The sequence below is a fragment of the Aquila chrysaetos genome, chromosome 2 (genome assembly GCF_900496995.4).
Source record: "Aquila chrysaetos chrysaetos chromosome 2, bAquChr1.4, whole genome shotgun sequence".
In the NCBI taxonomy this organism is placed as follows: domain Eukaryota; kingdom Metazoa; phylum Chordata; class Aves; order Accipitriformes; family Accipitridae; genus Aquila; species Aquila chrysaetos.
In genome coordinates this window covers 6,550,684-6,804,795 of record NC_044005.1, presented here as the reverse complement: position 1 = coordinate 6,804,795, position 254,112 = coordinate 6,550,684, and the positions used below count along the sequence as shown (strand labels likewise).

At 50.0% G+C, this 254,112-nt stretch overlaps 8 protein-coding genes, 2 long non-coding RNA genes and 4 pseudogenes across 17 annotated transcripts; 6 read left to right on the top strand and 8 right to left on the bottom strand.

Moving 5' to 3' along the window:
• Nucleotides 1-29,518: 29,518 nt before the first annotated feature.
• On the bottom strand, nt 29,519-54,710 carry LOC115350006 (annotated as a pseudogene).
• Nucleotides 44,262-47,576, top strand: LOC115337930. Of its 2 annotated transcripts, XM_041122033.1 has the most exons (3): nt 44,262-44,345; nt 45,711-45,865; nt 46,380-47,576. In XM_041122033.1, exons 1-3 carry the CDS (start codon nt 44,318-44,320, stop codon nt 47,157-47,159), a joined length of 963 nt encoding a protein of 320 aa, XP_040977967.1. In that variant the 5' UTR covers nt 44,262-44,317; the 3' UTR covers nt 47,160-47,576. The 2 variants fall into 2 exon arrangements, with proteins under 2 accessions (XP_040977967.1, XP_040977966.1); XM_041122032.1 differs by having other exon boundaries at nt 44,262-45,865.
• A 535-nt stretch (nt 54,711-55,245) lies between the features above and the next one.
• Nucleotides 55,246-60,219, bottom strand: LOC121232402 (annotated as a pseudogene).
• A 5,695-nt stretch (nt 60,220-65,914) lies between these two features.
• Nucleotides 65,915-67,546, top strand: LOC115337867 (inositol 1,4,5-trisphosphate receptor-interacting protein-like 1). Its single transcript, XM_030006282.2, has 2 exons — nt 65,915-66,189; nt 66,223-67,546. Exons 1-2 carry the CDS (start codon nt 65,934-65,936, stop codon nt 67,374-67,376), a joined length of 1,410 nt encoding a protein of 469 aa, XP_029862142.1. The 5' UTR covers nt 65,915-65,933; the 3' UTR covers nt 67,377-67,546.
• A 369-nt stretch (nt 67,547-67,915) lies between these two features.
• Nucleotides 67,916-132,704, top strand: LOC115337848 (annotated as a pseudogene).
• On the bottom strand, nt 113,054-114,625 carry LOC115337773 (inositol 1,4,5-trisphosphate receptor-interacting protein-like 1). Its single transcript, XM_041122031.1, has one exon. The coding sequence runs from the start codon at nt 114,623-114,625 to the stop codon at nt 113,054-113,056; it is 1,572 nt and encodes a 523-aa protein (XP_040977965.1).
• On the bottom strand, nt 122,848-131,099 carry LOC121233155. The gene is made up of 3 exons (XR_005931971.1): nt 130,881-131,099; nt 127,159-127,160; nt 122,848-122,859 (listed from the first exon to the last, which is right to left on the bottom strand). It is a non-coding gene; the product is annotated as an uncharacterized LOC121233155 (long non-coding RNA).
• A 496-nt stretch (nt 132,705-133,200) lies between the features above and the next one.
• Nucleotides 133,201-186,740, top strand: LOC115337784 (inositol 1,4,5-trisphosphate receptor-interacting protein-like 1). 3 transcript variants are annotated; one of them, XM_030006203.1, is made up of 3 exons: nt 184,500-184,574; nt 184,662-184,673; nt 184,710-186,740. In XM_030006203.1, exons 1-3 carry the CDS (start codon nt 184,521-184,523, stop codon nt 186,057-186,059), a joined length of 1,416 nt encoding a protein of 471 aa, XP_029862063.1. In that variant the 5' UTR covers nt 184,500-184,520; the 3' UTR covers nt 186,060-186,740. The 3 variants fall into 3 exon arrangements, with proteins under 3 accessions (XP_029862056.1, XP_029862048.1, XP_029862063.1); XM_030006196.1 differs by adding an exon at nt 133,201-133,294 and having other exon boundaries at nt 184,518-186,740; XM_030006188.2 differs by adding an exon at nt 183,780-184,081 and having other exon boundaries at nt 184,518-186,740.
• Nucleotides 151,832-153,854, bottom strand: LOC115337816 (annotated as a pseudogene).
• On the bottom strand, nt 173,061-174,783 carry LOC115337834 (inositol 1,4,5-trisphosphate receptor-interacting protein-like 1). Its single transcript, XM_030006256.2, has one exon. It carries the CDS (start codon nt 174,781-174,783, stop codon nt 173,248-173,250), a length of 1,536 nt encoding a protein of 511 aa, XP_029862116.1. The 3' UTR covers nt 173,061-173,247.
• Nucleotides 177,888-183,079, bottom strand: LOC115349989 (translation initiation factor IF-2-like). The gene is made up of 3 exons (XM_030034982.2): nt 183,065-183,079; nt 180,869-181,477; nt 177,888-178,181 (listed from the first exon to the last, which is right to left on the bottom strand). The coding sequence occupies exons 1-3, from the start codon at nt 183,077-183,079 to the stop codon at nt 178,113-178,115; spliced, it is 693 nt and encodes a 230-aa protein (XP_029890842.1). The 3' UTR covers nt 177,888-178,112.
• Nucleotides 186,741-206,155: 19,415 nt separating the features above from the next.
• Nucleotides 206,156-207,957, bottom strand: LOC115337804 (inositol 1,4,5-trisphosphate receptor-interacting protein-like 1). Of its 2 annotated transcripts, XM_030006222.1 has the most exons (3): nt 207,641-207,957; nt 207,542-207,553; nt 206,156-207,505 (listed from the first exon to the last, which is right to left on the bottom strand). In XM_030006222.1, the coding sequence occupies exons 1-3, from the start codon at nt 207,692-207,694 to the stop codon at nt 206,156-206,158; spliced, it is 1,416 nt and encodes a 471-aa protein (XP_029862082.1). In that variant the 5' UTR covers nt 207,695-207,957. The 2 variants fall into 2 exon arrangements, with proteins under 2 accessions (XP_029862082.1, XP_029862072.1); XM_030006212.1 differs by having other exon boundaries at nt 206,156-207,957.
• Nucleotides 207,958-223,478: 15,521 nt separating this feature from the next.
• On the top strand, nt 223,479-225,240 carry LOC115349985 (inositol 1,4,5-trisphosphate receptor-interacting protein-like 1). Its single transcript, XM_030034968.2, has one exon. It carries the CDS (start codon nt 223,499-223,501, stop codon nt 225,068-225,070), a length of 1,572 nt encoding a protein of 523 aa, XP_029890828.1. The 5' UTR covers nt 223,479-223,498; the 3' UTR covers nt 225,071-225,240.
• Nucleotides 225,241-239,166: 13,926 nt separating this feature from the next.
• On the top strand, nt 239,167-252,954 carry LOC115337971. Of its 4 annotated transcripts, none has more exons than XR_003922298.1 (3): nt 239,167-239,254; nt 251,372-251,469; nt 252,844-252,954. It is a non-coding gene; the product is annotated as an uncharacterized LOC115337971 (long non-coding RNA). The 4 variants fall into 4 exon arrangements; XR_003922300.1 differs by lacking the exon at nt 239,167-239,254 and adding an exon at nt 240,554-240,577; XR_003922299.2 differs by lacking the exon at nt 239,167-239,254 and adding an exon at nt 241,592-241,628.
• Nucleotides 252,955-254,112: the final 1,158 nt, after the last annotated feature.

Below are 254,112 nucleotides of genomic sequence, written 5' to 3'. Positions count from 1 at the left end.
TTGTGAATTTCAAAGTCATCCCAGTTCCCCGTTACTGGGCTGGGTTCACTTCTGAGCTTTTTAAAAGCGCTCTTCACAGCCTAGTCTTTGGCAAATAACCAGCAGCCCTTGAGCTGTCATCCTGAGAATGAATCCTTCAGCAGGGAATCCATCCTGCACCTTCCTGGAAACTAGTCGACACTCTGAAAACTGAAATCACCCCTTCTGAAACCATCGACACCTTTCTATAGACATACTTGTCTTGCCAAGGACTTACCATTCCCCAGAAGCGTGAGAAGATGCAAACTGCCAGAGGTACCCCAGAACCTGTCTCTGCGTCCGTGCCAGCCCACAGCAAGAGATGCATGCCTGCAATTCCTGTTTGCATCCTAATGGCTGTATGATGCGTGAGGTGTCCCACCCGGGTCATGGTGGGGCTTGGGAGGTTCCCAGTGCTGGGACCCTTCTTTGCAGAGGGGCACATCGGAGGCTGCATCTCAAGCTGAAGTACCAGAAAAAGGGCTCACAGATCATACTGGCAAAAGGAGGAATTACAAGTTGCCACAACCAGCTGGTTTTTGCACAGGGGTACAGCAGGGACCCAAGGTGCAAATGGCAACGTACTCATCGTAGCGTGCAGGCGCTCTCTTAACGTTACCTTGGTGTTGGTGCAATGGGAGGTGACAATCATGGAGGCACTTTGGGGATAAAAGGTGTCAAGGGCAGATTGTCTGGAGCAGTAAGCCCAATGATGGTGCTGTGAAACTGGTGGGACACAAGGATAAGCATATCTGTACAGGGGAAGAGCCAGCACAGCTTTTGGTGAGAGAAATTATAACTCTCAAAATCTACCGCAGTCTTTGGATGGAGCCAAAGATTTGGTGGACAGCAGAGATCTAATGGATATAAGAGATATGGATTTCCTAAAGGCTCTGACAAAATCCTTCATCGAAGGCTCTTGAGGTGAGTAAGGAGCCATGAAAAATTAAGTTGTTTAAAGACAGAAACCACAAAGGCCAGAGCCAGACAGGAACGGTCAGTCTCCGCAGTGGAGGGTTGTCCAGGGGAGTTTGGTGGAGATCTCTGCAGGGGTCTGTGCTGCTCAGCATCTTCATCAATGATGTGGAAGTGGGGGCAAGTGGGGAGGTGGCGAGGGTTGCTAGTGACGCTGAGCTGCTTGGAAAGGCCGACGGCAGCAAACCGCAGAAGGACCTCAGGACACTCGGTGATAAAATGACAGATGAAATTCAGCGAAGATAAATGTCAGTGATGAGCCTCAGAGGAAGCACTCCTAACGTCATGCACACAGTGATGGGCTCTGAACTGACCGTCACCCCACAGGAAAAGGATCCTGGGTTATAACAAGAAATTTGGTGAAAGCATCAAGTCATTGCCGAGCAGCAGTCGAGAAAGCAAATAGACAGGTAGGAGTTAATGAGGAAAGAGGAAAAACTACCATACAAATTCCTGGTTTGCCCTCCTCTTGAATACTGTGAGCAGTTCTGGTCTCTGTTCTCACCAAAGAAAGAATGATCAAAGATATGGAGCATTTTTCACCTAGGTAACTGGCTAGGCTAGGACTATTCAATACAGTATTTCTATACAAGCCTTGGGCTCAGGAAGTCCTGGAGCTGCAGCCTGCTGCAGGCTTGAAGGGTTTACGGGAAAATATCCCTGTACACTTCTCATACCCTTGACTTGCCATGCACCATTGGTTATGGGAGAGAGAGGAGGCTGGGCGGCATGATCCCTGCGTCCGACCCAGCACAGCTTTTCTTATGTTCTTGCATTCATCTTTGTTCCTCCACAAAATGTCATCCCAGGACTCCCCTTCCCACTCCCCTCCTCAAGGGCATTTGTTAACCATGTAGTGATGGTTTGATCTGGAAGGTCCCAGCCTGGGCAAGCAGCTGCATAATGGTTGGCACCTGGAAGTGCATCTTCCTCATCGAAATGGCTCAGCCATTTTCTCGTAATTGCCTCCTCGGAGCTTGTTTGGAGGCTGCTTATCAAGTGCCATTGTGTTGCTTTCCTGCTTGTGTTTCCAACAGCTGCCTGTTAAATTAAGCTCCTATATTCAGACAGGAAAACCCAATAACAAACCAGCTGCCCAAAGCCTTTTGGCTAAGTGGGACACATGCAGTAGTCATCCCGTAAAACAGATGAGCATCCAGCCCTGAGAAGGGGAGAACATGGGTACCAAGCCTGCCTGGAGACTAATCCCTATAATGCCTTGTAACGGGAGGCTTTCGATAAGGTTTGTTCATTGGATGCAAAACTAAACCAGGACTTTCTCTGAGCTGAGGGAAAAAAAATGGGTTTCTTGCTCTAAATCTGTACGAATATACTCGGTATTGTTCATCGTTAGCTGCTCACTAGACCCTATAAATGTTCTCTGAGCTCCATCCATGTGAGATCAATACTGTCTTATCCCTGAGGGAGAGTTTTTATGTGTCTGCTCCAGTGAAACTTAAAAGGACACTCTTGATTCAGCTGAGAGTAATGGAATATGGAACCCATCCCCTTACAAAAATTAAATAAAATTGATTTTGGAAGAAAAAAGCCCTCTCTTCTTGAGGTTATAGTCTTTCATGTTGCACAGATGATTTTCAGCAGAAGAATGGGCCATAGCTTTTATTTAATTGCTGTTTTGGTCTAAGCCAAAGACTTGCGCCGAATGAACAAAACCACACTCTGAGCTGCTACCACCATCCTGCTCCACTGGAGCTTACGGGAAGATTTCCATCGACCGCAGTCAGGGCTGGTTTTAGCTCAAAGGTAGGAGACAGCGTTATGCTTCTTGCTCTTTCTTTGATATGAGGCTTTTAGAGTACGTAGAGGACCTTTTGCGGCTCTATATCTGAGCTGGGAGGTTCTGCTTGAAAACAAACCGCACCCTAAGCCAGCATTATCTCTGACAGCGCCGAGCCCAATCTCGCCCCAGGATTCACATCAGCTCCCAGCAGCTGGCAGGGGGAGGCGAAGCTTTGGCGTAATGTTTCATAGCCTCAAAAGGGAAAATAAATGCATTCCCAAGGCAGGACTCAGCCGTGCCTGTGTTGGCTGGGAGCGTTAGCAGAGACTCAGTGGATTTAGGCCTGATTCTGCAAAGTCCTTAAGCTTGTAAGGAATTTGTAATTTGCTTGTAAGCAAATACCCGTTCACTTCAATGGCATTTAATCACATGCACATAAATGCTTTATGGCATACAAGGGAGCTGTATATTGGTGGAGGTGGGGATACTTAGCCCAAGCAACCGACTTCTTTTCCAATGTGTTCAGAGAAGGGTAAAATGTAAGAAATTAATAATTAGAGAGCAGATTGTGAGACTTCTTGTGAACAGCTACTGACTCTAGTAGAGGTCTTCCCCAGACCTGCCCTGTCCAAGCCCACTCTCTGCTGGGAGATTCTAGGAGAGCGCAGCCTCTGCCAGCCCATTCCCCTGCACGAACCACCGTGCCCTGCAGGGAACAGATAACTCCGACGAGTGGCAGCGAGATATAAAGCACTTGCAGGCATGCTGGGGGTATAGGAAGCCATTAATAATCTCAGTGCCTCGGCCAGGGTCTTTCACCCTGCGCCTCTCTGCGACTCCTGCGGTTGCTTTTCTCCCCTCTCGTCTGCTTTCTGCAGCCGCCAGAAGCGCCTCATACTTCCCTCGCCATCCATCCTCCGGGCTGTCTCCTGTGAGATGCTGCGCGTGTGGCCGTGCCCTGTTTTGGATCATCTTGCTTGTGCCTGGCCTGTCTTCGGCAGGCTCCTGCCGCGGAGCTCCTGGCTGCTCGTGAAGCCAAGGGTGAATCCTCCACCCTGGATCCTCCTGCTGGCACCAGGCTTCACACGCAGCCTTGTGCCAGCATCAGATGCTGGGCCTGGGGGGAAATGTGCTGCTCAGGGTGGGTCAAAGGCACTATCTCTTCCCCCCTAGAGTCCTCAACCCTGCTAGAAGACAAGCCATTCCTGATTAGGGGTATGTAACTTTGCCCGTGTCTTTGCCCCCTATTCCTGGAGATGACTTTTCTTGCTCTGAATTGCTATCGAAGGTACCAGACAAAAAGACCCAACCCTGTTTCAAGGCAGACAGAGCAAATTCTCAAGGGATGAAAGTTCAGTGGCCCGTTATCTTCCTCACGTCCAGGGTTATTTATTTCCCAAGAGCAGGGATAGAGGTAAGGTGAGGGGTAGCATCCAGGGAAGAGCTGAAGCAGGAGGAAGAGCAGAGAAGAGGTGGGAGAGGGGTGTAAATCAGTGCCTCTCTCTCAAGCCCAGAGACCACTGCAGATTTATACCAGCTGTTGCTCGGGCTGTCAGAGAAGGGTTTAACAGGGATGCGTGCATACGCGGCCTACAGGGAGAGCTGCTTTTATTTGTTCACATCTAGCCGGGGTTGAATTTATTGCCTTTGCAGAGGGGCCAGCAAAAAGCCAGGGCGTCACTTAAATCCCATTTAAAACCTCAGATTAAGGCTTTGCAGGAAGTGCAAATGGGGAGGTGGAAGTGGCCCGGCCAGATGCTGGCTCCATTGCTTGGGGGAGTGGGCTACAAACCCACCTTGCCGTGATGACCAGGGAGCCAAGTGAGGCTGTTGCCTGATCAGTAGAGTATCCTTTGCTCCAGAGCTGTAGTAGAGGCAGAGCGAGGAAGTGCCAAGTCGCCTTAGGCTCATGCTGAGCCTGCATCCTTTTAATGGAGCATAAAACAGTTAACCCCCCAGGTCACCAGGTGGGTCCCAGCCCAACTCCACCATCCGCTGGGGAGAGGAGCTTATCCGATGGGAATTAGGAACCCTCATCAACGGGCTAGCTGCATTTGAAATATCTTAATCCTCCTGATTTTTGATACGATTCAGTCTTCTAAGCATGTATCTTACTTCTGCAAGATGCCTAAGCCAATTCTCGGCGGTGTTTGTCCCTACTGACTGAGCCAAGGTCACACATGGAGCTTGTGGCTGACCTGCAAACTGCTCCCAGATACCCCGAGTCCTGGCCGAGTGCATTAAATCACAAGACCGTCTCTGTCTTGCTCGCTGTTTTGGTCACCCTGATTTGTCCTGCATCATTAAATTTTTACAGCGCCTGACTCCAGATGACTTCAAGTTTGTGCCTCCTGTCTCCAGTAAGTGCAGAGCTAAGAGGTTTTGTTCCTCCCAGCACAAAGGCAGGAATGTGAAGACTCAGCGACCAGCTCAGGCAGGAAAATTTCTCCCATCCCTGATGGCTGTGTAACTGGACGTACATGCTCCCAGTATCTTTCAAAGCATCAGTGTGGCTTTTGCAGGTCTTGGTACTGCATTTCTTTCTAATAAGCAGAATTCTGGGCAGATCTGATACAAGACTTGAACAACAATGTTACAGTCAGCAGAGCAGTGGGTCCTGTTGCATCCCTGTCGAGAGATTGCAGGGCAGGCATCCTGCGTGGATGGAGCGAGCACAGGACTGCTCCAGCCTCCCCGCTCCATCGTTGGGCACTCCTGGGGTGACATCAGCGCCCTGAGATCATCTTTCTTGGCTGGGTATATTTGCTTATGGGTTTTCCCTGGAGGGCTTCTGGTTGCTCTTCAGTTGCAGTTTCTCTGCCGCGAGGACTTTCACAGGCTCGCCTGCCCTTTTCCACGGTACCCAGATGCTGCTCCTCCCCAGGGTCTCTGTGCTGCTGTGGCTTCATCAGCTCATCAGAGCCACTGGGCTGGGAGCGGTGTTTGTGAGGGGGAAGGAGAGGTATTGCAGCCATCTCCGGCTGCTCCGGGCTGCACCCGCAGGAATAGACCTACTGGAAAGTTTTCCTGGCTGGGCATGGGGTTGGACACTGCAGGAAAGCTTTTCTCTTTCTTCTGCTCAGCCTTTTTCCTGATTGCCCAAGCACACAAACCTCTCCTCCTCCTCTGCTTGCCTTGCAATAATCTTAGGTCCATGCACAAGGCTCTGGCCGATATCCTGGCAGGAATGATGTCCTTAGTATCTAAAAGATGTCCATGGCTGGTGCTGCTCGGAGGTCTTAAACTCAGATTGCAGCCTTGGGAGAGCACCACCTCCCCAGCACAGAAGGAGCCGCTGGGAGAGCAGGGGTGAGTGGCCCTGCCATGCGGTGGAGGGCTGGGGACAGTAGGAGACGCGGCAGTGACAGCAGCCTCCCTGCACCACCTGCCCCGGCGAGCTGGATGGACCCCGGCTGTGCCCTCCCTGCCCCGAATCGCTGGTGACACAAGGGTGTTGCCAGGCTGGCAGAGAGGGAAATCACGGTCACACCAACAGCAAGGGGGACCTCCCCAGTTGCAACCTCCTTAGTCACAGCTGGATTACTAACACCATTCTTATATTTTCCATGGGGGCGGCATGAGTAAGAGCTGACTCCTGGGGCTGGTTGTTGCCTCCAGAAACTCTTAAGGAGAGAAGAGCTGACAGGACTATCAGGCTGTTTTAAGTTTCGGGCCAAATCAGGGGAGCCGAACGGTTGTGCTGAGAGTGGGATGATGACTCAGGCACAGGACAGAGCCAGTCCAGGGGGGCTGGGATGGAGAGGACGGCCCCAAGCATCCTCCAAGGCAGTGTCACTAGGAGGGGACGGGCATACATAGCTCAGCCTTTTCCACCATCTGTGAAACACCTCAGTCCCTCCAGAGATTATATTTGGGACATGGACTTGTCTTGGAGAAGATCCCCCAGCTCCTGCAGCAAGTCTGGTCTGTTCATGGCTCTCCCCACTTTGACCCATGGTGAGATCAGGTCTTGGGAGCGTTTTTACACCTCCCAGATGCCTGGCTTATGTAGAAGGGACAACACAAATGCTGAGCATAGGTTGCAGGTTTCAGGGCTCAAACACATGCCAGGTCTCGCACGTCTCCCGTAGCTCCCAGCCGTGCGTATCGCAGCAGTCCCGGGCTCCAGGCTCCAGCCTCCCCGCAGCTGGCTGGGCATTTGCAGTGCAGGAGGTGGGAGATGGCGGCCCCCCAGCTCCCTCCGGGGCTGCCCGCAGACCCCGTGGCAATTCCCCTCCCTGTGCAGACCTGGGAAGGGGAGGAAGGGGGAAGAAGAACCTTCCCACTTGGGCTGGGACGATGGGAATGAAACCTCGCTCCCCCGGCACCAACTGCCGAGGCGGTGGGAACGTGAGCTCAGCCCCTAGGCAACTTAATAGGCTTTTAAAAAACCCCTTTGTATCGGATCCATTCTTCTTCCCAAAGCTTGCTGGCTCCGCTCCAAGGGGAAACCTTTGATTCTGCAAATACACCACAATTATCATCCCGAGGAGTCTCAGCTATCGGGCTCCCTGCCTCTGAAAGATCAGCAGGATGCCAGAGAGGTGCTTAAATCATTTCATCCTAAGAAAGCCTTGGGCTGTAACAGCTTCCCTGTTGCTCGGAAAAAGCCACCCCTCTCCCAATAGCTTGGCTCCATTTTTCTTCCAATGATACCGTCGCTAGTGGAGGCAGGGCAGGCAGCGCTGCGGAAACCAGGCCACCGGGGTTCCCAGTGATTTCATCAGTCCCGAGACCGGGGCTTGCAGTGATTTATGAGCTCGCAAGAATCTCGCTGTGGAGTTATCTCCCCCTCCCCGCTTTTTATCGCTGTGCAGCTAGGGATTCAGCGATAGAGCTCTTCTGGGTACCATAGCAAGCTTGGTCTGTTTGACGGTTGCAAATATTTTTCTCCAACATTACACAGGTCCATGTGCACAGGCTGCTCTTGCCAGCATCGCCACCACCCAGCACCGAGAAGCCCAGCTTGGCCTGGAGGAGCCCAAACCAAAAGCTTGGCAAGCACAGCACCCACTCCCTGACTCCTATGCCTTGTTCACGATTCCCCTAAGCTCTCCCCATCTCTTCAAGGTAGGTTTTTATTACTTTTAAATTGCTGGCATTTTTTTTTTCCCAAAGTATTTTTATTTTCTTCAGATTATACAAATCCTGCCCTTCTGCAGTGCTCTCCAGCCTAAGGCTGGGACTTTTGAAGGGGATTTGGGGGAGTTGTTAGGTGCTCTGCTTCCAGCAGGAGCCCAGCGCTTCTCCCCTTGTCGAAATCCCCCGTTAAAGCAGGTCATCAGTATTTTTCTGCAGCTGTTTTTCTTAGTAGTCTAAATAAAGCTTTCAAGTTGCGACTCATTGATGTGAGGCCAGATTCAGAGGCTGTCAGTTCCTTTGTGTATCCTCAACTTGTCCGGGGGTGTTTTGTTTTATTTTGGGATGGCTGCTTGCTTCTGGGGTTTGCTGCAAAGCTGTGCATTTAGCAGCCCCCTCCTGCCACATTCTTCCACCGGCCAGTGATGGCGTAAGCTCGCAGCGCTGCTGAATCCGGCCCCTGCAACTCCCTTGCACTGTACCTGCCTTTCTGCAAGGGTAGAGGATTTTGCAAGCAGGAATTTGCTCTGACCATGGGAACACCCTCCCTTTGCCATCGCAGGAACTCCAGGGAAAGGTGTGCTTCACTCCTGCTAAGCAGCCAAGGCCAGTGTCCCTCCCAAGCTGCAGTCACAGCCCTTGCAACCCCAGGACACAGATGGAGTTTCTTCCTCACGGAAATTAATTATATGGGGAAGGCTGATCCCCTTTGGTGACACACAGCTATTGCTGTGTGGGTCCAGCAGAGGCTGAAAAGGGGGCTGAAACTACGTGGCGTCCCCTTCTCCTCTCCATCCCCATCCTGTCTCCTTGTGCTTGCCCCGGCCACAGGCCACTGGCTTGGTCACACTGGTGTTGCGAAGCCAGCCAGTTCCACAGGCCAGCCCAGGATGAAGGCGATGGGAGCGCAGGAGGCTGAGCCAGCTCTGCAACCAGGAGAAATGTGGACTCACAGCTTAGGGACCAACACAGCTCACCCCAGAAATCTATAGAGAGGGCAACAGGCTGAAACCAAAAATCCACTCCTACCCTTTATCAAAACCACTGCCACTTACTTAGGATGCTCCAGGCATGATTCAACACTCATTATCTTCATTGTGCTGGAGATTAGGCTGCAATCTTTCCAGATAATAGCTTTATTAGCTCTGTATTATTCTTTCTATGTTATTTATTTACACTAAGTCCAGAACACTCAAAGCTTTCACTGGGACAGTTAGATCAGTTCAGCGGACAATGTTTTACGCTCTGTTTTTTACGCTAGCAAAGATCCCTTGTAGAAGGAGCTATCCCAGGCCAAACGTGCTCTTGCTGATGAGGTCTCTTTGGCTCAAGGAAGCTGTACATGTTATGGACGCCCCACCAAATACTAATAGTGAGGGAAGGTCATTTTCTAGGGCTTCAGCACAGGCAACGGGCTGTTGTGTCCCTTTACCTGCTGCGTTGGGCAGATGGCTCTGGCAGGGCTGCTCCTGGCCAAGGGACAACTAACACCCATGGCACAGCTCACCAGGGGCTCTTTCTTGGGCTCCCATGACCCATCTGCCTCCATCCATCCATCCGGCTCTGGCACAGGCTGGCACCAACCCTCTTTTGGCTGGGACAAGCTTTCGCTCTCCCCCACCTCTCCTGAAGCAAGGCCTGGAAAAGAAATTAGACTCCACTAATTACTGATTTAATGATAATTGCATGGGCTCTTGGCTTTGGCCTTGCCCATCAGCAAAGACAGCACTCGGGCCACTGCAAACCTGTGGCAGCTCAGTGTACCAATCCCGGGTATAAGGGCTGGTTTGAGTCGGCCTCGGGGAGGGCTGCCCAGGAGGTCCTGCTGTATACACTGGTGAAACTACCCAGCCCAGATTTTCCTCTGACTTGGCATCACTGCTGAGGATGACTGTGGGAGATGACAGCAGATGAGTCTCCATTCACCTTTGCCCTGTCCTCGACAACCTTGGCATGAAAACCAGGAGAGGACAACCTGACCCTCCGGACAACCAGCTCCTCTCTGGGATGCAAGGGTCTTTTTCTGGCAGAGGGTACTCGACCCCCTCCATTCTTTTCTAAGTGACTTTCTTTGCAATCGGGGGTGCCAACCATGCTATTAGCACAGCTCCAAGTCTGGATTAAAGGGACCAACATGAAGCTGGCTGGTTTTTTGGCTCACGCTCTCCCTATCAGCTCTTGGTACCCATTACTTCTAGCACTGAGCACTGCACTGCATGACACCCAACACGCTCCCTGCGGGGGAAGCTTCAGGAATGTCCTGCCACCCCACCTGAGTTCAGTAACTGCAAAAGCAGAGCTGGAGACAGGCGCTTCATGCATGTTCTTGATAGCCCCAAATGGCCCCGTTCTGCCCCGCTCACTCCTGGAAGAGGGATTCCCACTTGGGGAGCGAACCCTTGCAACGAACCCATGACACAGGTGCTGCGGCTCCCCCAACAAACCTGGCAGATGCTGTGGGCTAGCTTTGATATGCATTTCTTTGCTATTCAAAGCACTCTCTCCTGGAAGGGCTTGGACTGGAGGCTGGCTGTATATAAAAGCTGCCATTGTTTTTATTGGGCTACCATCCATCTGTTTAAAGCACGGATGCCCTGAGTGATTCTGCTGGTGGGAAGCAGAGGTGAAGAGGCTCCTTTGGATGTGCTCAGAAATTGTCTCTGCATCCAGGACTCCTTTTAGAGATGTTTAGCATCATCCATCCTTCAGGCCTCTCAAAACACTGCCACGTCTCTGGGGTTTGGTATAAACACTTAGCTTCAGAGGCCGTGACAGGGAGCGGGGCAGGCAGCGCAGTTGCGAGATGTCCTGTGTCAGAAGTGGTGCAATTTGTATCCGCGTGGAAACGCCCCGGCAGAGAAACAGGGGATCTGGGAGATGCACCTCTCCGTTCCCGGCCCAGCCCAGAGGCAGCCTGCCAGCCCCAGAGCATATGGACAAAGCTCTAATGGAACTACAATAGAGACCATGCTTGTTTGTCTTTGCTTGCTGTCTGTACTCCATATCAACCAGAGCTGTCTGGAAGCAAGCTCTGGATAATATTTCCTGGACTGTTCCTCTTCAAAAGCCCAGCTCCAGCGTTCTGCTGCTGCCAGCAGCGTACTGCCCCAGCACTGCCTCTGACTGAAGCTGTAGTCAGCCAAGAAGGGACGAGTTGGCTGGTAACTCCTTTTGAACCATGGGCGGGGAGTCTCCATCCCTCTACCCACCTGCAGTCCACCTACCTGTATCCCACCTTGGACTCTGCTACCCAACAGCTGGGTGCCACCACCCAGCCCAGCTCCATATGCTCCTCTCTCCCGTACCCGTCCCTTTGCCATCAGGACATACCTTCCCTGTGTGCAGATGTCCAGGGAAGCTGCATGGCAGCATGAAGAGAGTCCTGGTCCCCTTTATGCCTGCTGAAGCCATGGCTCCTGGGACTCAGGCTGCGACTAGATGACTTGCCCAAGACCAAAGAGTGGATCCGTGTCAGAGGAGGGAGGCAGACATCCCTCCCTGTGCTGTGCCTCTGACCCAGCCTCGTTCTATGTGAAAAGCACACAAACCGGACATTCAACTTACCATATCTTTGCACAAGGCTGTCCACGTCTGGGGTTGCAAGGGAATTATCAGATGCTCTTGTGGCTCTGCAGAGAAGCCAGGAGTCTAAGGGAAGAGTTACTGATTGCATTTTGGCCCTGGGGAGCTGTGTTGGACAAACTGCTGTATAACCACTGCACAATCCAGGCTGCAGAACAGCATTGTAATATTTTTCTCTTATCATTGTGCAGCTTTGGAGGCTCTTATTTGTTCTCCTTTATCCACGTGAATGTGTCCAAGAACACAGCAGCCTCTGCCTGCAGAATGGCTCCTATTGTTCCCTTTGTTCGTTTGTCTGGGCTGTTCCTCAGCCTCCTCTCTCGCTTCCTGCAAAGAGACAAACTCAGTGTTGTCAAAAAGTATCTTTACAGCTTGATCTTAGATATGAGCTCAGCCATGGAAAAGGCAGAGGGCATATTTTCCTGAATATGACAGCTTTCTGTGATCCAGAGGGGAGCATGGTGAAAGGTACCCTGAGCTCACACAATGGATTAGCTGCCTTTAACTTCAACCAGGATCTACTCACCCATGCCCACTGCAAGCTGCTCTGAACTAGTGCTGAAAAGAGATGGCATTGGATTGGGCCTTTTGGCTGATCTATCTGTTTCTCCTGAAGTGCTGACCCTTTTTGTTTGAATAAATCTACAATAACACACTATATCAGCTTGGAAGAGAAACAAAGAATCTGAGGTACATGAGAAATATAGCTCCGCATTTCAATTTTTTTTCCTGCTTCTTCTGATACAAAAGCTTTTACATGCCTTCATGCTGAAAACAGGCTAGAATCAACTTAGATTTTAAAATTATTTAACTTAGAGATGGTTTTTTTGTGACCATGGAACTGAATTCAGTGCTTTTCAAAACCAGGCCTCCAGCTTTGCAAAAAAGACTCTCCGATTTCTAGATCAGCCCGTTCCACTTCTTGTTTCGGACAGGTGTGCAGCAGTTTATCCTAACGTGATCTGTGTAATCTTTACACCCTGTTGAGTGCGCAGTTTCTAAACAAACCTCAAACAAACCTCAGGTCTCTCTGAAAACACATCTTCTCTTAATCCTCCTCACAGAAAACCTGTAGGAAGATGTCAAATTATACAAATGAGAACTTTGGCATGGCTGGGTTAGAGTAGGCTGAATTAGTCATCAAAGTTACAGCTGGAGGTTGTTAATCTGTTGGTGACTTCCAAGCAAATTATTTTTATTTTCTGTTTACAAAAGAAGAGAATGAGATTATTGGTTAGGCCTTGAGGCGCGATGCATCACTGGTGGTGGTAAAACAAAGATGACGTGGAGCTTGCTCGCACACAGATGAAGGTGTGCTCCTTCGTTAAGCCTGAGTCATCACTTCCATTAGGAGCAGGATTGAAGGACGGCGCAGAAAGGCTGTGCATGCACTAGAGCCGCTCACTGCCACGGGGCTGCTGGCAGTGGCCAGCACCAGCTGAAAGCCCTGATCCTGCACTTTGCAGCACTCTGGCTGTGGCACGCACAACTGGTGAGACAGGTTAGAAATTGCTGGCTCAAGGCTGGATGCGTGCTTCGGCTTTCCCATCTGCCTTGCTGGGAATTGCTCTTTAGACTAGGCTTGTGTGGGCTGGAGGCCGAAAACTTTCTTTTTTGTAGGTCTTGTTACTTTTATGTACTGAATTAAGCAGGGAAAATCACTTGCTGCTGTTCAAGTCTCATGGATATACAGCGCTGTTAATCTCAGACTTCACAAATTGTTCATTAAGCTTCCCCAAATCATGAGGGGTTGGTGTTTTGGTTTTTTTTTTTTAATTAAGTAACAGAAGTTGGCTCTCTTCATTGGGTTCTGTGCTTTCAGGACATGTCTTGGGTTTTTTCCCTGCACATGTAGCGGCAGAAACAACCCCTTCTGCAAAATTAAAACCTGTAACACAATTGCCTGACTCCAAAACCAGGAATTTAGAAAGACACCCACTTCCTAAAGACCCAAATTAAACCTTTGGGCATGGGCAGTATAGGTAGGAGTAGTCATTTCGGTGCCCAGGGGCCAAGCTCTTTCTGACCTGACCTCATTGCTTTTAGCAGAGGACTCTTTGAGACTGCCATTGCTGGGCACCCATTATGTGATCCACAGGCTGTGGAGGAAAAAAACCCCAAAGAGCAGCTGATTTTCAATGTGGCCTCTCCTCTGCCTTGTGACAAAGCCCCTTCCTGCAATGCAGAAAGCAGCAAAACCCTCCCAACCCAGCACTTCTATTTTCAAGCAATGTCAAGGTGAACCGTCCACTGAGGTAATGTAGTTTGCACATTGGCCACCCAGTTTTTCACGTGCTTGCCTGCCGGTGAAGAAGAACTGGTGCTGTGTTCCCCAAACTGGTTGCTGGAATGGGAGCACGGAGACGAGCAAAACACCTTGGCAGAGGGACGAAGGAGCAAATAACCACCAGCCAGCCGAGCCCCCAGTGTCTCTTTCCTCTGCTCAGCTCACAAAGCAAGAGCAAAGAACAAATCTCCTTTCCTGTCCCTCCTACCTCCCCGAATCCCTTCTCATTAAGGAAAGAAAAGGTCAATATTGACAGTGTTGAAATGAAGCACAAGGACCGAAACGCCTCCTGTGCCTGGTGCAGGGCGCTGAAAGAGCCGAGCGTGAACCAACATTTTCCAGAGCCTCTATCAGCTTGGGGTGACTGTTTTGGCTTGCCAGTATGCAAGGAAGGAGCCTGACTTCAGGAAGCAATTTGCAACCAGGCCCTTAGGAGGCTAGGGGAAAAAAAAAAACCAAACCACCTGTGAGTGGGTCATAGCTTGGCCTCCCCAGAGAGAGGTTTGAAAAGTGTCTGGCAATTTGGGAAATTAAAAAGGTGGCGGACAACCCCCACCAGGAGGACGTTGAGGAAATCTGAGGCTCACCGCACCAGAGTCCTTGGCGAGACTTCTCCAGCTCAGCCCAAGGCACCCACTTCCTTCCTTGCAGCACCTGTTTGCCAATCCATCCGTGCAAAAACGTCCCCACCTGGACCTGTGTCATCCTCAGCACAAGTGCATCTTCCCAAATGCTGCATGGGGAGATGGTGTTTCCCACCCTACCACTTTACTCACCTACCTCATCTCTCTGCAGCTATCTGCCAGCTCAGCTCTCCCCAGCACATCATAGCTTCTTGCTTCATCTCCATGGCCCAGCAGAAGGTCTCCTGGCCAAGCATGGATTTGGTCGACGGTAATCGTCTTGCTCCACTTTCATTCCACTGCCTTCCTGTTTTCTCCTGTGCTTCCCCTCACGCTTCCCATTAACATCTCATCAGCCACTTTGAGACCTGCCCATGGATCATCTGCAGTGATGGCTACAGAGATCACAGCTTAGTAGCAGTACCCAAGGCATTGAGGTTGTACCCTCATGGAGAGTAAACTCTTCTGTGTCCTTGTGCTTTTCTGTCTGTCCATGCCCATCCACCATTTGTCTCTGCTCCTAAATCCCTAGGCACCCTGGGTGGAAGGAGATGCCCCTTTGGTCTCTATGTATCCATCATTGCTTATGATGCTCTCCTGGGTCCCAAGCGGAGCCTGTTGGCCTCTGTGCAATGTAGACCTCAAGGATGAATTGAAATGGTGGAGCGCCAGGCTTGCACATTTGTGCTGAGCATTAGCTGGAGCTTGCTTTCTCCTACAGCTGGCCAAGGACTTCCTGCTGAAAGGCATCTGTGAGGGAAATGCCTGTTGCTGCAAACAGATACATCCTACAGGATGATGCCAGTTTTGCTGACATTTTCCCATTCTTTATCTTAACCTGAAAATAAAACATTTTTCTTCCCCATTTGGTCATTCCAGGCTTCACCGTTTCAGCTTGGCCAGTTGCTTTTAGCTGCTGTGAGTTTGATGTTAATCTGTGTCCATCTGAGTTGCTTTTTACTTGGGTGCATTGTGAGAGAGATTGCCTAAGCCTGGGCAAAATACCAGGGGCAAAAGCCTCTTGGACCAGCACGGCAATGAACAGCTTGTATGCTGCAAACTAAGCATGGCTGGAAGGTTTAAACGTGCCCAGAATTGTGACAAATACTGTTCTGGTGTGAAAACCAGGAATATTTTCCCTTTTCTTGCCCTGATTTGGTCTCAAACTAATTGTTTAACGAGCTTGACTTTTTCCTAGGAACGGAAAATTTGGTTTTCGACCAACCTCCCACTTGCAATCTTCAATCTGTTTTAGAAGGAACCGTTGTTTTGTTTTTATTCAGTGAAAACAGACATAATTGGTATACCCCCAAATACTCCTTTCCTGTGTACCAACCACACAAGATATTTGCCTTGGCCTACCAGTTACAACGGTGCCCTGAGGGAAGTTGAATTAAGCCCTGGTGATGGGTTACAGTGCATAACACATCCCAAATACAACCACTGTGATTTATGACCGCTGACATGACAAAGATTTTGTCTGGTAGTGAGGAGTGATGGCTGATGTCCCTCTAAATGCTTATCATTTCTGGCAGCTTAATTGAATCCCGTTAACAGATGCGACGAAACTGAGAAACACTTCTCCTGCTAGCAGGCCTCATTGGACCAGCAAAGCCCAGTGTTGGCCTTACTTCCCTGTTTTCAGGTATTTCCCTTTGAAGTCAGGGGGTGCAGAAATTATCTTCCTAAATGAAATATGCTATAAAAGGAGCATATTATTCACATATTTGATGTTAGGACACCCTGGCAGGAGAGCAACCTCCCGTGATGAGTGGTAAGAGGGGACCCTCGGGGAGTTGCTGCAGTTTTTCCACCGTGGATTGATGTGTCCCTTATTGAGCACGCAGAGGACTCGGGCTTAAGTCTGACTTGGAGGCTTGCCCTCCTTCTGGAGATTTTGAAGCTCTTCAGACCAGTTGAGCAAAAACCCAGATAACTGTGACAGCAAGGGCATCCAGCGCCAGCCTGTGAGGCGTTTTAGGAGCAGCTCTGCAACACAAGAGCTCCGGCGGAGGGAGTGGAGGAAGCCAAGCATTTCTGGCAGACTTGCAGGCAGCTGGGAGCTGTGCAGGAGATCCCACTCCCTTTGGGTGGCCTGAGCGCTGCAGGAGGGCAGCTTTTGCTCAGTACCCAAGAGAGTAGCAAACTCAAGCCCAGCAGAGGCAGGTGGAGGGAGAAAGCTCGTTACTTCAAAGCTCCTGTGTGCAGGAAGAGGCTAAAATGTGGGAGATGGATTTTAACAGGGTTCATCTATAGCAGCAATGGATGCCTGTGGCCCAGAGTGACTTTTAGGAAAGATTAAGTTATGCATACAGCAGGTCCTCTTGCAGCAGCTGAGCCGGGCTAGTCTCTCATCCAACTTCATGCACCAGGGTGTTATCTTTTTCTTGGGAAAGCCATAGAACTGGGTAGAATTTAAATTATACCCCAGAGAAGTTGGCTTGCTTCTCTGACGGAGGTTGTAATGAGGGAGTCGGGATTCCAGTTATAGCTCGGCACAGCAGATGTAGCTGGTTTTGCAGATGATAAAAATACAGCCTTGTCTCAGGAATGCTGCAGAAGTGAGGCATGCGTGTGGGTTTTTTTTTTTTCCAGAGCAGTTCTTTAACTCTGGCTGTACTGTACAACAGTTGTTTCCATTGGGAAATCAATATTTACATAGTAAACAGCGATGAGACATGGGCTGGGTGCCATCCAAGCACGTAGCAGGACCCGCTCTGTCAAATGCCCACACCTCAAACTGTGGAAAGTGTTACTCTTCTCTCTTTTGGGATAGGAGTAGTTTTTCATTACCACTGATGAATACTATTTTATTTTTACTCTGCTTTGTATGCTTTTCAAGGCCTGCTTGCAAGGAAGGAGGCAGCCACTGAAATATAGGAAGCCACACTATATACTCTCCTGTATCACGCACAACTCGCCTCTTCTGATCAGAATTCAAGGCCTGGTGCGCAGAATTAGCCATCCCCTCAAATGAAAGCAATTTATCGCAGAAAGCAATCAGAACTGACGCTTCAAATACACTAAACTTCCAGCACAACCTGAGCTCCTGTTTGATCTCATCTGTATATCAGGGACCTCCTCAGGGCTCCTGCCACTCCACTGCCTGCAGAGACCTTCACCTAGGGGACAAGCACTGCCCTCCAAGGAGCATGTCACTGCTGGGGTGAGGCTCAGCTGGGACTAACACAAACACGGCTATGTGGGCTTGGTGGTCCACAAGGCATTGCCAATGGAGGAATGCCCTGCAGGCAGAGCAGCACTGCCCATTCTTACTTTACCTGGATGCTATGATGAGCCCACGTCCTCCTGTTTTGCAACAACACTCCTGAAGCTGGCTGTGTAATGCTGCCTAGCACCATATTCCCTCCTGTTTGCAGAAGCGGCTCGCAGCTGTAAGAAAAATGTTCTGTCTCTAATCTCTATTTACACAGCATGGAGATAAAGAAATTCCTCAACAATCAGTTAATCTCTCTTTGGGCTGACGTGACCATCTTCGCTCAGCTCAGCTGCAAAGCAGCGACACATGCAAACACACCACAGTGCTGTGTGGACTAGGGAAGGAGCATCGCGTGAAACCAAGCTCTGTACCAAAGTCTTTTGCTAAGCGTGATGAGTGAGCAGCTCTGTGCACTGCAAACGTCCCCTGAAACAGGCAGGATGATGCTGAGAGGAAGGGCAGACCCATCTTCTGGAAGCTGACGTGTTTGAAGCTCTTGCCCATTTTTGGCACGTGATTTGAAGCAAGAGGCCTGCTTTTGGGTGGGTTTCTGCTGTAAATTCTGTTGGTCGTCTGCAGCAGCGAGGTGCCGCTAGCAGGTATGCCATCCCCACCGTGAGCTGGCCTACTCATGTAAGTAAGGTCTGAGCAAGCTCTGCATGAACTCACCGCCTGGCCCTAAAGGACTGGAAAAACAGGAAACTCTTTCAAAGGTGTCTAAGGATTGGATGTTGACGTTTGAATTTCCCTTTCGTATCACTGCAACATTTTTGTCCAGGCGCTTTATCCCTGCACTGCGAAGCTGTAATTTATTTCTAGTCAGAGATTTTGTGCTTTTGAAAATAAAGCACAAAGAGGACGGAAAATCAAAGTATTCCAAGGCACTTCAGTGCATTAGACAAGCGTTTATTATGGGAAACTGAGCCTTTCCAGCTCTTGGGGAAAAGCATATCTTGTGTACAAAGAATTTAGCAAAAAGACAAAGCTGGTCTGCCTACTGAGATTTTTGGTGCTCTATGGTTTGAGGAAAAACCAGAACATACTCATCAGGAGAAACAGAGTTATAACACAGTGACAATAACCTAGAAGGAGCCGAAGGGGACTGAGAACAATGCAGACTGCATGGCCATGCAGCTGGGAAAGCATCATCCTTGCTCAACCAGGCCCCAAAGCAAGCAGATGGGCTGAGAAAACATGGCAGGGTTATTGTGGGGGCTCCTCTGGTGACAGTCTCTCCTGTGAAATGGGCTCCATTTGCCAGCAGCTCATAATCACAGAGGCTGTGGGCACGGGATCAGGCAGAGAGCACCTCATCCTCTTCCCAGGAGCTGCTGGGAACCAGCTCCCAGAGCAGCAACTGGCGGCAGTGGTTTTTTAAAAATGCACCCTTGGTGTTGCAGCTGAGGGTGGCCACATTTTCCTCCCAGCAAACTGTGCACTGGGAGGAACTGTGGAAAAAAAATCCACCAAGAATCTATGAATGTAATCCCTCAGGTGAAACTCCATCCCACTCGCAACCCAACTCAGCAAATGTTAATGCCCTGTCCCTGCATTCGCATTCCCATCAGAGCCATTTTCCCCAGACAATGGCCGCCTTTGCCCTGGTAAACACAGAAAGCAGGCATTTCCTCAGAGGAAGTTAATTTGGATTTTGAGACAAAAAAAAAAAAAAAAAAAAAAAAAAGAGTGGGAAACAAAATCTTTTCAGTAATCTGGGAAAGTATTATCGGACAAGACCTTTTCTGCTAAACGGAAACACTTTCCCCAGGCCATTGAGATGCTGAGGACCAAGAGGTTACTTTAACATTATCTTCAAATGAAGGAAATCAGATTTCCCTGCATTTAATTTTACTGGTACACATACCATAGTCATTGAAGCCCTGACTTTATTTTAAAAGAGTGATTCATGCATTTAGCTTTTGGTTCATTTCTGTCTTAGTTTCAGAGCCATAATAAATCTCACTTTGGAGGTGCAGAATGATTAATTTCTCAACCACATTTTTGCTTTGAAGTGTCTATTGGCTGTTAATAAAGTAAGCCTTTTTACATTCTCTTCAAAGTCACAAAACACACACACACACACGGATGCTCTGGGCCAAAGGAGGGAGCTGAAAATCTGTCTGGCAGTGAGAATTTAGCTGAAATGAGGAGGGGGGCTCCTATCTCAGCACCCTAGGGAAGAGTGCTGCATTTGTTTAGCCAAAACCACTGTGTGCGGAGGCAATGGGAAAGTCGGGACGGGGTCTCTGGAGCTCCTTATTTAGAGGGTGGAGTCTGGGGGAATGAACATTACATTTTGTTAGAAAACCACTAGTGTTTTTACAGCACAGATTTAATAAAGGTAATTTATGACTGACTGAAAGTTAAATACCTTACAACCCTGCACTTAGCATTTGCTTAGTGCCATACAGTGTAGGGTCTGTGTCCGACCCACAACTACTTTAACGACGCGCCTCTGAGACATGGAGAAACATGTGGCAATCAGAGGAGCAAATTCCCGGCTGGCTGGCGTAGCTGGGCAGTCACCCTCTGAAGCCACCAGCTCAGGCTGGCTGGGAACAAGCTTCAGGCACGCGCGGGTTTGATTTTTTACAACAGGCAGAGTAAGAACGGAATGCTGAACTCAGGCGCTGATGCTCTGGGCCATTGTGGCTGTGCAAAGGTCCCCCCATTCTCGGGGAAGGGTTCCTCCAGGAAAACAGGCGGTGCACAGCAACCTCCATCCCAGGTCTGCAGCTGCACTGCATCAAAGCAAGCTGGAATTAAGTCAGGCATATCCCATCAAAAGGGTTCTCTCTGGAAGGTGTAGTTTTCAAAAAAAAAAAACATCTTCCTTTTTCTAAAATATTGCCCATTTACATTAAGGAAAGCCACATTTAGCTGTTCTGTTTCAGTCACTTAGCTCTAAAACAGAACGTGCCACTGAACATGGCATGTTTCAGTTTTAAAAGAGCTTAAGATCATCTGACAGTATGTCCCCATGATGCATCTGCCTTGCAAGAGCCACCTTCCAGAGTTCAAGCCCCTTCTTAGGGGCGGGACACTTTGGAAGGCTGCATGTCCTAAAAATATCCCACTGCTAAAGTTTTGTGATGCAGTATGGGAACAGCCTGACTTTTGGGGTATGGTGGGAGAGGAGGTTTGGGCTGGGAAGCCAGCTCACCACAGAGAAGGGGAAGATGATGTTCTTGGACTACAGCTCCCATGACCCTGTGCAAAAGTGTGTGTGTGGGGGGGGAGATTCAGGCTGCCAAAAAGTGTTTCCATGTGAGAGCTTTTCTACTAAATACCTGAAACAATGGAATCCATCACTATAAAAGCAGAAGGAAAAATCTGAATTTTTCTTGAACAAAATTTCAGGGTCTGGGGTGAAATTAAGTGCTGGACTGTCCTGGGATGTCAGCATTAATTTTGCTAACCTGAAAAGCCAGACTTTGCAGATGGGGTCCCTGCACCCAAGAAATCCCCACTTGCTCTGTCACCTTCCATGGGACTGCCGACTGCCAGCACAGGTGAGAGCCCTTCCTTGGTCTTTGCATTCAGCAAGGCCCCAGTCTGGGCAAACCCCGAATTCCTTATTAAAGCACGTCAGATTTATACCAGCATGAAGGACAACAGAGGACAGGCAAGCTCAACAAGCTGCTGATGCAACAATACAGCTTAGGCTACAGCTTTCTGCTTTTCTATCTTGGGAGCCTCATAGGGGAAGGTTGGCTCATACGGGGGGTAGGCTGACTTTCACCAGCTCTCCTGCTAACAGCACAGGGCACCCTCAGGGTGTTTCATCTCACCTGGTGCCTCAGCACAGACAAGAGCCTAAATAAACCCACAGGAGCTTTTCCCATTTGCAGCAGTGGGAGCATGGACCAGAGCAGTGCCAGCTGCAGCTGCCATGAACCACAGCAGATGCTGAGCACTGCTGCCAAAATCAACCAAAGCGCCTGTGAGAAGTGCCTGCATAAGATCCTCACACCCACCCTGCTATATAGATGTGCCTTCTATGTCCTCTCTCTGCTCTCAACATGTCCATTTTCTCCAGCTGAGGGTCACCTGGGGGATGCGCCCTAACCTGGGTGATCCAAGAAGCCCCATGGCTGAGCTAACCAGAGACCCCCACCCAGATCTTACACTCAGGCACCGGTGAACAGCTCTGAAATCACTCAGCAGTGGACACCCCTCCATATTAGCAACTGTGAGTATTTAGACACATCAGAGCAATAGGAAAGTGCACCATGTGCTGCAGGACCAGCTCAGACCTATAGCTGAGGAGGCAGGAGGAATGATAGGGACATTATTGATTAGGGACTGAGCCAAAAAACCCCATCCTCCAGGCCCAAGCGTTTCATTTGTTCCACTGCTAAAGAGAAGTCACTGCTAATGACAGAATGAACAACTCGACAAAATATATACTATGGAGACAAAGGTCCTCATGACAGAGAAATCTGACTCCTCCGTCACAGAGCGAGGCTGGAATGAGCATTACCTGTGCTGCTGCAGGTCCAGCGTCCTTTCCCCAAGCAGTCTCCAGACTCCTTCAGCCTCCTGCCCGCCTGGCAGGGAGGACACAGGGGAATTCCTCCCGCTGCCTTTGCAGACTCCTGAGCCAAGTGAGGAAGAGGAGTGTGCAGGGAAGAGGCCATTAGCAGTGCGCAGCAGCTTCTCACAGCCATAAATCTCAGAAATTGCAAACATTTATTAACATTTGTTGGGTTTGGCTTTTGTTTTTTCTTTGGGGTTTTGTTTTGTTTTGTTTTTTTGACAATAGGACCTGTGGCATTGCCAGTGTTGGAGGCCTGGTTTTGACACTTCCGCTCTCAGTCCTGCCTAGATCAGTCTCAAAAAGGTGCCTCTGCCCCTCTCTTTCCTCTGTTATGGTGTGTGATTTTAAGAGTTTTAGTGGGTAACACCCATTCTCTCTCCCCAGCTTGTGCTCAGGAGGTGGGAGAGCAGCTGACCCCCCCCCAGCTTTAACCTGAAAGCAGGCAGGGTTGTGCAACAGGGTAGCTGAGCTGCAGCGTATCGCTGGCAGGTTAGCTGCCAGCACCATTCCCAAAATCATGTCCTAGCCTATCTGGAAGACTCATCTGTATGGCTTGAGTCAACGTACAGCTGCCAGCCTCTGGGCTATGTCCTGCCCCACATTCATCCTGCCAGCAGTTCGGAGGGTTGCAGCAGGATGGCAGGGTGGAAATCAAAAGGGACTTCAGCAAATCAAGTCTCCTTTAGGCCTGGGATGTTTCTGTCTTCCTCTGCTCCCATGGCCAGCTTGTCAAAGCCTTACCCCATGTAAGAAATATTGAAATAATATTGTAATAGTTTTAGTGATACATAATTATACACAATAGTAATATGGTAGCAACTCTATTGTGTGATAAACAATATTGAAACAATACAGGGTCATAACACTTGCACACCAGTTTCCATTAATCGTTACGTGAAACATGCATGATTCCAGGAAGCACGTTGTTTGGAAACAGCAACTTTTCCACCATTCTCTACCAGCATTTTGTGTACATGTCATTTTAATCTGCTTGGCAAACACAGGCTGTGATTGATGTGGCTGAGAGACTTTATCCATTTAATCACTCACCCTGTTTTTAGATCTGTGCTTTCTGTGATCTGCCTTCAGCTTGCCAAACGTTTCTTGCAGCTCGTAACTCATCTCAGAGCAGTCAAAGCATGTGAATAGGGACTACAGGGATCACAGCCTTTTCTGGAGGAAGGTCGAGCCCTGGCAGAAATAAACCAACCCATCACCCCCTGGCATGAGGCTTTCCCACTGTCTCTGACCCCACCAAAGCCTGTTCTCCTGTCCCAAGGGTGAGGGTAGAAATCAAGATGAGGAGAGCGCACGGAAAAGTAGCTCCGTAAGCTCTAGCATCAGAGTGAAGTTGCTACTAATGACTTTATGAAATGACTCTACAAAACACTATTTTGGCGAAAACCTGCTCCCCATCGTGCCTCTAGCTCTCACCCACAGCTTGCCAAACTCATTGGGAAAGCTTCAGCAGTGTCATCAGCCACTGATTTCAATAGTCTCCCGCAGAAATACAAAGACATACTCTCCTCTGAGGTGATGCTTTGGCCAGAAGGTAACCCTGAGGAGATGCCAGTGCCCACAGGCAGCAGGTGCTGTGGACAACTCCATATAGCACCATGAGGGGTACTGCTGTATCGTGCTTGCACAGGGAGGAGTTTGAGCCACAGCGGTTGCACTCAGGCCACGATTCAGCTTTACCGCCCTGCTAAACTCTGGAGACCTCAGTCTCGTTCAAGTTTGTCCTCGGGAGCTGCCAATCGCACCTCCAGTGGGACTGGCTCAGTGGTGACCAAAAGCCGCTGGCAGCACACGTGTATTCTTTACTCCTTCCTTGTGCTGGGGCAGTCAGGTCTTTCATGCCACCGCTGCTGTGGCCCGCTACAGTGCTCCACGCTTGACACAGCGTTTCACGCTACCCTGTCCTTTGCAATGGATTAATGGATTAACCCCTGATCTTTGCAGTGACCTAACTTGTGTTCTGATTGATGGCTCTACTTGTTTTCTTGCATTTTGCATCACCAACACAAGAGAAAGGACCACCTTACAAAAGAAACAGCTGCTAAAGAGGAGGAAAGAAACTCGGCAAGTACTTTATGGGCAATTCCCATCCTTTGTTCCACAGTAGGTGTGATTTGGGGTAGGCAAACATTTGGAAATGGCTGTTTCTCTCTCTTGGCCAGCTCTCATTGCTTTAACAAGACTAGGAACCAACTGTGGAAGACTGATGTTTTGGAGAGGGCAAGAATGTCTTTAGCCATTCGCTTGTTACGCTTTTTCAGGACCGTAGTGCAATACATAAATCTCTGGCTCCAGCTAGAGGCCGTTCATGGCTAGGGTTCTAACCTGAAAGGAGCCCTCATTACAAAGTATTGCTGTATTAAGGCGCATAGTGCAACAATATAACAAATATCCCAAAGAGAACGATAAGAGCAGAGACCGCGGAGACTTTCACACGCTGTCCATCCCAGACACCAGGACTTTCCCCCTTGTCTATCAAGCAACAAGATGAGATGCTGTTCCCTTCCCTCCATCTATGTTATCAAGCCAATGAGCCTCGTAATGTATTAACCCTACTTGACATTGTGAAACAAGACCTCTGTTTGACTGAGCTATTGCCCTGGTAGTTACGCACGAAGTCTGGCTGCTTTGTTAAAGGTGAAGCCCTGCGAGTGCAGTGCCTGCCTTCCCCAGCTGGGCAGGAATCAGGTAGGACTTGATTCCTGGGCAAGACTTGTGATACTGCTCGAGCCTCACTGCATGTAGTGAGCGGGGTGCCCCAGCCAAAGACCAGCAGCATCAAGGAGGGCTGATGGCCAGCCATTTCAGCCCCCTTTCTGTCCTCCGGTGGGTGAAGCAGCGCCTGGGCAAGGGGATGTGCTGAGGGATGCTGGCACACAAGGTCCCGCTGTGGGGAGTGGTAGCGATACAAGGGCATGTGCCAGGGAGCCCATTGGGCAGAGACTCACCCCTGTGGGGTGCTGCCACAGCTAGAAGCCAGCCCAGCTGGAATACGTACAGTACGCTCAGACACCGAAGGAGGGAGGCTGCTTTTCCCCCAGAGCTCACGTGGAGAGAACAGAGAGAACAGAGGAAGAACAAATTGCCCATGTCAGCGCTGAGAGCTCCGTCAACTCCTCGAGTGCAAGGGTGGCGATTCAACGTATTTGGAGGACTGGGACCTCAGGGCAGTGCCTATGAACCTCGTCCCTGACAGCGTGATGCCGTCACCCGGTGACAGGTATGGGTGGCCAAGGCTGCAAGCGTAGGCAAGATGTGTGGGAATTACCAAGAGAATTAGGACGGTGAAAAATCAAAGACCAGGGCAAAAAGCCCTAATGGGATGGAACTGACAAAGGCGTGGAGGGGGAACAAGAGGACCAAACCATCTTGCTGGAGGCTCCTGCCCAGCACTTGTGGTCCGGGGAGTTTCCAGGGGACATTGCGGGTGTTTGGGAGCCCAGAGGCAACACCAGCCCAGGGGCAGTATGAGTGGCCTGAGAAATCTGACGTAGAGGAGGCTCTCTTGTGGGGTCTTAATCAAAGGAAAAGCAACTCTGCCAGGGGAAACAAGCCTGCCATATGAGGCAAGACTGGGTTTGTCTAGCCTTGAGAAAAGAAGGCTTAGGGGAGACCTTGTCACCATGTTCTAGTATTTAAAGGGTGGCTAAAAAGAAGATGGAGACTCCCTTTTTCCAAGGAGTCACATGGGCAAGATGAGGGGTAATGGGTACAAGTTAATGCAGGGGAGACTTTGATTGGACAGGAAAGGAAAATTTTTCACAATGAGAACAATCAGCCATTGGAATAATCTCCCCAGGGAAGCGGTGGATTCCCCAACATTTAAGACTAAGATACTTTTCAGGTTTGGCTGGACAGGGTGCTGGGCCATCTTGTCTAAACCTTGCTTTTGCCAAGAAAGGTTTAAGCGGACGATCCTTGAGCTCCCTCCCAACCTGCTATTCTAGGATTCTGTGAATTGTTTTCCTTTATATCCATCAATATCCCCCTCCCAAAACACAGCAGTTCCTTCCAGTCCACTCAAATGCTAAGGAAAATCGACACCAACCCAGAAAGCCCAGAGGAGCTCTACCGGCTGACTGGGATTGTCCCTCTTGCAACAAGATCGTGAGCAGGTTTGCAGCAACATTTGTGGGAGCTACCACTGAGAGCAGCTGCGTTTTCCAGAGACACCCTCCGTCTGTAATATGGACGGCCACTTGGCAGCGGAGCAGTTCTTTCCTCCCACACGCAGACCCCCCTGGAGTGTACCTTTAAAGCCCTGTCACGACCCGGGCTGGACAGACCTGGCGGGAGAGTCGTGGTGAGTTCGGAATTCCCTCGGGCTAAATTAAGGGGAAACGGCACCAAACGATCGGTTAAACGTGTTATTCGTGGCAGAAGCAGCCTGAACTTGGGAGGCGTTAACAGCAGGTGGCGGGGTTTCTCACAGCAGGAATTGGCGCGAAACCACCTCAGCAACCCGTGTGACCCGCGGTAACCGTATGCATCAGCTCGGGGCAGAAGGAGAGCCCTCCCGCTGAGGCAGCGGCTCGGAGCGGCCCCCCCTTGCTCTCTAAACTCCTTCTCAGAGAAGAGCCCGGGGGCGGCTGGATGCGCTCCTAGTCCCAGACTTGGTCAGCGGTTTTATGTCTCAAAGGGATGAGGTGTAGGGGTTATAAAAGGAGAGAGAGACGGAGGGAAGGGAGAGAGAACGATTTCGCCGGCCCAGCCAGCCTCGCGGCCCAGTTCCAGTAGGGGCGCGCGTGGTGGGGCTTCCGTTTCTGTCGTTTTATCATCTCCTTGCCCCTCCTTCGGCGGGCACTCGAGCTCATTCGGCTAATTAGGTGTCCTGCGCAGTTTGTGCTTTCAGAACTTTCGGGAAATGGGTCGCTGGGCTCGGGGGTCCTCTGGGGAGTAACGTCTTCCCTGCAGGCGTGAGCGTTGTGTGATCTTTGGCCGTGCGGTGAGCTGCCCTGCTCAGCACATCAGAGGAGCGTTGTCAGAACAGGGAGCTGTGCACCCTCCGGCACGGCCTCCCCCTCCTGTTGCTGATCTGGGCCGATCGGCTTCTTTTCACCGGCGGTTCCTTGCTGTGCAGGGTTCGTCCTTACGCAGAACTTGCCCCACCACGATGTTTGAGACATTAACTCCTTCAGTCTCTCACAAGCCCTCAGGTTCAGAAAAGGTCTCCTACCCAGCGTAGTGCAGTTTTCCTCTTTGGGGGCAGAAACTAATTGCGAGAGTTAAAACAGAGGGAGTATCAAAGATGCCTTGGCATATGCCTTGGGAAGGAGGGATGCCAGAGGCTGTGATGTTTACTGGCCTCTGCCGTTAAAGAGGGGGAAAACGAAACACCATATAAATACGATGCACCTAAATATTGCCAAAATGGGTGTGTGATAAATATCCAGACAGAAAGAGGCAGACAGCTCCCACATACTTGCTCTAGCTACGCTAAGTGGTACGTTTCCTGCTAAAGACAATCTAAACCCCAAAGATACAGCTTAAAATCCTAAGGACTCATGAAGGATGAATATGATATCACGAGATGACCAAATGCTACTTGAAAGACACGATCCTATCAGAGAGAAAGTAAAAGCCAGTAAAGCCAGCCTCAGCCTACCAAATGATTAGGAAGATGTCTGAGTTGCCTTTCTCCCTGCCAAATGTCAGCATTATGAAAACAGGCCTCCTGAAGGTGTCAGCTAGCCAGAGTTTGCAGCAGTGGGAGGAGGGCAGCACCATTACCTGGTAGGGGGGTGATACAGGTATTTACTCAGTGTGTCTTCAGGGCGGTGGAGGAAGCACAGCATGTTCTCCACCAGCCACTCCCTCGTGCAGGTACGCTCCAGCTCCATGCAGATGCAGGATTCTCTCGCCCGCATCTCCTCCATGGTGACTATATCAAGGTGGAAGGCGTGCCCAAGGAGAGAATGCAGGGGCACAAGCAGGTGGTAGACAGCATTGTCCTCGTGAGGACTCCAGCCTTCAAAGGCGCTGCCCACCCCGATGGCTGGCTGCAGCACCAGCAAGAAATTATTCAAGAAAAGCCATCAAAAAACATGGAGGAAGTCGCCACCAGTTCCTACGCCACCTTGCATTTGTTGGCTAGGTTCTGCGCTGGACACTGAATGCCATTTTGAAAAACCATGCCCATAATCACTATCATCATAGGGGTCTTCTTCACTTTCTTCCCCTCCTGACCCTCACCCCCTCCTCCTCTTCCTCCTCCTCTACCTCCTCCTGCTCCATGTCACTGCTGGAGCACTCCTTCTCACTGCTGCTGACATCCTCACAGCTCCTTTTCTTGAGCCACCAGAAGACCCCAAAGAGCGGGACGAGGACTAGAGGAAAGGACCAGACCTGCCACTGCTGCAGGCCATCAAAGAGCAGGGCTCCCCAGGCCACGCCGCTCTGCTTCTGCATCCTCTGCTCCTGGGTCCTCTGCTCCATCTGCTGCACTGGATGAATCATGTTCTGTCATGCACAGCTGTGGAGGGTGGCAAATTATTCTGATAGCCCCAGTGCAGGAGCATGGACAGGGGGAGGAGCCTTAGTCACAGAATCAGTGAAGCCAGAGCCCACCGCATCAGCTCTTCTGCAAAATGCTCCCTGACTCTGTGGCAGCTGAGCCGTCAGCACCCTATGCCCGCATTCCCCAACAAAGTGATGCATGGACACTCACAGATGCAGCGTTTGTTCAAACACACCATTTATTGGCAACTTTGCACAGCATAAAGCTCCCAGAAGGAATGGCCTCTCTCAAAGAGGCAGGGATGGTCACTGTCCAGGTGGCAACAAGAGTCTCTGTCACAAGCCTCCTTGCAACAGCCTCTTCAGCTGCGTCAGGTCAGACTCCCCAGAGCGTGCTTTTGCTGTGGAGGAAAGGTGCGGCAGCAATTCCCACTGCCAGTTGAGCAGTGTCTTCTCCATGTCCTGCATGCTCAGTTCTGCAGCACCAGCTCCCCAGGGAGCATGTAGGATGAGTAGATTCTTCACCCACACCCCGGTGAACACACAGAAGCACATCAGTGGTGCCTCTCACTTGGTCTCTGCACAGCTGGAGCTGCCAGGAAGAATTTCTGGGCCCATGTGAAATGCCATCCTTTTACCCTCCAGATTCTCTCCACCGTGCCACTGCGGGCAAGGCATTGAGTAGCTGCGTGATGCCAGGCTGCCTGCTGGCATTACCCCACAGCACCTGGGAAGCCAAAGCCCAGTGAATCACTGAGACCAGAGCCCACTGCACCAGCTCTTCTGCAAGACGCTCCCCGACGCCGTGGCAGCTGAGCTGTCAGCACCCTATGCCCGCATTCCCCGACCCAGAGATGCACGGACACTCACGGACACAGCCTTTGTCCAAACAAGAGATTTATTGACATCTTTGTGCACGGTGGATCTCCCGGAGGGAATGGACTCTCTCAGAGAGGGAGGGCGGTCGCTGTCCGCGTGGTCACAGGCATCTCTGTCGCAAGGCTCCTTGCAATGGCCCCTTCGGCTGCATCGGGTCCCACTCTGCAGCGTGTGCTTTTGCTGTGGCGGAATCCTGCGGCAGCGATTCCCACTGCCAGTTGAGGAGCGTGTTCTCCGTGTCCAGTGTGCTCCGTTCTGCAGCAGCAGCTCCCCGGGGAGTGACTTTAGGCGTGGCCCTGTGCCTGAAGATTTGCACCTCTGCCATAGCACAGCTCTCTGGCCAAGTCCTGCTGCTGGTAACACTGGCCTCTGCCTACTCAATGCTCAGGAAGGTGTCCAAGCCATCTTGCTGCACCCCAAATATCATCTCGATCAGCAGGGGACTATTGGAAGCGTTTGTCAGCCGGAGCTTGCAGGAGCGCCTGGAGGGCAGCACGGTTAAACGGTAGTGTCTCGACTGAGGCAAAACCACCCAGGCTGCTTTTACCAAGATCTGGAACCAGCGGGTGGTTTTCTCCATGTCTAGGTAGGGGCCGGTGCAGAGGGTACGTAGGAGGCTGGGACCCTGATTTTTCCTCAGCTCCTCCTCGGAGTGGTGCAGGAAGCACAGCACATCCTCCACAAGCCGCTCCCTCATGCAGGTGCACTCCAGCTCCACGCGGAGCCTGGAGTTCCTCGCTGGCATCTCCCCCGTGGTGCCCAGCTGCAGGTGGAAGGCGTGCCCACGGGGGGGCTTCAGGGGCACGAGCAGGTGGTAGACAGCATCATCCTCACAGAGACTCCAACCTTCTAAGGCGCTTCTCACACCGACAGCTGGCTTCAGTCGTGGCATAAAACTATTCCTGGAAAGTTATCGGCAGATACGAAGAAGTTCATCCACCATCTCATCCACCATCATGAACGATTCTGGCAGGTCCAGGAGGCGCTTGACCGAAATTCTGCCCGCATCCACTGCAACACTGGATTTTACTTTTTGCTCCTCCTTATCCACCTTCTTCCTGCAGCTGGCCTCCTTGCTGCTGCTGGCTGGCTGATGGCTCCTTTTCCTGAGCCACCAGCAGAGCCCGAAGAGCAGGAGCAGGACTCCAGCAACAGCCCAGAACCGCCACTGCCGCAAGGCAGCAAAGAGCAGGGCTCCCCAGGCAAAGCCGCTCTGCTCCTGGGTCCTCTGCGCCAGCTGCTGCGTCCCCTGCTCCAGCTCCTGCAGCAGCCGAGTCATCTCCCAGCTAAGGTACTCCTCGCGCTGCTGCATGCGCTCGCGTGTGGCCTCATCCAGCTCATCACCGACCATCTGAGCATTCCAGAGGATGCTTTGCACAAGCAGGGTGAAGAATTGTATGACAGCCATGGCCTGCAGGAGGAGGGAGAGAAGGGGTTCAGTGGGGCTGGGAGGGAGGGAGCTGGCGCCGGGGGGAGCAGGGGCGGGAGCCGCAGGGAGCTGGGGGCAGGTAGGAGAGGGGGCGAGGCAGCCGGGAGGCAGCAAGGCCTGTGCCCAGCCCCGGTGGCGGCGGCACCGTGCCCTGCCCAAGGTGTTCCCGCGAGCAGCTGGGCCCTCGATGCAGGCTGAGAACCCCCCGCCCCGGGGGCCCTCGTCCAGCCCAGCCTCCCCCCGCCTGCGCACTCACCGCTCGCCCAGGCTGTACTGGGGCAGCGCTGCCACCTGGTGCCTTTTATACCCCACCCCCCATTGTGACTCGTCCCCTCTGATGTCACAGGTGCCAGAGCGCATCACAGGCACGCCCGCCGGCCAGCCCCGGCCTTCGGCCTCACCCCGGCTCAGCCACTCACAGCTGCCCTGCTGTACCGGTGAAGGCTGGGCTAGAGTTGGTTTTCTTCACGGGAGCTTGCGTGCTGCTTTATGTTGGATTTCTTGCCGTCTGCCTGCCAATGGCAATCTCACAATCCCGGAACGTCCTGAGTTAGAAGGGACCCCCGAGGGTCGTCGAGTCCAACCCCTGACTCCGCACCGGGCAACCTTAAAGAGAAATCACAGAATCATAGAATCCCTTAGGCTGGAAAAGACCCTTAAGACCATCGAGTCCAACTGCAAACCTCACCCTGCCAACTCCACCAGTAAACCATGTCCCCGAGCACCACGGCTACACGTTTTTTAAATACCTGCAGGCATGCTGCCTCAACCACTTCCCCGGGCAGCCTGTTCCAATGCTTGATAACCCTTGCAATAAAGAAATTTTGCCTAATATTCAATCACTTCTGCAGACTAAACTACCCTAGCTCCCTCAGCTGCTCCTCATAAGACTTGTTCTCTAGACCCTTCACCAGCTTTGCTGCTCTTCTTTGGATGCGCTCCAGCACCTCAGTGTCATTCCTGTACCGAGTGGCCGAAATCTGAGCAGACTAATTGAGGTGAAGTCTCACCAGTGTTGTGTCCAGCAGGGGATGATGACTTCCATAGTCCTGCTGCCTATGTCACCGAGGCTCACACAATCAAAGTAAACATGTTAAAATCAACAAGTGTATTCTTCAATCCAAATCGTTTAGAACTCCAACAACAGTAGTAAACCACAGGTTCAATGATGTAAGGGGAAATTTATACTACAGGACCTTGTTAAGAATTCTTAAGCTGTAGAAACATTAACCCAAAACGCACATAGAACTCACTCTAATGAATGAGGGCTCTCAACCTTGAGGTGGTACTTCCGGTGCTGTGCCGACCAAAGGGGACAGTCCCCAACTGCAGACCCGCTGCTCCAAGGAGGACCAACTTAATTTGCCCTCTGCTAGGGCACCATTTATACCATCGTCGAATCTGGCTTGTGGTTATATATGGTCATATTAGTCCTCATTGGTTGAGGGTCAACACTTTGTTATTCCTACGTGTGTACCTGGTGGTTGTAACTCAACCATGCAGGTGGGGCGGCTTGACCCCCTGACTGTGGCTTCCGGGTTTTTTTTCTCTTTTTCATGGCTGAGAAGTTTCAGTCTCTATCAGGGCGAGTGTACCTGCCACACAATCCACCCCGTGACCACAGTCACAATTCAACTGGTTTCCTTGGAGTGGTGGTACAGTGACCCCTTGCCTCCAAAGTTAAAAGGGATCACAGTTTTGGTGAGTTTTGACGCTCATTTTGGATTGTCATTTCCTTCTTATTCTGAAGTTATATTGGGGTATCTAATACATGAAAAGGTTTTAAGGGAGTATACATAACCATTAATACAGATTTCACTACCGCGCGTTTAATAAAGTTTATTGTAATACAGATTACAATAATCATAACTACAATCATTGTTAAAGATTGGAAGAGGCTGGTTATCCATCTCGACAAAGAAAATCCAAACATACCAAAAACCTTTCCCAGCCAATTAGTCCCTAGTGCAGCACCATTTGCATCTGAGTCTTTTGCCGCTTTCTTCATTTTGTTGATTTGGTCCTGAAGCAGCACTGATACATTTGGAATGTGGACACAGCAGTCATCCACTGACATGTTCAAAACTCTTCATACACCTTTCTCCTTTAGTAGCATCAAATCCAGTATGGCTCGGGTTTGGATGGTCATTTTCCTGGTATGTTGTAACTGATCGTTCAAGAGCCCCAAACTGTCAGACATAGCATTGGCTAAGGCTGATAGTTGTAGACCCAGTTCTAGAATGCTCTGTCGGTTTCATACCAGAGCAATTCCTAGCCCAAATATTGATTCCATCCACCATCCGACTGGTGTTGAGGCTTCCTGCCATCCCTTCTGTAAATCCCTTGGCCTACGATCCCACCACTTGTATGGCATGGGTCCTTCCCAATTAACAGGACAGAGAGAAAGCACAGCTAATGTGCAGGCTAGTCCCAGGATGGCTGGATATAGTCGGGAATATAGGTGGCCATCAGAACATGCCCACACTAAGTTAGGGCGTGCAGAGACGCTGGATGTTTGACATGAACCTGGTATGGTAGTAAGGCGATGACAGTAGTCTCTCTTGCTCCAGTTCAGGACAGAAGGTTGTGAGTAGCTAGTATTGCTACACGGACAGCCTTGTATCAGAGCTTCTTGGATGGGAGGTTATAGCCACAGTAATGGCATTTTATCCTTGCACCCAATTTCCACCTGACAGTTCCAGAGCAGAGATTTCCCTGCCAGTATTATTTTTTCTTTTTCTCCATATCAGCTAGGTCCACAGGTGTGTCTAGCCCACATGCAATTGAGGGGCAGTCAAATGAGTTTCGGTTACATGTACTGGGACATTCACTGTTATCCCGTTCAGGGTGTTTGATACACCATGAGGTGTTTAATGGCTTTGTGTATTGTAGAGAATGGTCATTAGTGTTCCATCGAGTACTATATTTGGTAGTCCCCCATGGAATTTCGGGGCATGGTGTAGTACCATTCCAGCTCCACCCCATGGCCTCATGGGTAGGTTGGAGAATATAATTACATCTGGTGTTCTATACCGAACTAGCATTTACCGCACCTGGTGACCAACTATAGACAATATAAGTATAGCCTCCTCCCCCGCCCTCTTTGAACCTCCAGCTATAACTGTTAAATTGCTCCCATGTGAGCTCAAGGGCTAGCGATATATTGATGTCCTGCACAAAAATCAGTAGAGGGTCTTCAGCTGACTTGGGGGTAGGTAGGCAAACTGTTACAGAAGTTAGGTTCATCATTCGGGTGAATCCCACCATCATTTTTGCCACTACACTGTCATCCAGATCTTCATCATCCACGCTGGCCACCATCATCACTGCCAGTAGGAGCACCAGGATGGCTTATTTCTCCATTGTCCTGTAAGAAAACACAAAGCTAGGCCTCAGTCCTTTGAGACCAGGTCTCGGGGTTGGAAGTCGGGGGTTATCCACCAGGCACTGATATGGGGAGTCTTTCCACTCCTGTCTAGGGCTTCCCAGGCATATAAGCCTCTGGGTTTAGGCAGGGTCATAGGAACAATGCCAACGGAGGGCAGTTTCACCATGACAGGTTGGCCCACATACATCCTTAGTGGGAACTGGTGTCCATGATCGTCCGGTATAGAGTCATCACAAGTAAATGGTCCCGTAGAACAAAATGCTTGAATTTTTGGACTTCAATAATTTCCCATCGGTTATTAATAGTAAAAACTGCTTGTGGTAATCGTATGTCCCAGTTATGGTGTGAGACATCAGCATGTCTTTTGATCAAAGCATTGGTTCGTTCAACTATACCGTTAGCTTGGGGATAATATGGTGTGTGAAACACCTATTTGATGCCTTCCCCTCGTGCCCAGTCTTGTACCACTGTGGCCATGAAATGTGACCCATTGCCACTTTGTATACATTCAGGAATAGGTAAAATAATAAACCATTCTCACAGAGCTTGGACTGTCTGATCTCCGGTGGCTGTGTTAATGGCTGTGGCCATTACAATCCCGGTACCAGCTCTACTCCTACCAAAATATATTTCCTCCCATGGGGTGGTTTCAAACGGCCAATGTAATCAATCTGCCACGTGCTCCAAAGAGCCTTGCCTTGTCTGATATGCTGGGCCGGGGCTTGATTTGGGTGATCAGCCTTGAGCCTTATTTGGCATTGTGCGCAAGCTCTGAGGATTGCTTCACAGGTTTTCATAGGCAATGGCCAACCCCGGGATCAGCATTCATAATAGAGATCTGCTTTCCCTGAGTGGCTTCGCTTGATATGCAACCATTCAGCTAATCCATCCCCATCTTCCTTCTCACTGGTGACCGTCCTGATTTGGGCCAGGTGGTCCACCTGGTGGTTCCATTTTGCAGGGGGGGGTCCCTCCCGTGCGTGGCCCTTGACCCATCCCACCTTTAAAGGCCGGGACCTCCCTATTGCCAGGAGACGTTGCCAGTCCTCTGTCCTCCATACCTTTGTACGACCTATTTCCCATTTACTGGATTCCCACTGACATATCCATTCTCTAACGCCCTTAATGGTTGCATAGGAGTCAGTATAAACGACAGTAGCACCGTTCTCTGTGGCCAGTAATAGAGCCCGTCATTCTCCTACTTGTGCACTACCTTCGCCCTCTTCTTTGACTGTCTTCCCGGTACCAATTTCTAATGCTACCGCTTTATATTGCCACCTTCATCCCACTGGATGGGCAGATGCATCAGTGAACCATAGTCCCTGCATATCGGAGCCTGCCACAAATTCAGGTGCCTCTTCAGTCGGAGAAGGTTTGTAGGGTCGACCCAAGAAGGTCAGATTGGGCTTTACAGGCTGTTGTAGTCTGGAGGCCTTAAGCGGACCCTCTTTTAGTGGAGGCAACTGGCTAATCCCTTCTAAGTATGCATACCATTTCCTAACTGCGGCCTTTTGGGCTTCTCCCTTGGGAGGAGGCGATCCATTGAGGACTGAGTTTAGGAGAGGAAGAGGGCCCTCTACTGTAACATCTTGTAACGTGCGCAGCTTTTCAGCCTCCTTAACTGCTCTAATGAGGGAAAGGACCCCTTTTTCCCAGTCCAAGTACCGTTGCTCAGCCTCCTTAAATGAAGCGGAAGAGAACAAAAAAGGTCTAGCTGGTGTTCATGGTCCCTTTTGGAACATGCCACAGCACAAAGCATGCGCAGCAAATCCCCACTCCACCCTTAAAGGATCTCGCGGGTGCAACGGGCCTAGCCTCTGGTAAGCCTTGAGCTCATCTTTCAGGATATTGAGAGCTTCTGTATGTTGCGGACTCCAATCCCATTTCCTTTTCTTTCAAAGCAAGTCACACAGAGGGCGGGCAATCACTGAGAACCCGGGTATATGTTTTCTCCAGTAGCCCAAGGTACCTAGCAGCTGCTGTAATTCCATCTTATTGCCTGGAGTCTGTCCCTTCTCAATAGCTGACAGAGTGTCACCAGGTACCGTGACTGCTCCAGCTCTCCACCAAGCTCCTAGGAATTTAATTTCTTGTCCGGGACCTTGACATTTAGAAAGCGGCATGTCTAGCCCATTCTTGGTCAACAGATTCCAGAGGGCAAGGGACCCCCGAGGGTCGTCGAGTGAACCCCTGACTCGCACGAGGCAACCTCAAATAGGTATCATAGAATGAGACTATGTGCAAATGCTTCTTGAATACCAACAGGCTTGGGGCCGTGACCCTTTCCGGGGAGGGGCTTGTTCCGCTGCTTGACCACCCTCTCGCTGAAGAACTTTTTCCTAATATCCAATCGGAACTGCCCTTGACGCAGCTTTAAGCCATTCCTTCACGTCTTATGTCACTGAGGCTCAGACAATCTAATTAAACATTTTAAAATCAACGTGTTTGTTCTTCAATCAAGATTGTCTAGAACTCCAAGACATTAGTAAACCAGCGGTTCAATGATGTTAGGGGAAATTAATACTACACAACCAACATTAGTGTAAAAGGAACTAGGCCTTAAGCCTCATTGTTTTAGACTATTCATATTGGACATATAACTAATGATTAGAAATTGGTTTAGATATGATTAATAGAATGCGGGTGCTTATAAAACAATATCTATGAGCTGCTTAATTGTTCTGTGAGACTCCCTCTTCATGGCTGGCTTAAAATCCAGTCAAGCTGAATCAACAGAGGAAGGATCATATACATCTCAGACCGAAGACATGGGAGTAAGTGATTAACTTCAGAACAAGATAAATTAATGAAATAACCTGAGTAGTTTCTTTGGAAATTCATAGGTACCTTTGAAGCTAAGAAGATAAGTGATGATGGTGACCGGAGACCTTCTGCCTATGACCACCAGTCTCAGAAGAACATGAGAATGGAGAATGGGGAATGGATGAGATAAGACGATGAATGATAACGATAGGAGAACAGAAAATCGGCTGGAAAATTACAGAGACTTTGGATTGGGACAATGGGTGGCCAAAGGGTATGTGAGGTTTGGAAACTTTTGGAAGTGCGCCATTCACTGCGGTGGTGGCCCAACTCGGAGTTGTTAATAAAGCAAACCTAGAGAAACCCGTGACTGAAAATCCTTTCACAATTAGAATGCTTAAGCTTTAGAAATAGTAACCCAACATGCTCATGTCACGGACGCTCACGGACGCAGCTCGTGTTCAAAGAAGTGGTTTATTGACATCTTGGCTGCTGCGGCTACGCCCACCCTCATAAAGAGTGTGGGGAGTTTCGTTAACGGGGGTACATTAGATGCTCTTCAGTGGTGATGCAGCTAGGGGTTTCTGGGGATCGGGAGTGTTTCTGACGGAGGGACCTGGGGACGATCAACCGATAACGTCCCGAGTAGCCTATCGGGCTGGGGGTGCGGAGCCCAAGGAGAGAGGAGAATCCGTTCCTGTTCGGGTAAAGGCATTGTCGGGGTTAACGGAGGGGGTGCAAAAGGCCTCCTGTGTTGGGGTGATGTATGTTTGCGGGGGCCGGTCTCTTCTGTCAGGTGGCTGGAGGCAGGGCGAGAGGAAATGGCCTCACGTTGCGGCAGGGGAGATGGAGGTTAGATATTAGGAAACATTTCTTTACTGAGAGGGTTGTCAGACATTGGAATAGGCTGCCCAGGGAAGCGGCTGAGTCACCATCCCTGGAGGTGTTCAAAAAGCGAGTGGACGGGGTACTTCAGGACGTGGTTTAGTGGGCATGGCTGGTGGTCGGACTCGATGATCTGGAAGGTCTCTTCCAACCTAAATGGCTCTAAGATTCGATGACAGGGGGCAGGCAGCGAGGGATGGCGCCGCCCACAGAGGTGGACCCCCGCCACCTTAGACCTCTTCTCAGAGGGCTACGGACGCTTTGAAGAGCCTCCGAGAACGTCCCTCAGAGAAAGGGCTGAGCGCAACCCGCCAAAACCGCCACGAACCGCCCGGCCCGCGCAGGCGTCGAACTGGGCGGAAGCGTCCCACAGCACCGCGGCTCCCGGGCGCGAGGGCGGGTGGGCGGAGCCGGAGGGCGGCGCGCGGGCGGCGGGCAGGTCCGGCAAGGCAGTCGCAAGCCCCGCCCCGAACGCCGCCCCGCCCCTGGCGCGGGCCTGACCCCCGTCCCCGGGGCGGGCCGGGTCGGCGGGCCGATCCCGGAGGGGATGAGCGGCGGAGAAAAGCCGGCAGCCGGTGGAATCGCCAGAGGGCAAAACTGGAGACCGAAGGGAGACGCCGGCACCCGCACCCCCCCCTCGCGCGGCACTGCGAGGGGGACGGGAAGAGTGAAGAAACGCGGAGCTGCGGCGTGGGGTTCAGGCCGCCCCGTCCGCGCGGTGAGTTCTTCCCAGTGGTCTGCTGATGAGGAGCCTCCTACTCTTGGTTCCTGTGGGTCCAAGACGGGTAAGTTCAGAATTCCTGACTGATACAGGGGCCCGGATTAGTGGCTTACAGAAACAAATAGCTGATGAGCTAGGAGTCAAACCCTGTGGAGCTGTGGAGGCAGAGGGGCAGAGGCTACCCACGTGAAAACTTTGTAGGTTGCTCCTGCGCTACCGCCATCTAAAGTAACCCATGTCTCTCGATACCCGCTACCAAATGGGGGATTTCAGAAGTAATTGGCGACCTCGAGAAAAGACACATCATAAGTCGCACACATTCCCCTTATAATTCTCCAGCTTGGCCAGTCCGTAAACCGGGTGGGAGGTGGCAATTAACAACTGATTATAGCAAATGAAACAGTTAATACCCCACCATTAACTGCTGCCATCCCAACCATAACCTAAATAGTAATGGCAATACAGGCAGCTGCCCACCCATGGACGGCTCCTTTGGATGTCGAGGATATTTTTGATGATTCCCCTAAGGGAAGAGAGCAAACCCCAGTTCGCATTTACTTGGGAGGGGACACAATACACCTTTAATCAGCTTCCCCGAGGATACAGGCACTCTCCTGCTGTTGCCCACGGTGCCTTAGCCAAGCTTCTCGATGCTGTGGAAGTGCCATAAGGCGTCCATATATATCAATATAGAGACGATATCGTAGTTGGTGGAGATAACAAGGAACAGGTAGGGCAAGTGGCTGAAGCCATCTGGAATCTGTTGACCAAGAATGGGCTAGACATGCCGCTTTCTAAATGTCAAGGTCCCGGACAAGAAATTAAATTCCTAGGAGCTTGGTGGAGAGCTGGAGCAGTCACGGTACCTGGTGACACTCTGTCAGCTATTGAGAAGGGACAGACTCCAGGCAATAAGATGGAATTACAGCAGCTGCTAGGTACCTTGGGCTACTGGAGAAAACATATACCCGGGTTCTCAGTGATTGCCCGCCCTCTGTGTGACTTGCTTTGAAAGAAAAGGAAATGGGATTGGAGTCCGCAACATACAGAAGCTCTCAATATCCTGAAAGATGAGCTCAAGGCTTACCAGAGGCTAGGCCCGTTGCACCCGCGAGATCCTTTAAGGGTGGAGTGGGGATTTGCTGCGCATGCTTTGTGCTGTGGCATGTTCCAAAAGGGACCATGAACACCAGCTAGACCTTTTTTGTTCTCTTCCGCTTCATTTAAGGAGGCTGAGCAACGGTACTTGGACTGGGAAAAAGGGGTCCTTTCCCTCATTAGAGCGGTTAAGGAGGCTGAAAAGCTGCGCACGTACAAGATGTTACAGTAGAGGGCCCTCTTCCTCTCCTAAACTCAGTCCTCAATGGATCGCCTCCTCCCAAGGGAGAAGCCCAAAAGGCCGCAGTTAGGAAATGGTATGCATACTTAGAAGGGATTAGCCAGTTGCCTCCACTAAAAGAGGGTCCGCTTAAGGCCTCCAGGCTACAACAGCCTGTAAAGCCCAATCTGACCTTGGGTCGACCCTACAAACCTTCTCCGACTGAAGAGGCACCTGAATTTGTGGCAGGCTCCGATATGCAGGGACTATGGTTCACTGATGCATCTGCCCATCCAGTGGGATGAAGGTGGCAATATAAAGCGGTAGCATTAGAAATTGGTACCGGGAAGACAGTCAAAGAAGAGGGCGAAGGTAGTGCACAAGTAGGAGAATGACGGGCTCTATTACTGGCCACAGAGAACGGTGCTACTGTCGTTTATACTGACTCCTATGCAACCATTAAGGGCGTTAGAGAATGGATATGTCAGTGGGAATCCAGTAAATGGGAAATAGGTCGTACAAAGGTATGGAGGACAGAGGACTGGCAACGTCTCCTGGCAATAGGGAGGTCCCGGCCTTTAAAGGTGGGATGGGTCAAGGGCCACGCACGGGAGGGACCCCCCCCTGCAAAATGGAACCACCAGGTGGACCACCTGGCCCAAATCAGGACGGTCACCAGTGAGAAGGAAGATGGGGATGGATTAGCTGAATGGTTGCATATCAAGCGAAGCCAAATCTTGGGGCCGTGACCCTTTCTGGGGAGGGGCTTGTTCCGCCGCTTGACCACCCTCTCGCTGAAGAACTTTTTCCTGCTATCCAGTCGGAACTTCCCTTGACGCAGCTTTAAGCCATTCCTTCGTGTCCTATCACCAGACCCCAGGGAGAAGAGATCGGCACCTCCCTCTCCGCTCCCCGTCCTGAGGAAGTTGTAGGCAGCGATGAGGCCAGCCCTCGGTCTCCTCTCCTCTAAGCTGAACAAACCCAGTGTCCTCAGCTGCGCCTCATCAGGACACGTCCGCTAGTCCTTTCACCGTCTTCGCTGCCCTCCTTTGGACGCGTTCTAATACCTTTACATCCTGCTTACACTGTGGAGCCCAAAGCTGCACGCAGTACGCGAGGTGAGGCCGCAGCCCTCCTGAGCGTGGTGGGTCAATCCCTTCTTTCCACCGGCTACCTCTGCTGTGCCTAACGCGCCCCAGGAGATGGCTGGCCCGTTGGGCCGCCGGGGCACGTTGTTGACTCCTACTGAGCTTACCACCAACCAAGACCCCCCAGATCGCTCTCCAGAGCCCACACGCTCCCGTCGGCCACCTAAGTTCCCAGAGGAGACTCCTGCTCAGCCACGCCAGCCTTCTGCCCCCTTGCTTGACTTGCAAGGCCAGCTCCTTGCAAGGGCCCGCTCCTGCGCCCTCCCGCCCTGCCCCTGCATCCCTTTCCCGCTCGGTGCCTCTGCCCGCCCCTCGCCAGTGTTCCGCCTTCGGACACCCCGCGCCCCTCTGCTCTGCTGCCGTCCGTCCCTCTGTTTAGCTCCCGTCCCCTCCTGCCGCCCCACCGCCCTGTCCCCCTCTCCTCCTCCTCCCTGCCCCAGCGGGGCTCTGGGACCGGGGCCGGGGCAGCCCCGCGGAGGCGGCCATGCGGCCTGCGAGGGGCCGGGGCCGGGCCGGGCATGGTGTGCCGGCAGGGGAACGCAGCGGGAAGGAGCGCCCCGGGGCATGCTGGGAGCTGTAGTCCTGGGGCGCGGGGCTGCCGGGCGGCCATGTTGTTTAGCAGAGGCGCAGCCTCCGCTCCAGTTGCGGAGGGGAGGGCCGGGGCCGCCCGTGAGGAGCGAGGCCCTTGGGCGGGCGCGGGGGTGCCTCGTGCGCGCTGGCCGCTCGGGGTGGCGAGGGGGAGCTCCAAAGCGCCCGGCGCGACGGGCTCGCGGTCAGCTGGAGCTGGGCCCGGCCGGGCAGATCATCGCGCAGGTTGCCGGCGACGAGGCAGGCTGATTTCAAGCCAGGAAGGCAGTCTGCAGCTCAGAGTCATGTCCAGGGATGGCCAGGCAGGGCTGTGGGGATGGGGCCAGGCCGAGGACTGGCTGGGATGTTGGCCCGCTGGTGGGCCTGGCTCGTCGGGGCCCGCGGGCAGGCTGGGCAAGGCTGGGGGAAGCTGGAAACTAACAACCTGCAGCGTCACTGGGCCAGGGACTGACAGCCCTGGTTTGAGCTGGAGGGGGATCCTGGGCCATGGACAGGGTGGAGTGAAGCCCTGGGGGGCTGGTCAGGGCCCAGGCAATCATGGAGGCACTGTTGATAGCATATTTCCATGCATTCTGTATGGTATATCTAAACACTGTGATTGAAACAACAGGCAAAAGTATAGCCAAGCAATTAGCTAGCAGAGGTGGTTACTCGTAAGTTTTGCATTTCTTTGCTCTTACGGCTAGATGTTCCTGTACGCTAGATGAGAACAATGTGAAACTGACCACGTGTGATTGAAACTGCCTTAACCTTCAAGGTCAAAGAACAAGGGCAAGAATAAAGACTTCAAGAGAGCCAACGAGAACTTCAAACGGGTCGGTGGTCGTAAAAGCAGCCCTTCGACTCAAATGGATCCTTCATTGCGCATGATCGATGTAGGCAGTACTATGATAATCGGTTGCATTTTTATGTATATGTATACTAATCTGATTAATGTGCAATTAATAGTTATTCTATGTGCAATATAGTTATTCTGTAGAACCTCTTTGTGCTAAAGCTGTGGTATGCACGCTAGGTGGAACTATCCCCCCTGCATCCAGCGCTGCAATAAAGGAACGCCTGCTTTCTAAAACTCCAAAACGAGTCTTGGAGAGTTTCTTCGACCGGCTTTTCGGTACCATTTTGGCGACCCAGATGGGACAAGGCTTCTGAGGCTCGACAGACGTGGGATCGCAGGACCTCCAGCCGGCACCGAGATTTCTCGGAGAGACCCTTGATCCCTGTTCCCCGGGCTCACAAGCCAAGGCCACTGGTAAGGTTTTATTTAAAGGCATTCTTTTGATTAACCTGTTCTGGTATTCTGGTCTGGTACTCTTACCTGTAAGCCTGACTAAGAGAAGTCAGCAAGGAAGAAATCTAAAAGGACCCTTAAAAATCTGGTATTCTGGTAGAAGTACTTCTCTGGTAAAGGGTATCGTCTCGCTGGTTGAAGGCGGAGATACTGTCATGACCCAGACTGGACAGCCCAGGGAGTTGCGTTTAATTCGAAATTCCCTCGGGCTAAATTCAGGTGAAACGACACCAAAGGATCAGTTAAAGATTTTATTCATGACAGAAGCAAACTGAACTGGGGAGGCGTGGTAGTAGGTGGCAGGGTTTCTCCCAACAGGAACGGCATAAGACTACTTCTGTAAACTGTGTAACCATATACATCGATTCAGGGAATAAGGAGATCCCTCCCGTTGAGTCACGAGGTTCAGAGCAGACCCCCTTGCTTTCCAGACTCCTCCTCAGAGAAGGATCTAGGGGCGGCTGGATCCACTCTTAGTCTCAGACTTGGTCAACGGTTTATATCTTGAAACGGATGAGGTGTAGGGATTGTGGAAAAGGAAAAGGAAAGAGAGAGAAGAGAGGAGAAAAAAGGAAGAGAGAAAGATTTCACCGGTCCTGGGTCCAGCGTTGGTTCAGTCAGCCAAGGGGTCCAGTCAGCCGATGGGTCCAGTCCCGGTGGGCTTGCGCACCCGGGGCTTCAGTTGGTGTCCTTTTATCATCCTTGCCCCTCCTTCGGGTGGGCACCTGAACTCGTCGGGTTAACGAACAGTTTGTGAGCCTTTGGGCTTGGGGGTCTTTGTGGAGTAACTTCTCCTTCCCTGCAGACACTGCCATTGTTTGATCTTTGTATCAGAACAGCTTATCAGAACAGGGAGCTGCGCACCCTCCAGCAGCCCTCCCCCTCCTGTTGCTGATGTCTGAGCTGATGGGCTTTTCACCTTAGCTCCTTGCTGTGCAGGGTTTGTCTTTAAGCAGAACTTGCCCCACCACAATGTTTGAGACATTAACTCTTTCAGTCTCTCACAGATAGCCCTTTGGTTTGGTCTTGGTACTTTGATTAAGGCTTTGGGATTTGACTATTGATTTTGGATATGACCTTAGATCTCTGATTGATTCTGTTTGGTATTTTGACTTAGGCTTTGATATTTAATTTTCTGATTTTGATTTTTGTATATTGAAGGTATTGATAATGGGAACAGGACAGTCAAGTGAACTCCCTAAAAAATCACCTTGGGGGTGTTTTAAAGCACTGGAAACAGCTGGGGGTGTCCCGGGTGGCAACCTGCGGAGAGAAGACTTTATTAAATATTGTAATCATTGGTGGCCTCTGTATAAGCTTGACGAATGGGAAAAGTGGCCTGTGAATGGGACGCTGCATTATAACACCATGTTACAACTGATGTTATTTTTGAGAGGTGAGCAGAAATGGGATGAAGTTATGTATTGTGATTTGTTCTTTACCTTAAAGAATCATCCTGAGTGGCAAAAGGATTGTGGAATTAACATGCCACCCAGCGATCCTTTTGGGCTATCTTTAGAAAAAGAGGGAAACAAAAAGGTGACAATAAGCTCAGAAGGTGTTGTTCTGCCTGTAGTATTGGGCAAAGATGTTTAAAGCTATGCAAGCAAGAACGAGAGGATGATACTGAAATTGTAATTGGATCTCAAAGGGCCCCACCTAGAACTGCTCCCAGAAATAGTGATGAAAGAGAGCCCATGCATAGTCCTGTCGCAGGGCAAACAAGAGCTAAACAGAGCGAAGTTATTCAAGCTCCTCTCCGTCAGGCGCCTGGGACTGAGGGTGTGGCAACTATTAAAGTACCCTTTTCTATTGTGGATTTAAATAATTGGGAAGTACCAGCTGGGAGCTATCAAGAAAACCCTGATCAAACAGCCCAGGCTTTTGAAACAATGATTCAGACTCAGGATCCTGACTGGAAAGATGCTAGGAAATATACTATAATATGGATCCTGAGTCTGAAGACGGAAAAGCTCAGTTGGCTCCTTTATTTATAGGACAATCCTCTGATGATATCAGAAGGAAATTACAAAACTTACAAGGAGCAGATTCTCGAGATTGGGGAAAATTATTAGAAGTTGCTTGGGTGGCATATAGAAAGAGAGATGAATTACAGAGTAAAATGAGTGCAAGGTTAGTAGCTGCTCTGGAAGTAGGAGCTGGCATGGGACAAAGGAGAGGAACTGGACTGGGGCCACCAGTGGGATTAAACCAGCCCCTGGGACCGAATCAGTGTGCGTACTGTAAACAAGAAGGACACTGGAAAGGAGAATCTCCCCTGAGACCTACAAGGTCACAAGTGATCCCAATTTCGACCGCACAATCTCAGCAAGTTCCCCCTTTCTTAGGAAAGTTGAGTGAAAGTATCTGACGGGGACCGGAGGGGAGTCTCCCAGCAGAACCTCTGGTGACAGCTAACCTGGGAGAACAGAAAATTGAATTTTTAGTTGACACTGGAGCCACCTTTTCAGTTTTAAACACCTTAGAGGGGGAGTTAAGTTCTGAAGAAAGCAGTGTTGTTGGTGCGACAGGTGAATGAGAGGCTAGACCTTTCTTTAAGCCTTTGACAATGAAATTAGGAAAGCAGTGGGTCACTCATCAGTTTCTGTGTTTGCCAAATTCTCCTCAAACCCCGGTTAGGGAGAGACCTACTTGAGAAACTGGAAGCAGAAGTTAAATTTAAAGATGGTGAGATTAAAATTTAAATTTAAAAATGGTGAGATTAAAATTTTAATTCCAGAAACTAAACATATCGAAGCAGTGGCTTTGTTGTTACAGGACGGCTACCGAAAGCAGAGGATCATACCAGTCGAAGTAAATAATGCTGTAATTCCCATCGTCTGGGCTGAGGAAGTTCCTGGTAAATCCAAAAGAGCAGAGCCTGTGAGAATTGATTTAAAGCCAGGATCGAGTCTGGTAAGAATTAAACAATGCCCCCTAAAACTGGAAAGTCGGAAGGAGTTAGTACCGATAATACAAAAATTTCTAAAGTACAAATTGTTAATAGAATGTGTATCCAAATATAACACCCCAACCTTGCCTGTTAAAAACGCTAATGGAAAAGATTACAGGCTAGTTCAAGACCTCAGAGTGATAAATCGAATAGTACAAGATATTCACCCGGTAGTAGCAAATCCTTATACTTTGTTAACAACCCTAACAGAGAGACAAGAATGGTTCACAGTGTTAGACTTGAAAGACGCCTTTTTCTGTATTCCCTTGGATCCCAATAGTCAAGAGCTTTTTGCTTTTGACTGGGAAGATCCTGAGACTGGGAGAAAAACACAATATACGTAGACAGTCTTGCCTCAAGGCTTTAAGAACAGCCCTGCCATTTTTGGAAGTCAATTGGCACGAGAATTAGAGATTTGGAAGAAAGAAAATAATCAAGGAATCTTGTTGCAATATGTGGATGACCTGTTAATTGCAGCTGAGACAGAAGATGGTTTACCCTGCTGTGTTTTTAACAACTGATCAACTTGAAGGAGAACTGGAACATGGCTGCCTGCAGACAATTGAAGAAGTCTGCTCCAGCCAACCGGATCTCCGAGGTGCGCCACCGGAAGAAAAAGATTGGGAGCTATATACCGACGGAAGCAGTTTCATCCGTGAAGGAAAACGTTTATCAGGATATGCGGTAACCACTACTGAGAAGGTAACTGAATCACGAGCTTTGCCTTCAGATGTATCTGCCCAAAAGGCTGAATTGGTAGCTCTTACTCGAGCACTGGAACTACGTCAAGGAAAACGAATCAGCATTTGGAGAGACTCAAAGTATGCTTTTGGGGTAGTACATGCACATGGAGCAATATGGAAAGAAAGAGGACTGTTACCTGCACGAGGAACCACCATTCAGCATGCAGAACAAATACTGAAATTGTTAGAAGCCATTCAAAAGCCAACAGCAGTCGCGATAATGCACTGTAAAGCACATCAGTCAGGTAGGACTGTCCTTGAAACAGGTAACGGATTGGCTGATAGAGCTGCTAAAGAGGCTGCAGAAAAAGGCATCCTAGCACTAGTTCCAGAGAAAAGTGTAAATTTACCGAAAGATGCTCCAAATTATAATGAAAAAGATGAAGAATTAATTATTAAACTGCAGGCTAGTAAAAATGAAACCGGGTGGGCTGTAACACCAACAGGTCAAATAATAGTCCCACCCGCAATAATGAGAGAAATTGCCCGGGCTGAAAATAACAAAGTACGTTAGGGAACAGAAAACCTTGTTAAACATTTACAAAAGTGTATTTTGAATAGAGATATGACAAAAATTATTCGAATAATTACAATTGGGTGTGAAATTTGTATACGCAATAATCCCCAAACCAATAATAAAATCACTTTTGGAGTTACGAAACAAGGAGATTCTCCAGGAAAGTATCGGCAAATTGATTTTACAGAATTGCTTCAATAAGAGGGATATTGATATATCCTAGTTCTAGTTGATACCGTTACTGGGTAGCCTGAAGCTTTCCCTTGTCGCACCAACAAAACAAGAGAAGTATTTATCATCATTGTTACAATCCGCATCGCTTTCAGCTGTCTTAAAACGAGCCGTGACACAATCTATGTTCAAGTGAGACTACTAAAAGAATTAGTAGCCTCAAACAGAAAGGGGGGAATTGATAGCATATTTCCATACATTCTGTATGGTATATCTAAATATTTTGATGGTTTTAATATTTTGTAACAGCCGTGGAAACTGGTTTGCTGCTAGGTGACTGTAAAAGTGAGATTTGGTATATCATTATTAGCAATCTTATACTAACACTATGATTGAAACAACAGACAAAAGTATAGCCCAGGAATTAACTAGCAGAGGTGTGTGTGTACGGAAGGGTTAAAAGATGGAATTTTGGTCCATGGATGGACACTGAGTAAGAAGTAGATAACTAAAAAACGCAGTCAGCACAGGGAACAGATAGTTTATTGTCTGTTGTTTGAAAAGCTGACCATGGGGATAAGAAAGTAGAGCAGTGTTAGGGGAGGTAGTACGTGCAATAATGGAGGAATACAAGGCACCACACATAATTTTGCTTACCTTGCAAAAGTCCTGCTGTTGGTTAGAGCATCGTGACGGATGGATTATGGTAATTTGCCGTGTGCCCGTGAACCAATAGAAGGGATGGCTATGGCACGTGCAGCGCGTGTCGACACCCTTTCCTCCACAAATGTCTAAAATACTGGGGTTTTCCGAAGAGCAGTGGGCCGGTGTTCGGCAAGGTCACCGTTGCCTCCGTGGGGACGCCCACGTAAAGCTGGCACCTACCGACTGCTGGGCTGAGCTTGCGGCGCAAGACGACACAAGCATGTACAGAATGTACAGAAGGTTCGTCTTCTTCTTCACAGTCCTTGGGTTGGTATGTTAATAGTGGGGGGTTTTTTTTGCTTTGTAAGATACCCTTAGCGTAACGCATGTGTGTAGTTAATAAAATGCTTGCTTTTTCCCCTATAGTCAGTGTGTGTGTGTTTACCTTCTCGGGAATCCTCGAAACCACCCTAGAACAGGTGGTTACTCGTAAGTTTTGCAGTTCTTTGCTCTTACGACTAGATGTTCCTGTACGCTAGACGAGAACAATGTTGAAACTGACCACGTGTGATTGAAACTGCCTTAACCTTCAAGGTCAAAGAACAAGGACAAGAATAAAGACTTCAAGGACAGCCAACGAGAACTTCAAACGGGTCGGTGGCCGTAAAAGCAGCCCTTCGACTCAAATGGATCCTTCATTGCGCATGATCGGATGTAGGCAGTACTATGATAATCGGTTACAGTCATTTTTATGTATATGTATACTAATCTGATTAATGTGCAATTAGTTATTCTACAGAACCTGTTTGTGCTAAAGCTGTGGTATGCACGCTAGGTGGAACTATCCCCCGTGCATCCAGCGCTGCAATAAAGGAACGCCTGCTTTCTAAAACTCCAAAATGAGTCTTGGAGAGTTTCTTCGACCGGCTTTTCGGTATCAGTGTGTCTGGTAAGGCAGTCGTTAATGAATACTTTTTGTTCCTAAGCTAGGACAGACCCATGACGCAATTATGGGACCAGGGAAAGAGAAGCAATGCAGACTTCTTGCACCTGCATTATTTACCCAGTCCTTTGCAGGGAAACCCACGTAGTGAGATCCGGTGGTAATGGAGGGCAGGGAGCATTTCCTGCCCATGACACGACGTGTTGGGACAGGGTTTTCTTATGCCGAGTCCTGCTCTTGCTCCTTCCCACTCCCATCGTACCCACAGTTCAGCCTGTTTTTTTCTACGTATGGTGTTAGCTATCTTGCTGCATCCTTATGCGTTCTGTGTCCTTAGGCAGATTATAGCCTGAAGTTAATTCCAGCTTAACGGAAAATGTTGTCAGTTGCCATGGAAATGCCTTACCATGTGATTGTGGTTGTACTTCCTGTTGTGCTTAGGTCTAAAACTGTTAGATGACCCTCATTTTTACACTGCCTTCCACTCTCCTGTAAATATCTGTTACTCGTAACTGTGGTCAGAACATTCAGTCTTCTAAACCGGTCATTTTTTTTTATGCTGTGTGATCTTATTGCCGGTTATTAAACACTTATGCTAAAGCTTTCTTCAGCAGAGATCCTCAGACTTGCTGGTTTTGTATTTAAGATCTGCAAGCCAAATTCCTGCGGACAGCTGTCAAGGAAAGGGGCGGGTTTCCATGAGTGAAGAAATGCTGAAGCTGGTCACTTGCCTTTGCTAGCTGGCTGATACTGAGATGAGAGCTCTAGTATGCAGGAGGTAAGGGCTGCTGTGCCAGGCAGCCCAGCATGGAAAACTGCCCAAGTGCTGGGTGACTCCTGGCCACAGTGCTGGCAACTGTAAACAGCAGCTGCTTTTGCTCAGTGATATATCTGCCATCACTAACAGCTCATTGGAGACCTGTGCTGGCTTTCTTTGTTCATCATATACATTAGGTCTTCAAGTAATGCGGTTTTGTACAAGCTTATCTATGCTGTTGTCATCGTCAATGAAAAGACTCCCCCACCATCAACAGTGTCCCCTCCAACAATCTTTGGACAATGCTTTCATTACTGGTAGCTCCACCTGAAGGCCTCCGGAGCAATGGAAACAGCTGCACTATAAGGTCTTTCACCCGCACAACAAGGTCACCGAGGCCATTTGATCCTCACTCTCACAGAGTAACACAGAGAATTTGGGTTGGAAGAGACCTCTGGAGGTCTTTAGTCTCACCCCCTAATTAAAGCAGGGCTAACACCAAAGTTAGGACATGTCCCTCAGGGTCTTGTCCAGCTGAACTTCTAATGTTGCCAGAGAAGGAGATTCCCCACCCTCTCTGGCTTCTTCCAGGGCTTATCTGCTCTCATGGCATGCTTCCCTTGGTGCAACGCGTGACACGTTCTTTCATTGTGCACCTTGAGAAAAGACAGGCTCCGGGTAGTGGAAGACAGCAATTAGATCTCCCTCAGCCTTCCTTCTTGGAGAGATGTGGTGCTGGACATTCGTGGTGTGGTGCGGTGTATGGGTGTCATCCTGCTACCTGTTGACAGAGCTGCAGCATCAGCCTGTTGCCGAGCCAGGGCACCCACCTCTTGAAACGAACGGTCCCCAGAGCAGCTTCTCCACACAGACAGGACAGTATAACCTATGGGATCCTCTCTAGACATCGTGCTGTCCTCAACCACCCCTGCACCTAGGCACACCTCTTGGGATGCTTACTCAGGGCCACTGGCACGGCCTGCAGGCTCATGTGCAACTGCGACCTGGCTGTTACTCAATGAACAGCGCCAGGCACGGATGAATCTATGTCCTGTCTGAAGCACTTCTTTTACTGCGAGCTTTTCTTACAGTAGTGAGCTTGCAACATGAGCATCCCTCGTGCCTACAGGCTCTTTTAAGGTCCTTTAAAGGTCCTCAGAGTTGCACAGAAAACCACCGGAAAACAACCTTCCTTCTTATGCAGCCTGCTCCTGACAGCCCTCCTTCCTTGGCATCTTGGGACTCCCAGGAACTAGCCCCGCACTGTACTTCCCTTCCTCAGAGGAATTGTGTCTCTGTAGCATGAGAGCCAAGGGGCTCAGGGAAAGGTGACAACTGGCAGCAAGCTTCCAGTGCTGCCAGGCAGGTCCTAGAGCATGCTCCTGGGCAAGAGACAGCTGCTGGCTGGGGCACTGCTGGGACCCAGGGGCTGTACAGTGGATCTTCAGTTGTGCCTGAACACAACTGGGATGGGGATCCTGCAGCATCTGGCTATCTGTGCCAGTTATCCTCTGGGAGTCAGAAAACAAACGGCTCAAGAACAGTTTTTAATAATGCAGGTGTGGCCAGAGTTGTCAGTGGCTCGGGATTTGTACAGAATACAAAAAAGAGAAAGTTCAACCCAGGATACCCCTCTCCAAGAAGAGCCTTCATAAGGGTGAGCAACCCTGAGGCAGTGACAGGAAGTTGCCAAAGAGCCTGGAAAACCTGGAGCCGCTTGGAATGGAAACCAGTTAATATGATGAAAACGCTTTAGCCTAGGTCACTGGCAAACCTGACTTTGTGGTAACAATCCGTTGGGATGCAGAGGGCTAAGCAGATTGCATTGTCTTCATGGCCTCAGTCAGTGCTTGTAATTCTCCTTTGTCCCCCACATTCTGAGCCTTGTCCTTGATCAAAAGAACTTTGCGAGATGAACCTGCTTTCATTGGTTCAAAAGCTCAAAGGTACACAAGAGGGAAAAAAAGGAGCAAGAAACAAACAACATGTTCAAGAGGAGAGATCAGCAAACTGTCTTTAACTGTAGCTCAGAGCTTGCTCTTTGAAGCTGGGGGGATGCAAAGCACTAAACTGGAATACCATGGATGTATTCAAATGAAAAAATTCACGTGGAAGGTCTTACTCAAATAACATGTTTCTCTTCTTGCCTTCATATACCAAAACCATAACGTACTTTACCTCTTTGAACCAGCAAAGATGCAACGTAAACACAGTGTATGGCTATTTTTCAGTGAAACAAACTTTTTGGGGGGAAAGGTCAGGTCACAGAGACAAAACCACCGGTGCAAAAGATGCAGAGATAGCATCTCATCTCAGCGTTAACTTCACTTTCCAAAGATCCATCATTAGGCAAGTGTCCTAGTTTCAGCTGGGATAGAGTTAACTGTCTTCCTAGTAGCTGGTACGGTGCTATGTTTTGACTTCAGTATGTGAAGAATGTAGATAACACTGATGTTTTCAGTTGTTGCTCAGTCGTGTTTAGACTAATGTCAAGGATTTTTCAGCTTCTCATGCCCAGCCAGTGAGAAAGCTGGAGGGGCACAAGAAGTTGGCACAGGACACAGCCAGGGCACCTGACCCAAACTGGCCAACAGGGTATTCCATACCATGGGACGTCCCATCTAGTATAGGAACTGGGAAGGGGGGGGGAATCGCCGCTCGGGGACTAGCGGGGTGCCGGTCGGCGGGTGGTGAGCAATTGCACTGCGCATCATTTGTACATTCCAATCCTTTCATTATTGCTGTTGTCATTTTATTAGTGTTATCATTATCATTATTAGTTTCTTCTTTTCTGTTCTATTAAACCGTTCTTATCTCAACCCGTGGGTTTTGCTTCTTTTCCCCGTTTTTCTCCCCCCTCCCACTGGGGGGGGGGGGGGGGGAGTGAGGGCGGCTGCGTGGTGCTTAGTGCTGGCTGGGGTTAAACCACGACAGCAAGGAAGGTTCTGTAGCTTTGCGCATCATGGAAAAACTGGCCATGTTCTGCACAGTCTAACTGAAAACGGGGAGAAGCCTGAGCTTCTCTAGCACTTCGCATAGTTAGACAGCTCTTTTGATGTGACAATTATTAAAAAGCTCTCAAATCTTCGCCCGTACACCATCATTGAATTCCACTGAAGGTGTACCAAATACAGCTATGACTGCACCTCTTCTGCCACACGGTGGCCGTCAGCCACTACTTCTTATAGCGCCAGGGTCTACAGCCAAACCACCCTTCTGCCCCTCTTGCTTGACTTGCGACACATTGCAATTGCCCGCTCCTGTGCCCTTAAGAAACGGCTCTTCAAAATTGACCGGCATTTACGGGCAACGATACCCTCAAAAGCAGATTCCCAGGGGACCTTGCTAACTAGCTCCTTGAGCAGCCTGAAGTCTGCTCTCCCAGAATCCAGGGGAGTAGCTCTGCGGACAGGGTTTCCCATATCACCAAAGATTGTAAACTCGACCATTTTCTGATCACTATGGCCAAGACAGCCACCAATCATCACTTCACCCACAAGACCCTCTCTGTGTGAACAACAGGTCTAGGAGGGCACCCTTCCTAGTCGGCTCCCGTAGTACCCGTATCAAAGAGTTGTCTTCAACGTGGGCTTCAGGAATTTCCTGGGCCTGTTGTCTGCTCTGTGACAGCCCCAGTTCGCAGCTGGGAAGCTGAAGCCGCCCATAAGGACGACACAGGGCGACTGATCCAGAGATTTCCCGATTCCTGATAGATTCATACATTGGCGTCCTCGTCCTGGCTGGGTGCTCCATAGTAGACTCCGGCAAGGACATCCACTTTATTAGCTTTTCCCCTAATCTTTACGCAGAGGCTCTCACGTCGTCCCAGCTGCAAGCGCTGTACAGTCCAACCCCTCCTTTACATACAGCACTGCCCCTCCGCCTCGCCTGCCCTGCCTCTCTCTCCTGAAGAGCCTGGAAGGGTCCGTCACTGCACTCCAGCCACAGGACTCTTCCCAACAAGTGTCCCTTAGGCCAGTGATGTCGTTGCTCTGGGACCGAGCCAAGGCCTCTAGCTCCTCCTGTCTCTTCCTCGCACGCGCGCTTGAGCCTACAAACATTTCAAACGCACTCCAGTGTTGGCACATCGTGGAGCAGAGCGAAAGCTCCACGCACCGTTCCTCCAACATTGTCGGCCATCTAGCTTATCAGTAGTAAGCCTGATTTTACCCCTTCCCCGCTTCAAACCTAGTTTAAAGCTCTTCAGTCAGCCCACGCTCGGTGGAGGCAAAAATACTTTTCCCCCACTGAGAACGGTGGATCTCGTCAGGCCCCAGCGGCCTGGTGTCGCGTTAGACCATCCCTGTGGTTGAAGAACCCCCAATTCTGGCAGTGACGCTAGCCTCGGAGCCAGGTGCCGATACGCTGCGTCCGCCTGTGTGTTTCGATGTCATTCCCTACAGCTGGGAGGACAGAGGAGAATACTACCTGTGCTCCTGATCCTCTACCAATCTCCCCGAGGCCCTGAAGTCTTTTTCTTTTGATCGCCCTTGGAACTTCTCGTCACGACTCCTGGTACCCACAAGAAAAAGCAAGAGCGGCTATAATGAGGGCCGTACAAGGCTCCGGAAGTTTTCCTGGTAACGCCTTTCAACCCGAGCCCCAGGGAGGCAGAAGCCTTCCAAAAAGGCAGGGTCTGGTCGGGCAGACCAGGGCAGGAGTGAATGAATTCTTTACGTTGCTTTGCCCTGGGCGTGTAGCTCATGCTTACCTACTGAACTGTCCTCTCTCAACCCGCAAGCTTTCCCACTTTTACCCTCCAGATTCTCTCCACCGTGCCACTGCGGGCAAGGCATTGAGTAGCTGCGTGATGATGCCAAGCTGCCTGCTGGCATTACCCCACAGCACCTGGGAAGCCAAAGCCCAGTGAATCACTGAGACCAGAGCCCACTGCACCAGCTCTTCTGCAAGACGCTCCCCGACGCCGTGGCAGCTGAGCTGTCAGCACCCTATGCCCGCATTCCCCGACCCAGAGATGCACGGACACTCACGGACACAGCCTTTGTCCAAACAAGAGATTTATTGACATCTTTGTGCACGGTGGATCTCCCGGAGGGAATGGACTCTCTCAGAGAGGGAGGGCGGTCGCTGTCCGCATGGTAACAGGTTGCATCGGGTCCCACTCCGCAGCGTGTGCTTTTGCTGTTGAGGAAAGGTGCGGCAGCAATTCCCAGTGCCGATAGAGCAGCATGTTCTCCGTGTCCAGCGTGCTCGGTTCTGTGGCACCAGCTCCTCAGGAAGCATCTAGCATGGATGCTTTCTTCATCCAGACTGCAGTCTGAGGCACACAGAGGCACATCAGCGCTGCCTTGCGCTTGGTTCTTGCACAGCCGGAGCTGCCAGGAAGAATTTCTGGGCCCATGTGAAATCGCCACCATGGCCGCGACCGTGAGGGGAAAGGAGGATGAACATCACTTTGTAGCCACCATAGTTACCACCATCTGCTGCACTGGAGAGACTGCCTAGAGGAGAACCTGACGCTCTTGACAGAGGGCTGCTGTACAGGGTTTTCCCTTTACTTTTGTGTCCTGCATACTTCCCTCTTTTTCCCTGGTATGAGGTGGTAGTCTGGTATGAGGTGGTAGTCTGCCATCAGCTGTGAGTCCCGCAAACACAGCTCTGTGCGTGAAGATCTCTTTCAGCGGCCGGAGATCAGCAGTCTCGTGAGCCGTTCTTGCAGATCCATATACTCACGCATTGCCTCGGCGTGGGCGTCCGGATCCTGCACCAGGTGCTGGAAGAGGTTGAGTGGTTCGGCCGTTTGGAAGTCTGGGGGCAAGTTTATCTCCTCAGGCACCCTCTCGTTGCCTAAGAAGAAGTGGTCGAGGCGTTTCTCCTCCAGGCAGCGGAGCAGGTATTGCATGATATCCTCCATCCGCAGCACAAAATGCCTCCTGCGCCAGCCTGACAGGGGTATGGTGTTCAGGAGGTGCATCACAACTGTCTTCAAGGTATAGGTGGAAAAGCCTATGCCCACCAGGATGCGGGCATAGGCCTGCAGGCATCTGAGGTGGAAGCTGTCATGCGGGACCTGCCCGGCCATATGCCTGAAGAACTTCGCCTCTGCCACAGCGTAGCTCTCTGGCCACGTCGTGCTTGGGGTGAAGAGGGCCTCTGTATTCTGGCTGCTCACAAAGATGTCCGAATTGCCTTGCTGCACCCCAAACATCATCTCAATAATGTGGGTTTTGTTGTTGCCTTCTGTCACCCGGAATTTGCAGGAGCGTCTAGAGGGCAGGATGGTTAGACGCCATGTGGATGACTGAGGCAAAACACCCAGGCTGCTTGCACCAGTTGATAGAACCAGCGGGCAGTTTTCTGCACATCTAGGTAGGATTCAGTGCAGAGGGTGTGTAGGAGGCTGGGATCCTGATCCCTCCTAAGCTCCTCCTCAGGGTGGTGCAGGCAGAAGCATCTCCTGCCAGCTGCTCTCTCATGCAGGTGCACACCAGCTCCACGCGGACACGGAAGTTCCTCGCTGGCGTCTCCCCCCTGTTGCCCAGCTCCAGGTGGAAGGCGTGCCCAGGGGGGGCTTCAGGGGCACGAGCAGGCGGTAGATGATGTCTTCCTCGCGGGGACTCCAACCTTCGAAGGCGCTGCCCACCCCGATGGAGGATTCCAGCACTGGGAAGAAACTATTTGACAAGAGCTGTCTGAAGACAAGGATGAAGTTGTCAATGAGGTCCTTTACCACCTGACAGTCCCTGGCTAGGTTCTGAACTGGCCACTGTATGTGCTCCTCAAAAAACCTTCCCAGGTCATCTTCACTGTCACTGTCGTCTTCTTCTTCCGCCTCCTCTTCCACCTGCTCTCTGTCACTGCTAGAGCTCTCCTCGTCACTGCTGCTGTCCACCTCCTGGCTCCTTTTCCTGAGCCGACAGCAGAGCGCGAAGAGCAGGAGCAGGACTCCAGCAACGGCCCAGAACTGCCACTGCCACAAGGCAGCAAAGACAGGGCTCCCCAGGCAAAGCCGCTCTGCTCCTGGGTCCTCTGCGCCAGCTCCTGCGTCCCCTGCTCCAGCTCCTGCAGCAGCCGAGTCATCTCCCAGCTAAGGTACTCCTCGCGCTGCTGCATGCGCTCGCGTGTGGCCTCATCCAGCTCATCACCGACCATCTGAGCGTTCCAGAGGATGCTTTGCACAAGCAGGGTGAAGAATTGTATGACAGCCATGGCCTGCAGGAGGGAGGGGGAGAGAGAAGGGGGTTCAGTGGGAGGGCTGGGAGGGAGGAGCTGGCGCCGGGGGGAGCAGGGGCGGGAGCCGCAGGGAGCTGGGGGGCAGGTAGGAGAGGGGGCGAGGCAGCCGGGAGGCAGCAAGGCCTGTGCCCAGCCCCGGTGGCGGCGGCACCGTGGCCCTGCCCAAGGTGTTCCCGCGAGCAGCTGGGCCCTCGATCAGGCTGAGAACCCCCCGCCCCGGGGGCCCTCTTCCAGCCCAGCCTCCCCCCCGCCTGCGCACTCACCGCTCGCCCAGGCTGTACTGGGGCAGCGCTGCCAACCTGGTGCCTTTATACCCCACCCCCCATTGTGACTCGTCCCTCTGATGTCACAGGTGCCAGAGCGCATCACAGGCACGCCACGCCGGCCAGCCCCGGCCTTCGGCCTCACCCCGGCTCAGCACTCACATCTGCCCTGCTTGTACCGGTGAAGGCTGGGCTAGAGTTGGTTTTCTTCAACGGGAGGCTTGCGTGCTGCTTTATGTTGGATTTCTTGCCGTCTGCCTGCCAACGGCAATCTCACAATCACGGAACGTCCTGAGTTGGAAGGGACCCCCGAGGGTCGTGAGTCCAACCCCTGACTCCGCACCGGGCAACCTTAAAGAGAAATCACAGAATCATAGAATCCCTTAGGCTGGAAAAGACCCTTAAGACCATCGAGTCCAACTGCAAACCTCACCCTGCCAACTCCACCAGTAAACCATGTCCCCGAGCACCACGGCTACACGTTTTTTAAATACCTGCAGGCATGCTGCCTCAACCACTTCCCCGGGCAGCCTGTTCCAATGCTTGATAACCCTTGCAATAAAGAAATTTTGCCTAATATTCAATCACTTCTGCAGACTAAACTACCCTAGCTCCCTCAGCTGCTCCTCATAAGACTTGTTCCTCTAGACCCTTCACCAGCTTTGCTGCTCTTCTTTGGATGCGCTCCAGCACCTCAGTGTCATTCCTGTACCGAGTTGGACGAAATCTGAGCAGACTAATTGAGGTGAAGTCTCACCAGTGTTGTGTCCAGCAGGGGATGATGAACTTCCATAGTCCTGCTGCCTATGTCACCGAGGCTCACACAATCAAAGTAAACATGTTAAAATCAACAAGTGTATTCTTCAATCCAAATCGTTTAGAACTCCAACAACAGTAGTAAACCACAGGTTCAATGATGTAAGGGGAAATTTATACTACAAGGACCTTGTTAAGAATTCTTAAGCTGTAGAAACATTAACCCAAAACGCACATAGAACTCACTCTAATGAATGAGGGCTCTCAACCTTGAGGTGGTACTTCCGGTGCCTGTGCCGACCAAAGGGGACAGTCCCCAACTGCAGACCCGCTGCTCCAAGGAGGACCAACTTAATTTGCCCTCTGCTAGGGCACCATTTATACCATCGTCGAATCTGGCTTGTGGTTATATATGGTCATATTAGTCCTCATTGGTCTGAGGGTCAACACTTTGTTATTCCTACGTGTGTACCTGGTGGTTGTAACTCAACCATGCAGGTGGGGCGGGCTTGACCCCCTGACTGTGGCTTCCGGGGTTTTTTTTCTCTTTTTCATGGCCTGAGAAGTTTCAGTCTCTATCAGGGCGAGTGTACCTGCCACACATACCACCCCGTGACCACAGTCACAATTCAACTGGTTTCCTTGGAGTGGTGGTACAGTGACCCCTTGCCTCCAAAGTTAAAAGGGATCACAGTTTTTGGTGAGTTTTTGACGCTCATTGTGGATTGTCATTTCCTTCTTATTCTGAAGTTATATTGGGGGTATCTAATACATGAAAAGGTTTAAGGGAGTATACATAACCATTAATACAGATTTCACTACCAGCGCGTTTAATAAAGTTTATTGTAATACAGATTACAATAATCATAACTACAATCATTGTTAAAGATTGGAAGAGGCTGGTTATCCATCTCGACATAGAAAATCCAAACATACCAAAAACCTTTCCCAGCCAATTAGTCCCTAGTGCAGCACCATTTGCATCTGAGTCTTTTGCCGCTTTCTTCATTTTGTTGATTTGGTCCTGAAGCAGCACTGATACATTTGGAATGTGGACACAGCAGTCATCCACTGACATGTTCAAAAACTCTTCATACACCTTTCTCCTTTAGTAGCATCAAATCCAGTATGGCTCGGGTTTGGATGGTCATTTTCCTGGTATGTTGTAACTGATCGTTCAAGAGGCCCCAAACTGTCAGACATAGCATTGGCTAAGGCTGATAGTTGTAGACCCAGTTCTAGAATGCTCTGTCGGTTTCATACCAGAGCAATTCCTAGCCCAAATATTGATTCCATCCACCATCCGACTGGTGTTGAGGCTTCCTGCCATCCCTTCTGTAAATCCCTTGGCCTACGATCCCACCACTTGTATGGCATGGGTCCTTCCCAATTAACAGGACAGAGAGAAAGCACAGCTAATGTGCAGGCTAGTCCCAGGATGGCTGGATATAGTCGGGAATATAGGTGGCCATCAGAACATGCCCACACTAAGTTAGGGCGTGCAGAGACTGCTGGATGTTTGACATGAACCTGGTATGGTAGTAAGGCGATGACAGTAGTCTCTCTTGCTCCAGTTCAGGACAGAAGGTTGTGAGTAGCTAGTATTGCTACACGGACAGCCTTGTATCAGAGCTTCTTGGATGGGAGGTTATAGCCACAGTAATGGCATTTTATCCTTGCACCCAATTCCACCTGACAGTTCCAGAGGCAGAGATTTCCCTGCCAGTATTATTTTTTCTTTTTCTCCATATCAGCTAGGTCCACAGGTGTGTCTAGCCCACATGCAATTGAGGGGCAGTCAAATGAGTTTCGGTTACATGTACTGGGACATTCACTGTTATCCCGTTCAGGGTGTTTGATACACCATGAGGTGTTTAATGGCTTTGTGTATTGTAGAGAATGGTCATTAGTGTTCCATCGAGTACTATATTTGGTAGTCCCCCATGGAATTTCAGGGCATGGTGTAGTACCATTCCAGCTCCACCCCATGGCCTCATGGGTAGGTTGGAGAATATAATTACATCTGGTGTTCTATACCGAACTAGCATTTACCGCACCTGGTGACCAACTATAGACAATATAAGTATAGCCTCCTCCCCTGCCCTCTTTGAACCTCCAGCTATAACTGTTAAATTGCTCCCATGTGAGCTCAAGGGCTAGCGATATATTGATGTCCTGCACAAAAATCAGTAGAGGGTCTTCAGCTGACTTGGGGGTAGGTAGGCAAACTGTTACAGAAGTTAGGTTCATCATTCGGGTGAATCCCACCATCATTTTTGCCACTACACTGTCATCCAGATCTTCACCATCCACGCTGGCCACCATCATCACGGCCAGTAGGAGCACCAGGATGGCTTATTTCTCCATTGTCCTGTAAGAAAACACAAAGCTAGGCCTCAGTCCTTTGAGACCAGGTCTCGGGGTTGGAAGTCGGGGGGTTATCCACCAGGCACTGATATGGGGAGTCTTTCCACTCCTGTCTAGGGCTTCCCAGGCATATAAGCCTCTGGGTTTAGGCAGGGTCATAGGAACAATGCCAACGGAGGGCAGTTTCACCATGACAGGTTGGCCCACATACATCCTTAGTGGGAACTGGTGTCCAGTGATCGTCCGGTATAGAGTCATCACAAGTAAATGGTCCCGTAGAACAAAATGCTTGAATTTTTGGACTTCAATAATTTCCCATCGGTTATTAATAGTAAAAACTGCTTGTGGTAATCGTATGTCCCAGTTATGGTGTGAGACATCAGCATGTCTTTTGATCAAAGCATTGGTTCGTTCAACTATACCGTTAGCTTGGGGATAATATGGTGTGTGAAACACCTATTTGATGCCTTCCCCTCGTGCCCAGTCTTGTACCACTGTGGCCATGAAATGTGACCCATTGTCACTTTGTATACATTCAGGAATAGGTAAAATAATAAACCATTCTCACAGAGCTTGGACTGTCTGATCTCCGGTGGCTGTGTTAATGGCTGTGGCCATTACAATCCCGGTACCACCTCTACTTCCTACCAAAATATATTTCCTCCCATGGGGTGGTTTCAAACGGCCAACGTAATCAATCTGCCACGTGCTCCAAAGAGCCTTGCCTTGTCTGATATGCTGGGCCAGGGCTTGATTTGGGTGATCAGCCTTGAGCCTTATTTGGCATTGTGCGCAAGCTCTGAGGATTGCTTCACAGGTTTTCATAGGCAATGGCCAACCCCGGGATCAGCATTCATAATAGAGATCTGCTTTCCCTGAGTGGCTTCGCTTGATATGCAACCATTCAGCTAATCCATCCCCATCTTCCTTCTCACTGGTGACCGTCCTGATTTGGGCCAGGTGGTCCACCTGGTGGTTCCATTTTGCAGGGGGGGGGTCCCTCCCGTGCGTGGCCCTTGACCCATCCCACCTTTAAAGGCCGGGACCTCCCTATTGCCAGGAGACGTTGCCAGTCCTCTGTCCTCCATACCTTTGTACGACCTATTTCCCATTTACTGGATTCCCACTGACATATCCATTCTCTAACGCCCTTAATGGTTGCATAGGAGTCAGTATAAACGACAGTAGCACCGTTCTCTGTGGCCAGTAATAGAGCCCGTCATTCTCCTACTTGTGCACTACCTTCGCCCTCTTCTTTGACTGTCTTCCCGGTACCAATTTCTAATGCTACCGCTTTATATTGCCACCTTCATCCCACTGGATGGGCAGATGCATCAGTGAACCATAGTCCCTGCATATCGGAGCCTGCCCAAATTCAGGTGCCTCTTCAGTCGGAGAAGGTTTGTAGGGTCGACCCAAGAAGGTCAGATTGGGCTTTACAGGCTGTTGTAGTCTGGAGGCCTTAAGCGGACCCTCTTTTAGTGGAGGCAACTGGCTAATCCCTTCTAAGTATGCATACCATTTCCTAACTGCGGCCTTTTGGGCTTCTCCCTTGGGAGGAGGCGATCCATTGAGGACTGAGTTTAGGAGAGGAAGAGGGCCCTCTACTGTAACATCTTGTAACGTGCGCAGCTTTTCAGCCTCCTTAACCACTCTAATGAGGGAAAGGACCCCTTTTTCCCAGTCCAAGTACCGTTGCTCAGCCTCCTTAAATGAAGCGGAAGAGAACAAAAAAGGTCTAGCTGGTGTTCATGGTCCCTTTTGGAACATGCCACAGCACAAAGCATGCGCAGCAAATCCCCACTCCACCCTTAAAGGATCTCGCGGGTGCAACGGGCCTAGCCTCTGGTAAGCCTTGAGCTCATCTTTCAGGATATTGAGAGCTTCTGTATGTTGCGGACTCCAATCCCATTTCCTTTTCTTTCAAAGCAAGTCACACAGAGGGCGGGCAATCACTGAGAACCCGGGTATATGTTTTCTCCAGTAGCCCAAGGTACCTAGCAGCTGCTGTAATTCCATCTTATTGCCTGGAGTCTGTCCCTTCTCAATAGCTGACAGAGTGTCACCAGGTACCGTGACTGCTCCAGCTCTCCACCAAGCTCCTAGGAATTTAATTTTTGTCCGGGACCTTGACATTTAGAAAGCGGCATGTCTAGCCCATTCTTGGTCAACAGATTCCAGATGGCTTCAGCCATCAATTGTTAATTGTTAATTGCCACCTCCCACCCGGTTTACGGACTGGCCAAGCTGGAGAATTATAAGGGGAATGTGTGCGACTTATGATGTGTCTTTTCTCGAGGTCGCCAATTACTTTCTGAAATCCCCCATTTGGTAGCGGGTATCGAGAGACATGGGTTACTTTAGATGGCGGTAGCGCAGGAGCAACCTACAAAGTTTTCACGTGGGTAGCCTCTGCCCCTCTGCCTCCACAGCTCCACACCCTGCCACTGCGTAGATACCATCATTTGCCTGCCAGCACATCGAATCCCAGTACATTTCCCTTGTAAGAGCTCACAGCCACTTCCACAGCCGTCCCTCTCTTTCCCCAGGCAGCCCGAGTTCAGTTTGAGCTACGGGACGTTTTTCTGCCGCTCCTGGCACTTTCCTGAGGGTTTGACTCCTAGCTCATCAGCTAGTTGTTTCTGTAAGCCACTAATCCGGGCCCCTGTATCAGTCAGGAATTCTGAACTTACCCGTCTTGGACCCACAGGAACCAAGAGTGTAGGAGGCTCCTCATCAGCAGACCACTGGGAAGAACTCACCGCGCGGACGGGGCGGCCTGAACCCCACGCCGCAGCTCCGCGTTTCTTCACTCTTCCCGTCCCCCTCGCAGTGCCGCGCGAGGGGGGGGTGCGGGTGCCGGCGTCTCCCTTCGGTCTCCAGTTTTGCCCTCTGGCGATTCCACCGGCTGCCGGCTTTTCTCCGCCGCTCATCCCCTCCGGGATCGGCCCGCCGACCCGGCCCGCCCCGGGGACGGGGGTCAGGCCCGCGCCAGGGGCGGGGCGGCGTTCGGGGCGGGGCTTGCGACTGCCTTGCCGGACCTGCCCGCCGCCCGCCGCGCCGCCCTCCGGCTCCGCCCACCCGCCCTCGCGCCCGGGAGCCGCGGTGCTGTGGGACGCTTCCGCCCAGTTCGACGCCTGCGCGGGCCGGGCGGTTCGTGGCGGTTTTGGCGGGTTGCGCTCAGCCCTTTCTCTGAGGGACGTTCTCGGAGGCTCTTCAAAGCGTCCGTAGCCCTCTGAGAAGAGGTCTAAGGTGGCGGGGGTCCACCTCTGTGGGCGGCGCCATCCCTCGCTGCCTGCCCCCTGTCATCGAATCTTAGAGCCATTTAGGTTGGAAGAGACCTTCAAGATCATCGAGTCCGACCACCAACCGTGCCCACTAAACCACGTCCTGAAGTACCCCGTCCACTCGCTTTTTGAACACCTCCAGGGATGGTGACTCAGCCGCTTCCCTGGGCAGCCTATTCCAATGTCTGACAACCCTCTCAGTAAAGAAATGTTTCCTAATATCTAACCTCCATCTCCCCTGCCGCAACGTGAGGCCATTTCCTCTCGCCCTGCCTCCAGCCACCTGACAGAAGAGACCGGCCCCCGCAAACACACATCACCCCAACACAGGAGGCCTTTTGCACCCCCTCCGTTAACCCCGACAATGCCTTTACCCGAACAGGAACGGATTCTCCTCTCTCCTTGGGCTCCGCACCCCCAGCCCGGTAGGCTACTCGGGACGTTATCGGTTGATCGTCCCCAGGTCCCTCCGTCAGAAACACTCCCGACCCCCAGAAACCCCTAGCTGCATCACCACTGAAGAGCATCTAATGTACCCCCGTTAACGAAACTCCCCACACTCTTTACGAGGGTGGGCGTAGCCGCAGCAGCCAAGATGTCAATAAACCACTTCTTTGAACACGAGCTGCGTCCGTGAGCGTCCGTGACATGAGCATGTTGGGTTACTATTTCTAAAGCTTAAGCATTCTAATTGTGAAAGGATTTTCAGTCACGGGTTTCTCTAGGTTTGCTTTATTAACAACTCCGAGTTGGGCCACCACCGCAGTGAATGGCGCACTTCCAAAAGTTTCCAAACCTCACATACCCTTTGGCCACCCATTGTCCCAATCCAAAGTCTCTGTAATTTTCCAGCCGAAGTCTCTGTAATTTTCCAGCCGATTTTCTGTTCTCCTATCGTTATCATTCATCGTCTTATCTCATCCATTCCCCATTCTCCATTCTCATGTTCTTCTGAGACTGGTGGTCATAGGCAGAAGGTCTCCGGTCACCATCATCACTTATCTTCTTACGCTTCAAAGGTACCTATGAATTTCCAAAGAAACTACTCAGGTTATTTCATTAATTTATCTTGTTCTGAAGTTAATCACTTACTCCCATGTCTTCGGCTAAGATGTATATGATCCTTCCTCTGTTGATTCAGCTTGACTGGATTTTAAGCCAGCCATGAAGAGGGAGTCGCATACAACAATTAAGCAGCTCATAGATATTGTTTTATAAGCACCCGCATTCTATTAATCATATCTAAACCAATTTCTAATCATTAGTTATATGTCCAATATGAATAGTCGTAAAACAATGAGGCTTAAGGCCCAGTTCCTTTTACACTCAATGTTGGTTGTGTAGTATCAATTTCCCCTAACATCATTGAACCGCTGGTTTACTAACGCTCTTGGAGTTCTAGACAATTTTGATTGAAGAACAAACACGTTGATTTTAAAATGTTTAATTAGATTGTCTGAGCCTCAGTGACATAAGACGTGAAGGAATGGCTTAAAGCTGCGTCAAGGGCAGTTCCGATTGGATATTAGGAAAAAGTTCTTCAGCGAGAGGGTGGTCAAGCAGCGGAACAAGCCCCTCCCCGGAAAGGGTCACGGCCCCAAGCCTGTTGGTATTCAAGAAGCATTTGCACATAGTCTCATTCTATGATACCTATTTGAGGTTGCCTCGTGCGGAGTCAGGGGTTCAACTCGACGACCCTCGGGGGTCCCTTCCAATTCAGGACGTTCCGGGATTGTGAGATTGCCGTTGGCAGGCAGATGGCAAGAAATCCAACGTAAAGCGGCACGCAAGCTCCCGTGAAGAAAACCAACTCTAGCCCAGCCTTCACCGGTACAGCAGGGCAGCTGTGAGTGGCTGAGCCGGGGTGAGGCCGAAGGCCGGGGCTGGCCGGCGGGCGTGCCTGTGATGCGCTCTGGCACCTGTGACATCAGAGGGGACGAGTCACAATGGGGGGGGGGGGGTGGGTATAAAAGGCACCAGCTGGCAGCGCTGCCCCAGTACAGCCTGGGCGAGCGGTGAGTGCGCAGGCGGGGGGAGGCTGGGCTGGACGAGGGCCCCCGGGGGGGTGGGTTCTCAGCCTGCATCGAGGGCCCAGCTGCTCGCGGGAACACCTTGGGCAGGGCACGGTGCCACCGCATCCGGGGCTGGGCGCAGGCCTTGCTGCCTCCCGGCTGCCTCGCCCCCTCTCCTACCTGCCCCCAGCTCCCTGCGGCTCCCGCCCCTGCTCCCCCCGGCGCCAGCTCCCTCCCTCCCAGCCCCACTGAACCCCTTCTCTCCCTCCTCCTGCAGGCCATGGCTGCCAGACAATTCTTCACCCTGCTTGTGCAAAGCATCCTCTGGAACGCTCAGATGGTCGGTGATGAGCTGGATGAGGCCACACGCGAGCGCATGCAGCAGCGCGAGGAGTACCTTAGCTGGGAGATGACTCGGCTGCTGCAGGAGCTGGAGCAGGGGACGCAGGAGCTGGCGCAGAGGACCCAGGAGCAGAGCGGCTTTGCCTGGGGAGCCCTGCTCTTTGCTGCCTTGCGGCAGTGGCAGTTCTGGGCTGTTGCTGGAGTCCTGCTCCTGCTCTTCAGGCTCTGCTGTTGGCTCAGGAAAAGGAGCCAGGAGGTGGACAGCAGCAGTGACGAGGAGAGCTCTAGCAGTGACAGGGAGCAGGTGGAAGAGGAGGTGGAAGAAGAAGATGACAGTGACAGTGACAATGATCTGGGAAGGTTATTTGCAGAGCACATACAGTGGCCAGTTCAGAACCTAGCCAGGGACTGTCAAGTGGTAAAGGACCTCATTGACAACTTCATCCTTGTCTTCCAAGAGAACTTGTCAAATAGTTTCTTCCCAGTGCTGGAACCCGCCATCGGGGTGGGCAGCGCCTTTGAAGGTTGGAGTCCCCACGAGGAAGACATCATCTACCGCCTGCTCGTGCCCCTGAAGCCCCCCCGTGGGCACGCCTTCCACCTGGAGTTGGGCAACAGGGGGGAGACGCCGGCATGGTACTCCTACGTCCGCGTGGAGCTGGTGTGCACCTGCATGAGGGAGCAGCTGGCAGGAGAGATGCTGTGCTTCCTGCACCACCCTGTGGAGGAGCTTAGGAGGGATCAGGGTCCCAGCCTCCTACGCACCCTCTGCACTGGCTCCTACCTAGATGTGCAGAAAACTGCCCGCTGGTTCTATCAACTGGTGCAAGAAGCCTGGGTGGTTTTGCCTCAGTCATCCACATGGCGTCTAACCATGTCGCCCTCTAGCCGCTCATGCAAATTCCGGGTGACAGAAGGCAACAACAAAAGCCACATTATTGAGATGATGTTTGGGGTGCAGCAAGGCAATTCGGACATCTTTGTGAGCAGCCAGGATACAGAGGCCCTCTTCACCCCAAGCACGACGTGGCCAGAGAGCTACGCTGTGGCAGAGGCAAAGTTCTTCAGGCATATGGCCAGGCAGGTCCCGCATGACAGCATCCACCTCAGATGCCTGCAGGCCTACGCCCGCATCCTGGTGGGCACAGGCTTTTCCACCTATACCTTGAAGACAGTTGTGATGCACCTCCTGAACACCATACCCCTGTCAGGCTGGCGCAGGAGGCATTTCGTGCTCCGGATGGATGATACCATGCGATACCTGCGCCGCTGCCTGGAGGAGAGACGCCTCGACCACTTCTTCTTAGGCAACGAGAGTGTGCCTGAGGAGATAATCTTGCCCCCAGACTTCCAAATGGCCGAACCACTCAACCTCTTCCAGCACCTGGTGCAGGATCCAGCCGCCCACGCCGAGGCAATGCGTGAGCATATGTATCTGCGACAACGGTTCATGAGACTGCTGCTCTACGGACACTGAAAGAGATCTTCACGCACAGAGCTGTGTTTGCAGGGGTCACAGCCGACAGCAGACTACCAGCTCATACTGCAGAGAAAAAGAGGGAAGAATGCGGGACACAGAAAGTAAAGGGAAATCCCTGTACAGCAGCCCTCTGTCAAGAGCGTCAGGGTTCTCCTCTAGGCAGTCTCTCCAGTGCAGCAGATGGTGGTGACTATGGTGGCTACAAAGTGATGTTCATCCTCCTTTCCCCTCACGGTCACGGCCATGGTGGCGATTTCACATGGGCCCAGAAATTCTTCCTGGCAGCTCCGGCTGTGCAGGAACCAAGCGAAAGGCAGCGCTGATGTGCCTCTGTGTGCCTGAGACTGCAGTCTGGATGGAGAAAGCACCCATGCTAGATGCTTCCTGAGGAGCTGGTGCCACAGAACTGAGCATGCTGGACATGGAGAACATGCTGCTCTATCGGCACTGGGAATTGCTGCCGCCCCTTTCCTCAACAGCAAAAGCACACGCTGCGGAGTGGGACCCGATGCAACCTGTTACCACGCGGACAGCGACCGCCCTCCCTCTCTGAGAGAGTCCATTCCCTCCGGGAGATCCACCGTGCGCAAAGATGTCAATAAATCTCTTGTTTGGACAAAGGCTGTGTCCGTGAGTGTCCGTGCATCTCTGGGTCGGGGAACGCGGGCATAGGGTGCTGACAGCTCAGCTGCCACGGCGTCGGGGAGCGTCTTGCAGAAGAGCTGGTGCAGTGGGCTCTGGTCTCAGTGATTCACTGGGCTTTGGCTTCCCAGGTGCTGTGGGGTAATGCCAGCAGGCAGCCTGGCATCACGCAGCTACTCAATGCCTTGCCCGCAGTGGCACGGTGGAGAGAATCTGGAGGGTAAAAGGATGGCGTTTCACATGGGCCCAGAAATTCTTCCTGGCAGCTCCAGCTGTGCAGAGACCAAGTGAGAGGCACCACTGATGTGCTTCTGTGTGTTCACCGGGGTGTGGGTGAAGAATCTGCTCATCCTACATGCTCCCTGGGGAGCTGGTGCTGCAGAACTGAGCATGCAGGACATGGAGAAGACACTGCTCAACTGGCAGTGGGAATTGCTGCCGCACCTTTCCTCCACAGCAAAAGCACGCTCTGAGGAGTCTGACCTGACGCAGCTGAAGAGGCTGTTGCAAGGAGGCTTGTGACAGAGACTCTTGTTGCCACCTGGACAGTGACCATCCCTGCCTCTTTGAGAGAGGCCATTCCTTCTGGGAGCTTTATGCTGTGCAAAGTTGCCAATAAATGGTGTGTTTGAACAAACGCTGCATCTGTGAGTGTCCATGCATCACTTTGTTGGGGAATGCGGGCATAGGGTGCTGACGGCTCAGCTGCCACAGAGTCAGGGAGCATTTTGCAGAAGAGCTGATGCGGTGGGCTCTGGCTTCACTGATTCTGTGACTAAGGCTCCTCCCCCTGTCCATGCTCCTGCACTGGGGCTATCAGAATAATTTGCCACCCTCCACAGCTGTGCATGACAGAACATGATTCATCCAGTGCAGCAGATGGAGCAGAGGACCCAGGAGCAGAGGATGCAGAAGCAGAGCGGCGTGGCCTGGGGAGCCCTGCTCTTTGATGGCCTGCAGCAGTGGCAGGTCTGGTCCTTTCCTCTAGTCCTCGTCCCGCTCTTTGGGGTCTTCTGGTGGCTCAAGAAAAGGAGCTGTGAGGATGTCAGCAGCAGTGAGAAGGAGTGCTCCAGCAGTGACATGGAGCAGGAGGAGGTAGAGGAGGAGGAAGAGGAGGAGGGGGTGAGGGTCAGGAGGGGAAGAAAGTGAAGAAGACCCCTATGATGATAGTGATTATGGGCATGGTTTTTCAAAATGGCATTCAGTGTCCAGCGCAGAACCTAGCCAACAAATGCAAGGTGGCGTAGGAACTGGTGGCGACTTCCTCCATGTTTTTTGATGGCTTTTCTTGAATAATTTCTTGCTGGTGCTGCAGCCAGCCATCGGGGTGGGCAGCGCCTTTGAAGGCTGGAGTCCTCACGAGGACAATGCTGTCTACCACCTGCTTGTGCCCCTGCATTCTCTCCTTGGGCACGCCTTCCACCTTGATATAGTCACCATGGAGGAGATGCGGGCGAGAGAATCCTGCATCTGCATGGAGCTGGAGCGTACCTGCACGAGGGAGTGGCTGGTGGAGAACATGCTGTGCTTCCTCCACCGCCCTGAAGACACACTGAGTAAATACCTGTATCACCCCCCTACCAGGTAATGGTGCTGCCCTCCTCCCACTGCTGCAAACTCTGGCTAGCTGACACCTTCAGGAGGCCTGTTTTCATAATGCTGACATTTGGCAGGGAGAAAGGCAACTCAGACATCTTCCTAATCATTTGGTAGGCTGAGGCTGGCTTTACTGGCTTTTACTTTCTCTCTGATAGGATCGTGTCTTTCAAGTAGCATTTGGTCATCTCGTGATATCATATTCATCCTTCATGAGTCCTTAGGATTTTAAGCTGTATCTTTGGGGTTTAGATTGTCTTTAGCAGGAAACGTACCACTTAGCGTAGCTAGAGCAAGTATGTGGGAGCTGTCTGCCTCTTTCTGTCTGGATATTTATCACACACCCATTTTGGCAATATTTAGGTGCATCGTATTTATATGGTGTTTCGTTTTCCCCCTCTTTAACGGCAGAGGCCAGTAAACATCACAGCCTCTGGCATCCCTCCTTCCCAAGGCATATGCCAAGGCATCTTTGATACTCCCTCTGTTTTAACTCTCGCAATTAGTTTCTGCCCCCAAAGAGGAAAACTGCACTACGCTGGGTAGGAGACCTTTTCTGAACCTGAGGGCTTGTGAGAGACTGAAGGAGTTAATGTCTCAAACATCGTGGTGGGGCAAGTTCTGCGTAAGGACGAACCCTGCACAGCAAGGAACCGCCGGTGAAAAGAAGCCGATCGGCCCAGATCAGCAACAGGAGGGGGAGGCCGTGCCGGAGGGTGCACAGCTCCCTGTTCTGACAACGCTCCTCTGATGTGCTGAGCAGGGCAGCTCACCGCACGGCCAAAGATCACACAACGCTCACGCCCGCAGGGAAGACGTTACTCCCCAGAGGACCCCCGAGCCCAGCGACCCATTTCCCGAAAGTTCTGAAAGCACAAACTGCGCAGGACACCTAATTAGCCGAATGAGCTCGAGTGCCCGCCGAAGGAGGGGCAAGGAGATGATAAAACGACAGAAACGGAAGCCCCACCACGCGCGCCCCTACTGGAACTGGGCCGCGAGGCTGGCTGGGCCGGCGAAATCGTTCTCTCTCCCTTCCCTCCGTCTCTCTCTCCTTTTATAACCCCTACACCTCATCCCTTTGAGACATAAAACCGCTGACCAAGTCTGGGACTAGGAGCGCATCCAGCCGCCCCCGGGCTCTTCTCTGAGAAGGAGTTTAGAGAGCAAGGGGGGGCCGCTCCGAGCCGCTGCCTCAGCGGGAGGGCTCTCCTTCTGCCCCGAGCTGATGCATACGGTTACCGCGGGTCACACGGGTTGCTGAGGTGGTTTCGCGCCAATTCCTGCTGTGAGAAACCCCGCCACCTGCTGTTAACGCCTCCCAAGTTCAGGCTGCTTCTGCCACGGATATCACGTTTAACCGATCGTTTGGTGCCGTTTCCCCTTAATTTAGCCCGAGGGAATTCCGAACTCACCACGACCCTCCCGCCAGGTCTGTCCAGCCCGGGTCGTGACAGGGCTTTAAAGGTACACTCCAGGGGGGTCTGCGTGTGGGAGGAAAGAACTGCTCCGCTGCCAAGTGGCCGTCCATATTACAGACGGAGGGTGTCTCTGGAAAACGCAGCTGCTCTCAGTGGTAGCTCCCACAAATGTTGCTGCAAACCTGCTCACGATCTTGTTGCAAGAGGGACAATCCCAGTCAGCCGGTAGAGCTCCTCTGGGCTTTCTGGGTTGGTGTCGATTTTCCTTAGCATTTGAGTGGACTGGAAGGAACTGCTGTGTTTTGGGAGGGGGATATTGATGGATATAAAGGAAAACAATTCACAGAATCCTAGAATAGCAGGTTGGGAGGGAGCTCAAGGATCGTCCCCTTAAACCTTTCTTGGCAAAAGCAAGGTTTAGACAAGATGGCCCAGCACCCTGTCCAGCCAAACCTGAAAAGTATCTTAGTCTTAAATGTTGGGGAATCCACCGCTTCCCTGGGGAGATTATTCCAATGGCTGATTGTTCTCATTGTGAAAAATTTTCCTTTCCTGTCCAATCAAAGTCTCCCCTGCATTAACTTGTACCCATTACCCCTCATCTTGCCCATGTGACTCCTTGGAAAAAGGGAGTCTCCATCTTCTTTTTAGCCACCCTTTAAATACTAGAACATGGTGACAAGGTCTCCCCTAAGCCTTCTTTTCTCAAGGCTAGACAAACCCAGTCTTGCCTCATATGGCAGGCTTGTTTCCCCTGGCAGAGTTGCTTTTCCTTTGATTAAGACCCCACAAGAGAGCCTCCTCTACGTCAGATTTCTCAGGCCACTCATACTGCCCCTGGGCTGGTGTTGCCTCTGGGCTCCCAAACACCCGCAATGTCCCCTGGAAACTCCCCGGACCACAAGTGCTGGGCAGGAGCCTCCAGCAAGATGGTTCGGTCCTCTTGTTCCCCCTCCACGCCTTTGTCAGTTCCATCCCATTAGGGCTTTTTGCCCTGGTCTTTGATTTTTCACCGTCCTAATTCTCTTGGTAATTCCCACACATCTTGCCTACGCCTGCAGCCTTGGCCACCCATACCTGTCACCGGGTGACTGCATCACGCTGTCAGGGACGAGGTTCATAGGCACTGCCCTGAGGTCCCAATCCTCCAAATACGTTGAATCGCCACCCTTGCACTCGAGGAGTTGACTGAGCTCTCAGCGCTGACATGGGCAATTTGTTCTTCCTCTGTTCTCTCTGTTCTCTCCACGTGAGCTCTGGGGGAAAAGCAGCCTCCCTCCTTCGGTGTCTGAGCGTACTGTACGTATTCCAGCTGGGCTGGCTTCTAGCTGTGGCAGCACCCCACAGGGGTGAGTCTCTGCCCAGTGGGCTCCCTGGCACATCCCCTTGTATCGCTACCACTCCCCACAGCGGGACCTTGTGTGCCAGCATCCCTCAGCACATCCCCTTGCCCAGGCGCTGCTTCACCCACCGGAGGACAGAAAGGGGGCTGAAATGGCTGGCCATCAGCCCTCCTTGATGCTGCTGGTCTTTGGCTGGGGCACCCCGCTCACTACATGCAGTGAGGCTCGAGCAGTATCACAAGTCTTGCCCAGGAATCAAGTCCTACCTGATTCCTGCCCAGCTGGGGAAGGCAGGCACTGCACTCGCAGGGCTTCACCTTTAACAAAGCAGCCAGACTTTGTGCGTAACTACCAGGGCAATAGCTCAGTCAAACAGAGGTCTTGTTTCACAATGTCAAGTAGGGTTAATACATTTCGAGGCTCATTGGCTTGATAACATAGATGGAGGGAAGGGAACAGCATGTCATCTTGTTGCTTGATAGACAAGGAGGAAAGTCCTGGTGTCTGGGATGGACAGCGTGTGAAAGTCTCCGCGGTCTCTGCTCTTATCGTTCTCTTTGGGATATTTGTTATATTGTTGCACTATGCGCCTTAATACAGCAATACTTTGTAATGAGAGCTCCTTTCAGGTTAGAACCCTAGCCATGAACGGCCTCTAGCTGGAGCCAGAGATTTATGTATTGCACTACGGTCCTGAAAAAGCGTAACAAGCGAATGGCTAAAGACATTCTTGCCCTCTCCAAAACATCAGTCTTCCACAGTTGGTTCCTAGTCTTGTTAAAGCAATGAGAGCTGGCCAAGAGAGAGAAACAGCCATTTCCAAATGTTTGCCTACCCCAAATCACACCTACTGTGGAACAAAGGATGGGAATTGCCCATAAAGTACTTGCCGAGTTTCTTTCCTCCTCTTTAGCAGCTGTTTCTTTTGTAAGGTGGTCCTTTCTCTTGTGTTGGTGATGCAAAATGCAAGAAAACAAGTAGAGCCATCAATCAGAACACAAGTTAGGTCACTGCAAAGATCAGGGGTTAATCCATTAATCCATTGCAAAGGACAGGGTAGCGTGAAACGCTGTGTCAAGCGTGGAGCACTGTAGCGGGCCACAGCAGCGGTGGCATGAAAGACCTGACTGCCCCAGCACAAGGAAGGAGTAAAGAATACACGTGTGCTGCCAGCGGCTTTTGGTCACCACTGAGCCAGTCCCACTGGAGGTGCGATTGGCAGCTCCCGAGGACAAACTTGAACGAGACTGAGGTCTCCAGAGTTTAGCAGGGCGGTAAAGCTGAATCGTGGCCTGAGTGCAACCGCTGTGGCTCAAACTCCTCCCTGTGCAAGCACGATACAGCAGTACCCCTCATGGTGCTATACGGAGTTGTCCACAGCACCTGCTGCCTGTGCGCACTGACATCTCCTCAGGGTTACGTTCTGGCCAAAGCATCACCTCAGAGGAGAGTATGTCTTTGTATTTCTGCGGGAGACTATTGAAACCAGTGGCTGATGGCACTGCTGAAGCTTTCCCAATGAGTTTGGCAAGCTGTGGGTGAGAGCTAGAGGCACGATGGGGAGCAGGTTTTCGCCAAAATAGTGTTTCATAGAGTCATTTCATAAAGTCATTAGTAGCAACTTCACTCTGATGCTAGAGCTTACGCAGCTACTTTTCCATGCGCTCTCCTCATCTTGATTTCTACCCTCACCCTTGGGACAGGAGAACAGGCTTTGGTGGGGTCAGAGACAGTGGGAAAGCCTCATGCCAGGGGGTGATGGGTTGGTTTATTTCTGCCAGGGCTCGACCTTCCTCCAGAAAAGGCTGTGATCCCTGTAGTCCCTATTCACATGCTTTGACTGCTCTGAGATGAGTTACGAGCTGCAAGAGACGTTTGGCAAGCTGAAGGCAGATCACAGAAAGCACAGATCTAAAAACAGGGCGAGTGATTAAATGGATAAAGTCTCTTAGCCACATCAATCACAGCCTGTGTTTGCCAAGCAGATTAAAATGACATGTACACAAAATGCTGGTAGAGAATGGTGGAAAAGTTGCTATTTCCAAACAACGTGCTTCCTGGAATCATGCATGTTTCACGTAACGATTAATGGAAACTGGTGTGCAAGTGTCATGACCCTGTATTGTTTCAATATTGTTTATCACACAATAGAGTTGCTACTCTAATTATGTATTACTAAAACTATTACAATATTATTTCAATATTTCTTACATGGGGTAAGGCTTTGACAAGCTGGCCATGGGAGCAGGGGAAGACAGAAACATCCCAGGCGTAAAGGAGACTTGATTTGCTGAAGTCCCTTTTGATTTCCACCCTGCCATCCTGCTGCAGCCCTCCGAACTGTTGGCAGGATGAATGTGGGGCAGGACATAGCCCAGAGGCTGGCAGCTGTACGTTGACTCAAGCCATACAGATGAGTCTTCCAGATAGGCTAGGACATGATTTTGGGAATGGTGCTGGCAGCTAACCTGCCAGCGATACGCTGCAGCTCAGCTACCCTGTTGCACAACCCTGCCTGCTTTCAGGTTAAAGCTGGGGGGGGGGGTGTCAGCTGCTCTGCCACCTCCTGAGCACAAGCTGGGGAGAGAGAATGGGTGTTACCCACTAAAACTCTTAAAATCACACACCATAACAGAGGAAAGAGAGGGGCAGAGGCACCTTTTTGAGACTGATCTAGGTAGGACTGAGAGCGGAAGTGTCAAAACCAGGCCTCCAACACTGGCAATGCCACAGGTTCTATTGTCAAAAAAACCAACCAAACAAAAAAAAACCAAAGAAAAAAACAAAAGCCAAACCCAAAAAATGTTTGCAATTTCTGAGATTTATGGCTGTGAGAAGCTGCTGCGCACTGCTAATGGCCTCTTCCCTGCACACTCCTCTTCCTCACTTGGCTCAGGAGTCTGCAAAGGCAGCGGGAGGAATTCCCCTGTGTCCTCCCTGCCAGGCGGGCAGGAGGCTGAAGGAGTCTGGAGACTGCTTGGGGAAAGGACGCTGGACCTGCAGCAGCACAGGTAATGCTCATTCCAGCCTCGCTCTGTGACGGAGGAGTCAGATTTCTCTGTCATGAGGACCTTTGGCTCCACAGTATATATTTTGTCGAGTTGTTCATTCTGTCATTAGCAGCGACTTCTCTTTAGCAGTGGAACAAATGAAACGCTTGGGCCTGGAGGATGGGGTTTTTTGGCTCAGTCCCTAATCAATAATGTCCCTATCATTCCTCCTGCCTCCTCAGCTATAGGTCTGAGCTGGTCCTGCAGCACATGGTGCACTTTCCTATTGCTCTGATGTGTCTAAATACTCACAGTTGCTAATATGGAGGGGTGTCCACTGCTGAGTGATTTCAGAGCTGTTCACCAGTGCCTGAGTGTAAGATCTGGGTGGGGGTGTCTGGTTAGCTCAGCCGCGGGGCTTCTTGGATCACCCAGGTTAGGGCGCATCCCCCAGGTGACCCTCAGCTGGAGAAAATGGACATGTTGAGAGCAGAGAGAGGACATAGAAGGCACATCTATATAGCAGGGTGGGTGTGAGGATCTTATACAGGCACTTCTCACAGGCGCTTTGGTTGATTTTGGCAGCAGTGCTCAGCATCTGCTGTGGTTCATGGCAGCTGCAGCTGGCACTGCTCTGGTCCATGCTCCCACTGCTGCAAATGGGAAAAGCTCCTGTGGGTTTATTTAGGCTCTTGTCTGTGCTGAGGCACCAGGTGAGACGAAACACCCTGAGGGTGCCCTGTGCTGTTAGCAGGAGAGCTGGTGAAAGTCAGCCTACCCCCCGTATGAGCCAACCTTCCCCTATGAGGCTCCCAAGATAGAAAAGCAGAAAGCTGTAGCCTAAGCTGTATTGTTGCATCAGCAGCTTGTTGAGCTTGCCTGTCCTCTGTTGTCCTTCATGCTGGTATAAATCTGACGTGCTTTAATAAGGAATTCGGGGTTTGCCCAGACTGGGGCCTTGCTGAATGCAAAGACCAAGGAAGGGCTCTCACCTGTGTTGGCAGTTGGCAGTCCCATGGAAGGTGACAGAGCAAGTGGGGATTTCTTGGGTGCAGGGACCCCATCTGCAAAGTCTGGCTTTTCAGGTTAGCAAAATTAATGCTGACATCCCAGGACAGTCCAGCACTTAATTTCACCCCAGACCCTGAAACTTTGTGCAAGAAAAATTCAGATTTTTCCTTCTGCTTTTATAGTGATGGATTCCATTGTTTCAGGTATTTAGTAGAGAAGTTCTCACATGGAAACACTTTTTGGCAGCCTGAATCTCCCCCCCACACACACACACTTTTGCACAGGGTCATGGGAGCTGTAGTCCAAGAACATCATCTTCCCCTTCTCTGTGGTGAGCTGGCTTCCCAGCCCAAACCTCCTCTCCCACCATACTCCAAAAGTCAGGCTGTTCCCATACTGCATCACAAAACTTTAGCAGTGGCATATTTTTAGGACATGCAGCCTTCCAAAGTGTCCTGCCCCTAAGAAGGGGCTTGAACTCTGGAAGGTGGCTCTTGCAAGGCAGATGCATCATGGGGCATACTGTCAGATGATCTTAAGCTCTTTTAAAACTGAAACATGCCATGTTCAGTGGCACGTTCTGGTTTAGAGCTAAGTGACTGAAACAGAACAGCTAAATGTGGCTTTCCTTAATGTAAATGGGAAATATTTTAGAAAAAGGAAGATATTTTTTTTTGAAAACTACATCTTCCAGAGAGAACCCTTTTGATGGGATATGCCTGACTTAATTCCAGCTTGCTTTGATGCAGTGCAGCTGCAGACCTGGGATGGAGGTTGCTGTGTACCGCCTGTTTTCCTGGAGGAACCCTTCCCCGAGAATGGGGGGACCTTTGCACAACCGCAATGGCCCAGAGCATCAGCGCCTGAGTTCAGCATTCCGTTCTTACTCTGCCTGTTGTAAAAAATCAAACCTGCACGTGCCTGAAGCTTGTTCCCAGCCAGCCTGAGCTGGTGGCTTCAGAGGGTGACTGCCCAGCTACGCCAGCCAGCCGGGAATTTGCTCCTCTGATTGCCACATGTTTCTCCATGTCTCAGAGGCGCGTCGTTAAAGTAGTTGTGGGTCGGGCACAGACCCTACACTGTATGGCACTAAGCAAATGCTAAGTGCAGGGTTGTAAGGTATTTAACTTTCAGTCAGTCATAAATTACCTTTATTAAATCTGTGCTGTAAAAACACTAGTGGTTTTCTAACAAAATGTAATGTTCATTCCCTCAGACTCCACCCTCTAAATAAGGAGCTCCAGAGACCCCATCCCGACTTTCCCATTGCCTCCGCACCCAGTGGTTTTGGCTAAACAAATGCAGCACTCTTCCCCAGGGTGCTGAGATAGGAGCCCCCCTCCTCATTTCAGCTAAATTCTCACTGCCAGACAGATTTTCAGCTCCCTCCTTTGGCCCAGAGCGTCCGCGTGTGTGTGTGTGTGTTTTGTGACTTTGAAGAGAATGTAAAAAGGCTTACTTTATTAACAGCCAATAGACACTTCAAAGCAAAAATGTGGTTGAGAAATTAATCATTCTGCACCTCCAAAGTGAGATTTATTATGGCTCTGAAACTAAGACAGAAATGAACCAAAAGCTAAATGCATGAATCACTCTTTTAAAATAAAGTCAGGGCTTCAATGACTATGATATGTGTACCGGTAAAATGAAATGCAGGGAAATCTGATTTCCTTCATTTGAAGATAATGTTAAAGTAACGTCTTGGTCCTCAGCATCTCAATGGCCTGGGGAAAGTGTTTCCGTTTAGCAGAAAAGGTCTTGTCCGATAATACTTTCCCAGATTACTGAAAAGATTTTGTTTCCCACTCTTTTTTTTTTTTTTTTTTTTTTTTGTCTCAAAATCCAAATTAACTTCCTCTGAGGAAATGCCTACTTTCTGTGTTTACCAGGGCAAAGGCGGCCATTGTCTGGGGAAAATGGCTCTGATGGGAATGCGAATGCAGGGACAGGGCATTAACATTTGCTGAGTTGGGTTGCAAGTGGGATGGAGTTTCACCTGAGGGATTACATTCATAGATTCTTGGTGGATTTTTTTTCCACAGTTCCTCCCCGTGCACAGTTTGCTGGGAGGAAAATGTGGCCACCCTCAGCTGCAACACCAAGGGTGCATTTTTAAAAAACCACTGCCGCCAGTTGCTGCTCTGGGAGCTGGTTCCCAGCAGCTCCTGGGAAGAGGATGAGGTGCTCTCTGCCTGATCCCGTGCCCACAGCCTCTGTGATTACGAGCTGCTGGCAAATGGAGCCCATTTCACAGGAGAGACTGTCACCAGAGGAGCCCCCACAATAACCCTGCCATGTTTTCTCAGCCCATCTGCTTGCTTTGGGGCCTGGTTGAGCAAGGATGATGCTTTCCCAGCTGCATGGCCATGCAGTCTGCATTGTTCTCAGTCCCCTTCAGCTCCTTCTAGGTTATTGTCACTGTGTTATAACTCTGTTTCTCCTGATGAGTATGTTCTGGTTTTTCCTCAAACCATAGAGCACCAAAAATCTCAGTAGGCAGACCAGCTTTGTCTTTTTGCTAAATTCTTTGTACACAAGATATGCTTTTCCCCAAGAGCTGGAAAGGCTCAGTTTCCCATAATAAACGCTTGTCTAATGCACTGAAGTGCCTTGGAATACTTTGATTTTCCGTCCTCCTTGTGCTTTATTTTCAAAAGCACAAAATCTCTGACTAGAAATAAATTACAGCTTCGCAGTGCAGGGATAAAGCGCCTGTGTTACTGATTTGTTATTAATTTGTTATTAGTTAGAATTAATCATATTTAGTTTTAATATTTTAGCAAAATCATATGTATGTTGTATTTTATATATTTAACCACCAACCAGTGTCTGCTGTGAAATCCCCTGTATAGCCCCGTATCAAGGCCAGAGAAATTGGCTAAAATCATCTAGTAGGAACATTCAGAACTTAGAGAACAGGATAAAGAAATACCTGACAACGGGGTGGTGTAAGAGTTGTCAGTACGTTACCTGACAACGGCCTGTTTGGAACGCAGCGGCCGATCCCCAAAGATAGAATGTGCAGTACAAGGCTCCTGGAAGGTCCCTGGCTAGAGCCATTAGAGATAACTGCATAGCTACTGTCAAAAAGGATGGATTGCACCTGTTGCCATAACATCGATGAAGAAATCATAAACTCTAGACGAACTTTACTTCATTATAATACCAAAACACACCTCCTGGTCAAAAGCTACCCGCCTCCAAGACTTACCACGCCTCGGAGAGACCTTCACTACGCCTGCGTAAAAGATATTCACATATGCTAATGATTTCCCAAAAATCTAATGAATATGTATAACTTTTCTTGGAAATCTAATGAATATGTATCGATAAGTCTTAATATAAGGTGTATTGTTTTGAAGACAGGTGTGCGTGGTTCGTGAGAGGACTCGCCCGCGCACCCGGCCGTCAATAAAGAAGTGTCTGCTTATCTACACTAAATTGGTGTTGATAAGTTCTTCATTCCGAGCTTTTCGGTAACAGTTTTGGCGACCCAGATGGGACCTCGCTGAGAGAGACCGGAGGAGTCGGGGACCGATCGGTTCCTGCCGGCACCGAGGATTTCTCGGGGATACCCATCGATCCCCGATCCATAAGGCTCTTTGCGACGTCCCCTGGATTTTGGTAAGACACTTCTTTTAAATATTAAGGATAGTGGGTTAGAGTCCCACCGGTATTGTTTGGGGTTAGAGTCCCCCCGAGTGGGTTAGAGTCCCACCGGTATTGTTTGGGGTTAGAGTCCCCCCGAGTGGGTTAGAGTCCCACCGGTATTGTTTGGGGTTAGAGTCCCCCCGAGTGGGTTAGAGTCCCACCGGTATCGTCTGCCTGTCAGACGCGGCGAAAGCTGCGCAAGGTTGGACAAAAGGATCCTGAAGGAAGTAGAAGCCTAGGCGTCTGCCCGTAAGACATAAGCGAAAGCTATTGCTGGGTTGGACAATTTGGGAGTGGGTTAGAGTCCCACAACTTTTGAGGATTCTGGGTTAGAGTCCCAGCTTCAAAAGCATTTTGGAAATTTTGGGTTTGAGTCCCAAATTCTGAAGAAAGAAAAAAAAAAAAAAAACAAAAACAAAAAGAAAGAAAGAAAAAAAAAAAAAGGAAAAAAAAAAAAAAGGAAAAAAAAAAGGAAAAAAAAGGAAAAAAAAAAGTGAGATATATTGTGTACTTAGAAGTATCGTGAGTGTTGTAAGTGTGGGATGTGCAATTGAGCATGAAGTGAGTCTTGGCAACGATTGTAGTGTTTCTTATTGAAGTTGGAAGTTATAAAGTGTGAATATATTTGTTGGTTAATAATCTTGCCAGGGGATATTGGTTATGACTCTTGCTTAGGGAAGTCGGCTTTGTCCGTGCCCTAGGCAAGTAGGTGGACTCCATTACCTGGCAACAATTGTTATTTGTATTTATTTAATATCTGGTGTTTGATATATGTATTTGGTATTTGAAACTTTGTATTTGATATTTGGCATTTGGTATTTGGTTTGGTATTTAACATCTGACAATTGATTATTGATTTCTGATATTTGTTATATATTTAATAGATATTTAGTATTGGGTATAAACATAATGGCATTTGCCAAATTATTTAAGAGTAAGAATATGGGAAATTTGTCCACTGATGGAAAGATACCGAAAACATCTCCGTTGGGATGCTTCTTGGCACATTAGGGTGAATTATATGATGATTTACGTAAAAATCAAATGATTGAATATTGTAATCATTGGTGGCCTCTGTATACATTAGAGGATCAGGAAAGGTAGCCCGTGAATGGGACACTGAATTATAACACCATTCTGCAGTTAATGTTGTTTTGTAGAAGAGAGGGGAAATGGAGTGAAGTACCTTATGTGGATTTATTTTTTTTACTTAAGACAGAGACAAGATTGGCAGAATGAGTGCAAGCTAGTTAGTAGGGACAATTTGGTAATGGCTATAACTTTTGATAATAAGAAAGAGAAGAAATGTTGTCTGGCATGTGATATTGCCCCCAAAGAAGATGAAGGGCCAGAGTTGGATATATCCCCTCCCAGGAGAGGAAGGAATTGGGGGTGAGAGCATAGGGAACAGATGGAAGAAACAGAAAGCAGCGGAATAGAGGATACAGGGGAAGGACCGTCTGAAGTTGTGATTCATACCCCCATTTCTCGAAGAACCTGACAGCAGGCACAAACAATAGCTCCCTTGAGGCAGAGAGTTAGTAACAATGGACCAGTGTATGTAAAAGTGCCCTTTTTGGTTGTGGACTTGATGGCTTGGAAACAGGCAGCTGGAGTATATAGAGAAGATCTTGAGAGAGTTGGCAGAGTAGTGGATACTATAATTAAAACGCAGAATCCAGACTGGAGTGATTTACAGGTGATCTTGGATAATTTATTGGATGATACAGAAAAGCAGATGGTACTAAAAACTGGCAAAGCACAGGCAGAAGTGGCAGTATTGAGTGGCACAATAGGTGGAACATTAGAACAGAATTTTCTGTCTGGGGATCCGCAGTGGGATCCAAATAACGTGGAACATAAAGAAAGGCTGAGTCGGTATCAGAAATAGATTTTATATAGAGTTAAACATGCTATCTTTGAATTGGTCTAAATTATATGAGGTGAGACAAGATAAGAATGAATCTCCCTCAGCGTTTCTGGAAAGATTGAAGGAAGCTGCCAGAAAATATACTGATTTAAGAATAGAAACAGAGGCGGCTCAGATACAGTTGGCTTTGATTTTTATGGGGCAGTCGGCACCAGACATAAGAAAGAAACTTCAGAAGCTGGAGGGAGAGGATTCAAGGAGTTTGAATAAAATGTTGGAGACAACATGGAAAGTATATAATAACAGAGAAAAAGAGGAAAGGAAAATTAGAGAAAATAGATTATTGGCCTTAATGACAGGAACAACAGACAGAGGATGAGGTAGAAGAAGACGACGAAGTGGCAGTAGACGGAGAGAATTTATGAATTTTAGCAATCAGAATTTTAACACCCCCTTAGGAGTGAATCAGTGTGTTTTGTGTCGGGAAGAAGAACATTGGAGAAAAGATTGTCCTAAAAATGTGCAGTGATCAAGAGGAAATATTCAAAAGAAGGTAGCCAGAATGATAGTTTTAGATGAATGAAGGGGACCGGAGGGGAACCCAGCTGAGCCTCTGGTTATAATTAAGCTGAGAGAAAAAGAAGTCAAATTTTAATAGATACAGGAACGACATTTTCGGTATTAAATACTTGTAAAGGAAAAATTAGAACAAAAACAACAAACATAGTAGGAACAACAGGGAAAGAAGAAAACAGACCATTCCTGCAACCTCTGAATATGAAATTTGGAAATAAAATAATTACACATGAATTTTTGTATGTACCAGAATGCCCGATACCCTTGTTAGGAAGAGATTTGTTATCTAAATTAAATGCACAAATTGTTTTTAAGAAAGGAGAACTCTTTTTGAAGATACCTGAGTCAAAAACAGGAGAAATCCTAATGATACAAGAAAAAGTGGAGGAGCAAGAAATTCCACCAGAGGTGGATTTTGCAGTGATCCCTACAGTGTGAGAAACAGATATTCCTGGTAAATCAAAATTAACAGCACCTGTAAAAAAAGAGATCTAAAAAAAAAAAAAAAGATACAAGAACAGTAAAAATTAAACAATACCCAATTAAACCAGAAGTTAAACAAGAGTTAAAGAAATTGATTGACAAATTTTTGAAGTATAAAATTTTGGAGGAATGTGAATCTGAATATAATACTCCTATTTTACCAGTTAGAAAACCCTCGGGAGAATACAGGTTAGTGCAAGATTTGAGAGCAGTGAATCAAATAGCCAAAGACATATATCCTGTGGTTACAAATCCTTATACATTGTTAACAGCGTTAAAAGAGACTCATCAGTGGTTTACAGTGCTTGATCTAAAAAAAAAATGCTTTCTTTTGCATACCCTTGAAGAAGAAAAGCAGAAAGTTGTTTGCTTTCGAATGGGAAAATCCAGAAACTGGGCAAAAGATGTAGCTGACATGGACAAGACTAACCCAAGAATTTAAAAATAGCCTGACAATTTTTGGAAACCAACTGGCAAAAGAGCTTGAAATCTGAAAACAGGACAAACCAAGGCCTGAACATTTACTTCTACAATATGTGGATGACATATTGATTGCTACAGAAGAAAGATCTACCTACATACAGATAACCATTGATGTCTTGAATTTTCTAGGACTAAATGGGTACAAAGTATCCAGGAAAAAAGCCCAAATAACATGTCAAACTGTGATATATCTGGGCTTTGAGATTTCAAAAGGACAGAGACAATTAAGAAAAAATCGCAAAGAAACCATCTGTAGTATACCTGAGCCGAAAAATATTCATGAACTTAGAACATTCTTGGGAATGGCAGGGTGGTGTCATCTTTAGATCATGAATTGTAGTCTAATAGCTAAACTGTTATATGAGGCCCAAAAGAACTCTTCCTTTGTGTGTGGTCCAAAACAGCAAAGGGCCTTTACAGAGTTAAAACGCGCTTTAATGTCTACACCTGCTTTAGGCCTCCCTGATTTAACTAAAAGTTTTCAGCTGTTCGTTCATGAAAGACAACACCTGGCACTTGGTGTGTTAACCCAGAAGATGGGGAGCTGGAAACGACCAGTCGGCTACTTCTCCAAACAACTAGACACAGTGAGTAAAGGGTGGCCAAATTGTCTTAGAGCAGTGGCTGCAACAGTGATGATTATACAAAAACCTCGGAAATTGACTTTGGGAAAAACAATAACAATCTATGTCCCACACATGGTGAAAACTGTTCTATAACAAAAGGGGGGATACTAGCTATCTCCGAGCAGAATGATGAAGTACCAAGTAATATTAACTTAACAAGATAATGTAATTTTAAAAGCAACTAACCTGGCAAATCCAGCTGTGTTTTTAAGTTCCATACAGGAAGAAGGACAATTGGAACATGATTGCCTGGCTGCTATTGAGTATGTTTATTCCAGTCGTGAAGATTTGAAGGATGTACCATTGGAGCGACCGGACTGGGAACTGTATACAAATGGTAGCAGCTTTGTAGAACAAAGAGTTCGATACGCTAGATATACGGTAACAACAGACACCACAGTTATAGAAACAGAAGCATTGCCAAGTACCACCTCAGCTCAGAAAGCAAAACTTATTACTTTGATTCGAGCTTTAGAACTAAGTGAAGAGAAGAAAGTAAATATTTGGATAGATTCAAAGTATGCTTTTGGAGTGGTACATGTCCATGCAGCATTGTGAAAAGAAAGAAGATTATTGTCCTCCCAGGGATCAAATATTAAACACCAAGATGAAATTTTACAATTATTACAAGCAGTTCAGAAACCAGATCAGGTAACAATCATACACTGTAAAACACATCAAATTAGAAACACAAAGAAAATCACTGGAAATAATTTAACCGACCAAACGGCAAGAAAGGTAACAAAAAAACGAGCATTGCAAATAGCATTAATTCCCTCCAAAACAGTAACTCTCCCTAGAGAAAAACGAAAATACTCAGAGGAAGATGATAAGCTAGGTCAATTATTAAATGCTAAGAAAAACCTAGCCAGATGGTGGGTAACACCTAAAGGACAGGTAGTAGTAGTTCCACCCTTTTTGATGAGAAAAATAATTCAAACAAAGCATCAGGAGTGTCACTGGAGAACAAAGGCCTTAGTAACTTCTTTACAAAAACAAGTGGTATCACTCAGAATGTTAGGAATAGCTAAAAAAAAAATAACTGCAAAATGTGAAGTATGTTTGAAAAATAATCCAATAATCAGGAAAAAAGTTCAAAGGGGTCGAATAAAATCTAGTACAGAACCTGGAGATTATTAACAAGTAGATTTTTCAGAACTACCTAGACAGAATGGGTATCGGTACATCCTGATCGGAGTTGATACTTTTACAGGATGGCCAGAAGCTTTTCCCTGTCGTTCCACACGAACAAAGAAAGTAGTAAAATGGTTACTACGAAAAATAATTCCAAGGTTTAAAGTTCCTATTAGAATTTCTTCTGACAGAGGTCCACACTTTGTTGCAGAAGTGGTCCAAAATGTTAACAAAATTCTGGGTATCACATGAGATTTGCATACCCCATGGAGGCCACAATCCAGTGGGAAAATAGAAAGAATGAATCAAACCTTTAAAAGACAAATAAGCAAAATTTGTCAAGAGACTAATTTAAAATAACCTCAAACACTTCCATTGACATTATTACGAATCAGAATACAGCCAAAGAGTGGAACCTCAGTCAGTCCTTATGAATTATTATATGGGAAACCTTATGAATCTCCAGAACCAAACCCGAACATGTATGTAAAAAGAAAACAAGATGTGTATAACTATTTGCTTTCCTTAGGAAAAACTTTGACTGCAATTCGGAGAACAGTGGTGTGGAATAGACCATTATCCCTGGAAGTTTCGGTGCATAACTTACAACCAGGAGACTATGTCTATGTGAAAACGTGGACTTCCGAACCCTGCAGGAACATTGAAAAAGACCCTTCCAGATACTGCTAACCACCTTCACAACTATTAAAATTGCAAAATCAGATGTTTGGATACACTACATTCAAATAAAGAAAACACCTACTCCATGAAAAATTATTAGCCGGGATCCAAAAACTTTAAAACTGACTCTGAAACATGTCTAATTTTTCATATCTGTTTGTGTTTGTTCTTTTATATTAGTTCAGCAGATAATGATAGTAGAAACCTGGACTGATTTGATAATCAGGAACAAAAGACAAGTAGAAACAAAACAATTGATTAGCATTCCTGAAAAAAATGTCTGAAGAAACAATTTACCAATAGAATTACAGTAAATTGCATGATCATGAGAAAAGTTCCAATTGTTCCACCAGAATGCAGTCCACCACCAGTATATACCGAAACAAATATTGACTCTCAGAATAATAATAAATAAATATTAGATAGATGATGTGAAAGTATTGAAATAATTTTCAACACTTTCAAAGGGGGGAAATGTTACTGATTTGTTATTAATTTGTTATTAGTTAGAATTAATCATATTTAGTTTTAATATTTTAGCAAAATCATATGTATGTTGTATTTTATATATTTAACCACCAACCAGTGTCTGCTGTGAAATCCCCTGTATAGCCCCGTATCAAGGCCAGAGAAATTGGCTAAAATCATCTAGTAGGAACATTCAGAACTTAGAGAACAGGATAAAGAAATACCTGACAACGGGGTGGTGTAAGAGTTGTCAGTACGTTACCTGACAACGGCCTGTTTGGAACGCAGCGGCCGATCCCCAAAGATAGAATGTGCAGTACAAGGCTCCTGGAAGGTCCCTGGCTAGAGCCGTTAGAGATAACTGCATAGCTACTGTCAAAAAGGATGGATTGCACCTGTTGCCATAACATCGATGAAGAAATCATAAACTCTAGACGAACTTTACTTCATTATAATACCAAAACACACCTCCTGGTCAAAAGCTACCCGCCTCCAAGACTTACCACGCCTCGGAGAGACCTTCACTACGCCTGCGTAAAAGATATTCACATATGCTAATGATTTCCCAAAAATCTAATGAATATGTATAACTTTTCTTGGAAATCTAATGAATATGTATCGATAAGTCTTAATATAAGGTGTATTGTTTTGAAGACAGGTGTGCGTGGTTCGTGAGAGGACTCGCCCGCGCACCCGGCCGTCAATAAAGAAGTGTCTGCTTATCTACACTAAATTGGTGTTGATAAGTTCTTCATTCCGAGCTTTTCGGTAACACCTGGACAAAAATGTTGCAGTGATACGGAAGGGAAATTCAAACGTCAACATCCAATCCTTAGACACCTTTGAAAGAGTTTCCTGTTTTTCCAGTCCTTTAGGGCCAGGCGGTGAGTTCATGCAGAGCTTGCTCAGACCTTACTTACATGAGTAGGCCAGCTCACGGTGGGGATGGCATATCTGCTAGCGGCACCTCGCTGCTGCAGACGACCAACAGAATTTACAGCAGAAACCCACCCAAAAGCAGGCCTCTTGCTTCAAATCACGTGCCAAAAATGGGCAAGAGCTTCAAACACGTCAGCTTCCAGAAGATGGGTCTGCCCTTCCTCTCAGCATCATCCTGCCTGTTTCAGGGGACGTTTGCAGTGCACAGAGCTGCTCACTCATCACGCTTAGCAAAAGACTTTGGTACAGAGCTTGGTTTCACCTGATGCTCCTTCCCTAGTCCACACAGCACTGTGGTGTGTTTGCATGTGTCGCTGCTTTGCAGCTGAGCTGAGCAAAGATGGTCACGTCAGCCCAAAGAGAGATTAACTGATTGTTGAGGAATTTCTTTATCTCCATGCTGTGTAAATAGAGATTAGAGACAGAACATTTTTCTTACAGCTGCGAGCCGCTTCTGCAAACAGGAGGGAATACGGTGCTAGGCAGCATTACACAGCCAGCTTCAGGAGTGTTGTTGCAAAACAGGAGGACGTGGGCTCATCATAGCATCCAGGTAAAGTAAGAATGGGCAGTGCTGCTCTGCCTGCAGGGCATTCCTCCACTGGCAATGCCTTGTGGACCACCAAGCCCACATAGCCGTGTTTGTGTTAGTCCCAGCTGAGCCTCACCCCAGCAGTGACATGCTCCTTGGAGGGCAGTGCTTGTCCCCTAGGTGAAGGTCTCTGCAGGCAGTGGAGTGGCAGGAGCCCTGAGGAGGTCCCTGATATACAGATGAGATCAAACAGGAGCTCAGGTTGTGCTGGAAGTTTAGTGTATTTGAAGTGTCAGTTCTGATTGCTTTCTGCGATAAATTGCTTTCACTTGAGGGGATGGCTAATTCTGCGCACCAGGCCTTGAATTCTGATCAGAAGAGGCGAGTTGTGCGTGATACAGGAGAGTATATAGTGTGGCTTCCTATATTTCAGTGGCTGCCTCCTTCCTTGCAAGCAGGCCTTGAAAAGCATACAAAGCAGAGTAAAAATAAAATAGTATTCATCAGTGGTAATGAAAAACTACTCCTATCCCAAAAGAGAGAAGAGTAACACTTTCCACAGTTTGAGGTGTGGGCATTTGACAGAGCGCGTCCTGCTACGTGCTTGGATGGCACCCAGCCCATGTCTCATCGCTGTTTACTATGTAAATATTGATTTCCCAATGGAAACAACTGTTGTACAGTACAGCCAGAGTTAAAGAACTGCTCTGAAAAAAAAAAAAAAACCCACACGCATGCCTCACTTCTGCAGCATTCCTGAGACAAGGCTGTATTTTTATCATCTGCAAAACCAGCTACATCTGCTGTGCCGAGCTATAACTGGAATCCTGACTCCCTCATTACGACCTCCCTCAGAGAAGCTTTGGAATGACTTTGAAATTCACAACCAGTGAAGTGAAATAGTTTTTTCCCTGGCAAGTGACACTTATCCTGCGGAGCTCATTGCGACAGGAGACCAGAAGAGGTTAGGAAAAGGACTGGGCGCGGCGAGAAGGAGGAGAAAATCCACTTTATGGAAGTGTGGCTTTGTTGCGATAAAATCTACCTTCTTGCCTGAAAAGCAAAAAAATTCAGCTGGCGTTTTAACAAATTTCTGTAATGGACATACAATTCCTGAGACTCTTTTGCATTTTCCTGCAGGGATGTTATAGACTGCTTGTTTGGAATCTGGATTTTGGTATGAACTGTGGGGTTTGGGGCTGAAACCGTATAGGATGGGTTGAAGCTCTACGGGTCCAACCCTGGTTTTCTTTTGCAGATCAAACCCTGTGACGGAGCTCAGATGGGCAGAAAATGCCAGCGTCAGGCCCGGGGGGCTTAACCTGTCTAGCAACGCTCGCATGGACTCTATGCCTACATCCATTTCTGTCTCTCTCCCTCGTACAGAAGGCCACCTAGGAGTCTGGACGGCTGTGTATAACCTAGCCAGGTTCTCACGTTACATTTTGTTCCATGCTTTGCTATCAACTCCCCCATGGATGCTCGCTCTTTACTTTCCCACCATTGGCCCTTCCTTTGTCTCTGGACCAATTTGTGGGGGCTCCATGCGAAAAACAATCCCTGTAGATCCCTTCCAGCCTTTCAGACCTTCCCATACAGTTGTTGCCGAGACAAAAATTCATACGAGATGTAAATGACCTCTTCTCCAGAAAAAAAACCCTAAAGCTTACTTAAGCTAAAACGTTACCCGCTATTAACTTGATCTGGAGTTCTGGTTTGCACCGCAAGCAATAACTACCCCTCCTGCTTGAAGCCCACAGCCTCATCTCATGCAAGGAGGCTATTCCGGCGCACGTGGAAATCCAGCCACGTATCAGATCGCTGCTCTGGTTTACGTGAAACGGGAACCCCTGGAAAACGGGTTTCTTCAACCCGAGCTGACAGGCGGAGAATGTCGTGGCTTGGGAGACCTCTTGTCAGGCCGCCGGGACGCTCATCCCGCGTGCCCGCGATCACCCACGTTCGCCGGTCGGATGAAACTTCCCTCTTCGTTGCTCCTCGCCGCGGGTGGGAGCCGCACCCTCCCCGCCCTCCTCCCATCCCGCCCCCAGGACGCGGCCTGCCGTTCCTCCGCAGCACAAGCAACGGCGGGAGACCCGCACCGCGCCTCCCGCTCCGCGCAAGGGCCGTCGGCCCACCCGGGCCCCCTCGATTCGGACACCGACACCGCCGGCCCCCCGCCGCTGCCCGCGCTTCGCTACAACTCCCGCCGGCGGCGGGGGGGTGACGTCAGCGCGCGGGGCGGGGCCGGGCCGGGCCGTACGGGAGGGGCGGGGCGGCCGCGGCCCATTGTGGGCCGGGGCCGGGGCCGGGGCCGGGCGGGCTCCGCGCCGCGCAGCCCAGCGCCGCGCCGGCAGGTACGGCGGTCCGCGCCCGGGAGTGTGAGAATGGGGGAAGCAGAGCGGCATCGTTCTGGGACGGGACCTGCAGTCACTGAGGTCTGAGCGCAGTGGGTCGGGGTGGCGGAAAGACCCACGGCATGTTATGCTGCTCGGGTGATGTCCTAGCAGCTCAGTGCCTGTTACGGGCAACCTCTGCTAGCAGCAGATCTTGCTCCCAGCTCCAGCAGGGAGGAGAAGGATGGAGGAACAGTCGGGAGACCACTTCCCCCACCCCAAACAAGCAAGATTAATTGCTTGCCATGGCATGGCTGCAGAGGCAGCGCAGCCGGCATGTGTTCTGGCTCAGATGTGTTGCATGACGTTTAGCTTAGGCTGTGGTGGGTCTGCCCCGCTGCTGCTCCTGAGTGTTTCTTTTGTGCAGACCTTTCCGAGGCAGCTCTCTAGAGCTGCACGTCCATCTGACTTTCACCTAGTCGTGAGATTTTCTAATTTTTTTTTCTGGGTGCTTGTTTCTCGCTTGGCCTTAGCATCTTCTGAATGAACGGTGCTGAGAAGAGCTGTGAACTCGTGTGCAATCCTGGCGAGTCTGCGGCAGCTGAGGTCCGGTGCAGCTGTTTCCTTCAAGGATGCTTGCGTGGATGTGAGCGACTGTGAATCTGTTTGTGTAAAGCTTTCTCTCCCGTGGCTGCCAGGCACCCTTCACGCTCCCCTTGCTTCACGCTGCTGCTTCTGGCAACCGCAGCACCTTCTTGCCCAAGGCAGAGCTGAGGACGGGGGAGATGCAGCTGGGAAGGTGGACGCCCTCGCCGTGCCTGGCTTTCACAGAAATCGCGTGCAAAGGACGCTTCCTTTGCGGAGGTTTTCTCCCCTCTGCCCCCAAAGCGCTAGGAGCGTCTTGGCTGCGTCTGTGTGCCCGGCGCAGGGAAGAGAGGCTGCACTCTGCCTTAATATCGGGTTAAGCCTTTCAGATGCATGGTGATTTTCAGCTGCCCTGTTTTGCTTGGCACCGTTCTTGCGTATCCCATGCATAACTTTCGGCTGCCGTTCCTCTGCCGAGGGACGCTTGCCCAGCTTGCTTGCGGACGGCCTGGTGCTGGACCTCCTCCAGCTGCAAGGGAGAAGAGCAGGCCCACGGCGATGCCGCCTTGGGTTTCCTTCTTCCATCAAGTCCTGTGGTCAAGCACGGGGCTTCTCCCATCCCCGTCCCTGTTTCCCACCTTCCCTGTGCAGGAGTCGGTAGGGTTAAGGCTGCCGGGAACCTGGGTGTTGTTCGGTGGTGCCAGGCGAGCGTCAGGCAGGAGAAGAGCTGAATTTGCAAATCTGTTCCTGGGTACTCCGGTAAGTCACGCCAAGGACTGTTTGAACTGCGCTAATCCCCAGTGCCTCTGGAGCAACCTTGTTTACAAGAGCCGGTGCTTCAGACGGGTGTCCTGACAGATATTTTCCGTAAAGCCGTTTGCTTACCAAAGCTCTCTGGGTACGAGAGGTTGGTTTTGAGACCTCGGCCCACATGCTGCCTCCTCGCCCTGGCATTTTGGAGGCATCCTGCAAAGAGGCTGGAGGCTTTTTAGGGACAACTCGGATCCATTTATAAACTCCAGCTCCTTTTATCTTCCGTGGAGAGTGCTGCCTGGCAAGCTGCATGTGAAACAGCTGGTGGCTCTGGAGCCACAAGATATCTCCACCCATCACAGGGAGCAAAAAGATGTCGAGGAAAATTTTTGGAGCATGCTAAATACTGTAATCCCTACAGTCAGTTTGCTTTTGGGTATGGAGCTGGAAATGAGTCTTTATGCTCATCGTTTTCTCGCTTTTACTTTTGTATTAAGTGCTGCTCTTCTGTTCACCAGGTTCAACAAAATTTGCCATTTTTTAGGTGATGCAGCGCTGACCATAGGTGTGTTCAAACTGCGGTGATGTGCGATGGGCTGTGATTTGGGTTACGTAGTCATGAAATTGTGCCGTTGCCTTAGCTGTAAAATACAGTATCTCCCTCGCTTTTCAAAGCCATCCTATAGCGTGACAGCTTTCAGTGTGAGAAAAAGAGAGTAAAGAGGGACTTTAACCTCAAAATACTCAGCGGATGGTTTTCCAAAGGATCGCTCATAGTTGCATCAGGGGAAGCTCTGTTGGCTTTGCACCGGGGCTGAGGCTGAACTAGGTGAGAGATGCATGAGACGGTGGCGATGACGTGTCTCACAGCTGTAGCTTGGTTGCCTCATGGCGACATTTTCTTCCCTTTGCCTTGTGTTTTGGACTACGTGTTTCATTTTGGTGGGAGTCGGGGCGAGACTGTGTCTTTGGGGTCTGGTGTTGCCAGTATGCCGTGGGGTGTTGGAGCAATTAAGGAGGGATCCATCCCTGGGGACACTGAGGGCTGAGCTCCAGGTACGGCAGCGGGCTGTTACGGTGCATCCGGAGATGCATGTTCTTGCTCTGGGAAATGGATTCTTTGGGCAGCACAGAGGGGGTGGAGAAAGACCCTTGAAAAATGGGTGCTCGTTTTTCTGGGGTGGGGAGGGAAGCCGAACAAAACACTAACATCTATCAGTCGCCTTGTCAGTGACCATCACGGGGATGTCCATACCCAGCACCTGGGCTGTGCTCAGTGCTGCTAATTACAGCTGCTGTCACTGTTGAAAGTAAAAGTTTGAGTCTGTTCACTCTGGGGTTCCCATGGCAGCTTTTTGGGATGGCACCAGCCCCACACCTCCATGCCTGGCAGCCCTTGTCCAAGGCCAGGGACCAGGCGGCCCTTTGCTTGAGCTAAGCCTTGGATTTGCGAGCACGTGTCATGGTTGAGGAAGGTCTCGGAAAAACACCTCTCTGGCTTTCTGCTCTGTAGTGAACCCACCTGCTGCAAAAGGCTCTTGCAAAGGTGCTCTGGAGCTTGAGAGATGTTGCTGTAACAGTCCAAAACAGATGACCGCTGTCCTTTCCAGTGCTGGCCTTGCTTTTGGCTCTGTCCTGCCAGAGGATCCGCAGCTCCGCTCTCCCTTGGGTGCGGCGCTTCCTGCCGAGCAGAACTGGCTCGAATTCGGGAAAATAAACAGACCTGCAATGCCGGAGCTGGGAGTCCCTGGTTGTTGCACGAGGGGAGAAGGTTGTAACCAAAAGGCACTTTCGTCACCTCTCCACCTGTGCCGCTGCTGCAGCTGGCTTTGCGGCGCTGTAATTGCATTGCCGTCTAATTTATAATATGCTGTGTTTGGAGGACAGCTTTATATTCTTTCTAAATTCTTGCATAGCTCCAAGAGGGGAAATTATCACTCACCTTTCCGTTTTGCACGTGGTTTTGTTTTTGTTCGGAGTTCCACGTTCTGAAAGCTTGCGGGATGCTGCTGTTGGGGATGTGGCATGAGCAAGCCTGCACCACACGTCTGGGCAGAGGAGCAGGGTGGTCTCTCACCTGAGCTCATGGGATGCTCCGTGCTTTCCCGGCACCAGCTCCAGGTCATTCAGTGCCCAGCGCAGGTGGATGCTAGCAGCTTGCCAGTGCTGGTCTAACCCCAAGCCTGTTAAAAGCCCACAGGACCGAGTCTTCCCCTTCCTCCTCCTGCTTCCTCCCCCTCCCTTGCTTTTCAACACCGCGTTCTTGAATAAATCATCTAGGATGTGATCACACAGGAAACTCGCGATTTTTAATTTTTTTTTTTTTACAGCTAAGTTAGGAAGTGAATTCAGCTCTCCAGGGTTTCAGTCCTGTGCTTTTTAGTCACGAGGTTCTACACCCTTTCTACTCCGTCACTTGTGACATGACGTCTCCTTGGCCGCATAAGCTTTTCGCCTGCTTCTGCCTGCCTGCAGAAACAATAGCTGCTGGAAATGCTCTTCAAGAACCCGAAAGGGATGGGGATTGTCTGTGGAGAATGCAGATTTGATCTACGTTAGGCCTTTTTGGTTTTATTTTGTTTACCACTCGGTTATCCTTTTCCTTCAAAGAAAAGCAAAGACCTTGTTCTTGCAGAATTCATCGCTGCTGATGTGTTACTTGCTGGAAGTAACATGCTCAAAATACTGCATTCCTTTGTGCATCTTTTCTTTATTTTCTTTTTCTTTGTGGGTGGGAGCTTAGGGCGTATAATGGGCAGATTAGCAACTGTATTTGTGGAGTAACCCATCTTTGTGCAGGTCTGGCTAGAAACCAGTTAAGCTTGTCTTGATCGCTAAATGAGATTTTTGCCAAACGCCTTACCCAGCTGCCTTTTGCATCCATTAATAGCGGGGTGGGATGAAAGCAGCTGAACCTGTAAAGATCCTGTGTTGGATAAATAGAGGCGCGTTGGTTGTGGGGAGGTTCCCCGGGATGCATGCGAACTGGTGCCTCTTTGTGCGGTTGTTTTGTAGCTCTGGTTCTTGAAACCTGGGATTAGGTGTTATGTGGCTGCTAGCGTGCAATCCCCTGGGATAGCGGGTGTGGGGTTGGAGGCAGAGCTGCTGGATAAACAGGGAACATCCCATGGACTCCATTAACGTGCCAGTCCCCATCCCTGTAAGATCCCTGGGGTGAGACCAGGGCGTGTTTGGGAGCTCCTGGTGACACTCAGCTGTGGGTCACCCAAAGTGCCTTGCCCTTGGTGTATCCCCCTGGTCTTGGGTTGCTTTTTAGCCCGGGAAAGCCCCGTGACTTTCCGGGGGGGTGGGGTGGGGAATTGCATCGCCACGCTGGGGGACCCTGCCTGGGTGGTGTTTGCTGCTGCTGCAATGAAAACCGGTCCGGGAACGGCACTTCAGTGCAGCATTTTTGAAGAGAACCGACTAAAGAAAGATGCCTTTAAGAAACCGTGCCTTCGGGGAACCCTTATATCTCTGTCCCAGACCGTTTCTGCGTCAAGATAAGATTGCAGAGCAGCTGGATTTGTGCTCTGCTTTGGGAGGTGTAGGTGGGGGAAGGGCACTGGGATTTGTGTGAGGGTGCAAACATTGGTTATGATCACCTTTATTTGTAAAGTAACTACAGCCAAGCAGTGCACAGCCTAATACCTTCTCCCGTGACTGCCTGGATTCTCTGTCGTGGCCAAACGGTGGGGAGAGTGATCTCGAGGGAAGGAGGGAAGGAAAACACTGGCGAACTGCGCTCCCTGTCTTGGAAAGGGGAGCCCTCCTGGCTGCCGCCCCAGCTCTGAACCGGGAGTGTGGGCTCTGCCAGCGGTGGGTTACGGGGTGTTGGTAGTGGGATCACGATGTTGTGTTCATGCAAGGGCGTAGCTGCTGCAGATGTGCCGTAGCACACACGAGACCATCCTCCTGCACGGCTTGGTCCTCTCCCATGGGTGCACGAACCAGCCTCTCCCTGCGTGCCCCACGCTTTACTCTCCATCTCCCTGCTCTTTAAAGTCCAAAGGCTCTTAGATTACCTGTGGAAGTACTGCTGCTTTTTCTTCTCCCAGTGTAAAAGTGCCCAATAAGAGGTGCGGGTCTAAAGAAATTCCATGTTGTGCTGAAGCCCATGCGCCACATCAAGGATGGTCATCTCGTGGACCTCGACGTCCTGGCACGGCCAAACCCAGTTCTTGCCTGTTTGCGGGGGAAATTTAGGTCAACTTGGAAGTCCTGGATCCACAAAGACCTGGATCTGAGTGAGGCAAGTGCCTCGTGGGGTGCAGTGACGAATGCAAAAGCCTCAGAAAAATCCAAAACTAGGATGACTGGAAGATGGTTTTGGTGCTTGGGTGGGGGGTTATGGAGAGAGGGGGTGGGACAGCACTTTGCTACCTTTAGGGCTGGGGCTGTTTTGCTTTTTGGTATGCCCTTGATTGGAAATCTGGGGAGTTTTAATGCCAGTGAGACAGAAAAATACCCGGCAGCAGGGTCTCCCTCAGGCTTCATCCTGCTGTCGTGGGGCTGAGCCGGCGCGGTGCAGTGATGTGATGTGGCGTGGCAGCCATGCCCTGTGGAGATACCATCTCCTGGGAGGAAAATATGAAAATAACCACATCTTTGGCCGCGTCTTTGAGTTGTGTGAGACCGCAGTGAAGGAGATGGGGGGTGAAATGTTACCGGTGGAAGCTAGGCAGGAAAACTGAGCGTTTTCCCAGGAGGCAGATCTGAAGCAAAGGTCCTGAAAACCACGAGGGAAACATCCTCACCCTCCTCCCATACTGTGCTGGGGTGCAGGGGACACACTGGAGCTGGGGTCTGGGGTGGTTTGAGGAGATTCCCCGTCGTCCCCCATCCTCCTCTTCCTCCCTTTGGGCTGAAGGTGGTGCAGCACCGCGCAGGTTACTGCACCTCATCCCGCGCCGTGGCTCTGGGGTCTAGGCAGGTGATGCAAACCCTTGTGAGGCTGTGTCCTGCCCAAGACTTTGGGGACTTGTTGGACCTACTTCGCTGCCTCTTTGCTGTGTATTTCCCTTTTCAGAGCTTTGATGGAGCAGGTCCATTCCTCCTTGGGGGACCACAAAATCGTGGAGCTAGGAGGAATAAATCCGTGGGAGGCGTGGTCGATGGCAGACAGGAGCTCCTGGCATGAGCAGGCTCAGCTAATTTAATCTGCGGTGGACCCGATCTTCTTTGTCTTCCCGTTGAGTTAAATATACCCTTCGAGTTGTGGTTACAGAGGCTAACTCCCATTTTGATTATGCAAAACGCGCTAACGCGGGACGCAGCTGGCTGCCTCCGAAGGGAGCTGGGAGGAGAGCAGGACGGGGCATCCCATGGCCAAGACCCACGTTGCTCTCTCTTGCTAACCTGTATGTGGACCACGGCCCAGGTGCGGGATGCTCCATAGGCAGCTGCGTGGAGATCTCCAGCTCTGGGGTTTTGGGGAATGCAGCTTTTGGAAGCACTAGGTCTTGCAGCGTACCCATAAGCTTTCCGTTGTCTGACAGGTTTTAAAGTTTCGTGGCCATGCTGCAGCTACCTGGGCATGGCTGGTGGCTTCAGGACAGAGAAAAGGGCCCTCTCCGTCTTTGCAGATATTCCCAGAGGCTGCACTTGAGTATTTCTGGATGAAAAAATTAAAAAGTTGTTGGTCGGCTTGAGCAGCAGTTGGAAGAAGTTTTAGTCTTGTGTAGCAGTGCTACATATCAAGGTGCCGCGATTAGATCACTGGTCGGCCTGGACCAGGGAAGAGACAGATAACACACATGGTGTGAGTGCCAACTCCGTCCTTTATTGCGCAGTTAATTCCTTTTACACTAACAACGGTAGGTGGGATTACTGATATGTCATAGGGAGGCGACGACTAGCCTTCTACCTTTCCGTGACATCGCGAGATCTTCCGAACGGTGTTCCCTACATCTCCCCCTCCTCATGTCCAACTAGCTCCCATTGGTTACACACACTATTCATGCACTGTCCACGCGTCCAGTTGCACTCAATGATTGGCTGCATCAACACTGCACACGCGCATAAACATAAAATATAATTGGTCATACTAACTAAACATACGAGACTTATCTCAGTCTAATTGGTCAAGATAAACTGCCAAATTGAGGTTGTTTGTGCCAAGTTCTCTTTATCGTGGAATATGCACCTGTGTTTTTCTAATTGGTATCTTTCTTATTTTTGTCTTCTTGTTTATTCTGTTCAAGGCCTTCTAAAGGCGTCTGGAATGCTCTTGTGACCGTTATCTAAATATGTTCCCACAACAATTCCCCCTCCCTTTTTCTATTAGAAGAGCATTAGCAGATCCAGTCACCACCATCCGCGAACTCAGCCCAGCAATCGGTAGGTGCCAGCTTTACGTGGACGTCCCCACAGAGGCAACGATGGCCTTGCCGTACACCAGCCTGATGCTCTTCGGAAAATCCCGGTATTTATACATTTGCAGAGGAACAGATTTTAGCACACGTGGCCAGCGGGTGCTAAAATTCCCCTCAGTTGAAACATGGGGAGCCTATGGCACATGCGGTCGCTGGCCAGACGTGCCACATGAGTCATAGCCATCGTGTCTATTGGTTCACGGGCTTTGTGATGTGGTTGCAGTGCACAGAGAATCTTGACCTGTTATGTCGGCTAAGGTGACCTACAAGATATATGAACACAATTAATTAAACACAGTAAAGGCAACATTATACCTAATAAAATACACAAGAATAAAAGAAACCCCGATTTTTAACAAAGATACAAACCAACTCCTAAGTCCCCATCCCGCAGCTAAATGCTCCAAGCCAAAATGACATTTTCTTAATTGCTATAAAGGTCTTGCAGCGCCTTCTTGCTTCTGCAGTTCTGTTATCTTGTTTATTAATTGCTCCAGCGTCAGAAATTTGTAGCAGATACCCAAGACGTCACAAGCCAGGAAAGGATAACAGCAATCTGTAAAAAAAAACACTCAAACACTACAAGGTTAGGGCAGGACGAACCATACGACTAGGGAACCCATTTCAGTAGCCCTTCAGGTGTCTGTACACAGGCGTACCCCCGCCCGAGGCAACGCAGCTCAAACGGTCCGTCCCATTGGCGTGTCTGGGGATCACGCACGCGGACCAGTGGGTAGGGGCCTTTCTCTTCCGTAGCCGTAAAATGTCGTTGCGCCGCCATCTGGTCCAGGTCCCCCCGAATTGTCTGATTTAATGAAGTTAACGCAGTTAACAGGAGACGCTGTGTACGGAGAACAGGTGAATTATCCCGTAAGCAGGAGGGGTCCGCCTGGTCCCCCTCCCTAAGACGATCTAGCAGGGTCTTTAAGGTTCGATGTGCTCGTTCTACAATGGCCTGGCCGGTGCTGTTATAAGGAATGCCATGTACAAGGGCTATACCCCAGATTGCACAAAATCGTTTCACCTTTTCCGCAGTATAAGCTGTACCATTATCCGTCTTGATCTGTCGTGGAATCCCCAGTTGGGCTATGCAAGCACGCCAGTGTTGTACAACCGCCAAACTATTCTGCTTCCTGTGCGCTGTAGTGAGAATATATTTACTATAGGTGTCTACGGTAACATGCAAATACTGTAGTGGCTTAAAGGGAGCGTACTGCGGTCCACTCATGTTGACTGCGGGCTACTTATGCTAACTCTAAATAATCAGGCTCAAAGAAATGTTCCCCCATTTTCTATGAAATCTCCCACAATTTCCCCTCTTTTTTTTTTTTTTTTTTTTTTTTTCCATGCAAGATTCCCTTTATTTCACAAAAGAATCCAACTTATATGTGTTTCAACAAAGATCCAGAAAGTACTAACGACTCACAGCCAATACTACTAGCACAGGAGGGCATATCTGACCCAGCTGGGATGTTTGCCAGTCCTCAGAACAGTTAAAGATAAAAACATTCCATAGACATACTCGTGACTGTCTTCAGCCACATCTTCCCAGGCCTACACAAGGCCATCCTCCAACCTGACCTTGTAAAACTAGTTCTTCAAGGCTTGGCAAACATGCAGCACAACAAATTCTAACGGTCACTCTTGAAAACAAATGCCAGGTGTTCCGAGCTGCTCCCACATCGCCCCCTTTTTTGTTTAGGAACATCAGATTCACGAGGAAGGCAGCGAGGACTCTAGCTTCAAACTGACGCAATCCTCGTACTGCTCCTCAGGTGATTCTGATTGCTGCAAACACACAAATGATTAATAATTCTCCAATAGCAATATAAATTCAGATATACAAATTTAAACCTTCAAATCATGTTTTTGGATTTAAGCATTCAACAGTATTAGACAATTCTTTGAAAAACACCTTATTCTGCTAATTTCGTATATTTCCCATTTGATCTTGTAATATCTGTGCAAGGTCTTAGGTCTCTCCTGCAATATTAGTAGCAAATGCACCTTGCAAATGTGCCTTCACCTAATTCCAATCACATACACTTTCATTCCCTTGTAAAGGAGTTACACAGAGCCCTTGTTTTTGAAATTCCCAATTGCAATGTAATTTCATTCTATTTTACAATGCATTTTGTCTATGTGATGGGTTGATCCTGGCTGAACACCAGTTACCTACCATAGCTATCCTATCACTCTCTCCTCCACAGCTGGACAGGGGAACGGGAAATGAGGTTTTGCGGTTAGTTCATCACACATTGTCTCTGTCACTTCATCCTCCTCAGTGGCAGCACTCATCACACTCTTCCCTTGTTCCAGCGTGGGATCTCTCCCACGGGAGACAGTCCTCCACGAAGATCTTCAGCATGGGTCCCCTCCATGGCGTGCAGTCCTTCAGGAGCACACTGCTCCAGCGTGGACCTCCATAGACCGCAGGGGAACGACCCGTCTCACCATGGTCTTCACCACGGGCTCCAGGGGAATCTCTGCTCCAGCGCCTGGAGCATCTCCTCCCCCTCCTTCTTCACTGATCTTGGCGTCTGCAGGGTTATTTCTTTTAGATGTTCTCACTCTTCAGCTGCCATGTCTGTGTGTTCCGCAACCGCATCTCTCTTCCCCCTCTCCAGCCGTTTGTTTTCATTAATTTTTTTTTTCTGTCTCTTCCTCTCTCTCTCTCTCTTTTTTTTTTTTAATTTTTATGCAAGCCAAGTTACATGAAATGCTTTTGCAATCATACGTTCAACTATTTTATGATACGTGGTACAATCATTACAACTGCTAATATTACAATTAAAATAACTAAGCCATGCATAAGCAAATCTTTCAACCATCCCATAATTCCCAAACTTGTTAGCCATCCAGTTAAACCTGTGTCAGTTATCGTGAGCCTTTTACTGTGAATCATATTAATATCGGGTGTTAGTAACGCAAGTCGTCCGAGGCTACATGGCCTCCCGTTAAGTTTCAATGGAATTCCTCTCCCACGCTCTATTTCCACAAATTAAAAATATCCCCACAGGTAAAGCAGCTGGAATAGAAAAAGGAGTGTGATATTCTGGAATAGATATAGTTACACCAAGCTGTAGCATTTCTATATACAGGCAAAATAGCATTTACATTCTGACCCTTTCGAGTGGTGTTATAGATGTAATTAAACATCACACAGGGATTCATGATGACTGATCTTAACAACTCTAACTCTTGAGGTTCTTGCATTTCTTGAGGCAGGTGTGCATACAACAGGAAAAGTAAACATGGTATCTCCTTGCTGTAGAGCTTTTCCTCGACAGCGTTGCATCAAACTATGTGTATTTTTTCCCAAATTATTAAGTGAATCGTCATGGATTAGACAGAGGCACAGAGTTAGAGGGAGTAGCAGGAGAAGGAGATACAGGCAGTGCAGCAAAGCGAGGTTCCGTTGTAAGTTCTGCAGACCCTGGAGAGGGAGTACCAGGCGATTGGGTGGGGGGGGGGGGGACGGCGGCAGCACGGCAGCGGTCCCGGCCGCACAGAGGCCGTGGGAGGCAGCGGTGGAGGTAATGAGGGATATAAATCCGGCTCTTTTTCAGAGTCCACCCTGCCTGATACAAAAGAATTATTATCAGAATCAGAATCCTGCTCATTAGCGGCCTGCTTACAGACTGCCTCCTCAAAAGCAGTATCAGGTTGTACCTGCCTGCAAAACTTGTTGCAAGGCCGCCACTATCGGACGTGCTTCTTGTTGTTGCTCTCTCTCCAGTACATGGTGTATCACGTTACCTAGGGACGAACCCGCTGGCAAATGAGAGACAAGCGCTGCGCTCTGTGGGTTAGCTTGAGCCCTAGCACATTCAAGCACAATCGCCTCTTTAGCCGCCTCCGGGAGGTTTGCCGCCTGCACAGCAAGCTGAAGCCGATCTAAAAAGGCAGTAAACCTCTCGGCAATCCCATGCGGAACTTTCACGCAAGGGGGGTCCGCTCTATCCATGGCTGCGACACGCCCAAGAGCGGCCAAGGCAGTTGTTGCAACTGCCATAAAGTCACGCCCGCGTATGCCCTGTGCCTGTGCCTGAGGCGTTGCAAACCGTCCCTCCCCATGAGCTGCCGAAGCACCCGCCGCAACTCCTCTCATGGATACTGGGGGGGGGGCGCATCAGGTCCCGCTGGTGCCGCCTCTGCAGGAAAAAACTCCTTCTCCGCCGCACCCTCCGTGCCCATGTCCGCAATTAAGGACGGACCACTCTGCGAGCCCCGCTCCACGGCCGCCCGCTCCGTCTGAGTCCGACGCGCTGTCCCCGAGGGCGCTGTCCCCGCTGTCCCCGAGGGCGCTGTCCCCGCTGCTCCCGAGGCGGCGCTGCACCCGCAGACGCAGCAGCTCGCGCCGCCAACCAGCACGCCTCAGCCTCCCGTCCCGCCGCGACCACCGGCTCCACCTTCCCCCAACTCTGCGATCGTTCAGCAGCTCCGCGCTCGGATCGGAGCAAGGACTCCCGAATCTCTCCCCAATTTGGGGGGCTCAAAACTTATCTAGGAAACTCAATGTCCCCCCGGCGCAGCATCCATTGGATGCATTCGCCCGTGGGGCCCCTCCTAATCAAACCGCGGGCACCCACCTCATAAGCTAACACCTTTAATACCTTAATCGCTTGCGCAAGCCTCATTGTCGCCTGTGCGGCCGATCACGTCGGGGTCACCACTATGTAGCAGTGCTACATATCAAGGTGCCGCGATTAGATCACTGGTCGGCCTGGACCAGGGAAGAGACAGATAACACACATGGTGTGAGTGCCAACTCCGTCCTTTATTGCGCAGTTAATTCCTTTTATACTAACAACGGTAGGTGGGATTACTGATATGGCATAGGGAGGCGACGACTAGCCTTCTACCTTTCCGTGACATCGCGAGATCTTCCGAACGGTGTTCCCTACAGTCTTGGAAGGCGAAAGGGAAATTAAGTGTCAGCAGGGAAATTTAAGGTATTAGTCCAAAGGTGCCACCTGGGGATTTATGTGCCTGGGATTAAGATCAGCAAGTGGCCATGTGCGTGTTGGGGGCCGCCTGTTTGCACCCCGGTCTGTCTGTGTTGGTGCTCTGCCTGAGCTGCTGGGTGGGTCTCTGGTTGCTTTATCTCCTGAGATTTGTCTTGTGTGACAGCATCTCAGATTCTTCTGTGTTTGGCCCCACGAGAGTCCTTGAAAGGCCAGAAAGTCACAACAACAGGTAAAAAGCACTGCTGCATCTTGTCCGTGGTGCCAGCCTCAAAGCTAAGAGTTGCTTTATCTTTTCAGCTTTCTCTATTGCAGGCTTCAAAATAGCCAAGAAAGCAGTTCATGAGGAGAGCTTTAACGAAATATAGCTTCAGGGTCTCCGGTATTGGCAACTTCTGAGTTAAATACCTGGTGACAGTCATGCACCGGGTCGCGTCGGTATTTGCTGTAGGCTGGCAAACCGCTATTCACCATTTGCTTATCTGCAGTATCTGACCAGCTTATCCTTGAGTAGCTGGATTTATCCCCCTTATCCGCCTGCGTGTTGGGAGCCTGGCGTGCCGTACCGTGCCAGCCCACCACGCTCTCCCGCTCCTCCACCCCAGCGTGCCGGGAGGAGCCCGGATGGCTGCAGCCGTGGCTGGAGCTGGGGGCTTCGGGGAGAAATGGGTGTTTGCCCTCCATGGGATGATTGATTGCTTCTGTTATTTAAAAAAAAACCAACCCTCCTGGAGAGAGGTACTTAAGCTGACTGAAGTGTTTAAGTGAATGAGTTTCCCTTTAATGAAAAACAAAAAAAATGATATATATGTATCATAATGGTACCTAAAAGAACGAGCCACTGACCTGCTTCATCCCTGGTTTGGCTTACAGATGGAGAGGGGAGGCAAATTTTAGATGAAAGGTGGGAGGAATCAGCTTTGCCCTTGAAAGATCAACTCCTTGGCTTCTGTGGCAATGCCTGACTCTGTTAGCTGTGAAAAGCAGAGAACCGCTTTCCAAGGGCAGGGCAGTTTGTGCTTTCCTGGTGTCTCAGGAGCAGAGCAGCACGTGTACAGTCGGAAGAAAGTCCCCTGGCGAGGGTGAAAACTGCAGCGGGTGGTGGCACATCCTCTGCGCCTTCATCCCCACGGCGTTTGCTGGCGTTGGCTCTAGCCCCACGCTCTGCCTTTCCTCTTTGCCGTTTTAAATGATTTCTAGTGAGCGGAGAAGTGGCTGTTTGCTGGCTGCATATTCCTGCATTGCATTAAAGTCATTAAAGGTAGATCTGTGCCTGTTCTGTATTGCTTTGGGTATCGCACGGGCAGCAGCTGAAGGGAAGCCCCGGGTGCTCAGGGATGCTCACGGGCTCACCCGCCTTGTCTGGGTACCTGCCGTGCCACGGCGAGAGCACGGAGCTCATTTTAGGACTGCAGCAGAGAGCGGTAGTCCCCAATCGCTGCTGTGCCTGGGCTCAAAGATATTCACGATGAGGGCAATTTCTGAGACGGCGCAACCAGAAAGTGCTTGGAGCCGGCAGCCAGGGCTGTAAGGACCCGCACAAAGCACACGTGCCAGCTCGCTCTCCCTCTCGCCTGGGCTGGGCAGGGCTGACAGGGCTTGCAGCCTTCCCAGCTCCGAGCTCTGGGCTCCGCAGTGTTATTTATTGTGCTCCCAAGAGCTGTGAGCAGTGGCTGGCACCCTCTGTTTCGATCACCCGTGCTCCCTGGTGCCGTGCAGGGCTCATCTGCTATGAGGGAACGTTTGCAAACGCTACAGTGATGAGAGTCCGTTTATTTTTTTAATCCTCACCACGCAAAGGAGCCGTTTTCTCCCCAGCGCTCCTAAATAGCATGGTGGAGGCAGGTGGTCCGTCCAGGGCAGGGGTTCCTGGTCCACGAGGTAGAAGGATGCTGCGGAGCCAGAAGGATGCTGTGGAGCCGGGAGCCGTGCCCTGGGGCTGAGCGGAGGCGAGGAACGGTGTCACACCGGGGATGCAAAAGCCCTTAGCGTTTTATTCTGCAAAGCCAATGCACGCGGGAACGGCAACCCCTCGATGGCTGAGTTAAGTGAATAGATGTGACGAGACACGTTTGTTTATGAAAATACTAATCGTTCCCTCGGGGGATGGGGTGTGTTTTGGGGAACGGGTGAGGCAGCGTGGCAGGGCGTGGGTGACTGCAAGCGATGGGGACCACAAACACAGCTGTGTGTGCCTGCGTGCCCTGATAACGTGAACTCATCGCTGCTGGGAGTCCCTGCCTCAGGTTGCTGGCAGAGATGGGGTACCCTGTATTAATCCACAGAGATAATTGTATTTTTAATGTAACCAGCGGGGGAGTTCACATGGGGCGGAGGCACTCCTAGAAGACCTCCGTAGGTACCACCTTGGAGGCATCTAACAACATGACTCAGCATCTTCACTGATGGTTTTTTAAAGTAGGTCTCAAACTGGCACCAGTTTTAAAGACTAGGAGATGATCTGAAGATGGGGATGCTGGGATGTGATCCCAGGAGGTAATTTGGAGCTGTGGAAAGCGGTTTGAGCCATGGTCAGCTCTGCCCGCTCCTGCGAAAAGCAGTTTGGGAGCAGGACTGCTGCTGAGCCCGCGGTGGAAGAGCAGCGCCTGCCCCTGCCCTCGGTGTTGACGGGGCCGGTTTGACTGATGAGGGTGCGGGGAAGTGCCGCACGTGCATAAAAGCTGGGGTGATGCTTCGTGCTGGGGTATTTGAGTGCTCCTCTTGCCTTTTCATCAAGAAGCTACAAAATGCAAGTGTATATCGCTTTGTCAGGGGGGTGGTGGTGGGCATCCAGCGGCTCTTCAGTCCAGCAAACAGCCCATGTCTGGAAGCCAAAGCCAGATGCTTGCTATCCAGAGCAAGGCACAGGTACATCTGGATATTTATTTATTTTTGAGCTGCATTTAACCAGTGGAACAAACCCTTGCAGCAAATGGCCTTAGCCTTGTCTCAGTGTCCTGGATCCAGACCACAGGTGGCCCTGGGAGGGAGTTTGAGTTTGATGAAAGCACGTTAAGCTATCGCTATCAAGAGAAGCGGGTAAGAATGACGAGCTGCAACGCTTGGGAGTCCCGTACTCCAGGAGAAATCACTCTTTCAGAGCAGACGCTTCTAATGTGGCTTCGCGGGGCCGGAGGAGGACAATGCGGAAGAGGTCAGCACGGATCCGTGCCACGTCTCACCAGGCAGGCAGTCCCACCTCCCTGCCCCCCGGCGAGCAGACCCTGAAGGGGTGGCTGGGGCAGCGCGTGGGATGGTGTCGGTGGCAGCAGCCTCCATGTCCCACCCTGCCCGGTGGCTGCAGCCCTACACAAGCCAACAAGCAGGTGTGGATGGAGCTTCTGTGGATGCGAAGCTGACGCCAAGCAGCATTTTTACCTACTCGCTTGCAAGAATCACCCATTGGTTCTGCCTGCTGTAGCGCAGAGAGGTGGGGACGGGGTGAGACACGGCACAGATCTGCGCTGGCCTCTGTATCGTCCTCCGCCAGCCCTGCGAAGCCCTGCTAGAAGTGTCTGTTCTGAAACAGTGGTTTCTTCTGGAGTATGGGGCTGAAATGATAGCGCTGCAGCCTCTCACTGCTGAGGATAGCCCTCGTTTTGTCTTGTCCCGTTGATCTGAATGAAGTAATTTAGAAGGACGTTTTCCGTAAGTCAATAAATCGATGCTCGCTGGTGTGCCTGGGAGGTTTAATTTGCTCTAGATACTGCACTGAGTATCTCTGTCCTGAATTGCACTGCAAAGTCCTGCTCTTTGGGAGAGGATGGGGATACGGCTCGATCCTCCGGGAACATGCTGCAGGTGGCTGATGGTGCCTGGTCCCTCTTACTTACGCACCTCCCAATGTGGGCTAATGAGACCAGGGAGTGTGTAAGTGCAGTAGTTTCTCTAGATAGTGTGTGGAGCTTGAGGACTCTGTCCGTTGTGCCAAGCAATTCCTGATGTTACAGGTCTTGGGGAAACTGAAGCCAAAAATAAAGGAGGGGAGGGAGCGTTGGCCTTTGGAAGGAGAACACGGTGCAGAAATCTCAGTTACATGTAGGTTTCCCTTTTGTATCTCTGCGTGACGTTTCCTGACGAGAGGAAGTGAAAAATTCCTGCTGCACCGTGACACCTCCTCTTCCAAAACCTGCTTTTGTGAGCCTTTTGAAAGCGATGCACGTGTGTTTACAAAGCCTGATGCAGGATCTGCCTGAAAAAAGAGGGTTCAGAAACGCAGCTCTGCTACATATAGAGAAATCAAAGATAACCCCAAGGCCTTCAATCCTGTGCTTGTTTCCCGTGCTTTGTCCGAGCACCGTGGTCTGGCAAGGCTGGAGCCGTGGTCGCGGATGGGTTCATCCTATTGCCAAGACCCGGGAGGGGACCTTTCCTTTCTGCTGTGCACCGTGGGTTTGGGATAGTTCCTGACTTGTTCTTGTGGCACGAGGGGTGTTCTGGGGACCTCTGAGCTGATGGGCCATGGACTCGGGTCAGCCGACCCCGTGGGCACCCGGAGCCCGGCTCTCCATCCCACTCCGCCTGCTGAGCTGAGCCCCCAGGGACCCCGCCACTTCTCCTCCAGAGTGGCTCCGAGACCGTTCTGCATCTTTTGGAGGTCAGAGCTCCTGCTGGGGAATCCAGAAACGTTCCCAGAGCCAAACCATGCCACGGTGAGCGGGTGTGTGCCTGGTCTCTGCTTCTCATTTCCTTCGTCACTGCAGGGAGCAGTTGAGCTGCACATGGGGTTTCAGCGGGGTGTCCCCTCTTTCGTTCCTATATATTAGAAAAGTCTGTGCATGTGTTTCTATTTAAAAAAAAAAAAAAGTACATATTTTAACAGCTGGTTGTGAGCTATGCCACTCGGGACTGGTCTGGTTGGGCGAAGGAGGGATGTTGCTCGGAGCTGCCAACCTGTTGCACTGGCAGCCGTGCGATGGTCCTGCTGGTCTGGCCGTGCTTGCACTTGGAAATAACAAGTGTTGGCAGGGAACTATCCCAAACCTGCTCAAACCCAGCCAGAAAGGCTCCTTCTGATGTGAACAGGCTTTGGAGTAAGTCTCACAGCACCGGTGGAGAGGCCCTATTGCTGTTATTTATATCACGGCCTGGCCCAAGCCTTTCCAAGGCGTGTGCCCGTCTTGCATTTTCTGTCCCCATTTTCCCGCACGCTTGCTGGCGTGTTGGGATAAAACCGATGCAGCTTCTGGTGGCAGGGCTGGATGTGGGCTTGCTGCTTGCCACGCTGCTGCCCATCCTCTGGGACGGCGAACGCAAGGTCAAAGCATCGTCGTGCCAACGGCAAACTGGAGCAGCCGTATAAAGTTGTCATTTTAAATAATTGCCAGAATGGTTTCTCCTCCCTTTCCTCCCCTGCCCCATGTTCTTCCCCAGCACCGTGTCCTTCCCCACCCACAACCCGGGGGCTGCCTGGATCTCTTCAGGATTTATGTTAAAAGGGAGATGTTCCGTACGTAATTAAAATGTTGTATTGCTGGGTAGAAATGGGATTTGGTGCTTACTGCTGTCACTCTTTCTCATGCGTGAGGGTGAACTGATTGATTACTGAGGTTTGAGATTAAATATTCCCCTGAGCTCCGCGGGCATTTAATGTGGTGGGGGGAGGGCAGAGAGAAGGGGAGGAGCAAAACGATGGTTTTCCTCCAAAGCAAGGAGACTAGGGGAGAGTCTGCTGAGCGCATCCCCTCGTCTTGCTCTGCACGCCTTCTGCTGTAACAGAGGCTCCTGGCGCTGGTGTCATGGCTCACAATAAAGCAGGTGCCTTACTCTGCATCCGTGATGGGGGGTAAGCTGCTGGTGGGCTTTGCCGGCTGCTCTCACCGCTAGGTTGAGCATTCCATCCCATCTCATCCCATCCCCATGGCTCAGCTGCATCCCCACCTCCCCACATCCTGGTCCCAGCTCAGATCCCTCCAAGCCCAGCAGTGGGGTAGACCTGCCGTCCCCTCCTTTCTCCCTAGGAGCACGCCTTATTTATTTATTTTCCTTAATTTCTTTTAATCCAAAACGCCCTCTCTTTTTGGTTTCGATGGGAGGGGAGGAAAAACCCCGACACGCCGCTCCTGAAGTGCGCGGTGGGAGCCTTGCCGTGCCGGCGCAGGTTAGAGACAGCCGCCTTCGCCTGTTTTCCTTGAAGTCTAATTTTAGCTGAAGGCGAGGGGATCCCTCCAGGGTACGGCGGAGGTTTCCTATCAGCCTAGACCTTAAGAAACACGCACGCAAACAAAAACAACGCAGTAGCACTTAGGTTTATTTGGGTGAATTCTTTTAAAAAAGGGCGTGACTTATTTTTGCGAGCAGCCCTGGCGCACACTGGCTTTGTTCTGCTGCAGTCGAGTATTTCAGGTCTTCCAAGATTTAATCAGAATAATTAGTTACTGTCTGTTTATACCTTCTGTTTTTGTTGCAGGATTTCCAAAGGGCGTATTTATCTTCCAGAGTGCTGCCTAAGTGTCGCTTAATCATTAAGCATTTGATTTCCTCCAAGTTATCTGTCATGCTGCTTATGTAAGTAAATAAAGAAAAAAGAAGGGAGGGTGGGGATGGTGTTGGTAGATTCTGCTTGGGGGGGGGTTGTAAGGATTTTTTCTGATTGTCACGGGTTTAATTGCGAGTTGCCTTGGGTTCCCAGCCCGTCATGCAGTGATCAGAGGACTGCATGTTTGGATTGGCACTTAACGACCCAGCCAGTTTAATGAGGTTGCTTTCAGCCAAGCCTTCATGTATACCCCGCTAAACTGGCAAGAGCTGTGTTACTCCCTGTCATTTCAGGAGGGGGAAGAAAAAAATGGCTTTACGTAAATAAAGGGCTTTTGCTTTCACTTGTACAGTTGCACCTTTGACTCCTTAACCTGGTGGTATCCCTTATAAAAATCACAGCTCTGCCTGGAAATAAGTTACCCCTGTAAGTTCGCCACGATTGGAAATTGGGTGTTTTTCAGCCTGTATTTGCACGTTTGGTTTGGGAAGGGGGGCCTTCCCAATTCCCACATTTCCCATCTCTTTAACACGGGAGGTGAGAAAGACACAGAAAAACACTGCAGAAGAGGATGGGATGGCTGGAAAGCCTCACGAGACAGATGTGATGCTGAACCCACCCCTGGTTCATGCTCGGCGGCTAAATGAATTGCACGATGTTTTCCCTTCAGTATTTATCACCAAGAGCAGCGGAGGGCAGCTGCCATGCTGATGGCAGTGTGGGGCCAGATGATTTGCTTTTTTTCCCTTGGTTTCCCTTTCTTCCCAAGCTGGGATGGTAGGGGTTGGGTGCCGGGATGCTGGCTCATTGTTACGGATGCACGACTAACCAAATCCAACAGGTGTTAAAACTCAGATTTATTCTTCAGCAAAAGCTAGTTAGATGTCCGGTAACATTTTATAAAGCCACAGGCTCAACGATGTAAATTGAATTAATACTACACGGCCGACTTAAGAATCCCCAGGATTCAAAGTGATGGCTCAAAACGTGCATATCACTCACCTAAAAGCTGAGGGCTCTCTCCCTGGAGGGGTTACCTCGGACGGTGCCCCGACCCGAGGGGGAGTCCCCGACTGCTGACCCGCTGCTCCGAGGAGGACTGCCAACGTGTCCTCCGGAGGGACCCCGTTTATACCCCTGTCGAATCTGGCCTGTGGTCATTTAATTCTGCTGGCCAGGAGGGTCACCTCGGTGTACCTGGCGCATCTCGATTGGCCAGTTCAAATTTCAACCTGCAGCCTCCAGGGTTTCCTTCCCCTTCTCCCTTCCTGGAGAAGTTTTGTTTTCTGCTGGCAGGCTGGGGCGGTGGGGGGAATGTACTGTCACAGAAGTATCCGTATGAATTACGTCAAAATGTAAGCATAGATAATAGAAGCACTAACGAGCATTCTTTAGGATAAGATGCGTCAAACATGCAGAAGATCACACTGCGCAGAATCATCCGAGAAGGGTCAAGTAGCGGACAAGTGAGGAAGACTATGGAAGACCACCAGAGGACTCCTGAAGACCACCAGAGACCTTCAACGCGCCTGCGTAAAGGACATTTGCATATGCTAATAGTTTCCCGGAAAACTAATGAAGATGTATAACAATTCTCGGAAATCTAGTGAATATGTATGTAGAACATGTACTTAACGTGCACAATTAGGCCTGACGGGGTGCACCCAGTGCTGCAATAAAGAATGCCTGCTTTCTAAAACCCCAAAATCGAGTCTCAGAGACTTTCTTCGACCGGCTTTTTCGGTATCAACAGCCCCAGTTCACGGCTGGGCAGCTGAAGCCGCCCATAAGGACGACACAGGGCGACTGATCCAGAGATTTCCCGTGATTCCTGATAGATTCATACGTTGGCGTCCTTGTCCTGGCTGGGTGCTCCATAGTAGACTCCGGCAAGGACATCCGCTTTATTAGCTTTTCCCCTAATCTTTACGCAGAGGCTCTCGACCACGTCGTCCCCAGCTGCAAGCGCTGTACGGTCCAACCCCTCCTTTATATATAGCACTGCCCCTCCGCCTCGCCTGCCCTGCCTCTCTCTCCTGAAGAGCCTGGAAGGGTCTGTCACTGCACTCCGGCCACAGGACTCTTCCCAACAAGTGTCCCTTAGGCCAGTGATGTCGTTGCTCTGGGACCGAGCCAAGGCCTCTAGCTCCTCCTGTCTCTTCCTCGCACCGCGCGCTTGAGCCTACAAACATTTCAAACGCGCTCCAGTGTCCTTGGCACATCGTGGAGCAGAGCGAAAGCTCCGCGCACCGTTCCTCCAACATTGTCAGGCCATCGTTAGCTTATCAGTAATAAGCCTGATTTTACCCCTTCCCCACTTCAAACCTAGTTTAAAGCTCTTTCAGTCAGCCCCGCTCGCTCATGAGCAAAAATACTTTTCCCCCGTTGAGAACGGTGAATCTCATCAGGCCCCAGCAGGCCTGGTGTCGCGTAGACCGTCCCGTGGTTGAAAAACCCCCAATTCTGGCAGTGACGCTAGCCTCAGAGCCAGGTGCCGATACGCTGCGTCCGCCTGTGTGTTTCGATGTCATTCCCTACAGCTGGGAGGACAGAGGAGACTACTACCTGTGCTCCTGATCCCTCTACCAATCTGCCCGAGGCCCTGAAGTCTCTTTTGATTGCCCTTGGACTTCTCGTCACGACTTCCTTGGTACCCACACGAAAAAGCAAGAGCGGCTAATAATGAGGGCCGTACAAGGCTCGGAAGTTTCCTGGTAACGCCTTCAACCCGAGCCCCAGGGAGGCAGAAGGCTTCCCAAAAGTGCGGGTCTGGTCGGCAGACCAGGGCAGGAGTGAATGAATTCTTTACCTTGCTTTGCCTGGACGAGTAGCTCGTGCTGTACCTACTGAACTGTCCTCTCTCAACCCGCAAGCTTTCCCACTTTTACCCTCCAGATTCTCTCCACCATGCCACTGCGGGCAAGGCATTGAGTAGCTGCGTGATGCCAGGCTGCCTGCTGGCATTACCCCACAGCACCTGGGAAGCCAAAGCCCAGTGAATCACTGAGACCAGAGCCCACTGCACCAGCTCTTCTGCAAGACGCTCCCCGACGCCGTGGCAGCTGAGCTGTCAGCACCCTATGCCCGCATTCCCCGACCCAGAGATGCACGGACACTCACGGACACAGCCTTTGTCCAAACAAGAGATTTATTGACATCTTTGCGCACGGTGGATCTCCCGGAGGGAATGGACTCTCTCAGAGAGGGAGGGCGGTCGCTGTCCTCGTGGTAACAGGTTGCATCATGTGCAGCATGTGCTTTTGCTGTGGCGGAATCCTGCGGCAGCAATTCCCAGTGCCGATAGAGCAGCATGTTCTCCATGTCCAGTGTGCTCAGTTCTGTGGCACCAGCTCCTCAGGAAGCATCTAGCATGGGTGCTTTCTCCATCCAGACTGCAGTCTGAGGCACATCAGCGCTGCCTTGCGCTTGGTCCCTGCACAGCTGGAGCTGCCAGGAAGAATTTCTGGGCCCATGTGAAATCGCCACCATGGCCGCGACCGTGAGGGGAAAGGAGGATGAACATCACTTTGTAGCCACCATAGTCACCACCATCTGCTGCACTGGAGAGACTGCCTAGAGGAGAACCCTGACGCTCTTGACAGAGGGCTGCTGTACAGGGTTGTCCCTTTACTTTCTGTGTCCCGCATTCTTCCCTCTTTTTCTCTGCAGTATGAGCTGGTAGTCTGCTGTCGGCTGTGACCCCTGCAAACACAGCTCTGTGCGTGAAGATCTCTTTCAGTGTCCGTAGAGCAGCAGTGTTATGAGCTGTTGTCGCAGATCCATATACTCACGCATTGCCTCGGCGTGGGCAGCTGGATCCTGCACCAGGTGCTGGAAGAGGTTGAGTGGTTCAGCCATTTGGAAGTCTGGGGGCAAGATTATCTCCTCAGGCACCCTCTCGTTGCCTAAGAAGAAGTGGTCGAGGCGTCTCTCCTCCAGGCAGCAGCGCAGGTATCGCATGATATCATCCATCCGCAGCAGGAAATGCCTCCTGCGCCAGCCTGACAGGGGTATGGTGTTCAGGAGGTGCATCACAACTGTATTCAAGGTATAGGTGGAAAAGCCTGTGCCCACCAGGATGCGGGCGTAGGCCTGCAGGCATCTGAGGTGGAAGCTGTCATGCGGGACCTGCCTGGCCATATGCCTGAAGAACTTTGCCTCTGCCACAGCGTAGCTCTCTGGCCACGTCGTGCTTGGGGTGAAGAGGGCCTCTGTATCCTGGCTGCTCACAAAGATGTCCGAATTGCCTTGCTGCACCCCAAATACCATCTCAATGAAGAGGGTTCTTCTGGAGGCGTTTGTCAGCTGCAGCTTGCAGGAGTGGCTGGAGGGCAGCACCGTCATATTGTAGCGACGTGATAGAGGCACCACCGCCCAGGCTGACCTCACGAAGTTCTGGAACCAGTGGGCAGTTTTCTGCACATCTAGGTAGGAGTCAGTGCAGAGGGTGCGTAGGAGGCTGGGACCCTGATCCCTCCTAAGCTCCTCCTCAGGGTGGTGCAGGAAGCACAGCATCTCTCCTGCCAGCTGCTCCCTCCTGCAGGTGCACACCAGCTCCACATGGACGCAGAAGTTCCTCGCTGGCGTCTCCCCCCTGTTGCCCAACTCCAGGTGGAAGGCGTGCCCACGGGGGGGCTTCAGGGGTATGAGCAGGCAGTAGACAGCATCATCCTCATGGGGACTCCAACCTTCGAATGTGCTGCCCACCTTGATGGCTGGTTGCAGCACTGGGAAGAAACTATTTGTCAAGAGCTCTTGGGAGACACGGAGGAGGTTGCCCGCCAGATCCTCCACCACTCGGCTCCTGTAGGCTAGGTTCTGCACTGGCCACTGGATGCGCTTTGCTAAAATCCTGCGCAGCTTGCTCTCATAATCAGAATCTTCTTCTTCACTGTCTTCCTCCTCCTGCTCCTCTTCCTGCTCCTGCTCTTCTTGATCGTCCTGCTCACTGTTGCTGCTGGAGCTCTCCTCGTCACTGCTGCTGTCCACCTCATGGCTCCTTTTCCTGACCCAACAGCAGAGCCCGAAGAGCAGGAGCAGGGCTCCAGCAACGGCCCAGAACTGCCACTGCCGCAAGGCAGCAAAGAGCAGGGCTCCCCAGGCAAAGCCGCTCTGCTCCTGGGTCCTCTGAGCCAGCTGCTGCGTCCCCTGCTCCAGCTCCTGCAGCAGCCGAGTCATCTCCCAGCTAAGGTACTCCTCGCGCTGCTGCATGCGCTCGCGTGTGGCCTCATCCAGCTCATCACCGACCATCTCAGCATTCCAGAGGATGCTTTGCACAAGCAGGGTGAAGAATTGTCTGGCAGCCATGGCCTGCAGGAGGAGGGAGAGAAGGGGTTCAGTGGGGCTGGGAGGGAGGGAGCTGGCGCCGGGGGGAGCAGGGGCGGGAGCCGCAGGGAGCTGGGGGCAGTTAGGAGAGGGGGCGAGGCAGCCGGGAGGCAGCAAGGCCTGCGCCCAGCCCCGGTGGCGGCGGCACCGTGCCCTGCCCAAGGTGTTCCCGCGAGCAGCTGGGCCCTCGATGCAGGCTGAGAACCCACCCCCCCGGGGGCCCTCGTCCAGCCCAGCCTCCCCCCGCCTGCGCACTCACCGCTCGCCCAGGCTGTACTGGGGCAGCGCTGCCAGCTGGTGCCTTTTATACCCACCCCCCCCCCCATTGTGACTCGTCCCCTCTGATGTCACAGGTGCCAGAGCGCATCACAGGCACGCCCGCCGGCCAGCCCCGGCCTTCGGCCTCACCCCGGCTCAGCCACTCACAGCTGCCCTGCTGTACCGGTGAAGGCTGGGCTAGAGTTGGTTTTCTTCACGGGAGCTTGCGTGCTGCTTTACGTTGGATTTCTTGCCATCTGCCTGCCAACGGCAATCTCACAATCCCGGAACGTCCTGAGTTGGAAGGGACCCCCGAGGGTCGTCGAGTCGAACCCTGACTCCGCAACGGGCAACCTTAAAGAGAAATCACAGAATCATAGAATCCCTTAGGCTGGAAAAGACCCTTAAGACCATCGAGTCCAACCGCAAACCTCACCCTGCCAACTCCACCAGTAAACCATGTCCCCGAGCACCACGGCTACACGTTTATTTTAAATACCTGCAGGCATGCTGCCTCAACCACTTCCCCGGGCAGCCTGTTCCAATGCTTGATAACCCTTGCAATAAAGAAATTTTGCCTAATATTCAATCAGTTCTGCAGACTAAACTACCCTAGCTCCCTCAGCTGCTCCTCATAAGACTTGTTCTCTAGACCCTTCACCAGCTTTGCTGCTCTTCTTTGGATGCGCTCCAGCACCTCAGTGTCATTCCTGTACCGAGTGGCCAAAATCTGAGCAGACTAATTGAGGTGAAGTCTCACCAGTGTTGTGTCCAGCAGGGGATGATGACTTCCATAGTCCTGCTGCCTATGTCACCGAGGCTCACACAATCAAATTAAACATGTTAAAATCAACAAGTGTATTCTTCAATCCAAATCGTTTAGAACTCCAACAACAGTAGTAAACCACAGGTTCAATGATGTAAGGGGAAATTTGTACTACAGTGTCGACGCGGAAGTCATGGACGCTGCACACAATCAATGTGATCAAGCAGATGCCACTTTATTGCCCAAATAGCTTGGTTTAAGTATACATTCTAGTTCCTGCTCATGTGCAAGCCATCTGTTGATTGGTTAGCAAGTGCTGTCCACGCGCCTAAAGCAATAGATTGATTGGATCTATTCTGTGAGCCTCTGGCTCACAGATGAATCAGTTCCATTGTGTCTGGATTGTTCACTATGTGTCCATTGCCTTCCAGGTATCCCACAAATCCCTCTTTTTGTTTTTGAACAATCCAGACTTTGGCCATTGCGTTCTGTACCACCTTTCCTATACAATTGAGTATACAAGGGATAATTAGTAACAAGACTAATAATACTAACAAAACAATTCCCAGCATTTTTAACAAATCTCTTATCCATCCCATAATTCCCCAATGGGTTAACAGTCTGTCTAACCATCCCAAACCATCACTAACTTGCAGCTTTTGAACTTGATCTTTCATCGTTTGTATAGCTTTATGGATCGATTCAGAGTGATCAGATAAATTCACACAACACATTCCATCTAAATCTTCACAGCCATGACCATGTGCTAACAACAAAAAATCAATAGCAGCTCGATTCTGCAACGTTGCATGCCGTACACTATCAACATCACTAAGCAAGCCATCTAGGGCTAGCGAAGTTAAATTACTCTGTTTGGCCAGCCAACAACCCAACTTCTGTAGATTCGTTAAAGCACTTGCACCTCCTACTCCTGGGGCTAAAAGGCTGGCTGCCACAATTTCGCTAGGTGACCAAAATTCCACTTGATCATTGCATTCTGGTTCAAATGCATGGTAATGAATTTTGCACTTTTGTCTTTCGTGCTTCCTTCTATGTTGCCAAATTTGGGTGTTGTTGGGAAGTAATACAGTCAAACGACCCAAACTACACGGCCCACCTTGCAAATGAGAGGGTATGCCGGGCCAGGCTCGGTCTCCACAAATCAAGAATATCCCTGGGGGTAATTGTATTGGTGTATTGCTAGATTTCGAACGTGTTGAACTGGTATAATTACACCAATAACTTGCATTGGGGTACACCGGCAACATTGCATTGACTATTTGGCCTTTTTTTGTATGATTACTGCTATAGTTAAACATCACACAATAATCCATTTTTACAGAACCTAAGAGTTCTAATTCTTGTGGTTCCACTACCGCCCCAGGTAACCATGGCATAATCTGATCCCAATAGTTAACCCTGCCAGTGCCCTTGGTCATGAATGACGGTAATTACGGTAGTGTTGGCGACGGCCATGCCTCATTGTCCAAAGGCACCCCCACCAAGCATGTAGAAAATGGGTTGTCGGGGTTGGCCATAGCCAACAATCAACAGGGTTGATTGATGGGTAAGGTTGGCAATCGTGAGCCATATGTTTGTCTTGGGTAAAGAAGGAGTCCAAAGTGCTCCAGCACCTTGACAAAACATTGAAACAACAAACCACCACTTTAGCATCTTTAACCTAAAATAGAACAATGACAACAAACGACAGATTGGGCACGGTGATCATCCGACTTGCTTGGTTCTGAAGACAAACAGCTGGCAAAAATGGTGGTACACGATCAGTCACCGCCCATTCAGGTCTCTGTCAAAAAACAAAAATGATGAAACCATGAATCAGATATCACTTTCCCTGTTTCCACGGTTTCACCCATCGGCTTGGCACCCGTTTTGGTCCTTCATCTGTTAAAACACAAACATAACCACGACCGGTTAATTTCACTTCTACTGGACCGTTCCGTTCCCCAGTTCGTAAATCCCGACATAGCACTTTAATTGCATCAGTTTCTTTTTGAATCCCTGATTGTAATGACATGTGATGAATTACAATGGGAGGGGAGTCTCTTCCTTCTGTCAAACGTAAATAGTTCAACACGTACAGCGCTGTTGCAAGTCTCTCAGATGGTGGCAACAGTTCTCCCTCTTTTCGTTTTTGCAAAAGCGATTTAAGAGTTCCATGAGCTCTTTCTACAATGGCTTGTCCAGTGGGCGAGTGAGGGATACCGGTTAGATGACGAATCCCCCATAAGGTACAGAATTTGCTAAAAGAAGTTGAAACATATGCAGGACCATTATCCGTCTTAAGCTCCCGCGGGATTCCCAAGACTGCAATGGCACTGTGCATATGCTTCGCTACATGTTTAGCTGTCTCACCTGTTTGAGCAGTTGCCCATATCACATGTGAAAATGTGTCAATGCAAACATGGACATACTTTAAACGGCCAAATTCAGGCACGTGAGTGACATCCATCTGCCGCAGTTGTAAAGACTTTAAACCTCGAGGATTCACTCCAATGCCTAAACCAAATCCTACCTTTTGACAAGCAGGGCAGGACTGCACAATGCCTTGCGCATCAGAGACTTTCAGGCCGAATTGTCGCGCTAAAACTTTTGCCGACTGATGAAAAAAGTCGTGCGATACTCGGGCCTGCTCAAACAGGTTAAATCCGTGCTGCTGCCATGCAGGAGCAACCAATTTGTCTGCAACATTGTTGCCAATAGACAATCCATGCTGAAATTGATGACTGCGAATGTGAGTAATAAAATACTCCCTTTGTCTCTGATTTAACAAAAACAACAAGTGCATCAACAACATATGTAAACCAGGATTTTTTACTTGCTTAATCATTGCTCGTTCTAATCTTTGGGTGGTTCCCGCCACATACAAGGGGTCTGACACAACATTGACAGGTGTATCAAGCCAGTGTTGAAAGACCCACAAAACTGCTCGTAATTCTAAAGTTTGCAAAGAATCCCCAGCATGTCCTGAAAGTAGCTGTTGATGCCACTGATCATTTTCATACCAGGCTACAGCAGCTCGTTTTGATTTTCTTCCTGCGTCTGTAGAGACTGTTAATCCATCAACAGGAGTTTCTGACCTGATTGGTTTTTCTTCAAATTCTTGACTTTGTAACAAAGGTAACAGTTTATCAGAGGGATAATGATTTGTGATTTTTCCTGGATATTCTGCTAAGGCAATTTGAATTATTTCTGAGGTGGCCATTAGCCAGTCCAAATAGTCTTGCCTTATGGGCACAAGCATGGTTTCAGGTTCATGTCCTGAAATTTCCAAAACTCTTTTTCGACCTTTCATCATCAGGTGCGCCAATTGTTCGATTTTAGTATATACAGTAGTTTTAGGTTGAAAAGGCAAAAATACCCATTCCAAAATAGCAATTTTCTGTTTTGTTATTTGAACTATCAACCCAATAAGGTGTTTTCGTTCAATGGAAGTATTGATCAATAAAAATTGCAACGGTAAGTCATTTATTTTTCTTTGCACACTATTAGAAACCACTTTGTCAATGACCTTATTGAGTGCATCTTTTTGTTCAGATGATAGTTTTCGATAATCATTTGCTCCTGTTGTTGTCCCTAACAATGGCATCAAGGGCTCTAAATCATCATTGGTAATCCCCACAACGGGTCTTACCCATTGAATGTCTCCCATCAGTTTCTGAACATCTGTAAGATTTGAAATTTTGGAATTTAACACAATTTTCTGAGGCTGTACCACACTTTCTGTAATGACCCAACCTAAATATTTCCACGGATTTGAACCTTGGACTTTTTCTGGGGCTATTTTTAGACCTTTAGGCTCCAATTCTTTAGTCATCTCTGTTAAGGTTTTACTGGTGTCCATATTTTCTCCTGCAACCAATATATATATAATGATACCTCCATATAATGATATATCAACAATTCTGGATTGTTTCTTTGAAAAGACTGTAATGCCCATGATACAAACGTCTGACATAATGTAGGTGAATTTTTCATGCCTTGTGGTAACACCACCCAATGATACCTTTTGGCCGGTTCTGATTTATTAATTGAGGGTACTGTAAATGCAAATTTTTCAACATCATTGGGATGTAAGGGAATTGTGAAAAAGCAATCTTTCAAATCAATAATTAGTAGTTTCCAATGTTCTGGAATCATAACAGGGGACGGCAGACCTGGTTGCAAAGCACCCATATCTTGCATGACCGCATTTGCTGCTCGAAGGTCATGTAGCAACCTCCATTTTCCTGATTTTTTAGGAATTGCAAAAATGGGTGTATTCCATGGACTTGTGGAAGATACAATATGTCCTGCTACCAATCGTTCATTCACTAGTGTTTGTATTATTTGCAGCCTATCTTGTTTCAGCGGCCACTGATCCACCCACACTGGTTCGTCTGTTTTCCAAGTGAGTTTTAATACAGGCTGCTCTTCAGAGGCTGCTCCTAAAAAGGCTGTGTAACTAAACGAGCACCCATTTGGGAATAAAAGATCCCGACCAATTAGAGCTATCGGTAAATGCATCACTTATGGTCGAGTAGTTACCATAGTGCCATCTGAAAAACAAAAGGAAATTGGTACTTTACTAATCATTGTTCGTTGAACACCTCCTACTCCCCACTACCCCTGTAGCCGCGGGCACTAGCGGCCACTGACTAGGCCATCTGCCTGCAGGGATGATGGTGACGTCAGCGCCAGTATCTATCAGCACTGACATTGTCAGGGATTGTCCACTAGGGTGCGATATTGTAATTCTTTCCTCAGGCTTTCCCCTAGCAATGTCAACAGCTAACAGCACCTGAGGCTGACCCGTGGAACCGAAACCCCCGTGGCCTCGTTCCACAGCCTGCGCTCTGGGCACACGTGCCCGAAATGGTACCAACTGGGCTATTTTTGATTGAGCTGGTATGGTAACAGGAGGAGTCAGCGTATAGACCATAATTTTTATCACACCACAATAATCTGCATCAATAAGTCCTGGCACTATACAAATGCCTTTCCGAGAAACAGAAGAACGACCTAATAGCAATGCACTTAGCCCATGCCCCAATGGTCCTTTTTGATCAGAATCTAAAAGGTGTACTTCGGATGTTACCAGTGTAATGTCTACTGCTGTTGCCAAGTCCACCCCTGCGCTTCTGCTGGTTGCGGCTGCGCAGCGGTCCAGGCACCCTGTACTTGCGTCATCGCGCGTGGGTGATTCGCGTTCTGTAACTTGTTTCCTGATCTCCTGCACTCTTGAGTGTTATGATTATTTCGCTGACAGTTTACACACCATTTTTTCTGTGAATCACTCAGGTTGTTCTCACTCGAGCCAACAGCTATTTGGCTCCTGCAACCCTTTTTAAAATGCCCCATTTTTCCACAACGAAAACATTTTTTATCTTTTCGCACTCCTTTGCTTTTTGCTAATAGGGGTTTTACAGCTGCTCCTACCGCAGCAGCCATCACTGTTGCTTTTTCTGATTCTAGCATCCGCTCTGCAGCTTCCAACAGCTAAGCGGTGGTAGAACCTTTTGGCAGTATACTAAGAACTTTTTTGGTTTTTTCATTTGCATTATCAAAAGCAAGCATATCCAAAAACTTGGTTTTCATTTCAGGATCTAAATCAGGGTGTGCCGTGATAGCAGCATGCAATCGATCAATAAAAGCTGAAAATGTTTCCGTGGGACCTTGCTTTACCGAAGTAAAAGTATGTGTAACTTTCTCATCATGCACGTTATTCAATGCTTTAAAAGCTAGGTCTTGACTGAGTCGTAAGACGTCTGTGGCAAATTGTGCTTGCCAGTCTGTCCTAGCATAAGGACCTGCACCCAATAACATTTGGGCTTGCACTCCAAACAGAGGATCCCCATTCTGTCGCGGGATAGCGGCTGCATTTTCACAGGCCGCTTGCCAGTTTTGATAAAACTGGAGCTGCTGGGATGGAAGCAATAACATTTGCACAACCATTTTAACATCGTATGGTGTCAACAAATGTGCAGAAAATACATGTTGAATAATAGATTGACTGTACGGTGATTTTAACCCATATTGAGTGACTGCTGCTTTAGCCTCCTTTAAAACTTTCCAGTCTAATGCTTCCCAAACAGGACCCCCATGTCCACCCATCACAACTGGAAACGCAGACGGAATAAATTGACCTTCAATTAAAGCATCTCTGATTACCCCCTTCCATCTTTTTGCCGGATCTCCCACCTCCCCCCGCCGTTAACAAAGCCGTCGGAGGTGGCGGCAAAGGTGCCATGGCACCGATCTCACCCAATACGTCCTGTGAGATAGAAGGATTTGTTAGAGGTGGTCGCGGGAACGATGAAAATCCTGTGCTGAAAGGTGGCGGAGGCGCAGGAAAAGTTGATGACGCCGGTTCGGGCTTCACTGACGACTCCAGGCGGGCTTCGAGAGCCTCCAGCTTTTGTAGCATTTCTTTCAGCTGCATATCCTCCAGACCTGTCGCCCGTTCCTCCTTTTCCTCAGCCGGGGATGGAGGAGCGGATGGCGGCAGCGGTGGATACAGGGACGAGGCAACTGGTTTAGGTGATGAAGAACGGGATCTAGAGACTGAGCTGTTTGCCGTTTCTTCTGCTGGTGCTGGAAATTCTGCCAGGCTGTCGGCTTTTTCCAAAGGCTGGTCCCCAGGCTTTGGATCTGCTACCGCAGACTTCCTGGCTGCACTAGCACCTGCGGAGACCTTATTCGCCCCAGATACACGGGCTGGAACAGTGGCAGGAATTTGTGGTTGTTCAAAGAGCAAACGCGTCGAGGAGGGTGTTTCCTTTGAATCTTCCCGTTTCAATGCAGCTAAAGCAGAAGCTGCTGCTGATCGTTCTGCTTTCATACTTTTTAAAGTTTCTATAATTAACCTCCACATCGTGGAGAATCTGCTCGCCTCTTTTGAACCTGGACTTATGATTTTCCATAGTTCTTGCCCTATCTTTTCCCAAGTAGGGATGTCGAAAACATCTCCAAATGCAGAGAGTAGGCCTTTTTCTCTCGCCCATAGTAACAGGGCTTTCAGGGTAGACGAGTCATAACTTAATCCTCTCATAGACAACATATGTTGGAGGAGCTTAACCACTGCTGCCTCTTCTTTGGACATAGTGGACCCCATCTCCTCCCCGGCCGCTCGCCTGGCCAGGGCGAGATTTCCACGAAGCACAACGCTAGCGTTTTCCCGAGTGCCGGGGCAGCACTCACCTACGGCCGGCTTCCGCACCCTCTCTCCGTCGGCTTCTGTCGTAGAATTCAACACCGATCTGAGGGTCCCTGTTCGGGTGCCACTTGTTGACGCGGAAGTCACGGACACTGCACACAATCAATGGGATCAAGCAGATGCCACTTTATTGCCCAAATAGCTTGGTTTAAGTATTCATTCTAGTTCCTGCTCATGCGCAAGCCATCTGTTGATTGGTTAGCATGTGCTGTCCACGCGCCTAAAGCAATAGATTGATTGGATAAGGTCTTTTGATCACGCGAATGGTTCCCTCCGCCTGTGTCCTGTCTTGTATCCTGCTTTCAGTCACGTATACCCGACCTTGTTCTACCTTTTGTGCTTGCTTCATTAAACTTGTAGCAACAGTTGACCTTCGCTACATCCTTGAGGCCTGCTGCCTGCAGAGGCCTCTGGCTCACAGATGAATCAGTTCCATTGTGTCTGGATTGTGCACTATGTGTCCATTGCTTTCCAGGTATCCCACACTACAGGACCTTGTTAAGAATTCTTAAGCTGTAGAAACATTAACCCAAAACGCACATAGAACTCACTCTAATGAATGAGGGCTCTCCACCTTGAGGTGGTACTTCCGGTGCTGTGCCGACCAAAGGGGACAGTCCCCAACTGCAGACCCGCTGCTCCAAGGAGGACCAGCTTAATTTGCCCTCTGGCAGGGCACCATTTATACCATCGTCGAATCTGGCTTGTGGTTATATATGGTCATATTAGTCCTCACTGGTCGAGGGTCAACACTTTGTTATTCCTACGTGTGTACCTGGTGGTTGTAACTCGACCATGCAGGTGGGGCGGCTTGACCCCCTGACTGCGGCTTCTGGGGTTTTTTTCTCTTTTTCATGCCCGAGAAGTTTCAGTCTCTATCAGGGCGAGTGTACCTGCCACCTACGGGTGGACCCCGTGACCACAGTCACAATTCAACTGGTTTCCTTGGAGTGGTGGTAGAGTGACCCCTTGCCTCCAAAGTTAAAAGGGATCACAGTTTTGGTGAGTTTTGACGCTCATTGTGGATTGTCATTTCCTTCTTATTCTGAAGTTATATTGGGGTATCTAATACATTAAAAGGTTTTAAGGGAGTATACATAACCATTAATACAGATTTCACTACCACGCGTTTAATAAAGTTTATTGTAATTCAGATTACAATAATCATAACTACAGCATTGTTAAAGATTGGAAGAGGCTGGTTATCCATCCCGACATAGAAAATCCAAACATACCAAAAACCTTTCCCAGCCAATTAGTCCCTAGTGCAGCAACATTTGCATCTGAGTCTTTTGCCGCTGTCTTCATTTTGTTGATTTGGTCCTGAAGCAGCACTGATACATTTGGAATGTGGACACAGCAGTCATCTACTGACATGTTCTAAACTCTTCATACACCTTTCTCCTTTAGTAGCATCAAATCCAGTATGGCTCGGTTTTGGATGGTCATTTTCCTGGTATGTTGTAACTGATCGTTCAAGAGCCCCAAACTGTCAGACATAGCATTGGCTAAGGCTGATAGCTGTAGACCCAGTTCTAGAATGCTCTGTCGGTTTCATACTGGAGCAATTCCTAGCCCAAATATTGATTCCATCCACCATCCGACTTGTGTTGAGGCTTCCTGCCAGCCCTTCTGTAAATCCCTTGGCCTACGATCCCTCCACTTGTATGGCATGGGTCCTTCCCAATTAACAGGACAGAGAGAAAGCACAGCTAACGTGCAGGCTAGTCCCGGGATGGTTGGATGTAGTCGGGAATATAGGTGGCCGTCAGAACATGCCCACACTAAGTTAGGGCGTGCTGAGATGCTGGATGTTTGACATGAACCTGGTATGGTAGTAAGGGGACGACAGTAGTCTCTCTTGCTCCAGTTCAGGACAGAAGGTTGTGAGTAGCTAGTATTGCTACACGGACAGCCTTGTATCAGAGCTTCTTGGACGGAAGGATGTAGCCATAGTAATGGCATTTTATCCTTACACCCAATCTCCACCTGACAGTTCCAGAGTGGAGATTGCCCTGCCAGTATTATTTTTTTCTTCTTCTCCATATCAGCTAGGTCCACAGGTGTGTCTAGCCCACATGCAACTGAGGGGGCAGTCAAATGAGTTTCAGTTACATGTCCTGCGACATTCACTGTTATCCCGTTCAGGGTGTTTGATACACCATGAGGTGTTTAATGGCTTTGTGTATTGAAGAGAATGTTCATTAGTGTTCCATCGAGTACTATATTTGGTAGTCCCCCATGGAATTTCAGGGCATGGTGTAGTACCATTCCAGCTCCACCCCATGGCCTCATGGGTAGGTTGGAGAATATAATTACATCTGGTGTTCTATACCGAACTAGCATTTACCGCACCTGGTGACCAACTATAGACAATATAAGTATAGCCTCCTCCCCTGCCCTCTTTGAACCTCCAGCTATAACTGTTAAATTGCTCCCATGTGAGCTCAAGGGCTAGCGATATATTGATGTCCTGCACAAAAATCAGTAGAGGGTCTTCAGCTGACTTGGGGGTAGGTAGGCAAACTGTTACAGAAGTTAGGTTCATCATTCGGGTGAATCCCACCATCATTTTTGCCACTACACTGTCATCCAGATCTTCACCATCCACGCTGGCCACCATCATCACGGCCAGTAGGAGCACCAGGATGGCTTATTTCTCCATTGTCCTCTAAGAAAACACAAAGCTAGGCCTCAGTCCTTTGAGACCAGGTCTCGGGGTTAGAAGTCGGGGGTTATCCACCAGGCACTGATATGGGGAGTCTTTCCACTCCTGTCTAGGGCTTCCCAGGCATATAAGCCTCTGGGTTTAGGCAGGGTCATAGGAACAATGCCAATGGAGGGCAGTTTCACCATGACAGGTTGGCCCACATACATCCTTAGTGGGAACTGGTGTCCGTGATCGTCCGGTATAGAGTCATCACAAGTTAATGGTCCCGTAGGACAAAATGCTTGAATTTTTGGACTTCAATAATTTCCCCATCGGTTATTAATAGTAAAAACTCCTTGTGGTAATCGTATGTCCCAGTTATGGTGTGAGACACCAGCATGTCTTTTGATCAAACCATCGGTGCGTTCAACTATACCGTTAGCTTGGGGATAATATGGTGTGTGAAACACCTATTTGATGCCTTCCCCTCGTGCCCAGTCTTGTACCACTGTGGCCATGAAATGTGACCCATTGTCACTTTGTATACATTCAGGAATAGGTAAAATAATAAACCATTCTCACAGAGCTTGGACTGTCTGATCTCCGGTGGCTGTGTTAATGGCTGTGGCCATAGACAATCCCGGTACCACCTCTACTCCTACCAAAATATATTTCCTCCCATGGGGTGGTTTCAAATGGCCAACGTAATCAATCTGCCATGTGCTCCAAAGAGCCTTGCCTTGTCTGATATGCTGGGCCGGGGCTTGATTTGGGTGATCAGCCTTGAGCCTTATTTGGCATTGTGCGCAAGCTCTGAGGACTGCTTCACAGGTTTTCATAGGCAATGGCCAACCCCAGGATCAGCATTCATAATAGAGATCTGCTTTCCCTGAGTGGCTTCGCTTGATATGCAACCATTCAGCTAATCCATCCCCATCTTCCTTCTCACTGGTGACCGTCCTGATTTGGGCCAGGTGGTCCACCTGGTGGTTCCATTTTGCAGGGGGGGGTCCCTCCCGTCCGTGGCCCTTGACCCATCCCACCTTTAAAGGCCGAGACCTCCCTATTGCCAGGAGACGTTGCCAGTCCTCTGTCCTCCATACCTTTGTACGACCTATTTCCCATTTACTGGATTCCCACTGACATATCCATTCTCTAACGCCCTTAATGGCTGCATAGGAGTCAGTATAAACGGCAGTAGCACCGTTCTCTGTGGCCAGTAATAGAGCCCGTCATTCTCCTACTTGTGCACTACCTTCGCCCTCTTCTTTGACTGTCTTCCCGGTACCAATTTCTAATGCTACCGCTTTATATTGCCACCTTCATCCCACTGGATGGGCAGATGCATCAGTGAACCATACTCCCTGCATATCGGAGCCTGCCGCAAATTCAGGTGCCTCTTCAGTCGGAGAAGGTTTGTAGGGTCGACCCAAGAAGGTCAGATTGGGCTTTACAGGCTGTTGTAGCCTGGAGGCCTTAAGCGGACCCTCTTTTAGTGGAGGCAACTGGCTAATCCCTTCTAAGTATGCATACCATTTCCTAACTGCGGCCTTTTGGGCTTCTCCCTTGGGAGGAGGCGATCCATTGAGGACTGAGTTTAGGAGAGGAAGAGGGCCCTCTACTGTAACATCTTGTAACGTGCGCAGCTTTTCAGCCTCCTTAACCGCTCTAATGAGGGAAAGGACCCCTTTTTCCCAGTCCAAGTACCGTTGCTCAGCCTCCTTAAATGAAGCGGAAGAGAACAAAAAAGGTCTAGCTGGTGTTCATGGTCCCTTTTGGAACATGCCACAGCACAAAGCATGCGCAGCAAATCCCCACTCCACCCTTAAAGGATCTCGCGGGTGCAACGGGCCTAGCCTCTGGTAAGCCTTGAGCTCATCTTTCAGGATATTGAGAGCTTCTGTATGTTGCGGACTCCAATCCCATTTCCTTTTCTTTCAAAGCAAGTCACACAGAGGGCGGGCAATCACTGAGAACCCGGGTATATGTTTTCTCCAGTAGCCCAAGGTACCTAGCAGCTGCTGTAATTCCATCTTATTGCCTGGAGTCTGTCCCTTCTCAATAGCTGACAGAGTGTCACCAGGTACCGTGACTGCTCCAGCTCTCCACCAAGCTCCTAGGAATTTAATTTCTTGTCCGGGACCTTGACATTTAGAAAGCGGCATGTCTAGCCCATTCTTGGTCAACAGATTCCAGATGGCTTCAGCCATCAATTGTTAATTGTTAATTGCCACCTCCCACCCGGTTTACGGACTGGCCAAGCTGGAGAATTATAAGGGGAATGTGTGCGACTTATGATGTGTCTTTTCTCGAGGTCGCCAATTACTTCTGAAATCCCCCATTTGGTAGCGGGTATCGAGAGACATGGGTTACTTTAGATGGCGGTAGCGCAGGAGCAACCTACAAAGTTTTCACGTGGGTAGCCTCTGCCCCTCTGCCTCCACAGCTCCACACCCTGCCACTGCGTAGATACCATCATTTGCCTGCCAGCACATCGAATCCCAGTACATTTCCCTTGTAAGAGCTCACAGCCACTTCCACAGCCGTCCCTCTCTTTTCCCCAGGCAGCCCGAGTTCAGTTTGAGCTACGGGACGTTTTTCTGCCGCTCCTGGCACTTTCCTGAGGGTTTGACTCCTAGCTCATCAGCTAGTTGTTTCTGTAAGCCACTAATCCGGGCCCCTGTATCAGGCAGGAATTCTGAACTTACCCGTCTTGGACCCACAGGAACCAAGAGTGTAGGAGGCTCCTCATCAGCAGACCACTGGGAAGAACTCACCGCGCGGACGGGGCGGCCTGAACCCCACGCCGCAGCTCCGCGTTTCTTCACTCTTCCCGTCCCCCTCGCAGTGCCGCGCGAGGGGGGGGTGCGGGTGCCGGCGTCTCCCTTCGGTCTCCAGTTTTGCCCTCTGGCGATTCCACCGGCTGCCGGCTTTTCTCCGCCGCTCATCCCCCTCCGGGATCGGCCCGCCGACCCGGCCCGCCCCGGGGACGGGGGTCAGGCCCGCGCCAGGGGCGGGGCGGCGTTCGGGGCGGGGCTTGCGACTGCCTTGCCGGACCTGCCCGCCGCCCGCCGCGCCGCCCTCCGGCTCCGCCCACCCGCCCTCGCGCCCGGGAGCCGCGGTGCTGTGGGACGCTTCCGCCCAGTTCGACGCCTGCGCGGGCCGGGCGGTTCGTGGCGGTTTTGGCGGGTTGCGCTCAGCCCTTTCTCTGAGGGACGTTCTCGGAGGCTCTTCAAAGCGTCCGTAGCCCTCTGAGAAGAGGTCTAAGGTGGCGGGGGTCCACCTCTGTGGGCGGCGCCATCCCTCGCTGCCTGCCCCCTGTCATCGAATCTTAGAGCCATTTAGGTTGGAAGAGACCTTCCAGATCATCGAGTCCGACCACCAGCCATGCCCACTAAACCACGTCCTGAAGTACCCCGTCCACTCGCTTTTTGAACACCTCCAGGGATGGTGACTCAGCCGCTTCCCTGGGCAGCCTATTCCAATGTCTGACAACCCTCTCAGTAAAGAAATGTTTCCTAATATCTAACCTCCATCTCCCCTGCCGCAACGTGAGGCCATTTCCTCTCGCCCTGCCTCCAGCCACCTGACAGAAGAGACCGGCACCCGCAAACACACATCACCCCAACACAGGAGGCCTTTTGCACCCCCTCCGTTAACCCCGACAATGCCTTTACCCGAACAGGAACGGATTCTCCTCTCTCCTTGGGCTCCGCACCCCCAGCCCGGTAGGCTACTCGGGACGTTATCGGTTGATCGTCCCAGGTCCCTCCGTCAGAAACACTCCCGACCCCCAGAAACCCCTAGCTGCATCACCACTGAAGAGCATCTAATGTACCCCCGTTAACGAAACTCCCCACACTCTTTACGAGGGTGGGCGTAGCCGCAGCAGCCAAGATGTCAATAAAACCACTTCTTTGAACACGAGCTGCGTCCGTGAGCGTCCGTGACATGAGCATGTTGGGTTACTATTTCTAAAGCTTAAGCATTCTAATTGTGAAAGGATTTTCAGTCACGGGTTTCTCTAGGTTTGCTTTATTAACAACTCCGAGTTGGGCCACCACCGCAGTGAATGGCGCACTTCCAAAAGTTTCCAAACCTCACATACCCTTTGGCCACCCATTGTCCCAATCCAAAGTCTCTGTAATTTTCCAGCCGAAGTCTCTGTAATTTTCCAGCCGATTTTCTGTTCTCCTATCGTTATCATTCATCGTCTTATCTCATCCATTCCCCATTCTCCATTCTCATGTTCTTCTGAGACTGGTGGTCATAGGCAGAAGGTCTCCGGTCACCATCATCACTTATCTTCTTACGCTTCAAAGGTACCTATGAATTTCCAAAGAAACTACTCAGGTTATTTCATTAATTTATCTTGTTCTAAAGTTAATCACTTACTCCCATGTCTTCGGCTAAGATGTATATGATCCTTCCTCTGTTGATTCAGCTTGACTGGATTTTAAGCCAGCCATGAAGAGGGAGTCTCACAGAACAATTAAGCAGCTCATAGATATTGTTTTATAAGCACCCGCATTCTATTAATCATATCTAAACCAATTTCTAATCATTAGTTATATGTCCAATATGAATAGTCGTAAAACAATGAGGCTTAAGGCCCAGTTCCTTTTACACTAATGTTGGTTGTGTAGTATAATTTCCCCTAACATCATTGAACCGCTGGTTTACTAATGCTCTTGGAGTTCTAGACAATCTTGATTGAAGAACAAACACGTTGATTTTAAAATGTTTAATTACATTGTCTGAGCCTCAGTGACATAAGACGTGAAGGAATGGCTTAAAGCTGCGTCAAGGGCAGTTCCGATTGGATATTAGGAAAAAGTTCTTCAGCGAGAGGGTGGTCAAGCAGCGGAACAAGCCCCTCCCCGGAAAGGGTCACGGCCCCAAGCCTGTTGGTATTCAAGAAGCATTTGCACATAGTCTCATTCTATGATACCTATTTGAGGTTGCCTCGTGCGGAGTCAGGGGTTGGACTCGACGACCCTCGGGGGTCCCTTCCAATTCAGGACGTTCCGTGATTGTGAGATTGCCGTTGGCAGGCAGACGGCAAGAAATCCAACGTAAAGCGGCACGCAAGCTCCCGTGAAGAAAACCAACTCTAGCCCAGCCTTCACCAGTACAGCAGGGCAGCTGTGAGTGGCTGAGCCGGGGTGAGGCCGAAGGCCGGGGCTGGCCGGCGGGCGTGCCTGTGATGCGCTCTGGCACCTGTGACATCAGAGGGGACGAGTCACAATGGGGGGGGGGGGGGGGGTATAAAAGGCACCAGCTGGCAGCGCTGCCCCAGTACAGCCTGGGCGAGCGGTGAGTGCGCAGGCGGGGGGAGGCTGGGCTGGACGAGGGCCCCCGGGGGGGGTGGGTTCTCAGCCTGCATCGAGGGCCCAGCTGCTCGCGGGAACACCTTGGGCAGGGCACGGTGCCGCCGCCACCGGGGCTGGGCGCAGGCCTTGCTGCCTCCCGGCTGCCTCGCCCCCTCTCCTACCTGCCCCCAGCTCCCTGCGGCTCCCGCCCCTGCTCCCCCCGGCGCCAGCTCCCTCCCTCCCAGCCCCACTGAACCCCTTCTCTCCCTCCTCCTGCAGGCCATGGCTGTCATACAATTCTTCACCCTGCTTGTGCAAAGCATCCTCTGGAACGCTCAGATGGTCGGTGATGAGCTGGATGAGGCCACACGCGAGCGCATGCAGCAGCGCGAGGAGTACCTTAGCTGGGAGATGACTCGGCTGCTGCAGGAGCTGGAGCAGGGGACGCAGGAGCTGGCGCAGAGGACCCAGGAGCAGAGCGGCTTTGCCTGGGGAGCCCTGCTCTTTGCTGCCTTGCGGCAGTGGCAGTTCTGGGCCGTTGCTGGAGTCCTGCTCCTGCTCTTCAGGCTCTGCTGTTGGGTCAGGAAAAGGAGCCATGAGGTGGACAGCAGCAGTGACGAGGAGAGCTCTAGCAGTGACAGGGAGCAGGTGGAAGAGGAGGTGGAAGAAGAAGATGACAGTGACAGTGACAATGATCTGGGAAGGTTATTTGCAGAGCACATACAGTGGCCAGTTCAGAACCTAGCCAGGGACTGTCAAGTGGTAAAGGACCTCATTGACAACTTCATCCTTGTCTTCCAAGAAAACTTGTCAAATAGTTTCTTCCCAGTGCTGGAACCCGCCATCGGGGTGGGCAGCGCCTTTGAAGGTTGGAGTCCCCACGAGGAAGACATCATCTACCGCCTGCTCGTGCCCCTGAAGCCCCCCCGTGGGCACGCCTTCCACCTGGAGTTGGGCAACAGGGGGGGAGACGCCGGCATGGTACTCCTACGTCCGGGTGGAGCTGGTGTGCACCTGCATGAGGGAGCAGCTGGCAGGAGAGATGCTGTGCTTCCTGCACCACCCTGTGGAGGAGCTTAGGAGGGATCAGGGTCCCAGCCTCCTACGCACCCTCTGCACTGAATCCTACCTAGATGTGCAGAAAACTGCCCGCTGGTTCTATCAACTGGTGCAAGAAGCCTGGGTGGTTTTGCCTCAGTCATCCACATGGCGTCTAACCATGTCGCCCTCTAGCCGCTCATGCAAATTCCGGGTGACAGAAGGCAACAACAAAAGCCACATTATTGAGATGATGTTTGCGGTGCAGCAAGGCAATTCGGACATCTTTGTGAGCAGCCAGGATACAGAGGCCATCTTCACCCCAAGCACGACGTGGCCAGAGAGCTACGCTGTGGCAGAGGCAAAGTTCTTCAGGCATATGGCCAGGCAGGTCCCGCATGACAGCTTCCACCTCAGATGCCTGCAGGCCTACGCCCGCATCCTGGTGGGCACAGGCTTTTCCACCTATACCTTGAAGACAGTTGTGATGCACCTCCTGAACACCATACCCCTGTCAGGCTGGCGCAGGAGGCATTTCGTGCTCCGGATGGATGATATCATGCGATACCTGCGCCGCTGCCTGGAGGAGAGACGCCTCGACCACTTCTTCTTAGGCAACAACAGGGTGCCTGAGGAGATAATCTTGCCCCCAGACTTCCAAATGGCCGAACCACTCAACCTCTTCCAGCACCTGGTGCAGGATCCAGCCGCCCACGCCGAGGCAATGCGTGAGCATATGTATCTGCGACAACGGTTCATGAGACTGCTGCTCTACGGACACTGAAAGAGATCTTCACGCACAGAGCTGTGTTTGCAGGGGTCACAGCCGACAGCAGACTACCAGCTCATACTGCAGAGAAAAAGAGGGAAGAATGCGGGACACAGAAAGTGACAACCCTGTACAGCAGCCCTCTGTCAAGAGCGTCAGGGTTCTCCTCTAGGCAGTCTCTCCAGTGCAGCAGATGGTGGTGACTATGGTGGCTACAAAGTGATGTTCATCCTCCTTTCCCCTCACGGTCGCGGCCATGGTGGCGATTTCACATGGGCCCAGAAATTCTTCCTGGCAGCTCCGGCTGTGCAGGAACCAAGCGCAAGGCAGCGCTGATGTGCCTCTGTGTGCCTCAGACTGCAGTCTGGATGGAGAAAGCACCCATGCTAGATGCTTCCTGAGGAGCTGGTGCCACAGAGCTGAGCATGCTGGACATGGAGAACATGCTGCTCTATCGGCACTGGGAATTGCTGCCGCACCTTTCCTCAACAGCAAAAGCACACGCTGCGGGAGTGGGACCCCGATGCAACCTGTTACCACGCGGACAGCGACCGCCCTCCCTCTCTGAGAGAGTCCATTCCCTCCGGGAGATCCACCGTGCGCAAAGATGTCAATAAATCTCTTGTTTGGACAAAGGCTGTGTCCGTGAGTGTCCGTGCATCTCTGGGTCAGGGAATGCGGGCATAGGGTGCTGACAGCTCAGCTGCCATGGCGTCGGGGAGCGTCTTGCAGAAGAGCTGGTGCAGTGGGCTCTGGTCTCAGTGATTCACTGGGCTTTGGCTTCCCAGGTGCTGTGGGGTAATGCCAGCAGGCAGCCTGGCATCACGCAGCTACTCAATGCCTTGCCCGCAGTGGCACGGTGGAGAGAATCTGGAGGGTAAAAGGATGGCGTTTCACATGGGCCCAGAAATTCTTCCTGGCAGCTCCAGCTGTGCAGAGACCAAGTGAGAGGCACCACTGATGTGCTTCTGTGTGTTCACCGGGGTGTGGGTGAAGAATCTACTCATCCTACATGCTCCCTGGGGAGCTGGTGCTGCAGAACTGAGCATGCAGGACATGGAGAAGACACTGCTCAACTGGCAGTGGGAATTGCTGCCGCACCTTTCCTCCACAGCAAAAGCACGCTCTGAGGAGTCTGACCTGACGCAGCTGAAGAGGCTGTTGCAAGGAGGCTTGTGACAGAGACTCTTGTTGCCACCTGGACAGTGACCATCCCTGCCTCTTTGAGAGAGGCCATTCCTTCTGGGAGCTTTATGCTGTGCAAAGTTGCCAATAAATGGTGTGTTTGAACAAACGCTGCATCTGTGAGTGTCCATGCATCACTTTGTTGGGGAATGCGGGCATAGGGTGCTGACGGCTCAGCTGCCACAGAGTCAGGGAGCATTTTGCAGAAGAGCTGATGCGGTGGGCTCTGGCTTCACTGATTCTGTGACTAAGGCTCCTCCCCCTGTCCATGCTCCTGCACTGGGGCTATCAGAATAATTTGCCACCCTCCACAGCTGTGCATGACAGAACATGATTCATCCAGTGCAGCAGATGGAGCAGAGGACCCAGGAGCAGAGGATGCAGAAGCAGAGCGGCGTGGCCTGGGGAGCCCTGCTCTTTGATGGCCTGCAGCAGTGGCAGGTCTGGTCCTTTCCTCTAGTCCTCGTCCCGCTCTTTGGGGTCTTCTGGTGGCTCAAGAAAGGAGCTGTGAGGATGTCAGCAGCAGTGAGAAGGAGTGCTCCAGCAGTGACATGGAGCAGGAGGAGGTAGAGGAGGAGGAAGAGGAGGAGGGGGTGAGGGTCAGGAGGGGAAGAAAGTGAAGAAGACCCCTATGATGATAGTGATTATGGGCATGGTTTTTCAAAATGGCATTCAGTGTCCAGCGCAGAACCTAGCCAACAAATGCAAGGTGGCGTAGGAACTGGTGGCGACTTCCTCCATGTTTTTTTGATGGCTTTTCTTGAATAATTTCTTGCTGGTGCTGCAGCCAGCCATCGGGGTGGGCAGCGCCTTTGAAGGCTGGAGTCCTCACGAGGACAATGCTGTCTACCACCTGCTTGTGCCCCTGCATTCTCTCCTTGGGCACGCCTTCCACCTTGATATAGTCACCATGGAGGAGATGCGGGCGAGAGAATCCTGCATCTGCATGGAGCTGGAGCGTACCTGCACGAGGGAGTGGCTGGTGGAGAACATGCTGTGCTTCCTCCACCGCCCTGAAGACACACTGAGTAAATACCTGTATCACCCCCCTACCAGGTAATGGTGCTGCCCTCCTCCCACTGCTGCAAACTCTGGCTAGCTGACACCTTCAGGAGGCCTGTTTTCATAATGCTGACATTTGGCAGGGAGAAAGGCAACTCAGACATCTTCCTAATCATTTGGTAGGCTGAGGCTGGCTTTACTGGCTTTTACTTTCTCTCTGATAGGATCGTGTCTTTCAAGTAGCATTTGGTCATCTCGTGATATCATATTCATCCTTCATGAGTCCTTAGGATTTTAAGCTGTATCTTTGGGGTTTAGATTGTCTTTAGCAGGAAACGTACCACTTAGCGTAGCTAGAGCAAGTATGTGGGAGCTGTCTGCCTCTTTCTGTCTGGATATTTATCACACACCCATTTTGGCAATATTTAGGTGCATCGTATTTATATGGTGTTTCGTTTTCCCCCTCTTTAACGGCAGAGGCCAGTAAACATCACAGCCTCTGGCATCCCTCCTTCCCAAGGCATATGCCAAGGCATCTTTGATACTCCCTCTGTTTTAACTCTCGCAATTAGTTTCTGCCCCCAAAGAGGAAAACTGCACTACGCTGGGTAGGAGACCTTTTCTGAACCTGAGGGCTTGTGAGAGACTGAAGGAGTTAATGTCTCAAACATCGTGGTGGGGCAAGTTCTGCGTAAGGACGAACCCTGCACAGCAAGGAACCGCCGGTGAAAAGAAGCCGATCGGCCCAGATCAGCAACAGGAGGGGGAGGCCGTGCCGGAGGGTGCACAGCTCCCTGTTCTGACAACGCTCCTCTGATGTGCTGAGCAGGGCAGCTCACCGCACGGCCAAAGATCACACAACGCTCACGCCCTGCAGGGAAGACGTTACTCCCCAGAGGACCCCCGAGCCCAGCGACCCATTTCCCGAAAGTTCTGAAAGCACAAACTGCGCAGGACACCTAATTAGCCGAATGAGCTCGAGTGCCCGCCGAAGGAGGGGCAAGGAGATGATAAAACGACAGAAACGGAAGCCCCACCACGCGCGCCCCTACTGGAACTGGGCCGCGAGGCTGGCTGGGCCGGCGAAATCGTTCTCTCTCCCTTCCCTCCGTCTCTCTCTCCTTTTATAACCCCTACACCTCATCCCTTTGAGACATAAAACCGCTGACCAAGTCTGGGACTAGGAGCGCATCCAGCCGCCCCCGGGCTCTTCTCTGAGAAGGAGTTTAGAGAGCAAGGGGGGGCCGCTCCGAGCCGCTGCCTCAGCGGGAGGGCTCTCCTTCTGCCCCGAGCTGATGCATACGGTTACCGCGGGTCACACGGGTTGCTGAGGTGGTTTCGCGCCAATTCCTGCTGTGAGAAACCCCGCCACCTGCTGTTAACGCCTCCCAAGTTCAGGCTGCTTCTGCCACGGATATCACGTTTAACCGATCGTTTGGTGCCGTTTCCCCTTAATTTAGCCCGAGGGAATTCCGAACTCACCACGACCCTCCCGCCAGGTCTGTCCAGCCCGGGTCGTGACAGGGCTTTAAAGGTACACTCCAGGGGGGTCTGCGTGTGGGAGGAAAGAACTGCTCCGCTGCCAAGTGGCCGTCCATATTACAGACGGAGGGTGTCTCTGGAAAACGCAGCTGCTCTCAGTGGTAGCTCCCACAAATGTTGCTGCAAACCTGCTCACGATCTTGTTGCAAGAGGGACAATCCCAGTCAGCCGGTAGAGCTCCTCTGGGCTTTCTGGGTTGGTGTCGATTTTCCTTAGCATTTGAGTGGACTGGAAGGAACTGCTGTGTTTTGGGAGGGGGATATTGATGGATATAAAGGAAAACAATTCACAGAATCCTAGAATAGCAGGTTGGGAGGGAGCTCAAGGATCGTCCCGCTTAAACCTTTCTTGGCAAAAGCAAGGTTTAGACAAGATGGCCCAGCACCCTGTCCAGCCAAACCTGAAAAGTATCTTAGTCTTAAATGTTGGGGAATCCACCGCTTCCCTGGGGAGATTATTCCAATGGCTGATTGTTCTCATTGTGAAAAATTTTCCTTTCCTGTCCAATCAAAGTCTCCCCTGCATTAACTTGTACCCATTACCCCTCATCTTTCCCATGTGACTCCTTGGAAAAAGGGAGTCTCCATCTTCTTTTTAGCCACCCTTTAAATACTAGAACATGGTGACAAGGTCTCCCCTAAGCCTTCTTTTCTCAAGGCTAGACAAACCCAGTCTTGCCTCATATGGCAGGCTTGTTTCCCCTGGCAGAGTTGCTTTTCCTTTGATTAAGACCCCACAAGAGAGCCTCCTCTACGTCAGATTTCTCAGGCCACTCATACTGCCCCTGGGCTGGTGTTGCCTCTGGGCTCCCAAACACCCGCAATGTCCCCTGGAAACTCCCCGGACCACAAGTGCTGGGCAGGAGCCTCCAGCAAGATGGTTCGGTCCTCTTGTTCCCCCTCCACGCCTTTGTCAGTTCCATCCCATTAGGGCTTTTTGCCCTGGTCTTTGATTTTTCACCGTCCTAATTCTCTTGGTAATTCCCACACATCTTGCCTACGCTTGCAGCCTTGGCCACCCATACCTGTCACCGGGTGACTGCATCACGCTGTCAGGGACGAGGTTCATAGGCACTGCCCTGAGGTCCCAGTCCTCCAAATACGTTGAATCGCCACCCTTGCACTCGAGGAGTTGACGGAGCTCTCAGCGCTGACATGGGCAATTTGTTCTTCCTCTGTTCTCTCTGTTCTCTCCACGTGAGCTCTGGGGGAAAAGCAGCCTCCCTCCTTCGGTGTCTGAGCGTACTGTACGTATTCCAGCTGGGCTGGCTTCTAGCTGTGGCAGCACCCCACAGGGGTGAGTCTCTGCCCAATGGGCTCCCTGGCACATGCCCTTGTATCGCTACCACTCCCCACAGCGGGACCTTGTGTGCCAGCATCCCTCAGCACATCCCCTTGCCCAGGCGCTGCTTCACCCACCGGAGGACAGAAAGGGGGCTGAAATGGCTGGCCATCAGCCCTCCTTGATGCTGCTGGTCTTTGGCTGGGGCACCCCGCTCACTACATGCAGTGAGGCTCGAGCAGTATCACAAGTCTTGCCCAGGAATCAAGTCCTACCTGATTCCTGCCCAGCTGGGGAAGGCAGGCACTGCACTCGCAGGGCTTCACCTTTAACAAAGCAGCCAGACTTCGTGCGTAACTACCAGGGCAATAGCTCAGTCAAACAGAGGTCTTGTTTCACAATGTCAAGTAGGGTTAATACATTACGAGGCTCATTGGCTTGATAACATAGATGGAGGGAAGGGAACAGCATCTCATCTTGTTGCTTGATAGACAAGGGGGAAAGTCCTGGTGTCTGGGATGGACAGCGTGTGAAAGTCTCCGCGGGTCTCTGCTCTTATCGTTCTCTTTGGGATATTGTTATATTGTTGCACTATGCGCCTTAATACAGCAATACTTTGTAATGAGGGCTCCTTTCAGGTTAGAACCCTAGCCATGAACGGCCTCTAGCTGGAGCCAGAGATTTATGTATTGCACTACGGTCCTGAAAAAGCGTAACAAGCGAATGGCTAAAGACATTCTTGCCCTCTCCAAAACATCAGTCTTCCACAGTTGGTTCCTAGTCTTGTTAAAGCAATGAGAGCTGGCCAAGAGAGAGAAACAGCCATTTCCAAATGTTTGCCTACCCCAAATCACACCTACTGTGGAACAAAGGATGGGAATTGCCCATAAAGTACTTGCCGAGTTTCTTTCCTCCTCTTTAGCAGCTGTTTCTTTTGTAAGGTGGTCCTTTCTCTTGTGTTGGTGATGCAAAATGCAAGAAAACAAGTAGAGCCATCAATCAGAACACAAGTTAGGTCACTGCAAAGATCAGGGGTTAATCCATTAATCCATTGCAAAGGACAGGGTAGCGTGAAACGCTGCGTCAAGCGTGGAGCACTGTAGCGGGCCACAGCAGCGGTGGCATGAAAGACCTGACTGCCCCAGCACAAGGAAGGAGTAAAGAATACACGTGTGCTGCCAGCGGCTTTTGGTCACCACTGAGCCAGTCCCACTGGAGGTGCGATTGGCAGCTCCCAAGGACAAACTTGAACGAGGACTGAGGTCTCCAGAGTTTAGCAGGGCGGTAAAGCTGAATCGTGGCCTGAGTGCAACCGCTGTGGCTCAAACTCCTCCCTGTGCAAGCACGATACAGCAGTACCCCTCATGGTGCTATATGGAGTTGTCCACAGCACCTGCTGCCTGTGGGCACTGGCATCTCCTCAGGGTTACGTTCTGGCCAAAGCATCACCTCAGAGGAGAGTATGTCTTTGTATTTCTGCGGGAGACTATTGAAATCAGTGGCTGATGACACTGCTGAAGCTTTCCCAATGAGTTTGGCAAGCTGTGGGTGAGAGCTAGAGGCACGATGGGGAGCAGGTTTTCGCCAAAATAGTGTTTTGTAGAGTCATTTCATAAAGTCATTAGTAGCAACTTCACTCTGATGCTAGAGCTTACGCAGCTACTTTTCCGTGCGCTCTCCTCATCTTGATTTCTACCCTCACCCTTGGGACAGGAGAACAGGCTTTGGTGGGGTCAGAGACAGTGGGAAAGCCTCATGCCAGGGGGTGATGGGTTGGTTTATTTCTGCCAGGGCTCGACCTTCCTCCAGAAAAGGCTGTGATCCCTGTAGTCCCTATTCACATGCTTTGACTGCTCTGAGATGAGTTACGAGCTGCAAGAAACGTTTGGCAAGCTGAAGGCAGATCACAGAAAGCACAGATCTAAAAACAGGGTGAGTGATTAAATGGATAAAGTCTCTCAGCCACATCAATCACAGCCTGTGTTTGCCAAGCAGATTAAAATGACATGTACACAAAATGCTGGTAGAGAATGGTGGAAAAGTTGCTGTTTCCAAACAACGTGCTTCCTGGAATCATGCATGTTTCACGTAACGATTAATGGAAACTGGTGTGCAAGTGTTATGACCCTGTATTGTTTCAATATTGTTTATCACACAATAGAGTTGCTACCATATTACTATTGTGTATAATTATGTATCACTAAAACTATTACAATATTATTTCAATATTTCTTACATGGGGTAAGGCTTTGACAAGCTGGCCATGGGAGCAGAGGAAGACAGAAACATCCCAGGCCTAAAGGAGACTTGATTTGCTGAAGTCCCTTTTGATTTCCACCCTGCCATCCTGCTGCAACCCTCCGAACTGTTGGCAGGATGAATGTGGGGCAGGACATAGCCCAGAGGCTGGCAGCTGTACGTTGACTCAAGCCATACAGATGAGTCTTCCAGATAGGCTAGGACATGATTTTGGGAATGGTGCTGGCAGCTAATTCTCTTGGTAATTCCCACACATCTTGCCTACGCTTGCAGCCTTGGCCACCCATACCTGTCACCGGGTGACTGCATCACGCTGTCAGGGACGAGGTTCATAGGCACTGCCCTGAGGTCCCAGTCCTCCAAATACGTTGAATCGCCACCCTTGCACTCGAGGAGTTGACGGAGCTCTCAGCGCTGACATGGGCAATTTGTTCTTCCTCTGTTCTCTCTGTTCTCTCCATGTTACTGATTTGTCTTTGATTTGTTATTAGTTAGAATTAATCATATTTAGTTTTAATATTTTAGCAAAATCATATGTATGTTGTATTTTATATATTTAACCACCAACCAGTGTCTGCTGTGAAATCCCCTGTATAGCCCCGTATCAAGGCCGGAGAAATTGGCTAAAATCGCCTAGTAGGAACATTTAGAACTTAGAGAACAGGATAAAGAAATACTTGACAACGGGGTGGTGTAAGAGTCGTTCAGTACGTTACCTGACAACGGCCTGTTTGGAACGCAGCGGCCGATCCCCAAGGATAGAATGTGCGGTACAAGGCTCCTGGAAGGTCCCTGGCTAGAGCCGTTAGAGATAACCACATAGCTACTGTCAAAAAGGATGGATTGCACCTGTTGCCATAACATCGATGAAGAAATCATGAACTCTAGACGAACTTTGCTTCATTATAATACCAAAACACACCTCCTGGTCAAAAGCTACCCGCCTCCAAGACTTACCACGCCTCGGAGAGACCTTCACTACGCCTGCGTAAAAGATATTCACATATGCTAATGATTTCCCAAAAATCTAATGAATATGTATAACTTTTCTTGGAAATCTAATGAATATGTATCAATAAGTCTTAATATAAGGTGTATTGTTTTGGTGACAGGTGTGCGTGGTTCGTGAGAGGACTCGCCCGCGCACCCAGCCGTCAATAAAGAAGTGTCTGCTTATCTACAGAAAATTGGTGTTGATGAGTTCTTCATTCCGAGCTTTTCGGTAACAGTTTTTGGCGACCCAGATGGGACCTCGCTGAGAGAGACCGGAGGAGTCGGGGACCGATTGGTTCCTGCCGGCACCAAGGATTTCTCGGGGATACCCATCGATCCCCGATCCATAAGGCTCTTTGCGACTTCCCCTGGATTTTGGTAAGACACTTCTTTTAAATATTAAGGATAGTGGGTTAGAGTCCCACCGGTATTGTTTGGGGTTAGAGTCCCCCCGAGTGGGTTAGAGTCCCACCGGTATCGTCTGCCTGTCAGACGCGGCGAAAGCTGCGCAAGGTTGGACAAAAGGATCCTGAAGGAAGTAGAAGCCTAGGCGTCTGCCCGTAAGACATAAGCGAAAGCTATTGCTGGGTTGGACAATTTGGGAGTGGGAAGGAGTCCCGCAACTTTTGAAGATTCTGGGTTAGAGTCCCAACTTCAAAAGCATTTTGGAAACTTTGGGTTTGAGTCCCAAATTCTAGAAGAAAAAAAAAAAAACAACCAAAAAAACCAAAAAAAAACCCCCCCCCCCAAAAAAAAGAAAAAAAAAAAGAAAAAAAAAGAAAAAAAATTTTGAGATAGATTGTGTACTGGGAAATATCGTGAGTGTTGTAAGTGTAAGATGTGCAATTAAACATGAATTGAGTCTTGGTAACAATTGTAGTGTTTCTTACTAAGGTTGGAAGTTATAAAGTGTGAATACATTTGCTGGTTAATAATCTTGCCAGGGGATATTGGTTATGACTCTTGCTTAGGGAAGTCGTCTTTGTCCGTGCCCTAGGCAAGTAGGTGGACTCCATTACCTGGCAACAATTGTTATTTGTATTTATTTAATATTTGGTGTTTGATATATGTATTTGGTATTTGAAACTTTGCATTTGATACTTGGCATTTGATATTTGGTATTTAACATCTGATAATTGATTATTGATTTTTGATATTTGTTATATATTTAATAGATATTTGGTATTGGGTATAAACATAATGGCATTTGCCAAATTATTTAAGAGTAAAAGTATGGGAAATTTGTCCACTGATGGAAAGATACCGAAAACATCTCTGTTGGGATGTTTGTTGACACATTGGGGTGAATTGCATGACGATTTACGTAAAAATCAAATGATTGAATATTGTAATCATTGGTGGCCTCTGTATACATTGGAGGATCAGGAAAGGTGGCCCGTGAATGGGACACTGAATTATAACACCATTCTGCAGTTAATGTTGTTTTGTAGAAGAGACGGGAAATGGAGTGAAGTACCTTATGTGGATTTATTCTTTTACTTAAGGCAGAAACGAGATTGGCAGAATGAGTGCAAGCTAGTTAGTAGAGACAATATGATGATGGCTATAACTTCTGACAATAAGAAAGAGAAGAAATGTTGTCTGGCATGTGATATTGCCCCTAAAGAGGATGAAGGGCCAGAGTTGGATATATCCCCTCCCAAGAAAAGAAGGAATTAGGGGCGAGAGCATAGGGAACAAATAGAAGAACCAGAAAGCAGTGGAATAGAGGATGCAGGGGAAGAACCGTCTGAAGTTGTGATTCACACCCCCATTTCTCGAAGGACCCGACAGCAGGCACAAACAATAGCTCCCTTGCGGCAGGGAGTTGGTAACGATGGACCAGTGTATGTAAAAGTGCCCTTTTTGGTTGTGGACTTGATGGTTTGGAAGCAGGCAGCTGGAGTATATAGAGAAGATCTTGAGAGAGTTGGCAGAGTAGTGGATACTATAATTAGAACGCAGAATCCAGACTGGAGTGATTTACAGGTGATCTTGGATAATTTGTTGGATGATACAGAAAAGCAGATGGTACTAAAAACTGGCAAAGCACAGGCAGAAGTGGCAGTATTGAGTAGGACAATAGGTGAAACATTAGAGCAGAATTTTCTGTCTGGGGATCCGCAGTGGGATCCAAATAACGTGGAACATAGAGAAAGGCTGAGTCGGTATCAGAAATAGATTTTATATGGAGTTAAACATGCTATCTTTGAATTGGTCTAAATTATATGAAGTGAGGCAAGATAAGAATGAATCTCCCTCAGCGTTTCTGGAAAGATTGAAGGAAGCTGCCAGAAAATATACTGATTTAAGAGTAGAAACAGAGGCGGCTCAGGTACAGTTGGCTTTGATTTTTATGAGATAGTCGACACCAGACATAAGAAAGAAACTTCAGAAGCTGGAGGGAGAGGATTCAAGAAACTTGAATAAAATGTTAGAGGCAACATGGAAAATATATAATAACAGGGAAAAAGAGGAAAGGAAAATTAGAGAAAATAGATTATTGGCCTTAATGACAGGAACAACAGACAGAGGACGAGGTAGAGGAAGAGGACGAGGTGGCAGTGGACGGAGAGAATTTATGAATTTTATCAATCTGAATTTTAACACCCCCTTAGGAGTGAATCAGTGTGCTTTGTGTCGGGAGGAAGGACATTGGAGAAAAGATTGTCCTAAAAATGTGCAGTGTTCAGGAGAAAATATTCGGAAAGAGGTAGCCAGAATGATGGTTTTGAATGAATAAAGAGGACCGGAGGGGAACCCAGCTGATCCTCTGGTTATATTTAAGCTGGGAGAAAAAGAAGTTAAATTCTTAATAGATACAGGAACGACATTTTCAGTATTAACTACTTGTAAAGGAAAAATTGGAACAAAAACAGCAAACATAGTAGGAACAACAGGGAAAGAAGAAAACAGACCATTCCTGCAACCTCTGGATTTGAAATTTAGAAATAAAATAATTACACATGAATTTTTTGTATGTACCAGAATGCCCGATACCCTTGTTAGGAAGGGATTTGTTATCTAAATTAAATACACAAATTGTTTTTGAGGAAGGAGAACTTTTTTTGAAGATACCTGAGTCAAAAACAAGAGAAATCCTAATGATGCAAGAAAAAGTGGAGGAGCAGGAAATTCCACCAGAAGTGGATTTTGCAGTGATCCCTACAGTGTGGGAAACAGATATTCCTGGTAAACCAAATTAGCAGCACCTGTAAAAATAGATCTCTAAAAGAAGATGCAGGAACAGTAAAAATTAAACAATACCCAATTAAACCAGAGGTCAGGCAGGAGTTAAAGAAATTGATTGACAAATTTTTAAGGTATAAAATTTTGGAGGAATGTAAATCTGAATATAATACTCCTATTTTATCAGTAAGAAAACCCTCGGGAGAATACAGGTTAGTGCAAGATTTGAGAGCAGTGAATCAAATAGCCAAAGACATATATCCTGTGGTTACAAATCTTTATACATTGCTAACAGCGTTAAAGAAGACTCATCAGTGATTTACAGTGCTTGATTTAAAAGATGCTTTCTTTTGTATACCCTTGGAGAAGGAAAACAGAAAGTTGTTTGCTTTCAAATGAGAAAATCCACAAACTGAGCGAAAGATGCAGCTGACATGGACAAGACTACCCCAAGGATTTAAAAATAGCCCGAGAATTTTTGGAAACCAGCTGACAAAAGAGCTTGAAATCTGGAAACAAGACAAACCAAAGCCTGAACATTTACCTCTACATTATGTGGATGACATATTGATTGCTACAGAAAAAAAAGATTTTCAGCTGTTCGTTCATGAAAGACAACACCTGGCACTTGGTGTGTTAACCCAGAAGATGGGGAGCTGGAAACGACCAACCAGCTACTTCTCCAAACAACTGGACACAGTGAGTAAAGAGTAGCCAAATTGTCTTAGAGCAGTGGCTGCAACAGTGATGATTATACAAGAAGCTCGGAAATTGACTTTGGGAAAAACAATAACAGTCTATGTCCCACACATGGTAAAAACTGTTCTAGAACAAAAGGGGAGACACTGGCTATCTCCGAGCAGAATGATGAAGTACCAAGTAATATTAACTTAACAAGATGATGTAATTTTAAAAGCAACTAACCTGGCAAATCCAGCTGTGTTTTTAAGTTCCATACAGGAAGAAGGACAATTGGAACATGATTGCCTGGCTGCTATTATGTTTATTCCAGTCGTGAAGATTTGAAGGATGTACCATTGGAGCGACCGGACTGGGAACTGTATACAGATGGTAGCAGCTTTATAGAGCAAGGAGTTCGATACGCTGGATATGTGGCAACAACAGATACCACAGTTATAGAAGCAAAAACATTGCCAAGTACCACCTCAGCTCAGAAAGCAGAACTTACTGCTTTAATTCGAGCTTTAGAACTAAGCGAGGAGAAGAAAGTAAATATTTGGACAGATTCAAAGTATGCTTTTGGAGTGGTACATGCCCATGCAGCATTGTGGAAAGAAAGAGGATTATTGTCCTCCCAGGGATCAAATACTAAACACCAAGATGAAATTTTACAATTATTACTAGCAGTTCAGAAACCAGATTAAGTAACAATCATGCACTGTAAAGCCCATCAAAATGGAAACACAAAAGAAATTGCTGGAAATAATTTAGCCGACCGAACGGCAAGAAAGGTAGCAAAGGAACGAGCATTGTAAATGGCATTAATTCCCTCCAAAACAGTAACTCTCCCTAGAGAAGAACTAAAATACTCAGAGGAGAATAAGAAGTTAGGTCAATTATTAAATGTTAAGAAAAACCTAGCCGGATGGTGGGTAACACCTAAAGGACAGGTAGAGTAGTTCCACCCTTTTTGATGAGAGAAATAATTCAAACAAAGCATCAGGAGTGTCACTGGGGAGCAGAGGCCTTAGTAACCTCCTTACAAAAACAAGTAGTATCGCTCAGAATGTTAAGAATAGCTAAAATAATAACTGCAAAATGTGAAATATGTTTGAAAAATAATACAATAATCAAAATCAAAAAGGTTCAAATAGGTCGAATAAAATCTGGTACAGAGCCTGGAGATTATTGGCAAATAGATTTTTCAGAACTACCTAAGCAGAATGGGTATCGGTACATCCTGGTGGAGGTTGATACTTTTACAGGATGGCCAGAAGCTTTTCCCTGTCGTTCCACACAAGCAAAGGAAGTAGTAAAATGGTTACTACGAGAAATAATTCCAAGGTTTGGCGTTCCTATTGGAGTTTTTTCTGACAGAAGTCCACACTTTGTTGCAGAAGTAGTCCAAAATGTTAGCAAAATTTTAGGTATCACATGGGATTTGCATACCCCATGGAGGCCACAATCCAGTGGGAAAGTAGAAAGAATAAATCAAACCTTAAAAAGGCAAATAAGCAAAATTTGTCAAGAGACTAATTTAAAATGGCCTCAAGCACTTCCATTGACATCATTACGAATCAGAGTACAGCCAAAGAGTAGAACCTCAGTCAGTCCTTATGAATTATTGTATGGGAAACCTTATGAATCTCCAGAACCAAACCCGAACATGCATGTAAAAAGAAAACAAGATGTATATAACTATTTGCTTTCCTTAGGAAAAACTTTGACTGCAATTCGGAGAGCAGTGGTGTGGAATAGACCATTATCCCTGGAAGTTCCGGTGCATGACTTACAACCAGGAGACTATGTCTATGTGAAAACGTGGACTTCCGAACCCCTGCAGGAACGTTGGAAAGGACCCTTCCAGATACTGTTAACCACCTTCACGGCTATTAAAATTGCAGAATCGGATGTTTGGATACACTACATTCAAGTGAAGAAGACACCTACTCCATGAAAAATTATTAGCCGGGATCCAAAGACTTTAAAACTGACTCTGAAACATGTCTAATTTTTCATATCTGTTTGTGCTTGTTCTTTTTATATTAGTTCGGCAGATAATGATGGTGGAAACCCGGACTGATTTAATGATTAGAAACAAAAGACAAGTAGAAACAGAACAATTGATTAACATTCCTGAAAAAAAAATGTCCAAAACAAATTTGATGTTAAGATTAATTAAGAGATTTGCCAGCTTGCAAAATGTTACCCAAATTACTGCTTGTTTGCCGATACCAAGAACAGTGAGAAAATCTATTCCTTGAAGAATTTTAACTATGAATTTAACTACCCTGGAACATAGAAACAAAACCACCTATTGCAAACAAAGGCCAGTGACTAAATACAACCTAGCCATCAGTAGACGACAGAGGCAGTTCATTATGAAAAAAAAAGAAAATTTAGTATCTTGGTGGAGATGTGAAAAAATTTTATTATTGTAGTACTAAAGACCCAGCAATCGAAAGAATTCCTCTTTTAGCTGCAGCCTTAAAATATGGCTGCTTGTGTAGAAGATTCAAAAATGATCTCAAATTAACTGAAACTGTTTGAAAAGATATGTCAAAAGATTAGTTAAGAAAAATTTTTAGTAGATGGAGATGAAATCTGAGCTCTTGGTTACGGTCTATAATCAAAACTTTGTTTCTGTTACTAATTGTCTTTTCGATGATCATGCTACTATATGCTTGTCTAAAAAAAACCAATTTATCAACAGAATTGTAATAAATCGCATGATCATGAGAGAAGTTCCAATTGTTCCACCAGAATATAGTCCACCACCAGTATATGCCGAAACAAATATTGACTCTCAGAATAATAATAAATACATGTTAGATAGATGATGTGAAAGTATTGAAATAATTTTCAACACTTTCAAAGGGGGGAAATGTTACTGATTTGTCTTTGATTTGTTATTAGTTAGAATTAATCATATTTAGTTTTAACATTTTAGCAAAATCATATGTATGTTGTATTTTATATATTTAACCACCAACCAGTGTCTGCTGTGAAATCCCCTGTATAGCCCCGTATCAAGGCCGGAGAAATTGGCTAAAATCATCTAGTAGGAACATTTAGAACTTAGAGAACAGGATAAAGAAATACCTGACAACGGGGTGGTGTAAGAGTTGTCAGTACGTTACCTGACAACGGCCTGTTTGGAACGCAGCGGCCGATCCCCAAGGATAGAATGTGCGGTACGAGGCTCCTGGAAGGTCCCTGGCTAGAGCCGTTAGAGATAACCACATAGCTACTGTCAAAAAGGACGGATTGCACCTGTTGCCGTAACATCGATGAAGAAATCATAAAGTCTAGACGAACTTTGCTTCATTATAATACCAAAACACACCTCCTGGTCAAAAGCTACCCGCCTCCAAGACTTACCACGCCTCGGAGAGACCTTCACTGCACCTGCGTAAAGGACATTTACATATGCTAATGATTTCCCGGAAGTTTAATGAATATGTATAACTTTTCTCGGAAATCTAATGAATATGCATCGATAAGTCTTAATATAAGGTGTATTGTTTTGGTGACAGGTGTGCGTGGTTTGTGAGAGGACTCGCCCGCGCACCCGGACGTCAATAAAGAAGTGTCTGCTTATCTACACTAAACTGGTGTTGATAAGTTCTTCATTCCGAGCTTTTTGGTAACAAGACCACCAGAGGACTCCTGAAGACCACCAGAGACCTTCACTGCACCTGCGTAAAGGACATTTGCATATGCTAATAGTTTCCCGGAAAACTAATGAATATGTATAACATTTCTCAGAAATCTAGTGAATATGTATGTAGAACATGTACTTAACCTGCACAATTAGGCCTGACGGGGTGCATGATAGGTGGAGCGATCCCGCGTGCAGCCAGTGCTGCAATAAAGAATGCCTGCTTTCTAAAACCCCAAAATCGAGTCTCAGAGAGTTTCTTCGACCAGCTTTTTCGGTATCAGCAGCCCCAGTTCACAGCTGAACTAGTTCTAGGGGGGGGAAAACTGCTGTGCAACAGCAGGTGGCAGAGAGGAATAAGAACATGTGAAGGAAACAACCCTGCAGACACCAAGGCCAGAGGAGAAGGAGGGGGAGGAGGTGCTCCAGGCGCTGGAGCAGAGATTCCCCTGCAGCCTGTGGTGGTCCATGGTGGAGAGGATATCCACCTGCAGCCCATGGAGGACCCCACGCTGGAGCAGGTGGGTGCCCGAAGGAGGCTGTGACCCCACGGGGGACCCACACTGGAGCAGTCTGTGCCTGAAGGACTGCACCCCGTGGAAGGAACCCACGCTGGAGCAGTTCGTGGAGAACTGCAGCCCATGGGAAGGACCCACGCTGGAGACATTCATGGAGGACTGTCTCCCGTAGAAGGGACCCCATGCTGGAGCAGGGGAAGAGTGATGACTCCTGCCCCTGAGAAGGAAGGAGCGCCAGAGACAACATGCGATGAACTGAACCCAACCCCAATTCCCCGTCACCCTGCGTCGCTGCAGGAGAAGGAGGGAGAGAATTCGGGAGTGAAACTGTGACTGGGAAGAAGGGAGGGGCAGGAGGAAGGTGTTTTAAAATTTGGTTTTATTTCTCATTACCCTAATAGGGTTTGGTTGGCAATCAATTACATTAATTTACCCAGGTCAAGTCTGTTTTGCCCGTGATGGTAATTACTGAGTGAATTCCCATCAATCAAGACCCCCAATATCCCTTTCCAGACCCCATGCATTGCCATCGGCTGCCTAAGTTCTCAAAGGAGACTCCTGGTCAGCCAAGCCACCCTTCTGCCCCCCTTGCTTGACTTGCGACACATTGCAATTGCCCGCTCCTGTGCCCTTAAGAAACGGCTCTTCAAAATTGACCGGCATTTACGGGCAACGATACCCTCGAAAGCAGATTCCCAGGGGACCTTGCTAACTAGCTCCTTGAGCAGCTTGAAGTCTGCTCTCCCAGAATCCAGGGGAGTAGCTCTGCGGACAGGGTTTCCCATATCACCAAAGATTGTAAACTCGACCATTTTCTGATCACTATGGCCAAGACAGCCACCAATCATCACTTCACCCACAAGACCCTCTCTGTGTACGAACAACAGGTCTAGGAGGGCACCCTTCCTAGTCGGCTCCCGTAGTACCCGTATCAAAGAGTTGTCTTCAACGTGGGCTTCAGGAATTTCCTGGGCCTGTTCGTGTCTGCTCTGTGACAGCCCCAGTTCACAGCTGGGAAGCTGAAGCCGCCCATAAGGACGACACAGGGCGACTGATCCAGAGATTTCCCGTGATTCCTGATAGATTCATACATTGGCGTCCTCGTCCTGGCTGGGTGCTCCATAGTAGACTCCTGCAAGGACATCCGCTTTATTAGCTTTTCCCCTAATCTTTACGCAGAGGCTCTTGACCACATTGTCCCCAGCTGCAAGCACTGTACAGTCCAACCCCTCCTTTACATACAGCACTGCCCCTCTGCCTCGCCTGCCCTGCCTCTCTCTCCTGAAGAGCCTGGAAGGGTCCGTCACTGCACTCCGGCCACAGGACTCTTCCCAACAAGTGTCCCTTAGGCCAGTGATGTCGTTGCTCTGGGACCGAGCCAAGGCCTCTAGCTCCTCCTGTCTCTTCCTCGCACCGTGCGCTTGAGCCTACAAATGTTTCAAATGCATTCCAGTGTCCTCAGCACATCGTGGAGCAGAGCGAAAGCTCCACGCACCATTCCTCCAACATTGTCAGGCCATCGTTAGCTTATCAGTAATAAGCCTGATTTTACCCCTCCCCCCCTTCAAACCTAGTTTAAAGCTCCTTCAGTCAGCCCCACTCACTCATGAGCAAAAATACTTTTCCCCCACTGAGAACGGTGAATCTCGTCAGGCCCCAGCAGGCCTGGTGTCGCGTAGACCGTCCCGTGGTTGAAAAACCCCCAATTCTGGCAGTGACGCTAGCCTCGGAGCCAGGTGCCGATACGCTGCGTCCGCCTGTGTGTTTCGATGTCATTCCCTACAGCTGGGAGGACAGAGGAGAATACTACCTGTGCTCCTGATCCCTCTACCAATCTGCCCGAGGCCCTGAAGTCTCTTTTGACTTCGTTGGTACCCACATGAAAAAGCAAGAGCGGCTAATAATGAGGGCCGTACAAGGCTCGGAAGTTTCCTGGTAATGCCTTCAACTCGAGCCCCAGGGAGGCAGAAGTCCTCCCAAAAAGGCGGGTCTGGTCGGCAGACCAGGGCAGGAGTGAATGAATTCTTTACATTGCTTTGCCTGGACGAGTAGCTCGTGCTGTACCTACTAAACTGTCCTCTCTCAACCCGCAAGCTTTCCCACTTTTACCCTCCAGATTCTCTCCACCATGCCACTGCGGGCAAGGCATTGAGTAGCTGCGTGATGATGCCAAGCTGCCTGCTGGCATTACCCCACAGCACCTGGGAAGCCAAAGCCCAGTGAATCACTGAGACCAGAGCCCACTGCACCAGCTCTTCTGCAAGACGCTCCCCGACGCCGTGGCAGCTGAGCTGTCAGCACCCTATGCCCGCATTCCCCGACCCAGAGATGCACGGACACTCACGGACACAGCCTTTGTCCAAACAAGAGATTTATTGACATCTTTGCGCACGGTGGATCTCCCGGAGGGAATGGACTCTCTCAGAGAGGGAGGGCGGTCGCTGTCCGCGTGGTCACAGGCATCTCTGTCGCAAGGCTCCTTGCAATGGCCCCTTCGGCTGCATCGGGTCCCACTCCGCAGCGTGTGCTTTTGCTGTGGCGGAATCCTGCGGCAGCGATTCCCACTGCCAATTGAGGAGCGTGTTCTCCGTGTCCGGCGTGCTCAGTTCCGCAGCACCAGCTCCTCAGGAAGTGTCTGGCATGGGTGCTATCTCCATCCAGACTGCAGTGAACACACAGAGGCACATCAGCGCTGCCTTTCGCTTGGTCCCTGCACAGCTGGAGCTGCCAGGAAGAATTTCTGCGCCCATGTGAAATCGCCACCATGGCTGCGACTGTGAGGGGAAAGGAGGATGGACGTCGGCTTTGTAGCCGCCGTAGTCACCACTATCTGCCGTGCTGGGGAGGCTGCCTAGAGGAGCACGCTGACACTCTTGACAGAGGGCTGCTGTACAGGGATTTCCCTTTACTTTCTGTGTCCCGCATTCTTCCCTCTTTTTCCCTGTGGTATGAGGTGGTAGTCTGGTATGAGGTGGTAGTCTGCCATCAGCTGTGAGTCCCGCAAACACAGCTCTGTGCGTGAAGATCTCTTTCAGCGGCCGGAGACCAGCAGTCTCGTGAGCCGTCGTCGCAGATCCGTATACTCACGCATTGCCTCGGCGTGGGCGTCCTGGATCGTGCACCAGGTGCTGGAAGAGGTTGAGTGGTTCGGCCGTTTGGAAGTCTGGGGGCAAGTTTATCTCCTCAGGCACCCTCTCGTTGCCTAAGAAGAAGTGGTCGAGGCGTTTCTCCTCCAGGCAGCAGAGCAGGTATTGCATGATATCCTCCATCCGCAGCACGAAATGCCTCCTGCGCCAGCCTGACAGGGGTATGGTGTTCAGGAGGTGCATCACAACTGTCTTCAAGGTATAGGTGGAAAAGCCTATGCCCACCAGGATGCGGGCGTAGGCCTGCAGGCATCTGAGGTGGAAGCTGTCATGCGGGACCTGCCCGGCCATATGCCTGAAGAACTTCGCCTCTGCCACAGCGTAGCTCTCTGGCCACGTCGTGCTTGGGGTGAAGAGGGCCTCTGTATTCTGGCTGCTCACAAAGATGTCCGAATTGCCTTGCTGCACCCCAAACATCATCTCAATAACGTGGGTTTTGTTGTTGCCTTCTGTCACCCGGAATTTGCAGAAGCGGATAGAGGGCAGCATGGTTAGACGCCATGTGGATGATTGAGGCAAAAACACCCAGGCTGCTTGCACCAGTTGATAGAACCAGCGGGCAGTTTTCTGCACATCTAGGTAGGAGCCAGTGCAGAGGGTGCGTAGGAGGCTGGGACCCTGATTCCTCCTAAGCTCCTCCACAGGGTGGTGCAGGAAGCACAGCATCTCTTGTGCCAGCTGCTCTCTCATGCAGGTGCACTCCAGCTCCACGCGGACGTAGGAGTACCATGCTGGCGTCTCCCCCCTGTTGCCCAACTCCAGGTGGAAGGCGTGCCCACGGGGGGGCTTCAGGGGCACGAGCAGGCGGTAGATGATGTCTTCCTCGCGGGGACTCCAACCTTCGAACGCGCTGCCCAGCCCGATGGCAGGTTCCAGCACTGGGAAGAAACTATTTGACAAGAGCTGTCTGAAGACAAGGATGAAGTTGTCAATGAGGTCCTTTACCACCTGACAGTCCCTGGCTAGGTTCTGAACTGGCCACTGTATGTGCTCCGCAAATAACCTTCCCAGATCATTGTCACTGTCACTGTCATCATCTTCTTCCGCCTCCTCTTCCACCTGCTCCCTGTCACTGCTGGAGCTCTCCTCGTCACTGCTGCTGTCCACCTCATGGCTCCTTTTCCTGAGCCGACAGCAGAGCGCGAAGAGCAGGAGCAGGACTCCAGCAACGGCCCAGAACTGCCACTGCCGCAAGGCAGCAAAGAGCAGGGCTCCCCAGGCAAAGCCGCTCTGCTCCTGGGTCCTCTGCGCCAGCTGCTGCGTCCCCTGCTCCAGCTCCTGCAGCAGCCGAGTCATCACCCGGCTCAGATACTCCTTGCGCTGCTGCATGCGCTCGCGTGTGGCCTCATCCAGCTCATCACCGACCATCTGAGCGTTCCAGAGGATGCTTTGCACAAGCAGGGTGAAGAATTGTATGACAGCCATGGCCTGCAGGAGGAGGGAGAGAAGGGGTTCAGTGGGGCTGGGAGGGAGGGAGCTGGCGCCGGGGGGAGCAGGGGCGGGAGCCGCAGGGAGCTGGGGGCAGGTAGGAGAGGGGGCGAGGCAGCCGGGAGGCAGCAAGGCCTGCGCCCAGCCCCGGTGGCGGCGGCACCGTGCCCTGCCCAAGGTGTTCCCGCGAGCAGCTGGGCCCTCGATGCAGGCTGAGAACCCACCCCCCCGGGGGCCCTCGTCCAGCCCAGCCTCCCCCCGCCTGCGCACTCACCGCTCGCCCAGGCTGTACTGGGGCAGCGCTGCCAGCTGGTGCCTTTTATACCCTACCCCCCCCCCCCCATTGTGACTCGTCCCCTCTGATGTCACAGGTGCCAGAGCGCATCACAGGCACGCCCGCCGGCCAGCCCTGGCCTTCGGCCTCACCCCGGCTCAGCCACTCACAGCTGCCCTGCTGTACCGGTGAAGGCTGGGCTAGAGTTGGTTTTCTTCACGGGAGCTTGCGTGCTGCTTTACGTTGGATTTCTTGCCGTCTGCCTGCCAACGGCAATCTCACAATCCCGGAACGTCCTGAATTGGAAGGGACCCCCGAGGGTCGTCGAGTTGAACCCCTGACTCCTGCACGAGGCAACCTCAAATAGGTATCATAGAATGAGACTATGTGCAAATGCTTCTTGAATACCAACAGGCTTGGGGCCGTGACCCTTTCTGGGGAGGGGCTTGTTCCGCTGCTTGACCACCCTCTCGCTGAAGAACTTTTTCCTAATATCCAATCGGAACTGCCCTTGACGCAGCTTTAAGCCATTCCTTCAAGTCTCATGTCACTGAGGCTCAGACAATCCAATGAAACATTTTAAAATCAACATGTTTGTTCTTCAATCAAAATTGTTTAGAACTCCAAGAACATTAGTAAACCAGCGGTTCAATGGTGTTAGGGGAAATTAATACTACACAACCTACATTAGTGTAAAAGGAACTAGGCCTTAAGCCTCATTGTTTCAAGACTATTCATATTGGACATATAACTAATGATTAGAAATTGGTTTAGATATGATTAATAGAATGCGGGTGCTTATAAAACAATATCTATGAGCTGCTTAATTGTTCTGTGAGACTCCCTCTTCATGGCTGGCTTAAAATCCAGTCAAGCTGAATCAACAGAGGAAGGATCATATACATCTTAGCCGAAGACATGGGAGTAAGTGATTAACTTTAGAACAAGATAAATTAATGAAATAACCTGAGTAGTTTCTTTGGAAATTCATAGGTACCTTTGAAGCGTAAGAAGATAAGTGATGATGGTGACCGGAGACCTTCTGCCTATGACCACCAGTCTCAGAAGAACATGAGAATGGAGAATGGGGAATGGATGAGATAAGACGATGAATGATAACGATAGGAGAACAGAAAATCGGCTGGAAAATTACAGAGACTTTGGATTGGGACAATGGGTGGCCAAAGGGTATGTGAGGTTTGGAAACTTTTGGAAGTGCGCCATTCACTGCGGTGGTGGCCCAACTCGGAGTTGTTAATAAAGCAAACCTAGAGAAACCCGTGACTGAAAATCCTTTCACAATTAGAATGCTTAAGCTTTAGAAATAGTAACCCAACATGCTCATGTCACGGACGCTCACGGAGGCAGCTCGTGTTCAAAGAAGTGGTTTATTGACATCTTGGCTGCTGCGGCTACGCCCACCCTCATAAAGAGTGTGGGGAGTTTCGTTAACGGGGGTACATTAGATGCTCTTCAGTGGTGATGCAGCTAGGGGTTTCTGGGGATCGGGAGTGTTTCTGACGGAGGGACCTGGGGACGATCAACCGATAACGTCCCGAGTAGCCTATCGGGCTGGGGGTGCGGAGCCCAAGGAGAGAGGAGAATCCGTTCCTGTTCGGGTAAAGGCATTGTCGGGGTTAACGGAGGGGGTGCAAAAGGCCTCCTGTGTTGGGGTGATGTATGTTTGCGGGGGCCGGTCTCTTCTGTCAGGTGGCTGGAGGCAGGGCGAGAGGAAATGGCCTCACGTTGCGGCAGGGGAGATGGAGGTTAGATATTAGGAAACATTTCTTTACTGAGAGGGTTGTCAGACATTGGAATAGGCTGCCCAGGGAAGCGGCTGAGTCACCATCCCTGGAGGTGTTCAAAAAGCGAGTGGACGGGGTACTTCAGGACGTGGTTTAGTGGGCATGGCTGGTGGTCGGACTCGATGATCTGGAAGGTCTCTTCCAACCTAAATGGCTCTAAGATTCGATGACAGGGGGCAGGCAGCGAGGGATGGCGCCGCCCACAGAGGTGGACCCCCGCCACCTTAGACCTCTTCTCAGAGGGCTACGGACGCTTTGAAGAGCCTCCGAGAACGTCCCTCAGAGAAAGGGCTGAGCGCAACCCGCCAAAACCGCCACGAACCGCCCGGCCCGCGCAGGCGTCGAACTGGGCGGAAGCGTCCCACAGCACCGCGGCTCCCGGGCGCGAGGGCGGGTGGGCGGAGCCGGAGGGCGGCGCGGCGGGCGGCGGGCAGGTCCGGCAAGGCAGTCGCAAGCCCCGCCCCGAACGCCGCCCCGCCCCTGGCGCGGGCCTGACCCCCGTCCCCGGGGCGGGCCGGGTCGGCGGGCCGATCCCGGAGGGGATGAGCGGCGGAGAAAAGCCGGCAGCCGGTGGAATCGCCAGAGGGCAAAACTGGAGACCGAAGGGAGACGCCGGCACCCGCACCCCCCCCCTCGCGCGGCACTGCGAGGGGGACGGGAAGAGTGAAGAAACGCGGAGCTGCGGCGTGGGGTTCAGGCCGCCCCGTCCGCGCGGTGAGTTCTTCCCAGTGGTCTGCTGATGAGGAGCCTCCTACACTCTTGGTTCCTGTGGGTCCAAGACGGGTAAGTTCAGAATTCCTGACTGATACAGGGGCCCGGATTAGTGGCTTACAGAAACAACTAGTGCCAGGAGCGGCAGAAAAACGTCCCGTAGCTCAAACTGAACTCGGGCTGCCTGGGGAAAAGAGAGGGACGGCTGTGGAAGTGGCTGTGAGCTCTTACAAGGGAAATGTACTGGGATTCGATGTGCTGGCAGGCAAATGATGGTATCTACGCAGTGGCAGGGTGTGGAGCTGTGGAGGCAGAGGGGCAGAGGCTACCCACGTGAAAACTTTGTAGGTTGCTCCTGCGCTACCGCCATCTAAAGTAACCCATGTCTCTCGATACCCGCTACCAAATGGGGGATTTCAGAAGTAATTGGCGACCTCGAGAAAAGACACATCATAAGTCGCACACATTCCCCTTATAATTCTCCAGCTTGGCCAGTCCGTAAACCGGGTGGGAGGTGGCAATTAACAACTGATTATAGCAAATGAAACAGTTAATACCCCACCATTAACTGCTGCCATCCCAACCATAACCTAAATAGTAACGGCAATACAGGCAGCTGCCCACCCATGGACGGCTCCTTTGGATGTCGAGGATATGTTTTTGATGATTCCCCTAAGGGAAGAGAGCAAACCCCAGTTCGCATTTACTTGGGAGGGGACACAGTACACCTTTAATCAGCTTCCCCGAGGATACAGGCACTCTCCTGCTGTTGCCCACGGTGCCTTAGCCAAGCTTCTCGATGCTGTGGAAGTGCCATAAGGCGTCCATATATATCAATATAGAGACGATATCGTAGTTGGTGGAGATAACAAGGAACAGGTAGGGCAAGTGTCTGAAGCCATCTGGAATCTGTTGACCAAGAATGGGCTAGACATGCCGCTTTCTAAATGTCAAGGTCCCGGACAAGAAATTAAATTCCTAGGAGCTTGGTGGAGAGCTGGAGCAGTCACGGTACCTGGTGACACTCTGTCAGCTATTGAGAAGGGACAGACTCCAGGCAATAAGATGGAATTACAGCAGCTGCTAGGTACCTTGGGCTACTGGAGAAAACATATACCCGGGTTCTCAGTGATTGCCCGCCCTCTGTGTGACTTGCTTTGAAAGAAAAGGAAATGGGATTGGAGTCCGCAACATACAGAAGCTCTCAATATCCTGAAAGATGAGCTCAAGGCTTACCAGAGGCTAGGCCCGTTGCACCCGCGAGATCCTTTAAGGGTGGAGTGGGGATTTGCTGCGCATGCTTTGTGCTGTGGCATGTTCCAAAAGGGACCATGAACACCAGCTAGACCTTTTTTGTTCTCTTCCGCTTCATTTAAGGAGGCTGAGCAACGGTACGTGGACTGGGAAAAAGGGGTCCTTTCCCTCATTAGAGCAGTTAAGGAGGCTGAAAAGCTGCGCACGTTACAAGATGTTACAGTAGAGGGCCCTCTTCCTCTCCTAAACTCAGTCCTCAATGGATCGCCTCCTCCCAAGGGAGAAGCCCAAAAGGCCGCAGTTAGGAAATGGTATGCATACTTAGAAGGGATTAGCCAGTTGCCTCCACTAAAAGAGGGTCCGCTTAAGGCCTCCAGGCTACAACAGCCTGTAAAGCCCAATCTGACCTTGTTGGGTCGACCCTACAAACCTTCTCCGACTGAAGAGGCACCTGAATTTGTGGCAGGCTCCGATATGCAGGGACTATGGTTCACTGATGCATCTGCCCATCCAGTGGGATGAAGGTGGCAATATAAAGCGGTAGCATTAGAAATCGGTACCGGGAAGACAGTCAAAGAAGAGGGCGAAGGTAGTGCACAAGTAGGAGAATGACGGGCTCTATTACTGGCCACAGAGAACGGTGCTACTGTCGTTTATACTGACTCCTATGCAACCATTAAGGGCGTTAGAGAATGGATATGTCAGTGGGAATCCAGTAAATGGGAAATAGGTCGTACAAAGGTATGGAGGACAGAGGACTGGCAACGTCTCCTGGCAATAGGGAGGTCCCGGCCTTTAAAGGTGGGATGGGTCAAGGGCCACGCACGGGAGGGACCCCCCCCCTGCAAAATGGAACCACCAGGTGGACCACCTGGCCCAAATCAGGACGGTCACCAGTGAGAAGGAAGATGGGGATGGATTAGCTGAATGGTTGCATATCAAGCGAAGCCAACATCTTTGGGGCCGTGACCCTTTCTGGGGAGGGGCTTGTTCCGCCGCTTGACCACCCTCTCGCTGAAGAACTTTTTCCTGCTATCCAGTCGGAACTTCCCTTGACGCAGCTTTAAGCCATTCCTTCGTGTCCTATCACCAGACCCCAGGGAGAAGAGATCGGCACCTCCCTCTCCGCTCCCCGTCCTGAGGAAGTTGTAGGCAGCGATGAGGCCAGCCCTCGGTCTCCTCTCCTCTAAGCTGAACAAACCCAGTGTCCTCAGCTGCGCCTCATCAGGACACGTCCGCTAGTCCTTTCACCGTCTTCGCTGCCCTCCTTTGGACGTGTTCTAATACCTTTACATCCTGCTTACACTGTGGAGCCCAAAGCTGCACGCAGTACGCGAGGTGAGGCCGCAGCCCTCCTGAGCGTGGTGGGTCAATCCCTTCTTTCCACCGGCTACCTCTGCTGTGCCTAACGCGCCCCAGGAGATGGCTGGCCCGTTGGGCCGCCGGGGCACGTTGTTGACTCCTACTGAGCTTACCACCAACCAAGACCCCCCAGATCGCTCTCCAGAGCCCACACGCTCCCGTCGGCCACCTAAGTTCCCAGAGGAGACTCCTGCTCAGCCACGCCAGCCTTCTGCCCCCTTGCTTGACTTGCAAGGCCAGCTCCTTGCAAGGGCCCGCTCCTGCGCCCTCCCGCCCTGCCCCTGCATCCCTTTCCCGCTCGGTGCCTCTGCCCGCCCCTCGCCAGTGTTCCGCCTTTGGACACCCCGCGCCTCTCTGCTCTGCTGCCGTCCGTCCCTCTGTTTAGCTCCCGTCCCTCTCCTGCCGCCCCACCGCCCTGTCCCCCTCTCCTCCTCCTCCCTGCCCCAGCGGGGCTCTGGGACCGGGGCCGGGGCAGCCCCGCGGAGGCGGCCATGCGGCCTGCGAGGGGCCGGGGCCGGGCCGGGCATGGTGTGCCGGCAGGGGAACGCAGCGGGAAGGAGCGCCCCGGGGCATGCTGGGAGCTGTAGTCCTGGGGCGCGGGGCTGCCGGGCGGCCATGTTGTTTAGCAGAGGCGCAGCCTCCGCTCCAGTTGCGGAGGGGAGGGCCGGGGCCGCCCGTGAGGAGCGAGGCCCTTGGGCGGGCGCGGGGGTGCCTCGTGCCCGCTGGCCGCTCGGGGGTGGCGAGGGGGAGCTCCAAAGCGCCCGGCGCGACGGGCTCGCGGTCAGCTGGAGCTGGGCCCGGCCGGGCAGATCATCGCGCAGGTTGCCGGCGACGAGGCAGGCTGATTTCAAGCCAGGAAGGCAGTCTGCAGCTCAGAGTCATGTCCAGGGATGGCCAGGCAGGGCTGTGGGGATGGGGCCAGGCCGAGGACTGGCTGGGATGTTGGCCCGCTGGTGGGCCTGGCTCGTCGGGGCCTGCGGGCAGGCTGGGCAAGGCTGGGGGAAGCTGGAAACTAACAACCTGCAGCGTCACTGGGCCAGGGACTGACAGCCCTGGTTTGAGCTGGAGGGGGATCCTGGGCCATGGACAGGGTGGAGTGAAGCCCTGGGGGGCTGGTCAGGGCCCAGGCAATCATGGAGGCAGTGTTGATAGCATATTTCCATGCATTCTGTATGGTACATCTAAACACTATGATTGAAACTACAGGCAAAAGTATAGCCAAGCAATTAGCTAGCAGAGGTGGTTACTCGTAAGTTTTGCATTTCTTTGCTCTTACGGCTAGATGTTCCTGTACGCTAGATGAGAACAATGTTGAAACTGACCACGTGTGATTGAAACTGCCTTAACCTTCAAGGTCAAAGAACAAGGGCAAGAATAAAGACTTCAAGGAGAGCCAACGAGAACTTCAAACGGGTCGGTGGTCGTAAAAGCAGCCCTTCGACTCAAATGGATCCTTCATTGCGCATGATCGGATGTAGGCAGTACTATGATAATCGGTTACAGTCATTTTTATGTATATGTATACTAATCTGATTAATGTGCAATTAATAGTTATTCTATGTGCAATATAGTTATTCTGTAGAACCTCTTTGTGCTAAAGCTGTGGTATGCACGCTAGGTGGAACTATCCCCCCTGCATCCAGCGCTGCAATAAAGGAACGCCTGCTTTCTAAAACTCCAAAACGAGTCTTGGAGAGTTTCTTCGACCGGCTTTTTGGTACCATTTTGGCGACCCAGATGGGACAAGGCTTCTGAGGCTCGACGGACGTGGGATCGCAGGACCTCCAGCCGGCACCGAGATTTCTCGGAGAGACCCTTGATCCCCCGTTCCCCGGGCTCACAAGCCAAGGCCACTGGTAAGGTTTTATTTAAAGGCATTCTTTTGATTAACCTGGTTCTGGTATTCTGGTCTGGTACTCTTACCTGTACGCCTGACTAAGAGAAGTCAGCAAGGAAGAAATCTAAAAGGACCCTTAAAAATCTGGTATTCTGGTAGAAGTACTTCTCTGGTAAAGGGTATCTGTCTCGCTGGTTGAAGGCGGAGATACTGTCATGACCCAGACTGGACAGCCCAGGGAGTTGCGTTTAATTCGAAATTCCCTCGGGCTAAATTCAGGTGAAACGACACCAAAGGATCAGTTAAAGATTTTATTCATGACAGAAGCAAACTGAACTGGGGAGGCGTGGTAGTAGGTGGCAGGGTTTCTCCCAACAGGAATCGGCATAAGACTACTTCTGTAAACTGTGTAACCATATACATCGATTCAGGGAATAAGGAGATCCCTCCCGTTGAGTCACGAGGTTCAGAGCAGACCCCCTTGCTTTCCAGACTCCTCCTCAGAGAAGGGTCTAGGGGTGGCTGGATCCACTTTTAGTCTCAGACTTGGTCAACGGTTTATATCTTGAAACGGATGAGGTGTAGGGATTGTGGAAAAGGAAAAGGAAAGAGAGAAGACAGAGGGAGAAAAAGGAAGAGAGAAAGATTTCACCGGTCCTGGGTCCAGCGTTGGTTCAGTCAGCCAAGGGGTCCAGTCAGCCGATGGGTCCAGTCCCGGTGGGCTTGCGCACCCGGGGCTTCAGTTGGTGTCCTTTTATCATCCTTGCCCCTCCTTCAGGCGGGCACCCGAACTCCTCAGGTTAATGAGCAGTTTGTGAGCCTTTGGGCTTGGGGGTCTTTGTGGAGTAACTTCTCCTTCCCTGCAGACACTGCCATTGTTTGATCTTTGTATCAGAACAGCTTATCAGAACAGGGAGCTGCTCACCCTCCAGCATGCCCTCCCCCTCCTGTTGCTGATGTCTGAGCTGATGGGCTTTTCACCTTGGCTCCTTGCTGTGCAGGGTTTGTCTTTAAGCAGAACTTGCTCCACCACAATGTTTGAGACATTAACTCTTTCAGTCTCTCACAGATAGCCCTTTGGTTTGGTCTTGGTACTTTGATTAAGGCTTTGGGATTTGACTATTGATTTTGGATATGACCTTAGATCTCTGATTGATTCTGTTTGGTATTTTGACTTAGGCTTTGATATTTAATTTTCTGATTTTGATTTTTGTATATTGAAGGTATTGATAATGGGAACAGGACAGTCAAGTGAACTCCCTAAAAAAATCACCTTTGGGGTGTGTTTTAAAGCACTGGAAACAGCTGGGGGGTGTCCCGGGTGGCAACCTGCGGAGAGAAGACTTTATTAAATATTGTAATCATTGGTGGCCTCTGTATAAGCTTGACGAATGGGAAAAGTGGCCTGTGAATGGGACGCTGCATTATAACACCATGTTACAACTGATGTTATTTTTGAGAGGTGAGCAGAAATGGGATGAAGTTATGTATTGTGATTTGTTCTTTACCTTAAAGAATCATCCTGAGTGGCAAAAGGATTGTGGAATTAACATGCCACCCAGCGATCCTTTTGGGCTATCTTTAGAAAAAGAGGGAAACAAAAAGGTGACAATAAGCTCAGAAGGTGTTGTTCTGCCTGTAGTATTGGGCAAAGATGTTTAAAGCTATGCAAGCAAGAACGAGAGGATGATACTGAAATTGTAATTGGATCTCAAAGGGCCCCACCTAGAACTGCTCCCAGAAATAGTGATGAAAGAGAGCCCATGCATAGTCCTGTCGCAGGGCAAACAAGAGCTAAACAGAGCGAAGTTATTCAAGCTCCTCTCCGTCAGGCGCCTGGGACTGAGGGTGTGGCAACTATTAAAGTACCCTTTTCTATTGTGGATTTAAATAATTGGGAAGTACCAGCTGGGAGCTATCAAGAAAACCCTGATCAAACAGCCCAGGCTTTTGAAACAATGATTCAGACTCAGGATCCTGACTGGAAAGATGCTAGGAAATATACTATAATATGGATCCTGAGTCTGAAGACGGAAAAGCTCAGTTGGCTCCTTTATTTATAGGACAATCCTCTGATGATATCAGAAGGAAATTACAAAACTTACAAGGAGCAGATTCTCGAGATTGGGGAAAATTATTAGAAGTTGCTTGGGTGGCATATAGAAAGAGAGATGAATTACAGAGTAAAATGAGTGCAAGGTTAGTAGCTGCTCTGGAAGTAGGAGCTGGCATGGGACAAAGGAGAGGAACTGGACTGGGGCCACCAGTGGGATTAAACCAGCCCCTGGGACCGAATCAGTGTGCGTACTGTAAACAAGAAGGACACTGGAAAGGAGAATCTCCCCTGAGACCTACAAGGTCACAAGTGATCCCAATTTCGACCGCACAATCTCAGCAAGTTCCCCCTTTCTTAGGAAAGTTGAGTGAAAGTATCTGACGGGGACCGGAGGGGAGTCTCCCAGCAGAACCTCTGGTGACAGCTAACCTGGGAGAACAGAAAATTGAATTTTTAGTTGACACTGGAGCCACCTTTTCAGTTTTAAACACCTTAGAGGGGGAGTTAAGTTCTGAAGAAAGCAGTGTTGTTGGTGCGACAGGTGAATGAGAGGCTAGACCTTTCTTTAAGCCTTTGACAATGAAATTAGGAAAGCAGTGGGTCACTCATCAGTTTCTGTGTTTGCCAAATTCTCCTCAAACCCCGGTTAGGGAGAGACCTACTTGAGAAACTGGAAGCAGAAGTTAAATTTAAAGATGGTGAGATTAAAATTTAAATTTAAAAATGGTGAGATTAAAATTTTAATTCCAGAAACTAAACATATCGAAGCAGTGGCTTTGTTGTTACAGGACGGCTACCGAAAGCAGAGGATCATACCAGTCGAAGTAAATAATGCTGTAATTCCCATCGTCTGGGCTGAGGAAGTTCCTGGTAAATCCAAAAGAGCAGAGCCTGTGAGAATTGATTTAAAGCCAGGATCGAGTCTGGTAAGAATTAAACAACGCCCCCCTAAAACTGGAAAGTCGGAAGGAGTTAGTACCGATAATACAAAAATTTCTAAAGTACAAATTGTTAATAGAATGTGAATCCAAATATAACACCCCAACCTTGCCTGTTAAAAACGCTAATGGAAAAGATTACAGGTTAGTTCAAGACCTCAGAGTGATAAATCGAATAGTACAAGATATTCACCCGGTAGTAGCAAATCCTTATACTTTGTTAACAACCCTAACAGAGAGACAAGAATGGTTCACAGTGTTAGACTTGAAAGATGCCTTTTTCTGTATTCCCTTGGATCCCAATAGTCAAGAGCTTTTTGCTTTTGACTGGGAAGATCCTGAGACTGGGAGAAAAACACAATATACGTGGACAGTCTTGCCTCAAGGCTTTAAGAACAGCCCTGCCATTTTTGGAAGTCAATTGGCACGAGAATTAGAGATTTGGAAGAAAGAAAATAATCAAGGAATCTTGTTGCAATATGTGGATGACCTGTTAATTGCAGCTGAGACAGAAGATGGTTTACCCTGCTGTGTTTTTAACAACTGATCAACTTGAAGGAGAACTGGAACATGGCTGCTTGCAGACAATTGAAGAAGTCTGCTCCAGCCAACCGGATCTCCGAGGTGCGCCACCGGAAGAAAAAGATTGGGAGCTATATACCGACGGGAGCAGTTTCATCCGTGAAGGAAAACGTTTATCAGGATATGCGGTAACCACTACTGAGAAGGTAACTGAATCACGAGCTTTGCCTTCAGATGTATCTGCCCAAAAGGCTGAATTGGTAGCTCTTACTCGAGCACTGGAACTACGTCAAGGAAAACGAATCAGCATTTGGAGAGACTCAAAGTATGCTTTTGGGGTAGTACATGCACATGGAGCAATATGGAAAGAAAGAGGACTGTTACCTGCACGAGGAACCACCATTCAGCATGCAGAACAAATACTGAAATTGTTAGAAGCCATTCAAAAGCCAACAGCAGTCGCGATAATGCACTGTAAAGCACATCAGTCAGGTAGGACTGTCCTTGAAACAGGTAACGGATTGGCTGATAGAGCTGCTAAAGAGGCTGCAGAAAAAGGCATCCTAGCACTAGTTCCAGAGAAAAGTGTAAATTTACCGAAAGATGCTCCAAATTATAATGAAAAAGATGAAGAATTAATTATTAAATTGCAGGCTAGTAAAAATGAAACCGGGTGGGCTGTAACACCAACAGGTCAAATAATAGTCCCACCCGCAATAATGAGAGAAATTGCCCGGGCTGAAAATAACAAAGTACGTTAGGGAACAGAAAACCTTGTTAAACATTTACAAAAGTGTATTTTGAATAGAGATATGACAAAAATTATTCGAATAATTACAATTGGGTGTGAAATTTGTATACGCAATAATCCCCAAACCAATAATAAAATCACTTTTGGAGTTACGAAACAAGGAAATTCTCCAGGAAAGTATTGGCAAATTGATTTTACAGAATTGCTTCAATAAGAGGGATATTGATATATCCTAGTTCTAGTTGATACCGTTACTGGGTAGCCTGAAGCTTTCCCTTGTCGCACCAACAAAACAAGAGAAGTATTTATCATCATTGTTACAATCCGCATCGCTTTCAGCTGTCTTAAACGAGCTGTGAGACAATCTATGTTCAAGTGAGACTACTAAAAGAATTAGTAGCCTCAAACAGAAAGGGGGGAATTGATAGCATATTTCCATACATTCTGTATGGTATATCTAAATATTTTGATGGTTTTAATATTTTGTAACAGCCGTGGAAACTGGTTTGCTGCTAGGTGACTGTAAAAGTGAGATTTGGTATATCATTATTAGCAACCTTATACTAACACTATGATTGAAACAATAGACAAAAGTATAGCCCAGGAATTAACTAGCAGAGGTGGTGTGTACGGAAGGGTTAAAAGATGGAATTTTGGTCCATGGATGGACACTGAGTCAGAAGTAGATAACTAAAAAACGCAGTCAGCACAGGGAACAGATAGTTTATTGTCTGTTGTTTGAAATGCTGGTCATGGGGATAAGAAAGTAGAGCAATGTTAGGGGAGGTAGTACGTGCAGTAATGGAGGAATACAAGGCACCACACATAATTTTGCTTACCTTGCAAAAGTCCTGCTGTTGGTTAGAGCATCGTGACGGATGGATTATGGTAATTTGCCGTGTGCCCGTGAACCAATAGAAGGGATGGCTATGGCACGTGCAGCGCGTGTCGACACCCTTTCCTCCACAAATGTCTAAAATACTGGGGTTTTCCGAAGAGCAGTGGGCCGGTGTTCGGCAAGGTCACCGTTGCCTCCGTGGGGACGCCCACGTAAAGCTGGCACCTACCGACTGCTGGGCTGAGCTTGCGGCGCAAGACGACACAAGCATGTACAGAATGTACAGAAGGTTCGTCTTCTTCTTCACAGTCCTTGGGCTGGTATGTTAATAGTGGGGGGTTTTTTTTTGCTTTGTAAGATACCCTTAGCGTAACGCATGTGTGTAGTTAATAAAATGCTTGCTTTTTCCCCTATAGTCAGTGTGTGTGTGTTTACCTTCTCGGGAATCCTCGAAACCACCCTAGAACAGGTGGTTACTCGTAAGTTTTGCAGTTCTTTGCTCTTACGACTAGATGTTCCTGTACGCTAGACGAGAACAATGTTGAAACTGACCACGTGTGATTGAAACTGCCTTAACCTTCAAGGTCAAAGAACAAGGACAAGAATAAAGACTTCAAGGACAGCCAACGAGAACTTCAAACGGGTCGGTGGCCGTAAAAGCAGCCCTTCGACTCAAATGGATCCTTCATTGCGCATGATCGGATGTAGGCAGTACTATGATAATCGGTTACAGTCATTTTTATGTATATGTATACTAATCTGATTAATGTGCAATTAGTTATTCTACAGAACCTGTTTGTGCTAAAGCTGTGGTATGCACGCTAGGTGGAACTATCCCCCCGTGCATCCAGCGCTGCAATAAAGGAACGCCTGCTTTCTAAAACTCCAAAATGAGTCTTGGAGAGTTTCTTCGACCGGCTTTTCGGTATCAGTGTGTCTGGTAAGGCAGTCGTTAATGAATACTTTTTGTTCCTAAGCTAGGACAGACCCATGACGCAATTATGGGACCAGGGAAAGAGAAGCAATGCAGACTTCTTGCACCTGCATTATTTACCCAGTCCTTTGCAGGGAAACCCACGTAGTGAGATCCGGTGGTAATGGAGGGCAGGGAGCATTTCCTGCCCATGACACGACGTGTTGGGACAGGGTTTTCTTATGCCGAGTCCTGCTCTTGCTCCTTCCCACTCCCATCGTACCCACAGTTCAGCCTGTTTCTTTTTCTACGTATGGTGTTAGCTATCTTGCTGCATCCTTATGCGTTCTGTGTCCTTAGGCAGATTATAGCCTGAAGTTAATTCCAGCTTAACGGAAAATGTTGTCAGTTGCCATGGAAATGCCTTACCATGTGATTGTGGTTGTACTTCCTGTTGTGCTTAGGTCTAAAACTGTTAGATGACCCTCATTTTTACACTGCCTTCCACTCCTCCTGTAAATATCTGTTACTCGTAACTGTGGTCAGAACATTCAGTCTTCTAACACCGGTCATTTTTTTTTTATGCTGTGATCTTATTGCCGGTTATTAAACACTTATGCTAAAGCTTTCTTCAGCAGAGATCCTCAGACTTGCTGGTTTTGTATTTAAGATCTGCAAGCCAAATTCCTGCGGACAGCTGTCAAGGAAAGGGGCGGGTTTCCATGAGTGAAGAAAATGCTGAAGCTGGTCACTTGCCTTTGCTAGCTGGCTGATACTGAGATGAGAGCTCTAGTATGCAGGAGGTAAGGGCTGCTGTGCCAGGCAGCCCAGCATGGAAAACTGCCCAAGTGCTGGGTGACTCCTGGCCACAGTGCTGGCAACTGTAAACAGCAGCTGCTTTTGCTCAGTGATATATCTGCCATCACTAACAGCTCATTTGGAGACCTGTGCTGGCTCTTTCTTTGTTCATCATATACATTAGGTCTTCAAGTAATGCGGTTTTGTACAAGCTTATCTATGCTGTTGTCATCGTCAATGAAAAGACTCCCCCCACCATCAACAGTGTCCCCTCCAACAATCTTTGGACAATGCTTTCATTACTGGTAGCTCCACCTGAAGGCCTCCGGAGCAATGGAAACAGCTGCACTATAAGGTCTTTCACCCGCACAACAAGGTCACCGAGGCCATTTGATCCTCACTCTCACAGAGTAACACAGAGAATTTGGGTTGGAAGAGACCTCTGGAGGTCTTTAGTCTCACCCCCTAATTAAAGCAGGGCTAACACCAAAGTTAGGACATGTCCCTCAGGGTCTTGTCCAGCTGAACTTCTAATGTTGCCAGAGAAGGAGATTCCCCACCCTCTCTGGCTGCTTCTTCCAGGGCTTATCTGCTCTCATGGCATGCTTCCCTTGGTGCAACGCGTGACACGTTCTTTCATTGTGCACCTCTGAGAAAAGACAGGCTCCGGGTAGTGGAAGACAGCAATTAGATCTCCCTCAGCCTTCCTTCTTGGAGAGATGTGGTGCTGGACATTCGTGGTGTGGTGCGGTGTATGGGTGTCATCCTGCTACCTGTTGACAGAGCTGCAGCATCAGCCTGTTGCCGAGCCAGGGCACCCACCTCTTGAAACGAACGGTCCCCAGAGCAGCTTCTCCACACAGACAGGACAGTATAACCTATGGGATCCTCTCTAGACATCGTGCTGTCCTCAACCACCCCTGCACCTAGGCACACCTCTTGGGATGCTTACTCAGGGCCACTGGCACGGCCTGCAGGCTCATGTGCAACTGCGACCTGGCTGTTACTCAATGAACAGCGCCAGGCACGGATGAATCTATGTCCTGTCTGAAGCACTTCTTTTACTGCGAGCTTTTCTTACAGTAGTGAGCTTGCAACATGAGCATCCCTCGTGCCTACAGGCTCTTTTAAGGTCCTTTAAAGGTCCTCAGAGTTGCACAGAAAACCACCGGAAAACAACCTTCCTTCTTATGCAGCCTGCTCCTGACAGCCCTCCTTCCTTGGCATCTTGGGACTCCCAGGAACTAGCCCCGCACTGTACTACTTCCCTTCCTCAGAGGAATTGTGTCTCTGTAGCATGAGAGCCAAGGGGCTCAGGGAAAGGTGACAACTGGCAGCAAGCTTCCAGTGCTGCCAGGCAGGTCCTAGAGCATGCTCCTGGGCAAGAGACAGCTGCTGGCTGGGGCACTGCTGGGACCCAGGGGCTGTACAGTGGATCTTCAGTTGTGCCTGAACACAACTGGGATGGGGATCCTGCAGCATCTGGCTATCTGTGCCAGTTATCCTCTGGGAGTCAGAAAACAAAGTGCTCAAGAACAGTTTTTAATAATGCAGGTGTGGCCAGAGTTGTCAGTGGCTCGGGATTTGTACAGAATACAAAAAAGAGAAAGTTCAACCCAGGATACCCCTCTCCAAGAAGAGCCTTCATAAGGGTGAGCAACCCTGAGGCAGTGAGAGGAAGTTGCCAAAGAGCCTGGAAAACCTGGAGCCGCTTGGAATGGAAACCAGTTAATATGATGAAAACGCTTTAGCCTGGGTCACTGGCAAACCTGACTTTGTGGTAACAATCCATTGGGATGCAGAGGGCTAAGCAGATTGCATTGTCTTCATGGCCTCAGTCAGTGCTTGTAATTCTCCTTTGTCCCCCACATTCTGAGCCTTGTCCTTGATCAAAAGAACTTTGCGAGATGAACCTGCTTTCATTGGTTCAAAAGCTCAAAGGTACACAAGAGGGAAAAAAAGGAGCAAGAAACAAGCAACATGTTCGAGAGGAGAGATCAGCAAACTGTCTTTAACTGTAGCTCAGAGCTTGCTCTTTGAAGCTGGGGGGATGCAAAGCACTAAACTGGAATACCATGGATGTATTCAAATGAAAAAATTCACGTGGAAGGTCTTACTCAAATAACATGTTTCTCTTCTTGCCTTCATATACCAAAACCATAACGTACTTTACCTCTTTGAACCAGCAAAGATGCAACGTAAACACAGTGTTATGGCTATTTTTCAGTGAAACAAACTTTTTGGGGGGAAAGGTCAGGTCACAGAGACAAAACCACCGGTGCAAAAGATGCAGAGATAGCATCTCATCTCAGCGTTAACTTCACTTTCCAAAGATCCATCATTAGGCAAGTGTCCTAGTTTCAGCTGGGATAGAGTTAACTGTCTTCCTAGTAGCTGGTACGGTGCTATGTTTTGACTTCAGTATGTGAAGAATGTAGATAACACTGATGTTTTCAGTTGTTGCTCAGTCGTGTTTAGACTAATGTCAAGGATTTTTCAGCTTCTCATGCCCAGCCAGTGAGAAAGCTGGAGGGGCACAAGAAGTTGGCACAGGACACAGCCAGGGCACCTGACCCAAACTGGCCAACAGGGTATTCCATACCATGGGACATCCCATCTAGTATAGGAACTGGGAAGGGGGGGCGGGGAATCGCCGCTCGGGGACTAGCGGGGTGCCGGTCGGCGGGTGGTGAGCAATTGCACTGCGCATCATTTGTACATTCCAATCCTTTCATTATTGCTGTTGTCATTTTATTAGTGTTATCATTATCATTATTAGTTTCTTCTTTTCTGTTCTATTAAACCGTTCTTATCTCAACCCGTGGGTTTTGCTTCTTTTTCCCGATTTTCTCCCCCATTCCACTGGGTGGGGGGGGGGGGGAGTGACTGGGCGGCTGCGTGGTGCTTAGTTGCTGGCTGGGGTTAAACCATGACAGCAAGGAAGGTTCTGGTAGCTTTGCGCATCATGGAAAAACTGGCCATGTTCTGCACAGTCTAACTGAAAACGGGGAGAAGCCTGAGCTTCTCTAGCACTTCGACATAGTTAGACAGCTCTTTTGATGTGACAATTATTAAAAAGCTCTCAAATCTTCGCCCGTACACCATCATTGAATTTCCACTGAAGGTGTACCAAATACAGCTATGACTGCACCTCTTCTGCCACACGGTGGTCGTCAGCCACTACTTCTTATAGCGCCAGGGTCTACAGCCAAACCACCCTTCTGCCCCTCTTGCTTGACTTGCGACACATTGCAATTGCCCGCTCCTGTGCCCTTAAGAAATGGCTCTTAAAAATTGACCGGCATTTACGGGCAACGATACCCTCAAAAGCAGATTCCCAGGGGACCTTGCTAACTAGCTCCTTGAGCAGCCTGAAGTCTGCTCTCCCAGAATCCAGGGGAGTAGCTCTGCGGACAGGGTTTCCCATATCACCAAAGATTGTAAACTCGACCATTTTCTGATCACTATGGCCAAGACAGCCACCAATCATCACTTCACCCACAAGACCCTCTCTGTGTAGGAACAACAGGTCTAGGAGGGCACCCTTCCTAGTCGGCTCCCGTAGTACCCGTATCAAAGAGTTGTCTTCAACGTGGGCTTCAGGAATTTCCTGGGCCTGTTCGTGTCTGCTCTGTGACAGCCCCAGTTCGCAGCTGGGAAGCTGAAGCCGCCCATAAGGACGACACAGGGCGACTGATGCAGAGATTTCCCATGATTCCTGATAGATTCATACATTGGCGTCCTCGTCCTGGCTGGGTGCTCCATAGTAGACTCCGGCAAGGACATCCACTTTATTAGCTTTTCCCCTAATCTTTACGCAGAGGCTCTCAACCACGTCGTCGCCAGCTGCAAGCGCTGTACAGTCCAACCCCTCCTTTACATACAGCACTGCCCCTCCGCCTCGCCTGCCCTGCCTCTCTCTCCTGAAGAGCCTGGAATGGTCCGTCACTGCACTCCAGTCACAGGACTCTTCCCAACAAGTGTCCCTTAGGCCAGTGATGTCGTTGCTCTGGGACCGAGCCAAGGCTTCTAGCTCCTCCTGTCTCTTCCTCGCACTGTGCTTCAGCCTACAAACATTTCAAACGCACTCCAGTGTCCTTGGCACATCGTGGAGCAGAGCGAAAGCTCCATGCACCGTTCCTCCAACATTGTCAGGCCATCGTTAGCTTATCAGTAGTAAGCCTGATTTTACCCCTTCCCCGCTTCAAACCTAGTTTAAAGCTCCTTCAGTCAGCCCCGCTCGGTCGTGAGCAAAAATACTTTTCCCCCACTGAGAACGGGGGATCTCGTCAGGCCCCAGCAGGCCTGGTGTCGCGTAGACCATCCCGTGGTTGAAGAACCCCCAATTCTGGCAGTGACGCTAGCCTCGGAGCCAGGTGCCGATACGCTGCGTCCGCCTGTGTGTTTCGATGTCATTCCCTACAGCTGGGAGGACAGAGGAGAATACTACCTGTGCTCCTGATCCCTCTACCAATCTCCCCGAGGCCCTGAAGTCTCTTTTGATCGCCCTTGGACTTCTCGTCACGACTTCCTTGGTACCCACAAGAAAAAGCAAGAGCGGCTAATAATGAGGGCCGTACAAGGCTCAGAAGTTTCCTGGTAACGCCTTCAACCCGAGCCCCAGGGAGGCAGAAGCCTTCCCAAAAAGGCAGGTCTGGTCGGCAGACCAGGGCAGGAGTGAATGAATTCTTTACGTTGCTTTGCCTGGGCGTGTAGCTCATGCTTTACCTACTGAACTGTCCTCTCTCAACCCGCAAGCTTTCCCACTTTTACCCTCCAGATTCTCTCCACCGTGCCACTGCGGGCAAGGCATTGAGTAGCTGCGTGATGATGCCAAGCTGCCTGCTGGCATTACCCCACAGCACCTGGGAAGCCAAAGCCCAGTGAATCACTGAGACCAGAGCCCACTGCACCAGCTCTTCTGCAAGACGCTCCCCGACGCCGTGGCAGCTGTCAGCACCCTATGCCCGCATTCCCCGACCCAGAGATGCACGGACACTCACGGACACAGCCTTTGTCCAAACAAGAGATTTATTGACATCTTTGTGCACGGTGGATCTCCCGGAGGGAATGGACTCTCTCAGAGAGGGAGGGCGGTCGCTGTCCGCATGGTAACAGGTTGCATCGGGTCCCACTCCGCAGCGTGTGCTTTTGCTGTTGAGGAAAGGTGCGGCAGCAATTCCCAGTGCCGATAGAGCAGCATGTTCTCCGTGTCCAGCGTGCTCGGTTCTGTGGCACCAGCTCCTCAGGAAGCATCTAGCATGGATGCTTTCTTCATCCAGACTGCAGTCTGAGGCACACAGAGGCACATCAGCGCTGCCTTGCGCTTGGTTCTTGCACAGCCGGAGCTGCCAGGAAGAATTTCTGGGCCCATGTGAAATCGCCACCATGGCCGCGACCGTGAGGGGAAAGGAGGATGAACATCACTTTGTAGCCACCATAGTTACCACCATCTGCTGCACTGGAGAGACTGCCTAGAGGAGAACCCTGACGCTCTTGACAGAGGGCTGCTGTACAGGGTTTTCCCTTTACTTTCTGTGTCCTGCATACTTCCCTCTTTTTCCCTGTGGTATGAGGTGGTAGTCTGGTATGAGGTGGTAGTCTGCCATCAGCTGTGAGTCCCGCAAACACAGCTCTGTGCGTGAAGATCTCTTTCAGCGGCCGGAGATCAGCAGTCTCGTGAGCCGTTCTTGCAGATCCATATACTCACGCATTGCCTCGGCGTGGGCGTCCGGATCCTGCACCAGGTGCTGGAAGAGGTTGAGTGGTTCGGCCGTTTGGAAGTCTGGGGGCAAGTTTATCTCCTCAGGCACCCTCTCGTTGCCTAAGAAGAAGTGGTCGAGGCGTTTCTCCTCCAGGCAGCGGAGCAGGTATTGCATGATATCCTCCATCCGCAGCACAAAATGCCTCCTGCGCCAGCCTGACAGGGGTATGGTGTTCAGGAGGTGCATCACAACTGTCTTCAAGGTATAGGTGGAAAAGCCTATGCCCACCAGGATGCGGGCGTAGGCCTGCAGGCATCTGAGGTGGAAGCTGTCATGCGGGACCTGCCCGGCCATATGCCTGAAGAACTTCGCCTCTGCCACAGCGTAGCTCTCTGGCCACGTCGTGCTTGGGGTGAAGAGGGCCTCTGTATTCTGGCTGCTCACAAAGATGTCCGAATTGCCTTGCTGCACCCCAAACATCATCTCAATAATGTGGGTTTTGTTGTTGCCTTCTGTCACCCGGAATTTGCAGGAGCGTCTAGAGGGCAGGATGGTTAGACGCCATGTGGATGACTGAGGCAAAAACACCCAGGCTGCTTGCACCAGTTGATAGAACCAGCGGGCAGTTTTCTGCACATCTAGGTAGGATTCAGTGCAGAGGGTGTGTAGGAGGCTGGGACCCTGATTCCTCCTAAGCTCCTCCTCAGGGTGGTGCAGGAAGCACATCTCTCCTGCCAGCTGCTCCCTCATGCAGGTGCACACCAGCTCCACGCGGACACGGCAGTTCCTCGCTGGCGTCTCCCCCCTGTTGCCCAACTCCAGGTGGAAGGCGTGCCCACGGGGGGGCTTCAGGGGCACGAGCAGGCGGTAGATGATGTCTTCCTCGCGGGGACTCCAACCTTCAAAGGCGCTGCCCACCTCGATGGAGGATTGCAGCACTGGGAAGAAACTATTTGTCAAGAGCTGTCTGAAGACAAGGATGAAGTTGTCAATGAGGTCCTTTACCACCTGACAGTCCCTGGCTAGGTTCTGAACTGGCCACTGCATGTGCTCCTCAAAAAACCTTCCCAGGTCATCTTCACTGTCACTGTCGTCTTCTTCTTCCGCCTCCTCTTCCACCTGCTCTCTGTCACTGCTAGAGCTCTCCTCGTCACTGCTGCTGTCCACCTCCTGGCTCCTTTTCCTGAGCCGACAGCAGAGCGCGAAGAGCAGGAGCAGGACTCCAGCAACGGCCCAGAACTGCCACTGCCACAAGGCAGCAAAGACAAGGGCTCCCCAGGCAAAGCCGCTCTGCTCCTGGGTCCTCTGCGCCAGCTCCTGCGTCCCCTGCTCCAGCTCCTGCAGCAGCCGAGTCATCTCCCAGCTAAGGTACTCCTCGCGCTGCTGCATGCGCTCGCGTGTGGCCTCATCCAGCTCATCACCGACCATCTGAGCGTTCCAGAGGATGCTTTGCACAAGCAGGGTGAAGAATTGTATGACAGCCATGGCCTGCAGGAGGAGGGAGAGAAGGGGTTCAGTGGGGCTGGGAGGGAGGGAGCTGGCGCCGGGGGGAGCAGGGGCGGGAGCCGCAGGGAGCTGGGGGCAGGTAGGAGCGGGGGCGAGGCAGCCGGGAGGCAGCAAGGCCTGCGCCCAGCCCCGGTGGCGGCGGCACCGTGCCCTGCCCAAGGTGTTCCCGCGAGCAGCTGGGCCCTCGATGCAGGCTGAGAACCCACCCCCCCGGGGGCCCTCGTCCAGCCCAGCCTCCCCCCGCCTGCGCACTCACCGCTCGCCCAGGCTGTACTGGGGCAGCGCTGCCAGCTGGTGCCTTTTATACCCTACCCCCCCCCCCCCCCATTGTGACTCGTCCCCTCTGATGTCACAGGTGCCAGAGCGCATCACAGGCACGCCCGCCGGCCAGCCCCGGCCTTCGGCCTCACCCCGGCTCAGCCACTCACAGCTGCCCTGCTGTACCGGTGAAGGCTGGGCTAGAGTTGGTTTTCTTCACGGGAGCTTGCGTGCTGCTTTACGTTGGATTTCTTGCTGTCTGCCTGCCAATGGCAATCTCACAATCCCGGAACGTCCTGAGTTAGAAGGGACCCCCGAGGGTCGTCGAGTCCAACCCCTGACTCCGCACCGGGCAACCTTAAAGAGAAATCACAGAATCATAGAATCCCTTAGGCTGGAAAAGACCCTTAAGACCATCGAGTCCAACCGCAAACCTCAGCCTGCCAACTCCACCAGTAAACCATGTCCTCGAGCACCGCGGCTACACGTTTTTTAAATACCTGCAGGCATGCTGCCTCAACCACTTCCCTGGGCAGCCTGTTCCAATGCTTGATTACCCTTGCAATAAAGAAATTTTGCCTAATATTCAATCAGTTCTGCAGACTAAACTACCCTAGCTCCCTCAGCTGCTCCTCATAAGACTTGTTCTCTAGACCCTTCACCAGCTTTGCTGCTCTTCTTTGGATGCGCTCCAGCACCTCAGTGTCATTCCTGTACCGAGTGGCCGAAATCTGAGCAGACTAATTGAGGTGAAGTCTCACCAGTGTTGTGTCCAGCAGGGGATGATGACTTCCATAGTCCTGCTGCCTATGTCACCGAGGCTCACACAATCAAATTAAACATGTTAAAATCAACAAGTGTATTCTTCAATCCAAATCGTTTAGAACTCCAACAACAGTAGTAAACCACAGGTTCAATGATGTAAGGGGAAATTTATACTACAGGACCTTGTTAAGAATTCTTAAGCTGTAGAAATATTAACCCAAAACGTGCATAAAACTCACTCTAATGAATGAGGGCTCTCAACCTTGAGGTGGTACTTCCGGTGCTGTGCCGACCAAAGGGGACAGTCCCCAACTGCAGACCCGCTGCTCCAAGGAGGACCAACTTAATTTGCCCTCTGGTAGGGCACCATTTATACCATCGTCGAATCTGGCTTGTGGTTATATATGGTCATATTTAGTCCTCATTGGTTGAGGGTCAACACTTTGTTATTCCTACGTGTGTACCTGGTGGTTGTAACTCAACCATGCAGGTGGGGCGGCTTGACCCCCTGACTGTGGCTTCCGGGTTTTTTTTCTCTTTTTCATGGCCGAGAAGTTTCAGTCTCTATCAGGGCGAGTGTACCTGCCACACAATCCACCCCGTGACCACAGTCACAATTCAGCTGGTTTCCTTGGAGTGGTGGTACAGTGACCCCTTGCCTCCAAAGTTAAAAGGGATCACAGTTTTGGTGAGTTTTGACGCTCATTTTGGATTGTCATTTCCTTCTTATTCTGAAGTTATATTGGGGTATCTAATACATTAAAAGGTTTTAAGGGAGTATACATAACCATTAATACAGATTTCACTACCACGCATTTAATAAAGTTTATTGTAATACAGATTACAATAATCATAACTACAATCATTGTTAAAGATTGGAAGAGGCTGGTTATCCATCTCGACAAAGAAAATCCAAATATACCAAAAACCTTTCCCAGCCAATTAGTCCCTAGTGCAGCAACATTTGCATCTGAGTCTTTTGCCGCTTTCTTCCTTTTGTTGATTTGGTCCTGAAGCAGCACTGATACATTTGGAATGTGGACACAGCAGTCATCCACTGACATGTTCAAAACTCTTCATACACCTTTCTCCTTTAGTACCATCAAATCCAGTATGGCTCGGGTTTGGAAGGTCATTTTACTCATATGTTGTAACTGATCGTTCAAGAGCCCCAAACTGTCAGACATAGCATTGGCTAAGGCTGATAGCTGTAGACCCAGTTCTAGAATGCTCTGTCGGTTTCATACCAGAGCAATTCCTAGCCCAAATATTGATTCCATCCACCATCCGACTGGTGTTGAGGCTTCCTGCCATCCCTTCTGTAAATCCCTTGGCCTACGATCCCTCCACTTGTATGGCATGGGTCCTTCCCAATTAACAGGACAGAGAGAAAGCACAGCTAATGTGCAGGCTAGTCCCAGGATGGTTGGATATAGTCGGGAATATAGGTGGCCATCAGAACATGCCCACACTAAGTTAGGGCGTGCAGAGACGCTGGATGTTTGACATGAACCTGGTATGGCAGTAAGGCGATGACAGTAGTCTCTCTTGCTCCAGTTCAGGACAGAAGGTTGTGAGTAGCTAGTATTGCTACACAGACAGCCTTGTATCAGAGCTTCTTGGATGGGAGGTTATAGCCACAGTAATGGCATTTTATCCTTGCACCCAATTTCCACCTGACAGTTCCAGAGCAGAGATTTCCCTGCCAGTATTATTTTTTCTTTTTCTCCATATCAGCTAGGTCCACAGGTGTGTCTAGCCCACATGCAATTGAGGGGCAGTCAAATGAGTTTCGGTTACATGTCCTGCGACATTCACTGTTATCCCGTTCAGGGTGTTTGATACACCATGAGGTGTTTAATGGCTTTGTGTATTGTAGAGAATGGTCATTAGTGTTCCATCGAGTACTATATTTGGTAGTCCCCCATGGAATTTCGGGGCATGGTGTAGTACCATTCCAGCTCCACCCCATGGCCTCATGAGTAGGTTGGAGAATATAATTACATCTGGTGTTCTATACCGAACTAGCATTTACCGCACCTGGTGACCAATTATAGACAATATAAGTATAGCCTCCTCCCCCGCCCTCTTTGAACCTCCAGCTATAACTGTTAAATTGCTCCCATGTGAGCTCAAGGGCTAGCGATATATTGATGTCCTGCACAAAAATCAGTAGAGGGTCTTCAGCTGACTTGGGGGTAGGTAGGCAAACTGTTACAGAAGTTAGGTTCATCATTTGGGCGAATCCCACCATCATTTTTGCCACTACACTGTCATCCAGATCTTCACCATCCACGCTGGCCACCATCATCACTGCCAGTAGGAGCACCAGGATGGCTTATTTCTCCATTGTCCTGTAAGAAAACACAAAGCTAGGCCTCAGTCCTTTGAGACCAGGTCTCGGGGTTAGAAGTCGGGGGTTATCCACCAGGCACTGATATGGGGAGTCTTTCCACTCCTGTCTAGGGCTTCCCAGGCATATAAGCCTCTGGGTTTAGGCAGGGTCATAGGAACAATGCCAACGGAGGGCAGTTTCACCATGACAGGTTGGCCCACATACATCCTTAGTGGGAACTGGTGTCCATGATCGTCTGGTATAGAGTCATCACAAGTAAATGGTCCCGTAGAACAAAATGCTTGAATTTTTGGACTTCAATAATTTCCCATCGGTTATTAATAGTAAAAACTGCTTGTGGTAATCGTATGTCCCAGTTATGGTGTGAGACATCAGCATGTCTTTTGATCAAAGCATTGGTTCGTTCAACTATACCGTTAGCTTGGGGATAATATGGTGTGTGAAACACCTATTTGATGCCTTCCCCTCGTGCCCAGTCTTGTACCACTGTGGCCATGAAATGTGACCCATTGCCACTTTGTATACATTCAGGAATAGGTAAAATAATAAACCATTCTCACAGAGCTTGGACTGTCTGATCTCCGGTGGCTGTGTTAATGGCTGTGGCCATTACAATCCCGGTACCAGCTCTACTCCTACCAAAATATATTTCCTCCCATGGGGTGGTTTCAAACGGCCAATGTAATCAATCTGCCACGTGCTCCAAAGAGCCTTGCCTTGTCTGATATGCTGGGCCGGGGCTTGATTTGGGTGATCAGCCTTGAGCCTTATTTGGCATTGTGCGCAAGCTCTGAGGATTGCTTCACAGGTTTTCATAGGCAATGGCCAACCCCGGGATCAGCATTCATAATAGAGATCTGCTTTCCCTGAGTGGCTTCACTTGATATGCAACCATTCAGCTAATCCATCCCCATCTTCCTTCTCACTGGTGACCATCCTGATTTGGGCCAGGTGGTCCACCTGGTGGTTCCATTTTGCAGGGGGGGGTCCCTCCCGTGCGTGGCCCTTGACCCATCCCACCTTTAAAGGCCGGGACCTCCCTATTGCCAGGAGACGTTGCCAGTCCTCTGTCCTCCATACCTTTGTACGACCTATTTCCCATTTACTGGATTCCCACTGACATATCCATTCTCTAACGCCCTTAATGGTTGCATAGGAGTCAGTATAAACGACAGTAGCACCGTTCTCTGTGGCCAGTAACAGAGCCCGTCATTCTCCTACTTGTGCACTACCTTCGCCCTCTTCTTTGACTGTCTTCCCGGTACCAATTTCTAATGCTACCGCTTTATATTGCCACCTTCATCCCACTGGATGGGCAGATGCATCAGTGAACCATAGTCCCTGCATATCGGAGCCTGCCGCAAATTCAGGTGCCTCTTCAGTCGGAGAAGGTTTGTAGGGTCGACCCAAGAAGGTCAGATTGGGCTTTACAGGCTGTTGTAGCCTGGAGGCCTTAAGCGGACCCTCTTTTAGTGGAGGCAACTGGCTAATCCCTTCTAAGTATGCATACCATTTCCTAACTGCGGCCTTTTGGGCTTCTCCCTTGGGAGGAGGCGATCCATTGAGGACTGAGTTTAGGAGAGGAAGAGGGCCCTCTACTGTAACATCTTGTAACGTGCGCAGCTTTTCAGCCTCCTTAACCGCTCTAATGAGGGAAAGGACCCCTTTTTCCCAGTCCACGTACCGTTGCTCAGCCTCCTTAAATGAAGCGGAAGAGAACAAAAAAGGTCTAGCTGGTGTTCATGGTCCCTTTTGGAACATGCCACAGCACAAAGCATGCGCAGCAAATCCCCACTCCACCCTTAAAGGATCTCGCGGGTGCAACGGGCCTAGCCTCTGGTAAGCCTTGAGCTCATCTTTCAGGATATTGAGAGCTTCTGTATGTTGCGGACTCCAATCCCATTTCCTTTTCTTTCAAAGCAAGTCACACAGAGGGCGGGCAATCACTGAGAACCCGGGTATATGTTTTCTCCAGTAGCCCAAGGTACCTAGCAGCTGCTGTAATTCCATCTTATTGCCTGGAGTCTGTCCCTTCTCAATAGCTGACAGAGTGTCACCAGGTACCGTGACTGCTCCAGCTCTCCACCAAGCTCCTAGGAATTTAATTTCTTGTCCGGGACCTTGACATTTAGAAAGCGGCATGTCTAGCCCATTCTTGGTCAACAGATTCCAGATGGCTTCAGCCATCAATTGTTAATTGTTAATTGCCACCTCCTACCCGGTTTACGGACTGGCCAAGCTGGAGAATTATAAGGGGAATGTGTGCGACTTATGATGTGTCTTTTCTCGAGGTCGCCAATTACTTCTGAAATCCCCCATTTGGTAGCGGGTATCGAGAGACATGGGTTACTTGAGGTGGCGGTAGCGCAGGAGCAACCTACAAAGTTTTCACGTGGGTAGCCTCTGCCCCTCTGCCTCCACAGCTCCACACCCTGCCACTGCGTAGATACCATCATTTGCCTGCCAGCACATCGAATCCCAGTACATTTCCCTTGTAAGAGCTCACAGCCACTTCCACAGCCGTCCCTCTCTTTTCCCCAGGCAGCCCGAGTTCAGTTTGAGCTACGGGACGTTTTTCTGCCGCTCCTGGCACTTTCCTGAGGGTTTGACTCCTAGCTCATCAGCTAGTTGTTTCTGTAAGCCACTACTCCGGGCCCCTGTATCAGGCAGGAATTCTGAACTTACCCGTCTTGGACCCACAGGAACCAAGAGTGTAGGAGGCTCCTCATCAGCAGACCACTGGGAAGAACTCACCGCGCGGACGGGGCGGCCTGAACCCCACGCCGCAGCTCCGCGTTTCTTCACTCTTCCCGTCCCCCTCGCAGTGCCGCGCGAGGGGGGGGTGCGGGTGCCGGCGTCTCCCTTCGGTCTCCAGTTTTGCCCTCTGGCGATTCCACCGGCTGCCGGCTTTTCTCCGCCGCTCATCCCCTCCGGGATCGGCCCGCCGACCCGGCCCGCCCCGGGGACGGGGGTCAGGCCCGCGCCAGGGGCGGGGCGGCGTTCGGGGCGGGGCTTGCGACTGCCTTGCCGGACCTGCCCGCCGCCCGCCGCGCCGCCCTCCGGCTCCGCCCACCCGCCCTCGCGCCCGGGAGCCGCGGTGCTGTGGGACGCTTCCGCCCAGTTCGACGCCTGCGCGGGCCGGGCGGTTCGTGGCGGTTTTGGCGGGTTGCGCTCAGCCCTTTCTCTGAGGGACGTTCTCGGAGGCTCTTCAAAGCGTCCGTAGCCCTCTGAGAAGAGGTCTAAGGTGGCGGGGGTCCACCTCTGTGGGCGGCGCCATCCCTCGCTGCCTGCCCCCTGTCATCGAATCTTAGAGCCATTTAGGTTGGAAGAGACCTTCCAGATCATCGAGTCCGACCACCAGCCATGCCCACTAAACCACGTCCTGAAGTACCCCGTCCACTCGCTTTTTGAACACCTCCAGGTGTTACTGATTTGTTATTGATTTGTTGTTAGTTAGAATTAATCATATTCAGTTTTAACATTTTAGCAAAATCATATGTATGTTGTATTTTATACATTTAACCACCAACCAGTGTCTGTTGTGAAATCCCCTGTATAGCCCCGTACCAAGACCGCAGAAATTGGCTAAAATCATCTAGTAGGAACATTTAGAACTTAGATAACAACATAAAGAAATTAAAATCTGATTATAAAAGAGTTTGATTTGACTAAAAAGTAGAAAATTGTGAAGCATAAGTATGGGAGTGTTAAGTTTGAAATGTAGCCTTAGGAACTTAGGAGCTTAGAAAATGTATAATGTGTAACCATAAGTATTGTTCAAAATCATTTAACCACAGAAGTTTTGACAAAGATTGGTAGTCTTGTAGTGTTTGTTTTAGAAACTAAGGAAACCGTTATGGACACCAGATTGTTGCTTGGAGACACCTGAGAGGTCAAGAAACGGACGAGTGAGGAAGACTATGAAAGACCACCAGAGGACTCCTGAGGACCACCAGAGACTTTCAGTGCGCCTGCGTAAAGGACATTTACCTATGCTAATGATTTCCCGGAAGTTTAACGAATATGTATAACTTTTCTTGGAAATCTAATTAATATGCATCAATAAGTCCTAATATAAGGTGTATTGTTTTGGTGACAGGTGTGCGTGGTTCGTGAGAGGACTCGCCTGCGCACCTGGACGTCAATAAAGAAGTGTCTGCTTATCTACACTAAATTGGTGTTGATAAGTTCTTCATTCCGAGCTTTTCGGTAACACAGGGATGGTGACTCAGCCGCTTCCCTGGGCAGCCTATTCCAATGTCTGACAACCCTCTCAGTAAAGAAATGTTTCCTAATATCTAACCTCCATCTCCCCTGCCGCAACGTGAGGCCATTTCCTCTCGCCCTGCCTCCAGCCACCTGACAGAAGAGACCGGCCCCCGCAAACATACATCACCCCAACACAGGAGGCCTTTTGCACCCCCTCCGTTAACCCCGACAATGCCTTTACCCGAACAGGAACGGATTCTCCTCTCTCCTTGGGCTCCGCACCCCCAGCCCGATAGGCTACTCGGGACGTTATCGGTTGATCGTCCCCAGGTCCCTCCGTCAGAAACACTCCCGATCCCCAGAAACCCCTAGCTGCATCACCACTGAAGAGCATCTAATGTACCCCCGTTAACGAAACTCCCCACACTCTTTATGAGGGTGGGCGTAGCCGCAGCAGCCAAGATGTCAATAAACCACTTCTTTGAACAAGAGCTGCGTCCGTGAGCGTCCGTGACATGAGCATGTTGGGTTACTATTTCTAAAGCTTAAGCATTCTAATTGTGAAAGGATTTTCAGTCACGGGTTTCTCTAGGTTTGCTTTATTAACAACTCCGAGTTGGGCCACCACCGCAGTGAATGGCGCACTTCCAAAAGTTTCCAAACCTCACATACCCTTTGGCCACCCATTGTCCCAATCCAAAGTCTCTGTAATTTTCCAGCCGATTTTCTGTTCTCCTATCGTTATCATTCATCATCTTATCTCATCCATTCCCCATTCTCCATTCTCATGTTCTTCTGAGACTGGTGGTCATAGGCAGAAGGTCTCCGGTCACCATCATCACTTATCTTCTTAGGCTTCAAAGGTACCTATGAATTTCCAAAGAAACTACTCAGGTTATTTCATTAATTTATCTTGTTCTAAAGTTAATCACTTACTCCCATGTCTTCGGCTAAGATGTATATGATCCTTCCTCTGTTGATTCAGCTTGACTGGATTTTAAGCCAGCCATGAAGAGGGAGTCTCACAGAACAATTAAGCAGCTCATAGATATTGTTTTATAAGCACCCGCATTCTATTAATCATATCTAAACCAATTTCTAATCATTAGTTATATGTCCAATATGAATAGTCTTGAAACAATGAGGCTTAAGGCCTAGTTCCTTTTACACTAATGTTGGTTGTGTAGTATTAATTTCCCCTAACATCATTGAACCGCTGGTTTACTAATGTTCTTGGAGTTCTAGACAATCTTGATTGAAGAACAAACACGTTGATTTTAAAATGTTTAATTACATTGTCTGAGCCTCAGTGACATAAGACGTGAAGGAATGGCTTAAAGCTGCGTCAAGGGCAGTTCCGATTGGATATTAGGAAAAAGTTCTTCAGCGAGAGGGTGGTCAAGCAGCGGAACAAGCCCCTCCCCGGAAAGGGTCACGGCCCCAAGCCTGTTGGTATTCAAGAAGCATTTGCACATAGTCTCATTCTATGATACCTATTTGAGGTTGCCTCGTGCGGAGTCAGGGGTTCAACTCGACGACCCTCGGGGGTCCCTTCCAATTCAGGACGTTCCGGGATTGTGAGATTGCCGTTGGCAGGCAGACGGCAAGAAATCCAACGTAAAGCAGCACGCAAGCTCCCGGGAAGAAAACCAACTCTAGCCCAGCCTTCACCAGTACAGCAGGGCAGCTGTGAGTGGCTGAGCTGGGGTGAGGCCGAAGGCCGGGGCTGGCCGGCGGGCGTGCCTGTGATGCGCTCTGGCACCTGTGACATCAGAGGGGACGAGTCACAATGGGGGGGGGGTATAAAAGGCACCAGGTGGCAGCGCTGCCCCAGTACAGCCTGGGCGAGCGGTGAGTGCGCAGGCGGGGGGAGGCTGGGCTGGACGAGGGCCCCCGGGGGGGTGGGTTCTCAGCCTGCATCGAGGGCCCAGCTGCTCGCGGGAACACCTTGGGCAGGGCACGGTGCCGCCGCCACCGGGGCTGGGCGCAGGCCTTGCTGCCTCCCGGCTGCCTCGCCCCCTCTCCTACCTGCCCCCAGCTCCCTGCGGCTCCGGCCCCTGCTCCCCCCGGCGCCAGCTCCCTCCCTCCCAGCCCCACTGAACCCCTTCTCTCCCTCCTCCTGCAGGCCATGGCTGTCATACAATTCTTCACCCTGCTTGTGCAAAGCATCCTCTGGAACGCTCAGATGGTCGGTGATGAGCTGGATGAGGCCACACGCGAGCGCATGCAGCAGCGCGAGGAGTATCTGAGCCGGGTGATGACTCGGCTGCTGCAGGAGCTGGAGCAGGGGACGCAGCAGCTGGCGCAGAGGACCCAGGAGCAGAGCGGCTTTGCCTGGGGAGCCCTGCTCTTTGCTGCCTTGCGGCAGTGGCAGTTCTGGGCCGTTGCTGGAGTCCTGCTCCTGCTCTTCGCGCTCTGCTGTCGGCTCAGGAAAAGGAGCCATGAGGTGGACAGCAGCAGTGACGAGGAGAGCTCCAGCAGTGACAGGGAGCAGGTGGAAGAGGAGGCGGAAGAAGATGATGACAGTGACAGTGACAATGATCTGGGAAGGTTATTTGCGGAGCACATACAGTGGCCAGTTCAGAACCTAGCCAGGGACTGTCAGGTGGTAAAGGACCTCATTGACAACTTCATCCTTGTCTTCAGACAGCTCTTGTCAAATAGTTTCTTCCCAGTGCTGGAACCTGCCATCGGGCTGGGCAGCGCGTTCGAAGGTTGGAGTCCCCGCGAGGAAGACATCATCTACCGCCTGCTCGTGCCCCTGAAGCCCCCCCGTGGGCACGCCTTCCACCTGGAGTTGGGCAACAGGGGGGAGACGCCAGCATGGTACTCCTACGTCCGCGTGGAGCTGGAGTGCACCTGCATGAGAGAGCAGCTGGCACAAGAGATGCTGTGCTTCCTGCACCACCCTGTGGAGGAGCTTAGGAGGAATCAGGGTCCCAGCCTCCTACGCACCCTCTGCACTGGCTCCTACCTAGATGTGCAGAAAACTGCCCGCTGGTTCTATCAACTGGTGCAAGCAGCCTGGGTGTTTTTGCCTCAATCATCCACATGGCGTCTAACCATGCTGCCCTCTATCCGCTTCTGCAAATTCCGGGTGACAGAAGGCAACAACAAAACCCACGTTATTGAGATGATGTTTGGGGTGCAGCAAGGCAATTCGGACATCTTTGTGAGCAGCCAGAATACAGAGGCCCTCTTCACCCCAAGCACGACGTGGCCAGAGAGCTACGCTGTGGCAGAGGCGAAGTTCTTCAGGCATATGGCCGGGCAGGTCCCGCATGACAGCTTCCACCTCAGATGCCTGCAGGCCTACGCCCGCATCCTGGTGGGCATAGGCTTTTCCACCTATACCTTGAAGACAGTTGTGATGCACCTCCTGAACACCATACCCCTGTCAGGCTGGCGCAGGAGGCATTTCGTGCTGCGGATGGAGGATATCATGCAATACCTGCTCTGCTGCCTGGAGGAGAAACGCCTCGACCACTTCTTCTTAGGCAACGAGAGGGTGCCTGAGGAGATAAACTTGCCCCCAGACTTCCAAACGGCCGAACCACTCAACCTCTTCCAGCACCTGGTGCACGATCCAGACGCCCACGCCGAGGCAATGCGTGAGTATACGGATCTGCGACGACGGCTCACGAGACTGCTGGTCTCCGGCCGCTGAAAGAGATCTTCACGCACAGAGCTGTGTTTGCGGGACTCACAGCTGATGGCAGACTACCACCTCATACCAGACTACCACCTCATACCACAGGGAAAAAGAGGGAAGAATGCGGGACACAGAAAGTAAAGGGAAATCCCTGTACAGCAGCCCTCTGTCAAGAGCGTCAGGGTTCTCCTCTAGGCAGCCTCCCCAGCGCGGCAGATAGTGGTGACTACGGCGGCTACAAAGCCGACGTCCATCCTCCTTTCCCCTCACAGTCGCGGCCATGGTGGCGATTTCACATGGGCCCAGAAATTCTTCCTGGCAGCTCCAGCTGTGCAGGGACCAAGCGAAAGGCAGCGCTGATGTGCCTCTGTGTGCCTCAGACTGCAGTCTGGATGGAGATAGCACCCATGCCAGACACTTCCTGAGGAGCTGGTGCTGCGGAACTGAGCACGCCGGACACGGAGAACACGCTCCTCAATTGGCAGTGGGAATCGCTGCCGCAGGATTCCGCCACAGCAAAAGCACACGCTGCGGAGTGGGACCCGATGCAGCCGAAGGGGCCATTGCAAGGAGCCTTGCGACAGAGATGCCTGTGACCACGCGGACAGCGACCGCCCTCCCTCTCTGAGAGAGTCCATTCCCTCCGGGAGATCCACCGTGCGCAAAGATGTCAATAAATCTCTTGTTTGGACAAAGGCTGTGTCCGTGAGTGTCCGTGCATCTCTGGGTCGGGGAATGCGGGCATAGGGTGCTGACAGCTCAGCTGCCACGGCGTCGGGGAGCGTCTTGCAGAAGAGCTGGTGCAGTGGGCTCTGGTCTCAGTGATTCACTGGGCTTTGGCTTCCCAGGTGCTGTGGGGTAATGCCAGCAGGCAGCCTGGCATCACGCAGCTACTCAATGCCTTGCCCGCAGTGGCATGGTGGAGAGAATCTGGAGGGTAAAAGTGGGAAAGTTTGTGGGTTGAGAGAGGACAGTTTAGTAGGTACAGCACGAGCTACTCGTCCAGGCAAAGCAATGTAAAGAATTCATTCACTCCTGCCCTGGTCTGCCGACCAGACCCGCCTTTTTGGGAGGACTTCTGCCTCCCTGGGTCTCGGGTTGAAGGCGTTACCAGGAAACTTCTGAGCCTTGTACGGCCCTCATTATTAGCCGCTCTTGCTTTTTCGTGTGGATACCAAGGAAGTCAAAAGAGACTTCAGGGCCTCGGGCAGATTGGTAGAGGGATCAGGAGCACAGGTAGTATTCTCCTCTGTCCTCCCAGCTGTAGGGAATGACATCAAAACAAACAGGCGGACGCAGGGTAATAACGATAACACTAATAAAATGACAACAGCAATAATGAAAGGATTGGAATGTACAAATGATGCGCAGTGCAATTGCTCACCACCTGCCGACCAGCACCCTGCTAGTCCCCGAGCGGCGATTCCCCGCCCCCCCTTCCCAGTTCCTATACTAGATGGGACGTCACATGGTATGGAATACCCTGTTGGCCAGTTTGGGTCGGGTGCCCTGGCTGTGTCCTGTGCCAACTTCTTGCGCCTCTCCAGCTTTCTCGCTGGCTGGGCATGAGAAGCTGAAAAATCCTTGACATTAGTCTAAACACGACTGAGCAACAACTGAAAACATCAGTGTTATCTACATTCTTCACATACTGAAGTCAAAACATAGCACCGTACCAGCTACTAGGAAGACAGTTAACTCTATCCCAGCTGAAACTAGGACACTTGCCTAATGATGGATCTTTGGAAAGTGAAGTTAACGCTGAGATGAGATGCTATCTCTGCATCTTTTGCACCGGTGGTTTTGTCTCTGTGACCTGACCTTTCCCCCCAAAAAGTTTGTTTCACTGAAAAATAGCCATAACACTGTGTTTACGTTGCATCTTTGCTGGTTCAAAGAGGTAAAGTACGTTATGGTTTTGGTATATGAAGGCAAGAAGAGAAACATGTTATTTGAGTAAGACCTTCCACGTGAATTTTTTCATTTGAATACATCCATGGTATTCCAGTTTAGTGCTTTGCATCCCCCCAGCTTCAAAGAGCAAGCTCTGAGCTACAGTTAAAGACAGTTTGCTGATCTCTCCTCTCGAACATGTTGCTTGTTTCTTGCTCCTTTTTTTCCCTCTTGTGTACCTTTGAGCTTTTGAACCAATGAAAGCAGGTTCATCTCGCAAAGTTCTTTTGATCAAGGACAAGGCTCAGAATGTGGGGGACAAAGGAGAATTACAAGCACTGACTGAGGCCATGAAGACAATGCAATCTGCTTAGCCATCTGCATCCCAACGGATTGTTACCACAAAGTCAGGTTTGCCAGTGACCCAGGCTAAAGCGTTTTCATCATATTAACTGGTTTCCATTCCAAGCGGCTCCAGGTTTTCCAGGCTCTTTGGCAACTTCCTGTCACTGCCTCAGGGTTGCTCACCTTTATGAAGGCTCTTCTTGGAGAGGGGTATCCTGGGTTGAACCTTCTCTTTTTTGTATTCTGTACAAATCCCGAGCCACTGACAACTCTGGCCACACCTGCATTATTAAAAACTGTTCTTGAGCACTTTGTTTTCTGACTCCCAGAGGATAACTGGCACAGATAGCCAGATGCTGCAGGATCCCCATCCCAGTTGTGTTCAGGCACAACTGAAGATCCACTGTACAGCCCCTGGGTCCCAGCAGTGCCCCAGCCAGCAGCTGTCTCTTGCCCAGGAGCATGCTCTAGGACCTGCCTGGCAGCACTGGAAGCTTGCTGCCAGTTGTCACCTTTCCCTGAGCCCCTTGGCTCTCATGCTACAGAGACACAATTCCTCTGAAGAAGGGAATTAGTACAGTGCGGGGCTAGTTCCTGGGAGTCCCAAGATGCCAAGGAAGGAGGGCTGTCAGGAGCAGGCTGCATAAGAAGGAAGGTTGTTTTCCGGTGGTTTTCTGTGCAACTCTGAGGACCTTTAAAGGACCTTAAAAGAGCCTGTAGGCACGAGGGATGCTCATGTTGCAAGCTCACTACTGTAAGAAAAGCTCGCAATAAAAGAAGTGCTTCAGACAGGACATAGATTCATCCATGCCTGGCGCTGTTCATTGAGTAACAGCCAGGTCGCAGTTGCACATGAGCCTGCAGGCCATGCCAGTGGCCCTGAGTAAGCATCCCAAGAGGTGTGCCTAGGTGCAGGGGTGGTTGAGGACAGCACGATGTCTAGAGAGGATCCCATAGGTTATACTGTCCTGTCTGTGTGGAGAAGCTGCTCTGGGGACCGTTCGTTTCAAGAGGTGGGTGCCCTGGCTCGGCAACAGGCTGATGCTGCAGCTCTGTCAACAGGTAGCAGGATGACACCCATACACCGCACCACACCACGAATGTCCAGCACCACATCTCTCCAAGAAGGAAGGCTGAGGGAGATCTAATTGCTGTCTTCCACTACCCGGAGCCTGTCTTTTCTCAGAGGTGCACAATGAAAGAACGTGTCACGCGTTGCACCAAGGGAAGCATGCCATGAGAGCAGATAAGCCCTGGAAGAAGCAGCCAGAGAGGGTGGGGAATCTCCTTCTCTGGCAACATTAGAAGCTCAGCTGGACAAGACCCTGAGGGACATGTCCTAACTTTGGTGTTAGCCCTGCTTTAATTAGGGGGTGAGACTAAAGACCTCCAGAGGTCTCTTCCAACCCAAATTCTCTGTGTTACTCTGTGAGAGTGAGGATCAAATGGCCTCGGTGACCTTGTTGTGCGGGTGAAAGACCTTATAGTGCAGCTGTTTCCATTGCTCCGGAGGCCTTCAGGTGGAGCTACCAGTAATGAAAGCATTGTCCAAAGATTGTTGGAGGGGACACTGTTGATGGTGGGGGGAGTCTTTTCATTGACGATGACAACAGCATAGATAAGCTTGTACAAAACCGCATTACTTGAAGACCTAATGTATATGATGAACAAAGAAAGAGCCAGCACAGGTCTCCAAATGAGCTGTTAGTGATGGCAGATATATCACTGAGCAAAAGCAGCTGCTGTTTACAGTTGCCAGCACTGTGGCCAGGAGTCACCCAGCACTTGGGCAGTCTTCCATGCTGGGCTGCCTGGCACAGCAGCCCTTACCTCCTGCATACTAGAGCTCTCATCTCAGTATCAGCCAGCTAGCAAAGGCAAGTGACCAGCTTCAGCATTTTCTTCACTCATGGAAACCCGCCCCTTTCCTTGACAGCTGTCCGCAGGAATTTGGCTTGCAGATCTTAAATACGAAACCAGGAAGTCTGAGGATCTCTGCTGAAGAAAGCTTTAGCATAAGTGTTTAATAACCGGCAATAAGATCACAGCATAAAAAAAAAATGACCGGTGTTAGAAGACTGAATGTTCTGACCACAGTTACGAGTAACAGATATTTACAGGAGGAGTGGAAGGCAGTGTAAAAATGAGGGTCATCTAACAGTTTTAGCCCTAAGCACAACAGAAAGTACAACCACAATCACATGGTAAGGCATTTCCATGGCAACTGACAACATTTTCCATTAAGCTGGAATTAACTTCAGGCTATAATCTGCCTAAGGACACAGAACGCATAAGGATGCAGCAAGATAGCTAACACCATACGTAGAAAAAGAAACAGGCTGAACTGTGGGTACGATGGGAGTGGGAAGGAGCAAGAGCAGGACTCGGCATAAGAAAACCCTGTCCCAACACGTCGTGTCATGGGCAGGAAATGCTCCCTGCCCTCCATTACCACCGGATCTCACTACGTGGGTTTCCCTGCAAAGGACTGGGTAAATAATGCAGGTGCAAGAAGTCTGCATTGCTTCTCTTTCCCTGGTCCCATAATTGCGTCATGGGTCTGTCCTAGCTTAGGAACAAAAAGTATTCATTAACGACTGCCTTACCAGACACACTGATACCGAAAAGCCGGTCGAAGAAACTCTCCAAGACTCATTTTGGAGTTTTAGAAAGCAGGCGTTCCTTTATTGCAGCGCTGGATGCACGGGGGATAGTTCCACCTAGCGTGCATACCACAGCTTTAGCACAAACAGGTTCTGTAGAATAACTAATTGCACATTAATCAGATTAGTATACATATACATAAAAATGACTGTAACCGATTATCATAGTACTGCCTACATCCGATCATGCGCAATGAAGGATCCATTTGAGTCGAAGGGCTGCTTTTACGGCCACCGACCCGTTTGAAGTTCTCGTTGGCTGTCCTTGAAGTCTTTATTCTTGTCCTTGTTCTTTGACCTTGAAGGTTAAGGCAGTTTCAATCACACGTGGTCAGTTTCAACATTGTTCTCGTCTAGCGTACAGGAACATCTAGTCGTAAGAGCAAAGAACTGCAAAACTTACGAGTAACCACCTGTTCTAGGGTGGTTTCGAGGATTCCCGAGAAGGTAAACACACACACACTGACTATAGGGGAAAAAGCAAGCATTTTATTAACTACACACATGCGTTACGCTAAGGGTATCTTACAAAGCAAAAAAACCCCCCCACTATTAACATACCAACCCAAGGACTGTGAAGAAGAAGACGAACCTTCTGTACATTCTGTACATGCTTGTGTCGTCTTGCGCCGCAAGCTCAGCCCAGCAGTCGGTAGGTGCCAGCTTTACGTGGGCGTCCCCACGGAGGCAACGGTGACCTTGCCGAACACCGGCCCACTGCTCTTCGGAAAACCCCAGTATTTTAGACATTTGTGGAGGAAAGGGTGTCGACACGCACTGCACGTGCCATAGCCATCCCTTCTATTGGTTCACGGGCACACGGCAAATTACCATAATCCATCCGTCACGATGCTCTAACCAACAGCAGGACTTTTGCAAGGTAAGCAAAATTATGTGTGGTGCCTTGTATTCCTCCATTACTGCACGTACTACCTCCCCTAACATTGCTCTACTTTCTTATCCCCATGGTCAGCATTTCAAACAACAGACAATAAACTATCTGTTCCCTGTGCTGACTGCGTTTTTTAGTTATCTACTTCTGACTCAGTGTCCATCCATGGACCAAAATTCCATCTTTTAACCCTTCCGTACACACCACCTCTGCTAGTTAATTCCTGGGCTATACTTTTGTCTATTGTTTCAATCATAGTGTTAGTATAAGGTTGCTAATAATGATATACCAAATCTCACTTTTACAGTCACCTAGCAGCAAACCAGTTTCCACGGCTGTTACAAAATATTAAAACCATCAAAATATTTAGATATACCATACAGAATGTATGGAAATATGCTATCAATTCCCCCCTTTCTGTTTGAGGCTACTAATTCTTTTAGTAGTCTCACTTGAACATAGATTGTGACACGGCTCGTTTTAAGACAGCTGAAAGCGATGAGGATTGTAACAATGATGATAAATACTTCTCTTGTTTTGTTGGTGCGACAAGGGAAAGCTTCAGGCTACCCAGTAACGGTATCAACTAGAACTAGGATATATCAATATCCCTCTTATTGAAGCAATTCTGTAAAATCAATTTGCCGATACTTTCCTGGAGAATCTCCTTGTTTCGTAACTCCAAAAGTGATTTTATTATTGGTTTGGGGATTATTGCGTATACAAATTTCACACCCAATTGTAATTATTCGAATAATTTTTGTCATATCTCTATTCAAAATACACTTTTGTAAATGTTTAACAAGGTTTTCTGTTCCCTAACGTACTTTGTTATTTTCAGCCCGGGCAATTTCTCTCATTATTGCGGGTGGGACTATTATTTGACCTGTTGGTGTTACAGCCCACCCGGTTTCATTTTTACTAGCCTGCAATTTAATAATTAATTCTTCATCTTTTTCATTATAATTTGGAGCATCTTTCGGTAAATTTACACTTTTCTCTGGAACTAGTGCTAGGATGCCTTTTTCTGCAGCCTCTTTAGCAGCTCTATCAGCCAATCCGCTACCTGTTTCAAGGACAGTCCTACCTGACTGATGTGCTTTACAGTGCATTATCGCGACTGCTGTTGGCTTTTGAATGGCTTCTAACAATTTCAGTATTTGTTCTGCATGCTGAATGGTGGTTCCTCGTGCAGGTAACAGTCCTCTTTCTTTCCATATTGCTCCATGTGCATGTACTACCCCAAAAGCATACTTTTGAGTCTCTCCAAATGCTGATTCGTTTTCCTTGACGTAGTTCCAGTGCTCGAGTAAGAGCTACCAATTCAGCCTTTTGGGCAGATACATCTGAAGGCAAAGCTCGTGATTCAGTTACCTTCTCAGTAGTGGTTACCGCATATCCTGATAAACGTTTTCCTTCACGGATGAAACTGCTTCCGTCGGTATATAGCTCCCAATCTTTTTCTTCCGGTGGCGCACCTCGGAGATCCGGTTGGCTGGAGCAGACTTCTTCAATTGTCTGCAGGCAGCCATGTTCCAGTTCTCCTTCAAGTTGATCAGTTGTTAAAAACACAGCAGGGTAAACCATCTTCTGTCTCAGCTGCAATTAACAGGTCATCCACATATTGCAACAAGATTCCTTGATTATTTTCTTTCTTCCAAATCTCTAATTCTCGTGCCAATTGACTTCCAAAAATGGCAGGGCTGTTCTTAAAGCCTTGAGGCAAGACTGTCTACGTATATTGTGTTTTTCTCCCAGTCTCAGGATCTTCCCAGTCAAAAGCAAAAAGCTCTTGACTATTGGGATCCAAGGGAATACAGAAAAAGGCGTCTTTCAAGTCTAACACTGTGAACCATTCTTGTCTCTCTGTTAGGGTTGTTAACAAAGTATAAGGATTTGCTACTACCGGGTGAATATCTTGTACTATTCGATTTATCACTCTGAGGTCTTGAACTGACCTGTAATCTTTTCCATTAGCGTTTTTAACAGGCAAGGTTGGGGTGTTATATTTGGATTCACATTCTATTAACAATTTGTACTTTAGAAATTTTTGTATTATCGGTACTAACTCCTTCCGACTTTCCAGTTTTAGGGGGCATTGTTTAATTCTTACCAGACTCGATCCTGGCTTTAAATCAATTCTCACAGGCTCTGCTCTTTTGGATTTACCAGGAACTTCCTCAGCCCAGACGATGGGAATTACAGCATTATTTACTTCGACTGGTATGATCCTCTGCTTTCGGTAGCCGTCCTGTAACAACAAAGCCACTGCTTCGATATGTTTAGTTTCTGGAATTAAAATTTTAATCTCACCATTTTTAAATTTAAATTTTAATCTCACCATCTTTAAATTTAACTTCTGCTTCCAGTTTCTCAAGTAGGTCTCTCCCTAACCGGGGTTTGAGGAGAATTTGGCAAACACAGAAACTGATGAGTGACCCACTGCTTTCCTAATTTCATTGTCAAAGGCTTAAAGAAAGGTCTAGCCTCTCATTCACCTGTCGCACCAACAACACTACTTTCTTCAGAACTTAACTCCCCCTCTAAGGTGTTTAAAACTGAAAAGGTGGCTCCAGTGTCAACTAAAAATTCAATTTTCTGTTCTCCCAGGTTAGCTGTCACCAGAGGTTCTGCTGGGAGACTCCCCTCCGGTCCCCGTCAGATACTTTCACTCAACTTTCCTAAGAAAGGGGGAACTTGCTGAGATTGTGCGGTCGAAATTGGGATCACTTGTGACCTTGTAGGTCTCAGTGTTACTGATTTGTCATTGATTTGTTATTAGTTAGAATTAATCATATTTAGTTTTAACATTTTAGCAAAATCATATGTATGTTGTATTTTATATATTTAACCACCAACCAGTGTCTGCTGTGAAATCCCCTGTATAGCCCCGTATCAAGGCCGGAGAAATTGGCTAAAATCATCTAGTAGGAACATTTAGAACTTAGAGAACAAGATAAAGAAATACCTGACAACGGGGTGGTGTAAGAGTTGTCAGTACGTTACCTGACAACGGCCTGTTTGGAACGCAGCGGCCGATCCCCAAGGATAGAATGTGCGGTACAAGGCTCCTGGAAGGTCCCTGGCTAGAGCCGTTAGAGATAACCACATAGCTACTGTCAAAAAGGGTGGATTGCACCTGTTGCCGTAACATCGATGAAGAAATCATAAAGTCTAGACGAACTTTGCTTCATTATAATACCAAAACACACCTCCTGGTCAAAAGCTACCCGCCTCCAAGACTTACCACGCCTCGGAGAGACCTTCACTGCGCCTGCGTAAAGGACATTTACATATGCTAATGATTTCCCGGAAGTTTAATGAATATGTATAACTTTTCTTGGAAATCTAATGAATATGCATCAATAAGTCTTAATATAAGGTGTTTTGTTTTGGTGACAGGTGTGCGTGGTTTGTGAGAGGACTCGCCCGCGCACCCGGCCGTCAATAAAGAAGCGTCTGCTTATCTACACTAAATTGGAGTTGATAAGTTCTTCATTCCGAGCTTTTCGGTAACAGTTTTTGGTGACCCAGATGGGACCTCGCTGAGAGAGACCGGAGGAGTCGGGGACCGATCGGTTCCTGCTGGCACCGAGGATTTCTCGGGGATACCCATCGATCCCCGATCCATAAGGCTCTTTGCGACGTCCCCTGGATTTTGGTAAGACACTTCTTTTAAATATTAAGGATAGTGGGTTAGAGTCCCACCGGTATTGTTTGGGGTTGGAGTCCCCCCGAGTGGGTTAGAGTCCCACCGGTATCGTCTGCCTGTCAGACGTGGCGAAAGCTGCGCAAGGTTGGACAAAAGGATCCTGAAGGAAGTGGAAGCCTAGGCGTCTGCCCGTAAGACATAAGCGAAAGCTATTGCTGGGTTGGACAATTTGGGAGTGGGAAGGAGTCCCACAACTTTTGAGGATTCTGGGTTAGAGTCCCAGCTTCAAAAGCATTTTGGAAATTTTGGGTTTGAGTCCCAGATTCTAAAAAAAAAAAAAAAAAAGAAAAAGAAAAAAAAATGGGTGGGGAGAAGTGAGATATATTGTGTACTTAGAAGTATCGTGAGTGTTGTAAGTGTGGGATGTGCAATTGAGTATGAAGTGAGTCTTGGCAACGATTGTAGTGTCTGTTATTGAGGTTGGAAGTTATAAAGAGTGAATATATTTGCTGGTTAATAATTTTGCCAGGGGATATTGGTTATGACTCTTGCTTAGGGAAGTTGGCTTTGTCTGTGCCCTGGGCAAGTAGGTGGACTCCATTACCTGGCAACAATTGTTATTTGTATTTATTTAATATTTGGTGTTTGATATATGTATTTGGTATTTGAAACTTAGTATTTGATACTTGGCATTTGATATTTGGTATTCAACATCTGATAATTGATTATTGATTTTTGATATTTGTTATATATTTAATAGATATTTGGTATTGGGTATAAACATAATGGCATTTGCCAAATTATTTAAGAGTAAGAATATGGGAAATTTGTCCACTGATGGAAAGATACCGAAAACATCTCCGTTGGGATGTTTGTTGGCACATTGAGGTGAATTGCATGATGATTTACGTAAAAATCAAATGATTGAATATTGTAATCATTGGTGGCCTCTGTATACATTGGAGGATCAGGAAAGGTGGCCCGTGAATGGGACACTGAATTATAACACCATTCTGCAGTTAATGTTGTTTTGTAGAAGAGAAGGGAAATGGAGTGAAGTACCTTATGTGAATTTATTCTCTTACTTAAGGCAGAGACAAGATTGGCAGAATGAGTGCAAGCTAGTTAGTAGAGACAATATGATGATGGCTATAACTTCTGACAATAAGAAAGAGAAGAAATGTTGTCTGGCATGTGATATTGCCCCCAAAGAGGATGAAAGGCCAGAGTTAGATATATCCCCTCCCAGGAAAGGAAGGAATTGGGGGCGAGAGCATAGGGAACAAATAGAAGAACCAGAAAGCAGTGGAATAGAGGATGCAGGGGAAGGACCATCTGAAGTTGTGATTCACACCCCCATTTCTCGAAGGACCCGACAGCAGGCACAAACAATAGCTCCCTTGCGGCAGGGAGTTGGTAACGATGGACCAGTGTATGTAAAGGTGCCCTTTTTGGTTGTGGACTTGATGGCTTGGAAGCAGGCAGCTGGAATATATAGAGAAAATCTTGAGAGAGTTGGCAGAGTAGTGGATACTATAATTAGAACGCAGAATCCAGACTGGAGTGATTTACAGGTGATCTTGGATCATTTGTTGGATGATACAGAAAAGCAGATGGTACTAAAAACTGGCAAAGCACAGGCAGAAGTGGCAGTATTGAGTGGGACAATAGGTGGAACATTAGAGCAGAATTTTCTGTCTGGGGATCCGCAGTGGGATCCAAATAACGTGGAACATAGAGAAAGGCTGAGTTGGTATCAGAAATAGATTTTATATGGAGTTAAACATGCTGTCTTTGAATTGGTCTAAATTATATGAGGTGAGGCAAGATAAGAATGAATCTCCCTCAGCGTTTCTGGAAAGATTGAAGGAAGCTGCCAGAAAATATACTGATTTAAGAGTAGAAACAGAGGCGGCTCAGATACAGTTGGCTTTGATTTTTATGGGATAGTCGGCACCAGACATAAGAAAGAAACTTCAGAAGCTGGAGGGAGAGGATTCAAGAAGCTTGAATAAAATGTTAGAGGCAACATGGAAAATATATAATAACAGGGAAAAAGAGGAAAGGAAAATTAGAGAAAATAGATTATTGGCCTTAATGACAGGAACAGCAGACAGAGGACGAGGTAGAGGAAGAGGACGAGGTGGCAGTGGACGGAGAGGATTTATGAATTTTAGCAATCGGAATTTTAACACCCCCTTAGGAGTGAATCAGTGTGCTTTGTGTCGGGAGGAAGGACATTGGAGAAAAGATTGTCCTAAAAATGTGCAGTGTTCAGGAGGAAATATTCGGAAAGAGGTAGCCAGAATGATGGTTTTGAATGAATGAAGAGGACCGGAGGGGAACCCTGCTAAGCCTCTGGTTATAATTAAGCTGGGAGAAAAAGAAGTTAAATTTCTAGTGGATACAGGAACGACATTTTCGGTATTAAATACTTGTAAAGGAAAAATTGGAACAAAACCAGCAAACATAGTAGGAGCAACAGGGAAAGAAGAAAACAGACCATTCCTGCAACCTCTGGATTTGAAATTTGGAAATAAAATAATTACACATGAATTTTTGTATGTACCAGAATGCCCGATACCCTTGTTAGGAAGGGATTTGTTATCTAAATTAAATGCACAAATTGTTTTTGAGGAAGGAGAACTCTTTTTGAAGATACCTGAGTCAAAAACAGGAGAAATTTTAATGATACAAGAAAAAGTGGAGGAGCAGGAAATTCCACCAGAAGTGGATTTTGCAGTGATCCCTACAGTGTCGGAAACAGATATTCCTGGTAAATCAAAATTAACAGCACCTGTAAAGATAGATCTAGAAAAAGATGCAGGAACAGTAAAAATTAAACAATACCCAATTAAACCAGAGGTCAGGCAGGAGTTAAAGAAATTGATTGACAAATTTTTGAAGTATAAAATTTTGGAGGAATGTGAATCTGAATATAATACTCCTATTTTACCAGTTAGAAAACCCTCGGGAGAATACAGGTTAGTGCAAGATTTGAGAGCAGTGAATCAAATAGCCAAAGACATATATCCTGTGGTTGCAAATCCTTATACATTGCTAACAGCGTTAAAGAAGACTCATCACTGGTTTACAGTGCTTGATTTAAAGGATGCTTTCTTTTGCATACCCTTGGAGAAGGAAAGCAGAAAGTTATTTGCTTTCGAATGGGAAAATCCACAAAGTGGGCGAAAGATGCAGCTGACATGGACAAGACTACCCCAAGGATTTAAAAATAGCCCGACAATTTTTGGAAACCAGCTGGCAAAAGAGCTTGAAATCTGGAAACAGGACAAACCAAGGCCTGAACATTTACCTCTACATTATGTGGATGACATATTGATTGCTACAGAAGAAAGATCTACCTGCATACAGCTGTTCGTTCATGAAAGACAACACCTGGCTCTTGGTGTGTTAACCCAGAAGATGGGGAGCTGGAAACGACCAGTCGGGTACTTCTCCAAACAACTGGACACAGTGAGTAAAGGGTGGCCAAATTGTCTTAGAGCAGTGGCTGCAACAGTGATGATCATACAAGAAGCTCGGAAATTGACTTTGGGAAAAACAATAACAGTCTATGTCCCACACATGGTGAAAACTGTTCTAGAACAAAAGGGGGGACACTGGCTATCTCCGAGCAGAATAATAAAGTACCAAGTAATATTAACTTAACAAGATGATGTAATTTTAAAAGCAACTAACCTGGCAAATCCAGCTGTGTTTTTAAGTTCCATACAGGAAGAAGGACAATTGGAACATGATTGCCTGGCTGCTATTATGTTTATTCCAGTCGTGAAGATTTGAAGGATGTACCATTGGAGCGACCGGACTGGGAACTGTATACAGATGGTAGCAGCTTTGTAGAGCAAGGAGTTCGATACGCTGGATATGTGGCAACAACAGATACCACAGTTATAGAAGCAAAAACATTGCCAAGTACCACCTCAGCTCAGAAAGCAGAACTTACTGCTTTAATTCAAGCTTTAGAACTAAGCGAGGAGAAGAAAGTAAATATTTGGACAGATTCAAAGTATGCTTTTGGAGTGGTACATGTCCATGCAGCATTGTGGAAAGAAAGAGGATTATTGTCCTCCCAGGGATCAAATATTAAACACCAAGATGAAATTTTACAATTATTACAAGCGGTTCAGAAACCAGATTAAGTAACAATCATGCACTGTAAAGCACATCAAAATGGAAACACAAAAGAAATTGCTGGAAATAATTTAGCCGACCGAACGGCAAGAAAGGTAGCAAAGGAACGAGCATTGTAAATGGCATTAATTCCCTCCAAAACAGTAACTCTCCCTAGGGAAGAACCAAAATACTCAGAGGAGGATGATAAGCTAGGTCAATTATTAAATGCTAAGAAAAACCTAGCCGGATGGTGGGTAACACCTAAAGGACAGGTAGTAGTTCCACCCTTTTTGATGAGAGAAATAATTCAAACAAAGCATCAGGAGTGTCACTGGGGAGCAGAGGCCTTAGTAACCTCCTTACAAAAAACAAGTAGTATCGCTCAGAATGTTAGGAATAGCTAAAATAATAACTGCAAAATGTGAAATATGTTTGAAAAATAATACAATAATCAAGAAAAAAGGTTCAAATAGGTCGAATAAAATCTGGTACAGAGCCTGGAGATTATTGGCAAATAGATTTTTCAGAACTACCTAAGCAGAATGGGTATCGGTACATCCTGGTGGAGGCTGATACTTTTACAGGATGGCCAGAAGCTTTTCCCTGTCGTTCCACACAAGCAAAGGAAGTAGTAAAATGGTTACTACGAGAAATAATTCCAAGGTTTGGCATTCCTATTGGAATTTTTTCTGACAGAAGTCCACACTTTGTTGCAGAAGTAGTCCAAAATGTTAGCAAAATTTTAGGTATCACATGGGATTTGCATACCCCATGGAGGCCACAATCCAGTGGGAAAGTAGAAAGAATGAATCAAACCTTAAAAAGGCAAATAAGCAAAATTTGTCAAGAGACTAATTTAAAATAGCCTCAAGCACTTCCATTGACATCATTACGAATCAGAGTACAGCCAAAGAGTAGAACCTCAGTCAGTCCTTATGAATTATTGTATGGGAAACCTTATGAATCTCCAGAACCAAACCCGAACATGCATGTAAAAAGAAAACAAGATGTATATAACTATTTGCTTTCCTTAGGAAAAACTTTGACTGTAATTCGGAGAGCAGTGGTGTGAAATAGACCATTATCCCTGGAAGTTCCGGTGCATGACTTACAACCAGGAGACTATGTCTATGTGAAAACGTGGACTTCCGAACCCCTGCAGGAACGTTGGAAAGGACCCTTCCAGATACTGTTAACCACCTTCACGGCTATTAAAATTGCAGAATCGGATGTTTGGATACACTACATTCAAGTGAAGAAGACACCTACTCCATGAAAAATTATTAGCCGGGATCCAAAGACTTTAAAACTGACTCTGAAACATGTCTAATTTTTCATATCTGTTTGTGCTTGTTCTTTTTATATTAGTTCGGCAGATAATGATGGTGGAAACCCGGACTGATTTAATGATTAGAAACAAAAGACGAGTAGAAACAGAACAATTGATTAACATTCCTGAAAAAAAAATGTCCAAAACAAATTTGATGTTAAGGTTAATTAAGAGATTTGCCAGCTTGCAAAATGTTACCCAAATTATTGCTTGTTTGCCGATACCAAGAACAGTGAGAAAATCTATTCCTTGAAGAATTTTAACTATAAATTTAACTACCCTGGAACATAGAAACAAAACCACCTATTGCAAACAAAGGCCAGTGACTAAATACAACCTAGCCATCAGTAGACGACAGAGGCAGTTCATTATGAAAAAAAAAGAAAATTTAGTATCTTGGTGGAGATGTGAAAAAATTTTATTATTGTAGTACTAAAGACCCAGCAATCGAAAGAATTCCTCTTTTAGCTGCAGCCTTAAAATATGGCTGCTTGTGTAGAAGATTCAAAAATGATCTCAAATTAACTGAAACTGTTTGAAAAGATATGTCAAAAGATTACTTAAGAAAAATTTTTAGTAGATGGAGATGAAATCTGAACTCTTGGTTACGGTCTATAATCAAAACTTTGTTTCTGTTACTAATTGTCTTTTTGATGATCATGCTACTATATGCTTGTCTAAAAAAAAACCAATTTATCAACAGAATTGTAATAAATCGCATGATCATGAGAGAAGTTCCAATTGTTCCACCAGAATATAGTCCACCACCAGTATATGCCGAAACAAATATTGACTCTCAGAATAATAATAAATACATGTTAGATAGATGATGTGAAAGTATTGAAATAATTTTCAACACTTTCAAAGGGGGGAAATGTTACTGATTTGTCTTTGATTTGTTATTAGTTAGAATTAATCATATTTAGTTTTAACATTTTAGCAAAATCATATGTATGTTGTATTTTATATATTTAACCACCAACCAGTGTCTGCTGTGAAATCCCCTGTATAGCCCCGTATCAAGGCTGGAGAAATTGGCTAAAATCATCTAGTAGGAACATTTAGAACTTAGAGAACAAGATAAAGAAATACCTGACAACGGGGTGGTGTAAGAGTTGTCAGTACGTTACCTGACAACGGCCTGTTTGGAACGCAGCGGCCGATCCCCAAGGATAGAATGTGCGGTACAAGGCTCCTGGAAGGTCCCCGGCTAGAGCCGTTAGAGATAACCACATAGCTACTGTCAAAAAGGACGGATTGCACCTGTTGCCGTAACATCGATGAAGAAATCATAAAGTCTAGACGAACTTTGCTTCATTATAATACCAAAACACACCTCCTGGTCAAAAGCTACCCGCCTCCAAGACTTACCACGCCTCGGAGAGACCTTCACTGCGCCTGCGTAAAGGACATTTACATATGCTAATGATTTCCCGGAAGTTTAATGAATATGTATAACTTTTCTTGGAAATCTAATGAATATGCATCAATAAGTCTTAATATAAGGTGTATTGTTTTGGTGACAGGTGTGCGTGGTTTGTGAGAGGACTTGCCCGCGCACCCGGACGTCAATAAAGAAGTGTCTGCTTATCTACACTAAATTGGTGTTGATAAGTTCTTCATTCCGAGCTTTTTGGTAACAAGACCACCAGAGGACTCCTGAAGACCACCAGAGACCTTCACTGCACCTGCGTAAAGGACATTTGCATATGCTAATAGTTTCCCGGAAAACTAATGAATATGTATAACATTTCTCAGAAATCTAGTGAATATGTATGTAGAACATGTACTTAACCTGCACAATTAGGCCTGACGGGGTGCATGATAGGTGGAGCGATCCCGCGTGCAGCCAGTGCTGCAATAAAGAATGCCTGCTTTCTAAAACCCCAAAATCGAGTCTCAGAGAGTTTCTTCGACCAGCTTTTTCGGTATCAGCAGCCCCAGTTCACAGCTGAACTAGTTCTAGGGGGGGGAAAACTGCTGTGCAACAGCAGGTGGCAGAGAGGAATAAGAACATGTGAAGGAAACAACCCTGCAGACACCAAGGCCAGAGGAGAAGGAGGGGGAGGAGGTGCTCCAGGCGCTGGAGCAGAGATTCCCCTGCAGCCTGTGGTGGTCCATGGTGGAGAGGATATCCACCTGCAGCCCATGGAGGACCCCACGCTGGAGCAGGTGGGTGCCCGAAGGAGGCTGTGACCCCACGGGGGACCCACACTGGAGCAGTCTGTGCCTGAAGGACTGCACCCCGTGGAAGGAACCCACGCTGGAGCAGTTCGTGGAGAACTGCAGCCCATGGGAAGGACCCACGCTGGAGACATTCATGGAGGACTGTCTCCCGTAGAAGGGACCCCACGCTGGAGCAGGGGAAGAGTGACGACTCCTGCCCCTGAGAAGGAAGGAGCGCCAGAGACAACATGCGATGAACTGAACCCAACCCCAATTCCCCGTCACCCTGCGCCGCTGCAGGAGAAGGAGGGAGAGAATTCGGGGGTGAAACTGTGACTGGGAAGAAGGGAGGGGCAGGAGGAAGGTGTTTTAAAATTTGGTTTTATTTCTCATTACCCTAATAGGGTTTGGCTGGCAATCAATTACATTAATTTACCCAGGTCAAGTCTGTTTTGCCCGTGATGGTAATTACTGAGTGAATTCCCATCAATCAAGACCACCAATATCCCTTTCCAGACCCCATGCATTGCCATCAGCTGCCTAAGTTCTCAAAGGAGACTCCTGGTCAGCCAAGCCACCCTTCTGCCCCTCTTGCTTGACTTGCGACACATTGCAATTGCCCGCTCCTGTGCCCTTAAGAAATGGCTCTTAAAAATTGACCGGCATTTATGGGCAACGATACCCTCGAAAGCAGATTCCCAGGGGACCTTGCTAACTAGCTCCTTGAGCAGCCTGAAGTCTGCTCTCCCAGAATCCAGGGGAGTAGCTCTGCGGACAGGGTTTCCCATATCACCAAAGATTGTAAACTCGACCATTTTCTGATCACTGTGGCCAAGACAGCCACCAATCATCACTTCACCCGCAAGACCCTCTCTGTGTACGAACAACAGGTCTAGGAGGGCACCCTTCCTAGTCGGCTCCCGTAGTACCCGTATCAAAGAGTTGTCTTCAACGTGGGCTTCAGGAATTTCCTGGGCCTGTTCGTGTCTGCTCTGTGACAGCCCCAGTTCACAGCTGGGAAGCTGAAGCCGCCCATAAGGACGACACAGGGCGACTGATCCAGAGATTTCCCGTGATTCCTGATAGATTCATACATTGGCGTCCTCGTCCTGGCTGGGTGCTCCATAGTAGACTCCGGCAAGGACATCCGCTTTATTAGCTTTTCCCCTAATCTTTACGCAGAGGCTCTCGACCACATTGTCCCCAGCTGCAAGCGCTGTACAGTCCAACCCCTCCTTTACATACAGCACTGCCCCTCCGCCTCGCCTGCCCTGCCTCTCTCTCCTGAAGAGCCTGGAAGGGTCCGTCACTGCACTCCGGCCACAGGACTCTTCCCAACAAGTGTCCTTAGGCCAGTGATGTCGTTGCTCTGGGACCGAGCCAAGGCCTCTAGCTCCTCCTGTCTCTTCCTCGCACCGCGCGCTTGAGCCTACAAACATTTCAAACGCGCTCCAGTGTCCTCGGCACATCGTGGAGCAGAGCGAAAGCTCCACGCACCGTTCCTCCAACATTGTCAGGCCATCGTTAGCTTATCAGTAATAAGCCTGATTTTACCCCTCCCCCCCTTCAAACCTAGTTTAAAGCTCCTTCAGTCAGCCCCACTCACTCATGAGCAAAAATACTTTTCCCCCATTGAGAACGGTGAATCTCGTCAGGCCCCAGCAGGCCTGGTGTCGCGTAGACCATCCCATGGTTGAAGAACCCCCAATTCTGGCAGTGACGCTAGCCTCGGAGCCAGGTGCCGATACGCTGCGTCCGCCTGTGTGTTTCGATGTCATTCCCTACAGCTGGGAGGACAGAGGAGAATACTACCTGTGCTCCTGATCCCTCTACCAATCTCCCCGAGGCCCTGAAGTCTCTTTTGACTTCGTTGGTACCCACATGAAAAAGCAAGAGCGGCTAATAATGAGGGCCGTACAAGGCTCGGAAGTTTCCTGGTAACGCCTTCAACCCGAGCCCCAGGGAGGCAGAAGTCCTCCCAAAAAGGCGGGTCTGGTCGGCAGACCAGGGCAGGAGTGAATGAATTCTTTACGTTGCTTTGCCTGGGCGTGTAGCTCGTGCTTTACTTACTGAACTGTCCTCTCTCAACCCGCAAGCTTTCCCACTTTTACCCTCCAGATTCTCTCCACCGTGCCACTGCGGGCAAGGCATTGAGTAGCTGCGTGATGATGCCAGGCTGCCTGCTGGCATTACCCCACAGCACCTGGGAAGCCAAAGCCCAGTGAATCACTGAGACCAGAGCCCACTGCACCAGCTCTTCTGCAAGACACTCCCCGACGCCGTGGCAGCTGAGCTGTCAGCACCCTATGCCCGCATTCCCCGACCCAGAGATGCACGGACACTCACGGACACAGCCTTTGTCCAAACAAGAGATTTATTGACATCTTTGCGCACGGTGGATCTCCCGGAGGGAATGGACTCTCTCAGAGAGGGAGGGCGGTCGCTGTCCGCGTGGTCACAGGCATCTCTGTCGCAAGGCTCCTTGCAATGGCCCCTTCGGCTGCATCGGGTCCCACTCCGCAGCATGTGCTTTTGCTCTGGCAGAATCCTGCGGCAGCGATTCCCACTGCCAATTGAGGAGCGTGTTCTCCGTGTCCGGCGTGCTCAGTTCCGCAGCACCAGCTCCTCAGGAAGTGTCTGGCATGGGTGCTTTCTCCATCCAGACTGCAGTGAACACACAGAGGCACATCAGCGCTGCCTTTCGCTTGGTCCCTGCACAGCTGGAGCTGCCAGGAAGAATTTCTGCGCCCATGTGAAATCGCCACCATGGCTGCGACTGTGAGGGGAAAGGAGGATGGACGTCGGCTTTGTAGCCGCCGTAGTCACCACTATCTGCCGCGCTGGGGAGGCTGCCTAGAGGAGCACGCTGACACTCTTGACAGAGGGCTGCTGTACAGGGATTTCCCTTTACTTTCTGTGTCCCGCATTCTTCCCTCTTTTTCCCTGTGGTATGAGGTGGTAGTCTGGTATGAGGTGGTAGTCTGCCATCAGCTGTGAGTCCCGCAAACACAGCTCTGTGCGTGAAGATCTCTTTCAGCGGCTGGAGACCAGCAGTCTCGTGAGCCGTCGTCGCAGATCCGTATACTCACGCATTGCCTCGGCGTGGGCGTCTGGATCGTGCACCAGGTGCTGGAAGAGGTTGAGTGGTTCGGCCGTTTGGAAGTCTGGGGGCAAGTTTATCTCCTCAGGCACCCTCTCGTTGCCTAAGAAGAAGTGGTCGAGGCGTTTCTCCTCCAGGCAGCAGAGCAGGTATTGCATGATATCCTCCATCCGCAGCACGAAATGCCTCCTGCGCCAGCCTGACAGGGGTATGGTGTTCAGGAGGTGCATCACAACTGTCTTCAAGGTATAGGTGGAAAAGCCTATGCCCACCAGGATGCGGGCGTAGGCCTGCAGGCATCTGAGGTGGAAGCTGTCATGCGGGACCTGCCCGGCCATATGCCTGAAGAACTTCGCCTCTGCCACAGCGTAGCTCTCTGGCCACGTCGTGCTTGGGGTGAAGAGGGCCTCTGTATTCTGGCTGCTCACAAAGATGTCCGAATTGCCTTGCTGCACCCCAAACATCATCTCAATAACGTGGGTTTTGTTGTTGCCTTCTGTCACCCGGAATTTGCAGAAGCGGATAGAGGGCAGCATGGTTAGACGCCATGTGGATGATTGAGGCAAAAACACCCAGGCTGCTTGCACCAGTTGATAGAACCAGCGGGCAGTTTTCTGCACATCTAGGTAGGAGCCAGTGCAGAGGGTGTGTAGGAGGCTGGGACCCTGATTCCTCCTAAGCTCCTCCACAGGGTGGTGCAGGAAGCACAGCATCTCTTGTGCCAGCTGCTCTCTCATGCAGGTGCACTCCAGCTCCACGCGGACGTAGGAGTACCATGCTGGCGTCTCCCCCCTGTTGCCCAGCTCCAGGTGGAAGGCGTGCCCACGGGGGGGCTTCAGGGGCACGAGCAGGCGGTAGATGATGTCTTCCTCGCGGGGACTCCAACCTTCGAACGCGCTGCCCAGCCCGATGGCAGGTTCCAGCACTGGGAAGAAACTATTTGACAAGAGCTGTCTGAAGACAAGGATGAAGTTGTCAATGAGGTCCTTTACCACCTGACAGTCCCTGGCTAGGTTCTGAACTGGCCACTGTATGTGCTCCGCAAATAACCTTCCCAGATCATTGTCACTGTCACTGTCATCATCTTCTTCCGCCTCCTCTTCCACCTGCTCCCTGTCACTGCTGGAGCTCTCCTCGTCACTGCTGCTGTCCACCTCATGGCTCCTTTTCCTGAGCCGACAGCAGAGCGCGAAGAGCAGGAGCAGGACTCCAGCAACGGCCCAGAACTGCCACTGCCGCAAGGCAGCAAAGAGCAGGGCTCCCCAGGCAAAGCCGCTCTGCTCCTGGGTCCTCTGCGCCAGCTGCTGCGTCCCCTGCTCCAGCTCCTGCAGCAGCCGAGTCATCACCCGGCTCAGATACTCCTTGCGCTGCTGCATGCGCTCGCGTGTGGCCTCATCCAGCTCATCACCGACCATCTGAGCGTTCCAGAGGATGCTTTGCACAAGCAGGGTGAAGAATTGTATGACAGCCATGGCCTGCAGGAGGAGGGAGAGAAGGGGTTCAGTGGGGCTGGGAGGGAGGGAGCTGGCGCCGGGGGGAGCAGGGGCGGGAGCCGCAGGGAGCTGGGGGCAGGTAGGAGAGGGGGCGAGGCAGCCGGGAGGCAGCAAGGCCTGCGCCCAGCCCCGGTGGCGGCGGCACCGTGCCCTGCCCAAGGTGTTCCCGCGAGCAGCTGGGCCCTCGATGCAGGCTGAGAACCCACCCCCCCGGGGGCCCTCGTCCAGCCCAGCCTCCCCCCGCCTGCGCACTCACCGCTTGCCCAGGCTGTACTGGGGCAGCGCTGCCACCTGGTGCCTTTTATACCCTACCCCCCCCCCCCCCCCATTGTGACTCGTCCCCTCTGATGTCACAGGTGCCAGAGCGCATCACAGGCACGCCCGCCGGCCAGCCCCGGCCTTCGGCCTCACCCCAGCTCAGCCACTCACAGCTGCCCTGCTGTACCGGTGAAGGCTGGGCTAGAGTTGGTTTTCTTCCCGGGAGCTTGCGTGCTGCTTTACGTTGGATTTCTTGCCGTCTGCCTGCCAACGGCAATCTCACAATCCCGGAACGTCCTGAATTGGAAGGGACCCCCGAGGGTTGTCGAGTTGAACCCCTGACTCCGCACGAGGCAACCTCAAATAGGTATCATAGAATGAGACTATGTGCAAATGCTTCTTGAATACCAACAGGCTTGGGGCCGTGACCCTTTCCGGGGAGGGGCTTGTTCCGCTGCTTGACCACCCTCTCGCTGAAGAACTTTTTCCTAATATCCAATCGGAACTGCCCTTGACGCAGCTTTAAGCCATTCCTTCACGTCTTATGTCACTGAGGCTCAGACAATGTAATTAAACATTTTAAAATCAACGTGTTTGTTCTTCAATCAAGATTGTCTAGAACTCCAAGAACATTAGTAAACCAGCGGTTCAATGATGTTAGGGGAAATTAATACTACACAACCAACATTAGTGTAAAAGGAACTAGGCCTTAAGCCTCATTGTTTTACAACTATTCATATTGGACATATAACTAATGATTAGAAATTGGTTTAGATATGATTAATAGAATGCGGGTGCTTATAAAACAATATCTATGAGCTGCTTAATTGTTCTGTGAGACTCCCTCTTCATGGCTGGCTTAAAATCCAGTCAAGCTGAATCAACAGAGGAAGGATCATATACATCTTAGCCGAAGACATGGGAGTAAGTGATTAACTTTAGAACAAGATAAATTAATGAAATAACCTGAGTAGTTTCTTTGGAAATTCATAGGTACCTTTGAAGCCTAAGAAGATAAGTGATGATGGTGACCGGAGACCTTCTGCCTATGACCACCAGTCTCAGAAGAACATGAGAATGGAGAATGGGGAATGGATGAGATAAGATGATGAATGATAACGATAGGAGAACAGAAAATCGGCTGGAAAATTACAGAGACTTTGGATTGGGACAATGGGTGGCCAAAGGGTATGTGAGGTTTGGAAACTTTTGGAAGTGCGCCATTCACTGCGGTGGTGGCCCAACTCGGAGTTGTTAATAAAGCAAACCTAGAGAAACCCGTGACTGAAAATCCTTTCACAATTAGAATGCTTAAGCTTTAGAAATAGTAACCCAACATGCTCATGTCACGGACGCTCACGGACGCAGCTCTTGTTCAAAGAAGTGGTTTATTGACATCTTGGCTGCTGCGGCTACGCCCACCCTCATAAAGAGTGTGGGGAGTTTCGTTAACGGGGGTACATTAGATGCTCTTCAGTGGTGATGCAGCTAGGGGTTTCTGGGGATCGGGAGTGTTTCTGACGGAGGGACCTGGGGACGATCAACCGATAACGTCCCGAGTAGCCTATCGGGCTGGGGGTGCGGAGCCCAAGGAGAGAGGAGAATCCGTTCCTGTTCGGGTAAAGGCATTGTCGGGGTTAACGGAGGGGGTGCAAAAGGCCTCCTGTGTTGGGGTGATGTATGTTTGCGGGGGCCGGTCTCTTCTGTCAGGTGGCTGGAGGCAGGGCGAGAGGAAATGGCCTCACGTTGCGGCAGGGGAGATGGAGGTTAGATATTAGGAAACATTTCTTTACTGAGAGGGTTGTCAGACATTGGAATAGGCTGCCCAGGGAAGCGGCTGAGTCACCATCCCTGTGTTACCGAAAAGCTCGGAATGAAGAACTTATCAACACCAATTTAGTGTAGATAAGCAGACACTTCTTTATTGACGTCCAGGTGCGCAGGCGAGTCCTCTCACGAACCACGCACACCTGTCACCAAAACAATACACCTTATATTAGGACTTATTGATGCATATTAATTAGATTTCCAAGAAAAGTTATACATATTCGTTAAACTTCCGGGAAATCATTAGCATAGGTAAATGTCCTTTACGCAGGCGCACTGAAAGTCTCTGGTGGTCCTCAGGAGTCCTCTGGTGGTCTTTCATAGTCTTCCTCACTCGTCCGTTTCTTGACCTCTCAGGTGTCTCCAAGCAACAATCTGGTGTCCATAACGGTTTCCTTAGTTTCTAAAACAAACACTACAAGACTACCAATCTTTGTCAAAACTTCTGTGGTTAAATGATTTTGAACAATACTTATGGTTACACATTATACATTTTCTAAGCTCCTAAGTTCCTAAGGCTACATTTCAAACTTAACACTCCCATACTTATGCTTCACAATTTTCTACTTTTTAGTCAAATCAAACTCTTTTATAATCAGATTTTAATTTCTTTATGTTGTTATCTAAGTTCTAAATGTTCCTACTAGATGATTTTAGCCAATTTCTGCGGTCTTGGTACGGGGCTATACAGGGGATTTCACAACAGACACTGGTTGGTGGTTAAATGTATAAAATACAACATACATATGATTTTGCTAAAATGTTAAAACTGAATATGATTAATTCTAACTAACAACAAATCAATAACAAATCAGTAACACCTGGAGGTGTTCAAAAAGCGAGTGGACGGGGTACTTCAGGACGTGGTTTAGTGGGCATGGCTGGTGGTCGGACTCGATGATCTGGAAGGTCTCTTCCAACCTAAATGGCTCTAAGATTCGATGACAGGGGGCAGGCAGCGAGGGATGGCGCCGCCCACAGAGGTGGACCCCCGCCACCTTAGACCTCTTCTCAGAGGGCTACGGACGCTTTGAAGAGCCTCCGAGAACGTCCCTCAGAGAAAGGGCTGAGCGCAACCCGCCAAAACCGCCACGAACCGCCCGGCCCGCGCAGGCGTCGAACTGGGCGGAAGCGTCCCACAGCACCGCGGCTCCCGGGCGCGAGGGCGGGTGGGCGGAGCCGGAGGGCGGCGCGGCGGGCGGCGGGCAGGTCCGGCAAGGCAGTCGCAAGCCCCGCCCCGAACGCCGCCCCGCCCCTGGCGCGGGCCTGACCCCCGTCCCCGGGGCGGGCCGGGTCGGCGGGCCGATCCCGGAGGGGATGAGCGGCGGAGAAAAGCCGGCAGCCGGTGGAATCGCCAGAGGGCAAAACTGGAGACCGAAGGGAGACGCCGGCACCCGCACCCCCCCCTCGCGCGGCACTGCGAGGGGGACGGGAAGAGTGAAGAAACGCGGAGCTGCGGCGTGGGGTTCAGGCCGCCCCGTCCGCGCGGTGAGTTCTTCCCAGTGGTCTGCTGATGAGGAGCCTCCTACACTCTTGGTTCCTGTGGGTCCAAGACGGGTAAGTTCAGAATTCCTGACTGATACAGGGGCCCGGAGTAGTGGCTTACAGAAACAACTAGCTGATGAGCTAGGAGTCAAACCCTCAGGAAAGTGCCAGGAGCGGCAGAAAAACGTCCCGTAGCTCAAACTGAACTCGGGCTGCCTGGGGAAAAGAGAGGGACGGCTGTGGAAGTGGCTGTGAGCTCTTACAAGGCAAATGTACTGGGATTCGATGTGCTGGCAGGCAAATGATGGTATCTACGCAGTGGCAGGGTGTGGAGCTGTGGAGGCAGAGGGGCAGAGGCTACCCACGTGAAAACTTTGTAGGTTGCTCCTGCGCTACCGCCACCTCAAGTAACCCATGTCTCTCGATACCCGCTACCAAATGGGGGATTTCAGAAGTAATTGGCGACCTCGAGAAAAGACACATCATAAGTCGCACACATTCCCCGTATAATTCTCCAGCTTGGCCAGTCCGTAAACCGGGTGGGAGGTGGCAATTAATAATTAACAATTGATGGCTGAAGCCATCTGGAATCTGTTGACCAAGAATGGGCTAGACATGCCGCTTTCTAAATGTCAAGGTCCCGGACAAGAAATTAAATTCCTAGGAGCTTGGTGGAGAGCTGGAGCAGTCACGGTACCTGGTGACACTCTGTCAGCTATTGAGAAGGGACAGACTCCAGGCAATAAGATGGAATTACAGCAGCTGCTAGGTGCCTTGGGCTACTGGAGAAAACATATACCCGGGTTCTCAGTGATTGCCCGCCCTCTGTGTGACTTGCTTTGAAAGAAAAGGAAATGGGATTGGAGTCCGCAACATACAGAAGCTCTCAATATCCTGAAAGATGAGCTCAAGGCTTACCAGAGGCTAGGCCCGTTGCACCCGCGAGATCCTTTAAGGGTGGAGTGGGGATTTGCTGCGCATGCTTTGTGCTGTGGCATGTTCCAAAAGGGCCATGAACACCAGCTAGACCTTTTTTGTTCTCTTCCGCTTCATTTAAGGAGGCTGAGCAACGGTACGTGGACTGGGAAAAAGGGGTCCTTTCCCTCATTAGAGCGGTTAAGGAGGCTGAAAAGCTGCGCACGTTACAAGATGTTACAGTAGAGGGCCCTCTTCCTCTCCTAAACTCAGTCCTCAATGGATCGCCTCCTCCCAAGGGAGAAGCCCAAAAGGCCGCAGTTAGGAAATGGTATGCATACTTAGAAGGGATTAGCCAGTTGCCTCCACTAAAAGAGGGTCCGCTTAAGGCCTCCAGGCTACAACAGCCTGTAAAGCCCAATCTGACCTTCTTGGGTCGACCCTACAAACCTTCTCCGACTGAAGAGGCACCTGAATTTGTGGCAGGCTCCGATATGCAGGGACTATGGTTCACTGATGCATCTGCCCATCCAGTGGGATGAAGGTGGCAATATAAAGCGGTAGCATTAGAAATTGGTACCGGGAAGACAGTCAAAGAAGAGGGCGAAGGTAGTGCACAACTAGGAGAATGACGGGCTCTATTACTGGCCACAGAGAACGGTGCTACTGTCGTTTATACTGACTCCTATGCAACCATTAAGGGCGTTAGAGAATGGGTATGTCAGTGGGAATCCAGTAAATGGGAAATAGGTCGTACAAAGGTATGGAGGACAGAGGACTGGCAACGTCTCCTGGCAATAGGGAGGTCCCGGCCTTTAAAGGTGGGATGGGTCAAGGGCCACGCACGGGAGGGACCCCCCCCTGCAAAATGGAACCACCAGGTGGACCACCTGGCCCAAATCAGGACGGTCACCAGTGAGAAGGAAGATGGGGATGGATTAGCTGAATGGTTGCATATCAAGCGAAGCCAACATCTTTGGGGCCGTGACCCTTTCTGGGGAGGGGCTTGTTCCGCCGCTTGACCACCTTCTCGCTGAAGAACTTTTTCCTGCTATCCAGTCGGAACTTCCCTTGACGCAGCTTTAAGCCATTCCTTCGTGTCCTATCACCAGACCCCAGGGAGAAGAGATCGGCACCTCCCTCTCCGCTCCCCGTCCTGAGGAAGTTGTAGGCAGCGATGAGGCCAGCCCTCGGTCTCCTCTCCTCTAAGCTGAACAAACCCAGTGTCCTCAGCTGCGCCTCATCAGGACACGTCCGCTAGTCCTTTCACCGTCTTCGCTGCCCTCCTTTGGACGCGTTCTAATACCTTTACATCCTGCTTACACTGTGGAGCCCAAAGCTGCACGCAGTACGCGAGGTGAGGCCGCAGCCCTCCTGAGCGTGGTGGGTCAATCCCTTCTTTCCACCGGCTACCTCTGCTGTGCCTAACGCGCCCCAGGAGATGGCTGGCCCGTTGGGCCGCCGGGGCACGTTGTTGACTCCTACTGAGCTTACCACCAACCAAGACCCCCCAGATCGCTCTCCAGAGCCCACACGCTCCCGTCGGCCACCTAAGTTCCCAGAGGAGACTCCTGCTCAGCCACGCCAGCCTTCTGCCCCCTTGCTTGACTTGCAAGGCCAGCTCCTTGCAAGGGCCCGCTCCTGCGCCCTCCCGCCCTGCCCCTGCATCCCTTTCCCGCTCGGTGCCTCTGCCCGCCCCTCGCCAGTGTTCCGCCTTCGGACACCCCGCGCCCCTCTGCTCTGCTGCCGTCCGTCCCTCTGTTTAGCTCCCGTCCCTCTCCTGCCGCCCCACCGCCCTGTCCCCCTCTCCTCCTCCTCCCTGCCCCAGCGGGGCTCTGGGACCGGGGCCGGGGCAGCCCCGCGGAGGCGGCCATGCGGCCTGCGAGGGGCCGGGGCCGGGCCGGGCATGGTGTGCCGGCAGGGGAACGCAGCGGGAAGGAGCGCCCCGGGGCATGCTGGGAGCTGTAGTCCTGGGGCGCGGGGCTGCCGGGCGGCCATGTTGTTTAGCAGAGGCGCAGCCTCCGCTCCAGTTGCGGAGGGGAGGGCCGGGGCCGCCCGTGAGGAGCGAGGCCCTTGGGCGGGCGCGGGGGTGCCTCGTGCCCGCTGGCCGCTCGGGGGTGGCGAGGGGGAGCTCCAAAGCGCCCGGCGCGACGGGCTCGCGGTCAGCTGGAGCTGGGCCCGGCCGGGCAGATCATCGCGCAGGTTGCCGGCGACGAGGCAGGCTGATTTCAAGCCAGGAAGGCAGTCTGCAGCTCAGAGTCATGTCCAGGGATGGCCAGGCAGGGCTGTGGGGATGGGGCCAGGCCGAGGACTGGCTGGGATGTTGGCCCGCTGGTGGGCCTGGCTCGTCGGGGCCCGCGGGCAGGCTGGGCAAGGCTGGGGGAAGCTGGAAACTAACAACCTGCAGCGTCACTGGGCCAGGGACTGACAGCCCTGGTTTGAGCTGGAGGGGGATCCTGGGCCATGGACAGGGTGGAGTGAAGCCCTGGGGGGCTGGTCAGGGCCCAGGCAATCATGGAGGCAGTGTTGATAGCATATTTCCATGCATTCTGTATGGTACATCTAAACACTATGATTGAAACTACAGGCAAAAGTATAGCCAAGCAATTAGCTAGCAGAGGTGGTTACTCGTAAGTTTTGCATTTCTTTGCTCTTACGGCTAGATGTTCCTGTACGCTAGACGAGAACAATGTTGAAACTGACCACGTGTGATTGAAACTGCCTTAACCTTCAAGGTCAAAGAACAAGGACAAGAATAAAGACTTCAAGGAGAGCCAACGAGAACTTCAAACGGGTCGGTGGTCGTAAAAGCAGCCCTTCGACTCAAATGGATCCTTCATTGCCCATGATCGGATGTAGGCAGTACTATGATAATCGGTTACAGTCATTTTTATGTATATGTATACTAATCTGATTAATGTGCAATTAATAGTTATTCTATGTGCAATATAGTTATTCTGTAGAACCTCTTTGTGCTAAAGCTGTGGTATGCACGCTAGGTGGAACTATCCCCCCTGCATCCAGCGCTGCAATAAAGGAACGCCTGCTTTCTAAAACTCCAAAACGAGTCTTGGAGAGTTTCTTCGACCGGCTTTTCAGTACCATTTTGGCGACCCAGATGGGACAAGGCTTCTGAGGCTCGACGGACGTGGGATCGCAGGACCTCCAGCCGGCACCGAGATTTCTCGGAGAGACCCTTGATCCCCCGTTCCCCGGGCTCACAAGCCAAGGCCACTGGTAAGGTTTTATTTAAAGGCATTCTTTTGATTAACCTGGTTCTGGTATTCTGGTCTGGTACTCTTACCTGTACGCCTGACTAAGAGAAGTCAGCAAGGAAGAAATCTAAAAGGACCCTTAAAAATCTGGTATTCTGGTAGAAGTACTTCTCTGGTAAAGGGTATCCGTCTCGCTGGTTGAAGGCGGAGATACTGTCATGACCCAGACTGAAGCATTGCCAAGTACCACCTCAGCTCAGAAAGCGGAACTTATTGCTTTGATTTGAGCTTTAGAACTAAGCGAGGAGAAGAAAGTAAATATTTGGACAGATTCAAAGTATGCTTTTGGAGTGGTACATGTCCATGCAGCATTGTGGAAAGAAAGAGGATTATTGTCCTCCCAGGGATCAAATATTAAACACCAAGATGAAATTTTACAATTATTACAAGCGGTTCAGAAACCAGATCAGGTAGCAATCATGCACTGTAAAGCACATCAAATTGGAAACACAAAGGAAATTGCTGGAAATAATTTAGCCGACTGAATGGCAAGAAAGGTAGCAAAGGAACGAGCATTGCAAATGGCATTAATTCCCTCCAAAACAGTAACTCTCCCTAGGGAAGAACCAAAATACTCAGAGGAGGATGATAAGCTAGGTCAATTATTAAATGCTAAGAAAAACCTAGCCAGATGGTGGGTAACACCTAAAGGACAGGTAGTAGTTCCACCCTTTTTGATGAGAGAAATAATTCAAACAAAGCATTAGGAGTGTCACTGGGGAGCAGAGGCCTTAGTAACCTCCTTACAAAAACAAGTAGTATCGCTCAGAATGTTAGGAATAGCTAAAATAATAACTGCAAAATGTGAAATATGTTTGAAAAATAATCCAATAATCAGGAAAAAAGGTTCAAATGGGTCAAATAAAATCTGGTACAGAGCCTGGAGATTATTGGCAAGTAGATTTTTCAGAACTACCTAGGCAGAATGGGTATCGGTACATCCTGGTGGGGGTTGATACTTTTACAGGATGGCCAGAAGCTTTTCCCTGTCGTTCCACACAAGCAAAGGAAGTAGTAAAATGGTTACTACGAGAAATAATTCCAAGGTTTGGCGTTCCTATTGGAATTTCTTCTGACAGAGGTCCACACTTTGTTGCAGAAGTGGTCCAAAATGTTAGCAAAATTCTGGGTATCACATGGGATTTGCATACCCCATGGAGGCCACAATCCAGTAGGAAAGTAGAAAGAATGGATCAAACCTTAAAAAGGCAAATAAGCAAAATTTGTCAAGAGACTAATTTAAAATGGCCTCAAGCACTTCCATTGGCATTATTGTGAATCAGAGTACAGCCAAAGAGTGGAACCTCAGTCAGTCCTTATGAATTATTGTATGGGAAACCTTATGAATCTCCAGAACCAAACCTGAACATGCATGTAAAAAGAAAACAAGATGTATATAACTATTTACTTTCCTTAGGAAAAACTTTGACTGCAATTCGGAGAGCAGTGGTGTGGAATAGACCATTATCCCTGGAAGTTCCGGTGCATGAATTACAACCAGGAGACTATGTCTATGTGAAAATGTGGACTTCCGAACCCCTGCAGGAACGTTGGAAAGGACCCTTCCAGATACTGTTAACCACCTTCACGGCTATTAAAATTGCAGAATCGGATGTTTGGATACACTACATTCAAGTGAAGAAGACACCTACTCCATGGAAGATTATTAGCCGGGATCCAAAGACTTTAAAACTGACTCTGAAACATGTCTAATTTTTCATATCTGTTTGTGCTTGTTCTTTTTATATTAGTTCGGCAGATAATGATGGTGGAAACCCGGACTGATTTGATGATTAGGAACAAAAGACAAGTAGAAACAGAACAACTGATTGGCATTCTTGAAAAAAAATGTCCGAAGAAAATTTGATGTTAGGATTGATTAAGGGATTTGCCAGCTTGTAAAATGTTACCCAAATTACTGCTTGTTTGCCAATACCAAGAGCAGTGGGGGAATCTATTCCTTGGGGAATTTTAACTATAAATTTAACTACCCTGGAACATAGAAACAAAACCACCTATTGCAAACAAAGGCCAGTGACTAAATGGTCTGAACAGGTAAAGATCATTAGAAAACAATGGAAATGGATGGGCAGAGAAGAAGATTGTTTGAAATTATCAAATCATCAATTTACACCAGCCTCTTCTATAGGAGACATGTTTATGGTGAGTAGCCCTATGGGTTGGTGTTCATATGATGTATGAATCAAAACTAATGAGAGCCGGAGCATCATGGCATGGAAATGTGGTGAGGCCAATCAAACCATACCAGAAAAAACAGTTAGCTGGGATTCAGTATGGTCTATGACCATATTGTCTCAATTTCAATACATGGCCAAAACTTCTTGGTGCTTTACTTGGGATGGATCAGTTAATACAGCCTGGCCATCAGTAGATGACTGGGGGAGTACATTACGAAAAAAAGAAAAATTAGTATCTTGGTGGAGATGTGAAAAAATTTATTATTGTAGTACTAAAGACCCAGCAATCGAAAGAATTCCTCCTTTAGCTGCGGCCTTGAAGTATGGCTGCTTGTGTAGAGGATTCAAAAATGATCTCAAATTAACTGAAACATTCACACCCAAAAGGGGAACCTTTTTCAGTTGTAGAAAATCTACCATTCAGAGTCTAGGACATTTGGTTTGGGCATTAAGTGATGGAACTTGGACAACTCACTTATCATTAGATGGCACGGTAAAACAAATTACTTTAGGCATGCCAACATTATGCCTGATTTGGAAGAAATCGCCATTCAAAGGACCCTTGGAGAATTTAAAGTTAAAACGAACCAAGAGGTTTGAAATAGATGATGATATATGGAACGAACCATCAACAGGAGTGAAAATTGGCTGGGCACTTGAATCCCTTTTGAACCCTATAGCTTCATATAGAAAGAGAGAATGGCTCCACCAGTTAACAGGTCAGGTAGAAAAATTAGCAAACATCACAAAAAAGGGGTTCAAGGAATTGAACGTACAGCTGCAGGTGACATCTAGGATGACTTTCCAAAATAGAATGGCTTTAGACCTATTTTTACTTAAGGAACATGGAGTGTGTGGATATCTCAAAGATAGAGTGGACCATTGTTGTATTCATATTCCTAATGTCACTCAGGACGTAGAACATGATTTGGAGTTACTGAGCAAAGTTGAAAAAGAAACTGAAACTATTCGAGAAGATATGTCAGAAGATTGGCTGGGAAAATTTTTTAGTGGATTGGGATGGAATCCGAGCTCTTGGTTACGGTCTATAATCAAAACTTTGCTTCTGTTACTAATTGTCTTTTTGATGATCATGCTACTATATGCTTGTCTGAAGAGACAATTTGTCAATAGAATTGCAGTAAATCGCATGATCATGAGAGAGGTTCCAATTGTTCCACCAGAATGCAGTCCACCACAAGTATATGCCGAAACAAATATTGACTCTCGGAATAATAGCAGATAAATGTTAGGTAGGTGATGTGAAAGTATTGAAATAATTTTCAACACTTTCAAAGGGGGGAAATGTTACTGATTTGTCATTGATTTGTTGTTAGTTAGAATTAATCATATTCAGTTTTAACATTTTAGCAAAATCATATGTATGTTGTATTTTATACATTTAACCACCAACCAGTGTCTATTGTGAAATCCCCTGTATAGCCCCGTACCAAGACCGCAGAAATTGGCTAAAATCGTCTAGTAGGAACATTTAGAACTTGGATAAGAACATAAAGAAATTAAAATCTGATTATAAAAGAGTTTGATTTGACTAAAAAGTAGAAAATTGTGAAGCATAAGTATGGGAGTGTTAAGTTTGAAATGTAGCCTTAGGAACTTAGGAGCTTAGAAAATGTATAAAGTGTAACCATAAGTATTGTACAAAATCATTTAACCACAGAAGTTTTGACAAAGATTGGTAGTCTTGTAGTGTTTGTTTTAGAAACTAAGGAAACCGTTATGGACACCAGTTTGTTGCTTGGAGACACCTGAGAGGTCAAGAAACGGACGAGTGAGGAAGACTATGAAAGACCACCAGAGGACTCCTGAGGACCACCAGAGACCTTCACTGCGCCTGCGTAAAGGACATTTACATATGCTAATGATTTCCCGGAAGTTTAATGAATATGTATAACTTTTCTTGGAAATCTAATGAATATGCATCAATAAGTCCTAATATAAGGTATATTGTTTTGGTGACAGGTGTGCCTGGTTCGTGAGAGGACTCGCCCCCACACCTGGCCGTCAATAAAGAAGGGTCTGCTTATCTACACTAAATAGGTGTTGATAAGTTCTTCATTCCGAGCTTTTCGGTAACACAAGTACCGTTGCTCAGCCTCCTTAAATGAAGCGGAAGAGAACAAAAAAGGTCTAGCTGGTGTTCATGGTCCCTTTTGGAACATGCCACAGCACAGAGCATGCGCAGCAAATCCCCACTCCACCCTTAAAGGATCTCGCGGGTGCAACGGGCCTAGCCTCTGGTAAGCCTTGAGCTCATCTTTCAGGATATTGAGAGCTTCTGTATGTTGCGGACTCCAATCCCATTTCCTTTTCTTTCAAAGCAAGTCACACAGAGGGTGGGCAATCACTGAGAACCCGGGTATATGTTTTCTCCAGTAGCCCAAGGTACCTAGCAGCTGCTGTAATTCCATCTTATTGCCTGGAGTCTGTCCCTTCTCAATAGCTGACAGAGTGTCACCAGGTACCGTGACTGCTCCAGCTCTCCACCAAGCTCCTAGGAATTTAATTTCTTGTCCGGGACCTTGACATTTAGAAAGCGGCATGTCTAGCCCATTCTTGGTCAACAGATTCCAGATGGCTTCAGCCATCAATTGTTAATTGTTAATTGCCACCTCCCACCCGGTTTACGGACTGGCCAAGCTGGAGAATTATAAGGGGAATGTGTGCGACTTATGATGTGTCTTTTCTCGAGGTCGCCAATTACTTCTGAAATCCCCCATTTGGTAGTGGGTATCGAGAGACATGGGTTACTTTAGATGGCGGTAGCGCAGGAGCAACCTACAAAGTTTTCACGTGGGTAGCCTCTGCCCCTCTGCCTCCACAGCTCCACAGGGTTTGACTCCTAGCTCATCAGCTATTTGTTTCTGTAAGCCACTACTCCGGGCCCCTGTATCAGTCAGGAATTCTGAACTTACCCGTCTTGGACCCACAGGAACCAAGAGTGTAGGAGGCTCCTCATCAGCAGACCACTGGGAAGAACTCACCGCGCGGACGGGGCGGCCTGAACCCCACGCCGCAGCTCCGCGTTTCTTCACTCTTCCCGTCCCCCTCGCAGTGCCGCGCGAGGGGGGGGTGCGGGTGCCGGCGTCTCCCTTCGGTCTCCAGTTTTGCCCTCTGGCGATTCCACCGGCTGCCGGCTTTTCTCCGCCGCTCATCCCCTCCGGGATCGGCCCGCCGACCCGGCCCGCCCCGGGGACGGGGGTCAGGCCCGCGCCAGGGGCGGGGCGGCGTTCGGGGCGGGGCTTGCGACTGCCTTGCCGGACCTGCCCGCCGCCCGCCGCGCCGCCCTCCGGCTCCGCCCACCCGCCCTCGCGCCCGGGAGCCGCGGTGCTGTGGGACGCTTCCGCCCAGTTCGACGCCTGCGCGGGCCGGGCGGTTCGTGGCGGTTTTGGCGGGTTGCGCTCAGCCCTTTCTCTGAGGGACGTTCTCGGAGGCTCTTCAAAGCGTCCGTAGCCCTCTGAGAAGAGGTCTAAGGTGGCGGGGGTCCACCTCTGTGGGCGGCGCCATCCCTCGCTGCCTGCCCCCTGTCATCGAATCTTAGAGCCATTTAGGTTGGAAGAGACCTTCCAGATCATCGAGTCCGACCACCAGCCATGCCCACTAAACCACGTCCTGAAGTACCCCGTCCACTCGCTTTTTGAACACCTCCAGGGATGGTGACTCAGCCGCTTCCCTGGGCAGCCTATTCCAATGTCTGACAACCCTCTCAGTAAAGAAATGTTTCCTAATATCTAACCTCCATCTCCCCTGCCGCAACGTGAGGCCATTTCCTCTCGCCCTGCCTCCAGCCACCTGACAGAAGAGACCGGCCCCCGCAAACATACATCACCCCAACACAGGAGGCCTTTTGCACCCCCTCCGTTAACCCCGACAATGCCTTTACCCGAACAGGAACGGATTCTCCTCTCTCCTTGGGCTCCGCACCCCCAGCCCGATAGGCTACTCGGGACGTTATCGGTTGATCGTCCCCAGGTCCCTCCGTCAGAAACACTCCCGATCCCCAGAAACCCCTAGCTGCATCACCACTGAAGAGCATCTAATGTACCCCCGTTAACGAAACTCCCCACACTCTTTATGAGGGTGGGCGTAGCCGCAGCAGCCAAGATGTCAATAAACCACTTCTTTGAACACGAGCTGCCTCCGTGAGCATCCGTGACATGAGCATGTTGGGTTACTATTTCTAAAGCTTAAGCATTCTAATTGTGAAAGGATTTTCAGTCACGGGTTTCTCTAGGTTTGCTTTATTAACAACTCCGAGTTGGGCCACCACCGCAGTGAATGGCGCACTTCCAAAAGTTTCCAAACCTCACATACCCTTTGGCCACCCATTGTCCCAATCCAAAGTCTCTGTAATTTTCCAGCCGAAGTCTCTGTAATTTTCCAGCCGATTTTCTGTTCTCCTATCGTTATCATTCATCGTCTTATCTCATCCATTCCCCATTCTCCATTCTCATGTTCTTCTGTGACTGGTGGTCATAGGCAGAAGGTCTCCGGTCACCATCATCACTTATCTTCTTACGCTTCAAAGGTACCTATGAATTTCCAAAGAAACTACTCAGGTTATTTCATTAATTTATCTTGTTCTGAAGTTAATCACTTACTCCCATGTCTTCGGTCTGAGATGTATATGATCCTTCCTCCGTTGATTCAGCTTGACTGGATTTTAAGCCAGCCATGAAGAGGGAGTCTCACAGAACAATTAAGCAGCTCATAGATATTGTTTTATAAGCACCCGCATTCTATTAATCATATCTAAACCAATTTCTAATCATTAGTTATATGTCCAATATGAATAGTTGTAAAACAATGAGGCTTAAGGCCTAGTTCCTTTTACACTAATGTTGGTTGTGTAGTATTAATTTCCCCTAACATCATTGAACCGCTGGTTTACTAATGTTCTTGGAGTTCTAGACAATCTTGATTGAAGAACAAACACGTTGATTTTAAAATGTTTAATTACATTGTCTGAGCCTCAGTGACATAAGACGTGAAGGAATGGCTTAAAGCTGCGTCAAGGGCAGTTCCGATTGGATATTAGGAAAAAGTTCTTCAGCGAGAGGGTGGTCAAGCAGCGGAACAAGCCCCTCCCCGGAAAGGGTCACGGCCCCAAGCCCGTTGGTATTCAAGAAGCATTTGCACATAGTCTCATTCTATGATACCTATTTGAGGTTGCCTCGTGCGGAGTCAGGGGTTCAACTCGACGACCCTCGGGGGTCCCTTCCAATTCAGGACGTTCTGGGATTGTGAGATTGCCGTTGGCAGGCAGATGGCAAGAAATCCAACGTAAAGCGGCACGCAAGCTCCCGTGAAGAAAACCAACTCTAGCCCAGCCTTCACCGGTACAGCAGGGCAGCTGTGAGTGGCTGAGCTGGGGTGAGGCCGAAGGCCGGGGCTGGCCGGCGGGCGTGCCTGTGATGCGCTCTGGCACCTGTGACATCAGAGGGGACGAGTCACAATGGGGGGGGGGGGGGGTAGGGTATAAAAGGCACCAGCTGGCAGCGCTGCCCCAGTACAGCCTGGGCGAGCGGTGAGTGCGCAGGCGGGGGGAGGCTGGGCTGGACGAGGGCCCCCGGGGGGGTGGGTTCTCAGCCTGCATCGAGGGCCCAGCTGCTCGCGGGAACACCTTGGGCAGGGCACGGTGCCGCCGCCACCGGGGCTGGGCGCAGGCCTTGCTGCCTCCCGGCTGCCTCGCCCCCGCTCCTACCTGCCCCCAGCTCCCTGCGGCTCCGACCCCTGCTCCCCCCGGTGCCAGCTCCCTCCCTCCCAGCCCCACTGAACCCCTTCTCTCCCTCCTCCTGCAGGCCATGGCTGTCATACAATTCTTCACCCTGCTTGTGCAAAGCATCCTCTGGAACGCTCAGATGGTCGGTGATGAGCTGGATGAGGCCACACGTGAGCGCATGCAGCAGCGTGAGGAGTACCTTAGCTGGGAGATGACTCGGCTGCTGCAGGAGCTGGAGCAGGGGACGCAGGAGCTGGCGCAGAGGACCCAGGAGCAGAGCGGCTTTGCCTGGGGAGCCCTGCTCTTTGCTGCCTTGCGGCAGTGGCAGTTCTGGGCCGTTGCTGGAGTCCTGCTCCTGCTCTTCGCGCTCTGCTGTCGGCTCAGGAAAAGGAGCCATGAGGTGGACAGCAGCAGTGACGAGGAGAGCTCTAGCAGCAACAGTGAGCACGACGATCAAGAAGAGCAGGAGCAGGAAGAGGAGCAGGAAGAGGAAGACAGTGAAGAAGAAGATTCTGATGATGAGAGCAAGCTGGGCAGGATTTTAGCAAAGCGCATCCAGTGGCCAGTGCAGAACCTAGCCTACAGGAGCCGAGTGGTGGAGGATCTGGCGGGCAACCTCCTCCGTGTCTCCCAAGAGCTCTTGACAAATAGTTTCTTCCCAGTGCTGCAACCAGCCATCAAGGTGGGCAGCACATTCGAAGGTTGGAGTCCCCATGAGGATGATGCTATCTACTGCCTGCTCATACCCCTGAAGCCCCCCCGTGGGCACGCCTTCCACCTGGAGTTGGGCAACAGGGGGGAGACGCCAGCGAGGAACTTCTGCGTCCACGTGGAGCTGGTGTGCACCTGCATGAGGGAGCAGCTGGCACAAGAGATGCTGTGCTTCCTGCACCACCCTGAAGAGGAGCTTAGGAGGGATCAGGGTCCCAGCCTCCTACGCACCCTCTGCACTGACTCCTACCTAGATGTGCAGAAAACTGCCCACTGGTTCCAGAACTTCGTGAGGTCAGCCTGGGCAGTGGTGCCTCTATCACGTCGCTACAATATGAAGGTGCTGCCCTCCAGCTGCTCCTGCAAGCTGCAGCTGACAAACGCCTCCGGAAGAACCCTCTTCATTGAGATGGTATTTGGGGTGCAGCAAGGCAATTCAGACATCTTCGTGAGCAGCCAGAATACAGAGGCCCTCTTCACCCCAAGCACGACGTGGCCAGAGAGCTACGCTGTGGCAGAGGCGAAGTTCTTCAGGCATATGGCCAGGCAGGTCCCGCATGACAGCTTCCACCTCAGATGCCTGCAGGCCTATGCCCGCATCCTGGTGGGCACAGGCTTTTCCACCTATACCTTGAAGACAGTTGTGATGCACCTCCTGAACACCATACCCCTGTCAGGCTGGCGCAGGAGGCATTTCCTGCTGCGGATGGAGGGTATCACGCGATACCTGCGCTGCTGCCTGGAGGAGAAACGCCTCGACCACTTCTTCTTAGGCAACGAGAGGGTGCCTGAGGAGATAAACTTGCCCCCAGACTTCCAAATGGCCGAACCACTCAACCTCTTCCAGCACCTGGTGCACGATCCGGACACCCACGCCGAGGCAATGCGTGAGTATAGGCATCTGCAACAACGGTTCATGAGAGTGCTGATCTATGGACACTGAAAGAGATCTTCACGCACAGAGCTGTGTTTGCAGGAGTCACAGCCAACAGCAGACTACCACCTCATACTGCAGGGAAAAAGAGGGAAGAATGCGGGACACAGAAAGTAAAGGGAAAACCCTGTACAGCAGCCCTCTGTCAAGAGTGTCAGCGTGCTCCTCTAGGCAGCCTCCCCAGCGCGGCAGATAGTGGTGACTATGGTGGCTACAAAGTGATGTTCATCCTCCTTTCCCCTCACAGTCGCAGCCATGGTGGCGATTTCACATGGGCCCAGAAATTCTTCCTGGCAGCTCCAGCTGTGCAGGGACCAAGCGAAAGGCAGCGCTGATGTGCCTCTGTGTGTTCACTGCAGTCCGGATGGAGATAGCACCCATGCCAGACACTTCCTGAGGAGCTGGTGCTGCAGAACTGAGCACGCTGGACATGGAGAACACGCTCCTCAACTGGCAGTGGGAATCGCTGCCGCAGGATTCCACCACAGCAAAAGCACACGCTGCAGAGTGGGACCCGATGCAGCCGAAGGGGCCATTGCAAGGAGCCTTGCGACAGAGATGCCTGTGACCACGCGGACAGCGACCGCCCTCCCTCTCTGAGAGAGTCCATTCCCTCCGGGAGATCCACCGTGCGCAAAGATGTCAATAAATCTCTTGTTTGGACAAAGGCTGTGTCCGTGAGTGTCCGTGCATCTCTGGGTCGGGGAATGCGGGCATAGGGTGCTGACAGCTCAGCTGCCACAGCGTCAGGGAGCATCTTGCAGAAGAGCTGATGCGGTGGGCTCTGGCTTCACTGATTCTGTGACTAAGGCTCCTCCCCCTGTCCATGCTCCTGCACTGGGGCTATCAGAATAATTTGCCACCCTCCACAGCTGTGCATGACAGAACATGATTCATCCAGTGCAGCAGATGGAGCAGAGGACCCAGGAGCAGAGGATGCAGAAGCAGAGCGGCGTGGCATGGGGAGCCCTGCTCTTTGATGTCCTGCAGCAGTGGCAGGTCTGGTCCTTTCCTCTAGTCCTCGTCCTGCTCTTTGGGGTCTTCTGGTGGCTCAAGAAAAGGAGCTGTGAGGATGTCAGCAGCAGTGAGAAGGAGTGCTCCAGCAGTGACATGGAGCAGGAGGAGGTAGAGGAGGAGGAAGAGGAGGAGGGGGTGAGGGTCAGGAGGGGAAGAAAGTGAAGAAGACCCCTATGATGATAGTGATTATGGGCATGGTTTTTCAAAATGGCATTCAGTGTCCAGCGCAGAACCTAGCCAACAAATGCAAGGTGGCGTAGGAACAGGTGGCGACTTCCTCCATGTTTTTTGATAGCTTTTCTTGCATAATTTCTTGCTGGTGCTGCAGCCAGCCATCGGGGTGGGCAGCGCCTTTGAAGGCTGGAGTCCTCACGAGGACAATGCTGTCTACCACCTGCTTGTGCCCCTGCATTCTCTCCTTGGGCACGCCTTCCACCTTGATATAGTCACCATGGAGGAGATGCGGGCGAGAGAATCCTGCATCTGCATGGAGCTGGAGCGTACCTGCACGAGGGAGTGGCTGGTGGAGAACATGCTGTGCTTCCTCCACCGCCCTGAAGACACACTGAGTAAATACCTGTATCACCCCCCTACCAGGTAATGGTGCTGCCCTCCTCCCACTACTGCAAACTCTGGCTAGCTGACACCTTCAGGAGGCCTGTTTTCATAATGCTGACATTTGGCAGGGAGAAAGGCAACTCAGACATCTTCCTAATCATTTGGTAGGCTGAGGCTGGCTTTACTGGCTTTTACTTTCTCTCTGATAGGATCGTGTCTTTCAAGTAGCATTTGGTCATCTCGTGATATCATATTCATCCTTCATGAGTCCTTAGGATTTTAAGCTGTATCTTTGGGGTTTAGATTGTCTTTAGCAGGAAACGTACCACTTAGCGTAGCTAGAGCAAGTATGTGGGAGCTGTCTGCCTCTTTCTGTCTGGATATTTATCACACACCCATTTTGGCAATATTTAGGTGCATCGTATTTATATGGTGTTTCGTTTTCCCCCTCTTTAACGGCAGAGGCCAGTAAACATCACAGCCTCTGGCATCCCTCCTTCCCAAGGCATATGCCAAGGCATCTTTGATACTCCCTCTGTTTTAACTCTCGCAATTAGTTTCTGCCCCCAAAGAGGAAAACTGCACTACGCTGGGTAGGAGACCTTTTCTGAACCTGAGGGCTTGTGAGAGACTGAAGGAGTTAATGTCTCAAACATCGTGGTGGGGCAAGTTCTGCGTAAGGACGAACCCTGCACAGCAAGGAACCGCCGGTGAAAAGAAGCCGATCGGCCCAGATCAGCAACAGGAGGGGGAGGCCGTGCCGGAGGGTGCACAGCTCCCTGTTCTGACAACGCTCCTCTGATGTGCTGAGCAGGGCAGCTCACCGCACGGCCAAAGATCACACAACGCTCACGCCTGCAGGGAAGACGTTACTCCCCAGAGGACCCCCGAGCCCAGCGACCCATTTCCCGAAAGTTCTGAAAGCACAAACTGCGCAGGACACCTAATTAGCCGAATGAGCTCGAGTGCCCGCCGAAGGAGGGGCAAGGAGATGATAAAACGACAGAAACGGAAGCCCCACCACGCGCGCCCCTACTGGAACTGGGCCGCGAGGCTGGCTGGGCCGGCGAAATCGTTCTCTCTCCCTTCCCTCCGTCTCTCTCTCCTTTTATAACCCCTACACCTCATCCCTTTGAGACATAAAACCGCTGACCAAGTCTGGGACTAGGAGCGCATCCAGCCGCCCCCGGGCTCTTCTCTGAGAAGGAGTTTAGAGAGCAAGGGGGGGCCGCTCCGAGCCGCTGCCTCAGCGGGAGGGCTCTCCTTCTGCCCCGAGCTGATGCATACGGTTACCGCGGGTCACACGGGTTGCTGAGGTGGTTTCGCGCCAATTCCTGCTGTGAGAAACCCCGCCACCTGCTGTTAACGCCTCCCAAGTTCAGGCTGCTTCTGCCACGGATATCACGTTTAACCGATCGTTTGGTGCCGTTTCCCCTTAATTTAGCCCGAGGGAATTCCGAACTCACCACGACCCTCCCGCCAGGTCTGTCCAGCCCGGGTCGTGACAGGGCTTTAAAGGTACACTCCAGGGGGGTCTGCGTGTGGGAGGAAAGAACTGCTCCGCTGCCAAGTGGCCGTCCATATTACAGACGGAGGGTGTCTCTGGAAAACGCAGCTGCTCTCAGTGGTAGCTCCCACAAATGTTGCTGCAAACCTGCTCACGATCTTGTTGCAAGAGGGACAATCCCAGTCAGCCGGTAGAGCTCCTCTGGGCTTTCTGGGTTGGTGTCGATTTTCCTTAGCATTTGAGTGGACTGGAAGGAACTGCTGTGTTTTGGGAGGGGGATATTGATGGATATAAAGGAAAACAATTCACAGAATCCTAGAATAGCAGGTTGGGAGGGAGCTCAAGGATCGTCCGCTTAAACCTTTCTTGGCAAAAGCAGGGTTTAGACAAGATGGCCCAGCACCCTGTCCAGCCAAACCTGAAAAGTATCTTAGTCTTAAATGTTGGGGAATCCACCGCTTCCCTGGGGAGATTATTCCAATGGCTGATTGTTCTCATTGTGAAAAATTTTCCTTTCCTGTCCAATCAAAGTCTCCCCTGCATTAACTTGTACCCATTACCCCTCATCTTTCCCATGTGACTCCTTGGAAAAAGGGAGTCTCCATCTTCTTTTTAGCCACCCTTTAAATACTAGAACATGGTGACAAGGTCTCCCCTAAGCCTTCTTTTCTCAAGGCTAGACAAACCCAGTCTTGCCTCATATGGCAGGCTTGTTTCCCCTGGCAGAGTTGCTTTTCCTTTGATTACGACCCCACAAGAGAGCCTCCTCTACGTCAGATTTCTCAGGCCACTCATACTGCCCCTGGGCTGGTGTTGCCTCTGGGCTCCCAAACACCCGCAATGTCCCCTGGAAACTCCCCGGACCACAAGTGCTGGGCAGGAGCCTCCAGCAAGATGGTTCGGTCCTCTTGTTCCCCCTCCACGCCTTTGTCAGTTCCATCCCATTAGGGCTTTTTGCCCTGGTCTTTGATTTTTCACCGTCCTAATTCTCTTGCTAATTCCCACACATCTTGCCTACGCCTGCAGCCTTGGCCACCCATACCTGTCACCGGGTGACCGCATCACGCTGTCAGGGACGAGGTTCATAGGCACTGCCCTGAGGTCCCAGTCCTCCAAATACGTTGAATCGCCACCCTTGCACTCGAGGAGTTGACTGAGCTCTCAGCGCTGACATGGGCAATTTGTTCTTCCTCTGTTCTCTCTGTTCTCTCCACGTGAGCTCTGGGGGAAAAGCAGCCTCCCTCCTTCGGTGTCTGAGCGTACTGTACGTATTCCAGCTGGGCTGGCTTCTAGCTGTGGCAGCACCCCACAGGGGTGAGTCTCTGCCCAGTGGGCTCCCTGGCACATCCCCTTGTATCGCTACCACTCCCCACAGCGGGACCTTGTGTGCCAGCATCCCTCAGCACATCCCCTTGCCCAGGCGCTGCTTCACCCACCGGAGGACAGAAAGGGGGCTGAAATGGCTGGCCATCAGCCCTCCTTGATGCTGCTGGTCTTTGGCTGGGGCACCCCACTCACTACATGCAGTGAGGCTCGAGCAGCATCACAAGTCTTGCCCAGGAATCAAGTCCTACCTGATTCCTGCCCAGCTGGGGAAGGCAGGCACTGCACTTTCAGGGCTTCACCTTTAACAAAGCAGCCAGACTTTGTGCGTAACTACCAGGGCAATAGCTCAGTCAAACAGAGGTCTTGTTTCACAATGTCAAGTAGGGTTAATACATTTCGAGGCTCATTGGCTTGATAACATAGATGGAGGGAAGGGAACAGCATCTCATCTTGTTGCTTGATAGACAAGGGGGAAAGTCCTGGTGTCTGGGATGGACAGCGTGTGAAAGTCTCCGCGGTCTCTGCTCTTATCGTTCTCTTTGGGATATTTGTTATATTGTTGCACTATGCGCCTTAATACAGCAATACTTTGTAATGAGAGCTCCTTTCAGGTTAGAACCCTAGCCATGAACGGCCTCTAGCTGGAGCCAGAGATTTATGTATTGCACTACGGTCCTGAAAAAGCGTAACAAGCGAATGGCTAAAGACATTCTTGCCCTCTCCAAAACATCAGTCTTCCATAGTTGGTTCCTAGTCTTGTTAAAGCAATGAGAGCTGGCCAAGAGAGAGAAACAGCCATTTCCAAATGTTTGCCTACCCCAAATCACACCTACTGTGGAACAAAGGATGGGAATTGCCCATAAAGTACTTGCCGAGTTTCTTTCCTCCTCTTTAGCAGCTGTTTCTTTTGTAAGGTGGTCCTTTCTCTTGTGTTGGTGATGCAAAATGCAAGAAAACAAGTAGAGCCATCAATCAGAACACAAGTTAGGTCACTGCAAAGATCAGGGGTTAATCCATTAATCCATTGCAAAGGACAGGGTAGCGTGAAACGCTGCGTCAAGCGTGGAGCACTGTAGCGGGCCACAGCAGCGGTGGCATGAAAGACCTGACTGCCCCAGCACAAGGAAGGAGTAAAGAATACACGTGTGCTGCCAGCGGCTTTTGGTCACCACTGAGCCAGTCCCACTGGAGGTGCGATTGGCAGCTCCCAAGGACAAACTTGAACGAGACTGAGGTCTCCAGAGTTTAGCAGGGCGGTAAAGCTGAATCGTGGCCTGAGTGCAACCGCTGTGGCTCAAACTCCTCCCTGTGCAAGCACGATACAGCACTACCCCTCGTGGTGCTATACGGAGTTGTCCACAGCACCTGCTGCCTGTGGGCACTGGCATCTCCTCAGGGTTACCTTCTGGCCAAAGCATCACCTCAGAGGAGAGTATGTCTTTGTATTTCTGCGGGAGACTATTGAAACCAGTGGCTGATGACACTGCTGAAGCTTTCCCAATGAGTTTGGCAAGCTGTGGGTGAGAGCTAGAGGCATGATGGGGAGCAGGTTTTCGCCAAAATAGTGTTTTGTAGAGTCATTTCATAAAGTCATTAGTAGCAACTTCACTCTGATGCTAGAGCTTACGCAGCTACTTTTCCATGCGCTCTCCTCATCTTGATTTCTACCCTCACCCTTGGGACAGGAGAACAGGCTTTGGTGGGGTCAGAGACAGTGGGAAAGCCTCATGCCAGGGGGTGATGGGTTGGTTTATTTCTGCCAGGGCTCGACCTTCCTCCAGAAAAGGCTGTGATCCCTGTAGTCCCTATTCACATGCTTTGACTGCTCTGAGATGAGTTACGAGCTGCAAGAGATGTTTGGCAAGCTGAAGGCAGATCACAGAAAGCACAGATCTAAAAACAGGGCGAGTGATTAAATGGATAAAGTCTCTCAGCCACATCAATCACAGCCTGTGTTTGCCAAGCAGATTAAAATGACATGTACACAAAATGCTGGTAGAGAATGGTGGAAAAGTTGCTATTTCCAAACAACGTGCTTCCTGGAATCATGCATGTTTCACGTAACGATTAATGGAAACTGGTGTGCAAGTGTTATGACCCTGTATTGTTTCAATATTGTTTATCACACAATAGAGTTGCTACCATATTACTATTGTGTATAATTATGTATTACTAAAACTATTACAATATTATTTCAATATTTCTTACATGGGGTAAGGCTTTGACAAGCTGGCCATGGGAGCAGAGGAAGACAGAAACATCCCAGGCCTAAAGGAGACTTGATTTGCTGAAGTCCCTTTTGATTTCCACCCTGCCATCCTGCTGCAACCCTCCGAACTGTTGGCAGGATGAATGTGGGGCAGGACATAGCCCAGAGGCTGGCAGCTGTACGTTGACTCAAGCCATACAGATGAGTCTTCCAGATAGGCTAGGACATGATTTTGGGAATGGTGCTGGCAGCTAACCTGCCACCGATACGCTGCAGCTCAGTTACCCTGTTGCACAACCCTGCCTGCTTTCAGGTTAAAGCTGGGGGGTGTCAGCTGCTCTCCCACCTCCTGAGCACAAGCTGGGGAGAGAGAATGGGTGTTACCCACTAAAACTCTTAAAATCACACACCATAACAGAGGAAAGAGAGGGGCAGAGGCACCTTTTTGAGACTGATCTAGGCAGGACTGAGAGCGGAAGTGTCAAAACCAGGCCTCCAACACTGGCAATGCCACAGGTCCTATTGTCAAAAAAAAAAAAAAAAAAACCAAAACCCCAAAGAAAAAACAAAAGCCAAACCCAACAAATGTTAATAAATGTTTGCAATTTCTGAGATTTATGGCTGTGAGAAGCTGCTGCGCACTGCTAATGGCCTCTTCCCTGCACACTCCTCTTCCTCACTTGGCTCAGGAATTCTGCAAAGGCAGCGGGAGGAATTCCCCTGTGTCCTCCCTGCCAGGCGGGGCAGGAGGCTGAAGGAGTCTGGAGACTGCTTGGGGAAAGGACGCTGGACCTGCAGCAGCACAGGTAATGCTCATTCCAGCCTCGCTCTGTGACGGAGGAGTCAGATTTCTCTGTCATGAGGACCTTTGGCTCCACAGTATATATTTTGTCGAGTTGTTCATTCTGTCATTAGCAGCGACTTCTCTTTAGCAGTGGAACAAATGAAACGCTTGGGCCTGGAGGATGGGGTTTTTTGGCTCAGTCCCTAATCAATAATGTCCCTATCATTCCTCCTGCCTCCTCAGCTATAGGTCTGAGCTGGTCCTGCAGCACATGGTGCACTTTCCTATTGCTCTGATGTGTCTAAATACTCACAGTTGCTAATATGGAGGGGTGTCCACTGCTGAGTGATTTCAGAGCTGTTCACCGGTGCCTGAGTGTAAGATCTGGGTGGGGGTCTCTGGTTAGCTCAGCCGTGGGGCTTCTTGGATCACCCAGGTTAGGGCACATCCCCCAGGTGACCCTCAGCTGGAGAAAATGGACATGTTGAGAGCAGAGAGAGGACATAGAAGGCACATCTATATAGCAGGGTGGGTGTGAGGATCTTATGCAGGCACTTCTCACAGGCGCTTTGGTTGATTTTGGCAGCAGTGCTCAGCATCTGCTGTGGTTCATGGCAGCTGCAGCTGGCACTGCTCTGGTCCATGCTCCCACTGCTGCAAATGGGAAAAGCTCCTGTGGGTTTATTTAGGCTCTTGTCTGTGCTGAGGCACCAGGTGAGACGAAACACCCTGAGGGTGCCCTGTGCTGTTAGCAGGAGAGCTGGTGAAAGTCAGCCTACCCCCCGTATGAGCCAACCTTCCCCTATGAGGCTCCCAAGATAGAAAAGCAGAAAGCTGTAGCCTAAGCTGTATTGTTGCATCAGCAGCTTGTTGAGCTTGCCTGTCCTCTGTTGTCCTTCATGCTGGTATAAATCTGACGTGCTTTAATAAGGAATTCGGGGTTTGCCCAGACTGGGGCCTTGCTGAATGCAAAGACCAAGGAAGGGCTCTCACCTGTGCTGGCAGATCGGCAGTCCCATGGAAGGTGACAGAGCAAGTGGGGATTTCTTGGGTGCAGGGACCCCATCTGCAAAGTCTGGCTTTTCAGGTTAGCAAAATTAATGCTGACATCCCAGGACAGTCCAGCACTTAATTTCACCCCAGACCCTGAAATTTGTTCAAGAAAAATTCAGATTTTTCCTTCTGCTTTTATAGTGATGGATTCCATTGTTTCAGGTATTTAGTAGAAAAGCTCTCACATGGAAACACTTTTTGGCAGCCTGAATCTCCCCCCCCCCACACACACTTTTGCACAGGGTCATGGGAGCTGTAGTCCAAGAACATCATCTTCCCCTTCTCTGTGGTGAGCTGGCTTCCCAGCCCAAACCTCCTCTCCCACCATACCCCAAAAGTCAGGCTGTTCCCATACTGCATCACAAAACTTTAGCAGTGGGATATTTTTAGGACATGCAGCCTTCCAAAGTGTCCTGCCCCTAAGAAGGGGCTTGAACTCTGGAAGGTGGCTCTTGCAAGGCAGATGCATCATGGGGACATACTATCAGATGATCTTAAGCTCTTTTAAAACTGAAACATGCCACGCTCAGTGGCACGTTCTGTTTTAGAGCTAAGTGACTGAAACAGAACAGCTAAATGTGGCTTTCCCTAATGTAAATGGGAAATATTTTAGAAAAAGGAAGATGGGTTTTTTTTTGAAAACTACACCTTCCAGAGAGAACCCTTTTGATGGGATATGCCTGACTTAATTCCAGCTTGCTTTGATGCAGTGCAGCTGCAGACCTGGGATGGAGGTTGCTGTGCACTGCCTGTTTTCCTGGAGGAACCCTTCCCCGAGAATGGGGGGACCTGTGCACAACCGCAATGGCCCAGAGCATCAGCGCCTGAGTTCAGCATTCCGTTCTTACTCTGCCTGTTGTAAAAAATCAAACCCGCGCGTGCCTGAAGCTTGTTCCCAGCCAGCCTGAGCTGGTGGCTTCAGAGGGTGACTGCCCAGCTACGCCAGCCAGCCTGGAATTTGCTCCTCTGATTGCCACATGTTTCTCCATGTCTCAGAGGCGCGTCGTTAAAGTAGTTGTGGGTCAGACACAGACCCTACACTGTATGGCACTAAGCAAATGCTAAGTGCAGGGTTGTAAGGTATTTAACTTTCAGTCAGTCATAAATTACCTTTATTAAATCTGTGCTGTAAAAACACTAGTGGTTTTCTAACAAAATGTAATGTTCATTCCCCCAGACTCCACCCTCTAAATAAGGAGCTCCAGAGACCCCGTCCCGACTTTCCCATTGCCTCCGCACACAGTGGTTTTGGCTAAACAAATGCAGCACTCTTCCCCAGAGTGCTGAGATAGGAGCCCCCCTCCTCATTTCAGCTAAATTCTCACTGCCAGACAGATTTTCAGCTCCCTCCTTTGGCCCAGAGCATCCGTGTGTGTGTGTGTGTGTGTTTTGTGACTTTGAAGAGAATGTAAAAAGGCTTACTTTATTAACAGCCAATAGACACTTCAAAGCAAAAATGTGGTTGAGAAATTAATCATTCTGCACCTCCAAAGTGAGATTTATTATGGCTCTGAAACTAAGACAGAAATGAACCAAAAGCTAAATGCATGAATCACTCTTTTAAAATAAAGTCAGGGCTTCAATGACTATGGTATGTGTACCGGTAAAATTAAATGCAGGGAAATCTGATTTCCTTCATTTGAAGATAATATTAAGGTAACGTCTTGGTCCTTAGCATCTCAATGGCCTGGGGAAAGTGTTTCCATTTAGCAGAAAAGGTCTTGTCTGATAATACTTTCCCAGATTACTGAAAAGATTTTGTTTCCCACTCTTTTTTTTTTTTTTTTTTTTTTTGTCTCAAAATCCAAATTAACTTCCTCTGAGGAAATGCCTGCTTTCTGTGTTTACCAGGGCAAAGGCGGCCATTGTCTGGGGAAAATGGCTCTGATGGGAATGCGAATGCAGGGACAGGGCATTAACATTTGCTGAGTTGGGTTGCGAGTGGGATGGAGTTTCACCTGAGGGATTACATTCATAGATTCTTGGTGGATTTTTTTTCCACAGTTCCTCCCAGTGCACAGTTTGCTGGGAGGAAAATGTGGCCACCCTCAGCTGCAACACCAAGGGTGCATTTTTAAAAAACCACTGCCGCCAGTTGCTGCTCTGGGAGCTGGTTCCCAGCAGCTCCTGGGAAGAGGATGAGGTGCTCTCTGCCTGATCCCGTGCCCACAGCCTCTGTGATTATGAGCTGCTGGCAAATGGAGCCCATTTCACAGGAGAGACTGTCACCAGAGGAGCCCCCACAATAACCCTGCCATGTTTTCTCAGCCCATCTGCTTGCTTTGGGGCCTGGTTGAGCAAGGATGATGCTTTCCCAGCTGCATGGCCATGCAGTCTGCATTGTTCTCAGTCCCCTTCAGCTCCTTCTAGGTTATTGTCACTGTGTTATAACTCTGTTTCTCCTGATGAGTATGTTCTGGTTTTTCCTCAAACCATAGAGCACCAAAAATCTCAGTAGGCAGACCAGCTTTGTCTTTTTGCTAAATTCTTTGTACACAAGATATGTTTTTCCCCAAGAGCTGGAAAGGCTCAGTTTCCCATAATAAACACTTGTCTAATGCACTGAAGTGCCTCGGAATACTTTGATTTTCCGTCCTCCTTGTGCTTTATTTTCAAAAGCACAAAATCTCTGACTAGAAATAAATTACAGCTTCGCAGTGCAGGGATAAAGCGCCTGGACAAAAATGTTGCAGTGATACGGAAGGGAAATTCAAACGTCAACATCCAATCCTTAGACACTTTTGAAAGAGTTTCCTGTTTTTCCAGTCCTTTAGGGCCAGGCGGTGAGTTCATGCAGAGCTTGCTCAGACCTTACTTACATGAGTAGGCCAGCTCACGGTGGGGATGGCATACCTGCTAGCGGCACCTCGCTGCTGCAGACGACCAACAGAATTTACAGCAGAAACCCACCCAAAAGCAGGCCTCTTGCTTCAAATCATGTGCCAAAAATGGGCAAGAGCTTCAAACACGTCAGCTTCCAGAAGATGGGTCTGCCCTTCCTCTCAGCATCATCCTGCCTGTTTCAGGGGACGTTTGCAGTGCACAGAGCTGCTCACTCATCACGCTTAGCAAAAGACTTTGGTACAGAGCTTGGTTTCACGCGATGCTCCTTCCCTAGTCCACAAAGCACTGTGGTGTGTTTGCATGTGTCGCTGCTTTGCAGCTGAGCTGAGCAAAGATGGTCACGTCAGCCCAAAGAGAGATTAACTGATTGCTGAGGAATTTCTTTATCTCCATGCTGTGTAAATAGAGATTAGAGACAGAACGTTTTTCTTACAGCTGCGAGCCGCTTCTGCAAACAGGAGGGAATATGGTGCTAGGCAGCATTACACAGCCAGCTCAGGAGTGTTGTTGCAAAACAGGAGGACGTGGGCTCATCATAGCATCCAGGTAAAGTAAGAATGGGCAGTGCTGCTCTGCCTGCAGGGCATTCCTCCATTGGCAATGCCTTGTGGACCACCAAGCCCACATAGCCGTGTTTGTGTTAGTCCCAGCTGAGCCTCACCCCAGCAGTGACATGCTCCTTGGAGGGCAGTGCTTGTCCCCTAGGTGAAGGTCTCTGCAGGCAGTGGAGTGGCAGGAGCCCTGAGGAGGTCCCTGATATACAGATGAGATCAAACAGGAGCTCAGGTTGTGCTGGAAGTTTAGTGTATTTGAAGCGTCAGTTCTGATTGCTTTCTGCGATAAATTGCTTTCACTTGAGGGGATGGCTAATTCTGCGCACCAGGCCTTGAATTCTGATCAGAAGAGGCGAGTTGTGCGTGATACAGGAGAGTATATAGTGTGGCTTCCTATATTTCAGTGGCTGCCTCCTTCCTTGCAAGCAGGCCTTGAAAAGCATACAAAGCAGAGTAAAAATAAAATAGTATTCATCAGTGGTAATGAAAAACTACTCCTATCCCAAAAGAGAGAAGAGTAACACTTTCCACAGTTTGAGGTGTGGGCATTTGACAGAGCGGGTCCTGCTACGTGCTTGGATGGCACCCAGCCCATGTCTCATCGCTGTTTACTATGTAAATATTGATTTCCCAATGGAAACAACTGTTGTACAGTACAGCCAGAGTTAAAGAACTGCTCTGAAAAAAAAAAAACCCACACGCATGCCTCACTTCTGCAGCATTCCTGAGACAAGGCTGTATTTTTATCATCTGCAAAACCAGCTACATCTGCTGTGCCGAGCTATAACTGGAATTCTGACTCCCTCATTACGACCTCCCTCAGAGAAGCTTTGGAAATTACTTTGAAATTCACAACCGGTGAAGTGAAATAGTTTTTTCCCTGGCAAGTCACACTTATCCTGCGGAGCTCATTGCTACAGGAGACCAGAAGAGGTTAGGAAAAGGACTGGGCGCGGCGAGAAGGAGGAAAAAATCCACTTTATGGAAGTGTGGCTTTGTTGCGATAAAATCTACCTTCTTGCCTGAAAAACAAAAAAATTCAGCTGGCGTTTTAACAAATTTCTCTAATGGACATACAATTCCTGAGACTCTTTTGCATTTTCCTGCAGGGATGTTATAGACTGCTTGTTTGGAATCTGGATTTTGGTATGAACTGTGGGATTTGGGGCTGAAACCGTATAGGATGGGTTGAAGCTCTACGGGTCCAACCCTGGTTTTCTTTTGCAGATCAAACCCTGTGACGGAGCTCAGATGGGCAGAAAATGCCAGCGTCAGGCCCGGGGGGCTTAACCTGTCTAGCAACGCTCGCATGGACTCTATGCCTACATCCATTTCTGTCTCTCTCCCTCGTACAGAAGGCCACCTAGGAGTCTGGACGGCTGTGTATAACCTAGCCAGGTTCTCACGTTACATTTTGTTCCATGCTTTGCTATCAACTCCCCCATGGATGCTCGCTCTTTACTTTCCCACCATTGGCCCTTCCTTTGTCTCTGGACCAACTTGTGGGGGCTCCATGCGAAAAACAATCCCTGTAGATCCCTTCCAGCCTTTCAGACCTTCCCATACAGTTGTTGCCGAGACAAAAATTCATACGAGATGTAAATGACCTCTTCTCCAGAAAAAAAACCCTAAAGCTTACTTAAGCTAAAACGTTACCCGCTATTAACTTGATCTGGAGTTCTGGTTTGCACCGCAAGCAATAACTACCCCTCCTGCTTGAAGCCCACAGCCTCATCTCATGCAAGGAGGCTATTCCGGCGCACGTGGAAATCCAGCCACGTATCAGATCGCTGCTCTGGTTTACGTGAAACGGGAACCCCTGGAAAACGGGTTTCTTCAACCCGAGCTGACAGGCGGAGAATGTCGTGGCTTGGGAGACCTCTTGTCAGGCCGCCGGGACGCTCATCCCGCGTGCCCGCGATCACCCACGTTCGCCGGTCGGATGAAACTTCCCTCTTCGTTGCTCCTCGCCGCGGGTGGGAGCCGCACCCTCCCCGCCCTCCTCCCATCCCGCCCCCAGGACGCGGCCTGCCGTTCCTCCGCAGCACAAGCAACGGCGGGAGACCCGCACCGCGCCTCCCGCTCCGCGCAAGGGCCGTCGGCCCACCCGGGCCCCCTCGATTCGGACACCGACACCGCCGGCCCCCCGCCGCTGCCCGCGCTTCGCTACAACTCCCGCCGGCGGCGGGGGGCGTGGCGGCGGCGGGCTGACGTCAGCGCGCGGGGCGGGGCCGGGCCGGGCCGTACGGGAGGGGCGGGGCGGCCGCGGCCCATTGTGGGCCGGGGCCGGGGCCGGGGCCGGGCGGGCTCCGCGCCGCGCAGCCCAGCGCCGCGCCGGCAGGTACGGCGGTCCGCGCCCGGGAGTGTGAGAATGGGGGAAGCAGAGCGGCATCGTTCTGGGACGGGACCTGCAGTCACTGAGGTCTGAGCGCAGTGGGTCGGGGTGGCGGAAAGACCCACGGCATGTTATGCTGCTCGGGTGATGTCCTAGCAGCTCAGTGCCTGTTACGGGCAACCTCTGCTAGCAGCAGATCTTGCCCCCAGCTCCAGCAGGGAGGAGAAGGATGGAGGAACAGTCGGGAGACCACTTCCCCCACCCCAAACAAGCAAGATTAATTGCTTGCCATGGCATGGCTGCAGAGGCAGCGCAGCCGGCATGTGTTCTGGCTCAGATGTGTTGCATGACGTTTAGCTTAGGCTGTGGTGGGTCTGCCCCGCTGCTGCTCCTGAGTGTTTCTTTTGTGCAGACCTTTCCGAGGCAGCTCTCTAGAGCTGCACGTCCATCTGACTTTCACCTAGTCGTGAGATTTTCTAATTTTTTTTTCTGGGTGCTTGTTTCTCGCTTGGCCTTAGCATCTTCTGAATGACGGTGCTGAGAAGAGCTGTGAACTCGTGTGCAATCCTGGCGAGTCTGCGGCAGCTGAGGTCCGGTGCAGCTGTTTCCTTCAAGGATGCTTGCGTGGATGTGAGCGACTGTGAATCTGTTTGTGTAAAGCTTTCTCCTCCCGTGGCTGCCAGGCACCCCTTCACGCTCCCCTTGCTTCACGCTGCTGCTTCTGGCAACCGCAGCACCTTCTTGCCCAAGGCAGAGCTGAGGCCGGGGGAGATGCAGCTGGGAAGGTGGACGCCCTCGCCGTGCCTGGCTTTCACAGAAATCGCGTGCAAAGGACGCTTCCTTTGCGGAGGTTTTCTCCCCTCTGCCCCCAAAGCGCTAGGAGCGTCTTGGCTGCGTCTGTGTGCCCGGCGCAGGGAAGAGAGGCTGCACTCTGCCTTAATATCGGGTTAAGCCTTCAGATGCATGGTGATTTTCAGCTGCCCTGTTTTGCTTGGCACCGTTCTTGCGTATCCCATGCATAACTTTCGGCTGCCGTTCCTCTGCCGAGGGACGCTTGCCCAGCTTGCTTGCGGACGGCCTGGTGCTGGACCTCCTCCAGCTGCAAGGGAGAAGAGCAGGCCCACGGCGATGCCGCCTTGGGTTTCCTTCTTCCATCAAGTCCTGTGGTCAAGCACGGGGCTTCTCCCATCCCCGTCCCTGTTTCCCACCTTCCCTGTGCAGGAGTCGGTAGGGTTAAGGCTGCCGGGAACCTGGGTGTTGTTCGGTGGTGCCAGGCGAGCGTCAGGCAGGAGAAGAGCTGAATTTGCAAATCTGTTCCTGGGTACTCCGGTAAGTCACGCCAAGGACTGTTTGAACTGCGCTAATCCCCAGTGCCTCTGGAGCAAACCTTGTTTACAAGAGCCGGTGCTTCAGACGGGTGTCCTGACAGATATTTTCCGTAAAGCCGTTTGCTTACCAAAGCTCTCTGGGTACGAGAGGTTGGTTTTGAGACCTCGGCCCACATGCTGCCTCCTCGCCCTGGCATTTTGGAGGCATCCTGCAAAGAGGCTGGAGGCTTTTTAGGGACAACTCGGATCCATTTATAAACTCCAGCTCCTTTTATCTTCCGTGGAGAGTGCTGCCTGGCAAGCTGCATGTGAAACAGCTGGTGGCTCTGGAGCCACAAGATATCTCCACCCATCACAGGGAGCAAAAAGATGTCGAGGAAAATTTTTGGAGCATGCTAAATACTGTAATCCCTACAGTCAGTTTGCTTTTGGGTATGGAGCTGGAAATGAGTCTTTATGCTCATCGTTTTCTCGCTTTTACTTTTGTATTAAGTGCTGCTCTTCTGTTCACCAGGTTCAACAAAATTTGCCATTTTTTAGGTGATGCAGCGCTGACCATAGGTGTGTTCAAACTGCGGTGATGTGCGATGGGCTGTGATTTGGGTTATGTAGTCATGAAATTGTGCCGTTGCCTTAGCTGTAAAATACAGTATCTCCCTCGCTTTTCAAAGCCATCCTATAGCGTGACAGCTTTCAGCGTGAGAAAAAGAGAGTAAAGAGGGACTTTAACCTCAAAATACTCAGCGGATGGTTTTCCAAAGGATCGATCATAGTTGCATCAGGGGAAGCTCTGTTGGCTTTGCACCGGGGTTGAGGCTGAACTAGGTGAGAGATGCATGAGACGGTGGCGATGACGTGTCTCACAGCTGTAGCTTGGTTGCCTCATGGCGACATTTTCTTCCCTTTGCCTTGTGTTTTGGACTACGTGTTTCATTTTGGTGGGAGTCGGGGCGAGACTGTGTCTTTGGGGTCTGGTGTTGCCAGTATGCCATGGGGTGTTGGAGCAATTAAGGAGGGATCCATCCCTGGGGACACTGAGGGCTGAGCTCCAGGTACGGCAGCGGGCTGTTACGGTGCATCCGGAGATGCATGTTCTTGCTCTGGGAAATGGATTCTTTGGGCAGCACGGAGAGGGTGGAGAAAGACCCTTGAAAAATGGGTGCTCGTTTTTCTGGGGTGGGGAGGGAAGCCGAACAAAACACATCTAACAGTCGCCTTGTCAGTGACCATCACGGGGATGTCCATACCCAGCACCTGGGCTGTGCTCAGTGCTGCTAATTACAGCTGCTGTCACTGTTGAAAGTAAAAGTTTGAGTCTGTTCACTCTGGGGTTCCCATGGCAGCTTTTTGGGATGGCACCAGCCCCACACCTCCATGCCTGGCAGCCCTTGTCCAAGGCCAGGGACCAGGCGGCCCTTTGCTTGAGCTAAGCCTTGGATTTGCGAGCACGCGTCATGGTTGAGGAAGGTCTCGGGGGGAAAAAAACCTCTCTGGCTTTCTGCCCTGTAGTGAACCCACCTGCTGCAAAAGGCTCTTGCAAAGGTGCTCTGGAGCTTGAGAGATGTTGCTGTAACGGTCCAAAACAGATGACCGCTGTCCTTTCCAGTGCTGGCCTTGCTTTTGGCTCTGTCCTGCCAGAGGATCTGCAGCTCCGCTCTCCCTTGGGTGCAGCGGTTCCTGCCGAGCAGAACTGGCTCGAATTCGGGAAAATAAGCAGACCTGCAATACCGGAGCTGGGAGTCCCTGGTTGTTGCACGAGGGGAGAAGGTTGTAACCAAAAGGCACTTTCGTCACCTCTCCACCTGTGCCGCTGCTGCAGCTGGCTTTGCGGCACTGTAATTGCATTGCCGTCTAATTTATAATATGCTGCGTTTGGAGGACAGCTTTATATTCTTTCTAAATTCTTGCATAGCTCCAAGAGGGGAAATTATCACTCACCTTTCCGTTTTGCACGTGGTTTTGTTTTTGTTCGGAGTTCCACGTTCTGAAAGCTTGCGGGATGCCGCTGTTGGGGATGTGGCATGAGCGAGCCTGCGCCGCACGTCTGGGCAGAGGAGCAGGGTGGTCTCTCACCTGAGCTCATGGGATGCTCCGTGCTTTCCCGGCACCAGCTCCAGGTCATTCAGTGCCCAGCGCAGGTGGATGCTAGCAGCTTGCCAGTGCTGGTCTAACCCCAAGCCTGTTAAAAGCCCACAGGACCGAGTCTTCCCCTTCCTCCTCCTGCTTCCTCCCCCTCCCTTGCTTTTCAACACCGCGTTCTTGAATAAATCATCTAGGATGTGATCACACAGGAAACTCGCGATTTTTAATTTTTTTTTTTACAGCTAAGTTAGGAAGTGAATTCAGCTCTCCAGGGTTTCAGTCCTGTGCTTTTTAGTCACGAGGTTCTACATCCTTTCTACTCCGTCACTTGTGACATGACGTCTCCTTGGCCGCATAAGCTTTTCGCCTGCTTCTGCCTGCCTGCAGAAACAATAGCTGCTGGAAATGCTCTTCAAGAACCTGAAAGGGATGGGGATTGTCTGTGGAGAATGCAGATTTGATCTACGTTAGGTCTTTTTGTTTTTAATTTGTTTACCACTCGGTTATCCTTTTCCTTCAAAGAAAAGCAAAGCCCTTGTTCTTGCAGAATTCATCGCTGCTGATGTGTTACTTGCTGGAAGTAACATGCTCAAAATACTGCATTCCTTTGTGCATCTTTTCTTTATTTTCTTTTTCTTTGTGGGTGGGAGCTTAGGGCGTATAATGGGCAGATTAGCAACTGTATTTGTGGAGTAACCCATCTTTGTGCAGGTCTGGCTAGAAACCAATTAAGCTTGTCTTGATCTCTAAATGAGATTTTTTGCCGAACGCCTCACCCAACTGCCTTTTGCATCCATTAATAGCGGGGTGGGATGAAAGCAGCTGAACGTGTAAAGATCGTGTGTTGGATAAATAGAGGCGCGTTGGTTGTGGGGAGGTTCCCCGGGATGCATGCGAACTGCTGCCTCTTTGTGCGGTTGTTTTGTAGCTCTGGTTCTTGAAACTGGGATTAGGTGTTATGTGGCAGCTAGTGTGCAATCCCCTGGGATAGCGGGCGTGGGGTTGGAGGCAGAGCTGCTGGATAAACAGGAACATCCCATGGACTCCATTAACGTGCCGGTCCCCATCCCTGTAAGATCCCTGGGGTGAGACCAGGGTGCGTTTGGGAGCTCCTGGTGACACTCAGCTGTGGGTCACCCAAAGTGCCTTGCCCTTGGTGTATCCCCCTGGTCTTGGGTTGCTTTTTAGCCTGGGAAAGCCCCGAGACTTTCCAGGGGGTGGGGGGGGAATTGCATCGCCATGCTGGGGGACCCTGCCTGGGTGGTGTTTGCTGCTGCTGCAATGAAAACCGGTCCGGGAACGGCACTTCAGTGCAGCATTTTTGAAGAGAACCGACTAAAGAAAGATGCCTTTAAGAAACCGTGCCTTCAGGGAACCCTTATATCTCTGTCCCAGACCGTTTCTGCGTCATGATAAGATTGCAGAGCAGCTGGATTTGTGCTCTGCTTTGGGAGGTGTAGGTGGGGGAAGGGCACTGGGATTTGCGTGAGGGTGCAAACATTCGTTATGATCACCTTTATTTGTAAAGTAACTACAGACAAGCAGTGCACAGCCTAATACCTTCTCCCGTGAATGCCTGGATTCCCTGTCGTGGCCAAACGGCGGGGAGAGTGATCTCGAGGGAAGGAGGGAAGGAAAACACTGGGCGAACTGCGCTCCCTGTGTTGGAAAGGATCCCATTTTCCCCATCCCAGCCCTCCTGGCTGCCATCTGCCGCCCCAGCTCCGAACCGGGAGTGTGGGCTTTGCCAGCGGTGGGTTACGGGGTGTTGGTAGTGGGATCACGATGTTGTGTTCATGCAAGGGCGTAGCTGCTACAGATGTGCCGTAGCACACACGAGACCATCCTCCTGCACGGCTTGGTCCTCTCCCATGGGTGCACGAACCAGCCTCTCCCTGCGTGCCCCACGCTTTGCTCTCCATCTCCCTGCTCTTTAAAGTCCAAAGGCTCTTAGATGACCTGTGGAAGTACTGCTGCTTTTTCTTCTCCCAGTGTAAAAGTGCCCAATAAGAGATGCGGGTCTAAAGAAATTCCGTGTTGTGCTGAAGCCCATGCGCCACATCGAGGATGGTCATCTTGTGGACCTCGACGTCCTGGCACGGCCAAACCCAGTTCTTGCCTGTTTGCGGGGGAAATTTAGGTCAACTTGGAAGTCCTGGATCCACAAAGACCTGGATCTGAGTGAGGCAGGTGCCTTGTGGGGTGCAATGACAAATGCAAAAGCCTCAGAAAAATCCAAAACTAGGATGACTGGAAGATGGTTTTGGTGCTTGGGTGGGGGGTTATGGAGAGAGGGGGTGGGACAGCACTTTGCTACCTTTAGGGCTGGGGCTGTTTTGCTTTTTGGTATGCCCTTGATTGGAAATTTGGGGAGTTTTAATGCCAGTGAGACAGAAAAATACCCGGCAGCAGGGTCTCCCTCAGGCTTCATCCTGCTGTTGTGGGGCTGAGCCGGCGCGGTGCAGTGATCTGATGTGGCGTGGCAGCCATGCCCTGTGGAGATACCATCTCCTGGGAGGAAAATATAAAAATAACCACCTCTTTGGCCACGTCTTTGAGTTGTGTGAGACCGCAGTGAAGGAGATGGGGGGTGAAATGTTACCGGTGGAAGCTAGGCAGGAAAACTGAGCGTTTTCCCAGGAGGCAGATCTGAAGCAAAGGTCCTGAAGACCACGAGGGAAACATCCTCACCCTCCTCCCATACTGTGCTGGGGTGCAGGGGACACACTGGAGCTGGGGTCTGGGGTGGTTTGAGGAGATTCCCCATTGTCCCCCATCCTCCTCTTCCTCCCTTTGGGCTGAAGGTGGTGCAGCACCGCGCAGGTTACTGCACCTCATCCCGCGCCGTGGCTCTGGGGTCTAGGCAGGTGATGCAAACCCTTGTGAGGCTGTGTCCTGCCCAAGACTTTGGGAACCTGTTGGACCTACTTCGCTGCCTCTTTGCTGTGTATTTCCCTTTTCAGAGCTTTGATGGAGCAGGTCCATTCCTCCTTGGGGGACCACAAAATCGTGGAGCTAGGAGGAATAAAACCGTGGGAGGCGTGGTCGATGGCAGACGGGAGCTCCTGGCATAAGCAGGCTCAGCTAATTTAATCTGCGGTGGACCCGATCTTCTTTGTCTTCCAGTTGAGTTAAATATACCCTTCGAGTTGTGGTTACAGAGGCTAACTCCCACTTTGATTATGCAAAACGCGCTAACGCGGGACGCAGCTGGCTGCCTCCGAAGGGAGCTGGGAGGAGAGCAGGACGGGGCATCCCATGGCCAAGACCCACGTTGCTCTCTCTTGCTAACCTGTATGTGGACCACGGCCGAGGTGCGGGATGCTCCATAGGCAGCTGCGTGGAGATCTCCAGCTCTGGGGTTTTGGGGAATGCAGCTTTTGGAAGCACTAGGTCTTGCAGCGTACCCATAAGCTTTCCGTTGTCTGACAGGTTTTAAAGTTTAGTGGCCATGCTGCAGCTACCTGGGCATGGCTGGTGGCTTCAGGACAGAGAAAAGGGCCCTCTCCGTCTTTGCAGATATTCCCAGAGGCTGCACTTCAGTATTTCTGGATGCAAAAAAATAACAAGTTGTTGGTTGGCTTGAGCAGCAGTTGGAAGAAGTTTTAGTCTTGGAAGGCGAAAGGGAAATTAAGTGTCAGCAGGGAAATTTAAGGTATTAGTCCAAAGGTGCCACCTGGGGATTTATGTGCCTGGGATTAAGATCAGCAGGTGGCCATGTGCGTGTTGGGGGCCGCCTGTTTGCACCCCGGTCTGTCTGTGTTGGTGCTCTGCCTGAGCTGCTGGGTGGGTCTCTGGTTGCTTTATCTCCTGAGATTTGTCTTGTGTGACAGCATCTCAGATTCTTCTGTGTTTGGCCCCACGAGAGTCCTTGAAAGGCCAGAAAGTCACAACAACAGGTAAAAAGCACTGCTGCATCTTGTCCGTGGTGCCAGCCTCAAAGCTAAGAGTTGCTTTATCTTTTCAGCTTTCTCTATTGCAGGCTTCAAAATAGCCAAGAAAGCAGTTCATGAGGAGAGCTTTAACGAAATATAGCTTCAGGGTCTCCGGTATCGGCAACTTCTGAGTTAAATACCTGGTGACAGTCATGCACCGGGTCGCGTCGGTATTTGCTGTAGGCTGGCAAACCGCTATTCACCATTTGCTTATCTGCAGTATCTGACCAGCTTATCCTTGAGTAGCTGGATTTATCCCCCTTATCCGCCTGTGTGTTGGGAGCCTGGCGTGCCGTACCGTGCCAGCCCACCACGCTTTCCCACTCCTCCACCCCAGCGTGCCGGGAGGAGCCCGGATGGCTGCAGCCGCGGCTGGAGCTGGGGGCTTCGGGGAGAAATGGGTGTTTGCCCTCCATGGGATGATTGATTGCTTCTGTTATTTAAAAAAAAACCAACCCTCCTGGAGAGAGGTACTTAAGCTGACTGAAGTGTTTAAGTGAATGAGTTTCCCTTTAATGAAAAACAAAAAAAATTATATATATCTATCATAATGGTACCTAAAAGAACGAGCCACTGACCTGCTTCATCCCTGGTTTGGCTTACAGATGGAGAGGGGAGGCAAATTTTAGATGAAAGGTGGGCGGAATCAGCTTTGCCCTTGAAAGATCAACTCCTTGGCTTCTGTGGCAATGCCTGACTCTGTTAGCTGTGAAAAGCAGAGAACCGCTTTCCAAGGGCAGGGCAGTTTGTGCTTTCCTGGTGTCTCAGGAGCAGAGCAGCACGTGTACAGTCGGAAGAAAGTCCCCTGGCGAGGGTGAAAACTGCAGCGGGTGGTGGCACATCCTCTGCGCCTTCATCCCCACGGCGTTTGCTGGCGTTGGCTCTAGCCCCACGCTCTGCCTTTCCTCTTTGCCGTTTTAAATGATTTCTAGTGAGCGGAGAAGTGGCTGTTTGCTGGCTGCATATTCCTGCGTTGCATTAAAGTCATTAAAGGTAGATCTGTGCCTGTTCTGTATTGCTTTGGGTATCGCACGGGCAGCAGCTGAAGGGAAGCCCCGGGTGCTCAGGGATGCTCACGGGCTCACCCGCCTCGTCTGGGTACCTGCCGTGCCACGGCGAGAGCACGGAGCTCATTTTAGGACTGCAGCGGAGGGCGATAGTCCCCAATTGCTGCTGTGCCTGGGCTCAAAGATATTCACGATGAGGGCGATTTCTGAGACGGCGCAACCAGAAAGTGCTTGGAGCCGGCAGCCAGGGCTGTAAGGACCCGCACAAAGCACACGTGCCAGCTCGCTCTCCCTCTCGCCTGGGCTGGGCAGGGCTGACAGGGCTTGCAGCCTTCCCAGCTCCGAGCTCTGGGCTCCGCAGTGTTATTTATTGTGCTCCCAAGAGCTGTGAGCAGTGGCTGGCACCCTCTGTTTCGATCACCCATGCTCCCCGGTGCCGTGCAGGGCTCATCTGCTATGAGGGAACGTTTGCAAACGCTACAGTGATGAGAGTCCGTTTATTTTTTTAATCCTCACCACGCAAAGGAGCCGTTTTCTCCCCAGCGCTCCTAAATAGCATGGTGGAGGCAGGTGGTCCGTCCAGGGCAGGGGTTCCTGGTCCACGAGGTAGAAGGATGCTGCAGAGCCAGGCGAGGAACGGTGTCACACCAGGGATGCAAAAGCCCTTAGGGTTTTATTCTGCAAAGCCAATGCACGCGGGAACGGCAACCCCTCGATGGCTGAGTTAAGTGAATAGATGTGACGAGACACGTTTGTTTATGAAAATACTAATCGTTCCCTCGGGGGATGGGGTGTGTTTTGGGGAACGGGTGAGGCAGCGTGGCAGGGCGTGGGTGACTGCAAGCGATGGGGACCACAAACACAGCTGTGTGTGCCTACGTGCCCTGATAACGTGAACTCATCGCTGCTGGGAGTCCCTGCCTCAGGTTGCTGGCAGAGATGGGGTACCCTTTATTAATCCACAGAGATAATTGTATTTTTAATGTAACCAGCGGGGGAGTTCACATGGGGCGGAGGCATTCCTAGAAGACCTCCATAGGTACCACCTTGGAGGCATCTAACAACATGACTCAGCATCTTCGCTGATGGTTTTTTAAAGTAGGTCTCAAACTGGCACCAGTTTTAAAGACTAGGAGATGATCTGAAGATGGGGATGCTGGGATGTGATCCCAGGAGGTAATTTGGAGCTGTGGAAAGCGGTTTGAGCCATGGTCAGCTCTGCCCGCTCCTGCGAAAAGCAGTTTGGGAGCAGGACTGCTGCTGAGCCTGCGGTGGAAGAGCAGCGCCTGCCCCTGCCCTCGGTGTTGACGGGGCCGGTTTGACTGATGAGGGTGCGGGGAAGTGCCGCACGTGCATAAAAGCTGGGGCGATGCTTCGTGCTGGGATATTTGAGTGCTCCTCTTGCCTTTTCATCAAGAAGCTACAAAATGCAAGTGTATATCGCTTTGTCAGGGGGGTGGTGGTGGGCATCCAGCGGCTCTTCAGTCCAGCAAACAGCCCATGCCTGGAAGCCAAAGCCAGATGCTTGCTATCCAGAGCAAGGCACAGGTACATCTGGATATTTATTTATTTTTGAGCTGCATTTAACCAGTGGAACAAACACTTGCAGAAAATGGCCTTAGCCTTGTCTCAGTGTCCTGGATCCAGACCACAGGTGGCCCTGGGAGGGAGTTTGAGTTTGATGAAAGCACGTTAAGCTATCGGTATCAAGAGAAGCGGATAAGAATGATGAGCTGCAACGCTTGGGAGTCCCATACTCCAGGAGAAATCACTCTTTCAGAGCAGACGCTTCTAATGTGGCTTCGCGGGGCCGGAGGAGGACAATGCGGAAGAGGTCAGCACGGATCCGTGCCGCAGTCCCACCTCCCTGCCCCGTGGCGAGCAGACCCTGAAGGGGTGGCTGGGGCAGCACGCGGGATGGTGTCGGTGGCAGCAGCCTCCATGTCCCACCCTGCCCGGTGGCTGCAGCCCTACGCAAGCCAACAAGCAGGTGTGGATGGAGCTTCAGTGGATGCGAAGCTGACGCCAAGCAGCATTTTCACCTACTCGCTTGCAAGAATCACCCATTGGTTCTGCCTGCTGTAGCGCAGAGAGGTGGGGACGGGGTGAGACACGGCACAGATCTGCGCTGGCCTCTGTATCGTCCTCCGCCAGCCCTGCGAAGCCCTGCTAGAAGTGTCTGTTCTGAAACAGTGGTTTCTTCTGGAGTATGGGGCTGAAATGATAGCGCTGCAGCCTCTCACTGCTGAGGATAGCCCTCGTTTTGTCTTGTCCCGTTGATCTGAATGAAGTAATTTATAAGGACGTTTTCCATAAGTCAATAAATCGATGCTCGCTGCTGTGCCTGGGAGGTTTAGTTTGCTCTAGATACTGCACTGAGTATCTCTGTCCTGAATTGCACTGCAAAGTCCTGCTCTTTGGGAGAGGATGGGGATACGGCTCGATCCTCCGGGAACACGCTGCAGGCGGCTGATGGTGCCTGGTCCCTCTTACTTACGCACCTCCCAATGTGGGCTAATGAGACCAGGGAGTGTGTAAGTGCAGTAGTTTCTCTAGATAGTGTGTGGAGCTTGAGGACTCTCCGTTGTGCCAAGCAATTCCTGATGTTACAGGTCTTGGGGAAACTGAAGCCAAAAATAAAGGAGGGGAGGGAGCGTTGGCCTTTGGAAGAACACGGTGCAGAAATCTCAGTTACATGTAGGTTTCCCTTTTGTATCTCTGCGTGACGTTTCCTGACGAGAGGAAGTGAAAAATTCCTGCTGCACCGTGACACCTCCTCTTCCAAAACCTGCTTTTGTGAGCCTTTTGAAAGCGATGCACATGTGTTTACAAAGCCTGATGCAGGATCTGCCTGAAAAAAGAGGGTTCAGAAATGCAGCTCTGCTACATATAGAGAAATCAAAGATAACCCCAAGGCCTTCAATCCTGTGCTTGTTTCCCGTGCTGTGTCCGAGCACCATGGTCTGGCAAGGCTGGAGCCATGGTCACGCGGATGGGTTCATCCTATTGCCAAGACCCGGGAGGGGACCTTTCCTTTCTGCTGTGCACTGTGGGTTTGGGATAGTTCCTGACTTGTTCTTGTGGCACGAGGGGTGTTCTGGGGACCTCTGAGCTGATGGGCCATGGACTCGGGTCAGCCGACCCCGTGGGCACCCGGAGCCCGGCTCTCCATCCCACTCCGCCTGCTGAGCTGAGCCCCCAGGGACCCCTCCACTTCTCCTCCAGAGTGGCTCCGAGACAGTTCTGCATCTTTTGGAGGTCAGAGCTCCTGCTGGGGAATCCAGAAACGTTCCCAGAGCCAAACCACGCCACGGCGAGCGGGTGTGTGCCTGGTCTCTGCTTCTCATTTCCTTCGTCACTGCAGGGAGCAGTTGAGCTGCACATGGGGTTTCAGCGGGGTGTCCCCTCTTTCATTCCTATATATTAGAAAAGTCTGTTCATGTGTTTATATTTAAAAAAAAAAAAGTACATATTTTAACATAGCTGTTTGTGAGCTATGCCACTTGGGACTGGTCTGGTTGGGCGAAGGAGGGATGTTGCTCGGAGCTGCCTACCTGTTGCACTGGCAGCCGTGCGATGGTCCTGCTAGTTTGGCCGTGCTTGCACTTAGGTTTATTTTGGTGAATTCTTTTTAAAAAGGGCGTGACTTATTTTTGCGAGCAGCCCCGCACACACTGACTTTGTTCTGCTGCAGTTGAGTGTTTCAGGTCTTCCAAGATTTAATCAGAATAATTGGTTATTGTCTGTTCATACCTTCTGTTTTTGTTGCAGGATTTCCAAAGGGCGTATTTATCTTCCAGAGTGCTGCCTAAGTGTCGCTTAATCATTAAGCATTTGATTTCCTCCAAGTTATCTGTCATGCTGCTTATGTAAGTAAATAAAGAAAAAAGAAGGGAGGGTGGGGATGGTGTTGGTAGATTCTGCTTGGGGGGGGTTGTAAGGATTTTTTCTGATTGTCATGGGTTTAATTGCAAGTTGCCTTGGGTTCCCAGCCCGTCATGCAGTGATCGGAGGACTGCATGTTTGGATTGGCACTTAACGACCCAGCCAGTTTAATGAGGTTGCTTTCAGCCAAGCCTTCATGTATACCCCGCTAAACTGGCAAGAGCTGTGTTACTCCCTGTCATTTCAGGAGGGGGAAGAAAAAAATGGCTTTACGTAAATAAAGGGCTTTTGCTTTCGCTTGTACAGTTACACCTTTGACTCTTTAACCTGGTGGTATCCCTTATAAAAATCACAGCTCTGCCTGGAAATAAGTTACCCCTGTAAGTTCGCCACGATTGGAAATTGGGTGTTTTTCAGCCTGTATTTGCACGTTTGGTTTGGGAAGGGGGACCTTCCCAATTCCCACATTTCCCATCTCTTTAACACCGGAGGTGAGAAGGACACAGAAAAACACTGCAGAAGAGGATGGGATGGCTGGAAAGCCTCACGAGACAGATGTGGTGCTGAACCCACCCCTGGTTCATGCTCGGCGGCTAAATGAATCGCACGATGTTTTCCCTTCAGTATTTATCACCAAGAGCAGCGGAGGGCAGCTGCCATGCTGATGGCAGTGTGGGGCCAGATGATTTGCTTTTTTCCCTTGGTTTCCCTTTCTTCCCAAGCTGGGATGGTAGGGGTTGGCAGGGGTTGGGTGCCGGGATGCTGGCTCATTGATACGGATGCATGACTAACCAAATCCAACAGGTGTTAAAACTCAGATTTATTCTTCAGCAAAAGCTAGTTAGAAGTCCGGTAACATTTTATAAAGCCACAGGCTCAACGATGTAAAGAGAATTAATACTACACGGCTGACTTAAGAATCCCCAGGATTCAAAGTGATGGCTCAAAACGTGCATATCACTCACCTAAAAGCTGAGGGCTCTCTCCCTGGAGGGGTTACCTCGGACGGTGCCCCGACCCGAGGGGGAGTCCCCGACTGCTGACCCGCTGCTCCGAGGAGGACTGCCAACGTGTCCTCCGGCGGGACCCCGTTTATACCGCTGTCGAATCTGACCTGTGGTCATTTAATTCTGTTGGCCAGGAGGGTCACCTCGGTGTACCTGGCGCATCTCGATTGGCCAGTTCAAATTTCAACCTGCAGCCTCCAGGGTTTCCTTCCCCTTCTCCCTTCCTGGAGAAGTTTTGTTTTCTGCTGGCAGGCTGGGGCGGTGGGGGGAATGTACTGTCACAGAAGTATCCATATGAGTTACGTCAAAATGTAAGCATAGATAATAGAAGCACTAACGAGCATTCTTTAGGATAAGATGCATCAAACATGCAGAAGATCACACTGTGCAGAATCATCCGAGAAGGGTCAAGTAGCGGACAAGTGAGGAAGACTATGGAAGACTGTTACTGATTTGTCATTGATTTGTTATTAGTTAGAATTAATCATATTTAGTTTTAACATTTTAGCAAAATCATATGTATGTTGTATTTTATATATTTAACCACCAACCAGTGTCTGCTGTGAAATCCCCTGTATAGCCCCGTATCAAGGCCGGAGAAATTGGCTAAAATCATCTAGTAGGAACATTTAGAACTTAGATAACAAGATAAAGAAATACCTGACAACGGGGTGGTGTAAGAGTTGTCAGTACGTTACCTGACAACGGCCTGTTTGGAACGCAGCGGCCGATCCCCAAGGATAGAATGTGCGGTACAAGGCTCCTGGAAGGTCCCTGGCTAGAGCCGTTAGAGATAACCACATAGCTACTGTCAAAAAGGGTGGATTGCACCTGTTGCCGTAACATCGATGAAGAAATCATAAAGTCTAGACGAACTTTGCTTCATTATAATACCAAAACACACTTCCTGGTCAAAAGCTACCCGCCTCCAAGACTTACCACGCCTCGGAGAGACCTTCACTGCGCCTGCGTAAAGGACATTTACATATGCTAATGATTTCCCGGAAGTTTAATGAATATGTATAACTTTTCTTGGAAATCTAATGAATATGCATCAATAAGTCTTAATATAAGGTGTATTGTTTTGGTGACAGGTGTGCGTGGTTTGTGAGAGGACTCGCCCGCGCACCCGGACGTCAATAAAGAAGTGTCTGCTTATCTACACTAAATTGGTGTTGATAAGTTCTTCATTCCGAGCTTTTTGGTGACAAGACCACCAGAGGACTCCTGAAGACCACCAGAGACCTTCACTGCACCTGCGTAAAGGACATTTGCATATGCTAATATTTTCCCGAAAAACTAATGAATATGTATAACATTTCTCAGAAATCTAGTGAATATGTATGTAGAACATGTACTTAACCTGCACAATTAGGCCTGACGGGGTGCATGATAGGTGGAGCGATTCTGCGTGCAGCCAGTGCTGCAATAAAGAATGCCTGCTTTCTAAAACCCCAAAATCGAGTCTCAGAGAGTTTCTTCGACCAGCTTTTTCGGTATCAGCAGCCCCAGTTCGCAGCTGGGAAGCTGAAGCCGCCCATAAGGACGACACAGGGCGACTGAGCCAGAGATTTCCCGTGATTCCTGATAGATTCATACGTTGGTGTCCTCATCCTGGCT

Bases quoted from the DNA above. Each gene is read 5' to 3' on its own strand.
- LOC115349989 (XM_030034982.2), bottom strand. The intron at 178,182-180,868 runs GTAAGTTCAGAA...GTTTTCTTACAG, and splicing joins TTCCTGTGGGTCCAAGACGG to GACAATGGAGAAATAAGCCA.
- LOC115337784 (XM_030006196.1), top strand. From the start codon at position 184,521: ATGGCTGTCATACAATTCTTCACCCTGCTTGTGCAAAGCATCCTCTGG.
- LOC115337867 (XM_030006282.2), top strand. From the start codon at position 65,934: ATGCAGCAGCGCGAGGAGTACCTTAGCTGGGAGATGACTCGGCTGCTG. The intron at 66,190-66,222 runs GTGACAGGGAGC...AGGAGGTGGAAG, and splicing joins TGACGAGGAGAGCTCTAGCA to AAGAAGATGACAGTGACAGT.
- LOC115337930 (XM_041122032.1), top strand. From the start codon at position 45,635: ATGGTGAGATTAAAATTTAAATTTAAAAATGGTGAGATTAAAATTTTA. The intron at 45,866-46,379 runs GTAAGAATTAAA...TGTTAATTGCAG, and splicing joins TAAAGCCAGGATCGAGTCTG to CTGAGACAGAAGATGGTTTA.
- LOC115337804 (XM_030006212.1), bottom strand. From the start codon at position 207,694: ATGGCTGTCATACAATTCTTCACCCTGCTTGTGCAAAGCATCCTCTGG.
- LOC115349985 (XM_030034968.2), top strand. From the start codon at position 223,499: ATGGCTGTCATACAATTCTTCACCCTGCTTGTGCAAAGCATCCTCTGG.
- LOC115337773 (XM_041122031.1), bottom strand. From the start codon at position 114,625: ATGGCTGCCAGACAATTCTTCACCCTGCTTGTGCAAAGCATCCTCTGG.
- LOC115337834 (XM_030006256.2), bottom strand. From the start codon at position 174,783: ATGGCTGTCATACAATTCTTCACCCTGCTTGTGCAAAGCATCCTCTGG.